Raw genomic sequence first — 239,943 nt, 5'->3', positions numbered from 1 at the left:
ACACAACAAAAGGAAAGAACTCCACACAACTTTTTTTTGAAGCAGTATTCATAGAGTGCGTTGTCCTCAACTGTCTGATGTATCCAACATGAAAGCATGTGCTACAGAAGGTAAATAAATCATGACAAGAATCAGATTTTAATAATAACTAATAATTATCAGGAAGGCAGAGCTTCCCTCCCAGAGTATGTTAACACATACTGCTCCAGACTCCTCTCAAGGTTATAGTATTACTTTGGGTTTACAGCAATAGAGATAAGAAAAAGTTTGCTGTTTCCTCGCTTGATTCCACCAGCCTAATCCCTGCAGGTAGTAAGGAGCATTCCAAGCAGGTAAGTGATTTATTTTCATTTCCCTCTGAGGCCAGTTTGAATTTACAATATTGCACTATTGCACTACTGAATGTGCAAAGTAGTCTTTAAAGGTGAAAAAACCCTAACAAGAACCCCGCTAATTACACAGGACTATTTCCCCAGCATGCTGCAGGAAAAAAGATACATATCTTCCCCAGTCAACTTTTAAATTTCAAATACCCATAACTGCGGATTTATTCTCTTGCACAAAAGGACATATGTGGATAACGAAGAAATAATATAGCCTAGTTCTTCCAAGCACGATGGACCTGTCTGCATTGTCTCCGTTTGACGTATTGCTCTCCAGCAACTGGCTGTGCTTGAGCAAGTGCAACGTAGTAAGAAGCAACAAGGAGGTGAATTTAGGTCTGCTTGTGGCATCGTCATGGACAACACCGGAGCTGGTTCTGCAGTTCTGTATAGTCACGTTTAAAGGGGATGCTAAAGAAGTCAGCCATGCAGATAAGAGCATGCTTGTCAAGAATTTCTTAAAACAGTGGCATAAACCACACCTTGGGCAGTAATTAAATGTAGGACAACAAAGCAGTGGACAACGTACATCTATATAAATACGGTCTTGCTGTCATATTCTGTATAAACTAATCAGTCCTTAGCCACCACAGACTCCTTTGTTCTTCATCCCTTAAACCTGCTTAGTTTACTTGCCAAGAAGTTACTCAGATTTCAGGGGTTACACTTATTTATCTGAACTTTTACATCTAATATTCAATCTTACCTCTACATTTACAAGGGGGAAACTGTTCCAAATCTTCAGGTCAGAGGAAGCTTTGTGGGCAAATCCTATAGCCATCTTTGAAAATGTAGTGTATGCATCTTCTTTTCCACTTGCAAGGAAAAAGGAAGAGTTGTCCAGCCACATTAATTAGTATATGGGACAATGAGATAAAGAGCAACTAAAAAAAGAAAGGTCAGTTTATGCACTGTGCAGCTTTTATGACGCTTATTTCTGTAGTAGTTACGCTTTCTATATAACGATGGCAGTGCCAAAGGACAGCTTACCAGCTACAACTACCCATTTAATGAAACGGTGTCCACATACACAACAGCAGAGGAGCTGATACGTGCTGTACGGCCTGGGAGACATGGTGCTTGCTAAAGGAAAAGTATTAAACACTACAGCTTCAAAACTGTTTTTTATTTGTTTATATTTGTTCAATGTTTTCAGGGGTAACACATGGAGTAAAAATGAAGTGACTGATAACAGATGATTCTGAATTGTTGGTTTTGGTAGCATGAAGTGAAAACGCAAATACATTATTGAATGAGCAGAGCAAACAGAAGGCTTGGTCACTCCCACCCCATCCTGAAATATAAACAGGAACTTTGTTCAGAAAACCGCATTACCTTTATTCATCACAGCTTAGTTATTATCTTAAATATGCAGCACATTTTCAGCATATCTAACTTAGAGCAACTTCTCCCATGAGCCTGAGCGTACATTAAAGGGTGCGAGTAAGAGCGATTATAAAGCACCTACTAGATTGAGGAGATTCTGCTGCACTGTTTTAATTTTCCTTTAAATTAAATTTAAATTATAATTTACACCACTCTGATAACAAAAGGGAAAAAGGGCACTGTAAATGTAGCAGCAGGCATACATATCTTAATTTATTCTTCCCTATTTTTAATTTGTGGCTAAACTTAATAGACTTCTAAGTGCAAGTAGATTAAAGCTCCATCTAGTGCCAGGGTCTTGGAGTTACTGAAAGATTTGCAGTCCAAAAATAGCAAACGTGCTCACAAAACTATCAAGAAGCAGCAAGCCTAGCATCTCAAAGCTGTCACACAGAGCTGATGAACAGTCTGCTGGAATTACTCTTACAGTCTATAAGGGCTTAATTTTAAAGCTGCTGTATCTTGGACAAAACAGAGAACATGGCACTACCCGGGCAGGGCCAAACTGCTTGAAATATGCGCCTGCCCCAGGGAGAGGAGTGCCAGCCCGCGGAGCCACGCGTGTGCCCAGCACCGCTCCTCCGTTTCGCACCCCGGGAGCCGGGGCACAGGCGGGGATGGAGGGAGGGAAGGCGGCACACCCCTCCCAAAAGCCAGCTGCTGGGCGACGGGGCACTCTCAAGAGAAGGGAAAAATGTGTAACTTCTCAAGAAAAGAATGGATTTCAGTCCTGGGCTTCCCCTCTTCTGCCCAGTGCTCTCCAAGGGTCGCGTGGACAGGGCGACAGCACCCAGAGTCCCCCCAGAACCAGACAGCCCTTCCTGCTGCGGGGCCCCCCGCCCTGGTGCTGGCGAGCCGTTCCCAAAGAGCACCCTCCAGGTCACCTCTCCAGGAAGCCAAGCTGGAGGAGAGCTGCCTGGGCTGCCCGTGCACCCCCGAGCCGCTGCCTGCTGCTCCACGAGCCGGGGACCCCACGCCAGGCCCTGTGCCGCACGGGTCCACTCACCCAGAGACAAGACAGGCTGCAGGATGCTTTTAGAACTGAAACTCTGGATTCAAGCACTTGAATTCCATTTTTTGGATCTCTGCCCCGGCTACCTTCTCTTTTCTTTCAGCAGAAAATACTTTATGACACCAGCTGCCATCCTTGAAGCAATGTATAAATAAGATCGCTGTTTTAATTCTGGAAAGGAACTTACTGTAGCTGTATTGAATAGTAGTGGCACTGTGACAAAATAGGTATGCCTGATTAATACTGAAAATACCTGAAGAGTGAATTAAGTTTAAGCATATTGTAAATTACATTTTGAAAACTACTTTGGACATTTATTTATTTTTACACCCTTCAGAAAAACTACCTTACAACTACCTGGAAATCAATCAATCGATATTTTTTTCACACACTTCAGAAGATGTAGGTACACACCAGGCTGCTACTCTGAAAGAAAGACAGAGCAGGCGGAAGGGCTGTCAGGGAGGGGAAGGGGAGAAGGAAGGAAAAGGGAACTGCAGTAGAGAGGGCAGAAGCGCTCGATTGATCTTTGCTAAACTCAGAGTACTATTTTGTGGGCTGTAAGGTGATCATGGTTATACTACAGGTATAACTCCTTTTGTGGGATTTATTTTCCTGTTACGGCATAGTTTCTAAAATAGCAAAGATAGAAACAAAAATATTTAGTTATTTAAATTAAAAACAAACTTTTTTTTTTTTCTCTTATAAAGTTTTTTTTTCCCTGCTTAGCCCTTAACAATCATTTGACAGGGATGATTACCCTCTCACACTACTGAAAAACGGAAGCTACCACCAAAGCCAGTGTAGTTACAATGCCTTAAGCATGGAGAGTGAAGCACAATCTTATTTTTCACCACAAGCTACTCTTAAAAAAAATAACTGTTGGAACGACAGAAAAATATGTAAACAAAGAGAAACAGCTGTGTCCAACAGAAAGGCATTATAAATGGATGAAGTGGCAAAGTGAATAACTCGGCACTGAGAAGTGCCATTTCCCCTGCTGCAGCCGTTACTTGGCCAGTGACCGTCCCCAGGAACGTGCCAACACTAGGTCTGGAGAAACGAGTACACCTTTGCCCAAACGCTGCCTCCAAGCTGTCCCACTGCAGTCCAAGAGTTCAATTTCCTTTCAATCAAAGAGTGTGTATTCCAATTCGCTCAGCTAACCTGCATCTAAAAAGAGGTTATCGACGGCTTTGAATGGCTGATGCCCCTACTCTTTAATGCACGGCTTGACCACCTGCCAGCAGCTTACCTTTATCTTCTTCTAATGACATCCACTAACGATAACACAAGAAAACGGGTTTCTTACACACAACAGTCTACCTGGTGCTAATGTTCCCTTCCTCTGTTTTTCTGCATTTTTTTGCAATGGCAACTGCTAAAACTGCACCTGTTTCTAACTCTGTAACCAAACCCATGCTATATGTCACAATTGCCTTATACACGCTGTTCTAACCTAATAATGATGACAAGGTTTGTATAGCAAAGGACAGTTATTCTGATTGTTCAGCCAAAGCAAGTAGCATGTTAGACCTTTTTTTTTTTTTTTTGTAGTGTATTTTCATTTAAGAAAAGTGGTCTTCATTCTGCATTTTCCATTTGAGTTCCAAAGAAAACTGAAATAGGAGAAATCCTTGCACTCTTCTAGATAAACGTAATACACCCGCGTTATGAAGCACTTAAAAAAAAAAGCACATCATACACCTGGGCTGTGTAATAGATCAGAGTTAGAAAGCACTTTGCCAATTTGGCATTTATCTTCATCCAGAGTACAGATAAGCTGTATTAGATGCATCTTTCCCCTGTACGTGTTCACGTAACCTAAGCACGCACTAGGAAATACGCAGCTGGAAGGACGTACGACCAGAGCGCGGGCGTGAGCGCTCGTGGACACGCTGCCTGCGACCTGACGACATGGCACGAGCTGCACCGCTGGACGAGGACGCCGGGCCGACGGACGGCAGAGCACGGCGGGTCACGCAGCAGATGACCGGATCCTTCTCCCCCACGGTCGCGCCACCGCGAGCCCGCTCCCAGCTGCTGTGAAGACCGGTGAGACGTGCCCAGCGCTCGCCTCGAGCCGGCGCGCGGTCTGAGACGGAGGCCTGCCTCCAGGGCGCCCGCTGCGCGGGCAGCGCCAGCCCAGGGCGGCTGGGCACGAGCGAGCAGCCCTCCGCCGGGCCGGCCGACGACAACACCTCCGCCGGGCCGGCCGACGACACCTCCGCCGCCGCCGGGCCAGCTGACACCTCCGCTGGGCCGGCCGACGACACCTCCCTCCGCCGGGCCGGCCGACGACACCTCCCTCCGCCGGGCCGGCCGACGACACCTCCCTCCGCCGGGCCGGCCGACGACACCTCCCTCCGCCGGGCCGGCCGACGACACCTCCCTCCGCCGGGCCGGCCGACGACACCTCCGCCGGGCCGGCCGACGACACCTCCCTCCGCTGGGCCGGCTGACACCTCCACCGGGCCGGCCGACGACACCTCCCTCCGCCGGGCCGGCCGACGACACCTCCGCCGGGCCGGCCGACGACACCTCCCTCCGCTGGGCCGGCTGACACCTCCACCGGGCCGGCCGACGACACCTCCCTCCGCCGGGCCGGCCGACGACACCTCCCTCCGCCGGGCCGGCTGACACCTCCACCGGGCCGGCCGACGACACCTCCCTCCGCCGGGCCGGCTGACACCTCCGCCGGGCCGGCCGACGACACCTCCCTCCGCCGGGCCGCGGGCCCCTGCGCCGCTCCCTCCCGCGGCGCGCGCAGCACCTTCGCTTTCCGTAGTGAACAGCTCCGCTCCAGACACGGGGCTACTTGCTTCCCTCGGTGAGGAATGGAAAAGGAAGAGGAGACGTGCTAAATGAAACCACGCCAATTTTAAGCTGTTTTCCCCTTCGCTCAATTCTACTTTTCCCTGTTCCTGCCATTTTTAGATTCTCCGTGTTTCCTTTCATCCGCACCATAATGGCTGCTCTGCAGTTCAGCAGTATTAAGACTTTCAGACTGAGTACACCTTTTCTAAGTGTGTAATTCATGTACTTTAAAACTCTTCTTTGATCTTCTTTTGTGATTATGTAGACAAATTTGAGCAGAATGATTTTCATATACGCTTTGTCAAAAATGTGGTATTTATTTGACTAGATGTAATTGAGAGAAAAGCACTATAGCTATGGCAGAAATAATTCTCTGGGTGCTGAAACTAAGTAGTACTTCAACTATCAAAAAAATCACACAAAAATATGCTAAATATTAAATACGTGTATACTGGCTCTTCTTTGGTGAGCTGACAGCAGGCAGGTTGACTGCTACTCATAGCTAGAATCGAGGGCTTCATGGCTGGAGAGAAATTTGGTACCAAATTAAGAAAAAAAGAGTTGCAAAAAAAAAAAAAAAGTTTAGCCCCTTCTGCTTCATTCATAAAATAACATATATTATTTGTAATTTTACAGAGCATTATAAGGTTAGAACTGTATAATTTCCCTGGGAAAAAATATGGCTTTTAACCTTCAGAATGAGTATTAAATGCTTTTTCTGACAGTGAATGTTTTGGGTAGAAACTATATATGACAGATAAATTTATGTATCTGTGATCCAAAAATCCTTTAGACTTTTAACAAATAACAAGCATCAACAGAAAAATTATTTGTTATCAGAAGAGGAAATATCACCCAGATAAAACATATTTACAGATACTGTCACTGAAAGGAAGCTTAATGAAGGAAATGTCGTACCGAACAAAGCTTCAGAGTTCCCTGGATAAACCACGTGGTAGGCTGAATAAGCAGCAGAAAGCGGTGCAAAAACAATCACCTAAAGAAACTGTGAGCTAGAAAAACAAGGAGGCCTGTCAGTTCAGTAACCAGAACATGACCAGGCGCAGGCGGCCGAGAACCGGACCCGGACCACGACACACGGACAGGCTGCCGGGACGGGGCTGCCGGCCGCGCGGCCCGGGTCCCTCTGTCACGCGGCGCACCCGCAACGCAGTATGACGTTAGGAAAAGTTGGGGTTTTTTTTTCTTAGCGTATGATAGCACAGTGCAAAAATGCAGATTGGCTATTAAAAAGGGTAAAATTATATACCAGTCAACCGACAGTGAAAAAAACAAAACAAAACAAAGCAAAACCAACACGAACAGATGAAGCGTGGGAAAAGTTAAATGTTGGGGTTTTTTTCATCTGACATCGTTTCTCAGTGTGGTCAGTGAAGTTTGCGCAGAGATCAGTGTTACAGACTTCATGCAGCAGTAAGACCGTTCACTGCTCTTGTTTAACCGCGCTGCACAAACAGCCATTAAAAATGACTGTGTTGAGAGCTCACGCTTGCTCTGCTCCATCTTCCACCTTTCTGCTTTCTCTCCCTCTAACTCTGTGCTTCTCCAACTCCCTTACTGCATTTCTTAGCCTTAGTTTTCGCTTTTCAGATTAACTTTTATACAACCTTTCACTCACTGAAATAATCAGTTAACAAAGGCATGTAATGAGTCACCACTGAGCTTGGATAAAATAAAACAAATAAAAAGGCCTGGATTGAAGATGGTACCACCTTCTCTCCACTGTGGCAAGCTATCTACGAACTTACTGAATTTCACAGTACCTACCCTTGTTTCATAACTGACAAGTTAACAGAGGGCTACCTACTTGGGTTCCGTTTGCTTTATTTAAAGCAAAACAAAATATTGCAGGATCTAAGTACACTGAGGAGCCTGACTGATAAATCTGAATACACAGAAAGCTGGGTCACATAGGCCTCATTCTGCACATCTCACCAAAGACACCACCATGACCCAGAGACTACCTGTCCAAGTAAGAATATATATATAAGGTACTTGCATTTCGAGGATTAAGATTTATTTTTTTGTTGGCCACTGGCAAGATCAAGAACTTGCCCTAAAAATCCAAAAGCTGAGCAAAGTTCCATGATTTCAGACATCTTTTTTTTAGTGCTTTGGCCAGTCTATAAATCAGATCCACAAAGAACTGCCCTTCCTCAGATTTAAAGCATTCCTGGAAGCCACTTAAATGGAAGCAATCTCATACCCTTATCATCTGACATAGCAATACCCCTAAGCTTGCATCTGACTTTAAAAGTTACATTTTAGGCTTGTTATGTTTGGATTTCATGGTTAAATAACGGATAAGGAAGGGAAATTCTTCTTTACTACTTACCCAGTTAGTCCTTTGACAGACAAAGGTTTTGCTGAGCTATCTATACTGGTGAAACCATACCAGGCAAACCTCCTCTGTGGAGACAAAACTCTCATCTGCACGTGGAGTTAAACCACCTTTACAAATGATTTAAGATACACCACAAAAGCATCCTTTTTTCAGAAGTTTCTGGATGGTTTCAAGTGCTGCTATAGAGGGCTCTGTGTAGCACACCCACAGCTGGGCGGGACCTTTCCCGTGCACAGGTGTGTAGCCCTGCAATGAAACTTTGCATTGGGGTCTTAATCTAACAATTGTTGCATTTTGTATCACTGTATTTTTCAAAGCCAGCTTCAGGTTTTCAGCTTATTAATGTCATTTTTACAATTTATTTCTAGCCATCACTCATCCCAGCCTTTGGTTGGTTCCCCGTTTTCCAGCCAAGCCACTTCAGCAGCTGTGGAAGGGCGCTGCAAAGCCCCTTTTCCCTCCATCGCTCAGAGGCTGCAGGACAGACTGCTCCTTGCCTCTTGGCTTTTAATCAGCAGAAGTGAATCTGCTAACTTGTAACACTTCTAAATCGGTTTTCCCCTCTGCGCTTCCGAAAGCACTTGTGGTCAAGAGAAAGGCTGCCACAGGAAATCCAGTATGGTCTGGAGAGGAAGCCCCCGGAGCAGCACCGCAAACTGCGGTGAGCGGTGGTAAGGCTGGAGGCGGACGAGCATCCAGTGAGCTCTGGCTCCGTAAAGTTTAATTTTCACAAAGAAGTCGAGCTGTGGTCTGCTGACGGTCACATGCCCTTCCTGTCTACATGTAAATGCTGGTTAAAGTTACCTCCGCATGGGCCAGTTTGGTGAAAAACAGGAAGAACCTGGGACATCATAAGAAATCTTACCTTTGGCTGTCCAACCATCTCGAGCACAGCAGCAGCTCTGGTAGTTACAAAGCCTGGCAGAAAACTGCAAGTTATTTTACTAACAAAATATACGCCCTCTCCAAGTTTTTGGCCAATTTAAACTTTTGTTACTAATATAAAAGCAGTCAAGTTTCTCACAAAGCTATAAATAGTACATTCTGGCTAAGCACAGTCAGTACTTTAAAATTATTCCAAATGATTATTTTTCTTAGATGTGATCCAACATAAATTTTAGACAAAGTTCCAAACCAAAGCAAAAAGACTAATAATTGTTACAAGCTGCATAAAAAAAAGAAAACAAAAAACAAACAAACAAAAAAAAAAAAACAAAAAAACAAAACAAAACAACAAAAACCCACAAACTGTGGCTGTAGTGTGCAAATACCTTCCAGAAAGGAGAACTACCGGGCAGAATGTAGAAAGAGACTAAAATACAAGAAACCACTTAGCAACTATTTATCGTACATGCCTAGCTTACATTCAGACAGCACCATTTCATACACCAGTCCAGATACTGATGTTAAAATTGATATATGCAGTGGGTCATTTTAACAACAATATTTTTGTTTATATGTAAATCCTTCATTTAACAAACATCTCAGATTCCAATTAAGACTCGTAACAAAAAATAAAACCAGAACTCCTCTCTCTGACAGTCTTTAGCATACAGAGCACATCCTCATTTTCCTTAAATCAAACAGTCTCAAAGGTGCTGTTGCAGTAGTGTCTACACAAACAGCATTATAATGATTGTATAACAGAGAACACGACTAAATGATGCACCTAATAGTGAAAATAGAATTAAAGGATTATGATTTTTAGAAGCAGCACTGGTAACTGCTGAATCTGCAAATTATACAAGCTACCTGGTAGTTTCATAACATTAAATAACGATAACCCAATTCAGACTTCGCTTTCTAAATATATTACTGGAGTTACTTCACAAATAAGACAACTGAAAGCTGAGCTACCAAGCAGGTGGCAAATCCTCTACTCTTATCCATCCATTTACGTTCAGGAGATCCCAGACTTCGGTGCAGTTATTTCCAATTTAAATCACTAAATGCAGACAACTGTATTCCGTGTATTGCTAACACAATCTCCACAGTAAAACAGCACTCACACTACTGATTATCTGGTTTATGCAGCTATTAAAAAAAAGGTGTTATTCCCCACAAAGCAGTGGTAACATTACCAGACCCACTCTGCAACTCTTTGACATGCAGGTGAAACGTTTGGCTCCTCGAAGAGGCGAAGCACCGAACCCACCGCACACCAAGCAGGCAAGGCTCTGGGAGCCCGTGAGCTGTCACGCAGTGCCTCGCGCAGCGGTTCGGCAGCCGCTGAAGCGGCAGCAGTTCCCCCAGACTCGGCTCCTTGCTGGCAGTGCCGCCGGGTCTCTGCCGCCCGCGAAACGGGACCAGACATCAGGGCGCGAGGGCTCGGAGACACGTGCTTGGTTCTCGAGAAGGGATGGACAAAGGGTGTGGAAGGGCGCGTGGAAGAAGGCGGGATACCTCCAGGCAAGAGGCAGCGTAGCCTTTGGCTAAAGCCCTGGGAACCCACGGGTTCTTGCACGAGACTCCTCCACACTTGTACCAAGCAGGCTGCTGCCCGTGCGAAGCCCACCTCTCGCTAATCAAAGGGTAATGATGCCAGCAAACAGGCGGCTACGAAATTCCCAAGGCCTGCCCCTGGGTTCAGGGTGATGTCTGCCTCTATATTTATTAAACTCACTTATTAAAGCGAAACAATTTGGAAGCCTTAGTGCAGCTCACAAAAACAACAGAAAAATCCAATCCCCGTGTAGACAAAAACCAAACCCATTTTGGTTGAACTCTAAAAATAATGGACCCATCAGCTTCCTGCTTCATTTAAGACGGATGCATTCCATTCTGTGCAAGTAAGGGCGTTAAACTGGGACCTCCTACAGACAAGTATTAAAAAGGAGAAGTGGCCCTCAATGGCACCTTCAGACAGAAGAGAACTTTTTCTCCTTCCCATGGAAGGACTCTGCAGAGGAAAGATAATGAAGACAGTCCAAACTTCACTAAAATTTTAGCTATTTAAGAAGCCAAAAGCAAATTTAAAGCCTATAACTCATTGGTAGATACAATGACAGGAGGATGTTTTTGGTATACATGGATGGCCAGAAAACGATAAAGCAAAGTTCTGATGCTGTCCAAATTCAGAGTGGGAAAGGCACTGTGAAAATAAAATAGAGAAAATACTTATGGAATTAAACTAAAGGACGCAATAAAGGTCTTTTTAAAGTATTAGTAATATAAGCAATCTCTGTAAGTATCTAAACAGCACTCGATTCTGACAACTGAACTAGGTTTTAAAAGGACTAAGAACACCCTCAAGTATACTGTAGGGCTATTCCTTATAAATTCCTGGTGACCACTCTTCCTGGGGGATATAACCTCGGGAAAATACAGGTTCAATTACAGTATACTATGCCTTGGCATATTCAGTTATAAGATCTAACTTCTTGAATTAAAGCTTCAAAGTTAATTACACGGACAGCTATTTAATATCCCACCTATCTCCTTGTCCCAGAGAATCACAACAGACACCAAGTAAGGCAAAACCACCCTGCTCAAAAGAAAGGCGACCACCCCACCCTCAATTTCAGTGTTAAAGAAGAATGAGCCACTGCCCTAGAACACTGCAGGTGAACACTGCTACGACTTGTAGGAGGACAGTCTTCCGATCCTGCCCGGGTCCCAGTATCAATGCAGCAAATGACCTGGACATCTTATGGAGGAACATGGAAGCTAAATCATTTCAACACAAACTTGGTGGAACCTGGAAGAAGACAATCTGAAATTGCCGCTTACCAAACCACGCAGAAATAAAGCCTAACAGATGCTAGTACACGAGAGCAGGGGCTCACCAGTTCAATACAAGACAAGGAATTAGATACAGAAATCCTCTTACTACATTGACGGGACATGGGCTCAGCTCACCAAGGCAGGGAGGGCAGTGGAGGATGGCCGAGTACCAGCAGTGTCACCAGCAGCGCTTTCCCGAAGGATACCCGGAGCTGCCGAGTTACGCAAAAGGAGACATGAAACGTATAGAAATAAACCATAAATGCCACCAGCTGAGCTAACATTGTCTCCCCAAAGCCAGAGCTGGGGGAGCAGAGCCCCTCCGCCGAGGCTTCCTGCCCGCCGCACACCGGCCCAGCGGAGCAGGCCCTCCCGGGCGTTTCCAGGAGGGGGCTCCGCTCTGCTCCAGCAAACCAAAACCATGAGCCGGCCTCGCCAGTCGTGAAAAACACCGGGGGTTTACCCGAGCGGCGGCCACGCTTCCAGAAGGGGAGAAGAGCGCGATTTCTTGGGGCGCGAGAGCAGCAGCTGGCGTCTCCCCAGCCTAGGGACCGACGGTTGGAAGGCGGCACGGCAGCCGGTGGTACTCACCCACCCCCAGCGCCGGGCAGAGCGGGCGGCAGCGCCCGGACCGGCAGCAGCGCCGGGGGCGCCCGGACCGCCCGGCCCCGGCCCCGGGTCCTTCCCCAGGCGGGGCCGGGCCGGCGCGGGGAGCGCTCCGCTCCGCTCCGCTCCCCGCCGGGCCGGGCCGGGCCGGGCCCCGCCGCGCCCGCCCGTCGAGGGCAGGGCGGGACCGGGAGCGGCCCCCGCCGCCTCCGGCTCCCCGCTCCGCCGCCCGGCGGAAGGCGCCGCGGCCCCGCCGTTCCCCCCCCCCCCCGGCCGCGGGGAGCCGGGCGGCGCGGGGGGCGGCGCCGGGCCGCGCCCCTCCTCCCCTCCGCCCCTCGGCGCCGGCAGCGCGGAGGGCTGGGCTGGGCCGCGCCGCTCGCTGCAGCGCTCGGCTCCGCGCCGCCGTCGAGGAGGGAGAGGAGAGAGCAGAGAGGGACGGGACCGCCTCGCCCAGCCCCGCCGCCCGCCGCCCGGCCCGCGCCTCGCCGCCCGCCCCGCTCACCCCCACCGCCGCCCGCGCGAAGATGGCCGGCTGGCAGAGCTACGTGGACAACCTGATGTGCGATGGCTGCTGCCAGGAGGCCGCCATTGTGGGCTACTGCGACGCCAAGTACGTCTGGGCAGCCACGGCCGGCGGCATCTTCCAGAGCATCACGGTGAGGGCGGCGGCGGGGCGGGAAGGGTGAGCCCGCCCGGCCCTGCGGGAGCGCGGCGGGGCGAGGCGGCGGCGCCCGGGGGCACCTTGCGGGGCGGCGGGGGGGGGGGTGGGGGTGGGGGGGGCGGGTTGGGGGGGGTCGGGGCGCGCACACAGACACACGCAGCGGCCGCGCCGCCTTTTTGTCTGCGGCGGGAGCGCGGGGCGGGGGGGCCCGTCCCGGCGGGGGCGGCGGCGGCCCGATGCGGCGGGGGCCGCGGCAGCCGGCGGGAGAGGCCGCGCGGGGCGTGCGCGGCGGGGCTTGCGTAGGGCCGCCCGCGCCCGGGCCCGGCGCTGCGGCGAGGCTTTACGTGCGCGGCGTAGGAGGCGTTCGTGAATGCCCACCTCGCCGCTGGCTCCATGTTTTTCACCGCCAAGATGGCGCACTGCCATTGATTCCTCCCCCCCCCCTCCCCCGCCCTGCCCCTGCCCGTCCCTCGCCCCCGCCGCCCCCGGGGCCGCTCCCGCCGCTCCCGGACCCGCTCCCGCCGCCCGACCCGGCGCGGCGCTGCGGGGCCCGCGCCGCCGTTACATAAGGGCCGCGCCGTGTGGGGCGGGCAGCGTGCTGCGGCGCGGCCTGTGCCGGCCGCCCCGCCCCGCCCCGGTGGCGGCGGGGCCCGGCGGGGCCGGGGCAGCGCGGGGCCGGGGCGGCGGCGGCGCAGTGCAGGGCCGTGATTGGGGCGGCCGGGCCCGCCGTGACGCTGCACTTTGAGGCAGCCGGGCCCGCGCACACCACACACACCACACCCCCCCCCGCACCGGGCCCGGCGCTCCCCCGCGGGTGGGGACGGACGGACGGACGGACGGCGGCGCGGCCGCTCCCCGCCCCTCCCGCAGGCCCCGGGGCCGCCGCGGCGGGAGCGCGGAGCTGCGGAGCGCGGCCTGGCCTGCGGGAGCGGTCCCGGGGCCTGCGGGGGCTCCGCGGGATCGGCCGGCGCGGGCGCGGCCGCCGTCCCGGTGCCGCAGAGCCGCGTCTCGCCCGGGCTCCGCGGGCCTCGGTCGGCCAGCGCCTCCCGGGCCGAGCACCGGCGGCCCGGCCGTGCCGCAGGCCCCGGCTGCCCCGCGGCAGCGGTGCCGCCGCTCCCAGCTGCAATAAACCGGCGCGATGCAAACGGTGACTAACAAAGCCCGGCGTTCCGGAGCACTTCCCGGTGGGAGCAGGGCGGCGGGGGGGGGCGGAAATTTCCTGTCTCATCCTCTCAACACGAGACAGGCCTCGTTTCTAAGTAGAAATTAAACAATAAAATACTGTTGTGCTAACTCTGGACTTTTTTCTTTGACAGCCAGTAGAAATAGATATGATTGTAGGAAAAGACCGAGAGGGTTTCTTCACCAATGGTCTGACCCTTGGTGCAAAGAAGTGCTCTGTGATCAGAGATAGCCTGTATGTTGATGGTGACTGCACAATGGACATCAGGACAAAGAGTCAAGGTGGTGAGCCAACGTACAATGTTGCTGTAGGCAGAGCTGGCCGAGGTAAGTGTGATTTTCTTCACTTTTCAAGTCACTTGAGTTACGAGTGTGACCCTAAGCACAGGCTCCAGCTATTCAGAAAACGAGACTGCTGTATTTAATGGCGAATTCCAGGAAGTGACGCAGGGGGGGCGGATGGCAGTGGTCTGGCTGACTGACGAGATTTCTGCCTAGGAATCGCTCATGTCCCTCGTCCCACCTGCCATCGCAGCTGGGCGCTAGGCTTTGAAATGGTCAAACAGATCCCCGAGGAGCAGCAAAGGGCAGACTGTGGCTTGAAGTAAGCTTACCAAGTGTGCAGTAACTCGGTACCTAAAGCTTACAGTATGGATCTGTTAATGACTGGTAGTGAAACTAGCTTTTTCACTGTAAACTTGTCGACGAAAAGTTTATTCTGCCAAGATGTGAATTCCTTGTATGAGCTACTCCTGCTTGTCTTTTAACAAGTTCTACACTAACTCTTCTTGCACTTCCTATTGAGCTCTCTGAAGTCTCTTCAGGCAAAAAAAGCCAGTCTGATTTGGTATCGCTGAGAAACTTGCTTTATGCTAGTACAGCTACTCCTTGTGCTCCTCACTTAACTTCGAGTAAAACACGTTACAGGGAAGGCACTGGGTTTGGATATAGAAAACGTGCCTCAAAATACTGGCTACGAGTAGCATGCGTCGTGCTCAAAATACCTGGCCTAGCGTATTTTGGCTGGCTGTGGAACAAACTGGGGAGCAGCGGACCTTTGCTTAGAAGCACAAAACCAAAACTAGAGCAAAATCTGTCTGTAGGCTAAAGCTGGGTGGCAATGATACAGGAAGAGCGTTTGCAGCACTGAAGTGAAACAAGCAGGAGTTCTGACTTGGCTGCAGATTGTGAAATGCCAGCGAGAACTGTCTGTCTTGAGCTTTTTGCGAGCAAATTGCTATGGAGATGTACAATCACCTGTAGGTAGGCTGACTGCAGTATTTCCAATTACAGTATCCCTAGCTTGGGAAACAATTGCTGTGCTGGCGGAAGCAAAGCACGGCGCTCATTGTGTCCGTGTTCCTGCGGGTGACATCTGCTGGCAGCTCGCGAGTGGTGCTCGCTGCTCCAGCAGCCTTGGGGTGTTCTTGTCGGGGAGACAGCTGGGACGCTTCACCAAAACTGGGGGAGGAGAGAGAGGGTCAGCATTCAAATCTTCCCTGCGTTCTGTCTTCTGCAAAAAGCATGTTTCATAGTTGTATTGTTGCATGAAAAGTCTTGGCCCAAGTCTGACCCTGTGGAGTTTTTTTGCTGGTATCAAAGCAGTTACTCTGGTTCTTCTACCAGTAGTGCCCACTACAGATAAGAACGTAAGAATATTCCCTCTTCTGTTCTTCAGAGTCACAGTTCTTCTACACATATGCCACTACTTTTGTCCCTGACAACACTTTTTTTTTTTTTTTCTCCCCTTGTTTTTTTAAGATGCAGCCAGGGTTTCCTTGCTGGGTGATGACGGATGGTGCTGATGGTGGAGAGGCACTGTGATGCTTTTTTGAGATAGTTGGTGGCATTTTTCTTAGCAGTGAACTCTCATGACTTAGGGTTATGTAATAGCCCTGAGGATAACTCATGCCTTCTCCCAGCCCCGTCTACGTCTGTATTTTTGACAAAACTCCTGTTAAACTAGCTTAATACCCAAATACTAAATCTTGAATTTGAGTGTGTTTATTGCACTGCCTAGAACTTGCATTATTTCCTTGTCTAACACACTCTTTTTAAAACTTTTTTCTTTTCTCTTTCAGTCTTGGTCTTTGTAATGGGCAAAGAAGGGGTCCATGGAGGCGGATTGAATAAGAAGGCATACTCAATGGCAAAATACTTGAGAGACTCTGGGTTCTAGTTGCTAGGCAGACTGTTAAGTATTAGGGGAAGATTGCTATTAAACTTTCCTGGCGGTGAGCTTTATACCTTACATTCTGGAAACTTTATTAGCAATGCAGGGTGATGGGGTATGAACCTGTGTCTCCTTTGTATCCCTTTGTTGGTGGGGAAAGGTGGGGTTTTTTTGTTTGTTTTTTTTTTTTTTTTTTTTTTCTTTAATTCTGTTCATTTCTGTTTTGTTTCCTTGTGTACTCCAGCATTGGTTATAGTCATGGGAAAGGAAGGTGTCCATGGAGGGACACTCAACAAGAAAGCATATGAACTGGCTTTATACCTGAGGAGGTCTGACGTCTAAGCAGCCTCTCCCCATCCACCTAGCAACTGTCTTCACCACCACCCAATTGTGTTCAGTGCTACCAGACTGTAGATGGTAGTTTTGTGTTTTTTATTTACCCATTTCCTAATGTCATAATTCCAGTTACCCTTTGTTCATTTATATGTTAACCACTGTATGTAACCAAGTCCCGTATCTGGCACCATTACTGCACCACAGAGATGATATGCATGATACCTTGAAAAACTCTTGGGAGGGGAATATGCCAAGTGTAGGCTTTGCTTTGTCTTAGCAATTAGTGTGATATTGACAACTAAAATAACTTAAATACTAAACAAGGTGCCGATTATACAATCTAATTTGATCAATGCTTCTTCAGCACTTCGAGCGATTACACAGCTCACTAGTCTTCCTTTCATAGAGCATGGTTGGGAGGAAAAAAGTGCATGCATATCTTTAATTCTGTCTCTCTATTTTTTTCTTTTTTTTTTTTAAACCCACATTTGTTTGCTTACACCCATTTTTATAGTGCCTGGTTTGTTTAACCAATTTGCCACTCAGAAGCTATTAATGTTACATTAGTTTTGTCGTTGCACTTCACTGTAGGCTTGCTGCTTTTATTTTTTCTTCATGACGTCTGAAGCTTGTACTGCTTAACAAGTGCAATCACAAAACTATGAAAGGGTACAGATGCACTTCCTCCCATGACCTTAAATCCACAATCCTGAATGAATCCCCAGAGACATTCCATCATTGCAATAGCTCAGGCACTTTTTTTTTTTTTTTTTTTTTTTTTTTTTGCCAGCTCCTGTTCTGTAGTTGAATTGTAAAAGGCTGCCATTATGGACATTGGATATCCCAACATAACCATCTGGAGTGTGTCTGGTTTCAGTTTTTCATAGGACCAATTTTAATTTGCAGCTTGGGGGTCGTGGGTTTGGTGGTTGTTTTTTGGTTGGGTTGTTTGTTTTTTTTTGTTCATTTATGGTTTTTAATATGAAACTGCAATGTCATTGTGGAAAACTGCCACCTTCAGCTATACTGGGAGCTCTGACTGACTCCAGTCTTTCTGCCAGATCACTTACTGGTAAAGAGTTCCACTGCTCTGAAGCCACTGTTTGGATGAAGGTTGGTAGTTTGAAAGCTAAACTGTCAAAATTATGCCATTTCAAATTTAAAATCTTCATTTGGCCTATCACACCCTTGCTGCAGAAATTATGGAGTGAACTGCCTTGTGCACTAGTCATCTGAAATGTCTGTAACCAAACTCTCAGTTCAGGCACGGTACTAACTTGTATGTCCATTTAAAGAGAACTGCAGAACTCTGTATACAAAAGAATAAATGGGAGATGGTATTGGTTGGAATAACTGACTTGGCTGTCTTGTGATGAATTTTTTAATATGTATTCTGTGCCATACTATTGTTAAAAAAAAAAAAAAATGAACTGTTGCTATTGTGAGATGGATTTTAACTGACTACAAGGGTTTCTTTCGAATGGCACTACTTTAGGGACATTCTAGTATTTGCTTCTATTGTTGGGCCTTGTGGATAATGTACAGATTTAAACAAATTCTTGTTGCTGATTTGTCCATTTCTTTCCCTGCACTTTGTTACATCTGGGATACAGTCTAACTCATCTGATTTAATATGCATTTCAAAAAATGCCATAACTATTAAAAACACCTTGTTTACAGACAGATGAAATAAATTTATTCCAACCAAACACAATCAGACTGCTGGCAATTTTTTCCCCCCACCACAGGAATCCTCTGAGGCCTTTCACTGCATGGCTGACTATCCTCATACGTGATGTAAGTAGTAGAGTTGTATGTAGGTTTTGTAAAACAGCAGTAGTGTGACGGTACAACTAGTCCAAGGCCAAGTGGTCTTTGGTGTAGCTCTTACTAACTTAGGAGAAGACTACTTGTAGCTTAACTCCCCCTTTATCCAACTCCATGGCACGTGGGGGGGTGGTCCCTGTCCTGTGAATGCCTCATATGTGATCCCTGAAACAGAAGCTGGAGGAGATGTTTGCCCTGGGGTCTGTTCTGGCCTGGCCAGGCTGAGAAGGAGCTCCCCTCAGGGAGGGAAGGGAAAGGTTTAAGGTAATTCTGCTACCCGAGTACTGTGGAACAGGGCCCTGGGAACAAAAGAGCTCTGCTGAGGTGTGACAGGCAACAGGGGGAGCTTGGCAGCGTGGAGGAGGAGAAAAGCCCAAGCCTGAGATGGTTAATCTTTATCTAAGGCCAGGCTTTTCCCATCCTGACAGGGCCAGCTGGGTGCTGCTTGGGCACTACCATTAAAATGCCTTGGTTCTCCCCCTCTTCCCTTACATCTTCGCCTTCATCGCGCCTGCTCCTTTGCTTGTCACTAGGTCCTGGGCTGACTCAAACCTTTGTATACAAAGCACTTATCTTCTCTGACAAGTATACTTGAGTTGCTCAGTGTCTGAACTGCAGTTTCCAGCTCTTTCTGCCAAAGTCAGGACAGCCTAGACCAAGCCCACAGCACTAAGCAAGTTGACATTGAGTAGTAACTAGCACAGAGGATGCAAACCTCTCACTTCCCCCATAAAATTGCTAGTGTGTGAATCCGTTTTGCTCTGTATCTAGACTTCGTCTAAACCCAATTTAAAATTTCATTCTGACTGCAGGACTTTTTTTTTCCTGGTTAGGGTGTGTGTGCATCCATTGCCACAGCTTTTCCGCAAAAGGCCATGACTGGAATTCACTGTAATGGCATCTCAGAGGCAGGAATAGCCATTAGCAGTGCACGCCAAGTACTTTTTATCCCATTCCTTATTTATTTTAACATTGTTCCTTTCTGATCAGTTCCCTTCTCCCGAGCAGGTTTCTGCATGGTGCCCATATACTTTTTCTTGGCAAAAATGAGGTGTTGCTCAAACTACTTTTTCAAATGCATTTTTTGAATTTCCACAGCAGAATGGTGTCTGTGCACCTCGTTTGCTAGGTTCTACCTAAAATACCTTTCTTGAATAACCTGGACTCCCAACAAATTTTACATTTAACTCCCACTTCCAGATTAAGACAATTTAAATACAAAGGGTTATTTTCCTATGCTAAACGTGTGACCTAGGTCACGTAATTTGCATTAGTATTTTTTCCTTTGCAAAGAGTCATTAGAAGAGAAACAGTGAAACACCCGCTCCCAGCCGTTACAAAGTTCCAGGTGAGCATCGGCTTCACCTGCTGGGTTGGACCCCAGCAGTTCCGTGCGCACCCCCACACCGCGCACACCCCCTCCCAGCACCGTGCGGGGCCCCGGCCCCGGCCCCCGCCCCGCCGCCCCTCCATCCCGCGGCCGCGGCCCCGGCCCCCGCCCCTCCCTCCCGCAGCCCCGCGGCCGCTCCCCCGGCCCCCGCCCCGGCCCCCGCCCCTCCCTCCCGCAGCACCGGCCCCGGCCCCGGCCCCGCCGCCGCCCCTCCATCCCGCGGCGCCGCTCCCCCGGCCCCGGCCCCGGCCCCTCCCTCCCGCGGCTCCCCCGGCCCCGGCGCTCCCCCGGCCCGGCCCCCGCCCCTCCATCCCGCTCCCCCGGCCGCTGCCCCCGGCCCGGCCCCGGCCCCTCCATCCCGCTCCCCCGGCCGCTGCCCCCGCCCCGGCCCCGGCCCCCCCATCCCGCAGCCCCGCGGCTCCCCCGGCCCGGCCCCGGCCCCGGCCCCTCCCTCCCGCGGCGCCGCTCCCCGGCCCGGCCCCGGCCCCGGCCCCTCCATCCCGCTCCCCCGGCCGCTGCCCCCGGCCCGGCCCCGGCCCCCCCATCCCGCAGCCCCGCGGCTCCCCCGCCCCGGCCCCGGCCCCTCCATCCCGCTCCCCCGGCCGCTGCCCCGGCCCCGGCCCCGGCCCCCCCATCCCGCAGCCCCGCGGCTCCCCCGGCCCGGCCCCGGCCCCGGCCCCTCCCTCCCGCGGCGCCGCTCCCCGGCCCGGCCCCGGCCCCTCCATCCCGCTCCCCCGGCCGCTGCCCCGGCCCCGGCCCCCCCCATCCCGCAGCCCCGCGGCTCCCCCGGCCCGGTTTACCAAGCCACACCCCTGCGCACAATTTGCCACTCGGAATTTAGCAGGAGGATTCCTGCGTGGTGGCAGGGAAGATGCCCGAGCCGTAGTCTCATGGCTTTTGTGTTCGTGGTTGGTTCCTTTTTTTACCCCCTTGCTTGTCCATGAAAAACACCACATTTTTTAGAAACCTCGCTTGGGTACAGCCGTCTTTCAGTACCTGCTGGCTCTTCAACCTCCCGCAGAGCGCTCAAACTCAGCCACTGTAGTTCAGTGCCTGTCGTTTTATAAAAAAGCTCTCCGAGGGCTCCTGGCAGTTCCCAACCACACGGAAGCTAAGCACCTGCCCCACCCCACCCATTTCTTTTTAATTTTGTAGCAGTTGCTCTCCTTCAAGGCTTGAGTGAAAGAAAAGAGCTCACCTTAGAACAGAACTTACATTAGTGCTTTAAAAATCAGATGAGGAGAAAGGAGTAGGAAAGGTGCAAACTAAGGGCAATACCGAGAAGAGGCAGAGTTGCTTCAAAGGGTGAGTTTTTCAAGGGTAGTTCTCAACTTGTTCAGTCTCTCTTCAAACTCAGGAACAAAATTCACAATTGACTGAATCGCTTCACTTCCTGAGGGTTTACTTCTGTCCCCAGTTACTTTTGCCTCTCAGATAGCATGGCACGCGCTGAAAGACGATGCGGGCTATTTATCTGATGAATATAGGGGCTTTACAAGTTTTTAATGCTGACTTCCAGGCCATTCTAATCAGTACCTCACTTTCTCTGAAATACATTTATGAAGTTAGTTGTCAGTGTGCTTATTTTCTGCACCATAATAATTCACAGATGGATTTTAATTATACTAGCCATTATTACTTGGCCTTTCAGAGGGTCTTACTTTTATAATGAACATGTTATTTAGAGTTCTGTTAGAATTCAGCAGAAAGATCTAAGTACTCTGAACTGCTGACAGCATTGCATTTTTAGACATTACCCAATTTCTAATACTCATTATATTAATTTGCATGTAGGTATCCATTATTACTGTTTGCTCAAACACTGGTCCTGGAACTCTCACAACATTGTGCATGGTCAAGGGGGGCAGTGAGGAGAGCTGTTTTCCTATTTAAATCTCCTCCACTCCGTGATTACTGACCTGACCATGAAAAACACTTGTCAGACCCGTCGCTTCCAGTTGCTACTTACAGGATTCTTCCCACCCCCCAACAAGTGAAAGCTTGCCCTTCCCCTTGGAGGGCAAGTTTCAGTTCCTGTCCTCTTTTGGCTCCTTTTCCCAGTAGTTTGTTCTCATTATGCAAGGAAAGGTTTGGTGCAAGCTTGTTTTGTGAGGAGCTGTTTATACTGGTCATACAAATAATATTTTGTGGTAACCGCCAATGATACCTATGCTGTTTTATGCAGAGCAATTATATGCCTCAGAGGTCCCATGAAATACTTTTAACTTCAGACAATAGTTACAACTACTTACTAGAAGAAATTTTTTTCAACTAGGCAATCAAATATGAACCTTTAAAGCACCAACATCCTATTGGCAAAGACAGCTCGATTGAAGCCAGATCAACGGACTTTGCATCAGCCAAAGAGCGTGGGAGTCACCTCTTCGTGGTGAATGGCGAGGAAACGGTGCTACTTCATGTGGATAATGTAGTAGGTCATAGCCCTAAGAAAAACCCATATTTATCTCTTCCTGTGGGTATGGACAGGCTACACCTTTTGAGACACAAGATTTATCTAGCAAGTTTTAACAAAATACGCAAATTCTACTTGGAAATGCTAAGAGATACTTAACCTTCCAAAGTACTTTTAATAAACTGCTATTCCTTCTTTAATGTTCATTTTCATTCTTGCTGGCAATGGCAACTGACAGGTCAACTGTATCTGGCACAAGGGAGGTATGGCAGGGGAAGGATCACTACAATGTTTACTACCAAGGGCTGCTGAAGTAAAATTTATATTAATACCGTCAGGAAATTTAGAAAATGAAACAGTTTTTAAAAAATGTACAGTATATTTGGGATGGAAACACAATATCCTTTGCTGCATGTATTTTCTCTGTATAGCATGAAGAGTAACAGGTGAGAAACTGATAAAGAGAGTATAATTTTACTTTTTGTCATTGCAGCAAATACTACAACCAGAGTTACACATAGCATGTATTATAAAGTTTACTTCAGTTCATGGCTCTGCATCTCTTTAGGTTTTGGGGTGCCTGAAACACAGCTATGAATAAACACATGCACTCGTAACGTGAGCAGCAGGAACCTACTTTAAGAAACATCTGTCAGCTTAAGTTTTCAGAAATCAGTTTTCTCATTTGGACTTAACTAGGCATATGCAAGCTGAAGTGGAATTTTACATGGTGAAAATACAATAATACGTTGTCCTTAGCCCCATGGGTTGCTGGTGGCAGTGGTTTAAAGATGAATCATTCTTTCACTATTATCTTTTTGCCATGTCTCATTCTGCAAAACAAACTTTCTGTGCTCTGAGCCCGTCCCAGAGAATTGATTTCCAAGGAGGGTGTAGCTGCACCGTGCATTAGGTCAGAAATAACAAATGGAAGGACCTCACCTGTAATCGCCTCGGTCCAGGATTTGGTGTTCCCTGACTTCCAGGACACAGGCGCACAGACAGCAGCTTGAAAGGTGTTGGCGGGTGGGCAGGACATACTAACAGCACTCTGGTCTTCCTTCCCCCTCTCCCCACAAATTACATGTACAGACCCAGACCGATTCAAACTTCTCAAACTAAAAGCGAACAAAAATTAAGGATTTCAATGTGACTTAGTCCTCCTGCTTATAGCACCAATCAGTACAGCACTTGGTACCGTGATACACAGCACAATGCAGGTTATTTTTTACTAAGGGATCTTAAGAGTTGCATGTTCTGGATCTCTAAAAATACTTCAACCTTAGTAATAAACATAGAAGACTACACAATGAATGCAAGTAATGCAAAAGTTCAGTAAATTCCTTTTGATACTTAAAGTGGAAAACATGTTTATTAACATTCTTTCAAGCTTTCCTTATTCAAGGCCATATAAAAAAAATCTCTGCATTTTGATTATACGTATGTTTTTACTTTCTACATAGTTACAGAGGTATTATATAGCATTTACTTTTTTCATGATGCACTGGTAAGTACTGAGTTCTGTTAAACAGTTATAAGCACTTGTTTTCAAATCAGGTATTTGAAAAGAACAATTTTTTTATATACATAGTTTAGCAGACTAATGCAGCATAAAATGCTCTTTAGTAAGAGGTATATGAGTTGAGGATCAATAGAATACTTACCTAAAATTATTTTTCAATGTGGAACAAAACCTCTGTTTTGGTCACCTCTCCACCCCCCAACTCCCACATCATCACTGGAAACCAGACTGCATTGTATTAGCAAGTAGGGATGATTAATATGCTTATGGTGGATCTTACCTTGTGAATTGCTCAAAACTAAACATATTTTCTAAGTTTCCTTATCCTACGGATCGCTCAATGGAACTGCTTAAACTCAGCTACTGTGACAATCTTCAAGGGATTATTTGGAATCACTGCTTTGAGATAAAAGGTGGAATTTCTTCTGCTTTGTTTTGATATACCAGCATATAGAATATTGATCTGCTCTACATTTTTCTTTCAGTAGTGGTGACAGTTTTTAGGAAAACTCTATACAAACATGCAAATACATTTTTTGTTGGGCTTAAGGGGTAACACATACCATACATGTAATAAATATTGCTATCAGTATGACCCAGTTGTAGCTACAAAATGGAAAAAAATTATTCCAGATAAATCCCATTTCAACAAGATACATTTAGAGTCTGTGTGATATTTCTATTGATATAAACTATTAACATTATTCATTAACATTGTGAAGTCCAGTTAAACTGTTCATTTTGAGAAGACAGAATGTGTGACTGAACACCTGAATCAAAAATAAATCTACCTGTAATGATTTAACCATAGTACTACTACATGAATTGCTGCTCCTACTGAAGAAATCAAATGGATTACAGATTAAAATATATTCCCTATGTAAAGGTTTGTAAAGTATAGCCTTAAGAACTCTTTTGTTCATACACTATTCATCATTAGTAGTCTCAAACAGTATTTGCCACTCTGTACTCCCTTTCATCACTGGGCTGCAGTTGAACCACTACACTTTCTTCGTTTACTCCATTCTCTGCATCACTGCTATCAATATTGTCATTGTCATCTTCCTCATATTCTGAGGACTCGGTCATGTTCTGCTGGGAGTGAGATTCTGACAAAGCCCCAAATGACTGAGTACTAGCTGAGGCCAATGGTCTAAGCAAAGGAGTATTTTCAGATACTTCATTCTCTTCTTGACTACTGTCTGTTTCAGAGTCAGAGTCCCCCTGAGAAGGGACCACTTTCTGCTTACATACAGGACATGTTTTTTTTGTTTTTGTCAGCCACGGGTCCACACACTTGCAGTGATACGCTGTTAGAAAACAAAATATAAATACATCATTATCTAAGTGAAAAGGACAACAAAGCCTGCTAAATTGTATTCATGTTTAGTAACACAGGAGAATTTTAGAATTTAACCCATCAGAGAATTCTAGCCACAAGCTTTTTGGCATGTAGACTGTCTACCCTTATATACAACACAGCCAATAGATTAGAATCTCTGCCATATGGATATGTGCAATAAATACCCAATCCCTCTACTGAATGAATCGGAACGCAGTCCTGCAATGGGCCATGTTTGACAAAAACTTTAAAAGGTTCTTGAAGGAATTATACCTGCTTTGCAGCAGACATGCCCACCATCATTATAATGCCTCTAACAACCTCATAATGCCTCTAACCTCCACCAAAATGTATCGAAGCACCTTGTTACTAAATAAAATTACTGCATAATTTTATGGATTTTAAATTAGGTCTACAGTTGACACTGCAACTATACCGGCCTTGTTTAAAATAAAGAAGAGTGAAGTGTCTTTCTTATGGTATTAAAAACTTAGCTCTGCTTGTTAGCATACACTTCTATCTGGCAGCGTTAAGTATATACAAGGGCAAACCTGTTGTGTTTAGTGCTTGTTCAAGCACGTTAGTAGCGTGTTCTCCACAAGAACTTGCAGTGGTGTTCTGATTTTTTTGTTTGTGGGTTTGGTTTTTATTTGTCAGCAATCTTTAATATTGGTAATCAGGTTTATTTAACTTTGCAGTCCCTAGCTGGCACAGACACTATCGATCTGTTCTTTCTCTTCTGAGAACTTTGTTGGTCAGCCTGTGCTGAAATTTTTTATTTTTGACTGAGCATCTACAAAGCTCAGTCTGTCATCTGTTGTGTCCAGTGTGGATGTAAGGCTGCAGCCTCTTAAAATCAATTCGTGATGTGGTATTTGCTGTTGCAGTCCTGGTCAGAGCAGGAATTTAATGAGAAAAAGCTAGGTAAAGCTGCATCCAGCCAAAATGGCTGTAATATATGGACTAGGAGGTAGAAAGAGGGCTTCAAGCTAGGAAGAAGGAATCCTATCTTTCTTGATAGATTTTTACACAGCTTTTATCAAAAAAAAAAAATTTTTAAATTTAGAGATGCTCTTGGGCCCAGGCCCAAGAAATCCAGATTTCTAGATATGTGCTCTTAAAATGCTGCCTGTACTTGCATGAAGTTAAAAGCAGTCCTGTCTTGTGGATAGATATGTATGAGACTAGCGGATACACCTTTTGCAGTGGGCTGTATTTGAGAAGGACTGTTCAGACATGGCACAACTTGTCACAGTAAGAACGTTCTAGTTCACAGTAAGAACATTCTACTAATTAACACTAACTTCTGCACTGGCAACACTGACTTCCAAGTGCAATCAAGGCAGTGGTCTATGTGGCTTCAGGCTACAGGACAGACTACATCCCTTCATCCATATCTGTCTGTCACTAATAGCTGAATTACATATTATGGTTTAATTCTCTCCAAGAAAGTGAAAGCCTTTTTTTTTTTTTTAATCTACATCTGGAATGTGTTTCCGTATTAAATACAGACATTTAGGGGACCGCATCAAGCCCGGATTTTCTTTCATGTGTACATCCAAAGAAAAATGCCAAGTGGGAATGCTAGCCTTTTTTGCCTTTAAAAAGATAAAAAGTCTGCTCTTTTCCCGATTAGCATGTATGCTCCTGCATATTAGCAAAAATAAATTTTACAAATCAATCAATAAACATATTCACTGTGGGTTTCAGACACTGTGTTTTAGAGAGCTGTTTTAATACAAATACCAAACCTAAAATACAGCTGCTTACCATGAGAACATGGAAGAATTCTGAGCTTGTCTCCATCCTCATATTCATCCAGACAGATGGCACATACATCATATTCATCTCCTACAGCATGTAATTGAGAATCAGTTTAACTTTGAAAGGTCTATTGCAAATTTTTTAAACACATGCATATAGGTTCTCTTGGTTAGTTTCACAGCTGAAGAAACTATTACTCTTCCCTGTCTGTGCAAGGGGCAGATTCTTTGAAGAGATATAGTTGACTGCTGTATCTCTCTCCTTATTAGGACTATAGCTCATTCACTTTCCTTTCAGGTTAATAAAAATGTTTTAAACTTTGTGAAGTGCTGTCTCTGTAATATTCCATCATTCCTATTAAAAGATAAAAAGATTTAAAATACAGGATTCACTTTACAGGTATTAATAAGTTATTGAGAAAACTTGGGCAGAAAAATAACAAAGACAACTGGGTAAAAAAGCATAATAATCATCAAGAATGATAGTCTAGTCACAGACGAAAGTTGACGTTATTTTGTAATTCAAACCTCACAAGATACACGTTACTGACGGCACTGACATTATGTACACATTGTGAGACATTGTGTGACCAAGATATAAACACTTAGAAGTCAATTTATCCCTGTTTCATCAAGGGCTTCACAACATGGTCCTTCCATCAATCCAGATGATTCTTTCCGATTTCCTGGAAGATGCTGGCCCTCTAAACTCTGCAGTTACACCAGCAGCTTATGTCCTTGATGTGGTTTAAACCTGGTGGGCAGCTTGGACCCACCCAGCTGCTCACGCACTCCCCCGCCAAGGGATGGGGGAGAGAATTGGAAGGGTAAAAGTGTGAAAGCTTTTACAGTTTTCACTGTAAAGTTCAACAGGTAAAGACAGTTCAACAGGTAAGCCAAAGGCCACACATGCAAGCAAAGCAAGACCAGGAATTTGTTCACGGCTTCCCACCGCAGGTGGGTTCAGCCGTCCCCAGGACCAGGGGGCTGCACACACAGCAGTGGCTTGGGAAGACAAACACCCTAATTCTGAACAAACCCCCTTCCTTCTTGCCCCCAGCTTCTACTGCTGGGCATGACATGGTGTGGGACATCCCTGGGGTCAGTTGTGGTCAGCTGTGCCCCCTCCCCGCTCCTTGTGCGCTCCCGGCCCCCGCGCTGGCAGGGCAGGCTGAGGAGCAGAACCACCCCTGGTGCTGTGCAACACTGCTCAGCAATAACCAACACAGTCCTGTGTGATCAACAGTTTCAGCACAAATCCAAGACACAGCCCCATACAGGCTACTGTGAAGAAAATTAACTGTATCCCAGCCCAACCCAGTACAGATGAAGCTACTGCAAACAAAGTTGTAAAATACCACAGTTTTCACTGTCAACTTTCTCCTCCTAACCTGTGTGTCCTTAAATATTTATATTCAACATTTAGACAGACTTGTCCTGTCACTGAACAGCACTGGAAAGAGCCTGGTTCCATTTTTTGCACCCTTCTTTCAGGTATTTATATACAATGGAGAGATCCCCCTGAGCCTGCTCTTCCCTAGGCTCAACAGTCCCAGCTCTCTCAGCCTTTCCTCACAGGAGAGATGCTTCAGTCCACTAATCATCTTTGTGGCCTCTTACTGGACTCTCTCCAGTAGCCCCGAGTCTCTCCTATACTGGGAAGCCCAGAACTAGACACAGTATTCCAGATGTGGCCTTACCAGTGCTGACCTTATTCTATCTTTGTTTCCTTAGCTTCAGAAGCTTGAAGTGCAACAGCCTTCAGCTTTACCAACATCTGGTACAAATGCTGGAGCTACAAAATTTCAGGAAAATCAGCAGAACTTATTCCACAAACATGTACATTCACAATGTTTGTGCATGTGTGTTTCTCAAGATAGCTGAAGACACTTGCTCTTTAGCCTAAATCTTCAAAAGTGGCACGATGTTCTGAATAACAACATTTCTTGCAGATCTCAGTTTCATACATGTATAATGCTTTCCACTGCTATATAGCCGGTATTTTTGTTGGCAAAGGGGTGGAGAAACTGGTGAAGAGAACAGCCTAGAGATGTTGGCAAAAGATGAAACAGTAGAAAGCAGATCAAAGCAGTGAGAGAACAAATACAAATCCACTGTATGTTTCTTAAATTTAAACCACCTCCCTCAACATATATGGATTCAAAGACACCTCTCTCTCCAGGAAAGGACAGAAAGTCTTGAACCTTTTGGTCCCTTCCTTGTCCCTCCGAAACTAGGCTTCTCTTTTGTGAAGTGTATACAAGCTCAACAGAAGGGAAGGAGAGTGCCCTTTCCAGAGTGGCCCATAACATAAATTAAGGCACTTAATGAATGTTAAGCTAGGTAAATAAAGAGAAAATAGGATCAAATATAGCATGGTCATAATAAAAGTAGACAATGCCTCTGCAAACTTATTTCTAGAAATAAGAAATATGGCACATCTTATCCATGTGGACTTTGATATAATCAGTAAAGTTCTGTGTGTGAAATGATAGCTCCTAGTCAGTAAGATGAGTGAGGATTAATAGAGGGAGCTGTATAAATGGAAGTTGCTATTGGTGGTGTTGGAAGAAGTTCATTAGATTGGAAGAAACTTATCAGGATTGTCTTTTTACAAAAGTTCTTTGTAGCAGTATTGATACAAAACCAAGGAGCATATCTATTATACATATACACAAGACATGATCAAGTAGGCATCATCAAGAGGGTAACTAGGATAGCACAGAAAAAAATCTGTAAATCTGGAATAATGGTACATGAATGAAACTCAGTACTGTAACATGCAAGTGCATCCATTTAGGGATTATGTCCTTGGGAATTTTTAGCTGAGATTTGATCAGTTTTAAACAATTAAGAAGAAACAGAGTATACTGCTGGATCACTACAGCGTTCCTAATGTGATACAACTGGGAAAAAGAAAAATGAAACAGTAGGAAGCATTAAAAGTAATCTTTCCAGAAGTGGTAAGTACCATTCAGGAGTCTGTAACATTGCCACCCATATCTTCAAACTATTAATTCAAACATAAACAAAGAAGGAATATTATGATCACATAACAGAGAAACCATCATGCAAGAAAAAAGATTAAAATTACCAGGCTATTTTTTTTATACCAATCTGAAGGCTGAAAGGGTAATTCAGCTTTCTCTATATACAACACAGAGGAGCAATACCATGGGCAGAGAAGAGATTGAAGCTTGGGGGTGGGGGGAGGAGCTATCATCTAACCAGGAATCATTAGGTTGGAAGCAAAAAAAAAAACTTGACCATCGGAGCAGTGTTATTCTGAACTAGACCTTCAGGGCCATCAGAAAGTAATCACCTCCTCCTTCTCCCAAACCTAGATTTAGGTGAAGTCTTTAGATATGGGACATGGGAAGCTCCTAAGAAAACTGCATCTGGATCCCCCAAAATCCTGTGTAAGACTGCCACCTATTAGGCTCTATTATTAAAGGTGAATAGTTCAAAGAACATATTTTAAAATAAAGACATAGCTATGCTTAATTTTGTAAGGAGCCATATTTCATTATATGTCTTGTGAATACTTGCCTGACCAAGCCCTGACAGGGACCTAAGCACTGAAAGGGTTCCTGTCACTGTTTGGATTCCTTGCTTTGACATGAGCTTGAAGTTGAGTATCTACTCAGCTCTGTCAAGGCTGGAAAAGTTGTGGCAATGGGCAAAGAGCCACTGTATCTGCAAAAGTTGGTGAACTCTTCTTTCACACACCTCTTTCAACTTAAAAGGCACCTAATGCTGCTCCTCACTACTTCCAGATGGAACTTCTCCTGCTGTGCCATTAGCATTTTATTTAGGCAACTGAACTTTACTGTCTTAACACTGTCCAGTACTTCACTGTCTATTCACAAGCATCTGCTAGCAAGGGCTGCACACTCTCCTAACCATGAAGCATTCTTTAGACGAACAACCTACAGCGTACCAGAAAAAAAATCAGCCTGGCCCAGGCTGCCTCTCCCACTATGAAGTCCTCCCTGTCATATGGCTAGAAGCACATGCCAGACGACTAAACTGCAAGCTTTCCTATCACTTGACTAACACATGTTTGGTTGAGGGACTGGAGAGTTACAGGGTCAAATGAAGCAATGCGTATGTGTACAACACACTATCACAAGGGCAGTCATCTGCTCAACATGTGGTGGTAGGGTGCCTGCATTCTGGTTATACACTTTGTGATAAGGAGAGGCACCAAAGATGGTGCCTCAGGAAAAAAAGATTATATGTCCCACCTCACCCAAAGGATGGGCATCCCTGCAATATCCTGGGGGGTGGCCTCAAAGAACTATGTCACACTCCCCGCACATTTTGGCTAAGTATTTGTAATAACAGTCCTAGCCCACCAAGTCTGCCTGTTCCCAGCCTGTACCATCTTCACAGATGCTTAACTTCACAGTGCTCAACACTTTACATTTTCACCATCTTCAGGGCTAGCTAAGATCCTGGGTTTTACCATACAGCAGAGGAGCTAGGGAAGTAAGCAGATGTAGAATCCATCAGAAAGAGTACATGCAGAGAAGGTTCACTCTCTCATATATTAAAATACATATGGGAAAGGCATACAGCAAGGCCAAGACCCCTGTAAGAGAAATGAGGCCCCTGTGATGATGTAACCTCAAGGTAAAAGAAAGAAGGGTTGAGATGGCATATCTTGTTCCCATCTCCTTCCAACATCTTCCAGTTCCTTCCAAATTCCACCTAACCTGAGCCCCAACCACCCTTCAAGTGTTACCTCGTCAGTCATCCTCACAACTCCATTCTCCACTCCTTTTGTCCACAGTGTCAACGTAATCCTCTCCCAGTAAACTTCTATCAAGTCTTTTCTGGACTGTACTGCAATAGAACTTCATTGCTGCACATCACTTTGAGGTTTGACATAGGAGATGTCAGATTTAAGAGCACAAGACTGACATGTGCTAGGGCTAGCCACAAGAATGATCTCCTACATACTCAATTCACCTTTCAACATACACATACCACACACAGTAATCTATGACCCAACACTGTTCAGCATAAATTTAGATTTCTTTTTTCATAGCAATTACTGTATTGCTTCCTAAAGCACTGTCCAGATTACATACACGAGATCTAAGTCTCAACTAGTGACAAAATCAGAGGTACAGTTCACACTCCAAGCTTGTTCAAAAGAGTTGATATAATACACAAGTTGTCAAAGTGATGTTCTGGGGAAAAGGTATAAATAATGGGGCAGATTTCAATAATGTATTGATACAGCAGGCCCACAGTTGGGTCATGATCTTACCCCACATTATCAAGCAGCTTGCAAATTAAGGAAACAGGCAGATTTTGCATTACTCAGAAGAGACATCCTTTCAGTACAAAAGCTCTAACAGTAGCAGAGCTTTCCCCTTACTGTAATGAAACTACGTGGCAGGAGAGAATTTCTGGAAACTGAGCTCAAAATTTGTTTTGATACCATGCTGCTAAACCCAATGCTTTTCTACAGATGGCAAAATTAGCTACATTGGGTATTTAGAGTCAGTTTTCAAAGAAAAACTCAGCATGGCTGTTGTGTATCTGTTTAGTACAAACAAGGAGACTAAGAACACGACAGTAGGGAAGTGAAGAGCTGTGCACCAGCAATGAAGAAGCTGAGCCTCCCAAGGACACCACAGAAAGCTAACAGAAATAACACCAGTGACTCAGTGAGGTAAAGGCACTAAAGATGCATCATTGTAATCAGCCCAAATTAAGTATTACACGAAACTCATTTTTCAGGGAAAGAGAATCAGCAAAATGAAGTTGTTCGGTGACAGAAAAGAGGCAAATAGGTACTATTTTTCTGTTTATGTGTTCAGAATAAGATCATTAATAAGCACAAAGGTTATAAATTCAAGACAAAGTTCTAAAAAGCAACTTGACCAGGATTTTTTGTTAACTGTGTAATGGTATACTTTGAGAAAAATAAACTTTCTTTATAGATGTTAAAAAAAAATCTTAAGCATATTTAATTCCAAAATGCAAAAAACTGTCAAATAAATGCAGTGTAACAGCTTTTCCCATTTAGTCTGTAAACAATCTTTAACTAGCATGATTAGTCTTGATCATGTTTAAAACCTTTCTCATGAAAAAATCATAAAACCCAAACTGCATAATTACAATAGTAGCCTAGTAGTGTTCATATAGAAATAACTGTAGCTTCAGTTTTTAAACAAAGACCTGGCTTCTATTCCACATTATCAGAATAGAAGGCAAGTACTCCTCTGCCTTGATTCAGAATTTTTGCAAGCCTTCTTTTTCAGATGTTAACAAAAGCGAGCTAAGAACTGAGCCAGCTCATTAACGATAGGGCTGTTTGTTTAATTTATCTGAATTTGTGTTTAGATGCAGTATTAGCAGGTGCCTTTTGCATCATTCCAATGTCGAAATACCATTGACTATGATATAAAAGCATCAAAATCATACAGGATTGATTTTTGTAGTTCAGATAATTATTTTACTATAGAATCTCATATTGTTGTGCAAACAATACTCTGAAGTATATAGCAACTAGTATTCTGTAGACTTAATTTTCAGTATAAAGCATGTTCATGGAAATAGTTCTATTCTGGGCTTTTCTAAAGGTGCTGTCATTTTTTTAAAAATACATACAACACCTGGTGTTGTTTATCTAGAATCTCTCTTCTGCAGGGTAGAAAATATGGAATAGGATCTTACGCAGGATCATGACTGTCATGTGTTGCTGTTCTGCTACGATTTTTTTTTTTTTTTTAAAAGGGCTTCAATATTTCAAAAGTACTACACGAATTGAAAATTGGCATCTATGAGATGAAAATAGAAGGAACAGAGTATGTGCAGGGTTATCCATTGTCATAGTAGGTATATATTTGGAAAGTGGTATGGGAAACCTACTTGTATACAATTATTTTCTTGCCTCATTCATAAGGCTTGTTCTTGTATTCCCTGTGCAACCTAAACTCCCCAAATAAGCAAAGGAATACAAAATAAGCCCTCTCATTTTACCAAAATATTGGTTACACCTGATTCCTCATATTTTATGACGGCCATAAGAGAATTTTTACTGAATCTATCTTTTGTCTGTGCTTAACACTTCCGCTTTAAAATAAAAACACAGAACAAAACCTTCTAACCTTTCTCCCTTTCAAAGGTATAAAGCCAACAAAATATTTTAAAGTACTCAATTATATAGCAGATACGAAACCAAGGCACATAATATCCTTAGAAGGTGAGTTCTTCACATTATTAAAAGGATTTCTCTATTTGTGGGTGTAAGATAGATGCTAAAAACTATTCACACCTATGTAATAATTCACTGATCTCTAATGCAATAAGGTCTTATGTTACCTGCTACCCGACTTCTGCATTATTACAGATCACAATAAATAAACCAGCCAGCCAGAAGTATGGGTACAAAGACACAGCAAATTGTTTAAATTACAGGTTTTCTAAAGCTAGTGGTTTGACAGGGAAAAGAGAAGGGAGGTATCTTGGTTCAGGCTGGAATAAAGTTAATGTTTCTTTTTGGTAGGTAGAATAGTGCTGTGTTTTGGATTCAGAATGGGGTTTGGCATGAGAAGCATGTTGATAGCACACTGAGATTTCAAGGACTCTCCAACTCCCTGTATCCTGCCTGTGCGCAGGTGCACAAGAAGCGGGGAAGGAGCATGGCTACAGCACTGGACCCAAATTGGCCGATGAAATATTCCCTATCATGTAACATCACGCTCACCATATAGAAGAGGGGTGGTCAGGAAGGGGCTCTCTCTTGCTTCCAGGATTGTGACTGCGGGGTCTTGGTATTTCAGGATCACTAGCCAGGAACGGGCTGGGTGTCAGTCGGCGGGTGGTGAGTAACTGCATTGTGCATGGCCCCTTTATACTTTCTATCACTGTCACCGTTTTATTTTATTACCCTTATCAGGCTGTTTCTATCTCAGCCTGTGAGTCTCCCTTTGCCACTCCAATTCCCATCCTCATTCCCAAGGCAGTGAGGGGAGGCGAGCGGCTGCGTGGTGTTTGGCTGCTGACCGGCCTCAAACCACAACAGGAAGCAAGACTGCAGAGGTAAGTGAAGAAGCACATCTGCAACGTGCTTCACTATCGGCAAAGGTAAATTACAGAGATTAGTACATACACATGAATTACACTGCTTTCATTACAAACTTTTTTTAAACCAGAAGGACAATAAAAAAAGATTAATGCAAAAAAAAAATAATCATAGTATTGATAGAGCATTGCAACATTAAGTATTCTGCAAGAACACTGCAAAGTAATGAATATTCTCAATCCTACTTTACAGGGATGAAAAAGAAAGCAGACAGATTATAATTATTTTTCTTGGCATGCAGTAAATCAGAGTAAAAGTTCAGGATCTCTCAGTTCATAGGTCTATTCCCCAAATAACAGAAATCCATGATTAAAACCAAATTCTCATCTGTTTGCCAAAAGATAAGATTCCAAGGGCTTCTGTGGTAGCACAGAAAGCCTGTGAAATGTGATTCATGTTATTTTTGTTAATATATATTACTCAAAATAAAGGCAAAACTGATGACTGCCACTGGAAAATAACACTGCTGCAATTTGTCATTTCAGAAAATAAGTACAGTGGACATGAGAATCACGGACAGTTTTCCTGATAGTTACGACACAACAGGAGAAGATAAAGGGAAAGCAGGAAAAGTCAGAGAGAGTAAACGGAGTCCATCACTGCCAGACTTACATTAGAAGAAAATTCGTACTTCAGTGATGTAACAGTGAAATATTTGAGCTATAGCTGAAGTTTAAAAAAAAAAATATTACTTCCTCTATTGCTATGACATTCCTACTTTTTGTTGTTTCTATTAGACATACCACGTTTATGAATTGTTTATAATCAGCATATTATCATGTTCAAACACAGAAATTAATGTTAGCCATCAACTCAGTACTATCAAGGGCATCATCTCTCAAGAAAAAAAAAATCTCAAATAATACAGCTGTCTTTTTCCCCACTACTCACTCAACATGTATTAGAAAGTCCTCAAAAATGATTGCACACTGTTCTTGAGTAGAGTTATCTCACTAAGGCATCCCCTGGCAAATGAACACCACCACATTCAGAAAAAAAAATGATGCAGTGGTAAAGCATCACATCCATTTCTAGACCAGGTAAATACATACAAAGTTTTCTCAATAAGGTTGATACTAAAGTTCCCAAACATGGAGGCCACAGATCTATCCAACATCATATTGTCTACCTGCAGCAAAGATATTTCTCTGACTCTTCTCGAGGCCATGTATCTTGGCCTGTCTTACCCAACTTCACCACCCCATCTTTCATTGCACAGTAATTTGCAACGAGCCCTCAGCCCGACTGCTGCACCTGCACCCACTGGATCCATCAATTGCAGTCCATCTGCTACCTTTCTCCAACAGGTTATCACACAGACTAAATAAAACTATTACCCAGATTCCCCTTTGTGACTTGACGAAGGGAGGCAAGGCCATGCAGCAGGCAGGACCAGAAACACAAGCCCTCCTCAGTGCTGAGACCTGCATGATCGCTCAGAGTCCTGGAGCCTCCCAGACTCATCGCCAACCCAGTTTCACCTCCATGACTACATGCCCCACAAAGAACACAAGATTTCATTTTCAAAAGGGACCCTTTGCAGACATCATTTTCTGAAATACCCATTAATGTATTTTAAAAGCTAGCTCAGAACCACCAAAAAGCAGGGAAAAAAGTATGGAAACTGTTGCAAAATAAAGTATCGTGCTTCAGTAAACTGTATATGAAAAGTCTTTAGTAAGCAAAGTTGTCCAAAGTAATAAAAAAATAAAGTAATTTTCTGAAACACAGAATTACCCATCCACATATATGTGTACCTGTGAACCATGAAAGATGCAAAAACAAAACTGTCAAGACTTTGGTAGACCTTATGACTTGTTTTCTCTATTAGACCATAACAGTACTGTGCAGTCGAGCAGATGGGTCAGTAACGAAAAGTAATTACATCAGTTATAATTCCATTTGCAAGGGGGGAAAAAAAAAAAAAAAATCAATTTAGGAATACATAGTAAACTGCAGAACTGAACTTACTCTGAAGCAGATTTTTAAGAGGCATTGAGATACATCTATTTCCCACTATTTCTCAATCCTAAATATCAACTGGCATATAAATATATGTACACAAAAATTCAATACACATGATACTTTATATTAGGTATTTGTTTAAAATGACACATACTTTTACAGCTTATTATTTATCACATACATTGGGGCTTTCTTCCATGCATACATAAAGCATTTCAAAGCTGTCTAAAGTTACACTCTTTTGTATTTCAGCACCTAACCAAACAGCTTAATTTTTAGAGGTCTTGTGGATGTAGCAACTCCCCAGTTCTGCATTCTTTATCAGGTATCAAACCATTCATTTAGGATCCTAACTTTCAAGCCTCAATGAAGAAAAAAATTACTTCATTCATTTTTATTAATAATATGCCTACACATCTCTTTCTTTCACAGTATTCTATCTTCACTAAATTTACGATGTTTCTTTCTACAGGAGTGAGGAGTTACACTGTAGTATCATTGCAGTTAACATCTGAAAATCTTTTCAGTCTTTGCCTAGATCCCATTTTAGTATAAAGTTAATAAATATTTATTTACATAGCATAAAGGTTATTTCTGAAAATAAATTTTACAGTAAGTACCAATTCACAAAATTTCAAACCTATATTTTTTTCTAAGATATCATTCTTCAGAATATTCATATTTGCTAATGATCAAATTACAGGAACATTAAATGGATTTATGTTTTTTTGCTGTGTTCGCTTCTGTCAAAAATATCATACAAAAGATATCAACTCCCACTGACTTTTGTATGACCAAAATGTAATCTATTTTGTAAGGAATCACAACACAACTGCCCCAGAACTCTTTCAGTGTAGAAAACAGACTTTGATACCGTGTATGTTGCATTCTGTGGAATTATTCAAAGGGAAGACTTGTTGATTACAACTTTGAAAAGATAGTAGCCACATCTTTTATTACTGTGTTCTTTACTCATTACAGAAATGCTAAGTTCCTGATCTAAAGCTTACTGAAATTAGTAAAAAAATCCCATGTGTTACAGTGGCTCTTGACTCAAATCCTATTTACAGATGATGCATGTATTTTCTGTGTTAACAATTTTTTATGTATGTTAGAGTGCTATCACCCCTACAGAACAACCACCTTCATTGCATCATCACTTGACTATCAACCTATTAAATTCTAGAAATCCACTAAAGCCAGCTTTCCCTTAAAAAGCCTTTTACAGTACAGCAAAACCATTTATTAGGCAGTGATTCATGATACAAAAAGCAGTGCACGAAAGAAGAACCAGTGTCTATGAAATGTCAGTCAAGTACTGAAGTGAAGGCACCAATCTCTTTTAATACGAACAGATTTTTAAGAATACACTCAAGACAACAGAAAATCCAGCATTCCTAAAACCAGGATTATAGTTCACGTGAATTACTTTCACCTATCCTTCCAAAGCAAAAGGTAAGACTGTTTGGATATATCATCAAGAAGACTGAAGTGAATGGGTTTCGTGATGTCTTGAGAAATCCTGTATTTCATAAAAAAGCATGAAGCAATATATTTTTATTGTAATTGCCGAAGGTAACATACTGCAACTACCAGGTCAAATTTTGTCCTTTTAGTAGAAGTATTTCAAGCAAGTAATGCAAGGCATTAATTTCATACCAGTAGAACCAAAGCAATCATTCACTTAAAGAAACTGAAATCCTAGTTGAAAAAATGAGGCTTTTTGTTCTGTTTTTCATAAGCCACTGAATTCAGAATACCTGAATATTTACAGCCAGGTTTACTCTACAAAGACTGATTTCCAAACAATTCAGATTGTGTAAGATTCATCAAAAGCAAAGAGGAAGAAGAATGAGGAAAACAGCAGTATTTTTATACACTGGCTAGTTAGTAATGTAATTGAGATAATTCTAACAGATGCACGCAATTAACTGAAAAAAAGACATTAACTGTCTTTTTTGAAGCAACTTTTTCTTGAGAAGTACTTTAAAGAGAAAAACATAATTTACTTTGTATTTTTATTCTAATTATAGATTTCATAGGAATCAATAAGAGGAAACAAAATTAATATTAGCTTTATTGGTTTAAGGCAATTTTTTAGAGTTAATTTTAAATTTATAGCAACAGCTTATTATAGTAAGGTTCAGTCAACCCTGCAGAGGTAAACACTTTTTTTTTCCCCCCCTCTTATGAGGCTGACTAACATTGCACAAATACTGTATCTGCTTAAACTGAACATCTGCTTTGCACAAAGTGAGAGTAATGTCATTAATAATGCAGGTTGGCTTTATGAAGGGCAAAGAACAGTAAGTGGTTCTATCCTTGAATCCAAGCCTATCTCCTAACATGGTCTTTGTGCCTCAGCAATTACAATCTCTACTGACACATTATGTAAACAGTATTTCAATTAAGTACTTTTCCCGCCTTTTCTTCTCATACCTTGCAATAGCTTGTAAGACTGAACATCAGATGGCAAATGGTAACACATTTAAGAAACAAAACATAGAAGAAAAGTAGCAGATTTTTTTTCTAATTGAGGAGTAGACTACAACAGAGAAGGACTTCAGGTAGCTTTTCTATTTCACTGAATAAAGTAACTTACTACAACTCTATTTCTCATCATTAGATCTTGCATAAATTTAATCACTACAAAGAATCACAACAGCAAGTATTTTGGCATTACATTTGAATCGCTTTTGCCCTCACAGAAGTATTGTGATTGAAAAGGACCATTCTTCTGAAAAAGCAGATAAATTATACCCACAAGATAGTTTTGTTTTTAGTCTCCACAATGCTGGGCAATTTGTGTGCCACTAATATTTATCAGTTTCCAGACAAATAGTCACAGAACCATAGAACAGTTTGGGTGGGAAGGGACCTCAAAGGCCCCCCAGTTCCCACCCCCCTGCCCCGGGCAGGGCCCCCTTCCCCCAGCCCAGGGTGCTCCCAGCCCCGTCCAACCTGGCCTTGAACCCTTCCAGGGAGGGGGCAGCCACAGCTGCTCTGGGCACCCTGGGCCAGAGCCTCACCCCCCGCACAGGGAACAATTTCTGCCTTATATATAACCTAAACCTATTCTCTTTCAGCTTAAAACCGCCACCCCTCGTCCTATCCCACCCCCTGACCCAGAGTCCCCCCCCCCTCTCCTGCCCCCCCTTTAAGCCCTGGGAGGCCGCTCGAAGGTCCCCCCGGAGCCTTCTCTTCTCCAGGCTGAACCCCCCCAACTCTCTCAGCCCGGCCCCCCAGGGGAGCTGCTCCAGCCCCCCCAGCATCTCCGTGGCCTTCTCTGGCCCCGCTCGAGCAGCTCCGGGTCCTTCCTATACTGAGGACTCCAGAGCTGGATATAGTACTCCAGGGGCAAGTTCCAAATAATGGAAACAATGCATCACAGTGACTGACTGCTGTGGTTACTGTTAATGAGAGCACAACAAGGAAGTGTTGTGGAATTTCTGTATCGATTTTGTGGTATATTAAGCAACATTTTAATTCTCAGCCACAGTCTGCTATGGTGTCTGCTTTGCTTCCATTAAAGAAATGTTAGAACTCCTATCTCAGTGAGAACGGGGACAGGTCAAACTTTTTGTAAGCTCTCACTCCCAACTCTACTATTTCTTTCAAGTATATTCAAAATTGTCTCTAAAACTACAAAATCCCTCAATTTAGAGGCTTTTTGGGTGTTAAAAACAATAGGGTCTAATTAGTTAGACAAAGAATGATCCACTTGCCTTTCTTAAATTTATGTACAGGAAGTTTCTTAAGCTGATCCTTCCTAAGCCGATTCCTTCTTGCTCTGTGTCTGTCTTGCACAAATTTTGTGATCTGGAAACAGACATAAATAAGACAACATGAACAGGAAGTTAAAACAATAAAAATTTTGATTTGTGAGTTTTTGCAGTAAGTTAGTCAAAAGGGAACCCTTGCTCAAATCTGAATTACCTCTTCCCTTGCCTAGACTCAAGGATGAAGTCAAACAAGCTTAAAGGATGTTCTCAATGACCATGGCACTTGAAACTGAAAATACAAAAGCTTTTTTTGGAAAGGAAAAAGAAAAAAAAAATATGTCTATACTATATAAAATAATGGCCACTGTGGCAATCTTCTATCGAGGTCCGTGTACAGTGGGATAGCACGTTTCAGAGCAAAACACAATTCATTAAGTTTGACTGGTTTTGCTTACAGTTCTAGGTTACTACAGATCTTTTAGAGGATTATTCTCTTCATCAGAACTGTTTTCAGTTTCTAGATATAGTCTGAGGAGCAAAGGGGTTACTTCAAGCTGTAGTTACTTGCTGCCATCAACTATACTAAAGATTCTGTTTCCATTTTTTTAATATAGTCTCTAAAGCTATTTCTATTTGGTTTCTAATTATAGCATCTGTGATATGACATTCTCTCAAGTATGTTGCGAAACAAACAAAAAAGTGGCCTTAACTAAATATACACACTAACAAGTCTTTTGAAATTTGCAGAAGTGCTCTACACCTACCTACATTGTAGATATGGTAAACACTGAAAAAGTATTAATATTATAAACATTATTAATATCTCTCACTTTAGGAGTCTACATTGTAGATATAGTAAACACTGAGAAAGTATTAATATTATAAACATTATTAATATCTCTCACTTTAGGAGTCTACATTGTAGATATAGTAAACACTGAGAAAGTATTAATATTATAAACATTATTAATATCTCTCACTTTAGGAGTCCCTGAAAAGCATTGATATACTTCACAACAGATTTTTTTTTTAAAAAGTATGAATGTATCTATTTTATGGACAAATATTATTGGGACCATTTGAAACCGTAATTTGTTTTGGCAAAATAACATTTATCCTTCTGCATCACATCTGGCTTCACTTTTTAAGCATATTTGGATCTAAACTGTTCATTCAGACTCTCTTTATCCCAGTTAAACAATGAGCTGTATGCATAAACTGCAGTTTTTCTGCTGTAATTCAGATATGTAGTAACAGAGCCTCACATTAATTTCTTAATTAAAAGCAAGATTTCTTGAAAGAAGCTGGGCCAAAACCACAAATGAGTGAAGACTAAATCCAACCTGGAACCTCCCTGGCATCAAGTTCACCACACCAATTAATTGTCCAATGCTCTAACCTATCAATATCTCTTTGTTAAGGCCTCTCTACAGTCAAGGTATTTAATGTCTCCTAGTTTAGTAGCAGCGGCAAACTTAGTGTGCACTCAACTTGTGTCCAGGCCACTGATAGAAACATTAAGAACAACTGGCTTTGAATTTGACTGGGATGTTACCCTATTTACTACAGCTCTTTGTCCTAATCTTTCAGCCAATTGTTCACCCATCATATTGTGTACATGTCTAGCTTTATGGTAGATGTTTTGTTTAGAAGAATACTGTAAAAGACAGCATCAAAAGCTTTGCTAAAAACAGAAAACCCAACAACAACCAAAAAACCCAAACCAAACAAACCAAAACCCCACACTTCCACTACCTTCCCTTCATCCATTAGGTGCTAATTTTGTTGTAAAAGTATATTAAGTTAGTAAGGACTGACTTTACCTTCATGAACCCATGTTAGCTTTGACTGATGACATCTTTCAATAACTTCCAGAATAATTTTCTCCATAATTTTACCAGGCAGTGAAATTATAGGCCTGTCAGTCTCATTATCAGGGTCTTACTTTTTCATCTTCTTGAAAACAGGGCAAATAACATTTGCTAGATTCAAGTCAACTGGGACCTCTCCAAATTATCAAGACTGTTGACAAATAACAGAGGTCTCACAATAGTATCAGCCAGCTCCTTCAGTACCCTGGGATGAACCCCATGGGGCCCCACAGACTTGTGCGCATTTAGCTGCAGCAGCAAATCCCATACAAGTTCAAAGTCAACTGGGAGCTTATCAGTCCCTGAGTTGTGGGCCTCCAGTCCAGGGCTCTGGGGGTTCCAGGGCCAAAACCATACAACATCCACTTTATTAGCTTTTCCTCTAAACCTTATCTAGAGGCTCTCAGCCATTACATCCCCAGTCCAACCCTTTACACACAGCACTACCTCTCTGCCTCGCCTGTCCTGCCCATGTCTCCCAAAGAGCCTTTAACTCTCCATCACAGCACTCCAATTATAGGACTCTTCCCACCAAGTCTCACTTATGCCAATGATGTAGCTCCGTGAGTGAGCCAAAGCTTCTAGTTCCTCTTGTTTATTCCTCATACTGTGTGCATTAGTGTACATGCAGTTCAGATGTGCCACTGTGTACTCAACAATCATGGAGCAGAGGGAAAGCCCTCTCCAGCATACCGTCCCTCCAACACTGTTGTGCCACCCCACACCTTATGACTAGTGAGTCGGATTTTATCCTGTTGCTCCTTCAGACCTGCACTACACTCTTGAAAACACTCAAATACCGATCCCTCTTCCTTCCCCCTCCCCCCCCCCCCATTTAACATAAGTTCTGTAGATGGATTTTGTCATTTCTATCATATAACCTGTTTTCAAAATCCTCCAAATATCTGTCCCAAATACATAGGATAGGTAACCCTGACTTGCAAGCATACAATATAATTTTCTCCTGGTTCTTGTCTGGTTTTCCTCTATAACAAGATTCCAAGACGTGAATAGAACCATTCATTTTAGCACTTGACTACCTATTGACACTAACAGAAGAGAAATACAGGTGTCTCAAAGCCTTTACTTTAGGTGGGACATATTTGGAAAAATACATTCTTAGTCATAGTTTACAGACATGCCCTTTTTTACATTTCCTCACAGTGCATAAGCAAGGAAACTGGAAACAAGTTTAAATGCCTGAAATTTTCTTCAGCAAATGTTTATTTCCCCTTCTCATAGCTAATCCTACCTAGCATCTGTTTATTCCTTTTGGATTGTACAGATGGTTTTTGCCAGTATATTTTAGTTGAAATCCAGAACTCTCAAATTCACACATTAAGTAAGAAATTGTTTTAATTCAGAGTATCAGCATGCTGACATAAAAAGATCCAGATCTTAAAAGGCAAATTTTAAAGAATCATTATCTATGAAAGATGGCATATTTAGATTGGATATAGTGAAGAAAGTTTTTATGATATGTGTGGTGAGACCCTGGTACAGGTTGCCCAGAGCAGCTGTGGCTTCCCCCTCCCTGGAAGGGTTCAAGGCCAGGCTGGACGGGGCTTTGAGCAACCTTGGATAGTGGAAGGTGTTCCTGCTGTTGTCAGGGGGCACGAGGGGTGGAAAAGATTATTTTTAAAAGGTCCCTTCTGACCCAAACCATTCTGTAATTCTATGGCTTCTGATAAAAGAACTCACACCCTAAAGATAAACACTTTACAGATTTGTTTAGCTCACTACTATAACACTTGTAATGCCACTTCTGATACAGAAAACAGCTGTTTTCATAGCGAGGGAAACAGCTGCAATTCTAAGGAGAGGTGGTCTTTCAGCGGGATTAGCCTTGTGTTTGTCCCATAAGTCTAGTTCCTTGCTAAAGCGATTAGTGTAAATTAGTCTGTAATTTAGTTCATTTCTTGACCTGAAGATGACAGCATTGAAGTCCATAATGAATTTTAGCAACTAACTTATCATCATCTAAAAACAAATGCAGCTAAAGTGGTGAAAAACCATTCCAAACCATTCCAAAAAGTGTAATGCTAAGTATTCTGAAATAATATATAGCTATGCTATTTTACCTTTTATAGGAGACACATGGACAGCTGAGAACCTCTATAGGTAATGTATATGCTGTAAAATATATGCTATATGCTGTAACAAGGTTCTGAGGATGCTGACCGATTACTATACCTGCAGTAAAAAACAGTGAGACCTGCACTATAGAACAGTGGGACTAACATTTATTAATCAGTACAAGGTTAGTAAGGTGGGACATACTCTCAGTGTACAAGAGCACAAGGACAGGTCATTCGTTATGGGGTGAAAAATAAAGTGTTTGTGCAGTGGAAGGGTAGCAGTGAGGACAATTCTCTGTGAGCAGTTACATGCCAAGTAGAACATCCTCAGGGCTCCTGGTACCCCTTTACCAAAATTCTGCACCTGTTTATTGTACTGAGAAAATAAAGGATTACAGGTAAGCATGGTACAGGTATGTACAGTAAAAAAGCTTTCAATGTTCCTTTACTGTATCGCTTCATTTAACTTCAGTAAGCAACAGTTCTATGTTTGAAAGAAAAAGTGTTATTAAAAGAAGGAACTTACCATAAATATGACGATGAGAATAAGACAGATCCCTACTATTATTAGGAAAGGGATTAAGTAATACTCCAAAGGAAGGCTGAACTCTGGGATTAACACAACATGGCCACTGTGAGAAGAAAAAAAGAGAACACTTTCTAAATAGGTTAGAATTTGATGAACAATGAATTAAAGAATAAATACAATAAATAAAATAAAAAAGGTTATCACTAGACACACTAAAAGTAATAGCTACCCATGCACAAGAACATAGAAAATTCAGCTGATATCCACATAATGTAAAGCCAAGTAAACAAAAGGGTAAAATAAACCCTCATATCTGCTTTGATAGCAGAATAAGAAAAATATAACATGCCTATCAAAAGATACTGTGATGATATTATTTACTAAAGCATTTTGGGTTATACATGAAGTTTAGTTTCAAATCGTGAAGCATGGTAAAGTGCACCCTTTGTCCTCTGGAGAGTCAATAAATCTTACTAGACAATCTGATACAGATGCTGGCAACGGGATATCTGAATACTAGTATTTATTGATATTTAAGGAAGTAAAATCCCATTATAACTCTCTTGGCACAAGCAGTCAGAAACACCTGAGAAAGTACACCGTATACAGGTATTAGCAGTTCTACAACTACAACTCATGTGGAGCCACACTTGTACTTATCAAGTAGTTTTGTCAGCAAGGTGTCTACTTAAGAATGACACAATCTAGTTCTGACTAAGTTAGTGAAAGGACAGAGACACCTGCAGAAACAGGATTAGACTAACAGTAGGAAACACCTCCTTTTTCATCCTATTCAAGGCATATATTTTAACCATCTTGTTCTTGCAATGTTTTTCTTTTTTAAAGTTTTATAAACTTAAAAGCAGAACAGAAGTAGTGCAATCCTAACCACGCATCCCATCAGAATCACCTCAAATGCACCCTGCAGATTCACCCAGCATAGGAAGTTCTCTGACTTGTTCTAGAACTATTAAATAAATGAGGAATTTTTTTTTATTTATTTTTTTTTTAAAGACCAACATCTGATTTCTATGGGAACTGACATGCTGTAAAAAGAACATACCTTCAGATCTGAAATACGCATACTCTCACAAACGATTCTGTGATTCCTAGATCATTAGCTAAACTCATATGTTTGATGCTACATGAAAATGAAAGGAGTAACACTGGATAAATATATGGTAACCCTCTTGCAGGAAAGCAATTTTAAAAATGCTTTCTGCCCATTGCTCTCAGGCACAAGGTTTCATCTGGAACGCCTATAGCCTCTGTCATCACAACATTCTACTTTCAATCCATAAATATTAAAAAGAGGCAATGACCTAATGCAAGCAATAACACAGCTGCACGTAACTCACCCCTTTTCATAAGTAAATTCTTCTTTAAGAGAATTAGCTGACGTCTCACCAATAAAGACAGAAGGAATGTCAATCTTCTTTAAAACCTCAACTGTATAAAAAAAGCAGGAAAATAAAACTATTATTATGCAGACACCCTATGGGGACTCTTAAGACATAAGACTTGAACATTATGAGACTATCAGAATGTGAAAACATTGTAACATGATGACATATAGACTGATGCACATGCATGCTACATCTTTATGTCATACAGTAAGTGGTATTATTTTTCTTATCTATCTAGGAACTTTACTACCGGTATAGAAATCTAAATTCTGCATGGAATATTTAAAAGCAACATATACCCAAAATATTTTGACAAAAAAAAGATGTGTGATCAGTAACATCATGCTTACTCAGAAACTTAAAGTCACACAGGTCCATTGATTTGCAGAATTTCTGGCAACTTACATGATTTTGTGATCTGGTATTGTAAATTTTAATTAATTTTTCTTCCTTTCTTTTCACCCTAAACATAAATGAACACGCTAGAAACAGCTGTGGCTAGAAAAGGTCAAAAAGAAGAAAATGAACAAATTCTAGATCTGTAGATGTCAGTGTCAAGAAACTTGATGGAGATGTCTCCCCTTCTCTGCTTACTAGTAAAGGCAGTAACAAGCTCAAAAGATGCAGCACAAATGAAAAATTGAAAGATGAAGCCCACATTCTAGAAAACCTTCTTCTCAGTTTCACTTTATATTGATTTGCATCTCTGACTTATACTTCACATTTAAGGGTCAAAGTATCTTGAGTTTAGTCACTATCAAAGCATTCAAGTTCACCAAGGCAAAAGCATACGTGGCAATGTCACCTCAAACTAACCAAGTCTGCATTTGTTCTGAACTTGTTCTACATTTTGATTTCTTTGTGAAACCTGAAATAAGATTCTCGCAGGTTGGGAATTCATTAAAACCACTTTCACATAGCTTTCTGGGCTACTCAGCTGCCATTTAGTTTGCTGAAAGTTCATTTCCTAGTTTACTCAATAGTATTTCCACTTGGAAAGACTTTTTTGTTCCCATTTAGGATTTTTTCCCATACTGAGCAAGCTCAAAAACTGGACAAAATGAATGCCACAAAGAAAATCATAACAGCATTATAGACAAAGAACACATACCACAAAACAAAACCAACATTTTGACTAGGTTACAAGAGGTTCTGAACATATTCACTCCATGAAAGGTTAAAATCAGAACAGCTAGCATCAGAATCAATCAGAAAATGGCGCACTGGTCTCTAAACAATCTTTTTCCTACTGAAAAACTGGAAATATGTGCATGTAATATGTATTCATATGAAATCAGAATCCATTTTTTGAAAGGAACAGAACAATATGCATAGCAGTGCAACAAAATGGAACCACTAACAAATACTAAAAAGTCATATGTTTAAGTTTTATTTCCTTTCAAAAGAGTAGTTTTTTACTTGTATTTCCACTTAATTAACGACACAGCTATTTTCGACAGTCAGATAAATCTCTCATATATTTAGTCATTTAACCCATAACAGTTGAACTAAAATTTAATGGAAAAACAGAAGAAACACTCAGAGAATGTACACACTTAATGCCACAAATAATACACAAGTATACATATATGTTCTTATATGAACATTTCATTTTAAAATGTTAAAAGCAGGAGGATTTCTAGTTGGGTTGGGTTTTTTTCTGGAGTTTTTTGTGGTGGTAAAGGTTTTGTTGTTTTGTTTTTTGGGGGTTTGGTTTGATTTTTCAGAGTTCATCAGAATACTTGATACTGTTTTTAATACTGTACACTCTAGTGGGTGAAATGATTTTCAAACAGGAGAGAAGAAGTGATACCTGTACTTACTGTCGTTGGATCCCATGCTTATGAGGTCATCGGAATCAACATTGTGAACTATAGCTGCCTTGTATCCAGCTCTCTGTGCATTTAAAACCTGTAAGCCATACAAAGAAATTATTAGAAAGACTGTTGCTTCAAAATACATCTGTCCTCTCTAGGACAAGGTACACTTTCAGGAAGTTATAGATGGGTCCAGAGGAGGCCACGAAGATGCTGGGGGGGCTGGAGCAGCTCCCCTGGGAGGCCGGGCTGAGAGAGTTGGGGGGTTCAGCCTGGAGAAGAGAAGGCTCCGGGGGGCCCTTCGAGCGGCCTCCCAGGGCTTAAAGGGGGGGCAGGAGAGGGGGGGAGGGACTCTGGGTCAGGGGGTGGGGGTAGGACAAGGGGTGATGGTTTTAAACTGACAGAGGGGAGATTTAGGTGAGATGTAAGGCAGAAATTGTTCCCTGTGCGGGGGGGGGGGGGGGGGCGCTGGCCCAGGGTGCCCAGAGCAGCTGTGGCTGCCCCCTCCCTGGAAGGGTTCAAGGCCAGGTTGGACGGGGCTGGGAGCACCCTGGGCTGGGGGAAGGGGGCCCTGCCCGGGGCCGGGGGGGGCACTGGGGGGGCTTTGAGGTCTGTTCTGACCCAAACCAGTCTGTGATTCTATGATCATTTGTACTTATAAAACAAGTGCCAGCTTTCAAAAGAAAAATCATATAATTGTTCTTACAGTCATGTAAAAAAATAATTCCAGAAAAATCATTTAATATTGTCTGCAGACAGAGAGTTTTTGCCTATATTAAAAACAGGATTAAAAATTTTCTACTGGTAGATAAAAATAATATTTAATTGTAATTGAAAATAAAGGTACTAACTTTGGTAAACTAGAAATTACCACTTGATAGCTTATGAAGTCACACGAGCAGTATCTTTTCTGTGCCTTTAGAGATGTGGAAATAGCTTTTGATAGTTGGGCTGTCAGGTAAGATTTCTCATGGAAAAGTACAAAATTATAAATATGGGTACAAAACTATAAATATATTGTGTACCAGTTATGCTTCTCATATATACTAGCTTTTTTGTCAATACAAGGAGACCCTAAGGTTCACGTAAGTGGCATTTGCTGCAGTGACTATTACTAATGGAAACATAACTAAATTACAACTATTCATCTCAGATACTGCTTCTAATGCATCCACAACAGTATAAAAACTCATCACAAGATGCAAAAAGCACTAGAGAACCTTGAGTAACATTTGGGTTTCATCCTGTATTCAACTCCTGTTCAAAACTATGTAATAAGCTTGGCTATAGCTGGACAGACTTGTTCTGAATTGAGCTAGTATTATGTCTGCCTAGATGCATGTATTTAAGGAGACTGCAATGCAAATACATGCTTATGTAACAGGCAACCATCAAACCATTAAGTACTACTGAACAAAAGATCACAGCTTTAAATACCTCTGAAACTGGAAAACAGTTGCAGCACTCTGATATTATGGCATCACAACCGCTTTATTAATCAGTCAAATATCAACTACAGCACCACCCGTATAAACAGACATACCTACAAACAAATCTTATGGAACCCTGTCCTACACTAATTCACCGAGAGATCACAACCATCTCTCTTTTTCAGCAGACTACTATCACCAGATCAGAAAAACACAGGGGAAAATTCTTGTGCTCCTTTTCAAGACCTCTACCCTCAAAGTTAAGAGAGGAGAAAAGATACATGTATATATACATACACACACTCCCAATTTGTCTTCTCAAAAGACAAACAATAATGAAGAGAAGAATTCAAAAGTTCACTGAGTGATCTGAGCTTTAAAAGCTCCCTGGTTAACAGGTAATCAGTGACAGTTTCTATGTAGCATTAATTTTTGTGTTTATTTCTTTAACATCACATCCTGAATAGGTGTTTATTAACTGTCCATTATACACTGAAATATGTCCTTCAGGACAGGTAGCAAGTACTTTATATTACTTAAGGAAAAGTTTTAGTTCCCTACACACTTTTGCCACTTACTTGTAATACAGGCCATTTGTTTAATTATTGGATTGTAAAATGATGGTGTTTGAGTAAAACCACACATGAATATGCCTACAAGACATTCAGTTGGCACAGGGTTACTCAAGTAAAGAGTGACATGAACACAATCACAGCCAGGCACCTTCTGCACAAGCTACCATGAACAGCACAGGCTTAATGACACCATCTAGCTGCCAACAGCAGTAACAATTAGCCTGTTCAATTCTGTTGTGAGGTTGCAACTTCAGCCTCCCTACCCAGGGCCCCAAAGACAAAAACATTGATTGCACACCAAAACTGAAGCATTAACCCATTTTTAAGATACACCTAAGCAGGACAGTACAGCTTCAGGAAATTATTTCTTATTACATATAACTTTCCACTATATCCATATTCCTAATACTGATATTCCAAACAGCAGAACAGTATTATTGGAAAAATGTAGACACCTAGAGAAATCCCAATACTAAAAAAACATGATTGTGAGTGTGGCCAGTATTATATGTTACAGCAAATATCCATAGCTCATACATAAAATGATCTTTTGTTTAATGTATTTGCTGGATTTTGTGCCTAAAGAGACATTTTTAATATAGCAAGGTATCATTTATTTAAAGTACATATAATCCCAGACCACTCTAATAGTTTTTCCATTTGTAGCACAACTTTACATGATGCTTATTTTGACAAACAAACCTTTTATGTAGGCAGAAAATATGTGATGCATGCTACATGATGTCGACAATGTATTTCAAAGTCACTGATGACCAGACCATAAATGCAGGCTTGAGAAAGATGTTTTGTAATTATGCAGGAGTTGAAAGCACAGCACCACCCTCTCTTGACAAGTCTCTTTCCACACTGGTCACCAACACAAACAGCAGTAAAAATCAGTTATGACAAGTGAGAAGACACATTCCAAAAAGCTCTGAATTGCTTCCACTTGCTTTCAGCCTTTACCCTCCTCCTACTGTGACATAAGTTTTCCTGTAAGAAATCACTAGATGCTAAGAGAGAGATGGAAGGGAAGAAGAGACTGTTTCTGGCCTAGTAAAGATTCATATACAATAAAGTCAAGAAACAGCTATGCACCTGTATTTGTAGTTTTCTGTGTAAAACAGAAGGACAGATGAGACTTTCAAATAAACTCGTTTTTGTTAAAATCTACATATCAGCTATTTGACTGACAAGATGCAATCTAATTCACATCTCAGTGCAGGTGCCACTTCCTGACAGAAACTTCAGGGCAAAACGCTGTAGTATCTATGAAATTATATAACACAATATTGCAATATTATTAGCAACATAATATAAAAGTGAATTCATGAGCCAGTGAGTACATATAAGCCCATGCTCGCCTTGGAACTCCTGATCCACTTTCTACTTTGCTCTTCATCTAATACAGAAACATGTGGGAATCCACTTTTCCATGGATGTTACATGAAATATAAAATCATCAAAAAATGCTTACATACAGAGCTAGTGTGACTTAAACCTTAACTGACCATGGAAATCTCTCGATGGCAGTGTACAAATCTTTCATTTTCTGCAAGGAACACTCATTGACCATGTGTGACAAATCAAGATGTATAAAATTAAGATACAAGAGCTCACATTTACAAAGTTGATAGCTTTGTAGAAAAGCAATTCCACACACTTACCCCCTGACTGACTCTTGCCCTTAGCTAAGCAGCTTTCCAAAGATTCTCAGAATCCTGTGACCAGCAACAGAGATGATTTTTCTGGTTTACCACCAGAGTAAAAGCTGAAGACTCAGTCATAAAGCTGACTTCAACAAAACAAATTATTTTCAGCAAACAAGCATTTGCTGTACTCCTGATTAAAAACGTATTGACTAGAAAAATTCTGACCTGTTCTTTAACAGTGTCTTCAGCAGTAATACCATCCCATCAGTTGAGGGGCAATTAGATAGGTAAAGAGGACATGAAAAAGACAAGTAGTCATTCACCCTTCCTTTTCAAATTAAGCCATATACACACACAGTAACAGGATTCACAGTACAAAATACGTAACATTCCTGAGTTTGATGTGAAGATGGGTAACAGGAACAGTGAGGCTGCCTCTACCGCTGGAATCTACAGCCTGAGTAGAATTTATGTATTTAACCACAGCACCATATAAGTGAATACACCATATAGCAAATATGGTTGGATTTCCTGTTAGATCATAGAAGTCAACAACAAATTGAAGAGCCCTGTTTTCTTTAACACATCCTTTGCTGCCCCACATATGAGGGTCATTTTCAAGAAAACCACATGTTCTCACCAAAGAAATAATTCTGATTTTGTGTATTTAAAGTAACACAGAGAATACTCCACTTCAGTTGCTGGTCAAAATTTTTAAAATAGAAATATTTCATAGTATAACATCTAGCTGTTGTACCCATTTAAAATCATTCCTATTCTACCACCTATGCCTGTTTCTACCCAGCAGTGCACTGTCTCCTCTCCCCATCAATGAACGGTGACACTACCATTGTTCACGGGGTCTCAGTGTGAGCCACAAGATGATCCAGCTATTAAAAACAAAAACAAATCAGGAAAGTGGCTTGCAGATTTTGGGTGCTTTTATGTTATCTCCATTCCCTAATCTCCCCTGTGACCCCTGGCAGCAGAGTCTAATTGGCAAGAAAAGCTGATATTGCTACTGAATGCTTTGTATTATAAAACTGCGGCATCCGTCATCCTTATTTGCCATGTAAGCTGACTCACAAAAGGATAACATTAACCTAAATCATATTACAATATTGTTTTATCTGATTGTAGACAATAAAATTCTCCCTTCCCTTCATATCAGTATCTATCCTGCTCTTCGCAACAGATACTTTTCTGAAGCACCACTACAGTCTTTAAGGGGGAAAAAAAAAAAGAATTTAAAAAAAAAAATCTTACCTTGATATCAAAGTTGCACTCAAGCCTTCGAATTAACACAATAAAAGCACTGGACGAGTTGTCTTTCAGTGGAGGTGGGGCTATAGGCTCACATGCATTCTCTGGTTTTGAGTTTATTAGGAATCCCTAGAAAACAGGAACAGAAACAGGACCCTCATTTCTCTTTGTCTTAACAAAAGGGCTGGCAGACAACTATAAGGAAAGAAAACTACATTTTCTTACAACAGCTAATCACATTCTTATTACCAACTCATTCCTGTATTATAGCAAGATTTCTGCTACATCCCCAACTACTTATTTTGAATAATCAGAATCTTTATGTCTGTAAAGAATTAAAAAGAAAATAGTTTTTTCCAATTACATCATCTGAAGTTCATAACTCAGATTCTGCAGTATAATTCAGCATAAAGAAGACTGCATATAATACATTATTACTGTAGAACTATTACCCTAAAACATGGAGATTATCAAGAAACTGAAGCATAGTAGCCTAAGAAGAACTAACACAAACCTAGTACTTGGCAATTAAATGGGGAAACTGAAGAAAGGCATGTGAAATCAGCACTGAACTAGCATACAAAATAGCTAGTTTACTATGGTAAGCAAAAACCAAAGATCATCAAGTCTGATACAGTTGAAAGATTGCAGAAGTACACAATTCTGGCAGTATCAATCTTAAATCAATCTCTGGATTGTTTTCAGGTGACCAAGTTAGTACTCCACCACCACTGAAAATGTCTGAAGTAGAAACTCTCCTATCCTCATGCTTTAACATATGCTGAAAAGTTCTACAGCTTCTCAGAGGAAACATGCTCACCTGAATACTGAATGCACTGACACAAGTCCCTCTCCACTATATTGTAACTTGAGGGCTGACTACTCCCTTGAACTTCCTCCCCGCTACTGTAAATGCTCTGTAAACACTGCTGATAGGTAAATTCGCAAGACAAATGCCAAAAGAGTATCACGCATACTGCACAATACTATCTGTTCTAGCTCTAACAAGAATAGACCTTCCATTTTGCCTTTACTAGAAGATGCTTGCTTCCCTGGGCAAACCTCTACATCACCTGAAAAGAAGCTTCCTTATTAATCAGATTAATATCATTTAGTTAACTAATAGTTAGAGTGATATTAGATTCCCCTCTGTCAGTCTCTTCACAACAGATTTTGCTTACCAAGATACAGAAAAATCCAGACTGTACACCTAGAGGAGGTTTTGTCTACCGTTCACTTGAAATACACCTATTCAGAAAAATTACTTTCTTCTTGAGGCTTTTGTGCAATAAGGTCACAGCGCAATGGAGGCTTTTGGACGTTAATGGAATGGAGTATCATTTGACATAAGATTATTCCTATAAGAGTCACAGTTGTTTAAATCAGTTTTAAAGCTAGAGCAAATTATCATACAGATAAAGAGCAGTGAATTGCCAGAAAATAAGAATATAAGTAACTTGCTTCATGATCAAATAAAGATCATGAGAAGCTGCACTGTTGTGGGCTCAATAAATTATTGCTACAGTTCTAGATATATCCTCAAGAGCTTTAAACTCTCAGTTTTCACTGACAAATTTAGATATATAGAGAGATGTTATCAACTGTGTAGAAATAATAATAATTATTATATATAATAATTATTATATAGAAATGCATATCTAAACTGTCAGTTTAAATATATAAAATATGTGTTTATATTAGAGTTTATATATATAAATTGTCAATTTAAATGTACTTAATGTATAATCTTACATTTCATGAACAATATATATTTATGGATAAAGTTTAAGCTACAAGAGAGATAAGCAATTTTGTTTTGAGGAATATCTTCTTGTAGTGGTAATATCCCTTTTGGCATAGAAGCTGCACCAGCAATCTGTTCTTTGCCAAGTTTGTGGTGACAGGCACGTTACACTCTATAACAATTAAAAGCAATATCCACTGAAAAATCTACACCAATTTGCTGACAGCCAAATTTAGGTCCCTAAGGTTCCCTTGATTTATACAGCAGATGCTACTTACATAGTTTCACACAAAGCACTTACTCTTTTTTAACTAGAGTGGTATGTCTGGAACCAACTGCATTCTGCAGAGAAGTTTTACACAAATCACACATCACCATGTTACAGTTCAAGAAACACATACATTGAAACCAAAGGCTAAGTATGACTAGACTGGATTTTTCTTAATGCTACCATATGTTCTTAAATACCTTTAATTGAGGAACAGTTCTTCTAAGGACACAATCACAAATGACTGGCTGCTTTATGACCAGAGCACACAAGCCAAAAAAAAAAAGCGAAGCACCTACATTTATGCTTTGGCACCAGTTATAGAATCTGACAGATTGTGTTTTACAAGTTGCATATTAATAAATCTTAATCATAAGCATTAAAAAAGTATACCATTTTCATCCTATTTCAACTAATATCACAGCATTTTTAAAAAAATAAAATCTTAATGCAAACAAAGTTTCAGTATTTTGGTCAGGACTAAAACGCATTATTTTTACACTGGTGACAATATCCACCTTCATTAAGACACAGAGCTGTCTAACAGTTAAAAAGGTTAGAATCAAAGCTCCTTATATCTATTTTTGATTAGTTAAAATGGCTCACTACTTGGGCAAATCACTTAATTACCCTCTGTTTCTCAGTATAGTCAGTAAACAACTACACAGCTCCAACACCACTTTCTCCCTGTGATAAAACCCACTGGGCATGAAAATGAAGTCTTCTTGAGGTTCCATTTGCAGAGGAATTCTTAGAGTTACATGAATTCCTACAGCAATTTATTCCCCTTTGGGATTAAAAGGACACCATGTAATCACACAGTGATCCAACCTCGTACCTTTTCAGCAATTTCATTTTTTGCATAGGTTTTACTCAGAAGCATTGCAACATGAGCCATGCTGCAGAAACAAATTGTGGGGCCATAGAGGCTAAAGAAAGAATTACCATCAACGCAGTGCTCTGCCCTCATGTACTATTCACAGTCTCCACAGGTGTGTAAATGACAGCAATTCCCCTTCACCAGAACTGGGAAGGTGGTCAGGTTAAATATGTTTCCAGCTTAGAATTCTTATACAAAATAAAAACATAAACATTTCGGTCAAATACTTACTCATACACTTTTCAAAGTGACAGCCAGACAAGCAAGTTACTGCCACAAGATTGACTCCATGTAGCCACTTCCACAATAAAAAAATAAAAAAGGTAATGAAACCTGACCTTCACACAAGTAGTAAACTCTCTGGATGGCTAAACTAATTGCCTTTCTTGTAGATGAGCATTTCAAGTACAGGAGAGGAACAGAAAATATAATTTATCTGAAATAAACAAACTTTCTGACACTGACTGCAAGAATGCGATCCTAGAGAAAGTACGTACTTCATGTCACTGCACAGGCATTTTAGGTAAGGCAAAGAGAAAAATGTAGCATGCCCGCTGTTCCTGAATTCGACAGCACACCAGCATCTGACAACAAACATCAGCTACATAATCTCAGCAACAAACTTACCTCAGAGGATGTGAAGACTATAACTGAACTGGATATGCATCTAGCTTTTAAATACTTTTCCAAGCAGCAGGACTATGACACAAGTTTACAGCTTTTTTTAAAATTTATTTTCTACATCCTCCATCTTATTTTACGCAGATAAAAGCAAGTTTGTCTTTACTCCAGTTACTGACTACTGCCACCAGAATGTATGGACAGCCACTACCTTAGCAGAAGTCAGAAAAAGTAGAACACTTCTGTGGGCAAATTATCACCAATTTTGGAGAAAACAATGCTCTACCAAACTTACTTTCTTAGAACCTCCTCATGCAGCTATTTTAAATATATTTATTAAAAATGTTCAGAAATTCTCTTTTACATACAAAAAATGTCAGATTACCAAAATTCTCTTAGGAGAAGAATCTCCTCTTCACAGGCAACAGTTCACATCACTTTGCACATTTGTTTTGCTTAAGCAGTAGATGAATCAGTTTTGTATTTTTTCCTCAGTGCTATACTCATTTAACTTTCATCTTTTTTAGCTTACAGAAGAAGTGTTCAGCAGATACAACACTCTATATATCTATTCAGGTTATATATATAATTTTTTTTTTTACCTTCAAGCCTTCTGCTGGAAGTCTGTAGCCAAATCTAGCAGGTAGATCATCAAAGGTCTGGGTTCCATTTTCAAGGTTATACTAAGAGAAATAAATTTTAAAGAAAATTCAGGTTTGCAACAAGAGAGAAATAGCTAACAAGAGTAAAGAGAAAAGTAACACTGCACTTTTTTTTTAGATTAAAATATTTATCAGACATAGGACCTCTTGTGACCACATCAACAAAATCACAAAATTGCTCTACTCCAGTATGCTGTCTTCTTCCATCCTCACTATTCACTCATCTATCTTCTTCAGAATGTCCTTCCTGAGCTTGTGCTACATTTTCCTTGAATCACTTAGCAAGCCCCAACTTAAGCTAGGGGTCAGACAGAAACCTATTTATTTTTATCCCTTTTTTAAAAAATAAACAATCATGCTTCGTATACACATAACTATACAGACAATCATTCATTTCAGCCTGCAACTACATGAGAACGCAAAAGCGTAAAAACACACCTAAATCAGTATGGAAAAGAAGAATTCTTCTCATTGGTGAACCCAAAACTTCAGCTGGAATTTTGTTCCCCAACCAGGCAATCGCTAAACCATTAAATCTCTCAAGATTGTAAACTATCTGTATGCCTTCAATTCCACGTGACACAGTGTGCAAATATTCCCTTTTCTTCTGTGTATCTTAGGCATTCCACTGGCTCCTTTTTACAGCAAAGTTTTAAGAAGTGTCTAGTTCCTCTCTTAATGGCCTACTTCAAATATATGCTCAGAATAGATCCGTAATTTCAAATATCCAAGAATAAAAGACACTTCATTTTTAGATGTAATTATTTTAGAATACTGCACACAGAAGCTTAAATAGAAGAAATTAAACTAAACCTCCAAAATGCCCCTTTTTTTAAAAAAAAGTGTGTGTGTGTGTTTGTTTTTTTCAAGCTTTTCTAAGGGAGGAAGTAGCAAGAATGAAAAATAGATTTTTTATGAAAAGAGGAAGCACAGGCTTGGTGAGAGAAGGGAAGAAGGAAAATTTGGTTTACAGTAGAAAGCCAGTTTAAAATTTCACAATAGAATGGTGATGTCAGTTCCATAATAAAGCAATTTTCTATCTCCATTGTTTCTTAAAATTTTTATCTACAAAAGTAATAGAATAGTAACAATCTGAAGATCTGAGTAATGTAATTAAGTATTCATCAACTGCACATTACCACAAACTTTTAAGTATTTTTAACATTTAGCTTCAAGCATTTGTGGTACACACCCCAAAAAATACTATTCTTAACAATAGCAGAGATTGACAGCTATTAACAAAAAATATGTATCTAGGTGTAATTTATATAAAAAACTTTACTGACAAGGCCTCCAGCACACACCTAAATTATACTACCCATGGAAAATTATTTTACTTCATTTATATACACTTACCCTACAAAATGGCATCCCTGACCAAAAGTTAAATTGATGTCTAAACCAAATAATCATGGAATTCTTTTAATAGGGTTATAATATGCTATAGGATACCTGGCCAGATTGGAACTTTTTAAATGACTAAAGGAATTAAGTGCTTTCACTCTCATGGTATCTGAGCAAACATCATCTGTAAGTTCATTCAAAAACATGCTTTTTAAATTTTTTTTTAATTGAACTAAACTGTTAAGGCAATTCCATTCCAATAAACCTTATATAATATTTATTGTACTGATTCATTACTAGAATAGTTTAAAATGAAGATTCAATTTTATAGGGATTTCATCTATGTAGAAAAATATACTTACTGCTAAAATATCTGCCTCCACAGGTAAGAGATTCAGGAAAGCAAATAACTGAACAGTCAAAATAGTGTATATCTGAGTGGCAGACAACATCAGCATTCCTATTGACAACAGCATATTTTATTTAATACCTGCAACAAAAAACAAACAAACAAAAAAAAACAAAGTCAAGGCATATGGCACATATTTTCCTCTGTCATTTTACTGGGCTTTATTGGTCAGTTAAAACTTTTCTTCTAAGAAGTATGCAAAATGTCATTATTTTTGAGAAACGAGTAATCTTTATATGATTATTTTAGAGACAGAAGTCCCTTTTGCTAAGAGCATGTAACCTCCATGAGAATGTAAGCATAAAACAAAAATTGCAATAGCACTTCAAAAAGCTTTAGATATCACATAGCAATGCAAGCAGTACATAGGAATGAACATACACATGATATTAATCACCCTTAGACATTCTTAATTTTAATCTTCCCTGCTTCTAGCATAAATCCAAATCCGCAAAATTCCTCACATACCTGGAATAATACTACTAAAAGCATTTATTCTAAACATTCACTTGCAAAACTAGTGTGATACCAACAGGTCACAAATACAAACTAGTTCCATCAACTTCAGTGAAAGTCACAAATGCTCAAACGCATCTCATGGTCTGGACAGCAGATTTAGTCTCCTGTAAAGTGTGTGCATTTCTGACACCTTTAAGAAAATAACACAAGTACTCTGTAAAGTACGCTTGTATGCATTTCACAAGTTCATGACGTTAAAAGGAAGCTAATTCTGCTTTGTTATTAAATTTTCATCAAAAAATATCAAAATTTTTCAGCTGCAAAAAGCAACAGCTTGTGTCTGGAAATAGAGGGGCATGCTTTCTAACAGAATTTGTTTTTTAAAACTGCTGATTTATCATTAATCAAAGCAGAAAAAAAAAGTGAGAAGGATTAAGAGGAAGCAAAACAAACATTTTTATACATTTCCTTTGCCACACAAAGAGATTTTACTTAAAATGTATAAAAACTCCACAAATTAAGGGCCTGAATGCCCTCCTTGTATGAGCAATGATACCTGCACCCTTATGAAGTAATTGAGAATATCATGTTACCTTCAAATAAACCCCAACAAATCAAAAAACACCCCCAAAACACCAAAACAAAAACCAAATAAACAAAAAAACCCCAAAACAAAACAAATATTTTCATTAACAGAATTTTGAACTCACTCTCAAATGTAACACATGCATTCACTGCAATGGGACAGATTTCATTCTGTAATCTCTCATACCAAAAACTGGCCAATTTTACAGTCACACATACCTTGAAACCACAAAATTTGTCCCATCAAATACAACACATGTTAAGTATACTTAAATTTTGAACATTTCAATTATTTTCAAAGACAGAAGATAACATTTGAGACAATAATTCACAGTACTGCTCAGTTTAGAAACTCAGTATTCTTTGAAATGGGTTACAGATTATTTTCCACTTGTCTCTTCCAAATAATTACTTTTCCGGCACCAAGGAGAGTCCCAATCTAGACAACAAACATGATTCAGGTTGAAATGTCATTTCCATGACCGATAAAGGCTCTTCCTTAGGACCACAGAATTTATTGAATGCCTGTGAAAGACCAACTTCTTTCACACTTATTATAGGGCCCTCAAATTTATGCTCGCACAATCCACAAATATACGAACAACATGATGCAGATCTGCAACATTTGTGAAACAGTATGTTTAATATAGTAAGAAATGGTGTCTCTGTAAAGCTTTAGTATATAATACTCAATACCATGTGCCCATGGGCATTTAATCCAACACAGGTCTTTTGGCTTTTAATACAACAAGAGACAATTACATAATGCACTCCTATGAAGGTAAAAATTCTATTAGCTAAATTGCAAAATCAAGCACCCTGAATCTTAAGTTGGGCAAGGGAGAGGAAGAGCTTTCAGCCTTCCACGTAACTGACTTATGTCTTTCAGTGCATGACACTCACATACTGAACGAAGCGAGGTTCTGTACAAGAAAAACAGGAGAATATGATTTGTTAAACTATACGGCCATTTCTACACAAAAGGGTAAATGGATAAACTGAAGTTGCACAAGTAGCCATAAAAGTAGCATTTCCTCATTTCTGAGTCCTTGAATTTCCGCATGAATGGTACCTTTTAATACTTCCCCTCCTAGAAGTTTCCTACTGTTTTTAAAGGGGTTTAAATTCCTGTATATATACTTCCCACAGCTTGCAGTAATGTGGGAGTTTCAGATTTAGCCTTAATTTGTGCTGTTGAGAAATGCAATCTGAACTGGAAGAATAGTTAGCTGACAAAGGGATAAAGACTTCCAGGGAGGAAAGACGTGGAGCTGGGTAAGAATCTTGGCCAGGTACCCATCTATGTTCTCCCCCGTCCCTCATGAACCACATTTAGAAGCTTCCATCCTTTATAATGTTCCCAAAACGCAGGACAGATTACTGCCATGCCTCTCTCCTGCCCCCCACCCTCCCTCTAATAAAAATTAAACCGCTATGTTTTCTCTGCCTCTTTACTGACTTTACCCTTTTATTTTCTTTTCCCCAGACATCATATTCTATCAACTTTATTTTATTAAAACAGAACTCAACATCAACGTACAATTTCACTAAAGTGCTAGCATAGCATGTTCTACATCAATACTCTGTATGAATCACAAAAATACACTTAAACTATACGAGCATATTATAAGCCTTTATAAGCATACTGACGTTGGAGATGTTTTCTAAATTTGCATTTTAACAATGTAATAACCTAGGTCATTTAATAGCAGCACTTCCATCTATAGAACTTGAGAGACAACAACTACAGTTCATTTCTGTGTGCCACCCTCTTACCGTCTGACTATACCACCCAAGTTCGATGGGACAGCTACAACCACACAATCTTAGAGGGTAAAAGCTCAGGGCAATTCTGCATTATGATCCACTTTGACAACACTTTATCTGCTGGACATTGTCTTAAAGAATGAGAGACCACTCCTTCACAGAGATTATTCTAAACAAAACTACTGAGTGAGGTAATACATTTCACTGCTTTAACAGATACCTTTTTTCTTTGAAGAGGACCATCTTCACAACAGAAACTCTTTTGAGCAAGGTACAGTAATGGAGAATTACCCTAACTCAGGCCCCCACAACAGCCTCTTACCAAGCTGGGATACAGTAAGAGATGAGTGTACAGCCTGATCATTAATTCCCAGAAAATCTCTGGCACCAGGAATAGTCCCATGAGAGCAGTGGTAGTCACTGTTAGTGAGAAGCAGCCAGGATGAACCTCCCCCTGAGCTCTTGTTTCTAAACGCCTTTTACTGCAAAAACAACGTAATGCCCAAGATCAGGACCTCGTTCTCCACTGACAAATTATATCTGACAATTTCTTTTTGTACTGTTGCTACAGTTATGATCCAGTCTTAAAACAGGCAATGATTAGCTGTCTACAGAGGAACTTGAGATTTCTCTCAGGCTTAGCTATAACATAATTATGTGCAGTCAATTTCTTCAGAACACTGAAACACAAAATACATTATTCTCCTTATAAAAACTCACACCTAAATGTGATGAAGCCAAAAAAAACAACATTCAAAATTCCAACATATTCAACAAAAAGCATGGAGTCCAGTGCACCTCCCACTTCAGCATACAAACCAAGCAACAATCAAGTACTACATTCGGCATGAAATCTAAACACTTTCCTTGCTGAATTTAAAAGAATTGTTTGGTCCACATATGGACAACAAAGTCTCTCTAATGATTCTTGTACTCTCACAGTAAGAAATTACTTGAAACTACATAAAATTAAAATAGTGGTAACACAAAACAACAGCAGAATACACTGGATGGAATATTGCTATAGTAGTTAAAAGAATTCAAGGACAAGTTTAAGAAGTAGATGGTACATGCTTATTGATATTGGTATCAGAACATCTGGACCTCCTCTACCTTCTTTTATTGGAAGAATTAAAAGTACTTAATTAAACTCAATTAGGTCATCCAAATTGTTTGGATGATTGTTGAAAACCTCCAAATTGAGGCTTATTTAAATGGTTCCATGTGGATTTGTTTTCACTTGACTGTAGATATTTAATTCCAAAAATTGTAACTTCGTTGACTTAATCAAGAAATCACAGCCAAGACTACAACATTCTCTTTCAGAATCAAGAAACACCTAAGAATTCCTGTCCTATCCTTTGTGGGATTTTTTTAAGCAGAAAGCATTTTCCCATGATGTGAAGTCCTCAACATTAATTAAAGCTAATACTAGGGAGTTAGATTTGATTTATACTGACACTAACATGAAGATAGTTAAAATTCACTACTGCTAATGGGAGGAAACAGCTGATATTGTCAAAACCCCCTTTCATGTTTCTGACTGACTTGGCCATTCAGACATATGATGCTTTGTGAAACTTTCAACTGGTTAGCGGAAGAGAAGTTACAGTCACAGGAACCTGTAAAGAATTATGAAATACATTAATTTTTATTTCTAAATTAAGATTTACCAGTTTCTCTCATGAGCCTGCCATAACAAAGAGGATGTTGGTGAAAGAGGAAGGATGAAAAACAAGTGTTTAAATACAATTATTTTTACTATGACAGAAGCAACAACACATTTCAAGCTATCACAGTATTTTAACCAATACAGTAAATACAGCACATATCTTACAACACAGAGAAAGCATTAGCATAGTATTGCGCAAGGTTAGAAAATACCAGGACTGAAGTTGTCCTTGCAAACAACATGCATGCACAGGGCAGTCTTCTCTGTCAGACAGTTACATACACACAGATTCTTCTGGGCCAAAGAACTACTGCTTCAAATGTAAGCAAGAAAGCCTTACAATTCCTGAAATTCCATGGCTCATTTGTAGACCACACTCTTAATTGAATGAGGCAGTTTATAGTACACAAATATACGTGTATGTAATTAAAGACTACTGTAAACCACACAAAAGAAGTTAAACTTGACTCTGCATTACTCTTCAGCACTTTACACCTGATTTTCCAGTGTCTACAGACAAAGTTCTCCTTAAGTAACTTTGGGCATTTCAAGAGTAGTTTGTTTTTTACTTCACACTCTGCATCCTAGAACTCACAAAACTAAGACTGAGGAGCTACATCCCTCTGTCACAGGACTGAGCAAAACCACCAGGTCATAGCTGAGGAGGGGAAAATGTGGGGTGTGCTTTATCACAGCATGCCTATGAGCCACAAGACAACCCTGAAGTAAATGCACTGACTTGGAATATAATCAGACAAGGTATTGCTCATGAAGATAAGGCAGCAGTAGTATTGTTGTATGTACAATAGAAAATACACTCTTGCTTACACTTTGAAAGGAAGAGGAGAGTAAAATGTCCCTTCTCACTTGAAGATAAGGACAGCTAACTAAGCTCAACACAAGAACTGGCAATACATGATAGATACATCTAGCTGCAGTACTGGACGCTAACAACGCCTTGCCTACCTCTTAATACATTAACAGTATTGTTTGTATTAAAATAAGGGGTTATGAAACACAGTGTTTTTAACACCAATACACTGACTCCCAGACCAGAATAGGCAAGCTGAGTGGGAACTATTCTTCTGGATACAGTCCCTGCATCTTGTAAAAAAGTTTCACACTTGCCAACATGAACAAGACTTGGGAGCACATATAAGACAGATGTCATGAAGAAATTTCATGGCTTGAGACACAGATAAGAATATTTAGGGCTTCTGGCAACTATCCACAAACCAAGATCCACAAAGTACATATAAATATCAAGTTTTCATAAGTTTATATCTCAATCAACTCAGAACATATTTCACAGCAGAATACAACACAAAGCAATTCCTTGTCCACACGGTCATGCTCATGCTTCAACTCTCTCAAGAAAACAGCTCTTTCCCCTCCCATTAGGGAAAAAACCTCCCACATCTGTATTAAACAAACGTAACTTCTATTTTAGTGTCCAACAGGATTACAATGTTTAATAGCAATCACAAAAATCATATGAACATACAGAAACTTTGTCCTGCCAAACTCAGCGAAAACATTCCAAATATTTCATTAGATTGAGCTACACCTGCCAAAATTGCACAAGCAGAGAATGAACGAAAGTTACACATATAACATTAACAATTTTCATACCTATCGCCAAAAGCCCCAGTGCCTTTAGCTTTTTGCATTTTGATGTCATCATATCGTTACTGACCCGAATTTCTATCTAATATCCGTCCACGTAACCGAAACGTATGCACACAAAGAAAGTTCAGTGTTCAGATCGAACAAGATGCAGGAACTATTCCTCTCAACTTGTTTTCATCTTTTTACTAGCAATTTGGTTGTCAGCCAGCCAGACTCCATCCTACTCGTTATCTTGCAAGTATAACCAGTATCTCAGTGCACAGACAGCCTCAAAGGAACCACAGGAGAGGCAGAGCTGTGAAATGCCAGAGCAAGGGTTCAGCTTTCACCAGTCTAGAAGCGATGCTCGGGGAGCGCTTTACGGTCCCTCCCTCCCTACCAGGAGGATCTCCGCGCAGACGACCTGCGGGAGAAGCGCCGGGGCCAACGGCCGGTGGCATCCCGGCGCATCCCGGCCGAAGCTCGCCTGAGCCGCACGGACGGGCGGCCCCGCCTGGCCACTCGCAGGGTGGAGGCAAATAAGCGCTGCGCAACGGAGCGGCAGGCCCCGCAAGTCCCAAACCGCCGCGAAGCCAGCGAGCCCGGCGGCAGGAAAGAGGCCTGAGGAGACCCGGCGACCGCATCCCCCGCCCCGGCGGGCCTCACCTGCGGGCCCGGCACAGGGCCCGGCGCGGGGAGCCGAAGGCCGCGCCTAGGCCGCCTCCATGGCGCCCTCCGTCCCCTCAGCAGCCACAGCGGAAGTCCCGCCCCGCCGCCGCGCAGTAAGAGGCGTCGGCCCGGGGCAAGCTATTGCTCCCCCAGGCTGCCACTCAGCCGTCGGGGCGTGACGCGGGGCGGGCTTAGCGGGCGAGTGGCGGCGTGGAGCCCCGCCCCGGGGTGGGGCGCGGCCGCCTCCGGCTCCGGCGAAGCGGGCGGCGGGGCGCAGCCGCAAAGGTAGGCGGAGGAGCAGGTCACGGCGATGAGCGGAGGCGAGTCCTGTCGCGCCCGCCCCGCCGTTACCTCAGCGCGGAGCCCGCCCGCCTCTGGGAGGGCGCGGGGCGCGGCCTTGGCGGGCGGCGGGGGCCGGTGCCCAGCGCCCCTCAGAAGCCGAGCGGGCTTCGCAACAGACACCGATTTGTAGCCGTGCGTGGGAGACGGGGGGGGTTTCCCACTCCGCTAGGTTTAGCCCAACTCTGTGTTTAAAAAATTATCAAAACCAACCGGAGAATCGCACTTGAGAAATGTAAGCTAAGAGCAAAAATTAAAGAGGATTTGGGGGGGGGGGGGGGAAGGAAGGTATCGAGGTGGGTGTTGGTCTCTACCCCGATAACAAGTGATAGGACAAGAGGAAACGGCCTCAAGTTGTGCCAGGGGACATTTAGATTGGATATTAGGAAAAATTTCACCAAAAGCATTGTCAAGGACTGTCTGTAGAATGCATAGGTCAGATATGTAGAAGGACTTGGCAAACAAAATTGAATTAGTTGATGAGGAACTTTGCTGCTTTGGGTGTGAATATCTGCTGGAAGGTCATGCTTGAAATTGAAAAAGTAGAAAAATCTGCAACCCTAACATAGTACCAAAAGTTGCTTTACTTTGTGAGGATGGCTAAGAAATTACATTCCCTTCATGCTGATACACAATTGTTACCTATACTTTATGATTTTAAGAAGTAATGTGAAACTACCCTCTAAAATCTCCAGAGAACAAGAGCTGAAGTATTGCATTTAATATCTCAGTCTCTGACATTTGTGCTTGTAATATTGGACTTGCTCCTGGAAAACACTGGAACTGAGTAAGGATAAGGTTAGGAATGAATCTGTAATATATTTTCATATATTTTCTTAGTAGAAGGTCTTGAGATCTTTTGACCAGCATTAACCAGAGTACTTAACAAGATGGGTGAATGTTTAAAACAGGGTAGTGTGGAGGCGGAATGGAAATAATGGACAAACTTAACCAAGACTAGATTATTTTGAGTTGGTAGCCTCTCATGGTGTTAAGACTACTGTCCTGGAGAGTAATAAGCCCCACTGCGCTGGCCTTGCAGGAACTTGTACTATATCTATTTCCCAGCCATGAAATTGCAAAAATTTCTTATAGATCTAAGTGTGGTAATTTATAAGTTGAAAATATAGTGGAGCATACCTGTTGTCAGGCATAACATTTTACCTAGATGTGTGAGATAGAAAGAGTCCTTGACTGCCTGTCTTGCGGAAAGGCACAGCGTTACCTGAGGAAAAGACAGTACTTCTATCTGGAAATCAAACATAGTATTTTTCCACTCACATTTTCCAAACACTGTTCTGTTCTAAAATACTATTCTGCTCTTCAAAAGTTGACCAGCCCACCTGTTTAACAAAATGAACTATCTCCTAAAAGAGAAAAAAAGGTTTAAGAGAAGCTATGCACAAGTTTAGTAATTTAGAACCTTGGGTTTGGGGAGGGATGTTTATCTAACACGGTAGAAACACACGTTTTTAAAGAGTCATTTCAGGCTCGTGGGAACAGCGGTGTCCCTGGGTGACTTCAGCGCCCCAGCGCCGTTGTGTCCCGCCCCCCGGACACACCACCATCACCCGCCCTTTCCACTGGGCCGCGCCCCGCCGTCGGGCCGGGGTTAACGTGGGCCGCACCCGCAAAAAAGGCTCCGGATTGCGCGTGTAAGGGAGGAGAACAGCACCGCGAGCGAGCGAGGGGCACGCACGGCGACATCCACCAGGTACTATCAGCGCACGCGGCTCAGGGGGGGCCCGCGCGCCGCCCCCCCCGCGCGCCGGCTCCCGGCGGGCGGGCCGGGGAGCGGGCCCGGCGGCGGCTCCTCCCTCTTCCGCCGCGGCGCGTCGCGGCTGTGGGCGTGGCCAGCGCTGAGGCGGGCGCGGCGGCCATGCTGCTGGTGCTGTCGGAGGAGCAGAAGGCGCACCTGGGCTCGCTGCCGCGGGCGGGCGCCGCAGGTTCGGCGGGGGCGCGGGGTCGGGGCCGGGGCCGGGGCCGTGCGGGGCCTGCAGCGGCGTCGCCTCTTTCTCTCGTTGCAGCCGTCGGCGAGCTGGGGCGTCTGGCGGTGGAGCTGCTGCGGCGGGGCGCGGCGCCGCGGGCCTGCGAGGCGGCCGCCAGTAAGGAGCGGGGAGCGGGGAGCGCGGAGCGGGGAGCGCGGAGCGGGGAGCGCGGAGCGGGGAGCGGGCGGGGCGGGGGTCCCGGGCCGCGCGCTCCTGTGCCCGCAGCTCCGCGGTTCGGTCCCCGAGCGCGCTCCCGTGGGCGCGCGGGCCCCCTCTCCTGCCGCAGGACGTGGGGCTGGGATTTTCTCGGGTTTTTCGCTTAGTCTGCATCGGGGGGGAGGATCCTGACTTGCTCTTCGATCCTCGTACGGTATTATTTGGAAGGAGCGAAACGCTCTACTTTTTTTTTTTTTTTTTTTTTTTTTTTTCCTTCTTTTCGATGCGTATTTTGCAAATTCGCTTTCGGTAAATTTGCCGTTTTCTGTACTGTTGCTGTGGCAGCTTAATAGGGAAGTAAAAGATACTTTGTGCTTCCTTTAAAGGAAAGCTTAACATTGCTGTTGATGACATTCAGCATGGGGTAGAAGGACTAACATACCTTCTTACTGAAAGCTCCAAGCTTATGGTAAGGAAACCTTTGTGTAATGAATTCAGCGATGTGCTCAAGAGATGTCTTCTAGACACTTACAGCGCTGAAAATACTGATAAATGGGGAAAACCTAGTTCAAAACTCTGACGACGTGTATTCTTTTAATTAAAAAAATAAAAGGTGTCTCGTATGCTCTTCCTGAAACACTGCAGCAGCATGGGTAACTGGAACTTGGGTTCACTGAAGCTAAAATTTGACAACGTTTTAATACATGTATACTTTAATATATTTATATTTTAATATGTGTAGCAAGACCATGCAGTAATTTAGTCTGTATGGAGAAGCATGCTTTAGGATTAAGCTCCATCCAAATAACAAAAGTTGAGTGAACATTTTGTTGTTGTTCAGCTACTGTACAGGTTGTTTTCTTTACTAACCCCCTGTTCAGTATTACTTAGGTTTGAGAGCTTTTTCAGCTCCTGACATCAGAACTTTGGGTGAGTGTAAGCAGATGTTAAAAGAATTAACAGTTGGATAATTACTGTTTCCATTGGAAAGACTTTTTACTATTGATGTAGAATATTTGAACAATGGAGACATGGAGAAGGGATACAGAGACAAATAATTCCAAACTAAACTCGAGCAGGCATTGTTCTGAAGAGCAGGTGGGCAAGGGATTGAAATACTGCAGAATATTCCCTGGAAGTAAGGTGGCTTTACTGGCAGATAAATTATAGTATATTATGGCAGAATAGAGTTAATCACAAAATGTGTTTCTGGAGTGAATGCATTGTAAAGGTATGATGTTTACTGTTGAATAAATAACTGCTTCCACAACGATGAACCAAGCTTCTCCAGCACAAAGGTGGGAATTGGCTTCTTGGGGCAATGCTGAGTTCCTGTAACACGAGCCTTAAGGTTGTACCTGGTGATGGCTCACGTGTGTAGACATTCAGGTCACTTCAGAGTATAATTTGAGTATCAATGTTATGTTAGCGCCCTGTTGATAAATTGATGGTCAAAAGAAGTGCTTCCTCATGACATAGCTCAGATGCTTTTTTGTGTTGTGTTTTGCTCTCTGATATGAAGGCACTTAAAACCTGGAAGATTTGTTCTGTCCTAGCCGTAGAATTGTCCTCACACATTCCTTCAGGAAAGTAACTGCACCATACCATACGTAATGTTTACTTACAGTTTTATTTGTTTCTCAACAAATACTATTACACAGTTCCATATTAAGTCCTGAATTGTTATTTCTAGATTTCTGAGATAGACTTCCAAGATTCTATTCATGTTCTGGGGTTCTCAGATGAATTGAACAAACTATTGCTCCAGCTGTACCTTGAGAATAGGAAAGAGATCAGAAGCATTCTTAGTGAGCTGGCCCCAAAGCTTCCCAGCTATCACAGTCTTGAATGGAGACTGGATGTGCAGGTAACTTCTATTATGTTTTCGGTATTCTGTATTTTACTTTGCACTTTTTAACATTGTCATGGTTTAAACCCAGCTGGCAGCCAAAAACTATGCAGCCGCTCACTCAGCGTCCCCTTGCCCTAGGGATAGGGGAGAGAATTGGAGGGGTAAAGGTAAGGAGATTCATAGGTTGAGGTAAAAACAATAATTGAAATAAAATAAAATAATAGAAAATACAAACAACGCACAGTGTGATTGCTCACCACCTGACAGCCAAAGCTGGCCCATTCCCAGAGAAGAGAAAATCCTGGAGAGAATGAGCTTCCCAGCCTGCTCTTGTCTATGTACTGAGCACAATCTTATGTGATAGGGAATATTTCAGTGGCCAGTTTGGGGCCGGTGCTCTGGCCGTGCTCCCCCCCAGCTTCATGTGCACCTGCGCAGGGGCAGGACATGGGCAGGTGGAGAGTCCTGGATTTCTCAGCAACAACTGAAAACATCAGTGTGTTATCAGCATTCTTCTCATACCAAATTCCATACTGAATCTAAACCACAGCACTATTCTAGCTGCAAAGAAAAAAAAAATAGCTCTACCCCAGCCAAAGCCAGGACAAACATAATTAACAAATATTTGTCTTGGCTTGGGCTGAAATAGAGTTAATACTCCTTTTCAGGGACTAGATGAGTGCTGTGTTTTGGATTTAGCTTTGGGTTTGGTATGGGAAGAATGCTGACAGCACACTGATGTTTCCAGCTGCTACCAAGACTTCAAGGACTCTCCGGCTCCCCATGTCCTGCCCGTGCGCCAAGGCACAGGGAGGGAGCACGGCCACAGCACCTGACCCGAACTGGCCAGGGAAATATTCCACATCGTGGCACGTCATGCTCACTGTATAGAGGAGGGGGGTGGGGAAGGGGCTCTCGCTTCGGGGATTGCGACTGTGGGATCTCGGTATCTCAGGGTCGCTGGCCGGGAACGGGCTGGGGATTGGTCAGCGGGTGGGGAGCAATTACGCTGCACATTGCCTGGTTATATATTTCTTTTTGTTTTCCCCTATCATCGTTATTGTTTTCGTTTTATTGCCATTATTAAACTGTTCCTATCTCAGCCTGCGAGTCTCCCTTCCCCCCTCTAATCCCCTCCCCCATCCCCAGGTGGGGAGGGGGAAGGGAGGGTGCCCACCTGCGGTGGTTGGGTGCCGACCAGGCCCAAACCACGACAATACTAAACAATGAATTCATGCTATTTCAAACTACTTGAGGCAGCAGTTTTTTGTGTATTTAAAACTGACATAATTTTGTTATTGCACCAAAGATACCTAGTTGAGATGAACAGGATATATGATGATGCAAAATATTTCTTGCTTTATGAAAATCGAATTCATCACTCCCATTGGTGTTTTCAAAATGTTAGCATATACCAAATATATTTAGTCTTAATTATCACCTAATTTTCAGAAACTATATGGAAGCATTGATTAAAGTGGATTCATATTGCCTAACGATAAAACTAAATAATAGGTTGTATGTATCTTTAATGTGGATAAAGAGGATTTTTAAACAGTTCTCCAAGCAGGTCCTGCAAACCTGTTTTGAATTGTAAATATGAAAGTTAATAACCATCTTTTGTTTGTTTGTTTCCTTATTCCCATTTTACCTAAACTCCCTCATGCAGCTTGCAAGCAGAAGCTTGAGACAACAGATTAAGCCTGCCGTGACTATAAAGCTACATCTTAATCAGAATGAGGATCAGACTGCCCAAGTGTTGCAAACTGACCCTTCTACCCTCCTCCACCTAATTCAGCAACTGGAACAAGCGCTGGGGGAAATGAAAACGAACCATTGCAGGAGAATAGTGCGCAACATGAAATAGGATTGACTTGTGGCTGTTGTCTTTCTAAGCAGTTTGTGAAACAACTAGAAACAATGTTCACAAATACATTTTGAGGAAAAATAAACATCTGGATCAGATGAAATGCTTTCCTGTGCCAGGATCTTGAGCCAGTAATTATAGGCTGGGTGACCTCTGGTGCTAACTTTACGCACCTGCCTGGTAAGAGACCGGTAATTGGTTTTGCTTTACTTGCAAATGTAGGAATTCAGCATGCTCTGCTGAGAATTTCTTTAGCTTTGAATTAGTATAGTTCTACTTGAAGAGCCTTCCTACATTATGTAGAGCAGTCAGTGTTATATGAAGCTACACATTTATTTTTACATGTATCGAGTAGTTTTTTTCCTTGTTTTTGCTTCTGTTTTGAAATTTAGAAAAGCCCAACAACCTATACTGGTAGAAATTATACTTTACAGGAATGTTTCTTCCATCTAGACTCATGTGTGTATGAGTACGTGTGGGACTGGTGCCCTCTTCCACTAGAGGATTCAAACAACTCGGAGTCTGGGTGTTACAGTGCTTTTCTACCATTTTCTAGAATGCAAGTATAATAAAGCTAACGTTCCATTTTAACAAGGCTAGCTATAACCCCTGCGAGGCAGTGTCACTCCTGCAGGGAGCAGTTACCAGAAAAAGCCCAGTGGCCTAAGTGTAAGTTAGCATACTGGTTATACGTGAAGGAGGTCTGAAAAGTGGCAGAAGTAAAGCCATGGGCTTGGGGGCCCACTGAGAGCAACGTTAACTTCTGCTGAATCTTGACTTCATGTTGTGATGCAACAACTTTTGTTTCTCTATTTGGATAGTGTGCTCCTAAAGGAAAGACTAGCGAAGTGGTGCAACATAAATGATGCCTTTCCATTTTTAAGAAATATGTCTAAGAAGTTTATGTCAAAAGTCACACTTCAGTTGTATTCCAATGCAATATTTTGTAGCTTTTGTGACTAAGGTTAAATAGTTTCACTAATTAATGTTTTACTGTCACTAGTGAGGGTGCATCATAAAGCCCTTAAAGTATATTGGAGAGGAGGAACAGGTGAGAGAGAACCTTAACTCACAGATACTGTCAATAACCGTATATTTACTGTCTTTAATAGCAGCACCATAAATTTCTGTATTAATTGGGTTCCTACATTCACAAATGCTTTATTATTGTTTTGAATTTTTGTACCTTTGTGAGGTACTATTTCAAATAAAACATGCATGGCAGAAGTGCTTTAATCAAATACTACCACTTAATGTCAGTTTTCTAGCATATGGAGTTGCTTATACTTTCAATTGCTTTATATAGTGTGTTGGTGGTGTAAACGAACTTAATTTCCCGGCCCGTATATGAATCAGAAAGGTGTTTCATTTACCATCCATATGTGGGGACTTTTTTCATAGAATCATAGAGTTTTCTTCATGTATAATAATTAAATGGTAATTAAATGTGATCAGATGTTACTACTTGGGATTTCTGATTAGTATTTTTTAATGTACTTGGGCTGTGTTTTCAGGTGAAATACAAGAACAGCCTGGATGTAGGCCAGCGTGTTCTCTGTATTCCATCTCTCACTATAGTCTGGAACTCAGGGCAGCAAAATAGAAACTTTCTGTGTTTCATCTTACTACAGCACTATGAATCTGAATATATTTACCTTGCTGTCTCTTAAATTAAAAAAAAAAAAAAAAAGAAAAAAATCTAGCTGCTGTTGAGCTAGTTAGCATTATGGTAAATGCTGGCGATTTACATGTGTGTCATGTTCTAAAGTGTGTGCTTAGAAGAGAAGAGGAGGGTTTCCCTTGGTGATCATGAGTGAAATGGACACTTCAGAGTTTGTGACTACAGAATGTCCTTAGAAAGCCTGCGTATTTCCTTTTTTGGATGCTTGTTACAACAGTGTACAAGATAAAACTGTGACGCTGAATGGTCTTGTTTCCTCTAACAAAAAGTGACCTGAATTGAGGATGGTCAAGGTTGAAATTTCAAAGCTGGCTGAAATTTAGAGAAACTCAAACTCTGGCAGCGATCGGTGAACTTTTCACTTCAAGAAGAAAAGTAAGGAGAAAGATCCTTTACACGAAGCATGTCACTTTTGAACTGTACCTTTCAGTTCGTTCTGGGGAGAAGTACTGAGCCTGGAAAAGCAGCTGGGGATTTTACCTTAATTATTAGAAAGGTAGATTTGCCTTTATGTGAGGTTGGGAAGGGTCTTTCTGTGGCTCTGCAAACCCCCCTCGCCCTGTGTTCATAGCACATGCAGCAGCTACCAAGGGCTTCGCAGCTGCAGTGACAGGAGGACTGATGTGCAGACAGAGCAGAATTAGATCTAAAACACGAGGATTAGTGCGAATGCACAGCAAATTACATGTACTGGTGTCGAGGGAATACCTCTGAGTCACCAGGGCTGGAATTACGGGACTTGTGTACCTGCTGTTTTGTAGGGCAGTTGAAGCTGGAGAGTGAAAAAGCATCTACTTCAGTAACCCATAGGTAGTGGTAAAATAAGAATTCACTCTTGGATCTGGATTCTTCTGGTTTAATGTAAACGCTCAGCAAAATTCAAGGTGACATAAATCTGTATTTAATATAACTTGTTTCCTCTCATGAATTTGCTATTGCTTTATAGAAACCCTTGAACAAGACGGGGAGAGTACAAAGCTTTATTCACAAGCTATTAAAAAAGCCCCCCCATAACGTCGCTACTTTTAAACCATTTTATTTTGAATAGACTTTAAATTTGCTCTGGTAACTAGCCACTAAAAGCAAAGTTACATTTGAGGCCATTTCTCTACTATTTTTTTGCAAGTCTGGAAGAACTGATTGTTGATTTTCTAACAGAAAAAAAGTGACTTTCAACTTACCTCTTAAAAAGTTAAGTAACTTTGGGAAAAAAGTGACTAATCAAATTCGATTTGTAGGCAGTGCAGCATTTTAATCTTTAAGCAATTTGCAAACATCAGTTAAGTTCTGAATAATCTGTGAGGAAGCTCAGTGTGTTACTATTTCATCTTTAGAAATCTGTTATGGAACATAATCTGTTACCCTCAGTGTAGAACTTCTGCATGTTTTGTTTTACTGAAAATTTCATTTTGTTCTGCAGAACTGCCTCTCCTGTGTATCTCAAGTAACTTTTGGTTTTATGAAGCAACTTTTGAATGGCTTCCTGGCACGTTTTTGATAGACCACCATATTCAGGCGAACTTCATACCAGTGCAGAGTTCAAGTGCATAGAGCAACTAAAAGTCTAACTAGTTTAATCATAAATTAAATTATTTTCCTAAAAGCGGAGTTAGGATCAGCCCTTAGCTACTTGTATCCCAATTTATTTTTTCCTGGTCCAAACAGCAGAGGGCAGAAAGTTTGGTATTTACAAAGGAGTTTCACTATACAATCATTTTCAGTGTTTGTCTTTTGATAAGAATTCTTCATTGTCTCCAGACCTAGCTTGGAATGTATTTCACTTTATATTTTTCAAATTTGGGATCAATTTTAAACTGGAAACAAGCTTCCAGTTCTCAACCACTATAAAATACTGTTTCTTGATTCTGCTAATGAAATTGATAAGCCACTTAGCAAAGAACATAATATAACCCAGTTCTTAAAACTCGCGATGACATGTTTGATGTTGTAAAATGTTTATATTTTTTCAAGCATTGAGCAAACTCAAGAAGCAGCACTTTTCTTCCTCTTTTTTTAATGTTTGAGTGACCTCTGTACGATCACTGTCCATTTTGTAAAATCTATTGTTTCTGATCAAAGTTTTAATCAATTCCCCATCTCTGAAGCGTATTTAGACTGTCCTACAGGCTCTGTTTTCTTGCACTTTTGCTGTGTCCCTGCCATGCTTTCTTGCAAGTTTTTAAAGTACTCGGCTAAATACTTTTTTACCTTTTACCTGGCTAATTAATTAGATGTTCCTTGAATCATACGGGGAAAACCGTTTTAATTTAAACAACTATGGAGTTAGTGGTTTTGTTTATATCTATTTAAATTAACTGAACTTTGGATTAGGCTTACAGTTCTCATTTAACAGAAAACCTACTGAGCTAAGATTTTGTCTTAACATTTTATTTTGAATATAACATTAAATGTATGAGACCGGTTTTGAATTTAGTGCTGTTTATGAAATGTGTCCATGTATAGATTCTGAGGTATGAATGGTGATTTTGTTTCAGTTCCAGTTTTTGTAAGAATGCCTGTTTCCTATGCTGTGACTTTGTAATAATAACAATAGCTAGTGTGTAGGGAAGGAAGTCCAAGATTAGGATTACCCTGGCACAACTCCATCAGTAAAGCTCTGTTGTTTCTTTCTTATCTAAATAAAGGGAAGGAAGTCTCCCGTCACTCTGTGCTTAGCTTTGTGGTCAGGGTCAGGTATATTACAGCACAATCTTTCTAAATACTCTTGCTGATTTTATTTTCAAGATAAGTGTAAGCTGTGGCAGTTTGATTACTGCAGTTATATCTTGAAATCTGAAATTTTACTCACCCATAAGATTATTTGTAACGTTTATTTCATTTAGGGTTCTGGGTTTTGGTTTATTTGAAGTGTGCCAGGTTTTAAACGTAGTTCTACCAAAGATGCAGTAGTGAGCAGACCGCTTTTAGATGCATAAAAGTACAGTTTTTACTGTGACTGTGTAATAGAATTTTAGAATACTTTTTATGAATTACCATGATCATCAGCTTTATGACTTGCTTATTCTAGATTCTTTATGACAACTTAGTCTAAATACGTAAGGACAGGCAATCCTTCAGTCCATCTATCAGTGAACTTTGTAAGAGGAACACCATTCAAAATAGTTGCATCCTGATTATCACAAAATGTAGATAATATTCAGGCTAAGATACAAGCCATAGCGACCAAATACGGTGCAAAACACATTTAAATAATTTTTCTTCCCATCACTGAATATGTAAGAACCTTCTACTGATCTTATTTCCCTATCTATTGCTCTGTGAAAGTGTTGGGGTTTTTTGGCCAAAGGAAAACTTATGTAAATAGATTAAAACTGAATATTGCTTTATGGAATCTATTTGCTCCATATGGTGCTTGGGTCTGCGTGAACATCCGAAGTAGTATTTCTAGTGCTCCTAACGGATACTTAAAATATCAGAACTGCGGAAGTCAGGAAGCTTCTGTACCAGGCCTTTCAAGCATTCCACGTTCATAGATCTGCCGTAAGATAACAGGAAAAATTCTGTCCTGTTACTTAGGGCTTCTGTTGAGGACAAACCTAAGGGCCGATTTCAAAGAAATCCCTCGGGACTTGCACTATTACCGAGACAAAACCTGCTGCAAACATTTTTGCTCTGAATTTCAGGACTTGGTTAATAATTTAAAATCACCGCTGTTTATGCCTTTCTACATCCAAATGCATCCTGTGCTGCCTGGATCGAGGAATTCACAGGTTGCGCAGCACTTCCCGGTTCTTGCCGGGACCGCGGTTTTGGGCTTTGCTGAGAGGCGGTTACGGCTCCGCGGCGGGGGCGTGAGCGCGGGGCACCCGCCTCGGCCGGGCCGGGCCCTGCAGGTTCCCTCCTGCCAGCTGAGCCCGGGCAGCAGCACCCACCTGGGCGGCCCTAAGCACATCTGACCCAAGGGGGTGCTTGGGGAACCTCGCGCTGGAGCCCCCGCACAGCTAGCCGGGGAGCTTCCCAGAAGCTCTGTTACATCAAAAAGGTAAGACTGCATCATTGGTCTCGACTTTGTAACTGGAGGTTGTGGCACTTTCTAAAAAAGAGTTTCTTCAGTGATCTTGGCTTCTTCGTGCGACCTGAATATTGAAGGAATTTCCTCCTAACCCTGGCTAATTTAGGGATGTGTTTTAAAACACCTCAAAGAACTCTAGTATACAGTAGATGCAATTAAGAATTAACAAGAAAACAAGATACATGCCTTTTATAAATCAGTCAACAAATATCCTGAAAAGGATGCATCAATTTTGAGTACTTCTATGTGGGTTGTTTTTACCATACAAAGTTTTCTTTTTCATCCTTTTTAAGTTCTGTAATCGTACCTTTTAATACCTTGCTGCACCAGGTCCAGTACTTCAGATTTTCCTCCTGAAAATCTTAAAACCAAAACAAGAAGGAAAGCAATGCTATGTCTTCTACTCTTCCCAGGTATCAAGAATAGAAAATATGGTTTTTTTTTCTGAGACAACTTTGCTTCACGGTGTCTCAGCTAATGGATGGAGATGTTTGCCTGTTTCTGTCCACATAAAGAATAAAGGCTCTCCTTGGTCTGCATACGGGCACCCACTGTCTGGCTTTTCCCTGTGCAGCTAAACAAAAAGGGACATGGAAGAGAAGTATTTCTTTTTACTTCACTGTTTTTGCTGTCACCTATCAGCTCAATGGCAGGACCACATCTTAAATTATTGTTTTTAGACAACAATTTGCCTCTCATCTCTGCTCGTTCTCCCACAAAAGTTAAAAGTCAGTATCAAGGATGACTTTCCAGGCAAAAAGAAAACACATGATGAAAACAGACTGCTGATCGTGAATGTTCCTTCTACTCACTAACGGAAATGGTGGATCCTGCAATTCAAAAATACACAGAACAAGTCATGTAGGCCTTCTGCAGAGAAGGGAAAAGGTGAAATACACAGCACTGAGCAACAAGTACAACCAACATGTTCCAGATGTGTTAAGAAATATATGACTGCCCTTTATATATATATATACATACATACACACACACCCTTACAGGTGACAACTGGTATGTTTTACGCTAACAGCAGCAGCAGGATGTTGGTAATTAGGCTCTGTTTCAAATTGCCCTGCTGAGCTTGAGCAAATCATACGCCCTCAGTGTTGGACACCAAAAATTCAAACTGGGAGACTCTCCCAAAATATCAAATCTGATTGTAATTAAACTGTTAGCTTTGTTTCCTGGCAAAGTCTACATCAGAAAACACTCTCCATGTACATGCAGTTTTTATTAACAAAAAAACAAACGTGTGATCTTACTGTATCTTTCTGCAAGTTAAATCAGTTATGCTAGAAAAAGCAGTTTTCATGCTGCTAAGATTCTCAGCACTGTTCTATGCCACCCTACTGCTGAAGTTTGAAGAGCTGTTCCAGAGTATTTTTTCCTCTGTAGCTACTCCTGTGTATTTCAGGCTTGTTAGGTGGGTAATTATTCTGGTATTATCAGCAACATTTCTGCGGGCAGCCAGCCTGACATAACTATTCCAGAACAACTCTTGCCAATAAGATCATACTGTATTAAGCAATTTATTTTTTTCTTTTGCAATTCTGGACTTTTATTCTGAAGCACGAGAGCAGATCAGCTCCCAGTTCGTTTTACATTACTATTTTAGGACTTACTTATCCCACGGAATTTGGCCAAAAATCATCTTCCAGACCTGCCTCAAGTAACTGAAAGTCTTAAAGACTAGCTGATTTTCTGTCCTTTAAATATTACCACCATTTCCACAAATATTATTTCCTAATTAATTTATATGCAAAGTCAGCTAATTAGGAAACCTCATTTTCATCAGCAGTTTAAGCTGCCTGAGACAAACTGATGACAGCATGCCTATGTCTGTTGTTCCACTGTCTCCTTGGGAGGGGCATGCTAACCTCAGTAAGGGAGTCAAAACAAGCAGCTGTAACTGGTGACTTCCGACATGGCTTCAGCTGTTTGCAAACATGACACTACAGCTTTTGCCCTACCACCGTTGCAAACTGTGTCAGTGTAATCTGACTATGTACTGGTGTGGGTGAGCAGCACTGGCATGTCCCATTCCACTGGTTTTGCTCTAAGGGGAATAACCTCTGAGACACAAACACTCGTGCAATTTTTTGGTTAGCGCAGCTGTTTCTGAAATGAATGTCTGAGCAGTCACCTACTATAGACATTCACATAGCTTTCTTGCCAGTAAAATTACATCAACTTATAAAACAACATGGACTAAGCGGACAGAAGTTCTTTTTGTTTTTTTCTTTGCTAGCAGACTGCATCCACATTAGAGGTTTTGCTGGCTTGGAGATGTTGGCCAGGGAAGTATGCTGACATAGCTGTTTTGGTGAAACTGTAATATACACCAGGTCTTTGTATTAAATAAACCACATCACAGTTGGCTACATAGGATATTCTTTGCATGCATTCTGAAGTGCCAACCAAAGTCTAAAAGCTGTTAGCCACCTGAGCAACAAATAGCTGTGAAATGCACACAGATAAACCCCAGAATTTTAAGCATTGACCCCTTTGTTAAAAAACACAATACATTTAGTGAAGGATACCTCTCCAGAAGAAGTCTCTTGAAAATCAGATTAATACAGTACTATTATCAAGAGCATAATATCACAAAAGTCTATCAAACAATGCCCAGTTGCCACAAATGCAAACAAAAAATAATTTGCATGATAAACTATATGTTTTTTGAAGTGTAAATGTGTCTGTATGATGCACGTGTATACCTCTGCATAGTGAAACTTAATGTAACATGTTTACTGTTCCGTTGTGGTTTTTGTTCTCCTTTATTTATTTTGGAGGAATAGAAGCTTTCTTTTTATATATGGCTCTTCTTCGCTGAAGTATATGAAAGCAACTAGAGGTAGCTAATGACTGCTTAAAGTCTCCTCGCATAGCGCGTACCCAAGCAGAAGGCAGGAACTGTGCACGCTCTTCCTGGTCTGCACGTGCAATTGTTACTCAGTTAACCAGAAAGCATGACATTTTTCCAGGAAATCCTGGATGTTTTATTTTATAATAGACATATCACATGCATCTTCACCTATGTAGGCTTTCTCAGAAAAATTCTGATGTATGTAGGGTTTTGATACAAATCAGTGATGGATCTAGATTAAAAATTAAAATGCGGTTTTGTTTATTTAAACCATTAGATGCTCATTATCTAAGGGAACATTTGAAAGTGTACTTATTTCTTCTGATCTGTTTGCTTGGCTTTCCACTGAGGTATATATTGAATTTTTTGCTAGAAAATGTACGACAAATAAGGTATACTGAAAGCACTGTACTTTTATAAATCCTTCAGTTGAACAACAACAGTTTGTGCTATTCAAAAACATTTGAAGAGCACACAAAAATGAGATAAAATAACATTATTGTCTTCTTTTTTATAATCCACAATCTTGTAATTAGAAGAAAGAAGATAAAGAGGCTTTCTATGTCACATCTGTAGTTTGGTTCCTTTATCACTTAATCCAATCCCACTGTGATGGAAGTGTCATTGTCTTCCATAGACTTGAACATACTGCATAATTTTCTATAAAACGTGGCAGTCATATCCTATTTTTGTGTCCAAAGAAGGAAGTTACTATTTTCTAAACAAAGAATAATAGCAACAATACTATGAGAATTTATTCTTACAATCACTTTCAGACTAGGGGAAAAAGATGCTTTAGCCTCTACCAGGTGGTACAATAGCAGCTAATTACATTATTCAGTAAAAAGTGCAGCTGAAATACTATCATCTTGCTGCAGAACACAGTTCCAGCTGTAGTAAATATTGCTTAAGTTTAGAACAGATGTGCATATATTTACTCATGAGATGGCATACTGTCTTATGGAAGTGGTCTAATTAATGCAGATGAGATGTCACCATGAATGAGATTACAAAAGATTACCTTGAATAGGCATGTCGTCTGGAAAGGAATGTAATAGGCAAATGGGTGTGTCTTTACTCCAGGATACAGAGGCCTGGAGGAAGCAAAAAAGCCCTTGTAAAAGCTGTACGAAAAATCAGTCATGTTCAGATCATTATCTGTACAGTAACCACGTGCACGCACACACACACACAGTCATCTAATAGCCGAAGGTTTTAAACAAGGAAATTGCAGAAAAATAAAAGAATATAGGCAGTATCTGCATAACCCTGGAGCAGGTGCTGTAATTAGCACAGCTGTCTGAGCTAGTAAAAATGCTAGCAGGTGACCCACTGAGGAAGCAGTAGAAGAATGGTACAAAAGATAGCATGGAAAATTCTTAGGGAAGGGAAGCATAAACTAGTCTCAGGAGTACTGGGTTTCCTGACCAGAAATACAGCAGATGTGGCAAAAAAAAAAAAAAAAAAAAAAATTCAAACCGAGGAGGAGATCTGCCTAGCCAATGGAAACATGAACAGGAAGCGTAAGGAAAAATAAATCACAGGGAATACTTGTTGAATCAAGGAAATCAGGAAATGCACAAGCAAGATCTGTTCCATAGAGCTATCTGATCCTACTCCAGAGTTCGTGTACAGGCTTAAACTACAAATCTCAGAGTCTGCATTACCCATATTAAATGTAGCACTGATCAAGGGACAAAGGTTGTTCAAGAGTCAGGTCCAAGTTCTAAGCTGGAGAAGCCAAATGAAGTTCAGAATAGTTCATGCTTCAAGAAATAGGTAAGAAAAAAGTAAGTTCAGAAAAAAAAAATTACTTACCTAAGACTTTTCTAAAGTAGATTCTGATTACTGAGGAGGATGTATTCTTACCAATCAGCATAGCCTGGAGTCTGTCCAAAATGCAGAAATGACAAAATGCATTACTAAAATAAAGTTGTGTGTTTGTATAGACAATGTGTCATATCTATATGCATGTAGTTATAAAAACACTATGTGCTTCCTACTGTAAAAACCAACATTGAAGTCGGAAAGTGAACAATATTACTCTTCATAGATGCACCTACTGAATTTAAGCAAGTTCTGGTCACATCACCATTCAAAAGTTGGTCCAAGTGCACCAAAAAATAGGATACAAGATTAAAAAATATGGTAGGTATTATATTTATTTTATAGAAGGCCTCAGGAAAGCATTTTGATGTCAGCTCGGGATTCTAGTACATGCTAAATGGAGGACAAGTGACCAAACAGGCGGTCAGGCTAGATCCACAGAGTATCACAGCTTTATTTGAAATACCAGCCACGGATAGCGAGTTGGAAAGACTTACGATCCAATTCTGCACCGAATTTGCACCTGTCAGCGAAGGGCTAAGCCTTACCTAAACTACAACAAAGCAGTTGTACTCCACGACGAAGGCTTCCCCCTTTTTCCCCATCGCCACAGCACTGCTCAATTACACCGTGAAGCTTGTACGTGAACTAATTTAACCATCATCTTCCACAAACTAGTACTACCCGTGAACTCCCCGAATAATGGTTTTAAAGCAAAGCTAATTAGTTTGACAGAAATTCAGATGGATCAGGAGACAAAACGCTCCTCGAACACCAAAGCCACACTTGCAGCTGCGTTGCGTGACAGGAAGGTGCCGCCGCTCCGGGCCCCGGGGCGATGGCCGGGCCGGGCCACCGCCACCCCCGGGCCGGGCCGGGCCACCGCCACCCCCGGGCCGGGCCAGGCCGGGCCGGGCCAGCGCTCCCGCCACCCCCGGGCCGGGCCGGGCCGGGCCGCCTGGGGCCCCCGCGCCGCGCAGGGTCCGGGCCGGCGGCGATCGGGTCGGCGGCTGCCGCGCTCGCCCTGGCCGCCGTGGCGCCGCCTCCGCCAACTCTGTGCGGGACGGGGCGAGCGGGGGCCCGAGCGGGAGGGAGGGAGGGAGGGAGGCTCCGAGCGCCCAAAGTTTCCGCGCCAGTTGCATAACTGCGGGCGGGCCGGGGCGGGGCGGGGGCCGGGCCGGGCCGGGAGGGCGGGCGGGCGGGCGGCGGGGGCCGGCGCTGCCCTGGTCCCGCCGCTGCCCGGCGTGGCCCGGGGGGAGGGCTGGCCCGCCCGCCCCTCGCGACACCGGCGCTGCTGTCGGTCGGCGGCGCAGAGGCAGCCCCCGCGCCGCCCGGCGCGGAGCCCCGCAGAGCCGCCCGCCCGGCCCCGGAGGGCACGTCCTCGGCGGCGGCCTTGCGGCGCGGCCCGCCCCGGCCACCGCCTGCTCCCGCCGTCGGGGCGGGGGGGGACGGGACACCATGAACCCCGCTCCCGCGGCCCCGCCACCGGGGCAGCAGGTGATCCACGTCACGCAGGACCTGGACACGGAGCTGGAGGCGCTTTTCAACGCGGTGATGAACCCCAAGCCCAGCTCCTGGCGGAAGAAGATCCTGCCCGAGTCCTTCTTCAAGGAGCCCGACTCGGGCTCGCACTCGCGGCAGTCGAGCACGGACTCGGGCGGCCCGCCGCCGCGGCCCGCCGCCGCGCAGCATGTCCGCTCCCACTCCTCGCCCGCCTCGCTCGTGGGCTCGGCCGCCGCGCCGCAGCACGCGCACCTCCGCCAGCGCTCCTACGACGTGACGGACGAGCTGCCGCTGCCGCCCGGCTGGGAGATGGCGCTCACGCACACGGGACAGCGCTACTTCCTCAAGTGAGTGGGGCGGGAGCTGCCGCCGGCCCGGGGCGCCCGCGGAGCCCGGGGCCCGGTCCGCGCCGGGGGGGAGGGCTGCCGGACGAGTTTCACGTCGCCCAGCCGAGCCGGGGGGGGGGGGGATCGTCGTGAGGCGAGGGCGGCGGCGGGGGGGGGACGACGGCGACTCCCGCGGGAGGAGGGAGCGAGGGGCGGCCGGGTTGGGGCCCCCCGGGGCTTGTGGAGGGGCCGCGCCGTGAGGCGGCGGGCACCGAGACTTCCCCGCTCTGGGGCGGGCGCGAGGAAACCCCTTCTCGCCTCCCCGGCGGGAAGAGGAGGGCGGGCGCGGTGCGCGGCCGCTGAGCCCTGCCTGCCAGCTGCCGGTCCCGTCTTGCTTTCCTGCTTGGCCACACGCTCAGAACCTAATTTTTTTTTTTTTAAAAAAGTTCAATAGCAGCTGTTCCGGGGAGCTTTCCAGAACGTGGGAACAGGGCACTTGTGTGTCTGTGACCTCTTGGAGGTGAAATAGTCTGTGGATGGGGGAACTGCCTAACCCGGGCTCCCAGGTCTCCAGTCCAGGCTTTAACTGCGAAACGTCTTCGTTTCATGGGTGGCTTTTCACAAACGGAATGCACTGCTGCAGTACAAGTGGCATGTATTATATTTATAGCATCCATATCTTGAGGGACACAGGAGGAGGCATCCTTATTTTAGTGACAGATTTTGAGAAGTGTGGTAACGTAGCTGCCTATCCCTTCTGGCCAGTAACTCTGGTCAGAGTGTTTTATTTATGACACTTGGAATTTGAGTCAAATCAGTTTAATAGGCCTGAAAGTAGGTAATAATTGTAATATGTGTTAAGGCCTATGAAGTGACAAAATGTTTACTAATGAAATAAAACATTTACTGATGAAGCATCTACCTAAGGATATCGAGGGAGTTATGGGACCAGGGCTGCAGGAGATTATTTACTCATTTACTCCAGCCTTCTGGGTCGTCAGAGTAGTGTCTGGAGTTCATACTCCACTGTGTGTGTGTATGTATTCAGCCATAATAAGTGGCATATAGACAGTGCGTGATGGGACTCGGGGGAAAGCTGGAGAATGTTGACTGTTTAGAATAACTACTAAATGTGTAATTTATGTTATTCTGTAATAATTTCTTTGCCTTGTGGCTTGGGGAATCTCCAAAGGTTTACTTGAGCCCAGTCTATCAGTTACTCTGCACAGTTTAAATTTTTGCCTCTTGTCATACTCTGAGTTCCTAGAAAAGCATGGAAGTACATTTTGTCTCTTTCTGTCATTCTATATGTTACTATAATGTTTATAATACTGGGTGGACATGTACCAGGGTCCAAACTGGGAGGGGTTTATTGATCTAGCTTATCACCTGAATGAGAACATCTTGCTCAGCACTTCGCATGTATTTTTCTCAATAGAACAGGACACAGAGGCAGCTGACTGATAGGAGCACTGTAACAGATCATTCATAAATAAGTATTTATATAAATTCTTGCTAGGGCTTGGCTAGGAAGTGTTTTCAGATACCTCTGGCTAAAAATTACATAACAATTTTTGTCTTCTGCTTGGTTTTTGACTAATATCAATATGAGCTCATACGATTTCACCTTCCTGTCACACATTTTTGACATGGAGACAGAGTTTTCCAAGCGGATGGATTCTTGTTGCTTAGGCCAAAAATGCAAATCCCTTATTAAAAAAACAAGCAAACAAACACAAACCAAAACAAGTCGGTAAAACCCCAAAGTGTCTTTTTTTTTTTTTTTTGGTCAAAATCCTGTAACGGTGTTACTCTGATTAACAGCATCCTTTTTTATGTAAAATAAAATTTCCATAATTTATTACTTAGGTTAGTCTTTGTTTTGTTTCCCCAGTTTTATTTATCTAAGAGAACTTTTCTCATTCGTATAAAAACTAATTGAAGTAATGTATTTACAATGTATTTCTTTATACCTCAATGCTTTTTGGAGTTGTACTTAGCTTTAAAATAATCAGATATTAATGATAACGTTTTGCAAAGGGTATGATGTTTTTCAGGTGAAAATATAATTTTCTGCAGAAATTTAAGATTGTTTATGGAAAGCGGCATTAAAAACTCTGTGGAATAATATGTAGGGTTCAATTAGATGATGTGCTTGAAAATCCTACTTGGTCAAACCAGGCATACAAGGTTACATTTTCCTATATTCAAGGTCCGTCTGTCAAAAAAAAAAAAAAAATCACCATTTCTTTCCAGTTTAATGATGAAGATTCGTTTATAGTCAGTAGCAAAAGAAAATTGAGAAGGAAATTAAGAGCAAATAGCCAAATTAGGTCCTGTTAGAAGTTTCAAATGCAATTTGTTGTATTTAAACACCTTTTCAAGAATTATTAAACTGAACTAGTGATGGGACTTTCAGTGAACAGTGAGCTAACCTTGTTGACTGGGAACCAGCTATAACTTGAAGCAATCACACTCCTGCATGTCAGTTCCTGCAGAAATTTTCTGGCTGTGACTGGAAGAAACATAAGTAGCCTGGGGACCACTCCACCCTGTAATTAAATACCAAACCACAGAAGTGGGGGATGGAAAGCAGACTAATCAACACACACTTACAGCACTGTTATCTAAAGCATTTTTCTGTGTGTGCATGTGTGGAAAAAAATTTAAGTGTGATTTATTTCTGATAAAAAGGATTTCTGGAAAGACAGGCAAACTGCCTTGTGTAGCTCTTATGTTGATAAGTGGGAATATCAGTTGCATATCGATCCACATGCTGAGCTGTGTACACATATTCTGTAAAAAGAATTTTTCAAGTATTACTTTCCACCAATTTGTTTTTAAGTGGTACAGCCTCATATTTCAAATGAAGACTAAGGTTTTAATGTTTTCTCAGTGTGTGTACAGTGCTTCTTGGTTAGACTCTGATTTCATTCCAGAAGATAAACAAAACATAAAGAATATGGCATTTGCACTGAACAGATTTGTTAAACTGTTTCTGCGGTTGCCTTTATCACAGGTGTTTTTTTTTGTTTTTTTTTTTTTTTTTTTGGGGGGGGGGGTTGTTATGGGTTTTGTTTTTTTTTTTTTTTTTTTTTTTTTAATGATACAGTGAACATTTGACATACCAGGACAAAAATTACAAAACAAGTAATATTAAGACAGTTGAAGTGCTCAAATGATTTCCAAATATAGCCTTTCCCTGAAGACCATTTGTATTAATTCCGTAGAACATTGTATTATTTTATATTGATGTTGTGCTTGGTGCTGTACAGTATTCATAATAGAGGTATTTTTCTGCCTCAGGAATGCAGTTACACAACTAGAAATGGGGGAGGAGATGGACAATGCATGACAGTGTATGTGTTAAGTTCTGATAAAAATGTGGAAAACACACCTTTGTATGACACTTTTGCAGTATTGTTTCACAGTTACGACCGCAATTACTCATGGACATGATGCATGCCGTACAACCTGGGGCTTTCATCGATGTAGCTTTCTTTGGTCCTTGTAGAAAAATGGTGCAAAGCAAGCACCCATGCATCCTCACTGGTTTTGGTGCCGTGCGTTAGAAAGAGACATAAAGCATATGGCTTTTGGAGCATTTAATCCACATACTAAGGTATTTGTTTTGTTCCCACCTCCAGTGGTTATTCGTGTGGGACTGAGTGCCTGAACTCCTCCCCTTGCCAGTGTCCCTTTATTAAAAGTAAGTTATAATGTGCAAAATGGTGTCGAGATGTATTACTACTACCGATTTTTATGTGGAATGAACGTATGTGTTTACTATTTTAAAGAGTTCCTGGCAGACAAGAAACCTGTGACACAATACCGAAGTTTAATAGATGGAAATTCAGCTATGGCTCAGCTTTGTGAATCATTTTAGAGATGCTTAGGAAGTTCTGAGGTTGGAATATACACATCAAAACTAACTTTGCCAGCTGTGATTGACAGCGTTAGAGGTCTATCTGACTGCTCCTTTGACTGGAGTCTGTAGTTCAAATGCTGTTTTAATTACAATGCTATAAATTCAGAGAACTTTCTTAACTGTTGTGCAAATGAGAATTGGCTTTTACCTTCCTGGGATCAACATGATGTATGGAGTAATTCCAGAGTCTTGATTCTGAGATTGGGCCAGGTCTCATTTTGGCAAAGCTTCAGTGATTGGGCTTTGTCTAAGGGACTGCTAATGTAATAAAATAGGAGAGAGGATCAGCACGTGAACTTTTCAGACATATGCAGTTAGGTCATTTAATTCCTACAAATGAAAATATGAAATACAAAAGTAGGAAAAACAATTTTAGGATTAGAATAAATTGTTACATTCTCATAATTTTATGATCTCTGGTACTATGTGCAAGCAAGAAAAACAATGGAATTTCAAAGTTGTCTCTCAAAACAGAGTTATTTTAGTTTGCTAGTTAGTTTAGTGGGAATATTAGGCCTTGATAGAATTTTTCCCCAACTGGGGACAGAATAAGAATTTCAGAAATTGATCTTATACATTGTTCAGGGATAACTTTTATTTCAGTACAAAATTTTGCCTACATTTTTGGTGAAGGAGAGTTACGTAGATAAATTTGAATATGCTCTCAAAATTAGGTGTGTAAATTTTAAAGTACGGTAAAAACAATACAGTCAGTAATCACAAGAGTGTTTAAGTTTTACTAAAGGACTATTGATATTTAAACTTATTATTGGGACATAATAATAAAAACTATAGACATTAGTCCATATTCTTACTGTTACAGACTTCATAGGCTTCATTAGAATTGCATGCCTGTGACTCCAGTCAGAACTTGCATTTCAGTCATCACAGCTTTAAAAGTTTCTTAAGTTAATACTTAAGTACAAAATGCAACTGTATTTCAGATACATCTGTATGAGCTTAATTTAACTACTGTACTTGACAAATATATTAAATAATAAACACTATATCAAACTGTAACAGTAATCATTTCATGATAATCCACATACAAAGTTGTTTTTTTTTAATATTCCATGAAGGAAATGCTGTTTCCTGCTAGTTTTTAGGTACCTTTTTGGTTTATAATAATGTTTTCTTATCAATATGTTTCACTAAATAATGAGTAAGTTCTCATGATTGTATTAAGATTGGTATAAACATGTAATTTGATAAGAGTGTTCAGACAGAGAAAACAATGACGTTCACGTGATCACTTGAAAACCTACAGTGATTTTTTTGTTCTTGAAGACGTTTGTTAATTTTATATTTTAGATGGCTCTTTCACAAGTGCATTTAAACAATATATATACAACTGCCTAAGAAAAGTCTGTATGATTAGCTCAGATCAGCCATGATCATGATTAAATCAGCCACAGCTTCTCTGGGCAACCTGCTCCAGTGTTTTAAAACTTAATGGTTTTGAAGTGAATGGTGAAACAGCAGGTGGCCTAGTAGTTTATGGGAAAGGCTTTGTAATTTAATACACAGATTTTTAAAAATCAGAATGTCAGAAATACTTTTCACGGACCACATTGTGGTTCATGGGTTTGGATTAACACACTTTTTTTAGAGGTAACTGCATTTGTTGCCAAAGGCACATGAATGTGTCAAGCATGCAGATTTAGTTACAACAACAAAGGCCATATAGCAGAAGTCCAGTGATATGTGAAAAACTATTTCTAGGGTCTTTGGATGGTCCCATTCAGAGCTGAGTCACATCTTACTGACTGATAGGTATCTGTTGTAGATCTTCACCGGAGAGAGCTGGTGAAAAGAGCAGAACGTGGTGTTTGGAGTTACTGTATTGCAGACCGACTCTACAGATCTGCTGCAGCCAGAGCGATGGATCATGTTTATTGACACTGGTGGTTTAACATGGGCTATTTAACAAAGTCTGGGTTGAGTACTAACAGTAAGATCTGTCAGGATTAAGCTTCCAATCTACAGTGAAGTGAAAAAAAAAATTATTCATATGTTTATTTAACTTTGTGGAAATTAAAGTTTTTCTTCCCATTGACAAATATAAATATTTGGAATAGATTACTTTAAAATCAGACTGATTCACTGGAGGGAATTTTGACCTGGATAGACAAATAACTTTTGATATAAATTTATAAAGCATAGCGAGAAAGAAAAATTAAGCTAATTTCTATGTTGATGTTGGGGTCCTTCTTAAAAAAACACCAAGGATCTGTGAGCTTTTTTTCCTCTGAATTTGGTAGTAGGAATGGCTATAGTGTTTCCGATGAAAGCTAATAATGGTTAATTTTCTGGTCCAAGATGATGTCTTTTCGTGATCAATAGGCTGTTCTCTCAGTATCTAAAATCATGTCACCTGTGGTGCTTAATAAAATTTGGTGGTTAATATGGTGCTTATTGTGGTGCTTAATAAAACCTGAGGATGAAAGCAGTTCTGGAATAAAATTGCTTCAAGAACACGTTCGATTTACAGGGTGTGATCCAATTCACTCCTTTATTGGGTTTTCTGAGTTAGGATATAAGCTTCATTTTTTACTTACCTGTAAAGTGTCAGTGAAGAAAGCTTTAAGCAAGACTATGCTGACTCTACAAGCGTTACCAAGAAGGGTTTCCTTTGAGGAGATAATTGAGAAACTTACAGTAAAGGGCTGTCTAGACAGAAAAGTGGCACTAAATTTAGGTGTGTGCACTTCTGAATGATTTAAGGATATCGGTAACAAGCCTTACACACAGTTGTGTTGATGTAAAATTGAATATATTGGACTGATGCACACTTTTAAGCTGATAATAATGTGCATGCAGAGAATTGTATTGGTTTGATGAAACTTGTCTTAAATTAATCCTTTAGTCTTAGTGTTAAACCCAAATTTCAGAGGAGTATTTGTGTATTAATGGATGACAACTGTCATGCATCCATCTCATGGTATGAGCTGAAAATGCAATTGCTTTATGCAGTAATTATTAGAAAATAATATAAGTTGACGTATTTTTAGAAAGATGTGTATAGAATAGATACAGGTATTAAGAATGCTACCATGAAAATGTTTTTCTGGAACCATCTGAAATGGAATTGGCTTTACTAATGGTTTGGATTGCTCAAAGAAAGAAAAATAAGCAGTAGGTTTGTTTTTATAGTTTTTGTGAGCTGCTATAGTCAACATCTAAAAGATGGTCTGCCTGACCATCTTTACTCCATAATTTGTAAATAGATGACAGTTTGCAGAGTCATCTGCTCCTTAAGTTGATGAATGTGTCCAACTTTGAATAGGTTTGGCAATGTAGAATCTGTAAAATGTGTCCTTTCCAGGTTTTTATTGTTCGCTGCCTCAGATCGTGTTGTAAGAGTCAATGGTTAGGCTTGGACTTGTTTCCTGTTTGGATGCTTTGGGTGAAGTTGGAAACTGGTTTTACCCATAATTCTGTCTCTTTGATTAAGGAGGTTTTTAGGGGCCAAGTGCTTCTTTGTAAGAGCATATTTTTAGTGCTCTGGGGCCTGGCGTGACTAGCAGATACAAATTGTATGGAAGCAGTTAAATCCAAAGGAAATGTCATGTGGGCTGAATTTCAACATACAGACTTGAGGCATTTCCCCCCTTCATTTTAGAGAGAGAGAGAGAGAGAGAGAGAGATGCGTGTGATGTTGGGTGGAGATGGGTGTTTTGTTTTGTTTTTTAAGGTTTGGGGATTTTCCTACATTGATTAGCTCAAAGTCCAGATCTAGTGTGAACGCTAATGCCTGTGACTGTTGTACAAACTCTTCAAGAATGTAAAACTTGGGAACATTGCACTGTACCGCAGTATTCCCTACCTATGGCTATTTTGGAGGCAGATGTGACTGAAGCTACAGTGAAGAGACAGATACAGGCTTGCCTGGAGAACTGAATATATTGTGTTAAAGCTGAAATAGTTGTTTAGAGTGTCTCCACAAATTACTACAGTATAAGGGGAGGTGTGAAGGAGGAGTTAATTGTCTTGCATTTCCTAATGGCTGATAGCGTACACATAAGCATTTACAGCATAAGCACAGCGATAGTAGAGCTGTAAATCCAGACACAGCTTTTTCTGCATTAACTTGTTTGTCTGCCCATATCCTATGCAGTATCAGCTGGTCCCTCACTATTTTCTCGGTCAGAATGCTCCTGTTTGTTCATTGGGTATTGATTTGTTCCTAATCCTTTTTAGGTTCAATATTCTGACAGTCATTCAGGTTTGTGAATAAGAGGACACTTCTGTGGTACACTTGGGTTTTTCCCTGTGCCACAAGTAATCCTTTTTTCTACCTGTGATTAATTTTCCCAGTCTATCTACTGTTGGTGTTTTTATTAAATGTTCTACGTTCCTATTTTTCAATGATTGATTGGTGAGCTATGGTGTGAGCATCACAAAATGAAGTGACGGTTTTCTGTCAAGAAATTCTTAAAGGTTGTATTAAAGCGTATTGTGTTTCCAAAATCAAAAATTGTTTTTGAACTGTGAGATTCTTAAAGGCCACTAGCCTTTGTGTGGTGGTGTTTTTTTTTTTTTTTTTTAAAGAAGTTCTCAGAACATCTTGATTTATGTGTTTTGTTAGGCTTCACCTTCACTGTGAAGCCCCTAAATACAGCAGCATCAGAGAAGGAAGTATGAGTCATTGGGAAGCTGACCTAAGTTGAAGGAAACAGCAGTGTGGTTCCTGTTGTGCTGCAGAGTGTGACTCTTAGGAAATCACGTAATCTCTCTGTGCCTTCATTTTTGGTATGTAAAACTAGAAGAATATGTTTTCCCACTTTCTAGTGGCTCATGTGAAATAGCATGTTAAAGATCGAGGTGCTAGCACAAACCTCAGAATTATATGTAGTGATATTGATAATACAGGGCATATGCATTAAGAGCTGATCAGCTTCTGGTTTTATCCATGATAAATTCCTGTGTATTGAAGCAGATGGTGTACAGGAATAAACACTGAATTTTTGCTCAGTGGAAGTTGTTTCTTACCGTGTAAGCTTACACCCTTGTGCAGGGTTACCATTCTAAGCAGATGCGAAATTTGTGTTTCCATAGGGTGGCTCTGACTTTAACCACCAGGATATTGTAGTGCAGTCTCTGGTGATTCTTGACCATTCTACCAGCAGCAGGAGTTCAAAATCCCTGGAGAGGACTGCAAATTGCTTTTTAATATCTTTCTCCTGTGGCTCTTGTTTACAGAAACTAACTAGTTTGTACAAATTCCAGCAACACCCCAAACATGTTTGGAGGTGGAACAGAATTTTTCACAGGATCAGGCTTCACAGGTGTAGGAGGAAGGCAACTTGCCCAATGGGAGTTTGTTAGGTTTACAGACCATATTTTCAAAGGTCTCTTTCCCTGATAAATCCTTCGGAGTATGTGGGTTTGGAGTTTTGTTTTTTAAAGAGGAATAAAGAAAAAGAACAAATCCAAACTGTTTTGTGTCGTTCGTTTGCCTAAGCAGCCTTTTGTACACGTTTAGGTGGAAATGTGAATGTTGTTTTCAGAATTTCCTCAAAATACGGTATTTTCAAAAGCTTCGGGAATTAAAATAATTACCACTTGAGAAAGGTTTTGGATTGCCTGCTTAGTTGGACAGTTTGGACAAAAGTAACTTTTCTAATCTTAACATCCATTCTGTATGATTTCTGTTAAGAGTCACGTTGTGTGGATACACTTCTCTGCAGCCCCTTGCTGGTGCCTTTATTCACCTAGGTTAGCTATCTGGGAACGCAAACAAAGCAGGCTTTGCATCAGTAAATGAGTACAGCCTGCACTGTGTGGTCATTGCTGTACAGCTTCGTGGGGAATGCAGTAAAAGGTCAACATTTTTGAGCTTACAAGAGCAGAATTTAGTGTGGGAGTTCTTCACAAAAGTTTTTTTTTATTTCACATTTGGTTTTGACACTACATTTTCCTAGTCATGTTTATCATTTTACTCATTCTACTTTACTTATTTAAACAGAAATGTGTTTTTGCCTTGAGAGGTTAGGGAGAAATATTTTCTTGCAAATGTATATGGCCTTAATTGCATAGACGCATGTCAAAAATGAGGATTTGATGTGATGTGAAGTTAATGTGAAAATTGTGGACCAGATTTTAATGTTGAATAAATGTGTGTGTGTGTATGCAATCTACAGCTCCTCTAACTGACATGGCAGCCTTCTTAGCAAGAGTGGTTTAGTGATACCAGTGATCCTTACCATCCTTTCATACTGCAGAGTATACACCTAGTATAATTTTTTGACAGCAGCTCTTGGAGAGACACTTTGGACTGCGGCGTAAGCATTCAGGGACCTGTCTCTCTCTCTCGGGTCCCGCAATGACAGAGGCCTGGTGGATCAGGCAGCCCGACTGCCCGCAGCTGGTCTGCGGGGGTCCCAGGATGACAGAGTGCATCGCTGTGCAGGCGCTTGAGCTGCTGGTGACAGTGGGGCATGTGTCAGGACTCTTCTGGTATGCTTCCGTTCACGCCTGGAGAGTAAGAGTCAGTGACAATATGTCTTTCAATGGAAAGAATTCCATCTCTTGTCTTCCCAAAGAGAAAAAAGAGTCCCCAGTCTTTCAAATTTAAAATTGATGGGTTTGTTTTTCTCTTGCATCCTTACTCAAGAAGGACCATACGACCCTTACTTAGAACCGAGCAGGTCCTGAGTAAGCATGGAGAACCCTAGTGACTCAGTTGTGGGATTTTGTTCTTGGAGTTCCCTTCTGCACTCTTAACACAACAATTTGCCTCTGAGTCGGTAGCCACTGACTGTGATTGCGTTTTGGTCCAAGTAGAGAGAAGATGACATGAAAGTCAGGAATGCCCCTAGAGAATTTGTATTCCCTATGCCAGCCTGTTGGTTCCCTAACAAAAGGCTGACATGCTCTCGTACGGGAGATGCCACCCACAGTGCACTTTATGCATTTCTTTATCACTGGCTTGCAGGAAATTTGTTTTGTAGTCTGTGACGTCTTCGGTCTGTGTAAATGGTTTATCAGTTGTAGAGATCGTGTGAAAATTTTTCTCCATTAGCTACAGAGGATTAATTAGAGTTTTCTTATCCTTCTTTAATAGACCAAATATTGTTTCAAGTTTTTATTTAAATTTCCTATTATCTGATATTGCCAATATTCCTCATTTATCCAAACAAGGCTCCCAAAATCACTAGATGTTTTTCAAAGTTCAGATTGTTGATAATGATCTGAGAGGTAGGCAACTGTTTGTTTTAAATGCTTAACACTTACCAAGATGAGGCAAAAGTTTACTTTTCAAGGTTTTCCCTTTGGAATTTCTATTTTTAGTACCGAAAGTAATGATTATTTTTTTCTGTAAACAGCTGAAGTAAGGGGATCTGTGTACTGGTGTGTTCAGTATCTGTCCCAGCGTGGAGACCTCTTAGCTAGGACCTTCACCAGATGTGCTTGGCTTTTGATGTTAATTAAAATAACCCTGTTGACATGATGAATAAGCTGATTTTGTTCACTGATGACTCCATTTTTCTCACCCAGCCACAACATATTGTTTGATAACTCCCTTTCAACAGTGATTAGAATATATGGGGTTTTTTCCCCCAAATTCTATCTTGTTATGAGAAATAATTCTGTTCTGCATGCTGTAATAGTTCTTGCCTCAAAATTTGATTTTTATGGGGATTCTTATTCCTTGGGTTTCCAGTGGATTTTTTTTCAGAGAGTGAACAGAGAAACACAAGTATATACAAACTCAACAAGTATTCAAATAATAAATGTATAGTTTCTTCTTTGGAATATCTCTCTTTGTGAGAATAGCATTCTTATTTTAGCATATGCAAAGTACTTAGTATGATGGAACTGTTATAATTAATGTAGTTCTTTCAGGCTACTGAAAAGGGGCTTCAAAAAAATGCTTGGTCATTTTCCTAAATTTAGTAAATAAGTAAACAGCATGTTAAGACTTAACACCATTGGAAAACATGCTCTGATTGATTCTGCCTGTTTTTGCTTTAAACGGAATTAATTATTTTGAACTTCTTATGAATGTAAGATCATAAAGAAAGAATAAAATCAGAAGGAAAAGGTGCTAAAACATGTGTAGAAGTTTTACTTCTCAGATTCCAGAGCAAATACCAGTCTAATGCTGATGGAGGTAGTGTATGGAGTGCGGACCCCTGCCAGCAACAATCTTGAAATAGTAGTACAGGAAAGTAAAGGGGTGTATAGCTGACCATGTGACACGTTGGAAGTGCACCTTCAGGTTATGGGGCCGATCATCATGCTGGTTTTGGGTGAAGAAAACTTTAAAATTCTCAAAGTATAAGCTGCTGTATTACTTTAAGGAAAGCTAATAGCAAGCAGAATGCTTCAATAGCTAGTTAGTCTGAATAACTGGAATTGCTGGCCCCAAGATTAATCACCCACATTGTGACCATGTACGTGTCTTTACCATTCAAATTTTCTAAGTGTAAATTTACTGAACTGAAGGACTTTTTAACTGAGATTTCTCTGACTGGAAAGACAACTGCTTTTGAAGCAGAAATAATGAAAATTAAAAGGCAAATAAATATTCCAGTTTTAAATTTAACACAGTATCATCAGCAATTATGACATACAGTTGTATGTTTTCCTGTTTTTTTTTTTTTTTTTGTTTTGTTTTTTGTTTTGTTGTTTTTTGTTTTGTTTGTTTTTTTTTTTTTTTGTTTTTTTGTTTTTGTTTTTGTTTTTTTTTTTATTTGGGAGAGGAGCATCCCCCAGGCACTGAAGGCAGTGCTAGGACAAGAAGAGATTTAAAGCTGAGTTTACTCTAATGAGATGGAAAGTATCATTCAACTTCAAGTGAGTAGTTGGGGCCTTTACAACCTTCCCCCCTCCCCCCTGAAAAAAAACCAAGCAAACAAACAAAGTTTAGATCAAAAGTTTGCAAAAATGTCGAGAGTTAAGGTTTTTCATGTAAGCAAATTACAGGAGAGTTTTGTCAGCCTTGTTTGTTTGTAGAATACTAAAAAATCCCTTGTGTTCTTGAGAATAGGAAATATGAGTCAATGACACTTAAACAGTTTCACAAAAAATTTTTTGCCATAGGACTACTTAATGTACATTTTAGTTTACAGGGACTATTTTGTAGAAGCACAGGATGTAGTAGGAATCTAGTCTACTCCCCTTCTATTAGAGGCAATTCCTTCATATAATCCACTCCACATTTCTTAAAAGCTTCTTGAGTTTTTTGACCCTGCTCTTCCTGATAACACAGTTGCAGAAACTTCTCTAATAGGCAGAAATCTTGTTTTAATATCCTGCCTTTTTACAGTGTGTAATGAGTGTCATTATGGATGTAATGAGAATATTACAGTAGGAATATAAATTCGTAGGCTTCTGTATCTGTTTGTCTGCTGTAATTCAGTGTACAGTAACTTCACAAATAACTTTGCAATTCTTGTCTGTAAATTGTAAAGAAGAGAATAGTTCTTGGCATTAACCATGCCAATACTCACCCAAATCTGTGGCAAAACATTATTTTGAGCAGTCATATGCAGTGACTGAATGATTCACTTTATTATGTTTCTTTTCTTTCCATGGTAGACTTGCTCTGAGGACAGAGGGATGATCTGACTTTGATTCCTTAAATTCTCTTTATTTATATCAACAGCTAATTCTACCATCTCTTCCAAATTATTTGACAGAAACAGACTTGCCGTGATGTTCCCTTGCCAAACATTTGGATGACATTTTATGTTGCTCTGGCAGGTCACAGTTTTGTGTTGCATCATGGAAATGTGTGAACAGTCTATGACACCAGAAGTAGTTTCAGGTGCTTTACATTGCAGAAAGCAACTCTTGCATGATCTGGGGTTGTGCTAGATGAAAGGAGTAATGCTATTCATGTCTGATGGTCTTTTTAAAAAACACGTTAGATGTATGAGACCCACTAGATTATCATGTGGAGACTGGTGTTGATTTTCTTGTCAAATAATTTCTAAAACTTAAACATTGTAATTGATTCCAGTATTGGGTGCAGTATATTTATAGTCAAATACTTCTCAAAACATCCATTAAATTTTGAGGTTTTGACATGCTGTTTTTTTAGCAATTGTCACAGTCCTTTCTTGTAACGGAGACTAGTACATTAAAAGGTGAAAGAGAGGCATAAATTTGCATGTAAACCAAATAGGAATGCAATTAAGACACAGGAGCACTGTCAGTTTCCATTTTGTGCTACTTTTCCTGTAGACATAGACATATGTTTGCATTTATTTGAGTAGTTTTGGGGTACTGTCTGGTTTGCTTTACTAAGAGCATGCCTTTTGCTGAGGATGTTGTCTCATGAACATTTCCTTTTCTGTCAGGATGGCCTCTACTAGAACAATATTTTCAGGAGTCTTTTTTTATCTTGGAGAAACAAATGTCTGATTCATTTTTCTAGAAAAAACAGGAAGCTGTAAAGAAGACAGACTGGAAAAGAAATGCATTCTATTACTGAGTTTAATTTATAACGGTATAAAGTGAACTGGAAGTAACTCAGATACTGAGAGCATATTAGTTTTACTGTTTTCCTCATATTATCAGGACCTCATGTGAAGAACAATTTAAGATGAGCTTGTTAAAAAACAAAACCAAAAAAAACACCTACACATATGAAAACCTCAAACTAAAGCAACTACAGCACAGCAGCATGTGTTTTGAAAACATACAGTCTGTGCACCTTTGTGAGCTATATTATCTGTCACAGTGTTCAGTACTGCTGCTGCACTATGGCTGGTAGATATTCTGATTAACTAAGTGCTTTTCAAAACAAGAGAAAACACCAAATGGGGAAAATTGAGTTGAAAGTTCTTTCTGGCCTATATGAGTTGGAGGCTTTTTTGAAATGGAATTACATGATTAATGGATAAAATGTTCCAGTGAATTTTAGTAGACTGAGAAAACCCTGCATGTTAATAATCATGTTGGTAAGAATGGCTCTTTTTGCTATAGAAATAATTAATCCTAAAGGCAAATTCATCTCGGATTTGCATACAGATTTGTTATCCTGGTCTTCCTGTGTCCTGGAAATCCTCACAGACATTCTGCACCTTTAAAAAGCAAAATGACTGCATACTGAAAGGAAAGTGGAGTATTAAAAATCACATACCATAGTAACCACTGGAGTGGGATGATGGTTCTGAGCATATTCAGTCCCAATCAGTAACTAAGTGACTAGTACTAGTCTTGTACTGACCTTGCTGTGTATAACCTGGTTCTCCACTCTGGTACCGTTGTTACTGGGTTTTTTTCCTGAGGGCAGTAGTCTTTACTGTTGCAGTGTATGTTGGTGAAAGATTATTCCCTTAGCACAAGCATTGTTAAAATTTAAAGATTAGGCCTTCATGTTTTAATACCCATGACAGTGGAAGGAAGCTTAGAAATCTGACAGGAATGCATCCTAAGGAAAAGAAAAGTCAAGTTAAAAAACTACCGTTATTCTCATGCTTTTGGCCTCCGACAGTTAGGAGATGAACTCCTTAAAGTCTGTAATGTAATAGCTGGATTGAAAATACGTGAAGTTCAGTTTTTGCTTCCACAGATAAATAAAATGCTCTTTGGAAAGATTATCTTGACTGTATTTAAAGAGTGCTTGCAAATTGCAGAAGCATCGCAAAATTAATCTGACCCTGTATAGCTGAAGTCTCTGCCTTTGAGGTAATGCCGGGAGAAACTGTACATTTATATTCAAATGAATAGCAGTGCCACTTGGTTCACAGACTTAGCAGATTCATTGCGCAGAATAATTCAAATATATTTGATAGTTTGTAACTGCCAACAACCTGCTTGACTGGTACCAGCTCAAATTTCCTCGGCATTTTGATCCCAAGCTCCAAAATTGCTTTTAGGCTTTTGATTGCAGAACACAAATTTTCTCATAATAAATAAATTTGGTTATTTTGAAGTGCTATTTTTTTCTTGATGACAGTACTAGTAGTAGCAGGGAATTAAAAAAAAAAAAATCTTAACAAAAATTCCTCTTGGGGCCATATGCAAAGAGCATATCACTGCAAAGTTTTCACTTGATACAGACATGTCATTTGTCCTGACTTTGTGGCGCATGTCACTGTTGCAGCTTGCCATTTCAGATACTGGCAGAAGGGAAATATTTTCTAGTTGGTCAGTGTCCAGCCTTTTTGCAAAAAAACCCAAAAGTTGTAAAGACTGCTTTGGGTATTTTACCATAAGGTCTTTGAGACAAAGCTATGCCAGTCTTTAAAATTGTAATTTATACATGAAATTTTACATAAACCACAGAGTTGTTTTTTTATTTTTTAAGTTATCTACTGAGAGATTGCAGTTTACAAATGTCTCATTCCTTTGAGTCACTTGAATGAGTATTCCTTTAATAGTGTAATTTCAGATGGGATATGCAAGAGTCTTGACCTTCCAGATTAGCTCTGCTAGACCTAAATAAATCCTGCAAACTCTTCCCTTATACTGAATTCTCAATTTTAAAAAAAAATTTGTTTTCTTTCAACTTAAAATCCTGGTAAGATCACCCCAGCGTAAAGCATTTACATACAGGTTTTTCAGAATAAAGATAAAAAGCTTACCAATTTGGTTTAATTCTAAGACAATTTGGATTTTACAGGGCAAAGTTTTGCCTTCATGAATATTAAGGAAGAAATACACCATGCAAAACGTATGTAGGCTTGTTAAACTGTATGGTAAGTTGCTTTGAAAGGATGATCATACCGTGAGCTTTATTCCAAAAGAGAGCTTTAATGAAAAAAAGTGCTTCTGTGTTTTAATGCAGCCTGCATGCACAAAGTAGGCAATAGAAGTACCATTTTTCACTCTTTGATAGTTTTATCTTTAATTCAGGTGTTTGGAATTGGAAAAAAAAAAAGTTGCAATGAAGATTAATAACAGACATTTTAAATAAGCATCGAAGTTGTTGAGAAGACTGTCTTAATACGTTTTGTAATGGATTATTAGTCCAATGGGAAAGAATTTCTAATATATTTTACCATATTGGTTTCCAGTGGTTGAAACAGGACTGAGAGCTAGCTGATCAGCATTCCATTCCAGGCCATCACTGCATGATAATTGAATCATTTGGTCTCTATTTCCATACTTTTTTTTGTTCTTTGTAAACCAGGAAATTTTAATGTTAACTGAAATCTGGAGCTGGTTGAATGTGGCTGAGTCCCAGAGGTATTTAATTGGAAAGTGCTAGGTAAGTGGAATATTATTTATCATTATAACAGACTCGCAGGATCTTTATCAAGCTATCACTGAAATTGATGGATATGATCCATTATTTTTACTTTGTAATTTTGAGAGTCATCTTTAATAGATCCATTTCTTTGTATCACGTGTCATCTTGGTGAGATCAAAAGACTAGCTTTTTTTGTTGACATGACATTTGTAATTGGTGTAATGACTAGACTATGTTTTAGTCCTTAATCTGTTAGCATTATTAAGATAATTCTACTTACACTTAATGCTTATCTGCTTAAAATAATCTAAGGCAAAATGATGATCACTTTAAACATGAGGCATACATACTTGGTTTTCAGTTCACAGAGCTTTTCTGTATGAGATCAAACCTCAGATATGGGGGCTAATTATGCTGTAAAAGGGACTACAAATTTAAATCCAGTGTTGATATGTGACATACCTTCTGACATCATATGCAAGTGGAGTCCAGGTTCTTTTTGCTGTTGAATATCAGTACTGTTACTAAAAATCTTCAGAATATTTTTCTCGAGGTTAGTAAAAAATGGAACTGCTGAGCTACAAATAATTTCTTTTTCTGTGTCAGTGAGAAAGATTTGTCCACGAGGAATATTTTAGTTTAAATGCCTTAAATGGCAACAATTGAAAGAAGAACCCTTTTGAAGACTTGTACCCACTTTAAACAATTACTGGTTGTGACCTGAACTGTTTACTTACAGGGTGTTTGAATAGTTACAAATTTCTAGCTAACACTTGTAGGAGGGCTGATTCTCAGGCCTTACTAAATGTGTGTCTGTTGAAATACAATGTGGCATTTTGTAATCTTGCAGTGTTAGAGGCTGTGCTAGTGATGTAAATGAATACAAATGTATTTAAAGGCTTTTCTTGATGGGGGAGAATATGAGATTGCCTCATTTTAAACACTTATTATGTTTTTACAGAACCTTATATGTATCTTTACTAGAAAATTCTGAAGAGTTCATTACATTTGCAACCTGGAAGATTTTTGTTTGATTGCTGATGAATGCGGTATTTAATTGTTAAACTTTTTGTTTACCTTGTTGATCTTATTGTTAGCAGTCACATTACTGTTAACTGGTAGCTTTTCTTTAGGGAAACAACTGTTACTGAAGATTTAGGAAGTCTCTCTTTTATTAAAAGTTGATGGATAACAGCCATTCTTTTAAAATTATATAATTCAGCAGTGCAATGTCAGTGTTCCTTTAGCTATTGAGAATTGTAGTGCATCTAGGAGCTGCAGCTCCAAGTGCCCTACTACTGGAGAGAAGGTACAAGCGTTATTTATCCAGAAGAAGAGAGAACCATCTTGGATATGCTCTACTTCATCCTGCTGTTGATGAACACTTCTTACTTGCCCCGAAGTCACCAGATGTTTTATCATTCACTTCAGTAGAAGTAAGGCAGAGGAGTTCAGTAGAATTGCTATGTCTAGATTATATCTTTAATAAAAGTACTAAACATTTGTTTAGTGGGTTAATAAGAGTTGGAGGTTTTGGCTCTCAGTGAGCAAAATATTGACTGAAATCAGTTGGAGTGTTGGATTAAAGTCCACAATATTTGGCACCTGAGAGAAAACAGCTGATCCTTATCTGGAGGGATTTTTGCTTTGTAGAAAGATGAAAGAGAAGTATAAGTATTCATCAGAAATTGCTCATTTAGCTTTTTACAGACAGACAGAAGTAAGCCAGTGCTACATAGTATAGAGGATAATGAATTGATTTCCATAACTGCTGCAGAATACTCTCCAGCTCTTGCTGTGGGGAAGTTTTTTGTTGCAAGAATTTGGCCCACCTCCTCCCCTCTTCCCCTCATTCCTTTCTGCTGATGCCAGGTGGCACTGTAGAAGTGGGTTTACTTCTGACAGATTGAACAGATATGTTAGTATGTATGACAGAGTCTTGGTTTTAGAAACATCACAGTTGCCAAAAAGAAAGGAACCTCTGTTGTACAAGATAGAGAGAATATCATGTGTTATGACAACTATGTCCTTCAGGAACATCTGTGGAAATTACTTGTTTTGGGAATAACCACCATTATTTCTCTGACCACAGAGTTGTAACTGCATGGTTGGACTGAAATTCAAAGTATATTTCTTTCTGCCAAAGACTCCATTCTCTTGCTGGGGTTTTGTAGTTGAATGCTTCTTCCAGAAATTAGTCATTGAAGCTGATACACCTCAGCAAGGCATATGGAAGTTCCCGTCCTCTTAGGCAGTGCTTTATGCTCTCTGGATTTAGCAAGCTGCCTGCCTGTTGTGAAACACAGCAGTAAATGAGTTTTGCAGTCCTGGCCATGCAGGATTCATTGAAGTTTAATTTTCCTTGCTGCAAGGTGTAGCCAATAACTTTTACTGATCTTCAGCAGATTACACTGTGAAGATGCTTGCTGGCCTTTTAAGCCTTTTTTACAAACTGGATGGCTAGCAACTCACTTCTTCAGAAACAGAAGCCAGACACGCATTCTACATGAAAAAAAGATCAGGAGGACTTGAAAGTTGTGAATAGCTTGCAAGCAATTTAGTGCCTGAACAATTAGGACTTCTCAACACATCTTTTTTCCCCCCTTCTTGGTCATTCATGTTTATAGTAGCCAGGACCATTAACCTATTTTTTTCTATGAAACTTCTTGCTGCTTTATTAGGTCTAGTTTTTATTTCTCTGCACAACCTTTATTTTGACAGCTAAAGCTGTCTTTAGTTATGCTCTCGCATACTATTTCCCTGGCTTCCTGACTCATTCACTATACAGGATGAAAAGTTCACCGTTAATAAACGTTTAGATGCTTTACTTCATCTCTTCACATGTTTTCATACATTACCTACTGCACACTACTGAACTTGTTCTGCAGACAGAAATACTGTCTTCTCACTGGAGTTTCTTTGGTGAGCTGTGCTTGTCCTGTGGATAACCTTGTAAACTTTCCTGGTCTGTTCAGTCCTTTTCCTAGTTAAAAGAGGTTGCCTGTGAAACAGTAACCAGATCTGTAGTTTTCCCCCAGCTTGAAGGTTCCAAACATGTGTCTAGTAAAATAAAAAAGAAATTAATAATGGCTGTCTGATTTGTGGGCACAGTCAGGTTACTTAAAAATTCCTAATTTAAGATATTTAGTTGTGGGTGACAAAACTGTCTTCTAAATGACTGGCACAAAACAGTGTTTTATTTTTCAGCTGAGTCTTTCAAGGCAAGCTCTGTAACTGAGTGACCTGCAGAATATTTATTAAGTCTAGGGGTTCCCAGCAGAAGCTGTTACATGTAATGTCCATTTCACATTGAACATGAAGAAAAATCTGATTAGGTTTTTTTCTCCATATGTTCAGCTTGGTAGAAAAACATGCATTTGGCTGTTTTTAAAGATGATGTCTGTAAGAAATGACTTGGAGTATAATAATTGTGGGGTTTCGTCTGTTTGTGTCTATTATGTCTTTGTACTTAAATTTTAAAAAAGACAGATTTCCTTTCAAATAGACTGATCAGAATATTACTACAGTGTCAGAATTGACATCAGTTTCTTATGTTCAGCTAAGTCTTATTTGAAATTCTGGCTTCATTTTTAAATTCTCAAATTTCGTACAGAAAGCAACAATTCAGAACTGTCACCCTTCCTCAGCTGAGCCTAACTGTCAGCTACCAGACATTGTTTCTTTATTTTGGAAAGGTTTTGTTTGGGCAAAGACTTGGTCTTTTAACCAGATCCTGCTTTTCATCTGTTTTTTGTGGCAAACAGTCACATTTCCCAACCATTTGCAAACAGTGACTGTCTGGCAGGATTTCCTGGATACGCAGTCGGTTGAGATTGTAAAAGGCCAATTTTCTAAACTCTAGCGATTAGTATGGTTGTTTGTACTGCCTTTTCTTCCATGGGAACTAATGAGTTCATCATATGGAAGGTAGAAATAGAGTCTGAGAAAAATTGATCTGCTAGCTAATCACCTCTACCATGAATCATAAAGAAAAAAAAAAAAAATCTAAATAGGACACCTCCTGACCTTTTTGTACTAAAACTTTCTGAAGAGCTGGAACCGGTATTTTGGGAGTTAACATTTTGTAAGAAACTCCTGAAAAAGGTATTTATAACCTGATCCCCTTTTTGTCCAGTAAAGTGAGGTACTGAGGACCTTGCAGCACATAACCCATGAGTTAAAGCTGTGTGAGCAGAAGGCAATGGATAACCAGTGCTGACTGTGAAAAGAACCATTTCTTTATTAAACTTTTTTTTTTTATATTTTAAGCTGACCTTCAAAACTAAAAGCAAGGGGATAATAAAAACATATAAACCCACAGACACTACGAGAAAGTCAACCCAAGTTTAATTTGTTTCATGAGAGTCAGTTCACTGGAAGAAGTGGTAGGATTTTTCTCATGTGCATATGCCATATAGGAAATTGAACCCTCTGAAATTTTCCTATGTTCTGAGGGACCCCCCTAAATGGGTAATATGGGATAGTAGAGAAGATGTTGATGAGACAGGTGTTTGTCATTATTTTCATAGAGCCCATCAGATGTTTCTTCAGGTCCTGAAAGTGAAGGTGTGTTTTGAGTATCAGAAGTCCAAATGCATTATTTCTTAATCTTACAGGGAAGAGGAAAGAGCTGTGCTCCATTTTCCTTAGCATACATCAGTTGATTTTGGTTGACTGTTTTCCTTCTCCTCGCCTTATGAGGACTTACAAAAAGGGCAACGTTCTATTCTACCTTCTGTCTGTTAAAAATTGTTCATGCTGAATTATCTTTTGTCCTCACTGTATTCTCAATAGTGATAAAAAGGGTCCAAACAGAGGATGTAAGATGAAGTACTGATCCATTCAAGTTCATGGGCATCTCAGTTTAAATGAAGCAGATTTTCTCCCATTGACGTTTCCTCTGTAAAATAATTTCAAAGGCATCCTGTTATCCTCTTTCTCTGCCCATATTGTCTAGAGTCTTAACTTCTTACCACTGTATGCATGAGATCTAAAAGTTTGGGGTTTGTAGGCTTAGGGGGCAAGCTGGTTAGCTGGTTGTTTTTTAAATATGTGTGGATCCTCCACCTCTCTGGCTATGATTGTCCACAAGAATGTAATCTGTGTGTAATTACCACTGACTAGCAGGGTAGTTGGCACAGACACTGGTGCAGGAAGGCAGGGTTCTCAAACCTGGTGAAAATGCTTGGGCACTGCAACTCTTTCAAGTAACCATATGTCCACATCCTTATATACATATTACACATTATGAAGGAGGTATAGAAGTGTTTGTTTAACTTCAGACAGTTTTGGAAAGAATGCTGCTTATTCTATAGCATGGAACACTGAAAGGAAAGCAGGGACCGAAAAATAAAGTTTGGTGGCTAGGTAAGCAGCATGAAGCACAGATTCTTTCTTATCTCTGAGCATTTCCATAGTCCTTATACAAGCATCACTCACAGTGAAATCGATAGAAGATTTGCTTCCACAAGGAGCAGGCAATCTTGTAATGCAACTGTGAGCTCCCCTTTTTTCAGTGTCTGCTTCTTTCATTAAATAAATCTGCAAAATGAAAATGTGATATGTTGCATCACCGGCAAGTTGATAAAACTTAAGCACTTACAGTTAACAGTCACAAAGTTGTTCCTGACAATTTTTCAATAACAAAAAAATTATTTCCTAAAATACTGATAGATTTGAGCAGCTTGCAATTTGAAATAATTTTAGCTACCTCATAGCCACTCTTGTGGTAGATAAATATACATCCAAAATAATTTTGTAAACCTGAATAGTTATATCTGTCATGTAAACTTGTTGCCTAAACATTATTTTTAATTACTTATGTTTTAACTAAATCGTAGGAGAAAATGCTTTTGCCAAATCAATTTTGGCAAAATAGTTAAAGTCTTATTGACAAGATGTAGATCTTGGACTGAAGAATTAGGGATTTGGGGCTTTGAGGAAAACCAAAAAAATGTATTTTAGGATCTAGTTTGGTTCTGCATGTCTGTTGTGCTGTAGCCATTGGCATTCATATTAAAATATAAAGATTGCTGCCTGTGAATTTCATAGCGCAGAAGCTATTTTGACTTTTTTTGGAGCTTAATAAATACTGTCCTGAAAGCTGAGGTTGTGAAAATGATCTCTGAATGAGAGTTGCAGTACCAGGAACTGCTTTGCACAAATGTGTGTATTTTGAGCCAGAGTGCTCAGTTTCCAGTGAGGGAGAATCGTCTGTTTGGGGAAAGACATTTCTCAAGCCAACACATGTTATCATTTGGGAACTCTGAACAAGCAGAATTGGAAGAAGAAAGTTTATAATCTGAAAAAGTTTAGAACGACTGCTGTGCATTTGTGGAAAGAAATTCTAGAGACTGTGGTAACATTATTTGGTTGTCTTTTTAAGAAATGTTGGTCCCTGTATGATATCAAAACCATCAGGTAGACAGAATTGCAGATGTGCCTACTTTTGGAGTAGAAAATAATTCATTTCTGCAACAAAAACCTTTTACAAAAGTGTGCTTCAATATATTGCAATGATATGAAGCTCTTGACAGTTGTTCTTCAAATTACGAAGAGAGAACAGTACATGATGATCAGGTAAGTAGCACAAAGAGCAGAGTTATTTTGGTATTACAATATAATGAGTTCAACCCTATTCATTCACTGATCAAAAGGGCGCCCGGACTTGGAAAAAAAGATCCCATTTTTGTATGCAAAATGTACAATGCTCTGGAAACATTAATAGTGATTTTCTGATAGACTCAGAAAGCAAAACATGAAATAAAAATCTAGACTGCAGAAGAGAATTCTGGGACCAAATTCTGCAGTGTCATACATTTCTCTGCCTCTGGCCAATGCAGCGGGGTACAACTTTAAAAGAGAATTTTTCTATAACTTCATAGGGATTGTATGTGCTGTTTTGTTCTGGGTTGTTTGTCTGTCCTACTATCTGTTCTTGCCCAGGGAAGATTTTGATTATTTCCATATAAGGGGGTTCTGTGTAGTTGAAGGGGGGATTATTTTTTGTTTGTTTATTTATGTTTACTGGAATCCAGAATATGTTAAAATAATAACAGCTTGTCTGGAAATGCCAGCTTGGTAGTAAAAGAATATTTATTAGATTGGGCTGCTTCTCCCTTTCTTGTTGCAAGACCGCACCATTTTATATTTCATATATGTAAATCCTGATTGTTCATAAATGTGGTCACTTTTGACATGGCTTTTGTATTGGTGAATAGAGACATTCACAACAAAACCTGATCGTAGCACTCTAGCTCAAGTGGAGGAAAGTTAATTATTTTTTATTCTGTAACCTATTTAACAATTTCTCTAACTTCATTAATCTGAAATTCTGTAACTTCGTTAATCTGTCATGTATTGCTCACCAAAGAGTATTTTGTCTTCAGATTATTACAATTTTCCCCAAAATATAATAAACATGGTTTTAATAGAACCATTAATGTATCTTTAAATATGAGTGTTACAGACACTCATCAAGTAAACAAATACATTAATGCCATTATATATTGTATACATTAAAGAATCCCATAAGAATGTTCTGTAGAATAGTTTCATTCAGTACCTTTTTTTCTTTCTCTCAAGAATTGGGATTCCATCCAAATTTTAAAGGTTGAGTTTAAAACAACTCAAAGATTGTTTTATTTCCATTTGTATAACTAGTTTAATGTTTTGTAAGTCCTCAGTGTGTACCAACAATGGAATCAGTCAGCTACAGGGAAGCTCAGCAGGACATTCTTAAAGTTCCCTTCACAGTAGCAAATAATGCTGAAACTATTTAATGAAAAGAGCAACTCTTTTCACTGAAAAAGTTATTTTAATTAGTACTTAACATAGGATAATAAATATTCAAATTTTTATGTCATGTTCCAGCTTCAAGATTAGAAATTACGATGAACGTGCAGTAGGAGAACAAAGTCCATGGTTCAGTCAGTTTAATAATTACATTGTGTCTCCTTGTTAAAGCTTCATGAAATTTTCATGAAACATTATCAGTGCCTGGAAGGGCAAGTGCCATGAATTTTATTAGCTAAACCTGCAGGTTGAAATACTGTAGACCATCACTTGAACCTACTACAGTAATGAATAGCTGAACAGTTGAATGTTAGTTATTAATTTCTGTACTTTCAGAGGAGAAGTGATTGAGAGATAACGGTTTTATGTGTTTGTGTGCTTTTAGTGATGTAATGAATGATTAAATCTTATTCTTTCCAACTGTTGAACAGTATAAATGAAATCAGTAGCATGCAGTTTTAAGCTCTTCTGCCTGGTAGATATTTTCTCTTCATATGTCTATACTGCGCCTGTGATCTTTCGCAAATATTACTAGCATTTTGACTTTGAATAAGGCAAACTTTTTTTGCTTTCCAGATTAACAGTGAACAGTGTCAGCAGATAATTAAAATTCTGAAGCTAGAAAATAATACTTAACAGCTGTTCTGGCTGCCTACCACCAGTTGTTTCAAGGATATCAATAGGGGCCACCCGGAGTGCTTTGTGGCAGCTGTAAACGTGGAGTAGCTACAGTAGCTTACTCTCAAGTGCCAGTGAGTGCTTTGAGAGTGAGAATAGGCAAATGTCTTCCATTTGAGAGGGAAGTTGTAAAAGTTCTTCATACGAAAAATCTCCTAAAGCATGTGTTTGCTGATGTCTGATTTTGGTATAAAATGAAAATATCTCTGTAGATATTTCCATTGATATTTCCATTCAATTTCCATTGATTTCTCCCATATTTCCCTCCTCTGTCAGAAATCACTAGACCACAAGGGAATATGAAGTAGATGGAGACTAACGCAGCCATCTCACGATGTAAGCTGTTCTGGCTGCAGGGCGCTGCTGAAAGGAGTGGCCTGGCCCTGCCCTCATCTTTCCAAACCTGCTTCTCCATTTTGTTTTGACTAGCAGTTCTGGGGCTGCAGGGTCAGTCAAATCAATCTGTCAGTCTGGCTGAAATAATCACCAAGGTTTGTTTCCGTAGGTTCAACGAGTTGACCAAGGTGTTCGTTCATTCATTTCACCTTGCCTCCGCATGGCTGTTGGGACTGACACAAAGGGGATGGTGACAGCGTGCCGTGCCCGGCAGGCTACCCCTTTCAGCAGTGCTGTGGCCATGAAACCACAGAGAGACTCTGCTAGCCAGGGGTAGGCTACCTGCTTGTGGTTTTTTAATGCAATCTACCGGGATTGAATTGTGACCATAAACTGCCTCATGCGTTGTTTGTGATTTAGAACCACAGAAAAATAGAACAGACTTTAAATCTGTTTTTTGTTTTACTTGCGACAGCCCAAGTGTCCCATGGTCTGTCCCAGAGACTTAGAAACATCAAGAAGCATCAATATGTTAGTCAGATCACCTGTACTAAATAGCAGGAAACACACTACAGCTGTCTGATTTTTCTACTTCAAATTATTGTCCCATAAAAGGAGAATCTTACCCAGTTGTCAAGTTTAGCAGCACTCTGTACCATATGCCTGCAACATGGCCCTGGGCATAGGCCGGCACCAGAAAAATATGCTATGTCTATACTTAGCCAACCATACATACACCAGTAGTCTAACTCATCTTGTCCAGGTTCTTGTGTAGTACCACCACTGTGGTTTTTTTAGAACAACTCATTATTTCTCACATACCTTCTCAGAGGAGATGGGACCTATCTAAAAATAAATGTATATTCCACTTACCAGTATGAGAAAGAAGGTAATAGCATTCTTCTTTGGGTACCTGGAAGAGAACCAGACCTATCAACTTTTCTTTATATGATATTAGAAAATGTCAGGCTAATGGAGAAATACTTGTTCAGCAGATAATATTAATTTTTAACGTGGTTATCACAGGTAAGCTACAAGAGAAGGGTGTGATAAATGTTTTCTGTGGGGAGTGCCATTTTTACCCGTTATTTGCTAAGGATATTTTTATGAATTACTGTGTCTTCACAAGATAGCCTAAAGAAAGGCTCTACTCCTTCATCATCTGTTCTCGTGCTCACCGTATGAAAATGGATTTTTATCTCCGTTTAACTGCATGAAAGGGTGTATATGTTTGAGAGAAAGAAACCCATGACCTACACTAATCCCCCCCATCTCCCCACCCCGTGATTTCTAAATATGCCAGGCTCTCACAGCGATAGCTGAAGTCACTGGGTGCTGTGTTTTGAACACAAAAGGGATACCTGTTCTGTAAGGTCAGGGCCTAGACATTTCAAAGTGCTTCCTGAAATTACTGGGTACTTCTAAGCACATTGTACTCCTGATCCGTAAAATTGTGACAGCCTTGCAAAACTCAGTGGAAATCTCTGAAGTTGCACTGTGACGATTTACTCATTATCTTTTAAAGACAGTTGATTACATCTCTCACTAGAACAGAGTTTGAGAATTTTGCCGTAAATATGGGATGAAGCTGCATGCTAGGTAAAGAAAATACTGAATAGCATGTCAGTAACTGAGCCTTTTGAATAGTCAAATGTACTTAGTAAGTAAAGCGGACGCTCTCTGGAAAAATAGTGTGTGATTATGTAATTAACAATGGTATCACAATGCACAACCATGAGAGGACCAAAATAAGCTAACACTGAGTGTGTTATTTTGGTTCATTGTATTAAACTTTTCACATTCCTTTTTTTGTGTGTGTAATGTAAACATAAGCTAAAAGAAAAGACTAAGACAACTGCAAACCTAATGAAATTGATGCTTTGTCTGCACAGCCTGGCACGTAAACTGTCTATGCCAATAAAGATTTTTCTCCAAACATGTTCTGTGTGGGCTCATGCCAGAGTGACACTGATTGTTTTTAACAAGATGTGATTCAGATCATAATTTAACTTGGTCCCATTTCCACTTGAAGTTTGCGTTTAACAGAGCTGTAAACAAGTGACAGGCCTTAAAAAATGGGCTGTCCTACTGAAATCATTACATAATCTTCAAGGTTTGTGTTTTTTAAGAGAAGTGACTGTCTCTTACATGTTTGGAAGGTAGTTCTCACATTGTGGGGACTGTTGCAATCTACTTAATGAGTTATAGTTATCAAATGAACACGTGGGTGCGTGATGTTGGGACATGGTGCTGTAGTTTCTGTAAAGCCTTTTTGTGTTGTGATGAGAGGCAAAACTTGGTTCTTGAAATTTTCCAGTCTGTGATGAGGGAATGGGAGAAGTGTGGCAAAGGAAGAGGAATCCAACTGCACGCTACAAGCAAAATGGTGTATTCTTATACAGTTACTGAACCACGTCCTGTCCTTTTTGTTGTGCATATAATGGACATGGAAAAACCAGAATATCTGCAAAGGAATAAAATATTTATACATATATATTACAATAGATCTAGCACTGAAAGTTCATCTTTTGAAACTAAAGCTTCTTGAAGTTCAGAATTACTTAACCTATTAGTGTTTTGTTAATAATTAAGAGTGCTTAACGGAGAATTCTTACAAGGAAGCATTCACAGATTCTCGTTTAATATCGAAGAGATCACATAGCATATGTACAGTTTTCTTACTAGAGACAATCTAAAATGTTTCTCTCTTACTTTTTTTTAATGAACAACAAATTCCTCCCCCTCTCAGGATTAGAAAGATGGCAGCAGTATCTGAAGTGCATCCGGAAGTCTGCAGAACCAGCAGGTGCTGGTATAAAGTGACCTTGGTAAGCTGTGGGGCAGGGACAGTGCTGAGGGTAATACGCTGCATGTGGTCTGGTGAGGAAGAATTCTGCTAGTTCTTGTGGCAACCCCCAGCCAGTCCTCCCACCAGTTCCAACAGCTGCCATAAGCTGCTGTAAAATATCGCTTAATTCTAGAACTGCCTTGATCTTCTTCATCCCCCTTCAGAGATTCCTGGCTCCACCCTTGATCAAACTAACCACCTTAAGGCAATACCACCTTATGGTGGTATTACAGTGGCACCGCTGCTGCTGTGATCCTTAGGGAGCTGTTGGTGTTCCCCTAGTGAACAGTGAGTTTGGAGGTTTCTAAACATGCTGGTAAATGTAACTGCTGTTGGTAAGCATTTAAAAATACTCATTTGTGAGTTAATTTTTTACCCAAATCAGTGTTCTTATTTCTCTGTACTCAGTGGGCCTCTCTCCTGGGTTGAGTGAGTGCTGGAGTTTTTTGGTGGCAGGGGAGGGGGCTATCGGGGCGGCCCCCTGTGAGAAGCTTCTCGAAGCTCCCCCAGCTCCACGTCAGCTCCACTTCTGTTTGGGAAATTGAGCCAATCGGCTGCGCCTCTGCGATAACGTATTTAAGAAGGGACGTGGTGACGGGCAGGGGGACTGGTGAGGAGGAGTTGCTGCAGCTGCGTGAACACCAAGGTCAGTGGAGGAACGGAGGAAGAACGGAGGGGGGAGGTGTGCCGGAGCAGAGACCCCCCTGTATCCTGTGGGGAGACGGCAGGGCGGCCCCCCCCGCTGCCCATGGAGATCTACGGTGGAGCAGACATTGATTTATGGCCTGTGGCTCCTGCTCAGATGATCAAGGTTCTGTGCCCAAAGAAGGTCGGGGTCTCATGGGAAAAGGCAGCCCTGCTGCTGTAATTCAGTGCTGGGAGGATTGCAGCATGTGGGGGTGTCCCACGCCGGAGCAGCTCGGGAAGGGCTGCAGCCGTGGGAGGGAATCCAGTCGGAGGAAGTTGTTGACCCATGATGGAGCAGTGTGGGGAACGCTGCGGCCCGTGGGAGGAACTCATGTCGGAGAAAGTTTGTGGAGGACTGTCTCCTGTGAGAGGGGGACCACGATGGAGCAGGGGGGAACAAGTTCCAGACACTCCCCTCGCCGAAGATGAAGGAATTGGCAGCGCTGACTGCACCCCCCATTCCCTGCCCCTGCGCCCCTGGGGGAGGAGGTAGAGATATCGGGAGCAGAGCTGAGCCCGGGAAGAAGGGAGGGGTGGGGGGAAGGTGTTCTCAAGATGTGGCAATGCTTCTCACTGTCCTACTCTGTTATGTGTTGTTAGTGTCTGTAATAAATGTCTGTTCTTTTTTTCTTCCCCTAACGAGTCTGCCTTTCACTCGTGACCATAAAGGGTGATTTTCCCCCATCCCAGTCCTATCTCGAACCCCAAGCCTGGCTCTCTGTCCCTTCTCATTGCCGGAGGGGAAGGGAGAGAGAGGTGCTGCATTGTGGTTGGCTGCCAACCAGGCCCAAACCACGACAGTCTCACACTTCTACTGAAGTTTCCTGGGAACAGACACTGGGCCTGGGAATCATTTTGAAGTGTGTGAGGAAAATGAGATCAAAGGTTTTTGTAAGAGAAAAAGGATATTTTTATACACATCGTATTTTTTTTGATCCTAGTTGTTACACAGGACAAAGTACTTGTGCATATTTTTTTCCATTTACCTTAGAGGAGGAAAGTCATACTTCTGAAAGTCACTTCATGTGATTTTTTGGGGGTGAATAGGAATCTTGTGACTCAGTATTTTTTAAATAAATTAAGACTGTACTAAGTAGATTTCAGTTTGGATTCTAGTGATGGTATTGGAATTCTCTGTTTAATGCCAAAGAATACTGGCTCTGTGGTTTTTCCCTTTGTGCTTATTCACTTGCAGGGTGTCAGAGATCCAGTGTAGTGAAGGACTTTCATGGCCCTTATCCTGGTTTGGGTTGTTTTTTTTTTTTTTTTAGCACGATATGATAGTATGGTCTGTATATACACACAAATTCCATTAATTTCTGTGGGAACTGGACACATGCATGTAGGGTAATTGTTTCTAAATCTAAAAATCATTTGCATTCAATTTATCTCTTAAGTTTTGCTCACCTGTAACTGCAAGACATAAAGGTCACTTAAAAAAGAATAACAGAGCTAAGATTTTTAAGAAGTTGATGATACTAGACTTCTACATGTGAAGAAGATTCTGCGAGGCTAGCGAAGCAGTTCTCAGAAAGAATGTTTTTAAAAAAACATGACTTCACACTCCAGTTGAGTTCATTTAGCATTTGGAAATCTCAAAGTACTATGTAGTTTAACTGGTAGAATAGTAGATTGGCTTTTCAAAATGTTGTTTCCATCTACATTACTGTGAAAAATCAGTTAATTTCAGTATCTTTACACTTTCTTTTTAAATGCTATATAACTTCACCCGTCAAGGAATAACTGACATGAAAAAATGGCAAGGCTTAAAATAAATTTCACCTCAAGTGAACTGCAGGTGGAAAAAGAGATTTTACAATATCTTTAACAATGCCATATTTAAAAAAAAGGCTAGAAAATTTATACTGCATGAAGCCTGGAAGAAGCATTTTTTTTGAAATATTTAACATTTACTAAAACACAGGGAGTAGAAAGAAAAATTCTTGTAAATAGCTTTTATGTCAAAACTGGTTTGGAGTTAGAAACAAATGTATCTGATGTCACTAGCAGTAAGTGAAAACCAAACCAGTCTTCCAAACTCATTATCTGTGAACAACCTGAATCACTGTTCTCCACTTTGCTCAAGTATAACAGATTGTGAAAAGAGTAGGCAGAGTTTTTAGCCCAAGAAAAATGATCTTCATTCTCACTACTAAGAATACAAGATGTACACTGATTTTTATTTTTTTTTTTAACCTTTCTGAAGTAACTTAGCAAGAAGCTGACATTTTTATTTATTTCTGCTTCTTAGTATGGGTATTTCCTTTCTCCAATCCACAGCACAGCTCACCACACTCCCATGTCTGTTTGGCCGTTTCCCTTTTAGTAAATAGGATCTGTAAAACAATCTGCACTAAATACCATCTAATGCTGATTTTGTGCAGTTATGAAGTCAAACCCCAGTGAAAGGGACTAGAGTGTGATATACGTTTAAAAGTAGAGCAAAGGAGAAAATATTAAGAATTTTGAGGGAGCTCATGAGGCAAAGCCATAGAGGATGTTTCTTTCAATGGAAGAAGTTGTAGAAAAACCCGAAAAACCTAATGCTTTGTCTGCTTGAGACCAATTGTTGGAAGAGAGAGAGATCAAGCCAAAGCTAAAGAAGCAAAGGACACGGGGAGGGGAATTAAATGATAAAGTACTGTGAAATTGGCTGGATCAGTGCATTGACAGTTCTAAAATGAGAAGTCATTTTGAAGTGAACCTGTTAAGACAGAAAACCAGTGAACTGTTTGCAGGTGGGACTGATGTTTTAAAAGACACTAGTATAAAAGGTACTGGGAAAGATGAAAGAAAGCTACTCTATTTGAATATTATTCTGCAGGAGAGGAAATGAGGGACTGTTTCAGTGGTGGTTTACTGTTTGCCCTCAGGAAGTTGACAGGTTTTTTTGAGATGCATGAATGTACCAGGGTTGATATGTACAGTAAACAATTGGCATCTATTATTTGGTGCAAACAAACATACAGCTAGTAGGTACCACCATAATTAATGATTATGCTAACACATTATTTTTCAGTTGCTGTATGCAAGATGAAGTCTTGATTTGGTCTTGGTACTCTTCGGTTTTTTTAATGTAAATGTACTGTATGAATCTTTTTTTCCAGACCAATAGTTGTTAAATATTTGAATTAGACTGAAGTTTTAAAATAAATTTAGTATAGAAAATAATTGGAAAGGGTTCACTCTCGATTCTTTTTTTGAAAAAACTGGGTTGTTGTGCATTCAGGAGCACATACAAACGTACTTCCATTTAGCAACTGCCCATTGTGTTGTGAGGTTAGTTCTCTAAGCTCCTTCCGTGCAGGGAGTGAGTGCCTAAAGATCTGAGGGGCACGGTATTCTGAACGGGGTCCGGCTTGTCTTGTGAAGAAAATTATAATAATAATAATAGTAATAGTGCAGGTTCCTTTCATCTCTTCTCTGTTAGCTTATTAGATTATAAAAGACAGTTGCTGAAAAATAGGTGAGAGGACTTCACATGTTTAAAGGTAAGCAAATGCAACTGCTTGAGCCTTGAGTTACCTCCTTATGCAGGGTTCTCTTTAACCCACTTAATTTCATGAATCTATATTATAGTGCAGCCCACAAAACTGTAGCGTTACTGAAGGAGGGAGGCAGCAAACCGCATTGGGAGTGCAGGGATGAATGTCCAGGGGCAGTGGGCTCTTGTGTCAGGATAGCTGCTGGGGGAGAAGTTGCATGCAGGTCTCTGCTGGCCTTAGTTCTGGAAAGCCAACATTTTATTTAGTCCCACATGACAGTCTTTGAGAAAATGTGTGAAGAGTTCTTGCTCTAACAAATCGCTCCAACTTTTGTACCAACCTTTAAGTTGTGCTAAACTGATCCAATATATTAATAATTATTTTGATTAGGTCTGGTTTTATTATGGATCCCTTTGCTGATTTGAGTTGCTGTCCATAGCCTAAACCAGTTGTATCAACTGAACTGACGAGGTAGCAGAAGTTGGGAATGAACAAGGTGCAGAACTGACTGTGACACCGTGTTTGGCCTCATGAAGTGTACTGCAGAACAGGTGATAGCTTCAAACTCTGCTGAACCTTTTATGTTTTGAAGGGCTGAATGCTTAGCACCCTTTTGGGTTAGGCCCCTACACAGATGAAGGCATTAGCAAAAATGAACATCAACTTTTCTTTGTTATTAACGCTAGTTGTCTGCAGTCTGTGCTGGGACCATGCTGAACTGTCGTGGTGAAGGCAAGCTGCTTGTGTGGGTCATGGTCTCTCAAGAATCCTGGGCCAGCTGACTTGTGATACTAACAGTTGCTTTCATCAGGATCAGAGGGCCAAAATTACTAGCTCCTAGTCAGGGGTCAAAACCCAACTTGCCTTGGGAGAAGGAGCCCTTCTTGAGAGCGTGGCTGAGGCCCCTGGCAGGGCAGGAGGGGGACACAGTTCATGTAGTTACTGGAAGCATTTCTGATTTGTGTCAATAGATTACTTTTTTTTTTCTTTTTTGATACCAGCATGTTTTAAAGTAAGTTTCTAAGGCACTAAAAGCTTATACACCATTTTTCTTTTGCTGCTAGATCCTGTGTGATAATGGTTACTGAAATACTGTGTGGCTTGGCTCTAGCTGTAGTTTTACCAGAAATTGCACTGCAGTACTGTGAGCAAGCTCACAAAATAGACTGGGATGTTGTGGCCTCAAGATAGTTTTCTTAAATGTAAAAATCTTTCCATCTGTATAAGAATATATCTGCCACATCATGCAGTGTCAAAGCATCGTGAGTGGACTCGAGACAAGCTTCCTTTTTGTCCCTTTTTTGTTTACAAGGAACAGAGGGACAGAGAGAAAAAGTTGGGCAATGATTTGGCTCTGCTTGCAGGGATGTAAACAGATTTCCCAATGTTTAGCAATGGTGGTGTAGCTGGAAGCGGATGACTGGACGTGCTCCAGCGCAGTGTGAGCTGTGGCCCTTGCGGAGCAGTTACTGAGTCAGAACACGAGGGCTGTTCATGCTGATGAGTCATCAGCTTCCCACTTGCCCTGAACCAGCTTTACTTTGATGTGTCTGAGTTGAAAAATCCACTCTCCTGGTCCCTATGACAAAGCCCTGATAAAGGAGCACATACAAGTACTACAGTGTTAGCCAAACTCTTAACTTTGTGTTATGTTAGGTGACAGCACGCTTACAGAATAATGTATTTCAAATCAATTATTTCTCCTCAATTCCTCTTCAGCTTTTTTAGATGAGTAGATCTGAATTTCCTAATACCAGAAAAAAAATATTGTCTGAAAATAGAATCCACTGAGATACATTTGTTGTTGGGAGTTAGTACAAACACAAAGAGAATTTGTATAATTCATGCTGCTGCTTGCTAATTTAAACTAACTGAACTGTCTTGGCAAGGCTGCAGTGGAAGTCAGGGATTAGAGCCTAGCAGTTAAAAAATGCAGTACGCAGCAGTAGCACAGATTCTGAAGAACATTGACATTTCAAAGTGGGAAGCAGACACTCAAGCAGAAAGCATTTAACAGAAGCCTAAGGTACAACTGGTGGAACAGAATCAAAAATCCTAGTAAAATAGTGAGTTGTTTAGATTCAAGCTTGCTTTCATTTTTATCTGACGAGGGGCCACCATTAGGATATGATTTACCACTTACTGAGCTTGTGCATCAATAGGACTTTATGAGTGTGAATGCTGTGATTTGGACAACTTGGAGGTGGCATTTGTAATAGCGTGTTCTGTGTCATATTTGAGAGATATTTGATGTATCACACTGAGTTGTAAATATTTAACTTTCCCTGATTTCATTGGGAAGACTGAAACTTCTTGTTTGCCTATGAAGATCCCACTATCAGTCTCATCTGTAATGCTGAAATAAAAGTTAAAATTCATGTCTCTTCTTTCCTACCCTGTTTACTTACAAATGAAGACCTTGCTGAGAAATGGCTTGCTCTGATACTAGGTTGTATAATAAGAAGAAATACAAAGACTGCTTCTGAAAAATTTGAAAGTGAGAATTTGAATATGTATTTTGGGGCTACTTTGTCATATATATGAATATTCTCAAATAAGAATCTCATAAAAACAGTCTTAAAACTTCATTATGTTTCTACATAGCAGTTCTCTCTACTTCATAGTGAAGCTTCATTATTATTAAGCTTCAATATTATTAAGCTAATATTAGGCAAGATATCTTTAACATTTGGGGCTCCTTCATTTTGGATTCATACACCTGTAATGGAGACACCTATCTTTAAAATTTATAGCAGAGAACTGTTTCACTACTTCTCTCCCAAACTCTTAGGCTGTCTCTTTGGATAACGTGTGAAGATGGTGAACAGAAAATGGCATGCAATAGAAGAGGTAATAATAGATATATAATAATAGTATAATATAATAATAATAAAAGAACAAATAATTAGAGATTTAGAGCACTCAGAAAAGTAGTATTTTCAGAATTGTTCTGACATTGAGTTTCAGCTTCGTCTTTGAGCAATCAGTATAGTAATACTTGTTACAGAAAGTGTATTTAAATATGATCAGCACTTTTTATTCATATACATTTTTAAACAAAAATCATGTTACTGTTCCATCTCCTGTTTTCCTCTCCCCCTCCCTTTTAGGGGGAAAAAAAAAAGTGAAAATTACAAGGGAAATTGAAAAATATTACTTACATAACTTTGGAGATATTTTATGAAAAACTTTTGAAAAGGAAAATGTTATCATTTGCAGAAAATTATGCAAAAATTAAAAGCATAAACTAGCAATTACAGAGAAATATTTCTTTCTTAAGGGAAATGGAATCTTCTTACAATTTACAGAAACAGAATATAGCTCTTAGGACTGAATGAAACAAACATGTTTCTGTGGTATTTATTAAGTATTTATTTAGACAGATCTTTCTCTATAGATGCTGCTACACCAGAGTTAAGTGTGTAAAGTGATTTATAACAATATAATTCCATTGACAAAGCGGGTAAAACTAGCATACAAATTAGTGCCTACCTAATTGTCTTGGTAATACTGAAAGTTAAATGCTTAATCTTTGTCCAGTACTAGTGTAAAGCTCAGATGTTGGGGGAAGTAAAAACTTTACTGTCTTCCAGGCAGGTCACCCATGTACTACAGTTTAGCAATGAAGGCAGAATTTCCAGCCTGTGTTCCTTGTCTTTGTCTGAAGCTTTGTTTTCTGTCTCATTGTTGTAGGCTATGTATATGCCAAGAAAAAAAATCCTCCCGGGATTAGTACTTCTGGAAACAATAAAACAAGGAACAGATGGATTGATACACTCCCAGATAAGGATATTTAGGGGTTCTCTCCTCAGTGTTTTTTTCTTGCATACAGATACACATTTCAGAGCTGAATAAATCGTCTTCATTACAGTGAAATGTCACAGGTGTGAGTGACATTTTTTTCCAAGGTTGAAATAAACAGTGGTAAAAGGGTGTGGTTTCACGGTTAAAAATGCTTCTGCCACTGAAGCTCTGAATTGCCTCTCCCTTCCTCATGCAACCATACAGCTGGTTGGGTGAGAGTCCATCAAAAACAGAATCGGCAAAACAGAAATGAATAAGAAATTGATATTAGCCATAAGGGTTTGCTTAGCCTGATCTGGCACCCTGCATGACTTGCGGGATCAATATTGTCAGCCCAAGAAAAGGGATCAGAACACATGGCTGGGGATGTGGGACTTCCCTTCTCAGCAGCAGCATGGACTTGGGTTCTTCTCAGCCAGTCATGACATCGCAGCTTCAGTCTGACTTACTCTAACATTGAACTGTGTCATCCTTTAAAAAAACCAAAGCAGTCCTATGGACAGTCCAGAGCTAAATGCTGCTCTTACACTGGCTCGTTGTGCCTGAATCTGATCTGGCTGCTCAGCACAGTGTGCATTACTGAATGTTTGTAACAGGGTTATGCATGGGAGCCACTGTCATTTGGCGATGTAGACTAGTAACTGCCTTTGAATTTATTTTAATGATGAAAGTCCTGAATTTCAGGACAGTATTCTGCATTTTAGTGATCAAAATCCACCTGTAACGATTAATGTTTTGCCCATTGGCCTTTAAGAAAAAGGCTGTTCTGAATTGAATTTTGTCAGCTCTGATAACCAGGAGGCTGTGAGAATCTAAAAAAGGCTAATTTCTGTCACTGCTACATTTTCTTTTATTCTCCTATATAAATAAAACGATATTGGGTCAAAATCTGCTATTCCAGTATAAATCCAAAACATTTCAAGTGGAATGAACTGGTGCCTGTTTCTGCAAAAGTTTAACATAACATTTCCAATACCTATGTAGAAATAAAGGGGAGGAATTTACATAAACAACGTAAATCAGGATGGGGGGGCAGCTTCTCTGACCTGAAACTAAGCCCTTCATTTTAGAATCTTAGTCTGATTTTAGAGAATTACTGAGTTTTCAAGTCTTCTATCTTAAGTTGTTAAATAAGCATTGTCTAATGCTTAAAAGCCTTTCTTTAATAACTGGATAAAGCCAAATCAGTTTAGTGGTCATAGTAATAAATTCTAGTAACAACCAGCCATTACTTGGTCTTGAATCATAATATCAATGCCATATTTGAGGGTTCTGTTTCGGACACTCTTGTCTGAATGTTTTTTCATGAAGAAGATATGTTTGTATGCTGCCAGGATGGCACCGAGGAGGATAAGCAAGGCCACTGGTGGATCCTGGCTGTGGCTGCTGAGAAATTACAATGTTTAGACAGAAAATTCCTGTGTTTTGTTTTGTTTTAAATGCAGTTGGATTCCTTAAGATCTATGATCCTGAGGTTTTTTAACCAATTTTTCAGTTCTGTAAATTTAGGAACATTACTAAATGGTTGTCATTGCCCTGCTTCTCACATGTGTAATTAAAGTACAGATTGTTTTCTATAAAAAGGATAAAAGAGATTTTGAACAAAAGAAGTATTAGTTTTCAGATACAGTTTTATGACTGGTTCCTTTGCATAGCTATTTGCAGAATATTTTTATCCCTTTTTTATGAGGACTTTTATGTAAGAAGAGGCTTTATGAATTTATTAAAACTTGATTGAATATTTTAAATTTGCAACTCTTATTTCAAATGAAAAAGGAGAAAATCTGCAAGGCAATATAGATACATCCTAAAAAGATACTAACTTTGAAACTAGTTCCTTGTTTATTGATTCTAGTTTACGTGTTCATGTTTTGTGCTGGTTTCATGCTGGCTGCCTTTGATTAATGCTGACTGCCTCACTATGTCGATAACTAAAAAAAGACACATAATTCAGTGAAAGCAAATGGCAGAGCTCTTCTTCATCCTTCGTAGCAGGACATTTCAAGTGGGCATATTTTAAAACAAAAAGGAAGGGATGGAGAATTGTTTCATGGTACAATGTGGAAAAAAGCTCCTTTACAGGACTACAGCTCATTTCATCCTAATTTGATGATCAGAAACCAGATATTTCAACAGGAAGTGTTATGCCAAATGTGTTTCTAAAAGAGTAACAATTGCTTGACTCTCTTGCTTTTAAAGTATATTGAGGATAATATTAACATAGTACTGTTTTTAATAGGTTTTTTTCAAAGTCATTTGGATGTGATTTTGATGAGCTGATGACAATGTTTACTGTCAGCACTATATAAACTGTATTGCTGAAGAATATTTTTAATGACTTCTGCTACCTAAACCCGATATGATTTCAAATTTTTTACAGTTTCAATAAAGTAAGCCCAATAACCCTGTATTAAAGGTGTAAGACAAAAAACAATATAGCTATTGTAATAGTCTGCCAGCTGCAACCAAGCATTTCTGCTACCATGTTCTTTCCTAAATATCTGCAAGGCTGTGAATCTGTGCAAAATTAAAAGAGTATGACCCACTTTCCATTAGCATCTGTAGCAAAGCTTCTGGTGAATTCAGTGTTTCAGGATCAAGGCCTAAATGATAAATTCCATATTTTGATCAATGTCTACTTTTACTACTTGCTGACCTATCTTGCAAAGAAGAACAGATTATTTTTACTTTTCTCTACACAGCATTTTGCATGAAGTAATAACAGGATCAAGATATTTAGGTATTAAATATTTTGAGTTAAAAACCAGTATCTTTCAATGTTTACGTGTAACTAAATGTCAAATGCAAAATAAATGCGCCACTGGGGGAGGTATTTAAGAAGGGCACCCCCACCCCTCCCTTCTTCCCGGGCTCAGTTCTGCTCCTGATATCTCTACCTCCTCCCCCAGGGGCGCAGGGGCAGGGAATGGGGGGTGCAGTCAGTGCTGCCAATTCCTTCATCTTCGGCGAGGGGAGTGTCTGGAACTTGTTCCTCCTGCTCCATCGTGGTCCCCCTCTCACAGGAGACAGTCCTCCACAAACTTTCTCTGACATGAGTTCCTCCCATGGGCCGCAGCATTCCCCACACTGCTCCATCATGGGTCACCAACTTCCTCCGACTGGATTCCCTCCCACGGCTGCAGCCCTTCCCGAGCTGCTCCGGCGTGGGACACCCCCGCATGCTGCAATCCTCCCAGCGCTGAATTACAGCAGCGGGGCTGCCTTTTCCCATGAGACCCCGGCCTTCTTCGGGCACAGAACCTTGATCAGCTGAGCAGAAGACACAGGCCATAAATCAATGTCTGCTCCACCGTAGATCTTCATGGGTGGCGGTGGGGGGGCTGCCCTGCCGTCTCCCCACAGGATACAGGGGGGTCTCTGCTCCGGCACACCTCCCCCCTCCTTTCTTCCTCCGTTCCTCCACTGACCTTGGTGTTCATGCAGCTGCAGCAACTCCTCCTCACCAGTCCCACTGCCCGTCACCACGTCCCTTCTTAAATACATTATCGCAGAGGCGCAGCTGATGGGCTCAATTTCCCACACAGAAGTGGAGCTGACGTGGAGCTGGGGGAGCTTCGAGAAGCTTCTCACAGGGGGCCGCCCCGATAGCCCCCTCCCCTGCCACCAAAAAACCCCACCACTCACTCAACCCAGGACAGAAGGTAAAAAGGAAGAAACACTGTGACAATCAGTGTGTGCTCCAGTGGTTTGCAAACTTCAGTTTTGAGTTTCCTAGTCATCTGAGTTTCTTAGGCAGGTTTCTTAATTTCATTATTCCTCGGAGGTAAAGGCCCTGTCTCTTGAATACATCCCTGAACATGGTATTTCAGAACCTCTTGAAGATGCCTCTTCAAGAATAGAGAAGCAGAGCTCTTTGCTGAGCATGCGACGATCCATTTATTCAGCGGGAGGTAGTATGGGAACAAAATACGAATGTTTTGAAGACAGCAGTGCCTATATTTGGGCTACTGAATAGAATAGAATAGTTCAGTTGGAGGGGATCTACAACAATCCTCTGGTCCAACTGCCTGACCATTTCAGGGCTGACCCAATGTTAAAGCATATTATTAAGGGCATTGTCCAAATGCCTGTTAAACACTGACAGGCGTGGGGCAGCGACCACCTCTCTAGGAAACCTGTCCCAGTGTTTGACCACTCTCTTGGTAAAGAAATGCTTCCTAATAATATCCAGTCTAACCCTCCCCTGGTTTAGCTCTGAACCATTCCCACACGTCCTGTCCCTGGCTCCCAGGGAGAATTGATCAGCACCTCCCTCTCCACGTCCCCTCCTCAGCGAGCTGTGGAGAGCAATGAGGTCGCCCCTCGGCCTCCTTGTCTCCAAGCTAGACAAACTCCCTGACGGACAGGAGACACATGTCCTGGCCCAACCATGTCGCCAACCCACTGCAACATGGGCCGCCACCAGTGTTTTCTGTGCTGTGGCCTGGATGCTTGGGCTGATGCCAGGAGCTCCTGCGTGGCCCACCCCTTGGCTACCTGAGGAAAAGGGGCACATGGCTTTGCCATGGCTGTGGGGAGCTCCCAGCTCCCTGTGAGACTGTAACAGGGTGTGGCTTGGGGCTGTCTTGCATGTCCTGCAGTGTGCTGGTAGCTATCTGGCTAACCGTTGGAGGGGCGAGCGGACAGCAGCGTGCCGTGGCCTGGTCACATCCCCACCCAGCTGTTCTACAAGTGGCCGCAAAGGAGGCAGCCACCCTCTGCTGCCCTGGGCAGCCCCTGCCCGTCCCTCCTCCGCCCTCTCCTCTCAGCCCTTGTTCACCTGGCTACCTGTCTGGTGCGGCCCTTTTCACCCGTGTCCGGGGCCACCGATGTCACCAACAACTCCGCAGTGACATGGCCAGCACCAGTGCTGCCTGCTGTCACACAGCTGTGATGCCAGTGGGGCTAGTTCTAGGAGCTGGTAGCTGCCTGTTGTAACATGGCCATGACATCAGCAGGGCTGGTGCCCGGAGGTGGCACGGTATCACCATGACATGGTTATTATCTTCCACTGTTCAGGCAGGAAGAGACAATTAAATAATAAAAATAAATATATATATATATATATATATATATAAATAAATAAATAACAGCTGGCAATACTGGGGTGGGAAATTAGATAGCCGTAGCAACTGTTTAAAGAACAGGACCTCATTAAAGGTTAGAAAATAACTAAAACCAGCAATTCAGTGGTTTTAACCACTTCCCAATTTTAAAGATTTGTGTGGTATTTACTGCTGAGATTTGTGGGTCTGAAGGCAATTCTGTAAGAAAAATGCTTGTCCTGTTGACTGAAGGTAATATTTCACACCTTTGGAATTAAAGCCATGTCTGGTGCCAAACCCTGCACCCGTGAGTGGCTGACAGTGCTGAGCATGGGTCAGCAGGAACTGCAAGATTTGTGTCTGTCCTTCCCTGAAACAAGCTAAAGATTTTGCCAGGGACTGTCTCGTCCTACACACTTCAGTTAGTGGAGTGAAATGCATGAATTAGCTTCCATCTGCTTGGTTCACTGCGGGCTATTACATACAAACTCTTCAACTGACAGGACCAGAGGCAGTGGGTGCAAACGGAAACACCGGAGGTTCCCTCTCAGCATCAGAAAACACTATTTTACTGTGAGGGTGACCAAGTGATGTAGTGGGTAGACTTGTTCTTTTTTCCCAAATACTTAAAATGAAAGGATCCTCAAAATCTTAAGTACAAACTCATATACATTATTCTGCATGTGTTCATAGCTCTCACGTGAATCAAAAAATGAAGATATTTTGTTGTCTTTTAATGCCTGTGAAGTGTGAGAATGTTACTGCTGAAAAGAACTCTGATAAAGCAGCATTTTGAAGTTGACCATTTTCGTATTCTACTGTGTCTTTTTGTTAAGAGCACTTCCTGGTTTTGCTCACTGTACGTAATTGATAGTCCTAGTTGAAGGTTTCAGATTTGTAGTCCAGGTGGGGAGTATGTTCAAACAAGTTACAGATTGCTTAATACAACTGACTTCATAAATACTTTTAACTTGTGCTTCAAGTTTTTCTAACAGGAATTTGTGCTTTCAGTTTTTAGAGATTAGCATTACAGGAAAAAAAGTCCGATTTAATTTTAACCTTTTTGCTTCTATTTCACAGTGTTTATATTGAAAAAAAGTTTTAAAGTGAGAAAGGTGTTTTGAAATAAGCTTCATTATTTAATCACTAAAGGTCATACTTAAAAACATGTTTCTCACTGTTTGGGGAAAAATATTTTCTATTATATGTTGGTATTCCAAAACTCATAGCTTTGATTAAGTGTAGCTTCTTTATTTAATTATGATGCCAGAGAAACAAAAGAATGGAACTTTAAATAAAAATACTTTTAATCTCATTTAGGCACAATTAAGACTTAACAGAAAACATTGCTCAATTTACTGCTATAGCAGCATCTTTCATTCAGAGTGCCATTTCTTAATTTTGGACAAACATCATTAACTGAACTGGATGCAAGAGTTTTTATACTTGAAAAGTAAGAGTATAAAGAGAAGCTAAAATATAATAAAAGTTTACAGTACATGGAGAATAAAGTATTGTAATGCTAGGGAAAAGCAATGGTGGGTGGTTTCATTGTGAATGATAACAAATATTCAAGAAGCTATGAAGAAAGGAAGTGACTCAACAGCTTAGAGGCTGAATTTTAGGCAAGCATCAGAGTGAAAGTGTGATCTTCAGTTACAGTTTTGGAACTATACATTAAATGTAAAATACCAGGAAAATAAAATGGCTATGGACTAAATAAAGACAGTGTCACTTTTTTCTGTTCTTTAAAAAATGTATCAGGTTGGTTTTGTTTGGTGGGGTTTTTTGTTGTTGTTGGGTTTTTGTTTTGTTTTATTTGGTTTGGGTTTTTGTTTGTTTTTTTGTTTGTTTGTTTTGTTTTGTTTTTTTTTTAATGCTGCTTGTAATTCACATTATTTTTGGTAATATCAGAGACTTACTGTAAAGAGTTTGGATGTGGTAACATCACAGTAGCCAGAAACTTGCCTGTGAAGTAGAACTGGTGATCAGCTGAGTCTGAAGGTGTGGAGTGGTCACAGTAGTAACGGCAATGATAATAATGAATAATAATGTAGGTGAAAACAGCAATGATGAGTTTGAGCCTGAGTTTGGTAAAGATGATGTTAGACTGTGCTTTTATGAAAGGTGTATTGGAATGGTTTTCCAGACACCGAATATTTACATTTTTATCCTTCTTTATGTGTTCTTCTTAAAGACTTTACCGCTTTTAAAGTTGTCTAACAGAATACTAGTAGAGGAAAACCCATCTGATTCCAGCCAGTAATCAGTAACCTCCTTAGTCAGTTGGGTGAAAGCTGGATGTGGAACCAGGCAATCTCTAGATAGATACCAGATTATTGATTGCTTTAAGATAGTTCTTTTATTATTTTCTTGTTTCAAGTAAAATTACATACTGATCCTTAAGATCCTTGTCCTGGTAAGTTTCTTTCAAAAGATGCATTTCAGTGAAAACCTTCTGTTGCAACAAAACCACGGTTCCTTCACCACTGTATTCTGTGGCAAAAAATATTTTACAGAGATCCTACTTTATGGTTACCTCACTGTAAAATCTCATGCAGTTTTATGCAGTACTCCTTTGTTTTCAGGGTAATACAGGTACATGAGGGTTTACATACTAGAGTGGTAGATACATTGTTGACCTACATCAACTACATTGCAGTAAAAACTTTTGGTGCCTTTACAGAGAAATTGGTGATTACACATGAGTCACGAGGACATAACCTGCCCCTTTTGGTGATGAGAATATAGTCTGATATTCTTGGAGGTGTACAGACAAACTAGTTTTCGTGGTGTGGTAAGGAGCAAAGCAGTTGGATTTGGCAAGACAAACACTTGTCTTTTCAAAACTCAGCAAAATCACCATATATTGCTGAATGAAGAATGGCCATAGATTTGAGTATATAGAAAAGGACTGGTAGGACAAGAGTAAACAACTTCTGGACAATTAAATAATCTGGAAGATGAGCATGTATTACAGATTTTCAGTATCATAACAGAACTCACCAATCAAGTTCAGGTAAAAGCAGTTATTCAACAGTAGTGCATAAAAAGTTAGAGTGGGAGGAGCAGCAGATCAGAAGAAAAACAAATGACGAGATGATAATTTCAAGTGGGTTAGGGTGAGATGTGAAGGGCAGAAAAATGTGGGATAAGAAAAGGAACTAGGACCTCCATGATATTATGCCTAACCATATATATAATATACTTGGGTATTTTGTGTTAAGCTTATGTTTTGTCTTTTCTTTCTCAGTCACATAGAAAAAATTACAACATGGCAAGATCCTCGAAAAGCTATGAATCAACAGCTGAATCACATGAGCCACCATCCTGCAGCTACTTCCACACCAATACCCCAGAGGTCTATGGCAATGTCTCAGCCAAATCTCGGTAAGTACTGGATGTCATCTCTGTGGTCGAAATACAAAAGAGAGAGGAGTGCCACCTTTCACTAACTGGTTTGCCAAAGTAATTTTTGCTTCAAGAAGGGTAGTTCTGATCCTGCTATCAGGCCTAACAGTATGTTCTCCACTTCCTTTTCTTATTTTTCCCTCTGTAGTGTTGGCAGCAAGTGAATTCATACTGTTTTAGATAAGGTTCTAACATCTCATTAATTTTATTTTACAAACTCTGTGACAAATTTTTGATGTAGTATTGAACATAGAAAAATAAGCTCTTCTGGTGATTTTTCATTCAGAGGTGGTACAAAGCTTCTACAAGCCCAACATATAATTTTCAGAGCTTACTGTGCAAAGTGCTGTTAGGTGATCTGTCTGCAGTCCTTCTTGTGTTTCTTCAGGTTACAGGTTGTAGCTGGTTTGCATGTTTGTTTATGGTGGTAGGGGTTTTTTGCATAATTAGGTTCTGTACTGGAAACTACTTGCAAAATACTAAAAAGGATATTTTGCAGTTTGAACTACCTAAGGACTTTCTGTAAATGGTGTGGTTTCATTGCTGTTCCTGTTTAGCACTTCAAGCTTAAACTTAAGCATCAGTTGATGTTCCTCGTATTTTGCCAGATATGAGCCTTAGTGAAAACAAAGCCATGAAAACTCTGAAAATTTTAAAGAAAATATGTAAATGGAAGAAAACATTTTCAGGTATAATTGAGAATTACAAATAATCCCTCATACTTCACTTCTACAGCTTTAACTTTTCTACCACTCAGGAAAGTGAGGAACAGGTAGGTCAACTTACAGGCTCAAGATCACAAAACTATGTCAAATAGGTAGTCTTGAAAACACAGACCAGATTCCTGTTCAGGTTGATTTTTGGTAGGTTGGTCTCATGATTCCATGACTATTCATTTGCAGTGTGGTTCATCAGAAATGTCTCTTCGCATACTAAGAAAATGGTAAATAACTGGCTGCCAACAGTCACCAATAGCAGTAATGCAATATACATACTTACTTTTCTCTTAAATTTGTAATAAACACCTAGGCTGTCCCCTGAGGTCACTAACTTCAGCTCTTTCTTATACCTTTCTCTCAGTAACTGTCCTGCTTTAATACATTCAGTAAAAGGTGTTGGTTATGATATGTGATTTAGTGGACAGTAGGAAGTTGTATCATGAGAGTGGATATCTGAAGAAGAAACTTGAGTAAAACCCAGGAGGCTAGGGTGTACTACAGTGTGTCATACTACGTGGTAAAACTAATAATTGCTCTGTGTGTATTACTTCAAACTACAGCTGTGTTTAGGTCAGTCTGTTTGTAGCAATTCTTAAATGGCCAAGAGGTAAGAATGGGACAGCAGGGTTTTTTGTTCATACCAACTCCTTAACTTATGTTGACATCTAATTGAAAAACAGAGGAGGTACCATAAATCAGGACAGTGTACAGCAAGCTTTTTCCCCCCAGTTTGTCAGTGGAAGTGAATCAAAGCCAAGTCCTGTACTGAAATACTTACATGCTGAATTTTAGAAGAGGGTCTTTCTCAGGATACAAAGATTTATAATTAAAAGCGTACACCTAATTAAGAGTCTGTTCTTGATGGGACTTCAGGTGCCCAACAGGGGTACTTTCACAGACTTCAAAACCTGTCACATCAAATACAGACTGTATTTCATTCAGTACCCTTGACATTTATAGATGAGGTTCCACTTTTTGCTAGGTATTTATACAATGCTTGACATACTGGTTCAGATCTGTGACTGAATTTCCTAAACATTAGCCTGCTAGAAATAATATGTAAAAATTTCCACAGTGTCCATATTTATTTAAACGAAAAAATATTTTGTCAGTGTGTTTTGGTGAACAGCTTTTCTTTCTGGTATATATACATATATATACACACAGAAATTACAAGATTGCAGTAATCTGAACAGAATACAGTAGCCTCTGAATACTTCACGTGACAGTTTAAAATACACGTGATTGCAGTTTCCAGTACTAAAGTAGAATGTCTCTATTTTGAAATGATCTTGGACAAAAGGAAGGGTCTTTCTGCTCTTCTGTGATGCTGAGTGTTACTGCTAAACCTGCTTTCTTGGGTCTGCGCAGACATTGAAGTGAGCAATTTGTTGGTCCGGCAGTCAGATCTCTAAGCCAGAAGTGATTGTGCCAACATCGTACAGACATCAGAGGAAAAATGGAAACTGGATACCAAGTTAAGCCACTCTTCTGGCCATAATTCTGTAACTTCTTAGCAAATGAAGTCTATGCATCTGTCTTTTGCCTTAGCGTTTTTTAGTACTGTAGGAATTAAAAGAAGTTTTTCTTTTGAAGATGTGCCACTTAAAAGGATTTAAATATTCCAGGTCTGCATACTGGTCTGCACTTCCAATTACTAACACATGTGTTTTCCTTGCTATGCTTCTTATGAAGAGATGGAAAATATGGTCTGTTCTGTACAGCTTGTTGCTTTCGTTTATAAACTCCTTTCAGCAATATTTGCTGTGAAGTATACAAAGGCACTTATAAACATTCTATCAAAAGCACAGATTGTGACTAAGTGATACCAAATCATAGTATGCCTACACTTGAGACACAGAAAAACATACAGTGAAAGCTGATTGAAATTAGTAGACATACCTTAAAAAATCTGCTGTATTTTTCTACCTTTTTTCTTACTATTGTCTGTTTATGAGCTACTCGTACTGTTTGCTTATATCTTCAGCAGTGTTAGTTTTTTCACCAACTTTTAAAGCACTGCTTTTTAAATGTTACATAACAAAGGCATCTAAAGGTATTTCTTCCTTCAATGCATCTTGTTAAATTTACAGAAGACTAATACATTCTAGGCAGGTTTCTATGCTCATTTACATGCCACCACTAAATTCAATGAAGTTTCATGAATGAGAAGGGAAATTTGACTCAGGGATTGAAAGCATATTGTTGCAGGTTAGCGTATATTCAGACTTGTTCAGTCTGCTTTTTCTAAATATTTTACCTTTGTTGTTCTTTTAAGACAGTTTGTAGATGGATAGACTAAGGAATCACTAACAGGAATCTTTTAACTGTATATTTTGCTGTTGGAATGCAACAAGGAAAATGATCAGCCTCTGACTGAAGACAACCAGAAACACTAGATTTCTTGCATCTTCATAAATCCCATTTACTTGGGTGCTGAATCTGCACATGTATTAGTTTTCTGCCCATTCTGAAACATAGCCTTTTCCAGCCGATTGATAAAGCATTAACTATTTATTGCCAGTCAACTCTATTATTGTGGTAGAATCAAAGACCATATGTGGAAGGAGGGCTATTTGTACACCCTTACTTTAGGCATCTAACCTAGGTCCCTTAATTGAGAGACCAAGCCCCATTGACTTCCTGTGAATGAAAGGAAGGAGAGAGCAGTTTCATTGCACCTGAGGTAACAGTTAACCTACTGCCTGACTTAAATGTCTAAATTGTTCTGTGGAAGCACCTAAGCCCAAGCTAGGGAAGCTGTTCTGCCTTAATGACAGGCCCTGGTCTACGAAGATTGTGGAGGAGGGGTTTTGGCTATGTATAGCAAAATTTAGGGGAAAAAATTAGATCCTTATAGAAGTTTATTTTGCAACAATTTTTAATCAAATGCTGCTTGTTTTGTAGTCTTTCTCTGTTCTACATTATGCAACACTCAAAACCATTGCTATTTTCATCCTGCTTCCTTCGAACTGTTTTAAAGAGATTTCTTTTGTGATTGTATTCTTCATCCAGTTGGTGAGCACAATCTGGCCATCATTTGAACGTTTTTCGAGTTTAACAGTTTGCAACTTAGTTTGACATAAAATAATAAATACTATCAGAAGGTTTTGTGTTTCCTATATGAATTAGCTTGAACTTACATGCACGAGTTCCTTAAGAACCTTGCACAAAAAGACCAGACTATCTGCAGAAACACTCAGAAGACCTTCTGGGCAAAGTGGCATACATCATGTTACAGGGGTTGTAGGATTTAGGCCTTAGAACAAATACCAGTTGCAGACAAGAAGGCACAGTTGTTCTAGGTCCTGTGTGAGTGACTAAGCTGCATGTTAAGTAGTGCCCAGAGTCTGGTGGTTTGAGAGTTTCGGGCGCTCTGCCACTTTGTAAAATGCCTTTGAGTTTATTTGGGTGTGATTAGAGGCTTTCAGTTTATCTAACTAGAAACTGTGGTTAAAATGTGTGTTTGGTCTAACTAAACTCACCAAAGCCCCGCCAAGCTGGATGTCCCTGATGCTCCCTAGTGTCTGGCTATCACTGTCATCTTCGCCTCTCTTCACAGTTGACAGTACAGCATCAGCAATGACAGAAACACATACCTGGTTTTACCACTTTGCATTTTCCACTTCTGGCACACAAGAGAACTTATCAGACTTTGCATAGCGATGGGATTGGTGGGTGGAAAGGCTTGTAAAAACTGAAATCATGTATGAGCTGGCTGTCAGGGAAGAAGTAACAAAGAGTGAAGAAAAGAGATGAGCAAAGCTATGTTTGTTTAGATCCCCTATGCATTAGAGCTGAGCCATCTTCTTTTACCCTGATCTGATTTTTTCCCTCATAGTCTATTATTTTCCATGTAAGTTTGGACAAGATGATCTTTCGAGGTCCCTTCCAACCTGGGCTGTTCTATGATGATGGTTGATAACTTGGTAATTTCATAACTTGTAAATTTCTATCTTAGTTCATAGCGTCTCTTGGCCCAGTTAATCCTGCCTTCAGAAAATGCACCGGGATCACTCTTAATTCTGAATACTGACATACGACCTCATAACTATATGTTTTCTCAGAATCTGTCAAGATTAACTCATTAAAATGTATATTTGCAGGGAAAAAAAAATCATAAAGGTGCTTAATGTTATAATTCCTGAGGTTTCCAGTGTTCCCATACTCGATCTGTATCCGGGGCAGATGGTTTTAATTTATCTCTGTGCTGCTGTTTTTTTATCACTTACCTGTTAGTGGCATCCTCAAAGGGGTATTGTAAGAAACTGAACTCATTCAGATGTACTGAATTGAGAGACAGCTGTTAGAAGATAAATAATATTATGAGCTTGCAAAAATGCCTATTCTGAGGTAAGGAAATAAGCTGGATAAGTTTCCACACATGGATGAGGGTTGGGGCCTTGCAAAATTTAAGGTTATAGCCATCACAGAATAATTCAGGTCAGACGGGGCCTTGGGATATCTCTAACCCAACCTCCTGCTCAAAGCAGAGTTGGCTATGCAATCAGACCAGGTGCTCAGGGCTTTCTGCAATCAGGTCTTGAAAACCTTTGTGACAGACTAGAGGGTCCTGGTGCAGTTCTCACACTTTCATCAGATAGGAGACTGTCACGATAAGGAAAATGGGTGTTGTGCTGTCAGCACTAGGTAGAGTTTCAGACACACTTAAGAGGAGAGAACAGTTTCTGACAGAGGGAGAAGGGTGCTACATATACTTTTGTTTGCACTTGACACCTGCACTTTCACCTAATCAGATCATGTGTAAATATAGAGTATAAGAAAAATAAACATGGCACATCTGCAGTAGAAGCTGGTAATATTTATCTCCATCTTACAGATCAAGCCGTTCAGGCATAAAACAGTGGAAAACCCAATGTTAATTTGTTTAGGGTCAGTGTATGCATTGATCCTGAGAGTTCAGCCATATTAATTTATTGTGTCAGACTTCAGAAGAGGAACTATTTGATTTTTATTTTTTTTCCCCTGCTGAAGAGAAAGCTCCTTAACTTAGAAGCTTACTCTATCACGATGTCGTGGTTTGAGCTCAGAGGACAACTGACCACCATGCAGCCACTCACTCTACCCATCCTCCCAGTGCCAAAAAGGAGAAAATAAGCCAAGGCTTGAGATTCGAAATAAGGACAGGGAAGGATAAATAACCCATTGCGGTCACGGGCAAAAGACAGACTCATTAGGGGAATTAAAAATGAACATAAATTTAATACTGACACTAACAACACTTAACAGACAGAGTAGGATAGTGAGAAGCATTACCACATCTTGAAAACACCTCCCCCCACCCCTCCCTTCTTCCCAGGCACAGATCTGCTCCCGATATCTCTGCCTCTTCCTTCCAGTGGCACAGGGGGCAGGGAATGAGGGGTGTAGTCAGTGCTGCTGCTTCTTCTGTCTCGGAGGGGGCAGGCAGAACTTCTGGAACTTCTTCTCCCTGCTCCAGCATGGTCCCCCTCTCACAGGAGACAGTCCTCCACAACTTTTCTCCAACTTGAGTTCCTCCCAAGGGAGACCCTTCCTGAGCTGCTCTGATGTGGGACACCCTCACATGTTGTTTCACTCCCAGAGCCGAACTACAACAGCGAGGGCTGCTTAGTCCCACAGGCTCCCAACCTCCTTCAGGTGGAGTTGCCTGAGATGGCATGTAGCCCCCCAAAGACTGCGTGTTGGCATCTGCTCCACCAGAGACCCCCATGGGCGGCAGGGGGGGCCGCCCTGCCATCTCACCACAGGATACAGGGGGGTCTCTGCTCCGGCACACCTCCTCCCACTTTTCCTCCTCCGTTCCGCCACTGACCTTGGTGTTCAGGCAGCTGCAGCAACTCCTCCTCACAAGTCCAGCTCCTCCTCCCAGGTCCCTCCTTAAATACTTTCTCGCAGAGGCGCAGCTGATTGGCTCAGTTTTGGTGCAGAGGTGGAGCTGATGTGGAGCTGGGGGAGCTTAGAGAAGCTTCTCACAGGGGGCCACAGCTGTAGCCCCCTTCCCTGCCACCAAAAACCCCACCACTCAAACCCAGGACACAAGATCCGCATGCTATCATGACCCAAGTGATACAAACAGGATAGTTTTATCTATTAAATATACTGGTTCTCTAAGGTGAAAGACATTATGTATTACACAGTAGAATTTAATGTGAAGACCCTCTTACAGTGACAACTGTTTGCGGTATAGAAATTAATCCGCGAATCTAAAAAATTTAGCTTTCAGCTGTATTGCTATGGGTAATTTAATTGGGTCTGAATACAACTGGGAGTTGTGGCACTTTGCCTCTGCTTTCAATTTTTTTAATCAGCCAGGAAACCAACCAATAAAACAATGTAATTATCCTGTCTAAGAGCAATAAACACATGAACCAAAGTTTCCATATCCTGCCATGATAAAAGAGGTGTAGCTACTATTGTTTGAGAGTGATAAAATGCAGTTTGGGTTACCATGTCAGAGTGAGTCTCTGGAGATAAGAATGCAGAACCTCCCAAAGTGTTTAAAAACAGGTGGTATATATTTTAGTGATAACTAACATACATAAAATGGTCTAGATTTTGCAAGGCTTGGTTTGCATTGGCTGGAAATTTGGCTACAAGTGCATAACGTTGAGAGGACATGTGTTTCCCTCAGTGTAGCCCATACCCTCGCACCACCTGCACAGTGGAAAGGCTTCCTGTTCCAGGTCATATTTAATTATTGGATATCCTGAAAGAAGAGGACACAATTCAGTTGTGGTCAACGTGACTAATTTTGGCACCTGCTTCTGGTTAATGAAATAATACTTATAGAAGAGTTGAAAGCTTTGTAGAGGACTTGCACATTCTGTGAGAGTTTTATGACACAGCTCTGGAAAAAAACGAGGTTTTCTTTTTGTCATTTGCAAATAAAACCTCTAAGAAGTAATTTATCAGGCAGGTTTCAGATGGAGTAACTTATTTATTTTTTAAGGACAGTGGCTAATAGTTCCAGAGACTAATAGGAATTAACTTAAGTATCAGGTAAATCAGATAGGACACACACCTTTAAACCATCAACTGATTACCTAGTAAATCCGACATGTTAAAGGTTGATGTGTTCAAAAGAGATGTTGGTATTGTTTCAAATCTAGTAATTTCTAATTTTAATGCAAAGAAGTTCCTGTTGGTATGAGATTTCCCTTCAAGGTTAGTAATCCAAACATATGCCAGTGCAAGAGTGGACTGTCATTTTCAGAGTTTCAAACTGAATGAAAAGTAAAAGCTGAAGATCACATGAAACAAAAGTAAAAATAATTTAATAAATAATTTAAATAATAATGGTCATCAGTAATTTCTCATTAGCATTAAAGCTGCCTCTCCAGTCGAGCAGCTCCCAGTGTTATTTGTTGTTACTGATTTATTGTTAAAAGTGTTTACATAGTAAATCTAATATTTTAACTTCCTGCTAAATCATAGCTTTGATGCTGCACCTGCAGGTTGTTCGTTTGGGCTTTTTTAAGCTTGAATCATTGAAGACAGGAAAGATTAGTTAAATGTGAATATCACAGATCTAGGCATAACAGTTGAAACTGTTGAGAAATTTCTGTATCGCTATTTTCAGCCCAGAAATCTGAATAAAGGAGTCTCTGTGCACTGGGATAGTACAACTTTTTGGTTTAATACTTTACAGATTTTTGGAACAAAATGCACCAGAACTGAAAAGCAGCATTTTTTGCTGACCTTGTTGGAAGGCTAATGCTATTTCTGGGAAATAAGTGAAACAAGCAGTTCTTTGTTGGCAGAAGCAGAGAGAGAAAAGGAGTGGAGCCTAGTCTTTTTTTTTTTATTCAAAATGTCGTGACTAAGTCAAAACTGTAATACGGCTGGGTTTGTTCTTTTTTTTTTTTTTTAACTTCTATAGACATTTGTTTTTCATCAGTCTGCATTGTGTGACACCTGACGCTGGCCAGTTCATATGAATTAGGCTCTGGATGCCTATAAACAGTGTAGAGAAAAAGATCCAGACGCTTATTACACTAAAATAATAAAAGTTCATACAGTCAGTTCAACACATACATCAGAAACAATTTACACTTGCATGTTTTGGCTTCTGCAACTTGCAGAGTCTCTTGCCCGCAAAACAATCCTTGTATATTATATATCTATAAAAGTCATCAACAGAAAGGTATCCTACAATTATCAGAAAATCTAATTCAGTAGTATACCATTATTAAGTTAAAACCAAAAGCAATAAAAGATTTTTTTCATTTTTCATCTAACTGGAAAAAGAAAATTACATAGGTCTAACTTGAGATGTGAACTAAATAGTTGTAATTCCATGGACTGCAATGAAACTGTGGCCACATAGTCCAGGTTTGGAACTTAGCTCCACATTTTTTCTCACTTTCATTTGAGCTGGAAAATTGTGTAATGGCTGTTTATTGAAGAGACTTACTCATTTTGCAAAACATTTTTTTTTTATCCCAAGAGGACTGAATGCAAGACCACCCTGAGTCCGTCTGCTGAAATGGTGACTACTTTTCACCTGCTATGTTATATCCAATCTTCTTTACTGCAGAGTGGTAGATTTGAGCTGTTTATATTTTTCCTGTTTACAGAACCTTAGAAATGTTACACTGGAAGTGCCAAACCCTGCTGAGTGAATTTAAGCTTACTGAAGACCAGTTGATTTTCCTTAGTTACCCTCTGACCTCTCAAAAACAGTCCAGAGGTCCTAAGACTCCCCAAAGGACAGACTGAAAAGAGTTGTTAAAGTGCCACTGATTTATTAGATGAATGTCATTGTACTGAAATCAGTATTTGTATTGGGTAATCTAGTTGGAGCATGAGCGGCAGGTTTTTCTTTTTCAACCCAGACTCCATTATGTTCCTCATATCATTCAAATACAAATTCAGAATTAAATTATAAATAATAGCAGGTATTAATAAAATTGCATAAATAGCACAACAAATGTGCCATATGATTATATCATAAGGAACAGAGATTTGTAAAATGTCATTGTACTGTTAAGTTGCTCACTGAAGTTGACAGGACTTTCCTTTGACTTTACTGGGCCCATTCAGACCTTCAGTGACAAAGAGTTAGTGGCTATATTCAAAACCAGAATTACCGAACTGTTCAGTACAGAAGTTCAGCTGGCTGGTTCCAGGAAAAGCAGTTAGGTAGAAGACTTCTCAAACTAACCTTATGTATATACCACAGGGGTAATTTTTCCATTGTTGGGATTCTTTTCATCCCAACTAATCTATTTAAAGATTCACTATTAATTGAAATCTAGACCATATCAGACATATTAAATATGCTTAAAGTTATTCCAGGTACTATTATTTTTCTCTTGTCCCCCTGCATAACGCTGTAACTCTACCCTTAAGAAAAGCAACTTACTGTTTTTTGGTTTTTGTTTTTTTTTTTTTTTCTTATTTGAAGAACTCACACAGTGGAAAATGCAAAAGCAGTGAGAAGTTTTGGTCCTGTAATAACTATATCATCATACTTCTCCACACTTCTTTTGAGGAGACTGGAATTCTGCCTGGATGCTGTTTTTTGCCCAAGGAGATCACGTGGCAGGATAAAACTGACCTGATGTTACATGTAGTGTTGTGCATAGAAGGTATGGAGGGAGAGGGGAATAGAGAAAAAAGAGGGAAATCGTTTTAAGTGCTCATAAGTCTTGGCGCAATTATATGAGAGACAAATGTGACCACGGATTTAAATGGCGTTGATTCTGTAAAGAAAATGTCTAGGAAGGCGCAGGTAATTACTGGTAAAAGCACACTTCATTATCAATTGATGTATAAACTAGAGGTTGATAATAGCAAAAATCGGATACTCTATTAATAGAGACTTTTTGGAATTGTCCTGTATAGGATGGTGTTTTAATTTGTCAGATGTATAAACTTCAGTATAATTTTTGCAAGCATAGATTAGGTAAAAGCACATCATGATTTTCAACAAAAAACAGGTCACAGAGAAAGTTTCCAGCAAAACTGAACCTTGGTTTTAATTTATTTTGTGGAAGGCCCAGTCATATTAATTGTATCATTGCAGGACTACATACATTGGAAACTTCAATTTTTTTGCCACAGTGAAAGGAAACAGTCATGTTTTCTGTTATGAAATGTGGAGAAGCATACACAGGGCCAATATGAGCAGAACCTTTGACTTCACAGTGTATAAAGACATTTTCTGTAATAAGATTACTATGGGATGAAGTTTTTTTTCATATATAGCAAACTAGAAATCACTAGCTAGTGTGTTTTAGTTTATTCAAAGATGTACCTTTACATAGTCTCCCTTTGCAGTCAGAAAGTTTGAGACATTAGAAAACGTGTAATCTCCTCTCCAGCAGAGAAGCCAGCTCAGTGGAGCTACAAGATGTCCAGTTGCCTCCAGATGTGGTTTCCTTTTTTTACCCAGACTTGAATTCAGGTGGAGCTTAAGGTTTTTTTTAATATTCATTTTGAATTGCTAGTTTCTTACGTTCTGACTGAAAGGTACTGAAGAGTACCTCAGATCAGTTGCATCTGTACAGAATGAAATTTACAGAAGCATTTAGTTTACTATACAAGTGCTATGCACTCACCCTGCCCTTCTACTGGGATTGGCTGGGATGGAGTTAATTTCATAGCAGCCTCTGTTGTGCTGGTTTGGATTTGTGACTAGAAGAGTGTTGATAATACACTGGTGTTTTGGCTGTGCCTGAGCAGAGCTTGCAGATTGTTGAGGCTTTCCTTTCCCACCTTTTCCTTCGCAAGAAATTGCGAGGTGACACTGCCGAGACAGCTACTCTGAACTACAGAAGGGGATATTCCATACTGCCATGCTCAGGAATAAAAGGTCAATGAAAGGAGGAGGAAGGGGACATGGTTGCAGCATTTGTCTTCCCAAGTAACCCTTACACATGCTGAGTAACCTGCTTTCCAGGAAGTGGCTAAACATCTGCCTGCTGATGGGAAGTGGTGAATAAAGTCTTTATTTTGCTTTGCTTGTGTGCACAGCTTTGCCTCACTTACTAAACTGTCTTTATATCACCCCACAAGTTTTTCTCCCTTTTGTTCTTCCAACTCCCTTCCCCATCCTGCTGGCTGGTGAGGAATTGAGTGAATGCCTGTGTGGGGGCTTAGTTGCTGGCTGGTGGGGGGGCCCGATATGCCACAGCAGGACAACTGAATTTACTGCACATTTGCACTATATTGAACCACCTATGCCCAGTAATCCCCAAATTGTTGGATTTGCTTTGTCTACTTGTACACACTGTGCAGCACATGCAGATTTCTGCCAAACATCTCAAAGCCTTGCAGCCAGCTGTCTTCCTAGCGGAATTGTTCAGTTCACCAAGAATTCCCTTTCCTCCATCTGTCAGAACTCCAATGGCAAATTCTTTTGATTGCAGCTTGTGCAGTACTACTGCATTAGGTTTTCTGAAGCATCATTCAGTAGCTTTAACTTCTCTTCCAAACTGCAGGATTTCTGGGCCGATAGTTTGTTTAGGAGGATTATGAGTGCTGCAGGTTTCTCATTAATACTGCCAGTGCCTATCTCTGTGCCTCTGACTTTGTGTCTAACATCACCACAACTCCTTTCTGTGCATCATCTCAAGTATTTCAGCTGCCACTAGGTGTAGGTAACATGGAAAGATTATTTATCGTTGGTAGACTTCATGTTCTCTGACCTGGACATTTCTTTGTGTCTTCTGATTTTCTCGGATCAGAGTATCTTAAAGTTAATAGCTGTTGATGTAGGAAGCTGCAGTTTTCAGTATAAGCCTGTCTGCATTCCAATAGTATAGTCATAAAGGTATCTTGAGAGCATTGTGCAGAGAATCCCAAATCTGAAATTACATGAAGATCTAGCCCAGGTCTGATGATGATCCTCTCAAGGCTGGTGCTAATACACTTGCACAAAATGAAGTGGGTGCCTCTGCACTGCAGTCTGTGGGTTCCAGGAGACATAACTTGGGGATAAAGTTGATGTGGAAAGAACAACGTTGAGAGTTACAAAGACTCCAAACTGAGCAATTATGTCGGCATGTGTAACTGATGGAGGACTACAGGAACTTGGTCACATCAAAACCTTGGAGCATACCTAATCTGTAACAAAGACAGCACAGAAACTGGCCGGAGAAGAAAGCGATAAATTTCTGCTGTACAGTTTTATGTGCACGATTTTGGAAATAAAGTCAAGATGAGAGTGTATCCTATAATAAGCTTAGGTAATTGCAATATTGAAGTACACACCCACTTGTGAATAATGACCATATCAATTAGGCAATCTCCCCAAATATTTTATACATGAGATAAACTGTATGTGTATGATGAGGGTGAGAGGTGTATAAGGAAGTTTGAGAATACCAATCAGCTGCATTTTGTTACTATAAAAAAGGAATGCTTGATGTGTTTTGGGTGCCGGCTGGTGTTAGATGCCCAGCACCTCCTCTGCAGACTAGAAATAAAGACAAGTATCTCAGCTCAGTGTGTTGATTGGTTCTTTGCACACTGGGTGAAGAACCCAGATTTGAGACAACAAAATTACATGTGTTCCTCTGGAGAAGTCATGTTGGATGACATACTGGCATCACTGTGCTATACTCCAGAACACCTGATTCTGGAAGCATGTTGCAAAGGTGGTTGGGAAGTGCCTGCATGCTTTCCACAAGGTCCAGAAGGATTTATTTAGTGTGGGCTTTGCACCACCTACAGGTAGCGAAGCTGCCTGTAGACCCAGACTGGCCCTGCATATAGCACAGGACTAACCCATGCCTGTTTGATGCAGCTACTACTGATCTGTATAAGTAATAAAACTAACCCGCACTCTGAACCAACCATATTAGTTAATACTTTGAAAATCCACTGTATTTCAGTCCTAGCTTATCTGGAGGATATCAATGTTGGATGCTATTCTTAGCACCATAAACAGAAAGAACTTCTGTCTTGGGTGAATGAGGAGCCCATACAGTGTCTTTGGATTGCTTAATATCAGAAATACTGGACTTGCCTGTGAAATTGCAGACAACTCTGCTGAAAATGACAGATACTGACAGTCACTAACTTTACACAACACTGTGAGATACCCAAAGGTCTCTCTAGCACCAAAAACTGTAAAGTGGTTCTGTTCCTCACAGTTGTCCATTGCGTACAATCAGGGAGTTCTCCCCATTATATTCCTGTGCTTACCAAACTATGTTCTCAGTCAGCCTGTCTTTCTGAATTTGCAGATCCTTTAACTGGAGCTCATATACTTGTTCAGCACTACTGGCTATTGCTGTTTTCTTCATTTTCCTGGATATTTCAGTTAGAATTTTCCTGGTACCTGAAGACATTTTGCTATCAGTTATATGATTTTCATGACAGCCATAGTCATAATTTCTATAAACGTTTTCTGTCTTGAATCGGAGACTCTTCATGCACGTAATATTACCCATAAATTACTGTCTCTGTAGTGTATATACTACATCTGTATTATTTTCAGGGATTATTCCTGGTAATACTGTCCCATTCATTTTTGTATACTTTGCCCAGTGAGATAGTATGATCTTTCCACCATTTTCTCATGTTTATCTTTTGTGGTCAGTTCTGTATACTGAGTGAGGTATTTATATTGCTGATTCTGTGTTTGCAGTGTATTGTGTAGCACAGCTGCAGTAGCGGTGCTCTTTTGCAGGCAATAGCTCTTTTAACTTTTTTCTTGTACTCTGCCTCCTCAGGAGTACATTCTGTACCCCTGTATTGTCCTGGAAAATGTGCTGCTTTGTGTGACGCCCCCATTGCAGGCAAGCAAGCAAGCATGTGTGCATGTTCACACAAAACCTCAAGCATTTCTATCAGTGTGAGGCCAGTGGGTCAGCTGGTTTCCTACACAATAAGGAGGATGACAAGGAACCGAGCAAGCAGGGAAACATGACACGTATGAAGGATTTATCTGCTCCCTGTGGGTATTTGCTAGCACACAAACTGTATGGATTTTTTCAGTGCCCAAATCACCTAACATGGGCCAAGAACTGTGCTGAGGTAAGTGGCAGTGGCTGCAGGGTGGCTGTTGACTGAGGGGGAAAGGAGCAAGCACTTCTTCTGTGTGCAGCATGTCTTTGGCCTCGTCATTTATCCTGTGCAAGGGTTTCAAACTGGAGATGATATGCTGCATTTCATGTGGCTCAGGCTTCAGTAACCCCCTGAAGGTGGCAGGCAGCACTTCTCAAAAGTCTGGAGGATCACCTGGATAGGCTGTTCTGCAGAAGACACGTTCCACATGCCATGACATGTGAACTGCTGGTATAGAAAAGCCCTAAACCTTAACACGTTCACTGAAGGCTTGCTCATAATAATTTCAGTGCCTTTCAGTGGAACCAATGCAAAAGAGTACTTGCAAATCTGCCATGTTTGAATAACTCTTTAGCTAGTTCTCAGTCAGCTCTTTTATTACATTACATGAAACATTTTGACCCTTAGGAGATATTTTTAGAGGAGCTGAATGCAGAAGTTGTTGTGGGAAGCGCTGCAGAATGCCCTAGGTTTTGGTTTCATTTTGTTTTCTATAATAGATATAAAAAAAAAATCATCAGTCTCGTGTTTTGTACTGGTTTTATTTCCAGTTACTATTTATTTTGAGCTACATTAGATTAACTTCATGTGCATTATATGTGTGCATGCACACACCCAAAAACTAGATCTGACTTCACAAAAGTAGACCATGTATATCCTAAATTTGCCTATGGGACATTATTGTGATTGCACTCAAGAATAATTCAAGTGGAATGATGTTACTATGCAGTTGCTAGGATCAAACCCTGGGCCTTAGAATCTGTGTATTTATAAACTGGTTTTGATTTATATTAAAAAAAAGAAAATTTATTTTATCACCATATCAATTTAATGCTCCATTTTAAGACATTATCATAACCATACTCTATCCAGATACATTGACAAAATTATCTGTACTTGTTTAAAAGCACAGATACATGACTCCTCTATACTTAATGTTTCTGAATCTATTTAGTTTGGGCTGCTATGAAAGTAGGTGTCTGGTATTCAAACTGAATAGAGAGTTTCATGAATCCCTTTTTTTCTTGAAGCAGTGAATGCTGGAGAAAAATATGGTGTCATTGGGTTCAGATGACCTTCAGTAAGTTTGTCACTGCAACCCAAATCAGTGGTTCTTTGAAAGCCATCCTAACTTGGAGGTAGTTTTGAACAGATCTGTTTTTTTGCAGACCTGTGTCCAGAGATTTAGACCTACAAACTTCTGAGGAGAAAGGCACTGACTGAAACAGGAGCAAAGCCAAGTAATGCAGGTGGTGGAGTTGGCTGAGGATGGCTCCTGCCTACTACTTTGACTTCTGTGCATCTCCTTTACCACAGCTATGGCTTTATCAAACCCAGATGATGTAAACAACTTTTTTTTTTTTTTTGGAAGTAGAATAGATTTTTGTTTTGTCTTAGAAATATGATCACATCCTTACAGCATACTTGATTTGTAGGAGATTCAGTGTGATATAATTTCTGTACTAATGTCAAGGTGTGGGAATGCTTACTTTACTCATTCTACTGAGCTTACTGTAGTTCCTTGGTGGTATGTAGCAATGGTCAGTATTTCTTGAAAGAAAAGTACTTTATTCAAAGATACGTAGTTCACTGGACTGAAGTATTCTGTCTGTCCCCATGAGAAGAAATGACTTGGAGTGTTATTGGGGACCACAGCTCAGGGAGAAATATTCTTCAGCATTTTCATATTGTCTTGTTCTTTGCCTTCTTGCATGTATAATTTAATCTGTGATACAACATGGGTACAGATCAGCTGATGAAGAAGAATGAAGTATTTTATATAGGAAAGGCAACAAAAAGCCATGACGAATAGTACTACAACTCATGCCCTAGCCCAGAGTATATCCCAGACACACCATACATGCTATTAATCTTTACTTAACTTTGCCTGGTTCTATCATTTGCATGTGCTTAGATGAAAGCAATTTTCTTATGGAGAATTTAGTATATTGTGATAATCCTTCAGCCAGCCTGGATTCTTACCATGGTTGTTCTATTCACTCAACCACTAACATGCCAAAAATTTGAGCACGTGCTCATGCATATGAGAAAAGTTAGATTCCTGCCTAAACACTTATGGTCCTGGCAACTTAACAACAGATTTACAGTGATATAATTTATATATGTGTACTTATAATATTTCTTCCTTATTTTAATGTGAGTAAGACTAGATTCACTGCATCTTAAAATGTGGTTCCATACATTGTTTTCCCATCATGAAAGTGGTTTGATTTCTGCACCCAACTCTCATTCCTACCTTTCCTCTTTCAGCACTGCAGCTTGCTAACCTCTCTGGATTTTTACCACCTAAAAGTTTCTGATCAGTGCAGGCTTTGGACTGTCTTTCCTGCAATCAGCTTATTTCTCCCACCTGGACTCCTATGTTGATTGCACATAGCACTTTCATGGCTACCCAGTTGCTTTTGCTGGGAACTGATCTAGCCAGAAAATATATTCTTTTTATCCTCAGGCAATTTTTAGTTTGCTGTGTGGCCACAAAAATGCTTTTGCCAGTTCAGTAAAGAGGTAGCATGTGGGCAGGAACAAGCAGCTGGGTGTGGAAGAGATGATAAACAGCAACACTCTGGTTTCATGTGGAAGCATGATGTCATTTGTGTGGATACAGCTGTTTGTGGACCACACATAAACTGAATCCGTGAAAAGGTCATATTACTGCAGGGCTGCTTTTAACTTGGATTATTTCTTGAGCTGGATTTGCCACTGAAACTAAAATATCATGCAGCTGCACTCTCAAATGCTTCCATAGTCTTTGCATGCTGGACCTGTGTGATACTGGATCACCCAGAAGGAAGAATTTGATTAAGATCTTACGTAAGCGCATGTAAATACTTCTGTCAGATGAAGCAAGGCAAAGTTTATGCTGGCCTAATGCCTGTATACCTTCATTACTTCAGTTTCAGAAAGACAAGACAGTACCCGATTTGGTAGAAAGCTGGCTAGCATAAATCTTTCAAAAAAATTTTAAATTTGAACTGGCAGAGTGAGTGAAGTTCAGCATTTTGCATTGTATGGGTATCACACATTTGATCCATACCGTAAAAACATCAACCCATTTCTTTCAATGCACACTTCTAACACTGCTTGCTGTGTTGTATCCTTCAAGGTGAGACGTGTACACAGCATAAATACGTTCAGGTCTGAGAAGCACAGAACTGAGTTGAGATTTTGGTTCTCATATGAGAAGAACAATGAATGAAAGATAAAAAAGAAGATACAAATCTTAGCCCTTTGGACAAAAATATTGTATCTCTTCTAGAGAGTATTTTAGTATCTGGGGTGTTCTTGTTAAAAGGTAAGAGCTTCATTAATTATGCTATTGCCCCATTAGTGAAAGAATCCTTGCAAAAACGTCAGTTAATTTTTAAAACAGTACATGGCTACCCCTTGTAGTCCAGACTGTCTTTAGATACTGTATGTGTTTTTTACTGTAAATGTGAAGGTGGGGAAATAAAAGAAGGAACTGTTCACTCCATGGTTCACAAAAGGTATTAGGTTTCATTGCTTTGAACTGATATATTTTACTCAAAAATAAAAAGGAGGTACAAGCAGAGGCTATGCAGTTTCCCCTATGTGTCTCATATTCCTCCTGTTTTTTTCCAAGCCTGTTACTAAGAGGGAAGCATTTCTTGAGAGAAGGGGTGTTTCTGTTTCCATGGCCAAGTGACACCCGCTGTCGAAGATGCCGAATGGTTATTTTAGTTTTGTGGCATGACTACCAGTGACAGTGGAGCTACAAAGACTTGCAATTTCCTTCGTCACAGTTCTCTGAATGAAAATGCCCATCCAACAGAGAATTCTGCTCTGATTTATAGTTGCTGAATTTGACCAGAAAATACTATGTTGCTTTAAGTAACATTAACAGTCTAAACAGTATTAACTGCCTGAACCAGCAGCCTTCTGTTTGCAAGTGAAAGGGTTCAGATGGTTTACATGGGTATAAATCAAGTTTGTTTACAAATAGTCCTGTTTCTCACTTGCTATCTATGGATTTACTCCCAGGAGGAACCTTTTGAATATCCCACCAAAGGTGGGGAATTAATGGGTCGTTTCCACATCTGAATACTCTAACAGATAAGGTTTCAGTTGTTAATCAAATGTGCAAAAGACTATAGCTGTTTTCTTTGTAAGACATTAACTATACAATATGATGCTTGCATATCCAGAATTCAACAAGAGTTACAAATCCCTCTGGTTTGTTAAATCAGTTCTAAAGTCAGACACCTTAATGTGTAGTTTACTAGACCTTTTTCATTTGCAAATGAAACCATGCATTGTAAATTCAGCCATAGCTGATTTATGTAACTCCTGTGAGGAGTTATGCCACGCCTGAACGTGGTGTCTTTTTTTGGATTAATTTTATACAGACTTCTTAAAAACTCATTAAACTCGATTCTTGCCTGATATAACTGTTAAAGCAGCAGTAAATTTGAGCAGTTCTTTCAGTACGATTGATAAAGATTTTTGCTGAGTTTGATAATGAAACTGGTATAATGTTTTAGTAACTTATAATCACACTATTTTGCTGTTGATAGTAATTCTCATACTGTGAGCTCACTCAACCCAGGACAGATAGCTAACTTTACACTGCTTGCATCCTGAAACACTGAATGGCTGAGGCCATTTGGAAAGGGCAGTGTTTGTTCAAAGGGGACAGACATCTATCAAGAAAAGTTAGCAGTGATTCTCACTACTTTCCTTTTTTATTTATGAATGTGGTACAGATTCAATTTAATTATCTTTTCCTTGCATTTCACCTGCTTTGAAAAAGTAAGTGAAAAAACATCAAGGATGCTATGGAAATACATAGCTTCTGATAGTTTCTGTTGTCTTTTTATTGCACTGCTTTTGTCACTTCTGACAATCCAGCTTGTTGCTGGATCTCAGTAGATGCACTTTTTTTCTTCAGTTACAGTTCTCAAGCTGCTTTTCATTACTGTAATGTGTGAGTGCCTGTGAGGTAAGGAGTGCTTAAAACACTTCTACAAGATATAAGAATATTATTAAACCTCACTTATAGATGAGTACACAGAGATTACAGCCTGCTAGGAAACAGGACCTACTACAAGGTTTGCTTCTTAACTGGAACTGGAACTGGAACATCGCTCATCGGAGTGTCATTGGAAAAAGTGTATATCTCCTTCATAGTGCTGGAAAACACACACAGTGCTCATTAGTTATGCTGGTAATTATTCTGACAATAACTAACTTAGCTCTGTAAATAAAGAAAATATTAAAATTTAAAACATTTTTACTAGCTTACTGCATATTATAGGCACAGATTTGTAGAGGAATTTTCAATTAAAAAAACTTGCATGTCATTTACTACATATCATTAGGTAAATATCTGAACATACCAGGATAAATATAAATGCTTGCAGTATTATAAGTGTTCATGTTTTATACACATATGAAATACTAAAAATAATTTATTAAGCAGTTACTAGTACCAGATCTTGCCAGATGGAGTCGTTATCTCAGTCATTTGAAATACAGTAGTTCTAAGAATTCTACACAGTAAATGAGCAACATGTGTCCTAAGCCCTCTGTTATCTTAAAGTATAATCCTACTTAACCAGCCATGATTTACTTTCTTTCCCACAGTCATGAATCACCAGCACCAAATAACACCCAGCACAGCCATGTCGCAGCAGAGTCGTCCTCCCCAGACGCCACAGCCAGGGCTGTTGAACCTGCCCACTGCACTGACCACACAGCAACAGCAGCAGCAGAAGTTGAGGCTCCAGAGAATCCAGATGGAGAGGGAGCGAATTAGGATGCGTCAGGAGGAGTTACTGAGACAGGTAATGCCAAGGATACTCTTAGTTTGTTCAAGAGCCTTTAGTTCAACGCATCCACATTTTTACCAGGTACAATTAGTAACTTTGTTACTTTATGTCAAGATTAACCATTGTTTTAGGTAAGGGTAGCCAAAAAGCTAATATAAATAGAACATTTCATTTTCTTCTCTAAACTACCATTGAACAGAACACAAAATGGCCTTCTGTCAGGAGTTACAGACCTGATGTCTTTCTTACCAGCTATAACAGTGTTGTAAGGACCAATTCCTGTTCTGCATCTGTTTATAGATCCAGAACAACTATCACTGATTAATTCTCAGTTTAACTTGGTTTGCATACTAGACCATGTTCATGCTGCACTGAAGATGAAGGCAGAACATACAGAGTTATTCTTGACTCTGATCCCAACTCTATAACTTGCACCCTTTGACTTTGAATTATAATAAAATCACATTCAGATCTTACATTAATACCTCTGAATTGAAGACCTTCCAGAGATGGTTCTTTGTGGATGTTTTGTTTATTATTCTATTTCTTAATTTCAGCTCTATATAAAGACTCGCATTGTACAAAATAGATATGTAACTTCCTTTGCACTGACTTAAGGAAATAAAAAATTTTAACAACTGTGTTTCTTCTGTTACGGGCAACTTCACTGGTGATGATGTGTTTTGCATGGCATATTAATCAGCTATCTTAGAGAAAATAACGTATTTCTCTCAGGAACAGCATGAATGAAGTACATTTTATCGAGAATAACACCATTGTTGGTGGCTTTGTTATGTGCTGCAGTTACAGTTCTCAGTACCTTTAAAAACAGTAGCTTTCACAAAAGCACAGAATCGCAGAGTGGTTGAGGTTGGAAGGGACCTGTGAAGGTCATCTGGTCCCTCCCCCTCTTTCAAGCAGGGCCACCCAGAGCTGGCTGCCCAGCACCATGTCCAGATAGCTTCTGAATACCTCCAAGGTTGGAGACTCCAGCACCTCCCTGGGCAACCCCTGCTGGTGCTCAGTCGCTCTCCCAGTGACAGAGTGTTTCCTGGTGTTCAGAGGGACCCTCCTGTGTGTCCGTTTGTGCCCATGGCCTCTGGTCCTGTCCCTGGGCACCACCGGAAAGAGCCTGGACCCGTCCCTGCGGGTGTTCATGTACATTGGTGAGATCCCCCCGAGCCTTCTCACCTGCAGCCTGAACAGTCCCAGCTCTCTCAGCCTTTCCTCGTAGGAAAAGCAGCAGGCCCACGTTCTCCCTAGCCTTCCTGTTGTCACCTAGGTACTTACAGAAGCCCTTCTTCTTGTCGTAGACTCCCCTGGCCAGATTCAATTCCAGCTGAGTTTCAGCCTTCCTAAGCTCATCCCTGTGTGCTCGGACGATGTATCTGTATTCCTCCCAGGTTACACATCCTTACTTCCATCCTCTGTGGAAATAATAATTTTGTGGAATTATTACTTCATGTCTTCAGTCCTTCTGCCTTTGGGATTGTACCATAATTCGTGGTTATTTTAGGGTAACATCTGTTTATACTGTATTTAGAAATACAGTATGACATTTCTTTGTACCAGGTAGAAGCATGTTTGTTACTGGGTTAATGATGCCAATTGGCTGAACTTTTCTGATGGTTTATTAGCGAACCATAAGTTGCTGTAATGTTTTGAAACATTAGTGACTTCTGTAAAATGCAAAAAGAAGCCTAAGAAAAATTCTCGCACTTAGATGCCCTCTGAGGAGGAGTAGCAGAGTATATGTGATAGGTTGACTAGCTGCAAGTAAGTGAGGAGTGATGCCCTTTTTCTTCTAAGTCTGGAGGAGAATGACTGGGAGAAAACACATCAGTGGTGAAAACAGACCAGAGAATCTCAGTGACCTCTGGAAGACTTTGTGGGTAGCAAAGAAAGGGACACATACATCTTTAAATCCTTTAGGTGTGAAATAGAGGTCTGGATGATTAGAGCAGATTTACCAGAAGGGAGAAGTGCTCACAAAGGATTGGTCATCTTTTAGAGGCAGCAGTCATGAAAACCTCAAATTAATTACAAGCTTTTTGGTTTTCTGTCTGCATCTTTGAATGCTGGTTTTGCTAAATATGTTGGGTTCTGAGTTTTCTTAAACATGCTATCTCAGTAAAATTAATGGAAGAAAAGGTCTTTAATGTTTGTTATAATTAGGAATTTGAGGTACTCTTTTTCCATTATTTTATTTCAGAACACATAATTTTTCATTGCATTCTACCAAAACGGCACTTTTCAAAAAGTAATAATTGACATTATTACAATCACTCACCAAATTAAAGGTTATTAGAATTGTACTGAAAATGCCTTTTTTCTTCATATGCAGAAAATTAAGTTTGATGTGGGTCTTTATACTACACAGGCTTCTAACAACAAGACTATGATGGTACTTTTCTTCCCACGTACAAACTATATGTAAATCAAATTTCTCTCCAGTTACACCATGGAACCTTAGTAACTTCATCTTGTACAGGCAGAAAGACCAAATGTAGGGTGAATGTACATACTATCATATCATAGGCTCTTGTAAAAGAGAGGCTGAGAACAAAATGAAAATGGATGTCTCACAAGTAGAATCATAAAAACATTATTGAGAATATTTGTAAAAACACTTTACAACAATGTATTTGCTTCATTTCTGTTTTTTACTCTTTTACCTCCTTTCTCTATATATAAGAACTTAAAAAAAAATGCTTAACAAAAAAAGTAATTAACAAAAATTCATTAATACATTTTGAATTTGTACAGCACCATCTGGCTGCATTTGGGAAAAAAAAAAAGCATTAAAATTACATGCTTTTATAGTTCCTGCAGCAACACTTGGTTGTCTGCATGCAGTTATTCCCATCGTCTTTGGTGAATACATGCACATGCTCAAAGTTAAGCAAATGCTCAGTGCTCTTGCTGAACAGGGGTGCAAGGCAGATATGATTCCAGTAAAGTTCCTGAATTTTTTTACCTGCTCATGTCAGGGCTGAATTTGACTTTCATGGTTCAGACCTGAGTCTGAAAACTGTACAGACACCAACATCTTGTGCCCATGTTCAATTTACTTAATTTTTTGGGAGTTCCATTATGATACATTACCTGTGTGTGGAACTGTGTTCAAGGTGGTGGTCTCTGACCTGAGCAGCGATCTCAAGCCTCTTGCATACCTTGTCCTTTTCTACCAAGAGCTCAGAACATAATGGAGATGGGTGTGGGAAGAGAGTGGACCGGGATATGTGGTATGAGCTTCGTCGTAATTGTCATCATCCTAATAACGTGTTTAGCTATTTTTATTCTCTTTGGCTCTGTTCTTGCTTCAGGACAAGAGCAAATTAAGCTTCAAAACAGTTGTGCCATTAACACAAGGACTAGTTTTCCTGCTCTGCTGACTGTGTTTTACTTTGAAATTAATAGATGCACAACACTGCAGCTGTGCTGTACTTAAGCCTCCAACTTACTGTGCCCAGTACCACCCTGCACCTATGATGTTTGTCGGAGCTCCACATTAAATAAAGCAGGACAGTGTCACTTTGCATTACTAAAGTTTTCAAAACTGGTGTAGCTCTTGGGGAACAACATATTTCCCACCCAAGGAAAGCAAGATGAAAAATCCATCCTTCCTAAGAGAACTCTGTGAACTTCCTGCCAGAAACCTGAGCGCTCCTGAACCCTGGCAGCTCAGAAGAATGCGACAAATCCCTTCGGAGTCAGTGCTCAAGTATACTTACTCCTGTCCTGACCTGTCACTGCTGCTTTTGCTTTTCTAGTGTAACCTATCTAAGGGAAAAATGCTGAGTAAGTGTGCATACTGCTGCTAGCAACCGCGAGGAGGTGTAGAGAGTTGGAGTGAGAGAGAAGGAATTCTGGTGGGTCACAAACCTCCTTTCAGCCTGGCAGCAGCTGCTGGCTCCCCGCAGCCATTCCTGGCTGCAGCTGCCAGGGTGGAGCAGCACACCCAGCTGGGAGGAATATGCAGTTCTGGAAGCTCTCTGCTTAGCCAGTTTCGTTCCTTCTTTGTCCTCCTTTTCATTTAGCTGGTAAAAAGCCCCTAGAACTGCATACTGAGTACATGCAAGAAGGGCAGCATTTCAGAAAACCAACATGATGGCTTCTATTTAAATGTTTCCTTACTCAGTTTTGTCATTCTGGAAAGAGTTAGTTTTCTTATTTACTCATTTGTTTCTGTCAGCTTTCCAAAGGAAAGGGGAGAATCTGCTTGCTTCCTAGAGCTTATTGGAAATGGAAGCAGAGGTGATGTCAGTAAGAAATCTATGAAAGGGTCCTAGAGGCAAGATGTCCCAGCACTTCTCTGTGTGCACAAGTGCCATCTTGCACTTTGTTTGGAAGGGTGCAAACAGTCAGGAAAAGGCAACGCTCCTCAGAGGTTCCTTTCTGATATCCCAATCCTACTCCATAAATTTGTGTGCAGAAAAGTACAGGGGCTCAAAAGAGGCTGTAGAAGGAGAGGTGTATGGGGATGGCAGAGGAAGATTTATCACTGGTTTGTCCTCACATAGAGCCTTACTGGCCTGCTACAGCCTGAACAGAAAAATGCCCTGCTGTGCTCCTTCAGCTGCACAGACTGGCCCACATTCTCATGTATTGATGGCACAGGCAATATCTAGCTGTCTCACTTTCCACCGTAAGTATGAGGAAGAAAAGCAATTGAAGTGATTAACAATGTAAACTCACTATAAAAATGCCCTCACTGGTCTCCCCCAGCTGGAGATGACTGTTTGGCAACTAAGCATGGAGCTCAGTTTAGTTCTGCCAAGGAGGGTTCCGGGAAATGTGACAATATCTAGATTTGTCTGGCATACAGTTTAAAGGGGGTTTACATCAGAATTGTGTTCAGAGTCAGTGAATAATTCAACTCGCTGCAATGTTTTGAAGCTTTTAAAGATTTTTGCAAATAACCACTAATGAAGCTTTTTGATATGTCTTTGTGATGTCAGACTACTGTGGGGTTTTTCCTAATTTATTTCAGTTTGTTACTTAGTTTTAAAATCCCCTCTGGGTTTTTAAAATAGCATATGCTCTAGTGCCAAGCAGATCATTATGGGCATTTTGTCCTTTCCAAACTAAATGCTAAGGATTGTCTGCTGTCCAACAGGAGGCACTCCTGCATTTGAGAGCTAAGAGCTAATTAGAATAGTTAAGTCTATTGTAGCTTGCAACTGTAATATTGCCATTCACAGAGCTGCAAGATGTCTCTGGTATTTTTTGCCAGACTTTTTAACCTAGGATAGGTGATTCCTGAATATTCTTCTTAAGAACCTTGTAGTCATGCTTAGAATAGAGAACAGGACATAACAGGCTGTTGCACAGCTTTTGTGATTGTGTAATTGATCCATTACTATTGACTATTGCTATAATAATAGCAAAGTGAAGAAGTCCAATGTCTGTAGCAGTACTAAAATTGTAATGTAACTTCAGAACAAATCACCTGCATCAGGCAGCAGCAGAGAAGCATACTTTAATGTATGGTAGAGCCAGTACTCTGCTTCCCCAGCCTACCTGACTGCGCTATGCATGAGCCTGTTCCATGTGGTAAAGTACACATTGAGTTAATATTCCAAGCAACATGCAATATGTTGAAAAAAAGATATGGGAGGGGCCATGCCATTCCCCAGGTGAGAGTAGTCCAATTAACTTCATAATAACTGTAGTGTTTCTTGCAAAAAAAAATAGACAGGAACTTAGATTTTGTAAATACCAATGTGAGACTTTCTTTAGTGTGCTCGGAGGCTTTTCAGCTCACAAATTGTCTTACTTTGTAAATCCTGTCTAAATCATGTAGTAGATTAAACATTCCTGGAATCGGTTGTTCCCTGCTGCAGTTAGTGGTTAGGAGGGCCAATTACTATATCTACGGACATGATTAGTAAACCTGGGCATTACTCTTTCCTTGTTGGACCAAGCAGTAGTTGGTACCACGTTTTCCAGAGAGATCACTATCTGAATTCCCTGATTGCATAGGTCAGCTGCAGGACAGAAAACATTAAGGTCTGCAATTACATGCGAAATTCACAGTACTTTGTGCAGGAGCAGTAAGTCTAGTGCCCTGGAAAGAATGAACATTTTGCAGTGCTTTTCTATTTCGTGGAAGGCAGTTCAGTGAAAAACCTTCAAGTTTAACAAAAATCCTTCTCAAATGGCTGACAGTTCATCTTACTGACCGTAGGATAAACAGCCTGATGCACAGCAGTAATGTAGTCTTTGAGCCCTTAATTTGTTAATAGTCTATTCAGAGCTAGTTTTGGAAATTAAATTACTGTGGAATTGGGGAGTAAGATACAGAAGTTACTGATGGTTTATGTTTTTCCCTCTTACAATATGATACGGAAAAATCTTTGTGTCTTTCTGGAGAAAGGCAGTGCCTGTGTCTGTTCTGTAAAAAGAAGGTATGGTTGCAGCAAGTACAGGCTAACCTGAGGTTAGAGGGCCAGTGACAGTGACATTGAAGTAGCACAGGTTTCAGCTTGTCCTGTACAAGCTTGCCCATGGCATCTAGCCCACAATAAAAGCTGTTCTGTTGTCACTTTGCTCCTGTTAGCTACAGTTATTTGTCCCAAGTATAGTCGTGGACATTTATTGAAGTGGCACAGACATTGCACTATCAGAAAGTTCTTCTAGTGTAACAGGAAACAACTAGCAGTTAGAACTGAACTTGCTAAGCCTGTCAGAGCAGTTATACTGTATATGCAATAAAGAGTTTGCACATTGTGCCCAGGGCTTTCAGCACTCAGAAACACGTACTGACCTTGGTAAATTGAGTGGCTTACTCTGTGTTAGATAAAACTTATTTTGGAACTTAAGCTGTTCTGGGAGGAGTGTCCTTAAAACACAGCCTGTGTATCTGTATTAACAAATTTAGGTAATACAGGTGCAGTTTTGGTTGATTGTTTTTACCAGATGGAACAAGCCAGCAGCAGTAGATGTAATAAATTACCTGCTCCTTTCAGTATTGTTTATTTGATTGGGCATTTTTTGAGTAGGTCTGTAAGAGAAATAGAAAGCTGTAAGGAAATTCTTGCCTATTTCTGGGCAGTTCAGTGTGAGAGGAAGAATATTTATTTAATGAAGGTTTAAAGATAATGAAACTCCCTTTGTCAACAACACTATATTTTTTGCAAGGTACTTTGACTTTATGTACAACTGCATTTTTTAACTAGTTGGAGGTTCAGAAATCTCTGCTAGTGCTTTGCATTTTGCTGTTTTGGAAAGCTACCAGAGGAATCATAGACTTAAGGGAGGAGAGTTGTTTTTGTGCTTCTGTAATGAGCTCAAAGGAAGAAGGCATGACATGAAGAATGAGAAGAGCCTCATGTTTCCTGTGATCTTTTAATTAAATGTGTTCCATAAAGAAAAGATTTATCTCTACGTTTAAAAGCAATTCCATTTAAAAGCAATTCAACCATAGATTTTCCAGTGTTGTTTGGAAACCGTTTCTCACTTTCTTCATACGAATCTTATGTCTAAAATACAGTACTTCTACAATGGCTTTGGAAAGCAGTGAAGTGAATACAAATAAGCTGTCTTTGGCAGTATAGTGAGAGCAATTACGTAAAATTAATTACGTGGATAGAACCAAAAGAGAAGAGCCAAATCTTGTGCAGAAAGATGTATGTATGCACATGGTCGTGCTTTGATTCACAGAGTCACAGGATAGTCGGGGTTGGAAGAGACCTGTAGTCCAGCTCCCTTGATCACAGCAAGGTCAGATGCAGCAGGTTGCTCAGGGCTGCATCCAGTCAGGCTTTGAATATCTCCAAGGATGGAGGCTCTACAGCCTCTCTGGGAAACCTGTTCCAGTGTTTGGTCACCCTGACAGCAAAAAAGGGTGGTATTGGGGCAGTGTTTTCAGTACACTAACACATGTGCAAAGTAGCAAAGAGAAATCATTTCCATCAAATTAGGACTTTGTCGCAGCATTCTGAAAGAGGCAAATACTTGGATCTTGAACAGGATGTTCTCAGTTATTTTTAGTAATAGCATTTGATTTTTAGAAATGTCAGCAATGAGAATGATAACCAACATGTATTTTACATGTTGGCAAACTAAAGGAAAGGATTATGGTGTTTGCGCCCTTATTAGTGTGGAACAATGTCCAGTGAGATTGGAAAATGTACTGTCCCGGTATCAAAAACATGAACTTCATTGCTGGATTGAACTTAAACAAAAAGAAATCCTAGCTAAGTATATCCTGCTTCATCTTATCTGTCTTCCTTTTATCCTCTCTTCCTTTCTCTTTCTGTATTTCTTTTTTCTGGCTCTCCTTTTTTCTTTCTTGCTCTTTTTGTACTATTAGCCTTGCTTGTCTTGCTGCAGTTGCTGTTCTTTCATTTTAAAAAATACATTCAGTATCTTCATGTAGACAGCTAAAAAAGCTGGTCTGCCCATTTTCTGAGGTTTGTATATTTTCACAGACTCCAGCTGATTTAATTCTAACTAGAAACATCACCATTAGAATTGTCACTTGACAAATGTAATGACATACATGAGCTATCATACATAAGCTATTCAGAATCTTCAAACTATTTATTGCTTAACACTTAATAAATAATGATACCATCTAATGTAAATTACTATTTATCAGTGAATATATTGATAATTGGTTTATAAAGGAAACATTGCATTAATGGGCACCAATATATGTTAATTCCCAATGAATAATTGTTACATTATTGATGAAGAGACTGGACCAGTCCTCCTCAATGAAGAAATCAATTGAAAACATAGTAAAACATCATATTCTAGCCTCAAAAGTGTGTTAGAATTTTCTGTACTTGGAAGAATGAATAACGGATTTACTGGTGAAAAGTTTTCTACTAGGATTTAAATGAAATATTTCCTTTGCTTATTTAATTTAAAAAAAAAAAAAAAAAAAAAAAAAGAGAAAACTAGGTAACAAACAGGTACAGCTTTATTATTTTAAGGTCTAAGGATATTTGTGTGGAACATCCCTGTGGAGCCAGACAACCTTTGCATAGATCTCTGTACCACTAGATGTCATGGCTGTTTCACAGAGATAATGCTAGAAGAATTCATCTTTCAGGAAGAGTTCTAAAACAAGTTTCCTTTGGCTCTGATTGCTCATTTGTCATCCTAAAGACAGTGTACATGAGAGAGGTCATCAGGCAGATGCTTATTATCAGGCAGAGGGTTCATTCTAAAGGTTATTGGGTCAAAGTCTTGGTTCCAGTGTTTTTCTTCTAACATGTTGAGTACTTTATGTTTGCAAGTGATATTCTTCTGCTTTGGTATATAGCAAATTACGTAATCTAGTAGCAACTCCCATACTTTCAGTACCTCATTTTGCTTCCTTTTCCACTAGTTTGAACTGAGAGCAATTTCCCTTAAGCTGTTAGACAAATACATGAGAGAGTCAGTTTGAGTCTGAAGGTTTTAAACTGCTTTACTATTGCTACTCCAGCTCTCAGAGAAGTTGGCCTCACTGAACAGTAAACTGAAACTGTAATTTGAGTGTTACACATCTCTATTAGGCATGTGAAAACCCTCAAATGGAGTTAACTGGCCCATGAAGTGTGGACAGGCTGTCAATAGTCAGTTGTAATGTGCAGGCCTGTTGGTGTTTTATGATGAGGTGACACACAAGGTGTCTGAAGTTATAACATAGGTAATTTGATTTTGTAGGGATTATTTCCGTGGCCAGGAGGGCTATACAGGTACAGTCATTCTGCAGGTAGTTGTGCTTGCTCAAGGTTTGACTTTCCCCTAAGCTGTCTGCCTCTGCTCCTCACTAGAAATTGCCAATGTGACGGCTCTCCCCGTAAAACCATTTATATGAGCATTTCATGATCTGTATCACACGAAAAGAGGGATGCTCGTTTAAACAGGCACATGGAATCTCTGGCTTAGTGCGAAGCTGATTAGAAAATACTCAAACACATCCACCTGCAGGCTGAACTATGGGTCTGGCTTCCAGCTGTGGTAGTAAGTGAAAGATAGATTCTGCAGTGCTTTAAGGCAGCACTGCGCAGACGGGTGTGGAAGACGCTGTCAATCTACATTGTGGTTTTCTTCACACCAGTGTAAATAGTCATCAGTTACATTATTTAGAATTATTTTCCTAAATAAGAAGAGGTGTGTATATTACATGTTCACTTGTTATAAGACTGCAGGTACTTCTGAGCTATTAGAATAACCTTTCCCTTATATTTACTTGCCTTTTCAGGAAGCTGCTCTATGCAGACAACTTCCCATGGACTCAGAAAACATGGTCCCCGTTCAGACAGCTGTGAATTCACCTGCCATGACACAAGACATGAGGCCTATTACAAATAATGGATCTGATCCTTTCTTGAACAGGCAAGTTCATGTCCTCTTCATGAGTCGATTGGTTCTGTTGCCTTCTCTACACTTTTTTAAAGCTGTCTCTCTGAAGTAGTTTCCTGTATCATCTTCTTTTGTACCTCCTGTGAACAGGGGGTATGGCTGAGGGCTGAGTGGCTGACCTGAAATCTTTCAGTTTATACTTCAAGAAAGAATATTGGAAAAATCAAATAAATGGTAACGGGTGGTTTTAATTGTACTGTAGGTGTTTGTAGAAGACTCTAGATAGAATAGATACATTACTTAAGCATAAGTAAATTCAATTTTTTTAGGGTCTCAGAACTGCTTTTGTCTATAAAGTTATATATACATGTGTGTATTTCAAAATTTAAGAGTGGGCTCACTTCAGCTTTTTTCTATTTGGCTAATGTAACATGACCACATTAGTGGCCAAAAGTTGACAATGAGGCTTAATGACTCGGTACTCAACTTCAATATCTAACCTACTGTGCAGTCTTTCAAACACCATGATCAGAGACTGTGTCTACCAGAACATCTTTACTGAGGCTTCTTCATGTTTCAATTTATAGTGGACCATACCATTCCAGGGAGCAGAGTACAGACAGTGGCTTGGGATTAGGATGCTACAGTATACCAACAACACCTGAAGATTTCCTCAGCAACGTAGACGAGATGGATACAGGTAGAATACTCTGGTTTAGCTCAAAATATAATGATATTAATAACTTTGTGTTATAAGCGGTAACATTTTGTAACTGCATAACTGAACAATAATCTCTTGCTTTCCTATGCAAGAGAACAGACTGAGACTAGGGGGGAAAATGCCTAAAAGGTACTTAGTGCCTAGAAAGTTCTAAACTTTAATTCAGGTCCAGATTCTGCCTTTTACCTTAGACTGATATTAAACAAAATAAGTAAAAGCTGGAAAATGTGAGCCTTAATTTGTGTTTTCATGCCATAGTCCAAGGTAAGAGGAGTAAAAATCTAGTTTTAAGCTACATTCTTGGTACAAATCACTGCATTTTCTAACTCTGGAAAGTCAGTCTCATTAATAAGTCTTTTACAATGCCAAAGTTGGATTTGCTTTCAAACAGAATGTATTTAGCTAGTTTAGGTTTTAGCATGTATTTATTTTTGTATCAGCATCCTAATGGTGTTTAAAATACTGAAATACATTATTACTAGGAAATCAACAAGTTTTTTTCCAGACAGTGAAATTTTCAGCACTTCCTCATCTTAACTTCCTTCTGAAGTCATCAGTAGTTGTAGATTATGCAAAGAGTGAAAGTTTTTCATGCTTGTTATTACTCATTTATGAAAAAAATAATATAATATTGCAGAGCTGAATGGCTGTAAAACACTTTATTCAATTATGGCCCCCGGACAGTATTCACCCTTGTGCAGAGAGCAAGTGAGAGGGTTTACATAAGGTTCAGCGGCTTTGCTCACTCTGCAGACTAGCAACCTCTGAGCTATTGTGCTTCCCCAGCGGAAGGTCAGAGGCTGATTTCTTTGAACACTGCTGGAAGGGGCCTTTTGCGTTTTTGAGAGCAAAGCAAGGATATGAAATTAACTCTTAGAAGAATATACATTCTGCAAGCAAATGCAGTTTTGAGGTAATGTTTGTAGTATCCTTACTTGCTCACAAGTGCTTATGGGAAAGGGGGAGTCTAATTTTTATATAAATTGTGTTGTTTTAAATTACCTACAAGAAGAATTCAGTATTTCAAAAGTTCTTCTTTACCTTTCCTAGGAGAGACTATAGCACAGACGACGATGAACATAAATGCACAACAAACACGTTTCCCCGATTTCCTCGACTGTCTTCCAGGAACAAATGTTGATCTTGGGACTCTAGAGTCAGAAGACTTGATCCCTATTCTCAACGATGTGGAGTCAGTACTCAACAAAAATGAGCCTTTCCTTACCTGGCTGTAGTCATTCAATGCTGATTGGGCCTGCAATGCAATTCAACATTTCTTTTTCCTCTTGAGAGAGGTAGAATATCTGAAAATCCACAAGAGAGACAGCTTACTGTCTTAATGACTTTTGTTACGTTATCTTTATGGTCAGTTTAATCTCTGCCTGGATTTGGTTGACACTAATTTAAATATAAAATACATATACACACACACACACATATATGCATATATATTTCTTCCTCTTAAAAAAAAAAAACCTACACTACTTTACACATCTGTATACTTCTTTACCTTTTCAGACCAGGCAGAAATGTTTCACTTTGGCAGAAAGTGGGTGGTATTTGTGCATGTCCCTGACTGATTTCCTAGGTCTTGATTAACATCACAAACCCTTCATGAATCACAAAAGCTAACTACTAGGTCAGTAGGTTCAAAAAACATGCACAGCATCAGACTATGAGAGCAGTTTTCTTACTATGTTTATGACAATAGTATCAGAGGCTTTTTTTATCAACTTACTTAAGCTTTAAAAGTATTTTTTTCATTCTTAGCAACTAACTGCTGTATGGGATACAGATTAAATCTGATCCATATCAGCCATAATAATTCTCATTATATATTTGTAAAGGCACAAACAGTACTATTGCAGTTTCTTTTTTCAGTATATTACTGTAGAGTTTTTGGAAAATAAATACTTCCAATCTGAAAGTACCAGAATTGTTTAGCAGCATTTTTACAATACAGTATTGTTGCAAAATAAACCAAACTGGTACTGACTGCTGCCTTTTAAAAACAAAGCAATGTATTATAAACAAGCATTTTTTTTAAAGATCTTAGATTTTGATGTTTATTATATTAAGCACTACAATTTTGTAACTTAACACATGAACAAACAATTTTTTATATATATAAAATCTGTGGCAAATAAATGCAAAAACGTGTTTAAAATCAGGTCTGAAAAATGTGGCACAACTTGTTAATGTCTTATGTAGTGGGAAAAAACACTTGTTCATACTGTTTTCAGTAATGTTTTTAACTGACAGTGTCAAAATACATGTAGTTGTATACATGAAAAAAGATGGTAGCTTTATTGGGGCAATACTGAAGCAGTATTGTCACTTGTCTGGTGAAGTTGCTTAGTTCTTCAGTCTTTCACTTAATGTAATCGGTGTATAGGACACAAGGCGTGTTCTGTGTATTTCTACCTATTGTATATCCTACAAACACTTCTTTATCAGAGGTTTGGGACTGAGAAGGCATCAAGGACATTGAGCTTTCAGTTCCCCTGAAATGCAAATGAAGTCCTAAAATTCTTAAATATTTTGAAATTATATTATTTATAATCTATGAATTTAAACTTTTTATATTGAAAAATATGCCTTTTTATGAAAGGCATTAAAACTTTTCTCTAAGCTTAATCTAGGCTATGTAGAGAGAGGAAGAGATGTAGCACTCAGTGTAAATGTGTGTTTGCCAAGTCTAATAACACTTAACAAAATCTTACTGATCCACCAGAATATTGATCACTAAAGACTTTTTTCCATCTGGTTGGGTGAAGGTAGGTGAAAAGGTCAGAGATGAAGTGATGGGAATATGGAGTAGGTTTGGAAGACGAATGATGATGTAACAAATGTAGATCCTTGCCAGGAAGGGTGGCTGCAGATAGGGGTACACATAAAACAAATCACAGAAGAACACAATATAATAAACTACCTTGTCGGTGATGAACTGCTGGGTGTACCTGATATCAGAAGATGGAAAATGAAAAGCACACACACTGAAATTTTGAGAAAAGCAATAGAAGGAGAAGATCTCTAGTTGTGAAGTTTTATTACATAGGGAAAAGTAGCTCTTTTTACGTTGGATCGGGGTTTTTTTATTATTAATAGAAAACGAGATGTGACAGCAGAATTTTGTCTGCACAGAATTTAATTAGTGAATGGGCATTGTGTTTCTTTTTATTTTTTTGGAGGGGTTATTTGTAGGGTTTTTTAATTATTTTTGCTAGTGCTAACTGTTGAGAATAGGAGAAATTTCTTTTCAACAAAGAGGGGACCGGGAAGGGCTGACCAATATTACTGTAATTATGATTATTCTCTCTCTTTTAAGGATTTCTTCAGGCTGTCAGCCTAAATGTAAAACACGGTCCTAAGGCTTTGTTCTTTAGTGACATGACTGACTTTGGTAAAAGAATTGGAGATTTTTTGGCATCTGGTTTCGATGCCAACTTGTAAGGCCAACTCATCAGCACTGCATGATTGGCCTAGCAAACTGAAAGCAATTGGTGCTAGAACAATTTACAATAGCTGCAGATCTGAGCTCAGTTATGATTCAGTTGATATTGCTCATCATTAGATTGTGTGTAGAAAATGCAGTTCATTCATTCGCTAGTAAGTCTGTACTATTGTAAATTTAAGTTTTGTCACAGTCAAAGATAATCCAGGCAGATCAGGTTCTCAGCTGGTGTGAAATAGCCAACCTGTGTTGACTTCTGTTTGGCTACACTGATGTACATCAACTGGAGGCCATACTCTTACAGTGAAGACTGGGGCAGTTTTCTAGTGAAGTCACACAAGATGTTTATCAGAGTTGTAAAACTACAAACTTGATTCCTCTTTCATTGGTGTTTCAGGTGGTTAAGTGTCTTGGTTCAAAGACCTTAAAGAGGTAAAAAAAATCAGAAAACTATGCTTCCATATTACTTCCATAATAAACCAGCAGCAGATTTGGAACAGTACGGTGCTATGTGAAACAATACTTCCAGTGTAAAACAACTGCCAAAATCTTCGGTCAGATCTTTGCTCAGTCATGAACAAAATCATGGTTAAGTTAAAAGTGACTCTTTACACTGTAAGCTTTTCATTTTTCTAATGGAGAGGAATTATCAGATGAAGTGCAGCAACAACAAAATCTCTTTTTTAAAGTTCTCTTTTTTAAAAAGTTTCTGGCTTTAAACAGGCTTATGGGAGAACTTCTAAGTATTCAAAGCATATGTAATTCTTATGACACTAAATTTATTGCTGACAATATTTCACTGTACTATTTCAGGTTTTGAACATTTACTTTACTAAATGTACACTGTCTACGTGTAGTATAAATACAGTAAATGTGCCAGCTGAACAATTTTACTGTTGACCATCACTGAGGGTGGTATACATAAGTCTTGGTGATACACAAATAATGGGTTGTTGTTAATTACGGTTTGTATTCTGGTAATACTGTCAGAGTGTAACTTAGGGAGGGATTAGATTTGACTTTTTGACAACAAATGATGTTTGGGGGAAGGATTTAAATGTCTATTTTAAATACAGAAAAATATGGGTGTTCAAATAGACTTGTTTCCTAATATACTATATCCATGTACATGCTAGTACTTTAACTTTTTTATTTACTTTTTTTCATTTTGTTATATGATACGTGTGAGCATTTGGTTTTGAGTACCTTGCAACGGATTGTATGTATCAAAAGCAATCAGATCAAACTGTTGTATCCAGGGTTTGATTCTGTTTGGGGTTTTTTTTGTTTTGTTTTCTTTTGTTTTTTTTTTATTTTATTTGATCTTGTACATGAAAAACAAATATAAATGAACTTAAAGATTTTGGATGCATATTGGTTTATTAAACTGCTTCTGTTTTTTTTATTTGGAGGATTTTAGTATATGTTTCCCAGAGGACTGTGTAACACTGCGTGGAATAAAGGTACAGACACAGTATTCAGTGCAAAAGGCATAAATTTTTAATTAAATGACTAGCCCTTAGCAAATGAAATGGGTTATTTTACCATTATGTATCAGTTTAGTAGTTGTTATGGCCATTAGTGGTGGTTACAGTTTTACTCATAATGCTTACAGCATGTTCCCCAGTGCCACCATTACTTGTTTCTTTTAGTGGCACCTTGTAATGCATAATTCACAAATGTTTTGTTACAATTTGTTTAATACCATTATCTCTAAGCAGAAGGGTTAGCACCTAATCCATTTGCTGTTAGGTTCTGTTTTAGGAACTTAAATAGTGCATTGTTTTCAGTTTGATCCCTTATTTAATAAGTTTTTTGAATTCTGCATTAAGAAAATACCTGTCATCTTTCCTAGGAACAAGCCATGAAACCTAAACATGGGCTTGTATTTGAATATCTGGTCTTTACTGTCATGGTATATGACATGGGCGATTTAAGATCCAAGCCAACTGTTACTATTAATTAATACTCTTCCTTGAATCATTTCCTTACATAATTTATTCTAACCAATTGTTAGAATGCTTCTCACAATGTCTTGTGTTTACATAAAGCAACTCGAACCTCCACCAAACAGAAATGCAAAGTGTGTTAGCTACTGACCCTGTTTTGAGAAATGGGTTTGTTAATTCATGGTTTATTTACTCAGAAATATTATTCAAGTTTCCTTGGCAGAAACACTGAACGTGTGTTTGTTTATAAAGGTCATTCAGTTTGTTCCTAATAATGCCAACTCATGTCTTGGGAGGCGTCTCCCTTTCCTTACAAACTGCTCAGCAGTGCTCTGTGCAGATTACCGCTCCTGCGTATTGTTACCCAAGAGCTGTAATAAAACCATTCACCAGGGAGGGATTTCCTGAGATTGTACTGAAACCCCCAGTTGTTTCAGAGGAAGCACATCAATACTTTGGCTTTCCCAGAGCACAGTTTGATGTAGCAGTCCCACCATGGGCCTTTGTTCTGGTTTCTTTACACAAGTTCAGAAAGCCAGCGCAGGCCGCACCAGCAGCCGCACACCTGTGAAGGATTCCGATGCCAGTGCTTTCTTCTGGGCGAGTGGCGCGCACAGTGCCCCGGCGGGTCCCACCTCTCACACCAGTTTCCACTGAGTTCTCAGGGGGGCATCCTGACAACGTTATTTTCAGTGTGGAACTTGAGTTAAAGCCTTTCTTTAGTCCTGGTCCTCGAAGCTCACTCTGTGTATCATCAGCAATGCCTGTGTCATCCACCAGGTACCTTTTAGTTCTTCAAAATGCGATGGCTAAAATTACGTGCAATATCTCAGAAAATTTAAGACCTTGCGTTAAGGTGGAGTGGGTGGGGTTTGTTTTGTTTTCTTCTAAAGACAAGCTTTCTTGTCAACTGCGGTTTACAGGATTTCCTTACAAGTTAGGAGAGCGCGGAGGCAGAGGGAGACGCGGGAGGGACGGCCCCGCCCGAGGCCACTTCGCTCTGCCCAGCCGGGTCGCGGCCTGGCGGGTTCCCCCGCCGCCACCTCAGGCGGCCGCTCCCGGGGCAGCCCTCGCCGCAGGCGCCGGCGGGAGCCTGGCCGGGCCGCGGGCCCCCCGCCCGGAGCCACGCAGAGGCCGCAGCTCCCACCCCGGCCCGGCAGCGGCAGCGGCAGGCGCGGGGCCGGGAGGAGGCGGGCGGGGGCGGCGGGGGCGGGAGCGCGGCCGCCCCGGGCGGTGGCCCTGGCCGGCGGGCTGGGGCTCGTAAGAGCTGGGCCGAGCCGGGGGGCCGCGCCGGGCGCTCCCCAGCCCTGGCTTCCGCGGGCGCTCCCCAGCCCTGGCTTCCGCGGGCGCGGCCCCTCCCGCCCGCCGCCGCCCCGGGCGGGCGAGGTGCGGCGGGCGCCGCTCCAGGCCGCTGTCCCGGGGGGGAGCCGGCAAACCTCGCCCCGGCTGCAGAGCCCTGTCGCGGGCGCTGTGTTCTGCACAGATCAGTGTCCAGATAATGCCAGGAATACGATTAATGGGTAGATTAATTGTGTACTTTTCAGTGCCTGCTAATGACTTTTTTTTTTTTCGGTTTCAATTGTTTGGATCCACAGGTGGGAGCGATTGGTATTTCAGCAAAGGGTCCTGCAGCAAATTAGCAGCGACAGGTGGAGGATAATGGTGATGCTTCTCAGGCGAAGCTGTCTATAAGAAAGTCCCATTGTATTGGCAGAGCTTTTGTAATTTCAGTTAAACTGTGTATGCTGTCCTGGTGGAAAAGTAATTTGGTAAGAAAAAACTTCAGAGGTGTTTCATCTCAGTTTTTATTCATGTCCCTCACTGTGATACCAGTGTCTGTGCTCTGGGGTAAAGACTCCATGCATATCTGTGTCAGAGAACAAGTCAGTCCCATCATCCTTGGACAGGGGGCTTGTTCCAGAGTTTGCTGTTGTTTGCCTTCTTGCTGGTTGTACCAGAGTAATAGAGAAGCCATGGCGGGGGACCTAAGGTTGAACTGGGGGCAGGTGATGGACATCTGAGACTAGAATAATGTTAGAAAACATACTTTGCACTTGGCTGAGAAAATGTCTTTTAACTTTGTGGATATTACTTCCTAGTTTTAGAAACGAACCTTTTGCAAAGAGTTGCTAGTTAAATAACGCAGCCTTCCCTGGCAGATGACACTGTACTGTGGTTAATGTATCATCTTGTTGCAGTCCGTTTGTTGGAGACAAGGAATAAAGAGAGCTCCAACTGTGTATTTTAGTCATGCAGGGGCACCAGTTTTATCTGGCTGAAGTTGAAATGCATGGGCTTGAAATCACATGCAGACTCTCCACATATTGTAATCTGAGTTGTTAAATAACCTATGTGGGTTTTTTAATGTAAACTCTCAGCTGAAACAATGCCACGCAATGTCAGAATTGCCATGCTCTCAGCACCCTAGTCAACCAGCCACTGACCAGCCAGTCTTTATGAATAATGAAGCTTCAGATAGCAAGTGCATCTCTGAGATTTTACAAATGATACTAATATTTTTCCTTTAGGCTGGTAGGAACTCCATATCTGTGTAAATGTATATATGTTGACATTTGTACACTCTAAAACTGAGTGTGGTGTTCAAGTCAATCAGGACTGCTGAGCTATGTTTTAACACTTTCAGTTCTCCCTGTTCATGGTTTCTCTCTTGCCATCATCTTTCTGTCCATGTCTAGCATTGTACTTTCTTTACCTATGTCTTCTCTCCCAGGAGTACTACTGGCCCATTATATCCTTCTCTGTTACAACAATCTATGATCAGTCCCTCTTCCTGATTTTACTGGACATTTCACCCAGTAAAAACACAGAGAGCAATCTCCAATTACTGCAGAACTGTTACATGTCATTCTCTTGAAATTAAATGCTAGGGGAGAGCCGCAGATGTTAACCGTAACGGAATAGGTTTAGGAACACTGTTGCTGAGCTGCTGGTTCCAGTTCATTTCCTCTTGTTCCATACACCCCAAGGCCATGGTGCAAATGCAGTCCAGATCACAAGATGAAACGTGTGTACCTTGTCTCAACATCTACTATATATTAGCTCATGGTAGAAAACCACCATGTATTTGGGCATCTTAGAAGTATTGACTCAGGAAGCACCCATTATTTTTGGTTTTAGGTATCATAGCTTCCTGTTTGTTATTTATTATCCCAAGTCTCCCATAAGATTCATGTTTTCTGTTTATTATTATATCAAAATTGTATACTATGCAGCTACCCATTGCTTTGTTGAATGCTGATGAGAAACATTCCACATTCCCAAAGGCTTCATATAAATAAAACAAGACAAATGCAAGATGAGGTGCAGGACAGCTGCTAACCACAGATGAAAGAATAGATGTAAGATGGTTGCATCAGTGGGTGGTGATATAAAGGGTACTCTCAAATTCCCTAGCAATGCAGTAGAACAGGTGGGGGAGACAGCTGTTTCTAAAGAGGTTTTTTAATAATTTCTTCCATCATTTTGCACAATGTGTCACTGAGGCCACTTTACTTTTATTAATGTAACCCTTAGCACCTAAGTCTAGCTATTTAACATTTTTGCATATTGCTCACCAGCTTTTAGTGCTTCTTAATATTTTAAGTTCTTCAGATATCTCTAGTGTAGATACAGAGTGCCTAAAATACATTTTCTGAAACCACAGGCCACAGAACCATTACTTCAGGAGGAAAATTTTAGAGAAGAGATGTGGCAAATATGTTGATGAACTAGAAGTTTTGAGACATACAGTCTGGCAAGCTGGTTTGTGAAAATGTGTTTTAGGAATTTCTTAAGAAGCATATCAGTTAATCCCTCAAACTTCTCCAATCCCTTTTATCTCCTCCATGATTTCTTTGGGAAATAGTTTTTTCTTTTTAAGTTTTAAAAGACTAGTTCTTTCTAAAAAATATTTTTGCCTTTCAACTCTCTTGCCTTTCCCATCTGTTTCATAGCACTGTGCCAAACACAGCTAAGTTGAACTTCTGCAAAAAGATTAATAAATAGCTATTTGCACTCTTGTATAGATTGGAAGCTTTAAGGAGTTACGAGCCACTCGACTGAGTAGAAATTGTAACCTGTGTTGAAGTCACAAGTCCAGTGTTCAGCTTCTGGAAAGTTGTAGGAGAAGCTTTCAAGAGCACAACATAAATACTGAGTTGTAAAAGAAAATCAGTTATGATGAAAGAGAGAAAATTTTTTGTTTTGTCCGAGGTGATGATTGAAACATGATAGGAGTCTCCAAATATGTGAAAGTTTGCTGTGAAGAGGAAGACATCTCCATAAGGTGATTCTCTCCCTCTGCTCCGCTCTGGGGAGACCCCCCTGCAGTGCTGAGGCCAGCTCGGGGGCCCCCAACAGCAGAAGGACACGGAGCTGCTCGAGCGGGGCCAGAGGAGGCCACGAAAATGCTCGGGGGGGCTGGAGCAGCTCCCCTGGGGGGCCGGGCTGAGAGAGTTGGGGGGGGTCAGCCTGGAGAAGAGAAGGCTCCGGGGGGCCCTTCGAGCGGCCTCCCAGGGCTTAAAGGGGGGGCAGGAGAGGTGGGGGGGGACTCTGGGTCAGGGGGTGGGATAGGACGAGGGCTGACAGGTTTAAGCTGACAGAGGGGAAATTTAGGTGAGATGTAAGGCAGAAATTGTTCCCTGTGCGGGGGGTGAGGCGCTGGCCCAGGGTGCCCAGAGCAGCTGTGGGTGCCCCCTCCCTGGAAGGGTTCAAGGCCAGGTTGGATGGGGCTGGGAGCACCCTGGGCCCATGGCAGGGAGGTGGGACTGGATGGTCTCTAAAGTCCCTTCCAACCCAAACCAGTCTGTGATATGATACAATAAGCTCACCGCGAAGAGAACAGTTTTGTATCAAGGGGTTACGTGATTACATATTAAGAAAATGTATCTAACTTTCAGAAAATTTAGAAGTGTTATAAAATGTTGAAGATGTTGGATCTCTGAACTTAGTATTTTTAAGAACAGGTTACGCAGATGTCTGACAGATTATTTAAGTGTTTGCATGGCCTTTGCATACAGAGGTAGGCTCCAGAGGTGCCTCCCAGACCTGTTTATCTGTGACTCTAAGTGACTGCATCACCTTTGTTAGACAGTAGATCACAGCTGGTTAGTTAGTGCTATGAAAAGGGGGTTAAAAGCCCTTTTATTTGACAAGTAGAAACAGATTTAGTTACTGTGAATATTTCTACATCATTAAATTATACAGGCTTACAGGCTACACAGTTTCTGTACAGAGAGATTCAAGAAAAGGATTACAGGTATGGGACATATTTCAGCATGTAGATACATACATTGAAGTTTTGAGTTTTCTCATCATACAACTGGATTTAAATAGGGTATGTCCCTCTCTTTTCCATGGGTACCAATTTCCTAGTGTGTCAAATATGTAGAAATTTATTTGATTTTCTGGAAATGAGGCTTCATTTACCATTTGTTTGGAGCCAGTGTTTGAAGATGATGTTCTGTGTGAGAAATAAGCTTTCTCTCTAACAAGACAAGACCTGTGAGATTCACAGCAGTGACCGATCAGGTTGTGGTCCATCCTTGTCTTTGTAGCTGATGAACTTTACTGCTAGAATAAATGGCTAGGGCAGTGTGCCTGTACCTGGATTACCGCTGCTTTGTCTCTCCCATCTTTGAGTGTTGAAAAAACTTCAAATAAAGGTGAAACAACTTCTGTATGAGGAATGGCTAAATATACCAATGGTCTTCAGGCTAAAAAGGTCAACTGAGAGAAGATATGAGAGAACCTATGAAATTAGGTGTCATGGGGAAGAGGGGATAGTATACTCTTTCTTGCAGGCAAGAACTAGGAGGCATCAAACAAAGGAACAGGTGGCAGGGTCATGAAGTTAGACAATGTGAAGTTAGACTATAGAAGCGATATTGTGATCCAAGAAACAACTGGACAGCTTCCTGGAGAAGGAATCCCTCAGGAAGAGTTGTATGCAGAGATGTAACCTTTGTTTCAGGAATACAAAGAATTGTAGGCGGTGAAAGTCTCTCTACAAGTCTCCCATATTCTTATACTTTCTGTTTTCAGTTTTATCTTCTACAGCCATACTGTGTTGTTATATTCCCTCTGGTGAGAGTGACTGGAGGAAAGTTGATTAAATGGCTGTGAATTGGCCTTTCTCACTGAATTCCTGGTGTGAAGCAGGATATCAGGGAGTCCAGGATGGCTCATACCACCTCAGACTAGGTATCCACAGCACTATTTTTTTGCCTGTTAATTTGACCCTACACTTACCTGCACCACAGTGCTGCTGAATACAGCCATCTGTCAGACACAGTCAAGAAGAGAACTGACCATGGGATTCATGAATCTCTTGTGTAACAGAGATTCTCTTTATAGAGAGCATTTTAGTCATAACAAGTCTGGAAAAGGAAAGTCCTCATTTTTCCATGTAATGTAAATATACTCAAAAAAAATTAGACTTGTGATATTTCCATCTGATAAACTTCAAAAGAGACAAGACACAACTGCATTGCAACTGAGCTTGTACCAGCAACATTTGGTGATCCCCAGTTGGAAAACTGACTCAGGAGAAAAAATATTTTGCCTGAGAATACCTTCTTTTTTAAGTGGAAGCTGTTTTACAAAAGTAAATATGAATATGAGGATTGAATTTCACTTATTTTATTCCATGATGAGGAGTTTCCGGAGGGCTAGAGAGGGAGTCAGGGCTTCATAATGTTAGTGGAGGGAAGTGCCCTTCATTCTCATCTTCTTATCCAGAGATGATGCCTCTGAGGGCTGCTTTTTGGAACAGTTGCAAAAGGCAACCTCCCAAGATAAGGAGCGTTGTCTGCAATATTCATATTCTTTAGACAGTTCCATCTCCCTGGAAGAATAAAAACATGGATGTAATTGACTTTTAAAGGTTGTTATTATTTCCCAGTGGCTATGGGAAGCTGTCAGATAAACACCATAAATACGGACTGAGATCATATTTTCAGCACCTGTCAACACTGTAAGGTTTCAGCTGTACTTTAGAAAACATGATCATGGTGCTGAATGAAGGCTAGGTTAGTTTTTCAGACTGTTGGCTAGTCAGGTGTATGTATAACCATTATAAGTACACAAAACGATGAAAGAAAACCATCAGCTGCTCACCCCACAACATCCGCAACATTTGCAGTCCCCACAGATTGTTCCAAACAGGCCATTGACCACCTGAATGCCACAGAGCACTGCCTGGATCCCACTCATGATGAGCAGCAAGGAGAAGAGGGTCAGGTTCCACGGGATGATGTTTTCAGGTGACTGACACGCGTTCCACAATGTGTGGTTAGCGAGGTAATTCCTGGGAGGGGGAGAACAAAACAGTTATGAAGAAGATGACTTTAGCTCACAGGGAGGGGGTCTGTCACAGCTGACAGGTTGTCACTGTTGTGATATGGCTGGGGTTCTGTTAGCTTCTCCATTAGCACACTGGTGCTGCGTACTTCAAGCATGATTTCGGTTTAGTTTCTGTATCGGTTGAAGCAATTGATTTGAAAAGACAAGGCATCAGAAGGGAGCAGTCAGAGATGAGTATGTGTCCAATACAACGGGGCGGTTTCTGGATTTTGTGAAGAGGAGATCTTAGCCACCACGCATGTGCCAGTGTCCTTTGTCGAAGGCGTCTTTGCTCCTGACGCTGTGGTTCTCTGCCGGGTGTGGCGGTGCTGACATCTGGCGGCACGTCACGCGCCCACAGAGTGTCCCCCCACAGACACAGGGCTCGTGGGGTCCCCTGGGAGACCTCCTCCTTGGCAGAAACGCTGGGCTCTTCCTTGATTACGGTGTTAGGCTTGTGTGCGTGTGCACGCGTGTGTGTGTGTGAAGGGCTGATGCTGGATGGGGGCATTCAGTCCAGTACCTCAAAATACAGTTGGGAACAAGGAGGCAGTGCTGCATTCTACACCTAAGTATTTGTCTTTACTTACTGTATTACATTGTAATAAAAACAAGTGAATTATCAAAACAATATGATAAAAGATGAATAAACTCAGTTTTCCTAGCAAAGCATCAGATGCTACGAGAAGAGTTGCCTCTTGCCCACTGAGCAGAAAAGAACAACCTTTGCTGTTCTAGATGACTCATCTGAAGAACAGCGGTATTAAGTAAAAGTACTTTCCGTAATTTTTACCTTCACATTTTGATTTGTGAACTGCTTAACCACTGACTATATTTCCTCTGCATATTCTTAATGCTGTTTTGTTTCCTGTGTTCTTGTCAAGTGATTCCTTGTCTGCAACCAAAATGATGTTTGAAACAGCGTATTTTTCCAAAGACTCCCAGAATTAGACCAAAGCAGTTGGTCAGCCCTCACTGGCCCATAAACGAATAATGTGTAACATACAACATTATACTTCTTTTTCTTCTTTTTTTCTTTTTTTTTTCTTGTCAACCTGAACTACAGTTTTGTGGTGTATTATGCAAGAAACACTGCTCCATCACTCTTGACTGCAGAAGACTGCATTAAAAATTCTCAGGGCTTTACTGCACCCCTCGTCGATCTGTTCTGATTGCACCTACTCTCCTTGGTAACGCATTGTACCCTGTTTTCAGCTGGACCTTTGCGGACTTCAGCCCCAAGCAGTTGGGTTGCTAAGATTTCACGTTCTTCACGCCACCATGCTGAATGTGATAAGTATACTTGACAGCAAACATATTTGAGTTGCAGAGTGTGAGGAGCAGGCAACTTCCAAATTCCGTAACCAAGATAAAATGACCCGGTAGTTATTTGAATACCATGAAATTTCCATGCAAGATGTCACTGCTGTTTACCTAGGTGTATCCCCGTATACTCCTTATCATCACAAGAATAACCTAGAAGGCTGTGCATTCATGTTTATTGGCTCCTTTGAAACTCAGTAGTTTTGATTGTACTTGCTATTCTTTACATCCATGCTCTTGAACCTTATTTAGTATTGCTGTGCATTGTTGGCTCTTCTAAGAGATTCTGTGTTTTAGATAAACAGTATAATTCCCATTTTATACAACAGATTTGGAAGTTAAATCATATCACAAAATTAAAACACATATAACTGGTTTTTTTCTGATTGTCTTGTCTTACCCATCCTGGAAAGGATAAGTCCATTGTGTTCCAGTGTAACATTTAGGGCCTCTGTTTAGGGCTACTGCTGACAAAACAAAGCAGTATCCAGCTCCCAGAACTCCAACTGCAGCAAATATTACAGAAGAAAACATCTGATGAAGAGAAAAATAATGTTATTTTTGTTCTCATTCAAACAATGAAATGCACCCAATTAATGTGAATGTAGATTCCCTAAATTCAGCTCTTGAAATACTCCTGAACAGCTAAAATATATTAGTTTGCAATTACATAATAAATGTATAACACATACCTGCACTGGTATTTAAAAGCTTTAAAAGAATTAGCACCATTTGGCAGAGGACGAAAGGGGTGGATGCCGGCACAGTAGGTGGCACTCCTTCCCTTTAGACAGTATCGATCCAACAGACTACGTTGTTGTTCAAGGTCCTGTGTTTCACTGAAGGGGATGTCTTTCTCAAGGTATTATAAGCAAGACTGAAGTCTTGAACGACTCAAGGCATCAAAAACACATCTGCAGTACTCTTTGCAAGTTAGCTTTAGTATCTTGGTCATATTTGGACCAAGTAATTATATGTTTCCTCCCTGAGTCTCCCCTTCAGGTTTCATATTAGTATACTTCATCTCCTTGCAGGTACTTGTCATCATTAGCTCTCATAGTGCAATTGGAATGGATTGGAAAGGATGTCTTCAGTTTTCTGGCTTTCCATTACAGCATTTTCATATATATCAATAGGTAAGTAAATCACACAGGAGCTTGAATTCTAGAGCACTTGTAGCCGTAATAGTTTGTAAGTAGAGGTAGTGTCTTTCACTGGATTAAAGTGGAGGGGAAGGTGGAGGAAAAAAAGAAATGTATTTTCAGGTCTGTAAGCTTTTACTCAGACCGCATCACAAGACTCTTGCCTTGAGCAGTGACATGCGTTTTCATGTTGATATATCTGATGGGGCTAACTTAAACATTATATTTGTGCAGTAGACATCATAGTAATCGTGTTTCTGCTGACATACAAGAACAAATTCTCGGTCGTGCTGTGGTGAGGCCACCAGGCCCCTTCTGTACGGTGTACCTGGTGCTTGTGACTGTATTAGTACTCCCAGCCTCCCGGCCGGCCGTGCTCTCCCGTGGGTGGGCAGCGGAGGTGCAGGCTGCTGCGTGGGTGCAGCTCTCAGAGGCCAGCGGGACCAGAGGCGCCCGCGTGGAACCGTGTGGCTCTACAGGGCGGCGAGCGGCAGCCTGGCAGCAGAGCCTGAGCAGCCTGCTACCTGCCGAGTTATACGTGGTCTTCAAGGCTAGGCCAAGCTATGTTCAGCACTCACAGAACGTGGACAATACACTGCGGTGAAGAGAAATGGGTGGCTCTGTTTCCCCCACCTGCTTTGTTGGGGTTGCATGAAGACAGCATCAGGAACAGGGGAGTTAGGGAAGGCTCCTTGTTAAGCTCACAGTCATGTTTCTTTTCCTGTTTTTTCCTTTTTTTTTTTTCAATTGAAAACCCATTCCTTTATAAAAAATTGTAACAGTCTACTTGAGCCAAACAGTTTATTTCAAAGGACAGACTTTCCTAGTAGAAATATATTTATTTTTAATCTAATATCATTTTTAAACTAAAATGCCTGAAATGTTTACTAGTGTCTGACGGTATCCATTTGAAACTTTTCACTTCTAGTGTGAAAGGAAGCTATAAATTCAACGTGGAGCCTGGTCTACTCTGCTTTAAGCAGGAGTTTGGGTTAGGTGACCTCCTGAGGTCTCTTCCAGCCTGGAATTTCCTATGAACCTAATGAGATACTCACAGCCCATTGTGTGGGTCTGCAGTGAGTTTGGAATGTAGCATCCAACTGTCAGAATAATTTTTAAAGCTGCCAACAAAAAATGGCTAAAGGGAGAACTGTTGTGCTTTGCAAAACAAAGCGCAGATATTTCAGACAGAAATTAGTTTTGGTTGTTACTGCAACTATAAGTATCTTGTGATAGCAAAATACAACAAGGCAGTAGAGTTGTGATACCCATGGCACAGCATCGAAGGAATAAACAATTTTTACAGCCTCCGATTTCTACTTTCCAACACTCAGACAAATGGCAGGACTTTCTGTCCTGCACTCTGGACAGCATCTGTCTTCTGGTCTCTCAATGACTGTGAGCAGAAGATACATATATAGTACCAGTAACAACTTAGCTTTTACTTTTTTTGCCATGTTTCCTCTCACTTACCGCAAACCTCTTTCCACAGCTCTCATTACCACAGCATCCACAGCAATCATTATTCTTAAGGCCCAGAAATACCAAGGCAGGAAAGATCATCTACCAATAACAGAGATATAGTTTGAATTAGGATGAATTCAAGTTACATTTGCTTTTAAATATAATAGTTCTGTGTCTTTTTTTTTTTTCCTTATCACTAAATTACTTATTGCAAAACTGTTGGATGACTTGTAGCTTATTTGTTTGTAAAATAAAAATTTGCAGTGATGGCACCTGCATTTGAGGTACTGAGAAAATCCAACAACACAAAGTCATGGGGGGGAGTGGAGGGAGAAAGATGGGAATGTCTGAATTTATGTACTCACCAATACACCAGATCCCAAGATCCCTCCGAAGTACCAAACCTCATCTGTAATGTGTAGATTGTTTTCAACCACTTTTCCTCCAGGGAAAAACAACAAAATATTAGCAAGGGTACATAGCACAGCCAAAGGGATAAGAGTGGTTCCCAGGCACTTCGCACAACCTCCCGTGCACATGCTTTTTTAAGGAAATGGCAAGCGCAATTGAAGGCAGAGATAAAATGGCTCAGGTGTGCTCAGTTTTACATAAAGGAGCTTCCCAGTGTACTTTAGAAAATCCAGTCTCTGCTGTGCCTCTAGAGGTGCTGAGCCTGTAGAATGCTCCCTTCAGAGATGTTGTTGCAGTCGGTCCAAAATGCAATGTGCTGGTTATTTATACATTCTTGCGGCCATGATGTCAATTTTCTGAATGTCCGTAAATGAAATTACATTCAGTGCAGTCTCTGATTTTACTATGACAACCAATAACCTCTGTTAATGTTTTACCAATGTGGATGAGACACTTCATTATCTGGGCTCAGGTCATGGGTAGATATCCTTAGTTCTGGATCGTTTTTACGACACAGAGTCCTTCTTCACAGTACAAAATACTTCTTTGTAAAAACTGACATGAAAGCCCATAAGGAATCAGCTGATGTTAATAACAGCTGGATAAATTCTAGTGAATTCTCTTTTTGTTGGAAAAGTTGAGCTAGTAATTTGTTATTTTGAAGCACTCAGGTAATTAGTAGATTTGCAATAGGTCATTAATTATTATGGAGGCAGTACTTTGTAGCTGGTATCTCTGAATAAAGGCTAATGATCAAAAGAAGTTTCAGGGGACTTGCTCCTTATGTTGTGTCATTTTGTGTTCTCTAAGAATGTGTTCCCTCAAAGCACAGCATTTCATCTGTGCTCTGGCAAAATTTCCACTTAAAATTAATCTGCATGTGTCAGACAGACTCCTGAGCTTAAGCAGAGCCTCACTGGCTTTAGGATGCAACATTTTATTCAAGCAACCACCTATTTTAAAGCAGGCTCTGAAGCTCTTTAGCAGATACTGGATACCTTCTCTTTCACATTTAGACCTGATACATTGTCCTGTAGAACTTGTGTTTAGACGATTTTTGCACCAATCTTCATTCCTAGCTAATAGTGATAGATGCAGTTGCATTGCCATCCCTCCGTGGACATGAGAATTCCATGTATTTTGAGATGGACAACGGTTTTCACTTTGCTCGAAGGGTAAAGCTCAGAAAATTTTCAGGAAAATTTGAAATAAGCCTTCTTTTAAATATGTTTGAGGCTTTGTTTTGATCTATATAGTGGATCTCTGCTGACTCTTCAAAGACAGGCAGCCCAGAAACATCTAAAATTTTACCTTGTACAACCACGAAGTCCTGTGGAGCACATGGTACTGAACTGTCCAGATCTATGGCTTCCAGTTAAGTGGCAATGCTGAATAAGCTGGTTTTCACAGCCACCATCCTTGTAGAAATTACACAGCTGAAAGAAACCCAAGTCACCTTTCATCTAGACTAATTCCCTGGTCTGGTTCATCACAAGCCACACTCACAATTGTGCGGATGCAAGGAAGCCAGGAGATCAGGCACAGGTACATCTTGAGCTGCCACTGATGCTGAAGACATGTATTTGGAACCAGAGCCTGGGCCTGACCACTTTAGGATTCTTTGCAGAAAAGGAAGGGTATAAAGCAGTTTTATCAGACTAGAGGGCCAAACCTAATGTTTTTAGGCAAATATCTTTTTAAGATGACAGTATTAATGTTAGAAATCTTATTTAATTATATATGCAATTGCTGTAGTTGTGAGGTGCAATTGGAAAGGTTGTCATCCTCTTCTGAGAGGGCTCTCAAATGCCTTTTTTCCTGAAGGTGCCAGTAGGATTGAACTCAGACAGGTACTGTCTCTGGCAGATAGTCTGTTTGGGCTTCTGCTGTAAAATATGCATCAAACTTAAAGAAAATTAGTTACTACTAATTTAGGTGTGGCATTGGGTACACTCATTTCAATACCTAAATTCTGTCTAACTTCAGGAAGAAAGGATCGTGGTCTTGGTTTTTTGAATAAAAGGTGAAACTATGAAACCCATTTTCATGTCAGACTTAAGATTAGGTTTTTTAGCTTCATGTTTACTTCAGGGAGCCTCCTCTCAGACTAAGAAAATAACTACAGTATGATTTAATCTTTGCAAGTAAAAAATTAGCTCCCTTATTTACTATACACTCACTTGGCCATGAGTGGAGCAATTTCTACAAAGAAATCTTACTCTTTCCAAAGTGGTGTTCTCTAGATACTAGGAACCAACTGGGCAAATGCTAAAGGCTGTCAGGTGGATTAATTGGTAATCACATCTTTCTCATAGGTCTATTATTGCTTTAGTTAAAATAAGTATTTGCATAGATCAAGGGAAGTAGCAAATATTCACTGAAATTAAGTTTTTATTATTGAGAATTTATGGAACTCCCAATACCAGTCACTAAGACAGCTTTTAATGGCTTGGAGAGTAAAAATGGTGCTTCATTTACAGAAGGACCACTAAGGATAAATAACATTGTGATTCTAATGCCTGTGCAATGTATGCCAGCTTCTCTGTTAAGAGGTCTCTGGAGTATGCATCTCAGAACAAGGCTGTGAGAAAAGATCATGTTGCGAGAAACAAACAAAAAAGTAAATCTGGACTGAGGTCAAATTATGTAAAAGTAAAGGAACTAACTTATTTTTGTGTGATGGTACTGAATTTTTCAAATAAGCCCCATATGCTCATAGAAAAGATAGGGGTTGAAAAGCCAGTGGGGCTGCCAAGCAATGTTGTTGATGTCCCCAAATCATCTCTGGTTGAAGATATTGGGTAGATGAGATTTATTCACTAAAATGGTAAGTAGAGTCAAATAAATAAATCTGTCTCGCCATTTACCTTTATCTAACCTTGTGGGGGTATGAATACTTAAGGAACAGTATTTTGATGTAATTTGTGAATGATTTAAGTTGGATGGAAGTAAGCATGCTTGGTCTGAAGCACCAAGCTATCAAGACTGAGTGAAAATACAGGTAATGGATCTGGTTTATTTGGTTCCTGTTACCAGGAAGCCATGCTATACAACGATATGACAGCTATATTTAGCTTCTCTTCCGTTTTCATACTCCATAGAAGACTCTGCTTCCGTATTCTGGAAAACCAGCTGAAAAGATACAGGTTTGTCAGTAAACACACTGCTGGTCTTCTTTGGCCTCAATATCTAAGAAAATCATAGTTTAATATCATATATACTTAAGCCCATTCAATAAGGGTTGGCAAGAAATTAGTGTCACCACTGCCAAAATAATCATATGCATTCTTTTGTGTATTAAGAAGACCAGAGGACAGTTCTTTTGTGCGGACCACTCCTAAGAACAAACGTGTCTGTAGTGCTGAGTGGATTCATGATTCCTGAGAAAAACACACTAGATTACTTTGTAAAAAAAGTTTTATTCAGGCATTTAGTAAGACCAATTTTGTGTGGCTTCTCAAGTTTGCGTATAATGCAACACGAATTAAGTCCACAGGTTCTTGGTGTGAAGAGCAGATCTAGCAGAACAGCCTGGACAGTGACAGTGGTTGTTCCCAGAGGACTCGGAGATCGCTGTCAAGGGCAGCGCATTCAGTGCTGTTGCACAGGCGATTTTAGGAGGGGCCTATAACTGATGTTTCATTTATCGGTTTCTGGGAGCTATGCTGTATTAGTTTTCCTTGTTGTGTCACTGTGATTCCTCTTTTAGCCATTTTGCTAGTCATAGTGAAGGCTGTGAACAACATGAGCTGTTTGGTATACATTTGGGAAGCGTGGCCCTTTACGTCCTACCCTGCTCAGCCAGAGCAATTGCCTCTGTCAGGCTTTGGGAGCTGCCTGCTGCCATCTGCATGCTGCTTCAGCCTGTGCCATATCTAATCTGGGAGCTGGATGTACCTGTCCTCCTCCTGGAGCAGACACTGTTGGAGATATTACCACTGACGGTTAGCTGGGCCCCTAAAGGAGAGAGGAGCATCTGGTCCCATGTGTGTAAAAGCAAGGTGCGCATGAGCACTGAGGAGAGAATTTTGGAAAGCTCATGCTCATAAATTTAACATTTCATTCCAAGAAGGACAGATATTGCACAACAGAAAAACAGGCAGAGAAACAAGTGAAGAAGTCCTGACTGACAGCACAGTCTACATGCGGCACGCAGTAGGATGTCGGAGTTAGGCCAATGCAAGTAGTTTTCATGGCTTTCTATAGCCTGCTACTGCTTCTGTGGCAAAGATTCAGAACTTGAAAACTCTCCATACTTCACTTGATGTGCTAAATAGGCTTTCATGACATTCCCAATGGGTAGACAGCATCTGCAATTTGGCTCCCAGTTGTAGCATGGTGACTCAGTAACAGGCACAGGGAGAATATTTGCTGTAGCTGGAACATAAATCTTATTTGGTTTTTGTTTTGGTTAGGTTTGGGTTTTTTCCCTTTTCTATCAGACTAGAATGTGGCTTTTCTGCACTTGTGAATCCTGGCTTGCAGTAAGGGGAAAAGGTTTAAATTGTATTGCATCCAGCACCCTGCCATCCTGATTTACTGCAAGTGGCTCACAGGTAGATTCTTCTACCAGGCTTTTTGCCAGGCTTTCAAGCTGAGCTTCACAACAATCCTTCTCTTCTCCCTCTTAATCCGCTCACCAACATTGTCAGTACCACAGAAGGCTAGTCAGACTCCTCTGTTCAACTATATTCTTATTTTTGCATGGTGTTTTTAAACTACTTACAACCTTTATGTGAGGGTTTAAGTTACGCTTGCTTGTCAGCAGGGATGTCTTGAGGGGAAGTGGCATCCAGCCTGAGCTGGAAAACAAAACTCATATTGACTCAAGTCTTTTTCCAGGGAAAAACTGAGTGACTTGCACGCTCAGTTCCTCTCAAAGGGGTTCTTCCCTTCTGTCCTAGCCCACATTTTCTAACACTGGTCATTTAAGTGGGAAGAGGACCAGAGAGCCCATTGTCAAGTGTTAGCCACAACTATTTGTCCTGGAATAAATACTTCCTTGTGGATACTCTGAGGGCTGGTAACTGGGGTGGAGCCAGCCTTTAAATGTTGTATCATCCTGTCCTGTTCAACAGCGTTTTCCTAACAACTGCGGAGCCACGATGGAAGGCACTCCTTTCTGGCATGCTGTGAGAGGGTGTTTCCTCCTCTCCTCACCTCCTAAGTTATACAAAGTCCATGTTGTTCAGAGAAAGGTAAAATGACCTATTTTCGTATGGAAAAATAGTAGGAATGGAAGGCCACTCAGATAGATTTGGAGTTCCAGGAGGAGGTAAACAGTAACGATACCTTATAAATTCTTTGCCTGGTTTCTTAAAACACAGACAGAGAATGATCTGCAAACTACATGGAGACTAAGAAATGACAGGAACAGATATAAAGGATAGATATAAAGGATAAATATAAATACAGCTACATGCCCTGTGGCTATATATAAGCCTGCAGAGTGCATGGTAGCTGGTAGCTGTAAATGAGAAACTTCAATAATCAGAAGCAGTGATCCTGAAACAGAACCGGATGTAGCATAGATGGTAACCTGAAAAGTCAAGTAAATTATCCTGGATGCAGCATACACTAGTTAACCATCTTTTTCTCAGTACCTGGCTAACCCCCTGAGATACCACCAGTACTATTATCACAAGAAGTCCCATTTTTTTGTTGCCATGGATTTCTTGCTAATGTTGGTAATCAGATTTTTATTTTATTCAGATAGATTAATGTGTCTTAACATGATTTTGATGTATCTATTAATTTTTAATTGTAGATAGGTGTGTCTTGATCAGTTCTTGTGTCAATGACTGAACTTATTAGACAGTTATGACCCAAGGTCATGAGTTCTTGCTCTTGTGATTTGTGTAGCTGCTTCCATATTCTAACTGTAGTTTGGATATCTGGAGCTTCATAAGCTTCTGTGAGAAGTACCGATCCTGCCTCCAATTAAGCCAGGAAAGATTTTGCTACAAATTTATGGGTAGGATTTGATTTACAGTAGCATAGCTGAAACCAGGTCTGTTTGAGTCTCTGCTGCTGCAAGTAAATTTGTGTGTATCCGTGTTTATATGTGTCATATATATGTAGTGACACACTGATCTCAAGCAAGAAGTACAGAAGGAACTCCCTGCATAAAACCACTCTGAACACACTTAACACGGTGTTGTATTTCCTTTTGTGTTCTGCTGTTCCACTGAGGACCAGAGAGAGGCTGGTAAACTGTGGACCAAGTTCCTTTTCTTTGAAGAGAGAACAAAGAAGAACGAGCTGAAAAATTTCTTCCTTCATGTTACACCAATCTTCATGGCAGTGAAGGTTCACATTAGTACAAGTTCTCCTTTGGAGAACACAGGAAAGCCCCCCAGCTCTGATACCAGTGTAATGAAGCCAGGTAGACATACAGAGGGAACAGACCATGCTCCTTTTCACTAGTTCTCCTTTTCAGACAAGCCACTCCTCTGTGAAATGCATGGATATGGAATGCGTATTGGTGAGATGCTGAAATAGCAGCGCTGCATAAGTGGGGCTGCGTATGTGCAAAATAAAATCCATCATTACACCCTTATCCACAGCTTTGACACAGGAGAAATTAATTCTTTTTTCTATTCACAGGCTTCTCTGCTGTGTGGTGAGTATGTAAAGCAAAGATGGGAAAAAAGTCAAAGAGAAAACTAGATATCATGGTCTTCCCTGTGACGGTGTTTTCCTATCCCAGCCCCAGCTGCCAGACTCTTACCGGGCTCTGAGGACAGCCTGGTAACATGCACAGTTTCCCTAGTATCTTGTTTAACCTTTGTTCTCTTCCTGACATTTCTGTTCAGATAAGAGCTTGTGACAGATGTAGGATGGCCTAGGTGGTATTTTAACTTGCACATTGGTATCACTGTGAATACAGAAAATCAAAGTATGCTGATGAGCAGTATTTAAGAGAAGTGGGCTGGAAGGCATATCAGAACTAAAACAAGTCTGGATTCATGTCCTATGTGGACAGTTCTGCTATCAATAGTCAGGATTTAGATATGATTTTAGCTTCCAAGAAAGATCAAAACAATTAGGCCCTAGACTGAGTATCTACTATAGGTAAATATTTGCCAGGTTAGAGTGGGAGAGTCCTCTGCCTCGCTTGAGAATGGAAATAGGTCAGATGACAAAGCCTGAATTTTCATGTCCTATTCCAAGTAAAGTTTTTATTCTATGACATCACTCTGATATATGATAGCCTAGTCCATTCTTATTAGAGAAGAATATTTTAAAAGAATTTTTGATTTCCATTGGTGTCAGACATGTTTAAGTTACTGACATTTTCATTGAAAGTAAAGTTACACAGAAGTTTATTTTACTAATTGGATTTTTACAGCTTTACTGTAACTCAACTGTTCTGTAGCCATGTTCTGTTACTTTCCATTTTACCTGCCCCCACTGCCCATTCACTAACTTTCTGACAAATGCCCTTCCCTAACATCTTCTGTTAAGGTTTAAATAATCCCATTCCTTCATTCTCCTCAAGGCATACTCTAACCATGGGGCCAAAAGTAACTGTCAACCAGTAGCAAACAGACATGTGGCCTCTAAGCAATCTCTGATGTTTCTCTGATTTATATTACTTTTAGGTAAGTAAAAATTAAGTAACTGTGTATGTAATGCCTCTTTTTACTACTGTTATATTTGTTGAGTCTTGTGACTCAACAAATTTTTGTTCCTTTGCAGAAAAGGTGTTTTGTTACATATTAATCAAAATTGCTTTTTTTGTAAACCATAATGCCTGTAGCAGAAAACAAAGGAACTCCAATATTGCTGCAGGCCGTCTAAGCACTGGTGAAATACTTCTGATAATTAGTTCTGAGAACTAAAATTCTACCTGAAGTATTTTCCAAAATGGGAGAACAAAGAAACTATATCCCTTAGGGTTACCTGTTAATTATTTCTGTGGGGGGGTGTATGTACTTTATAGGTTTGCTATGACTTTTTTGTCCCACAAATTAAAAAGATCAGAGTTATTTGCAGAGGTTATGCAGAGCTTACAGTTACATATTTTTCTTGTCACCATGAGTGCTGAAGTGCACAGCTATCAGGCACCGTCATTCTCCTGCTGAGTATAATTTAGGTTTTCTTCTTCCCCTTCACCTTACAGAAGTAGTCAAACAGCAAGAGATGCCTGGGGAACCATGCCAGGTTCTTCAAGTTTGAGAAATAGATGAATCTGCCTCTTGTTATTACCAGATGCTTTTGTTCTTCCAGTTGGTGAACTTGTTCTCCTGCCTTACAGGAAAAGCATCATTGGATGCTATTACCACTCTTGGTTTTTTGTAACTTCTTTCTCAGAGTGATCATTTGTCACTTATATGTCTTCAGAGGCTGGTAGTGTTCATCCTGACTCAGTATGTTTCTGAAGAATGCAGCGATATACAGTGAGCCTCCAATGTACTATCCCTGCAAAAAGCAGTGGTTTTCATGATTTGGTCTGCTTCTAATTTCTTTTTCTGGCAGTCAGTGCACCTGATATTTCACACAAACATTTCACTTGTAACATGTATACAGGTTCTACAAAGCTTTGAAAACACAAGAAATTTAAATTACTGTTGCATGAACGAAATCTTGGCTACAACTTGAAGTACATAGTTCCCACCAGGTTCAGCAATGCCAGATTTTAATCCTTGTATTATTGTTTCTGACTGGTTCTATATGTGTGCCTTTAAAAATTATCATACTTCTGTGTCTTCTGCAACAACAAACATCTTTAAGAAGTTTTCACATCTTATGTCTCTGAACCTGGAATTTCCTTCTTTGCATCTGTAAGCACTCAGATCCTTATTATGCAGATGTGTAGCGGCCAGACAATTTTGCTGGATATTTTCCTCTCCCACTCTCTTTTCAGGGGGACTTTCAGACTGCCCAGATTTTGATCGTCCTCTCTGGTACAGGTACCTGAAAGACTGGTAACAATGCTGCTATGGCTGCTGCAGTGCTGCTGTGGCTGTGGCTGCTGCCCTCAGTGTCAGCAAACCTGTCAGTGCTGGCACAGGTGGAGATTGCTTCCGTCTTTACTGGGATACAAACATCAAGTGCATGCATGGTCTTAAAGGAAGATAGGTTCCAGAGATAAAGCCTGGCCATTCTTATATCTTGCTAGATACCAGTGCAATTGAGAGGAAAATCCTCTTGTGAATTCATTAACTCACCTTATCTGGGAACAAACTGTGGCATGACTGGCCCCAAAAGTAAAGCAGGAATAATGCTGCAAATTTATACAGAGTTGTTTTGCTTTTACCCTGTAAGAGAATACATGTCTCTCTTTTTCTCATCTTTCTTTCTACACTTGGAGGAGATGGGAGCAAAGGAGAGCTAGCTCTCAATTTCTGCTGCTTGTTTGTGTTGCTGATGAACAGTGTTCCCCGTATGCTAGCTCTTCAACACCATGTGGGCTTCTGTGGCAGTGAGGTGATGTGAGCTGCACATCAGTTGAAGCGAGTAGGTCTCTCCAGTCGCATCCCTGCTGCTTGGCTTCATATTCTCCATCTGTGTTGTCCAGGTGAATTGTTCACATGCTCCATGGAAATGACACAGTTGTGGCCCAGTGGCTCTTCTGTTTCTCCCACACATCTTTCTGTAAGGGATGTTACTGACTTAAAGACGTCTTTGCCCTAAAATCCCTTATCTGGAAATGGTTCGTGTGTCAGAGAGGAAAGTAATGGACACTGGTTTGCAGGAAATAATTCCTACAGTGTAAAAGATGTTAATCTTATGTTACAATATTGATACTTGGAATATCTGGATGGTATAGGTAGGCTCAGTTATACTTCTGGATCACCTGTCCAAAATGAGGGCACTTCTCATTACGGATCATAAATTGCTGATGGTGTAGGGAGGCAGACTGAAGAAGGACAGGAAGGCTGTCTTTTCTGTGGAAGTGGAGGTGGATAATTCCCATTTCCATTCTGGAGCAAATTTGAAAGACTGTTAGGTTTTGAATTTGGTCAAATTTAAGAATTGCTATGGATCATATCTTCTGAGCTGCATGTCTTGCACACAATTCTATGTAGCTTTTGATTGACAATAAGAATGCTATTACGTACTGCATTCATTTTAATACATTTGGTGTGAGACATGGATACTTTATGCCTCATATTTATCTTACTCATAACTACAAACATGCTTCCAGCTAGCTAGTCCACCTCCCATGTTGATTTCACTGGGGACATTTGTTAAGAATGGGGTCAAGAGTCCATGTTTACACTTCATTTCCTCTTCAGTTGTTTGTTTAACTATCCTCTGTTTGAATTCTGTTCAAAAGAGAGATTTTCATGACTAAATAGTATTTTCTTCCATGCTGATCACCTCTGATAGCAAGAATCAAGAAGTTCTAAAGGAAGCAGCCTGTTGGGTTTTTGAGCTTTGGGATGCCTGGAACTCTCAACTGCAACTTTTCTCTTTTTTTTCCCAGAATAAATAAAACGTTTAATTTTTAGTTACATGTTAAGGATCTAGTTACATATGCTGTATGTATCCATGGTTCCCACTGACTTCTGTGGGATGTCTTGTTGGAGAAGAAATGCAGAGTTGAATTGTCCTACCAAAATCTTTTCTTATTCACAATTAAGACAGTGCATTATTTTGCCCAACATGTCTCACATTGCTGGTGGTTTGATGTTGCAGTCTCTGTACTTCTTGTTGTCAGCATTAGGCTCCATAGACTCTTGGAGTGCTCATCCTTATGGGCAACATGCTGGCTATGTGTTAGTGGCCTTACCTGCAGTGGATTTACTCCCTAGATGTAATGTAATGGAGAGCAGAATCTGAGCAGTTTGTTTTTGCAGTGTTGTAATTGTTCATCGATTTCACAGTTAACAAATAAATTTTAAAATGAGACAGATCATGAGATGGTAAGTCTAATTTCTACCAATTCTGTGAAAGTCTGTATTGCTTTTATGAGCCAGTTGAAAATGTATAAAATCTTTGGTATTTTGTGAATTATATACTGTTTGTTGACAGTCCCATGCTATCCAAAGAAAAGCCTATGGAAGCAAGGACGTGACATGCTATTGCTGTTATCAGGCTATCATTACTTTTTTTTTTAGCTTGGATTTCTTGGCTAGAGTTTTGGAGGGAGGACGGGACACCCCCCACACCTTCTCCCAACCTCATGGTCTCTTCAGTTCTTCCTTTGCTATTGCAGCTTTGAGACACTTACCTTGTTCCTGTTTTCAGAGCATTCACATGAGGTGTGGTGCATTTTTCATATTCCTCTATCACCATCCACCAAATCACCTTGCAATCATGAAATTTGCATTAGGCACAGCAACAAATTGTTTGCTCTGTAAATAGACATCCAGATGGTCTAAGGCATATGAACTGTTCTGTATTACATACTGTTTGTGGCAGGTAATCATTGATTTGTGGTTATCAAACTTGCCAGGATAGGAGTAGAATTGTACTGCTGGTAACAGCATCCACATTAAACTTAAAATCATCCTTGGAAGTGAATATCTTGCCTCTGGGTATGCCCTGTCCCTCCTTATAGCGTAGTTCCTGTCATTGTCACTATGCCGTATGTGTTTAGACAGGGCTCTTTTCCTGAATTGTTACTAAACAAAAGGATATTCTAGGTGTTTCTTCATTTAAGTGCACCTTCCTTTTTTTTTCAGGTAAAGTTTGTCCCAGCTTGAAACTGAATTAGCAGTTACTCCCTCACTGAAATCACATGTGGTTTTCAGGTATAGTATAATACTATCCTGTCAAGAGCAGAGTTGGAATATGTTAACTATTTCACACATTTGTCTTTTATTATACTCCCTACTTTAATTTTTTTTTTTTTATTTCCTGAGATTTGACATGGACTATTTAATTGAAAACATTCATGATACATTTTTTCTGAAAGAATTTGACGGTCTGGATTTCAGAAGTGAAAAAAAAATTTAAACTTATATTCTAAATCAGATCTTTTTGTTTCAAAACAAGCAAAGCAAATCTATTACTTTTTTCAGGAACAAGTTATATTCAGATTTATAGATGGAGCTTCACTTGTGTGCTCAAAGTCAACACAAGGTGTGAATTCCTTTTCACCTCTTAAGTTTAAACTCTATCATGAAGTATAAAAAAATGGTGCAAGACTGTGTGCTGATGCATTTCCCACTAAAACATGGAATATACAAGAAGTGAAGAACACCTGTATTTTTCTTGTGTCGTTGAAATTATACCAACTACATTTAATGAGAGGAGAATCCATAAATAGGTTAATTAATGGAGGTTTTGCAGCAGCCTCTGTTAATTGGTTTTATTTCCATGGCAACTCTTTCTGCTTCCTGGGTAACTTCATTTCAGTAAATGTAAGACCACAGTGAGTGGAAGATAGGCCTTTCTGTGTAGTAATAAGTAGAGCAACTACAATAAATTTCCGTATCATGAACAGATAAATATAGGCACTTAACCTTGTTGTGTAGGGAATGTAATGTTACAGGTTGCTGAGAACCAAATGTCAGCAAAAAATAGATAGGTAATTGAGATTGAGACCCTATTGATAGTGCTAGTTCATCCATGCTAAAAGCACATACAGGATCTCAGCTGTAGGAAACACAATGCATTGCTTTTTTGTTTTCCTTTTTTCTGCTGTGAAATTTTGTTGTGTTTACTAGTGTGACTGGAGCTAAGTAACTGTTAATCTACTCTATAAAAAACCCTCTTGCTCCTGTTTCCTGCTTCAAATTTGAAGTCAGCTACCATGCAATTAGAAGGCCCAGAGAGAAGTTTACCAGGACACCGTCTATTTCAGAGATATATCACGTGCAGGTTTTGGGTTTTGTTACGTTTTTCTGAAGTCATGGATGTAATCCAGCTTGAATGCAAAAGACTGGGTTGTTGCATAAAGCTGTGAGAACTGCAAGCTCAGTGTTGGTTATAAAACTTGTTTGTTTTTTTTTTTTTCCCAAACAGCAAAATAAAATTCTGATCTTTTCACATATGTCTTTCTTTTCAAAACTATAATGTAGCATGTCTTACAATTATTTATGTGCTTAGACTTGATTTGTTAAATTTCTTTTTTTGTAAATGGTTAAAACTGTGGTCAGAGTTGACTCACCTTGAGTAGATTAGTTATCGCTTGTGTTAATATTTAATGGTATGGTACCATGCTGTACCCTGTTACTTTCAGAACACTCCCACATTGTTTTGAGAGATAATGCATCTCCTGCCTTAATACCAGGTATCTGGCATAGCGCATGCTATGTGGCCTTAAAGGCCCGGTGCTTCTGTTGCACTGATCTTTGTGTAAAGGCTGTGGTGGACCCTAACAGTGCAAATGTTAAGATTCTGAGAGCCTAATTCTGGCATTGATTATAGTGATTAGAAGAAAACTAGAAATAAATTAGATCAGAAAAAAAAAATAGAAATAACTTATAAATCATTCTAGTTAGTTATCCATAATTTATTGTGAAAAATATGCTGACCCTTTTGAAGCTAACCTGAAGTCAAGGGACTCTTGCAGCCCTTGAATTTCATATTCCACTTTCTTCATGTCTGTCATTTATGCTGACTTTTTTCTACATCTCCTTCTGTCACCAGTGCTTGAAATCCACTGTGCCTCTGAAATGTGCTGCTTTCTGATGATGATTCCTCACCCCTGGTCACTGCTCTGCATCACCTGCCGATTCTCTGGCCATCACTGATGTCCATGCTTGCACAACACACCATAATCTTTCTGCAAGTGAGAGACATTGGTAAGAGAAATACTTAAGAAGGCACCTCTGTGCTGCAGAGGCAGGAGGCATGGCACTGGCTTGTTGACAGCAGTGCTCAGTCGCTGGTGCAGAGGATCAAGGGACTGGTCAGCCTGAAAACTAGTTGTTCACTGTTTTTTAATTTCCACCACTGAGCTAGTTTTCATCCATGTGAGTTCTCTGATCCAGTCCAAGCAAGGCCACGGGAATGCCAGGACCAATATTAGGGAAGAAGCAGGACTGTATAGCTGCAAGTAAAGAATGGGACTGAATCTCCAGCAACAATTTGCAGTTAGATCAGTTTAAGTCGACTGTTAAATCAGACCTTAAGACTGTGAAGCTAACTGTTGTGGTATTGGGCTTCTCCAAGCAGTAGCATTAGTCAGCAGTCAGTAACATTAAAGTTTTATGAAAGGCTGTTTTCATTAAGATAACTTTTCTCAATCATATTCATGTAGTCTCTGTGAGTTTAAGATAAAACAAGGCAATGCTGACTGTAGCTTGTTCCACACAGGAGGTCTGAATCTGGCCTAATTAACAAGAAATTTTCATCAGGAGAATGTTGCTGACCTTGGTGGAATTCAGCTCCTTTAAAAGGAGTGTTAATGAGGGTCAGGTGTGTGGGGGGAGTTTGCTGCTGGTCCGGGCATTGTTGGGGGCTGCAGTGGTGTGGTGAGGTGCTCCAGCTCTTGCGTATGAGAGAAATCCCTGGACATCTTTCGTGCAAGTTGTTTCTACTGCTATTCTGGAAGGTGGAAGTAAAATTAGGTGTTTGTGCTGGTGGTGGAAATATGTAAGCTGAGGTGTTCTCAAGATCCTCTTTCTATCCCTCTGCTGTTCAGAATGTCCCTATATGTTGTGCAGTATGCCTGGGTAAAAACTCATGAGCCTGCCCTCCCTCCTGCTCAGCTGGTAGGCACTCACAAATAAGGCCAAGTACGGCTTTTTCCTTTGTTCTTGCCAAAAGAATGGCAGTGGGTGTGCAGTGTCGTGGCTGACTACCCTGGAAGTCGGTCTCCCCAAAATGCCGTCTGATGTTCCCTGCCCTGGGAAGGAACAGCCTTAAGCCATAGTTCAGATGGGTCCCACCTGAACTTGCGTTTCATAGTCAGATTTGCTTATGGTTAAAATAGATATTTAACATAGGATTTAAGAAAATCTGTGTGAGATGTAGGTTAGCAGCAGGATACTGCCTCAAAAACTGGCAAAAACTTACTGTGGTGGGGTCTTCTGCCTTGGTTTCCCTAATACAGAGGTGTCTTTTTGGTTTAAATCTTCTTGAGGTATCTGCTTCTGTTTTCCCTTTTGGACTACTAGCAGTCTGGGGTGATTTTAGGAGCCAATAGTGGACTTACATGTGTGGTACTAAGGGTTTCTTTTAACAACTTCAAGTTCAATGTGTGTAAATTGATTTTATTGCTGTATGTTTGTTAACTTGCTGGTAGCTGATCCTTACATCATTTAGAGCAGGTGGCAATAACTGTTTTTAAATTAATCTTACTCTTCTTCATGAGTGGGGGTTAAAATTTTTTTTTAATGGTGAATATATTTCAAAACCTCAGTAAACCTTATAACTTAGTTGTAGCAAAGTAGGTTCTTTTAGATCATCACCAGTATGTGTCATAATACCATGCCAGGTTGTGCTTAATTGACCTGACAGGATTGTCCACATCTCCTCTGACTGTCGTTACTTTGTGACCTCGTGCAAGTGCTTCAAAAGCTGTCACACCCTTGCCTTTTTGAGTAAAAGTATTGTATACTCTCTCGATATAATTATCTATAATAACTCAAAGCTACCTGACCTTTACATGAAGTGTCATTTTAATACAATGAGATGTTTATACCTAGCTTCATTTTTGTATTCTGCTGTTTTTACTGATTTATTAGTCTCTCTTGAGTGTAGTGCTCATCGTGTAAATTTGACAACAGCATTGAAATATGCTAATCCATTTTGTATGTGCATGTACATGGGACAAAACTGCCATTTCCAGAATTCAAGAGCAGGAGGAGCTCCGGTTGCATAGCTGTTTCATCTTTCACTCACATGCTCTGAGCCACACTTAGGCTCACAGGTAGAATGGAGAGTTCCCAGACACAGCATGTCTGCACTTTGACTTTGTCAAAGTCATGGTTTTTAATGGCATGCTCTTCTTAGTTTTTTGTCTGTCTTTAAATGGAAGTCACGGATGTGTGTGACTTTTTCCTTAGTTTTTTTAATGAGCCATTCCACTTCATAGAATGACATTTGTCAAAGCATCACAAACTAGTGTAAACATTAAATTTCCCTACTTTTCTGTGATATAGACTGCATTCTTTCTGTATAACCAGGTACAATTTAAGGTCTATGCTGTCAAACTTAGATTTCTAAAATTAGTTACCTATAATTTCTATTTAGGCAGCAGAGTAAGTGACCTAAATTACAGGGTGCTGAATATCCCAATATGCTAATTGAAATCTCTGGGGTTTGGTATGTGAACTGCAACCAACTTTCAGTATGAACAGCAGTTGGGAGTAGTTAGATGTTTTTCAAGAAACAACTGTAGCCCTCATGCAGAAATCTCTTGTCCCCACTGCCTCTGCGGTTATGTTAGTAACTTCTTGGTACTTTGTCTCAGTGTTCCTTCGCTGTTCCTGTGCTGTCACCATGCTGTTCTGTTCACACGAGATCATTCTGTCCCCTTCTGAAAACGCTGCTGTCTTCACCTGATGGTAAAGAGCTACCTTTCTCAAAGTTAAGGGAGAAGTTACATGCAGCTCATCTGAGGAAGCCTACTGCTCTTCAGGACAAGCTCAGGTGATGACTTTCTGTCTGAAGCTTTAACTTGCCAGTCGACATGGCATAGCTGCTCTGACTTCTGCATTGTGGAGGCCACAGAATTCACTGAGGGATTCCTGTGCTTGCTCAGCCATGTTATGCTGTGAGCAGTCACTAGGATTGTACTGGGGTTTGGTTTATAGATTCAAATCATGAGAAATCTGCTGCCAGTCATGAACGTCTGTACTCGGTGATTATTTTCCCCTTGTTCTACTTGAAAACAATAAATCTTTTTCATACTGCTGGTAGACCGTAGAAACAATAATTCCTTAGTGTGGTACCTTTTGATGATATCTGTAATGATGTGGAGACAGTTGTTTTCAGAACTGTTGTTAGTCTTTAAAAAGTAACAAATATAGAAGACTTAAGACAAAGACTTTCTGAAGTGATCTCTATTTTATTGACCGTCCCAGTCATCCCTGACAACATGCATTTCTGTAACATACAGCAGTTGTTACAATGTAGTAACGATAATGGATAAAAGAAAAAAAAAAAAAGACAATAATATGTTTAGTTCTACATCATGTTCTAGGGCATATGATACAAAGTGTTTGCTCCTAAGTTATTTTTCAGCTGGAGTGCTTCTACTCAAAAGGTATGATCATATGTATAGGTATACCTCCTAAGTATTATGCATATAACAGCAAAGTTGCACTTTTAATTTCTTTCTGATTAGATATTTGAGCTTTGCCCAGTTATACTTCCTAATATTCCTCACACTTCTGAAAACTTGTGCAGTTCTGTTTTATACCAAGGCTATATAATAAAATTATAGTTAGGTTGCAGAATATGTGGAAAAGGGGGAAGGTTTGTATTCCTGCCATAGAGTAAGTTGCTACTTTCATTATCTCGGCAGGTAGGTCAGCAGACTGCACACCTACCTGTTAGATGCAGTATCCTATAATACAGTAGTGCTGCTTACTCCCAAGAACAAATACTCCTTCTAATCCAGGGTTTAAGGGAAAAAGTTGAGTCATTCATTCAATGGCACACCCGTTGCCTATTGAGAAATATTTTTAGAAAGAAGCAGAAGTCCACAGCATGGCTCACAGAGACTGTTTTGAAATACCTGGCTACATGCACACCCATACCTGTAGCCTTTACTCGAGGAAACTTTTTAATTACATCAGTGGGAGTTGTGTCCAAGTTGAGCAACAGAAGACGGACTCTTAGGTCTGTTGGGCTAGTGAATTTCCTATTTTCAAAGCAGGAAGATCCATGTACTGAGTAATACTGAAACCAAAACATCCACATACAGAGAAGCTTCAGAAGCAGGCATAAAACTTTACAAGATTTTTGTAGACTTAGCAAGATAACTTGGGCTAGCTCAGTGTGAAAGGCGTTGTTTGCTTTAGTGCTCAGCAGGTATGTATGTGGCATCGGAAATATTGGATACGCTTGCACATGTGCCCTGTAGAGCCAGAGCGTGGCTTGCCGGGATGATGTGTGCTGGAGGAGCAATGGGAAGTGCCTGGTCTGTCTGGACATGGTCTATGGCTGGACCTGCAGAGGCACCTCAGAGCCGGCAGTGACTTCCAGCGGGAGGTGGGACACGGGCGCTGGAGCCGTGGCTGCCTTGCGGCGGGGGGGGATGGATTTCGCAGTAGTGGGTGGCTGCAAAGCAGGCTGCTGGAACATGCTGGCCAGGAGGAGGAGTGGATCATGCCTTGATCCTGTCAAAAAGGGAAGAGGTAGTTTTGGAGATTGTAGCAAATCAGTGTGCAGAGGCACATTTAAAAGCGGAGCAAACACAGCTGCTTTCGGAGCACACCCATAGAAGAAGCTGGGGTGCCTGGTTTTTAACAGCAGATCGTTAAAATGCCTTCCCAACATGAGGAAAGTCACAGGCCTTCCTCAGCCTGAGAACATTTTAAACCACATCTGTTACTCCATGTGAAACCCCTCATCGGTAGGCTGCTCTTGCTGGGAGTGCTACCTTCTTGTCTTGTGTGCCACCTCGAGGGTTTGAGATGCAAGGCTGCAGCAGAGCATCAGCTAGCCCTGTATCCTGGTGATCAAGATGAGAGATATGGTAACAGTTGTCCAACAAAGCAGAGGTTTAGGTACATGCTTATTCGGCAGGATGTACAGGGCATCTTACTTCTACTGATATCTTCTTACGAGCAAGCAGACTTGTGGTCTAGGCTTTTATTCTTTGGCAGATAGTTTATAGACCCTATACTGAAGGCAAAAGAGGACTTTTCATAATTTTGTGCTTCTCACAAACTTATTGACTGGCACATTCCTGCTGCAAACCAATTCGGAGGTTTTACAGCTCTTGGTAATACTAGGCAAAAACAAAAGGCTACAATCTGACCCTGAATGCACCAAGTGTTAAGTAACCTTCAAGTGCATTATGGAAAATTCTTGTCTCTAATCTGCATTTGAAATCTATTCTGTGTGAAGGCTCACGATTTCCCTCCATGTAGCAATAATGATTTCTTACACTGGATTGCACAGTGGATTGGGTTACTGCTGCAGAACACTGCTAACTTATAATGCTTGTATCTTATTCTAAAAGGTTGAGTTGGAGAAGTGGGGAAGGCCACTACCTTGCTGTTGTGAGTTTGTGTGTTTAGTGTTATGAAGAAACACGTTCACTTTGGCTTTAATATAACCTTCTAATCATGCTCTTTTTGTTGTTGTGTAAAGCAGGAAAAAAAAAAGTTGATTTTTTTTTTTTTTTTTCTCCTTCCTGTACTGTGTAAGTGTTTAGGAAATGCCTCCAAGAGGAGAAGGAATCACAGCTTTGACCCTAAACATTTTTGAGAAATCTAATGTTAAAGGTATGGATTTTATAACTAGTGAGAGATTTGAGAGGCATGTGCTTGTTTTTAAAGTCCGGCCAACTATGAAAGTATGATTCAGACACAGAAGAATGAATCTTTAAAAATTTTCATCCATTTCAGTTCAAAAAAATTCTTCACTGAAGCCCAGTCAGAAGGCACGACTTAAATTCAAGTAAGCTGTACAATGAATAGTTTTCTGCTACTAAATAAAATGTGATTTTATTAAAGAGAGGTTCTTAGTCTGAAACTGTTTTCATTTTTGTGTTTTGTGTCAACTGTGTCATTTTGTGTATTACGTTTTGCAAGCTACAATATAAACTTCAAAGAAAATGTCCAGTATGATTTAACTGATTTTTATAAAAATCTTTATACCATTTCGGAATTCTTCATTGCTAACTCCTGTGGAATGCTGTGAACAATATGATTAAATTAATACCTTAAGTTATGTGAATAATGTCTGGTTACGCAGTGCTCTTTATTATGCTGTAACATTGGACATTTTAAAATATGTGGTAAATCTAATGTAATGGTACTTGTGTTGTTGCTGCTTTCAGACATGGGTCATAATACCGCTGACTGACTGCATGTGCTGACTGAGGCCATGAAACTCAGCTTCACTGATGCATTCTCAATCTGTGCTGACCCTGACAAAGTTCTGGGACCTAGAAAAAAGGCCTGTCCAGATCTGATGCTAAGGCGTGTTCTCAACTAATTAATTTTAAACAGTATTTTCTCTTCCCTTGCATTTATGGATTAGGTATGCAAGTACGCTCTGTAGTTTGAGGAGGAACTCTTGTTACTGGGGATTTTAATCTGCTTCTGTACATATCATGGTCATAAGACTTCCCTCGGAATTATTTAGTTTGAAACATGCCTGTCTGTTAAATAATTTGGCTATTTAAAAAATGGAAGGCAGTAGAAAAAGATAAAATAACAATTGATAAATTGCAGTAAAGACTTATTAGAAACAATTAGTCTTCAGAATTTAAATAAACTAAAAAGTATAGAAAATGGAAGAGGTGCACTGATGTCTCAACTTAATTTTAAACAAAATGCTTCAAAATGTTCAGTTTCAAAAATTACTCCATAGTGACTATATGATATTTTCCTCTTGCCTAAGAATAGCATTAAAATTTTCCTTGGACAGTCAGGGAACAGAAAAAAAAATGAGAAAAATTTGGTTGAAATTTTAAATCTCTGTCAGCACCATCAGAGAACCATACAGATGCTATGGCGCACCCCAGAGTCATTAAGTCTCTGTGTATCTGTAGGAGTCTGCCTCTTGACAACTGGTTTCTTCAGTACTGATTTATATCGCCCAGTGGCAGTAAATGCAGTACCAGGAGCATCCTTCCCTTAGGCAGAAGGGAGAGGAGAGGACCTACCTTCAGTCAAAGATGACTGCAGCCCCTCTAAGAGCTCTGCTGCTTTTTGTGGCAAACGTTCAGTTGGGAGCAGAAATGTGGGGCCAGTGAGTTTAGCATGACAGGAACCATGCTGGCACATGTGGAGCAGAAGGTGGAGGGTGAACACTGCAGTAAAGCTCTCAAACACACTCCACATGGCTCTGCTTCCCTACCAGCCAGCCTTCAGCACTATTCTTCCTATTTAAAGACTTTGTTTCTTTAGTGTGTTTGAAGGACAGAAATTAAATATTGGAGGCTGATGGGGTTTGCAGTCTAGTCAAATTCAGTAAGGTCCGTGCTTAGCAAGATATTGTAGCTAAAAGTCATCTTAGTGTTGCCAACTTTACTGAAGGAAAATTAAGGAAGTCCTATGAGCACAGTAATTACGCATGCACAGGTAGAAATTCCCATGTGTGCATGTACCAGGCTGTGTTAGTCTGGTTTTGTGTACTTTAGATAGGTGTGTTTACTTTAATTTATTGGCAGGATTGTGTTTGAACTTAACCAAATATTAGTTATAAAGTTGAAATACCTTATTGATATAGGCATTACATGGCTATAAGAGGACTTTGGCTCCATCCAGTACTTTGTCTTTCATATAATAACATCTGTCATTTCAGTGTCCATCTGAAACTTGGTGTGTCACATTTGTTTCAGATTATGGTTTATACTACCAATTTGGAGTTATTCTGCTTAAATTTTCTCCAGTTCTATACTAGCATGAGGAGTCTAGCCTAATCCAGCCCTTTGCTTTGACAAAGCAAGTATGGTTTAGAATAGTATTTCTGTCATGTACCTGTATGAATATATCCTTTGATTCCAGCAGGACAGTTTGCAAGACGGGGTGAGTTCTGTTTTTTTAGGTATACAGTGGTTTATTTTTAACTGAGCCAGAATTTTTATGTATGCTAAACTTTATTTTCTGCATTTCAGAGCAGTAAGAAATCTAGTTCTGAAAATGTCTTGCCACTAGAACTGAGACAGTTTACCTCACTGTGGTGGATCCTCAGGGCAATGCCTGCTCTTTCATCAAGTGCAACTGCATGGGCTTTGGCGCAGGACTGGCTCCAGATGGCTGAGGATTTACACTGCAAGTGAGAAAATATTTCCCAATATAACATGTTCTAGTATGTGTGAAGACTCTCTGAGAAGACAATCAGAGTCCAAACTGTACTATTCTTACAGGATAGGATAGTTAATTTTCAGAATTTTTAAATAGGTATTTCCTGTTCTTGTTAAGCTCTGACTAAATGAACTAATTTTTGTTTTACACAAAGCCTTCTTTGTGCAACAGAACAGGGGTGGAGTTCCAGCCTCTTCTGTCTGTGTTCTTGTTCTGCATAGCACATGTGAGATTACAGGAGAGGACTGACTGACGTGTGGTGACCAAGTGCAGGAGGCAAGGCTGTCACACACCTTCACGAGCCTCAGCAGATCTGCCTTGTGTCCATGCAGAACTATACCAATACAGTGTTGGTGAAGCTACATTTGGGGCGCTGTGGCCATATCTGAGCCCTTTTTCTTTAAACCAAAGAAAGATAGAAATGTCTTCCATGGCTTCTAAGATACTTAAAAGTGACTCCTTTAGCAGTGCAAGGTTATATCACCCTAACAGCTGTGTACCTGGTAACCCATAGGTATAGAAGTCTTGTGTGTAACCAGTGGTGATAACACTTTGCTCTTTGTAAACATAATTTACAATGCTAAGGAAGTTCTTTATGTATTCATTAAGATGTGCTTGTAAATTCTAGATCTTTTTATTTTGAGAGAAAATGTGCATGCACCACTTGTCATACTCACTGACGAGATATTTTTCCCATCTATGTGTCTGAGCTCAGGCAGCAGCTGGGAGAAATAAACTCCTGACTACACACTTCAGTAATGCCACAAGTAGCAGGCTTAGAACAGGAGCATGCAGATACATTGATGGATGGCTGGTGTGTTTATGATACTTACTGTTCTGAGCAGAGACAGGCTGGCTGTTCCACTCCCAAATATTTTGCAGTTGTTGAAATGACAATATATAGACTATTATAATACACAGAATCCCTTGGTGGGGCCACCGTTTGATTTTCATTGTTTTCTTCTTTCATCTTCAGTTGAACATGTATGTTGCTGTTTCAAGGGCAAAAGTGACAGCATATGATGTGTAGTTAAGATGTTTTAACATCAGTTACTTTGTTGGCCACATCTATATTTTACACAGGTGTTTGCTCTGCATGTCACTTTGTAGAAAGCATCTAGCTATAAATACTGTGCACCACGTTGAACTCTAAATACATGTGACTGTGACTTCTGGGATTTCTTTTTCCTCCTGATTTTAACAGGGACATGCAGGGGAAAATGGACTCCTTTAGAGACACAGGTGATCACAGTTAGTCATTGGCATGTCTGCCTTGAGAGTTCCTTTTTAACAATTGGTGTGAATGTTTCACAGGCTGCTGCCAATCGTGCCCACTTCTCAGTACAGTCAGGGTCACTATGTACCATCTCAGATGTTACAATCACAGAGTAGCTGATCAGGCCAGTCCTGCTGGCTGTCATGCATGATTACTATAAGTTGGTGGTTCTTTCAACAACAGTATCAAATATAATCTGTTTCATCAGTTTGGTTATATAAGGTATATTATGTTTATGCTTTTCCAGAGTAGAGGAGGTAACCTCTCCCTCTCTAATAGGCACTGAAAATGCCTTGCACTGGGGAAACATCTGTATCACACTATTAATCCCACCCTAGTGAGTGCTGCAGACAGCGAGGAACTTCTGTGCTCCTTCAGAGTGATGGGAGAACTCATGTAAGTACAAGGACTGGTGCAGGTAACACTTGCTTTTTGCCAGTGTACTGACAGATGGAAGGTTTCACTGCTTTTTGCTCTGGAGAGTGTTTTAACTCTCCAGGCAGGATGTAGAAATCTGCAGCTGCACCAAGCTCTCCTACCTTGATCTTTGTGTATTATCACTTAGCTCACTCTTCTGTGTTTGTAGGTGTATTTACTTATCTTCCGGTGTTAAAAAAGAGCCTCTAAATCTCCTAATTGACAAATACTATTAAAAAGTTGCAAAATAATTGTGAAAGCAACTTTCACATCTAGAGCTCTAAGAACTATGCTCTCTCAAAGGGAAATTTGAGGAATAAAGTCCTTTCTAGTGATCTGTGCATGTTTTTGTTCTGTTGGTTACTGCTGTGGAATAGGCTGGTGATAAATAGAAAGTGTGAGAGGGATGACAGGATGATGATCCAGAACCATCTGAAGAACTGTATTCCTTCTTCCACTAGACTTCCAGATGGAGTCCATAACCACTTCTGTCACTGGTTTTGTGCTTTCCTTAGATGTTGCACATATTTTAGTTTAGTGCGCTTATTCATAGTCCCTGTTAATGGAAGATGAGAGATAACAGAGGCTTGCAAACAGTTTAAAAAAAAAAATACATAGCCAAAGCAGATACGGTGAAGAGCTATATCAGTCTCTGTCTGCTTTTTATATACCTGCTTCATTTACTGCAGTAATCTTCTTCCTGTTTCCTTCCCTTTGTGATACTCTGAAGGGCTGCAGGAACACCCTTTTTCTCCTACAGCTCTTGTCATATATGAGCACGTGCCTTGTCTGTAGAGTCTAGATATGTCTTTTCATTAGAACACAGAGGTTCAAGAGTAGGTCAGTATAGGACACGCAAGCAAACTTCTACTTCAGCCTCCATTTCCACTTACTGACAAGCCATTGACTTTTCTAGCATCAAGGTGTTTGCATTAAAATTCTACAAGGAAAAATAATCAAGCCTCTGAAGTTGAATTTAAAATAATTTCCACAAAGGCAGTTTATGTTCAAAACAGCAGTCTTCCTATGAAGTGTCAGAAAATGTTTTGTGAGATTTGTTGCGTTATATACACACTACCTCATTGCAGAATTTTGTTTCATCTTTCTAAAGGTGCTACTAACTAGCTTGGAGTTTGGGATGAATCCTCATCAACCCTCAGCTGCAGCCTGGCTTTGCTTGAACTCTTCTAAGAGAGGTATGATCTTAATTTAATGCTTGAAAAGTAAACAGGCCAGGAGTTTCCAGTTGTAGCACAACTGACTGTGAGGACCATGTAACCAGCAGTTCTCAGCATTGTCTCTATGTAGCAGAGAAGTGTTGGTGCTGTACTGTCATACTTGCCTGCTGTTCTCAGGCCTATTGGTAAAGTATTTTGCTTGCTTAGCGCATAATTTGAAATAAAATAAATTTCTATGAGGTGGTGTGGAAACTCATTTCTGTTGTGATGGTCTTTTTATATTCATTGCACATTAATCACAGGCTGGATTAATCAGCAACCGCCTTACAAATTCTGCATGTGAAGACCTATGTAATGACTTTATAATTGTAATGGTTCCAGAGGACACATTTTAATTTTCCTTTAGCCTTTTCTATGCCCCTGACTAGTGCTCAATTAGCAAGCCCTATGTCTTCAACTTAGGACAGAGTGTAAGTGATCAAACTCTTGGGAGTTGGAGAGTCACACAAAAAATACCCAAGGTGTTCTGCCTGACAGGCAAGTGCTATTGTTGAAATGGCTGCTGTTTCCTCAAAGACAGTCCTGCCTTTTTGGAAGAAAGTGTCACCTGACTCAGCTCAGAAACTAGGAAAGGGCTGTGGGTTTGGGGGGGTTTTTTGTCCTCACCTTTAGAGGAAACTTCCAGTGTTTTTGTTTTGTTTCGTTTGTGCTTGCGAAGAGCAAAGAGCAGGACTGCTTGTCTGCTGTGAAGATCTGTAGAAGACAAGAGTTGGTTTACTTCCTTTTTTAACTTACCATACAGTAGTGCTCTTCCTGGAAGAGTTCTCTTGGAACTAGCACCTGAACCGAATGCAGTCCTGAAGCCATCAGAATTTGATTCAGTGGGTGCAATGCCTTAATTCAGTTCCTATTATTGCAGAGTGCATTGTGCCTGACTCCTGTGCCACCAGTGGCTGCTACTGAGCGCTGTCTCCTTATGCAGAAGGCAGGTGGCGTCTGTCACTTGAAGATGGTATTTCATGAGCTGTTGTAGCAGACTTGAGAGCCAGAGGTCAGTGGTGCCAGTGGCCCCGTGAGTGGACACAACAGAGCCTGTTTGGTCACAGCCTGATCATCACTAGAGGGAGCTGGTGGAAATTTTGGGGCATTCTGTCTTCCAAGCACTTGCAGAAAGTCCTGGGGGCAGGATCTGACCCCCGAGGAGACAGCTGTGCAATGGAATACTATTGTGGAAGAAACATGTGTGTAATTCTGTAGCATTAACTTCCATGCTTAGATGCACTGGTGACATTAATACTTTTCGCTGTAATTATAGTTCAAAGGAATATAAAACTCTTAATTCAGGAATTTAGCCTTTCCCCACCCTCGAAACCAAATTGCAGTTCATTAGGATGGCACCATATATATGAGTTAGAAGGACCTTGTGAAAGGAGCAGCTGCAGTAAGGCACTGTATGTAGTATGGGCACCATATGGCAGACAGGTATTTTGTATGTCTACACAGAATATGGTCTCAGTTGTATTGTTCCAGTATGTTTTCTTAAAAAAAGACTAAGAATTAATTAAAACATAATCAGTGTTAAATGTTATCATCTTCTGCTTTTCTCCATTAAATGTTGCTCAGATTAAAAAGGGTCTTCTGTAGTCTGATTTATCCTTTAACTATAGTTTTTAATTGTGGGGGTTTTTTTATTAGGATTCTGCTATTTAAAATGTGCGCTACATTTGTATACTATTTTTGAGGTCTTGATGTGCCTGGTGGGAGAACCACAACCATGAAATAGTTGGCTACATGACTGACACCTATTTTAAGGACTAGCTGGCAGCAAAAATCCAGTGCACTGAGTGTATACTGTTAAATGAACTTAAGAGTTCCAATTTAAATGATGATAGCAAAGGCTGATGGAAAAGTGGGAGTGTAGTTTAGGAAATCATCTCTCAAGAGTCTTGTGGTCATGTCTGATTTGCTCTTCTGATTATGATGTATTTGATCCAGTTATTACTGATGCTGAAAGATTTGCAAGCAAATACAGAATGCTGCAATATCAGTCATGATAACATGAAAGACACATTAATTTTAAACACTAAATTTCATATTTTACTGCTATAGAATCAATATGTAGGCTGTTCCTAGCCAAGCAGTATTTGCGGGATCATTCAGAAAGAATAATTTTTAAAGTTTTTAATTGGCATGAACTTACTAATGGCAAATTCCAGAGACAAGACTACATGAACATTACATGAAGCATATGCTAATGAAACAAAATGGGCAATTAAATTTGTTGATTTTTTTCTTTTTTTTGAGTCTACAGATCTAAAATATATGGTAATCTTTTTGCTAGATTAGAGGTAAGTAGAAAACTACTCACAGGATCACTATATGAGAAACACAAAGATGCTTAATGACTGACTTTTGCACCACAAGAGCCAAAGACATAATTGTGATATTTTTTGTTCCATGTTCTCTGAAGTGTCAGAATTGGATGTCTTTTACTGAATGTCTAGTTTATGCATATTGCTACAGGGGAGGGGAGTCACAAAAGTGGCACATGTCAAGCCTGAAGATAGTCTGTTCGTCATGCTATGCTATGCAGAGATATGCATGCTAAGATAATCCAAATTTTCTGATTCATACAACCATTATATACACACAGTATAGAAAAGAGTATGCGTTATAGTACAGTGATGGTAATGCTTCATGCTTGTTTAACTTTTGCAAGAATGTCATCGTTTTAGAGATAGATTAGAAATATAGAATGCAGACCTGTCTGTAAATACTACAACCCAAGAGAAACAAACTTATGTTGGGCATTTTGCATGGCCAAGGTTTCACTCACAGGGTCTGGCAGAAATAAAAGAGGAATTTGTGTCTCCTGTCCTACTTTTATCATAATAACATTGTTGCAGGAAGTAATGAATGCAATCATGGTTTTTATATGTCACCAGAAAACAGCTTTTTTGAAGTGGTTTATTTGAGTCTGGAATGATGTTACAGTAGCATTGCAAGTCTAGGGTCAGTAATAGTTGTTCTTAAGTAAGGTTTATGGGCTCTTCTTTAGAGAGGCATTTCTATACACCCATTTAGTGGTAGCTCTGCCCTGATTGTAAGCTTTTGAATCTCCAAGCTGGCTGGTTAAATGTCAAAACTACTTTTGTTGCATCATTGCTGACTCCTCATTAGGTCACCATTATTATTAATAAATTAAATCTTCTCTATATGTGTCTGTGTGTTGTTGCATAGAAGTGTGAGTGCTCTCTTCAAACTGACTTCTGTGGTTCAGATTTTTCTGGTTTGCTTTTTTTTTTTTTTTTTTTACAGTTTTCCGTCTCAAAGTGATGGCAAAGATGGCAAGCAACCATATGCATGTGTGTGTTATAGCATGTAAGGAGTGATTGCTTTATGGTCAGGCATATGTCTTATGGCAAGAGGTGGTTGCTCCACCTCAGAAGTAGCTCATTAATTCATCCAAGGAGCTGTCATGTAATTAATAAAGGTAATCTGGAAACTTTCTTCTGGTTGTGGCCAGGAGACCATAGACACCAAGAACTTGAGGGGAGCAGTTTCCTGGGTAGAGGTTGCTGATTGACATGCACTGGTGAGATGACATGCCTGAGGGCAGTTGTAGCTACAGCATAGTGGTTTTGTGGAGAATGGCTGGAAAACATGAGCAGTGCATCACTTGGACATTGAGAAATGGTTGGTAGCATGGATGGGTGTTTCTCCGTTTGATTGAAGGGGAGTCATAGGTGTTCCTAAGGTCACTGGGAGCTCTGTCTAAACAGCTAGACAAAAGGCTTCCCTTAATTTAGCTGGCGGGTGACTGCATATTCATCATACATTCTCAGCAGTTGCCTGAGCTAGTATTTACCTCTGTGAGCAGTAACCTACTAAACAGTAAGAGAAGAACAAATGAGAATAGCTTATAAGGGAATACAAGTGTGAATTCATAACCTGTGTCGATACACTTGCGTTGTGCTGCCCAGTCTTTCCAAATGCATCTGTGCAGCCCATGCAATTATTTCATAGGCTGTGTCTCATCTACAGGTGTCACGCAGGTACCACACCCTGACAGTGCTTTCACAAGAGGTACTTCCCTCCCATTAACCTTTTGCAATGGGTGGGACCAGAAGTTTTGCAAGAGAAGTTATAATGAGAAACTCTCTGGTAGAAGTTGTAGTGTAGAATGTCCTAATGGCAATGATATTGTTAAAGCCCCCTTGATTCACATCTGACCGGTTTTTTAAATGTAAAAAAAATTAAGTTGCTTCAAGGTTTTTTGATTTTTTTTTTTTCTTTAGATTGTTTTCAAGGGAATTGGAAGACATTGGTCATGTCTCTTTCAGCTGTGTCTCTTGATTACTACTGTGTCTTTTACCAAACCATGTCTAAGGGTGGCTATAGGACAGTATAAAGCAGTAGGACTGACCATTTGGAGCATTAGAAGAAAATATTGGCAAGAACCGCATTATGTTTTTCAGTGGAGGAACATCTTTCAGTCTTTTCTGGCATCTTTAATTTAAATCGGGAGATTGTTTAGATTTGCTTAGAAAACACTGGTAGCAGAAACATTTATTGCAAATGTTTTCTCCTTTGTCTGGTTATAAGAAATGAGAACCTCCTTAGGTGCTAAAATAGCAAAAAAATAAATTAAAAGAAAAAGCAACATTTAGTTTAGGGAGGATTAGCAAAATTAACACTGGAGTCTTAGGATAGCTGAGCTATAAAAATCTCACTTCCATGAAGGGAATAGCAGCCAGACTGCCCTGACCATCTGCCAGAGAGCTAAGGAAAGAGGGCTTTCGGGCACCCTTACAGCACAAGAGCCTTACAGCATACATGTACAACAAATTCAAATATGGTAGCATGCCCAGTGTCCAGTCAGGGGAACGGAGCCTCGTCTGTGTGACCTTGTTCTTGACAGCATGCTTACTCCAATGTGATGGGTCTGGGTCTGTCTGACCACTTCTGTATTTATCTTGCAGATATCCTTACCCCTGGCCCCACATTGATTTCCTCTTCAGTAGACTGATATGGATGTTTCCAGGATTACGGTAGGCATTAAAATATGTTAGTGGCGTTCATAGATCTCCTTTTTTGTATGCCACTTTTCTTTGTTGTTGCAACTCAGTTTCTTCTGTTGATGATGATGAATTACTTTGGGAATCTAGCTTAGGGCGGAGGTGCTAGATGTGGTTGTAGTTGAAGTAATTTGCTTTTGTAGGAGAAATGTGATACTTCATGGGTTTCTTGATAAAATGCTGTGGTCTGGGGGGCTTTGGGTTTGTTGTTGTTTTTTTTTTTTTCCCCACTCTGCAAGTATTTAGTAACTTTGCAAGTTGTGGGAACTTTGACAGTTTTTTGATAAACTGCTCCTCTTTACAATAGGTGAACTTGGGACTTGTCCGAAAGTATATCAAGGGTTTCTAATACATCATTGAGCTGGAAAAAGTGATTCTGCTACTCCTGTCATGCTGGTTGAGGAGCAGGTACAGAATGCTAGTTAATGCTCAGCTTTTCAGAGCTTGAATGTAGAGACCTCTTCTGCTATTTATTAGATATCTCACTTTTTGGCATCAGGAAACACTAGTGTCTTTCTAACATCTTTATTTTGTGAAAGAAGGCGGCTTCTGTTGTCCTGCTGCAATAAAAGAACCAAAGCAACAATGACTATTGAGGTGGTGGGTTTTGTTGTATAGGGAGGCTCCTGGATCTTTGGACCCCATGTAAAATTAGGCTTGGTATTAGATACCTCGGTAATTGGACAAGGCACCTAATTTTAGCCACTTCTCTGGCATGAATGGTCAGTGTCCTGACCCGTGTAGCACTACTGACAAACTTTATCCTGCAGAACTGATGATTTGGGGATACAACCCAGTTGCTGTAATTGTTTATAAACTGTCCCCCTTCTGTCAGGAGAGGATATGGAAGTCTTTCACAGTGGGTCCTACCTGCTGGACTTCAGAGTGTGCTAACAAAATTGCTTCACTGCACCTTTGATTGTCTTGTCCTTCCTGTACCTCACTGCAGTAGGGGCTTCTCAGCCAGAGCTGAGGACTAGACCTACAGTCTAAAGTTATGCTTTAGCCTAGAATTACACTTCTATTGTCTCTAATAACACCGGGTGATTGATTGCCTTTCAATATGAGTCCTTTGTCCAGGACAGGCATCAGAGCTACAGGAATAGACCTGTGAGAGAGAAATAATAGAGTTTCCCGTGGGCCATAGGGAAGCACCTGGGAAAGAGTAAGCAATTATCTTACCTCTTTAAGTGCACACACTGTGGTTCTTGTATAAAAGACTCAAAACCTGATTCTGGTTTTGTTTATACTAGTGTGAACTCTGCCATCTCATGGTGCTGAAGCATGTCACAAGCTGCAGTTTGGGCCTTGATGCTCCTCAGGTTGATGAGAAGCTCATGCTTGGCTACTGCTTACATGTGGGCCAGGTTCATCGCTAAAAACTCTACGTGCCCATGACACGTCCCAAAAATCCACCACTGCTCACTTTGGCAAGCAGTAAAATTAGGATTTATGAAGCAAACAGGCAGGAGAACTATACAATCTCAAGAATTTTGTAACATATTTGATTATATAGGAGAGTGATCTGAACTGCTATTGTATTGGGGGGGCAGGGGGGTAGTCACTGCAGACTGAAATGCCCATGCAATATCCTGCATGCTTGATACGGTACAGAATTGATTTTAAAAATAGGAAGTTCTTGATTATGTGAAATTTTATTTCAGATAAAGTGTTTAGAAAACAATTATGCAGGTTTACAAATAGAACAGATTTTAAATCTACTTCTCAGTGGCCATATGTATGGTGTGGTTGGGGTGGGGGGAGAGGGTGTTGGGTAGTGTTTTTTGTGGGGAGTGGTTTGGATTTTTTTTAGCATAACACAATAAAGGGAGGTTTCAGTTGAGCAGCCATCTCTTTCTGCAGAGGAAACTTGCAGGATGATGTTTATGCTTGATTTAGTCATCAGAGGTGAAGTGCACAATAATGGTAAGCATGTGTTTCTACAATTGGAGGATATTTCTCATAATGAAGGAAGTCTCCAAGGTCAACAGTTACAATACCCGGAGAAGTTATATCACAAAACCACATCTGCACAAGACGGCTCTCTTCCCCCCCCACCTTTTCTTTTTGCATCCGCTCTCTCAGCTTAAGTGCTGCTCACATCACTTGCAAGAATGGATTTGATTTGGACTTTTGTTTACAGTGTTATTTAGCTGTTTAAAACAAAACAAAAACAAACAAACAAAAAAACCCAAACAAAAAACCCCAAACAAAATCCCAGCCCCCACCACCAAAAAAAAACCCTGAATTAGTATTTTTCCCCCTAAATAAATGAAAAAGTCTCACTATAGTCTTCTCACATCCTGTATATTCCCAAACTCAGTTTGTCTAGCTACTGGTTTTGCAATGAGAATTACACTGTATTATGATGATGGCAGCAGCATCACCTCCTGAATCTAGCCTGAGCTTGTGCATTTCTTAGTTATCTTCTATCATGTGATAGCAGTGGCCACGGCAGCTTACACCTCTGTGTTGAGCTGTATGTATGTGAAGAAGAAAGCTTTTGACTATTTTAGCAAAATTTGCATGAGGGAAAAGAGAGAAGGCTAGATCTTAATTTTTCCAGGTCACTTTGTATCTCATTTACTATACTAATTAATGTTACTGGTATATGTAACACAGTTTGGAAACCCCTGATACGATACATTTGTCTTTGTTTGGGGTTTTTCTTTTTTGTGTTTCTAAATTGTTGAAATTTCAGTGCAAATATTGTATTTTATAATCCTCTTTTGAAGCAGTGGGGTTTTTTAGCAGTGTTTGCTCAGTTTAGCTTTAATGAATGCCAGTTAATCTAAAGTCAGCTTGTCTTACAATGGCAAGAGCAAGGACACTCCTTGAAAGCTTACCTGTCCATTTTATTTGTTTTCCAACCTCCTGATGAGGTTTGCTCTTATTCCATCAACAGGATAGCAAAGCAAGAGGTTGCTCTACATACTCCTCATTGCTGTAGACCTTATTTTATTCATACACAAAACTCTGACTCAATACTGTTGAAGTCAGATGAGTCTTTCCCTGGCTTCAGGTTGTTCTGAATCATTCTATAAACCGAAAAGTCAAAGCTGCTTCTAACAAAGAAAACAAAACATTTTTCCTTCAGTTCCTAATAGACCTTGTGTTGTGGTTTAAGCCTGTTGTTCATGTCTAATCATGTTCACTGGTGATCATTCCAAGCACCATACATTAGAGTGAAATTAGCTAGTATTCAGTATTTCCTTGATTGCACTATGTTTGTCCACAATTACTGTATTTAAAAAGGGTGGTGGCGTTCTGCCATCCCTGTTCCCTCATTCTGCAATTGGGAATGGTAGTTATGAAGAGGTGTAAACATCATCCAGGTAACTAGGTAACCCTGGGTATTTAAGGAGGTGAGAATAAAGGCTGATCTTCTTTTAGGTGTGGACAGGTATGAGATAGGTTGGATTGGACTAGTGAAAGGAGGATTTGTAAAGCTGAGGACATGTGTTTTGGAAGGTGTGCTAGATGTATTGGTTATAAATTGCTCATCCTTGCCTTGCTCAGCATTGTGGCCAACATTTTACTTTATTTTCCCAATGGTGAAACAAGATTTGCTTCAGAGCATCATCTCGGCAAATACGTGGAATGCCTTCATGGCATTCTAGGTGGAGGCTTTTTGGTAAGTAATGAGCTAGTCGTTTCTTTCATGTTTATTTTGGAGCTACTTGGTACTACTGTTTTACCAGTTACGTTATTAATCAAATATCTCATCAGCAAGGATCTCTGGACTTATATCAAAAGAAATTAGCTATATTACCCCGTAAGTATTATTAGTTACTATTGGTTATCTTATCTGCAACATTATGTCACGTTAAAGGTGAGAAAAATCATAGGGTCTAGGTTGCAGAATCCAGAGGCACAAATGGAGCCAAACCTCTCAGCAGGTCATGGTTTGCATAAAGGGTTAAATCTTACATTTTTGCTGTATTATTGAACTAGTCTCCTTTTAAATGTCCATAGATAACTAGCATTTAGTTACAATTCCTTGATTTCTATTATCTGAGATGTTGACAGTTACTTCTCTGCCTTAGCTCTTTATTCAGAGGAATTGAGTAGCAGTTACTGAAGCTTTACATTCGAGTAACAGCAAAGGATGAAGAACTGAGTATGTTGATTATAGGGCACTGTTAATCTGAAGCTCTTGTTTTCTACCTTTTCAATTTTGTGGGCCATACTGTAGCATATTTAAGTACTTTGACTCCAAGCTTCCTTTTTCATTTGCCTTTAAAAGTTGTCTTAGAAATAAACTACAGATCTCAAGGTGTCTGCAAATCACAGGTTGAAAATGATTGCATGATAATGTCCCCCATCTTGTGAGAGGTGCTTACAGCTGTGTTACAGCCCCATTGGAGCCTAGACTGGTATTTGCAAGGACTGGGCTTTACACACATAACAATACAAGTGAAGCCAATGGAACTGCTCCTGGAACACACTTGTACAACCTCTTCTGGACCCTGCAGCATTGAGGCTCAGCAATAGGTTTGAGTAAGGACTGACAAGAATATCACTGTTCAACTGGATAGTTAGTGTCTTGTTAAGTAAATCTGCGCAGTTTGCAGTTAACACTTTGCTCTTTATGGTTTTCCAAGGTACTCCTGGGTGTAGAGTCTTTATAAGTGCAAACTATTATTAAGTCCTGTTAGTGCTGGGGGGAGGATAGTCTGTTTAATGAACTCTGTTCCTTCTTGATTTTATGTTAAAAGCTCTGGAGTATGTATGATTTATATTTCTTACTGATAGCTTCTGCTTTGTTACTTTGCATTTCTGTCACTGAAAACTGGTTGTGAATACCTAGAAAAAGTTATGTGTCTGTGATGAGATGTTTGCCTGTATTGGGGAAAATATTCCTAGACTTTCTACTATAGTCAGACTGGTTTGTCACACAGGCAGTGACAACTACTCTTCAGTAAATATATGTTCGTAGTAGTTGGTTTGTTTGTTTTTTTTTTTTTAAAAACAAATAATTACAAGAGACTTATCTTGTAGTCCTCATTTGACAGAAAGTGAATGCTTTTTTTTTTTTTTTTTTGCAAAGCATTTTATTTGTAGGATGCAGCCTTTAATGTGAGCAAAACCTTTTAATGTTGAAGTACTTTAAATTGCAGCAATACCACAGCAGGCTCTTTATTGACAAGCTCTTTATGCACTTAAGAGCTGTGTGCACACGAAATGGAAGTAGAAACACACCTATCCTGGAGATGGTGCTACTGATATCACTAGTGAGATGCCTACTGTGTTAAATAGGAGTAAAACTGAATAATCTATGCAGGCTGCCCCCCAGCCCCCTGCCAAGAAGCAATATAAATTAGTGCAATGTGAGGACTGTGTTTTATCTGCCCTGTCTGTGTAGCAAAATAGAATGGTGTGGTTGGTTTGCTCTCTACCTAGGTACTTATTCCAGCTGCAGTATTCATTGGGCTTCACAATGATGACTGCTGTGGGTGTTATGCACATGAGGACTGTGGTAAAAGCTGTGCGGTAAGTGAGTCTTTATCCTCCAGTCCCAGATAATCCCAAAGACAAGGTGAGGGCCATGCTGAAAGTTTACGTCTATGTTTGTTTGCTCTGCAGTTGCTCTCCTCAGTTCTGGCAGCCTTTATAGGGATCCTTGGTTCTGGATACTGTATAATCATTTCATCACTGGGCTTGTCTCATGGACCGTATTGTTTTACTCGTCTAGGAAGAAACTGGATGTATCCTTTCACTGAATCCTCTGGAGGGTAAGTTGTCTGTTCATGAGGGTGTTGTATCTTTCCCCCATGTACACATGGGCTTTATTCCAGCACCTTCCAGCAATATCCAATAACCATATGCCAAGATCCATTCAAAATTTTATGCTTCTCACTCAGAGAACTAAACAGATGGCATCAGTTACCCACACTGCTTCAGTTTAAAATACCATAAAAAAACCCAACATAAATCCTCTGTCCTACAAGAAGGTGTCTGAACATATATAGAGAGAGGGGTAATAATATCTGTATACCATATACTGTTCATGTCCATGAACATCTCTAAGATAAAGTTTTAGGACTTTGAGGGATTTACAAATTATGTATAGCAGTTATTATGAAATTTGTTTTATTTGTGTAAGAATCTGTCTTGTGAGGCTTGCTTCTGAAGTTGCTTTGCACCAAAGTGGCATAATACTTTCATTAGTGACAATAGTATAGAACTTTTGTAAATTAAAATAGAAAATGTTTATAAGAATCTTTGTATACTGCAGGGTGGGGAGGACCAGAAGGTCTTAATTATCCCTGATTAGGATTCTCCATCAAACCAAGCCTATGTAGCTGAGTTGTATGCTATTCCCCATTAATCCCCACAAATCTTGTAGGCTGGAAGAGGATTTGGTTTGAATCATGACATGCTTTTACAGTGTCTGTATGGTTGGTACCTCAAGGCTGTTTCTAGTAACAAAGGCTGGTGACAGACTAGAGACAGTTTGAGTTACTAAGAAGCCACATAAAGCTCCTTTGCAGCAGAGAGTTTGAATTATACATTTCAGTTGCGTCCCTCTCAAGAGGGGGCATTCCTCCTCCCTGATGCCCTGCAACTACGACTGCCCATAGAACTGAGTTAAGTCCCTGCTGAAGGCTCATCAGTGCTGATGGTCCGAAGATGTAGGTGAGGAGTAACAGCTGGAATACTGCAGTACCCCTCTGAATTTGTTTTGTGTTTGGCTCTGCCAGAGTAGGCATGTGAGGGCTCAGAGACAGCAGCACAAGAGATGAAGTGACCCATATGCTTCAGATCAGTAGTTGCTATCTTTAGAATAAAGGCTCAGTCCTGAAAAGCTCTGCGGTATTGAGAAATAACTTTGCTCTTTCAGCTTTTTTGAGCTTGTGTCTCACTGTAATCAGTAATAGAAGATTCTGCCTTTATAGCTTAGATATTTTTTTAAAGGAAATTTAAGACTTAAAAATGTGTGGATGATGGTTCAATGCATTCTTAAACAGAGTAAACTGCAAGGAATTTTCTATTCCCACTTTGAGTGATTATCCCCAATGCAGTTACAGACTAGATGTAATTTGGTTCTAGTGTGTGGTAAGTATCCCACTCCATCACAATGTTAATATGCTTTTAATTGCTATGTACAGGTACTTGTTTGAGTATAACAAGTGGTCTGAATGTCAAGAACCTCAAAATATCGTGCAGTGGAACGTCACCCTCTTTTCCATCCTCCTTGTTGTGGGAGGAATAGAGTTCATTCTGTGCTTCATACAGATAATCAATGGCATTCTTGGAGGAGTCTGTGGGTTGTGCTGCAGTCACGAGGAGGTAAGCCATTCATAGTTATAACCATGCTTCTCAGATGAATACAAAACACTATTGTTACTGATGTTACTGTGGAGTCTTAGCAGCTATTTTTTAAGATATTCTTTAGTGACAATTCAGTGTATTACTTTTTTTTTATAGCCCTGTTTGTTAAACATTTTCATGTTGCATTTGAACACGTGCTTTCAGCTGATTCCTCAGCTGTTAGTTAGTGAAGTTAGTCTGCATAGGAGCTGGAAGGTTTTTTTTTCCCCTTATGGCACACATGGTCATTAGCATCATATAGGCGATATAACTGAAATACAAATCTCATGATGGTGGTGGTCTTTGCCAATGGCCTAAACCATTGTAGCAAAGTGTGATGCAGTTTTGTGGTAGGCCACTTGTTCTGAATATATTGCTTTCTGCAGCATCCTGGCATTGCTTAGTAAAAGAGGAGGAAATAAACTGCACATAGCTAACAAAACCTACAGACAGATCTGAAGAATTTTTAAATGAGGAAGGGGAATGTCTTCCAAATTTCTTTAGAGTCTTGTTAAACAGTTTGAGCATGTTGTTAAAATCAGTACTGTAGCAGTAGTGTTGGAATTGCAGTGGCTTAAGCTATGAACCAGATATGATTTATATCACACACACATTATGGCTAAGAATGTTTCACATTTTTAATTGACATAGTTGAATCTTGTGGCTCTTTCAAAATGGCTTTAAAGCGTATAGTATGGCTTTAAAAGAGCCATGCTATGGCTGTCCAAATGTGGTCAGGTTAATTTTAGCTCTTATAGTTGGATATGATATTAACATTTTTCCCATTAATATGTGTTTGTTTCTTTTTGTTCCCCCCACAGACATATGTTTGCTAGAAACCTGACAATGCATTGACATCGGTGCATGTGTGTGGTCTGTTTGGGTTTTTTATATTCCATGCATATTAAAATGCACATTGTTTGTTGTCAAACTGTGCTGTTGCCATCAATTTAACTGACTTGGGGCCAGCCTTTGTTGTTGGAGTCGTATGCATGTTTTCCACTAACCAGCCTGTATCTAAAGGCAAAATGCATTCTGAATTTCTTTGGCTCATTTCATCTTAGTATGGGAACTACCTGAACACGTCACTAAAGATGCTTTTTTTTTTTTTTTTTTTTTCTACTGACACAACAATTCTGTACTTCATGCTGCTTTCCCAATAAAGTTGCACTTTCATTCTGATGTTGGAATGAACAGAAACCCAATCTAGTCTGGCTTGGATATAAATGAATACTCAGCTGGAGCAAAAACAAAGGAGCAGTAAAATGCGGATGATCGAGGGCAGATACATGCACTTCACCTTTTCAGGATTTTTCTGAACTTCTCCTGTATTTCACAAATAAAGATTTGTATTAAAAATACCCAGCAGGTGTCAGTGATTCTTTCCCTGCCCATGCTGAAACACTGTTTTCCTGGTCTTAGAGTGGTGGCATGAGAGCAATCAGGTTATAACCTACTTTTCCTCTCTAGCAGGTTCTGTCAGAGTGGGAACTGCTTCACTGTTTGGCTTAGATCATTTAGCTGAGCCAGGCAATTGTGCATCAACAAGAGTATGGTAGTTCAGTGACAGCTCCGTGGCGGATCCAGCTGCATACACAGAGCCTTAGTCCTGGGTCTGGGCTAGCAGTTCAGTGCTGATGGCCATTCCAAGGACTGAAGGGAGGTTGCTGTGCAGTTGAGCGACAGCTCTGTGTCCCTTCTGCTGCCCTCCCAAGAGGGGCTTCTCTCCTGCCTGCTTAGTCAGAGTCTTGAGGCAAAACACAATGTGGGTCTGGGTCCTGTTTTTTACCTCAGCAGACCCCCAGGCATAGCAGTGTTCAGAAAATACAGTGCAAATTCAGGTCAGCAGTGATAGATTAATCTGAAATAATTGACCTCACCAGTAAGCAGCCTGGAGGCAATATTCTAAGATCCTGTGCAAGAACCTCTGAAGTGTATCTTGTAGCATATTGTAGTGCACGTTTTATTACAAGGTAAAGTAAATCTGAATGATATGCTGTCAACAGTATTGCTGGCAAGGTCAGTAGGCTGCTGGCAATGGCATTTTTCAAGTGAAAAACAAAGTGTGATTTATTTCAAAGAAATTAGGCTGATTACCGTTATTGCTTAATTTTGGAATCTAGCAGTTAATGTAATCTTTGAAAACAGGTAAGTTAGGTTCTGTTTATGGGAGAAAAAGAATTTCCCATGGCTGTCAGTGTGTACTTAGTATTATTGTAACTAGGTGGGTGAGCTTTTAAGGGTAGCCAGAAACTTAAGGTCTGTCTCAGGCTGTCCTCACAGCCAAGTCTGTCCAGCACAAATACATATCTGAAAAAAATAAACTGTGAAAACAAAATTACATGTGCACACTAACAGCATCAAAAGAACTCACAGATGGGAAGAGTTTGTGTTTAGAATCTCGGGACAATATCATTTATTAATACATAAATACACAGAAGTAGTTGAGGGCAGTCTTTAATACTGTTTCTGTTTGTTGAGTTTATCCCTGTCTTGCCCTGCTGTGGGAGGAAAGAGAATATGCATGTGCACATGTATATAAACACACAAAATTCCTTGCAGCTGTGCAGTACAGTGTCTCTGTATATGAATCAGCACTGTTCGAAAAAGAATCTTTAAGAGTGGAGTGAGAGGAGAAGGAAAAGAGGGTCTCCATAGAATAGGGTAAAATTCCCACACAACTCTACAGATTTTTGCCTTTGTGCTTGCATAGTTGTTCCTTGTACACACAACTAATTAAAGAACTGAAACTTTTTTTTTAAATTCCAATGGACAGAATGATTAGGCTAGAGTTTAGGATTAAAACTTTAGCTCGGAACCACGTAGCACCTAATACACAGCATTACTCACCATTTATGTTGTAATTTAAAAAAAAAGACAGTTGAATTCCTTTGCCTGATGCATAAGACAGTGTTTTGGGAGTTTTATCGGTTGCATGGTGGGGAAGCAGTTGGTTTGGGTTATATTAATTTCAGTTAGCAGAGGAGTCACTTGTCCAGAGTAAACATGGCTTTTCGGTAACAGGCTCGGCATCAACTCATGAATATTGACAGCAACGGGAAAGCAGTTCTTGCAACACTTGCTAAGATATTTGAGAAACTGTTTGCTGGGTTTGCTTAATACTTAGTATAAAATGGTTGCTTCCTGTTCTAGCAGTGCAGTGTGCCAGCAAAAAACACACCTTGATTGGGTATTTGGAGAGCTCAGTTTAAATACAAAGTCAGTCGTGATGTGGGACACTGTACTGCAGAATGAATGATGTTCCAAGTGTCATTTTTCCAAGTAAGTTTCTTCTAATTGGAACAGATTACTATGGGAAGTAGCAGCAAATTTGATGATAAAATAAACCGCCTTCGCTTTTAGAAAACAGGATTTCAGCCTATGACATGATTTCTGAGTTTTGTAATTAAAAAACAAACAAACAAACAAAATCAGTCCTGGGGATGTGATGTGCCTACTTTTAATTCAGCTGTTTTCTCTGATCTGTAAGGTACAGTATTATTATATGAGTGCTGTCCATGCCTGTAAGCCTGCAAAAGGAGGTTTGCCACTAATTTCGATTAGAGGGAGGCCTGAAAAAAGTGTCCATAGTGATTAGGGAGTAAAACAGGAGCTATGGAAAGATCCTCAGAGTAAAGTCTGAGGACTTCAAAATGAAACCTCCTAGAAAAAGAAGAGAGGGAAATGGGAGAGTCACATAAGAGAACAGGTAGAAAAATGGTGTAGTTGCATGAGTACCACCATGCCCGTTTCCTTGGGTGATCTCATTCAAAACAATAGGAAGGAATTAGTTACAACATGCAACCTAAATGGTTCTTATGACATCATGAGAGAAGCCTCATGTGTACAGAGCCTAAAACCAGCTCATAAGGAAATGGAAAGAAAACATGCCATGACATCATTGCTTCTAAAATCAGCCGCCTTGCTTTTGATAAAGCCCCATTTTTTTTGTTGTTCTGACTACAACTTTCCTATGGAGTAAACCAAAGCTTATTTTTGAGTTCCTTTTCTGATGACTCACAGGGGCATAGAAAGAAGGCTTGGGTTGTGCTGTGAGCATTCAAACAGCTCTGGCTCTGTGTTACTGCGATGAATGTTTGAATGTTTAGTTGCTTAGGGAATGATGACACATGAAAATGAGGAAACCGTCCAGCTTTGGCTTTGCACAGCGCAAAATGGCAGGCATTTCAAAAAACAGCCAGACCTTTTGTTCTGCCCAAGAAGTCACATGTACTTAGGTCAGATCTGTAGCTATGCATACTCAGTTGTAAGCACAGAATAAAACAACTGGAGAAATAGCAGGATTTAATTAATAAAACGGTTGAGCTGCATAATGTTGTGGAAAAGAGTAATTGAAGTGTGACAATAAGTCTGCCTGGCACTTTCTAACCAGTGTTATTTGGGCTTCTGTAGTCCCTGCAAAGTAGCTGAGGCTCAGCATAGTGTTTTTGTGAGGCTGCCCCAAGATAGAAGCAAGTGTTGGTTCACCCTTAGGGCCATATCTGCCAAGCTCTGGTATTAATTCTCTGTAGTGTGAGGCAATGCATGGCCTTTTGTACAGAGACTGGACATGTTTATCATTTGATAGCCCACTTGCCCATGTAAGGTAGAAGTAAAATCTTAGCAGAATATTTGCATCGTAATCTGTGTTCTCAGGAGGAGTGCATTTCTAAGCAGTCGCTAGGAAATGAGATTTTTGAAGTTCCTTCCTGAGTCTGACTTCTAGACATATTTCGTTTGGAAGATCACAAAGGGGGATGTTTTAGAAGGGAAACTGTTACTTAAAGACATACGCTTAGAAAGGACAATGAGTTTAGACAGCAATATTCATCCATTGTTCTGCTAACTGTTAAGCACTTCTCTATCTCTGGAATCATACCCCAGTCACCTGGTTCCTGTGAATATGAAATGACTGCATCAAGCTGAGGAGATCAAAACGCTTCACATGTTTAAAACCTTGTAATCTTTTGTTATTTTAGAAGAGCAAAACTTCTAAAGCTCTTGAGAGATGGCTTTAGAGACATGTGGAAGCTGTCTGAGTTGTCTGCTGATACCTCTTGCACTTTGGAGTATTGTTGTTAACATCCTATTATACTTCCCTAATGGGAAAGCTTCACATGCTGCCAGTTACCAGCTTCCCAACTATGTATGGTATTTTGAAGGCATCTGTTTCTCAGGTGTGATGGTAAGTGTTGTTTCTATGTTTTTTTTTAGTTAATTGCATTCTACTGCAAATAGTTTTGGGTTTCTGTGTAGCAACATAATTGTGCTTTTAAAGAGAATATACATTACTTTGGCAAAAAAACTGCAGGCAGAAAAACTCGATCAAACTGAAAAAAATGTAAATATACTGAATGACATGCTATGTATACTATTTAAATTCAAGTAAGTGATCTTGTTTTTTTCTTTTTTTTCTGCTGGCTTTTTGTTTGTCTGATTTATGCTTGTATTATGGAGGCAGGCACTATGTGGATTTAATCCTCCATGGAGGTTGAATTAGAGCTCTTTCACCAAAACAAAATGAAACAAAAACTAAAAAAGCTTCTCATAACTATTAGATGTTTGTAAGAACTGTATGCAGTCCCATATTTAGAGGACTGGATACAGTTCACAGTGCATCAGGTGCCACTGTTGTTAGGCTAAATACAGAAGATTGTCTCACTGTGATTGGCATAGTAGGTTTTCTCCATTACATTTGTAATATGCTCATCTGCAGTAGTAAGCTAACAGAGAGTTGCCCGCTGCTCATACTGTTTATTATGTTCATAAAGAACTGTAGCCTCAGGGACAGAAAGAAGTTATGTAATCAAAGTGCATGTACATAATCAGTACTTAAAAAGGTCTCACCTACATAAGGAAGGTGTTTTTATGAAGGTGCTGAACTGGGAGAGTTATTAAAACATGAGACATTCTTTTGAAATTGTGTGTTCTTCCTAAAGCAGAAGAAAAACCTTACCTTTTCTATCAGAGTAATAAACTATCAGGTAGAGAATTTGAACAGAAAAGCATAGTTGAAAAGTTGGGGAAGAGTTAACTACACAGTGACATTTGTATTTTGAAGCATTTTTAGCCTTAGAATTATTACTAATTTACTAAAAATGTCTATATTATCCTGTTACAAACAGGGCAGCATCTTGTGAGAGGATAGTGCTATGACTCAGAAACATTCCCTTTTCCTATTTCCCCTTTCAAACCAGTGCTTCTCTAAGTGGCAGTTTGTGGTTCTAGTGTCCAAATCTTACTTACTGAAATGACTCTAGTATCAGGTTTCAATAATCCAATAGTCTGAGAAAAACACTATAGGTACTTGACAGAGAAAGCAGATGAAAGTCCAGGTAAATTTAGCAAAAAACTTGTACTACTGACTTCTAGCATAACTGTGTTGGTAAGGAAGGCGATACCCTGATCCATGTAACTGTAAGCGAGAAGCTGTTGAGCTGATATGGTTGCATCAATAAAATATCCTTCCTTTCATTTGTATTGATTCTTGTGAGCTTGGTTTTATTCTTTCAGCTTCACTGATATAGCTGTGTATATGCTAGTAACACTGCTGTGGTAGGAGATGCTGTACTCTTGTCTTTCAAGTACAAGAAACAAGTACAGTGGCAGCCTAATAAAAACAGTCCAATTCTGTGGTGCACCTTGAGTAATTGTGCTTTCCTACTGAGCAGCTTTACAGTCTCAACAGAGCATAACAAATCTATTCACCTATGGAAGATAGGAACTACGACTTTGGCTTAGTATCTGCAGTCATTTCACTGACCTTGTAACGTCCCCTTACAGATCCTTCTGTTGGCAGTAATTCTAATAACACTGGAGTGTAGCGTGTTCTACCGGTGCTGCCAGAGTGAGAGCTGTAACAAAACGTACAGGGTGAGTCTGTGATTTATTTTTGTGCACGTCTCTAGCATTTGTTCTGAGTGCTTTCCTGCTCCTGTGTTTCCAGCACATCCTTCTGTGCTCTCTGCTGCTCTGTTTCCACTTCCTTTCACAGAAAAGGATTCTAAGTTGGGTTGAGAGGTCACAGAGAGTGTAGCACCTTCCTTCTGATGCATAAGCAGGGTGAAAGAGAATTAAACAACAACAACAACAAATAAGTCCTTGTAAAATAAAATGTAGAAGGCCTGAGAGTTTCAATTAAGTGCCCCAACTAAATAGCTTCATCCCCTTGCTTGTATTATTTGGAAGTTATTTTTTTCAGTAGTAACTCAATATACACTATCTGGGATGCAAACATGTTTAATGCTTGGCTGTGTTCCTCTAGCATTCTGGGAAACAATTTTGCCAAAATGCAATTTGAAAAAAAAAAAAAAAAATTAAATCTCCAAACAATATTTAACTGAGAGTTGTGAAACTGTCCTAAACTCTGGCTTAATCTTTATTTTGGGTGTGTATGTTTACTATTCTTTACCTGGTATTTTTCCTTCTGAATTTTGAAGATTGGGACAATCAAATGTGAAATTCAACCCCAAGGAAGTAGCTAGGCAGGCTGAATGACTGTATTTGCTGTGAACACTGTCCCCACACAGTAATATTTTTCTCTCTTCAGAGTTTTATTTCAATTGTGCTAACCCTGCTTGGAGTTGCTTTCTCTGGATATAGTTGCATCATTTTTACCTTGGGATTGATCCAAGGTCCCTTCTGCAATTCATCACATGGATGGGATTACATCTTCAAAGACACTGCTGGAGGGTAAGAAACATCAGTGTAACTCTTCTGGAAGAAACTGCTCATCAAAACAATAGTCAGACAAATTCTCTCGCAGTTTTACACAAAACAGCATACTCTCTTGAATGCAAGACCTGTATTGGTGAGTGAGGTTTTCCAACTTCTTGAATTAGCACCAGAATCCTCAAAGGCATTTTCCTCCTTGTTAAAGAAAAATCAAATGTAAAAATCTTTGTACTGCTCAGACCTGGAGGTCCATCTAGCTAAGTGTCCTTTATCTGGTGGTAGTCACACTCAAGTAGTAAAGAATGTAAGATTAGAGTGTAGATGGATTCTTTCTCAGAATGATGTCTCAAATTCCTCAAGTTTTTGGTTCAAAGATTATAGATGGCATTTTTGTTTTTAATAACTCAGTAGGTTTCTCTTTAACTCCTAAAGCTCAACGAAGTCTGTGGTTTGATCACATGTAGTTTTTGCATACAGCTGCTTTTGGAAGATTTTATATTCTCCCTTTAAAAGATCTAAGCTTTATAAGACTTGAATATTTCAAGTCATATAATGATAAGATCTTCCAGCTGCATTTCAATGCCCCAAGGATTAAATTTGTCAGAGGATCACAAACAAGTTCTTACAGCATCCAACAGGAGTGGCTCCTAAACTGTGGCCTAAAACACCAAAGTTCATCCTGCAATCTCTGCTACATATCACCAGCATTACCATCCCATTTGTAAATACAAAAATGAAAGTTTGAGTTTAATGTAAGGGGCCAGATGCTGAATAATGTATTCCAGATTTGGCTCAAAGCATTTCCGTTATGAATGTTTAGAAAAAAAGCAACTAACACTGAGCAGTTGAGTTTAACAAAGGTTTTTGCAGTTAACCTCCAGGCTATAGCATGTCTCACAGTTAAAAGGGCACATGTCAGTTGTGCATATTATGATCCTCAAGGATACAAAGCCTGGCTCTGGAGCAACTGGAAACTTCATGTGATGACACCACATCTCTGCCATTTAGGCTGCACGCACTGGTTAGAATGATGGTGTTGGGGTGTTCCAGCTCTCTGCATAGTACTGATATCCGCTAGACTTAACCTAAAGCTGAAATTAAATCAATAAAAGGAGAATTCCTGTTTTAAACTTGGCTTCTGCCATTTGAAAAAATGGCATTGTCTTTCTAACAGCGAAATTAATGAAACAGATGTATTTGAGGAAAATAAGTCTTCTCACCCAAATGAGTTTGCCAAACCTATGCAGGAGTTATGCTAGTATAATGAAAAACTAGAGTCTGGCATGTAAAGCCCGATATGTTTTTTCCTATGTATTAAAGGTAAAACAATGTGTATTTAAATTGAATTGCACCCACCACATTTAATTTGCTTCACATTGCTGTTTCCCAATAGGTACCTCACAGATTACCCTGCTTGGTCTCGGTGTACTGAACCTGCTAATGTAGTGGAGTGGAACATCATTTTACTTTCTGTTCTAATAGCTCTTAGTGGACTGCAGTTGATCATCTGTTTTCTCAAAGTGGCTGCTGAGTTGAAACGGACACTCTGTGGAACTTACTCTGTTTTTGTCCAGGTAACAAAATATCTGAGGTAATTTCTTCAACATCTCCAAGTCAGTTTAACTTCAGCAGTTTCTCTCAGTTGAGGATATAACTTTTTGGTTTAGGTATTCTCTATGCTACTGCATTTTTATTACCAGCGTATATGTACTGATAATAACTTTATTGCATTTGATTTGCTCACTAATTCTTTATGGTGTAGAGGCATTGGTGACTACTTACTCTGACCTTTAAGGCTAGGACTGAGAAGAAAAAAATGTGGGTGGAAATTCAGCACCAATGCTGAGTCTGTTACTACTATGTCAGCAGAGGCTTCGAGCACCTTTCTTCTAGCATTCAATTTAAAATCATTCTTATTAATATATGGGTTTCACAGCAAACAGAAGATGCAAGAGGTAATATGTAGCAGTCATGACCTAGACACCAGCTTTTACTATGTTTTCAGTAGGTGCCCTGGTTTCCACAGGGATAGAGTTAATTTTTCTTCTTAGTAGCTAGAATAGTGCTGTATTTTAGATTCAGTACTGGACTTGGTATGCAAAGAATGTTGATAATACACTGGTGTTCTCAGATGTTGCTGAGAGATCAAGGACTCTGCACCTCCCCATGTCCTGCCCCTGCGCAGGTGCACAAGAAGTGGGGAGGGAGGATGGCCAGAGCATCGGCCCCAAACTGGCCAGTGAAATATTCCATATCATACAGCGTAATGCTCAGTGTATTGAGGAGGGTCATGTTATAAATTGAGACCACAATGGATCATAATCCAATTATAATTTTATTAATTATAGCAAGTAGAATATGAGCAAAGACAGCGCTGGACGGCAGGGGAGTCTGCGCTCCGCCAACTGCCATACTGATCAGTTCAAACAGTTCCTTTTTATACATTTTTACATTCGTGGTTGTCTTTGATCAGTACCCCCTTCTGCTTGCACAAGTATCTGGTTTGTGTAAGCAATTGAGGTCATCTTATCTCACGCAGTCATCTTGTCTCACAGGTTATCTTGTCTCACACAAGCGGTGTCTGGCCGCTATTTGCATAAGCAGTTTTTTGTCTTTTGCCGCCTAACCTTTACATTGAGCTTAACATAAATTTCAATAAACAATACCCTTAGTTCATAGTTTATTACAATCCCCCCTTTTTCTTTTATCCTATTATTGTTTATTAGATGCTACTTTCATTTTCGTCACTGCAAGCAAACCTTTTTCCACAATTCCAACATTTATCATAACACTCTCAAGATAATACCTTACAATTACAATCATAGTTTTCACGTGGCATAACGCATTCACAACAATCTTTTCCACCAGGAAGCTCCTAATAGATCATCCCACCATTCTGAGTCTAACATTGAGGGTGTTTTCAGAGCACCATAGGTAAAACAGCTCTTATTCTATCTGCTATGTGCAGTTGTCGCCTTAATGTTTTTGCCGTGTGTTATTTATTCCTTGCTTTGTTCAGTTAATCCAACAAGTTGTGACCAACATGCAATTTGCTACTACTGTTTCACCTGTTGGTGTTAAGCAAATTCGAGCTGTGTGCCGAACTGCACAGTCAACCGTACTATCAGACACTCTGTAAACAATAATCAACAATTTATTAGCAAACAAGAACCTGAAATAATTAACTGTATAACAATCCAGAAAAGTCCCACGCGACACAATCAGAAAGAGAAAAAGTAAGAACCAAAGATATCAGCACTGTCCTTTGGATGTTGTCCTTCGATGTCTTGTTACCCTTACTCACGGGGCGATAGCGATAGAAAGATAGAAAGAGTCCAAGAACAACAGTCACACGCCGCGCGGTAACTCCTCTGATCAACAACATTTTCTTCTTTGAACTATAAGTCTGTTTCCATCACCTCATCAAGGTTTCGAGGGCGTCTTAGTTGTCTTCGTGATCTTGGAGGATTGGGGGGAGGAGGTGATCTCCGACACCAGCCACGAGACATTCCCTCGCATACCGCGATGGCAACGACAGTCACCACCAATATAATGAAAAATCCCAACAGCAGGGCGGCGCACACAGGATCGTCCCCTACTCCCATCTTCCCAAGATTGCAATCCAGTGGGATCAGTAAGATTAGTGGGATAGTCCAGCCCCAGGCTAGTGGCTTGACCGAGGAAGGTCCAAGTGCGCAATGAGCGGAAGTTTCTCTTCCACCCAGAATGCCTGTGCTGCCTAGATCTGGGCGGGCCTGGCAGTTGTTTTTGCCATCCGGGTATAGCCGAACTTTCGAGACCCTCCAGCAACACATGCGCTTTGGACTGGGGGCGTGGAAATCCATTTTCCTGCTGCGTATGTGGACCCTGACTCCTGATCCCTACAGACCAGGCAGGTTCGCCACTCGCGCTCTCACTCTTGTACCTCCGATACCGCGAAAACAATGGAGCGTGCTTATGCATGGGCAGCAATTTATTGTGCAGCCTTGATGTTGGTAGCCCTCACTTTGTTTGCCTTTTTACTACATATCTTTTGCCCTTGTAAATGTTCCTCTTTCAAGTACGCATGTAGTTGTATCTGCTTATGTAAACCACCATCTCCTTTGGTTAACCATGTTGAAAATTCTGTTATAGGTCTTTTCGGCGGTTTTGGTACTGACTGTTTTACTTCTGTCACATCTTTTACTTGGATTCTCTTCTTCCCACTAAAATATCTCCATCCACCCTTCTGTCTTTGGGAAAGCAAAGCCACTCTGATGTTGGACATAACAGTAAAGCACTTGCTGCACAAATTTGCCACTATTAAAGCAAACCATACCAGGATGATTAGCAGAGGTCCGGTATAACATATACTCCCACCTCTCATGCCTATGGGGTTGCAGCCCACAGCTGAGAAAAAGGTCTTCTTGGTGGCGAGCACAGAGGTTAACCCGGTCTTGCCCTCTACTGTTTAACAAATCCGTGTGTTAAGAGTTAGTCAATTCAAGTGCAGCTCCTTTGTAGCCACTTCCTTTGTTTCTAAGCAAAGCAAAATTTTGGCACTTTCCGATAGTGTCCTCCCATCAACTCTCAGGGACATCACAAATTCTGGGGACTAACCTCTTTTTCCCCGTAAATCAAGGTTACAGTTCATGCCCCTTCCCTATACAGTTATAAGACAATTTTCTCCATCTGCAAGAAATACCACATCCGGTAACACATTTCACATTCACACAAAACCCACGCTTCATGACATCCATGCATACACTCGAGACAAGGTATTACTCAATTAGGTTGATTTTCTAGCAATGCCTAATTGACTCCAAAATGCTCATAATCTCACATGTCTGTCAGTTAATGCTCGGTAAACGCCAGCTTTTCCCTGACAGTTTTTTTTGTTTGGTTTTGTCTGTTTTTTTGTTTTTGTTTCCTTATACAGCAAGTAAGTAAATGAATAAGTAAATTTTCACAGTGTTACCTCTGAACCCAGTCAAAAACCCAGTCAAACCACTGGTTAAGAGTCATTCAATCCCCTCCTGATGAATTTACTTAGTCCTTTGAGGGTGACTTGTAGTTGGTCAGTTGATGGTACCACAGTCCACTCCTGAGGCTTTTCCACCGGTCCTTTTCCTCAGGAGGCAAGAGTCCACCCCTTTTCTTTTGTTCGGATCGCTGTCTCGATGGTCAGCAGCACCTGAAATGGACCTTCCCACTCGGGAGTTAATGATTAATCTTTCCACACTTTTATCAATACCCAATCACCTGGTTTTACATTGTGGATATTAAAAGCCAATGGTGATATTTGAGGCAGAAGTCCTTTCTTTCTCAGTTTCATTAAAGTGTTACCAATGTAAAGTGTTACCAATTCTTATTACATACTTTCTTACATACTGATCTCCTACTTCAGGGATGACAATATCCCTGTCATTACTCATACATAGTAATCCAAACATCATTTCATAGGGAGAAATATACCCAGGTCTGTTCGTGGCTGAGTATTGATCCTTAATAAGGCCAACGGCAGGCATTTAATCCAAGACATCTGAGTCTCAATCATTAACTTAGTCAAGGTTTGTTTTGAAGTTTGATTCATTCTTTCTCCTCTTCCAGAACTCCGAGGATGCCATGGGGTGTGCCATGCCCATTCGATCCCTAAGGCTTCAGATAGCTGTTGTATAATTTTTTTAAAATGAAATATGTTCCTCCGCCCAAGTCTATTCTTTCTATTAATCCATATCTGGGGATAATGTTTTCCAGTAACACCTTGGATACCATGCTTGCCATTGCCCTTGGTGTGGGGGATTGCTTCCACCCAATGATTTAAGTGAGCCACTAATACCAACAAATACTTCCACCTTTGTATTTAAGGTAGCTCTGTTAAGTCTACATGGAGGCTTTGTATGGCTAGCTCCTATTCCCCAGCCACCCTTTTTTTTTTTTTTTATCTCATTACCTTTTTGTTCACTTTTTAACAAATCAAACATCGATCAACTAGTTGTTTAGCCACCATATATATATTCCTATACACCCATATTGTCTAAGGAAATGATCACAAAGTGATTGTGTTCCCCAATGTATTTTCTAATGTATTAATGACAGAATTTCTCATGATCTGAATTTCTCATGATCTTGTTTTGTTTAACATCTGCCTTCCATCTGCTAAAGTCCATTTTCCTTCTGAATCTTTTCCCCCCTTATTTTTAAGTATATCCTTTTCTTGTTCTGTGAAATTTGGGGCTAAATTCTCATAATCCCCTGGTATTATTACCAATAAAACTACCAGTGATGATTCTGTAGCTGCTTCTCTGGCTACTTAATCTGCTAAATTATTCCCCCTTATTTCCATCGATGCTCCCCTCTGATGTCCTTTCACATGCACAATTGCAATTTCTGTGGGGAGCTTCAGGGCTTCTAAAACTTCTCTGATCAGCTGCTCGTGTACTAGCTCCTTCCCTTTTGTATTTATAAGCCCTCTTTCTTCCCATATTTTTCCAAATGTGTGGACCACTCCAAATGCATACTTTGAGTCTGTGTACACTGTCCCTTCCTTATCTCTCAATATACCAATGTCTGTTTTAGGGCATAGAGTTCACAGACTTGTGCTGACCACCCAGCAGGTAATTTCCCCTTTTCAAACACTTCCATCTTCTGCCTCTCGATAATTACATAACCCAATATTTTTCCTTCTAGGCATCGAGAGGACCCATCAATAAATAGTTTTTCTCTATAGGGCAAAGGTTTATTTAACGGATCTTCTCTTATTTTCGTTTGATAATTTATAAAATCCAAACAGTTATGCTCTGGTTCCTAAATATCCTCCCCGATTCTCCTCCCATAATTCTAGTAATTTAACCACTAGTTTTCCTTCACCCAGCACCACACCTATTCCTAATTGCACTTGTAAATCTCTACCTAGCAAATTACATCCTACCCCTGGCATTAACAACAAATCATTAACAGCATATTGATCTTCCCCTTGTATTAACACATTCTTTATAACTGGGACCAAAAACCCCTTCACCTTTAGCCCCTACAGCCCAAGTTGTATCTTTTACATAATCTTCCTCCTGGGGTCTTAATTTCAAATTTATCAAGGGCTCTTCTGTTGGTATATCCCCCAGGAGGTAGAGTCCCTGACACTCCTAGTGATTACCACCCTCATCCTGTTGGGTTACTTCAAACACCAACAGGTCCCGTATTCTCTGGGGGCATTCTTGTTTATAATGCCCCCCCTTCCCACAATGAAAACATTCCCTTGTGATTTCCCTAGCCAGTGGTGCCTCTTGGTTCCGCCTCCCCTTTCATTCCCTTGCCTGTTTCAAATTTGTGATCTCCCGTCTGAGATTCCTTGTGTTTGTTTCTAACAGCTTCTTGTGCAGTTATCATAGTTTTAGCTTTAGTTTTAGCCTCTTCTTCATCCTTCCTAATATCTACTTTCTGTGCTTCTCTCAGGAGTTCCTCCAGACTCTTATTATAATGACCTAGAGTCACTCATATCTCTCCTCCGCTCTTGTTCATTCTGATTCCACTGCAGAGGGGTTACAGGGAGTTTCCTTTCCCCGGGTATCCCCTGCTGATTTTCTCTCTCCCATATCCACATTCCAACCGTTCTGATCATCTGTCTTTCTTCAGGAGAGAAAAAAAAAATTCCCGTAATCGACTGCATCTCCTCCCATGTATATATATACTGGGTCCCAAAAATTGATCAGTCTTCTCTGACAGCCCCACAGGGTCCTCTAATAACCTCCTAAATTCATTCTTATACGCCCTCACTTTTACATTAGTGAGCGGCACATCCACAAATCCCATCCCCCCTTGAATTCCTGCCGCTGGGACTTCCCCGCAAGGGATTAACCCTAGCCGCCCCGTGCTCCCTTAAACGATTTCCCTTAAATCATGTACGAGCCGATATTTCCCATTTGGTTTCTTTACAGGCAGAATGGGGGTGTTAAAGGGTGACATACAAGGCTCTAAGATTCCTTGTGCTAATAATCGATCAATTTCTGGTTTTAATCCTCTCCGTCCGTCTAGGGAAATGGGATATTGCTTTACCCTCACAGGTATGTGGGGTTCAGAAACTTGGATTTTAATCGGTGGGATTTCCAGTCTACTAATTGTGTCCGGAGAGTTCCAGACATCGGGGTTAATTTGTTTTTGCTCATCCACGGTCAAAGGATAAGTAGACACTGTTAGCTCTTGATTTTTCACTTTAATTTCTAATTGTAATTCAACAATTAATCTCGTCCTAGCAGATTAAATTCTGCTTCAGGGACGAGCAAGAGTTCACCCATTCCAAATTTATTTTCAGTTTCGAATACCACATTTTGATTTTGTTTACTTTAAATGGTTCTCCTTTTGCCCCAATTACTTGTACTTTTTTTCGAGGAAATTTTACATCCCTCAGGTATTTGTTTAATAGTCGATTTTTCAGCCCCAGTGTCTACTAAAAAGGTGAACTCTTGTTTATGGGGACCTATTTTTAATTTTATCAAGGGCTCATGATGACTCCGGTCCCCTAAGATATAGAGCCCCTGGCTCTCCTATTCCGTTTTCAATATTTCCTCATCCCTGATCCTTTCTCTGCAATTCTTCTTTATATGTCCCTTCTTTCCACAATAAAAACAACATCTCTGTTCCTTCTTTACTACTACGTTCCCTTGTTTCATTCCAGCAGATCTGTGTTCACCAGTTCATCCTTTACGGTCCTCTCTGACCGCTGCTACCATCATTTTTACTTGTCACTTGCTGCTCTCTTTCTCTCGCCTTACATAGACTTTCTGAGCTTCTCTCAATAATTCATCCAACCCTCTATTCTGCCAGTCTTCTAACTTTTCAATCTTCTTTCTGATATCTTCCCATGATTTTGCCACAAACTGAGTTTTGAGGAGTGCTTGCCCTAAAGGGTCGTCTGGATTTATCCCAGAATACAGCTGAAGGGCTTTCCTCAGTCGTTCCAGCCACTCAGTAGGGCTCTCATCTTTCTTTTGCATTTCATTAAATGCTTTATTAATATTCTGGCCACAGGGTACTGCTTCTCTAATTCCCTGAATTACTATAGTTCTCAGGTCCTGCATATGAGTTCTATGCACCGGATCCTGATTATCTCTATTAGGTCTTTGGAGTGGCCATTTAATATCCGCTTGAGGTCCCTGGGCATGTTGAGCATCCCACAGTCTCATTCCTGCTCGTCTAATCATATCTCTTTCCTCGGTAGTAAATAATTGACCAAGGATAGATTGCATCTCATCCCAAGTATAAAGGTTTGGTCCAAAAAATTGATTTAATCTTTCTGCCACTCCGAGTGGGTCCTCAATTAAGTTTCCCATCTCGGTTCTTTTAAAATCTCATAGGTCAGCCGAGTTTAGGGGTACGGAAATATATCCGATCACGGGTTGAGGTCCCCCCATGGGTATTTCCCTTAGGGGGTACATCTGAGCTGCCCCTTTTTGGCTTCTAGTTACACGTCTAGGAGGAGGGGGAGACTCTTGTTCCGACTCCGGTGGGGGAGTGGGCGCTCTGGGGACCTCTGGAGGGGCTGTGGGAGCAGGAGGGGAAATGTAAGGAGGGGGGGTTAGAAGGGTTTCGTCTAACCCTTCCTTCTTTTTCTTTTGTTTAGTTTTTATTTCATTCAGTGGGTAAAGTCTAGCTCCCGGTCTTTTTAGCCACACTCCCGCATACTGACTTTCTTCCGGGTTAAGGGGTTTTTTATTATTAACCCAGAGATTTAATTGTTGCCTTATCCAATCTTCTTCTGACCCGCAGACTGGCCAAAAGACATTTTTAGAAATCTTCTTCCCTCCCCATATCTTAGTACAATATTCTATCATTTTCTGCTTATCTTTCCCTAGTGTTCCAGGGAAATATCTCCAATTGTCTAAGATATATGCCAGAGGGGTATTCTTAGGTACAGTGGGTACCCTTCCCATGGGAGTCGAAGGCTTGCTGCCCTTCGCCCCCATCTTCTGGATTATCCACAAACACACACTCACTCACTCCCCTTGTTCCTGGCCCAGTCCCTCGCGGGAAATGGGAAACGCAGTACTTAAGGGTCCGCACTCGCTTGGTTCAGTATATCGAACCTCTCATTCGTTATAATCCAGGAAACCCAATCCCGCCCGAACGGTAAACCCGCGAACAAATTCGCAATATACTTACGCATCCTGCGTCTTCGTCCGGACTCCCGTGCACAGAATTTTTATGGGATTTTACCGGTTTCTCCTTTGCTCATTATTCTAGAATTTAGGTTCGTCGGTAAGGATGGGGTGGGCTATCAGTCGCGGGGCCGCGGATTGCCGCGGGGCGCCTCCCCGGAGGACAGAAGCCCACCGTTCCTTATCCGAGTCACGGCACCATGAAATTGTTATAAATTGAGACCACAATGGATCATAATCCAATTATAATTTTATTAATTATAGCAAGTAGAATATGAGCAAAGACAGCGCTGGACGGCAGGGGAGTCTGCGCTCCGCCAACTGCCGTACTGATCAGTTCAAACAGTTCCTTTTTATACATTTTTACATTCGTGGTTGTCTTTGATCAGTACCCCCTTCTGCTTGCACAAGTATCTGGTTTGTGTAAGCAATTGAGGTCATCTTATCTCACGCAGTCATCTTGTCTCACAGGTTATCTTGTCTCACACAAGCGGTGTCTGGCCGCTATTTGCATAAGCAGTTTTTTGTCTTTTGCCGCCTAACCTTTACATTGAGCTTAACATAAATTTCAATAAACAATACCCTTAGTTCATAGTTTATTACAGTCAGACATGAAGGAGGGAGTTCTCTCTCACTTCTGGATTATGATTTTGGGATCTTGGTTTTCTTTGGGATCACTAGCTAGGAACGGGCTGGGTAGCAGTCAGCGGGTGGTGAGCAGTGGCATTGTTCATTACCTGTTTGTACTTTCTGTTATTGTTATTGTTTTATTTCAATTATTAAATTGTTTTTATCTCAACCTATGAGTTTCCCTTTAAGAAGTTTTCCACTTCTCTCCCTCATCTCCTGGGAGGGGGGAGGGTGAGCAAGCAGCTGCATGGTGTTTGACTGCTGGCTGGGTTCAAACCATGACAGTAGGTTATTGAAACAACAACTGAGGGTTCTACTTTGGGCAGAAGAATTAGGTGGAACCCCAGAGCTCAAGTGACTAATGCTGCTAACTTGTACACTGGTGTGAAGTAATGTGGTTTAGTGTTGCACTTGGTTTCCCCAGCTTTGGAGGTAGGGTGAAATTAGATGTGCTTATCCCTCCCTGCCCATCTGCACCGGCATTAAGGAGCCATCAGGGTTTTTATGTATCCAGCAATCTCAGGAATGACAAGATGTTTGAGAGAGATTTCTAATTAGGAAAAACAGCCATCCCCCAAAGCATGCATGCACACCTGTTTGCACACACGCACATGTATATCTATACGTACACTTGCACACACACACACACAGAGTAGAGTTAGTTCTGTCATGTAAGTGGGAAGCGTTGGGAGGGCAGAGCAGGTAGAATGGCAGTGCCTCTGCAGCATGAAGTCTCCTGACCAGTGGTGGTCAGCCAGGGCAGGGGAACTGCAGGTGCCATGGAGGGTCTTGCACAAGCAGGCAAGGAAGTGCTTCCTGTAGGAATTTACTGTAATAGCAACACAGAACAAGGTTAAGGCCTGAGGCACTTTCTCAAAACATTCCACTTGCCAGTGAAAGGGCCTCATCAGCCTGGGACCCAGCCCAGCTTCCAGTGAAGTCAAAAGCAATACTGTCAGCTTGTCCCAGGGTGCAGAGCAGAATCACTTCTGGAGCGCTGAGTGTGTGTTGGGTTTAGATTGGATGTCGATGTTGAACAACTTCCGTATTAACTTGAGTTGAAAATAAGAGGACAACTGCTTCCTTCCTTTTTTATTTGCAGGCTGCGATTCTCTGAAAGTGGCAAGGAAATCTTCACTGCTTCTCCCCCACACCCTAGAGGGAAATGGCTTCTCCAACATTTACAATGGTAGATTTGGGTGCTGCAAAGACAAATTAAACCCTTGTCTCAAATCTTCCTCTCTCAAGCCTCTCTATTTTGGATGAAGTTATTTGAACTGTTTGACATCTACATTTTTCTAGTTGTTTCCTAACCTGTCCTGTTGTCCCTGGCAGTGACTCCTCAGTTTTTTTACCCTCCAACTTGTTCTGACAGTAGCAAGGTTTGAATACCATGAAACTGCTTTTGTATTGCTATCGCCTTCTTTTTGAATAAACTGCTATAAAACTGCTATAGAACTTTTATACTCCTGTCTGTTTAGAACGTAGGAATATTTGTTGTTCCGAAAGGACCTGATTCAAATCCCAGTATCTCAAGAGGGGTTTTTCCCTTGAGAAATAGTGCACTGGATGAAGCTATGATTTATAAATGAATAAATTTTAGTTACAGACAGACCATGATGGCCATGAAAGGCAGCAGCCTATCCTGCTCATTCTATCTTGGAACTTAACTGCACAAAGCAGTTACTGAAAAAAGCCTATCAAGTCTTCCTGCAGGTAATGTTTTTAGAAAGGCATCCAGGCCTGATTGAAAGAGTAGATACACATCTCTGAAGTCAGCTGTGCTGATTAGTACACGTTAATAGCTGCACTGGGTTTCTTTTTATTTTATACTCAGAAGCAGACTTTTTTTTTTTTTTAATCAAGTATTATTTGACTTGAAGGAATATATGGGGGAACCTTGTGAGCACCCAGTGCTAGCTTATTAATACCCTTCCAAATTTCCTGACATTGCTGCAATGGAAGGCTACTGTTCTTGACAATAATAATCAGATAAAAAAGAATAATCTGTTTTAAATAAGCAGCTAAAAATTCTTTTTAATCTCTCAAAGAATTATGATTTAATTCCCAGGGGAAATTCAGGGATTCACAATAAAGTGAACATATGGCTCATTTGCAGCTGCATGGGCAACATTTGGCTGTATTCGGCACTCTGGTTTTCAGAGAATGAACACCCAGAGGAAAGCGAAATATGTACTTCAGACTTGCATTAATATACTTTTCCCTATTACATCAGAACTAGCAGGATTCAGCTGTATCAGCATCTAATATTAAACACTGTTAGAACTGCAAACTATACAGTAAGTGGTAGCAGTGGGTAAGATATTTAGAAAAATAGAGTAATTTAATTCTCTTTCAGGAGAATATTGAAATTTCACTTTGATATTCCTTTACCAGACTGTTTTGAAAAGCTTATTTCTTCCTGTAGGATTTGAAGAATGCATCTAAAGTTTTAATTGCTTAGTTTCTATTAAGTTACAAGAAGTAATAAAGAAATTAATTATATTTAATAATAGGGTTAGTCTTTTGGCAGACAGTTCAAGGTGGCATGGATGTTCAGAGATGCATGATAAAAAGGCACGATTATACAGTGGGGACTATTTCCAACTGCACATTTGTATATGTATATGCATCATATCGTATATCTACTTAAATGATAATCCCTGGTTCTTATGGATTTGTGGGTATCATTTGCGGACAGAAGGAAAAGAAAGAAAACTTAACAGTCAGTCCATACTCCTATCTAAGATCTTGGAGAATCTTGCTGATTTCGTACCTGCAAACCATGGATCTGTTTATTTTGAAAATGTTAGAAATATTATGAAAAGGTTTTGTTTATTTGGATGAAGAATAGTATGTGTGGGGTAGACATTCAAAGCAGAAACCCTGTAGAACTGCTAAATATTCCTAAAGTGAATGGCACTATTTCACTGAGGAAAGCAAACAAACAGGGTATTCTAGTCAGAATCCAGCTCAGCCACAGGAAAAATACAGGTTTATCTTTAGGCAAATAGGGTCTATTGATATGGATTTTGCTATGCTGGCTGAATGAAGCAATGAAGTGCCTTAAAATTACACATGGAAACTCTTAACACTTGATCTTGCTCCTGTATGTGTCCTTTCCACTTTTCAATAACTTCTGTCTCTGATCATGGAAAGCCTTGAGCTTGGTAGGCAGGAGACACAAGAACAGTATCTAGTTATTCCATTGTAGTATTATTAGTGGCTGTACCTAACCACTGGCAAGGCTTGGCTGTCTTTAATTTTTTTTTTTTTTCGCGATTGTGTGTCTTGTGAATTTACATTTCCACTCTACCACAGGCTGATATCTCCTGTTTTAGTGGCTTAAATCAAAGAAAGAGAGGTGTAATTTAGTTCCTGTTGGACATATTGATTCTGCATCCCTCTTCATCTGTCACCCAGATATTGGCATCTACATTGACATAGCCAGACCCAGTTGTGACTTGATGGCGCAGCTTTTAAATGGGCAGTTTATTAATTTGAAATTGGTGATAAGTATACTAAGCACTAACAGTGGGCTGCATTTATAAATTTAACAAATTGTTTCATATGGGGCTTTTGGATGCAAGACAAAGTTAAACTTGATCTAATCAATTTAAGTCCTGATTCAATCCTAAATATGTTGTCTCTAACAAGAGGTGCTATGAACTGGGCCTGGTAGCAAAACCAAGATTCCTGCAAAGAATATTAACTGACTTGGAAAGTAGAAACCAGTGACACTGATGGTGTTTGAGGCAACATGACCATCTGGATCTCCAGCTGTAGAATACAGGCCTTACCCTGGTAACAGCAGAGACAAGTGGGCCACAGAGCCAAGAGAAAGCTCACACCGTTCTGGCATATGAGAAACCCTTTTTTGAAGAAATGTTCCTGAATGTGAAGTGCATGTGCTGAAATCCACACGTGAAATACCTTGGGCACACCTGAAAGAAAACTGCAGATTTGAGTTTATAAACTTCTATAAGGAGTTAATGCTGAAATCTAGAAGTAAGAGTTCCAGCATTATTTGTTCTTCAACGCCAGTGCATTTTTGCCAGAGTATTATGATGCTGTGTCTGGAACAGGAATGTCATTCATTTAAAACACTGCAACTGGAAATAGCTGTAGAGACAGCTGTCAAAACAGAAGAATGGGCAGCACACTATAAACACATAATTCAGATGAGGAAATTATGAAATTGTGGGGTTTCAGTTATACATCACTCGGAGCTTTTGTTGAGACTTTTTCATCAGAATATTCCATTTTTGTATTTTTTTTTTTTCCTTAAGGAAGCTTTTTGAAGTAAAAGATCAGCTTTATATTTTCAACGCAATTTTGAGGACTTTCAGAACAGTCATGGAATTTCAGCATCCTCAGTATGAGAAATGAGGTATTGTGGTTTAAAACAATAAAGGTATATTCATGACACCAATCTGCAGACTCATAATTTAACCACTTAAATCAGGTGCTCAGTCTTTTTAGGCCCTGTCTACCAGAGGAGAAAGGTTCCTGCTCTTCAAACATTCTCTGAAGATAATACAGGCTTGGGAAGCTCAGTCACTTCTGTCAATTTTTTGAGTTTTTAAAGAGAAAGATAATAAGAGTGTGCTCAGGCAGATGAGTATCTTAGTTTGGGTGAGGCACGATTAAAAGAGGTAATGGAAAAATCTTGCCTGTCAGAAGTTTTTGTTTTATCTTTAAAAACAACATCGAGTTCTTTTGCAAATCAAGAAAGATTATTTTAGAGGAGTCAAAGGACTAAGGCAAGAAATGCTCATAGTTTTACCCTCAAATAAATGCAGAAATTTCAAGGATACTGCTTGTGTGGTTTTTTTCTCTCTTCCTCAGTCCAATGGAAATTTAATTTAAAATGAACACCAAATAGTCCACATATACATGAACAACTCTGTTAGCTGAGTATTAAGGAATGACTGAATTTAAGTAGTATAAGAGGAGGTAAACATTTTCTCATTTTTACTTCAGTTAATTTACAGATGGGGGATATGCAACCTGTACAAGCTGATCTTTCCACTGAATCACTGATCTTCATCCATGGCAAAGAAAAAAAAATCCCTACAGAAATAATTTTGAGCATGTGACACCAATCTGGGAAACTCCAGAGTTTCATCATATCAGTCAGATTTCAAAAACTTGTCTTTGGCCACAGCCATTTAGTCAGAAGCAGTATCCTCCATTTAATGCAGATGTCTAGAAGGTTCCAAAAGATAAGATTATGAACTTCAGTATTCTGATAGTGCCTGAAATTTTTTATATAAATAGTAATTAAAATTGGTAATTTATCTGTACACCACAGTCCTAGTAAATAAGGTTTAGATTTGTGTGCCATTAAAGGAAACCTGTCATAATTTAGCTATGTTCAGAATCATAGTCACCGATCCAAAATAATTGTAATTTTTCTGACCATTAAGAAAATAGCTTCAAGGAAGATTATGGTTATTACAGATATTTTTAAATTGCCATTCAATGAAAAATGTCATTTAGAATGAGCGTGACTGCCAGTGCTCACAGTGCAGAAGAGATTTTTTTTTTTTAAAAAGAATCCCCAAGTGACTGAAGATATATATTTTTTTAACAGGAGTCTTCGCAATTTGCAAGTTTACAGGTAGCTTTATATGTTTAAAGCTTCAGACACAACCATGAGGTAACAGATGCATGCTTGAAAAAAAAAAAAAAAACGCAATTACAAACTTTAGTTAAGTGTTTTTTAAACATCCCATGTTTAAGGCCCTATTTTGTTCTTATTTTTCAACGAGACTAACAGATACACAGTGTTTACAGAACTTGAATGAAGCAAAAATATAGCCTTCTGCACTGTATAGTACATTTAGATAATGGTAACAGTTAAGATTATCTGGAGCTTTATACTTCTACTATGCTTTTAATCATTGAAGAATGTGGCTTATCCTGTCTGGTGATAGGCTAGGAGGAAGATAACATAGGGAGTTAATTTTGTGGAATGTCTGAGTCTCATTTCCATTTGGGCAATACTGAAATTGCTTGAAAATGAGATGTGAACATCCCCCACCTCCATCTGTGAACAGCCAGACCTTTTCACCTCTGGCTATGTATGTCACACTTTGTGCTAAAATTACATTTCCAGGGGAACTGTGGTATGTTGCCAGAGTTTAT

The 239,943-nt window shown here is 40.4% G+C and overlaps 7 protein-coding genes, 1 long non-coding RNA gene and 1 pseudogene across 11 annotated transcripts; 6 read left to right on the top strand and 3 right to left on the bottom strand.

The window, feature by feature from the left end:
• Positions 1-12,603: 12,603 nt before the first annotated feature.
• PFN2 (profilin 2) lies at positions 12,604-18,353 on the top strand. 2 transcript variants are annotated; one of them, XM_042801332.1, is made up of 3 exons: positions 12,604-12,948; positions 14,270-14,462; positions 16,553-18,353. In XM_042801332.1, the coding sequence occupies exons 1-3, from the start codon at positions 12,817-12,819 to the stop codon at positions 16,648-16,650; spliced, it is 423 nt and encodes a 140-aa protein (XP_042657266.1). In that variant the 5' UTR covers positions 12,604-12,816; the 3' UTR covers positions 16,651-18,353. The 2 variants fall into 2 exon arrangements, with proteins under 2 accessions (XP_042657266.1, XP_042657260.1); XM_042801326.1 differs by having other exon boundaries at positions 12,605-12,948; positions 16,217-18,353.
• A 5,261-nt stretch (positions 18,354-23,614) lies between these two features.
• On the bottom strand, positions 23,615-66,101 carry RNF13 (ring finger protein 13). Its single transcript, XM_042801320.1, has 10 exons — positions 65,999-66,101; positions 59,195-59,322; positions 57,429-57,509; positions 53,317-53,442; positions 48,400-48,487; positions 46,529-46,619; positions 45,168-45,273; positions 40,696-40,789; positions 26,909-26,989; positions 23,615-25,106 (listed from the first exon to the last, which is right to left on the bottom strand). The coding sequence occupies exons 2-10, from the start codon at positions 59,306-59,308 to the stop codon at positions 24,742-24,744; spliced, it is 1,146 nt and encodes a 381-aa protein (XP_042657254.1). The 5' UTR covers positions 59,309-59,322; positions 65,999-66,101; the 3' UTR covers positions 23,615-24,741.
• A 2,068-nt stretch (positions 66,102-68,169) lies between these two features.
• Positions 68,170-72,306, top strand: COMMD2 (COMM domain containing 2). Of its 2 annotated transcripts, XM_033004637.2 has the most exons (5): positions 68,170-68,286; positions 68,368-68,445; positions 68,871-68,953; positions 70,178-70,351; positions 72,006-72,306. In XM_033004637.2, the coding sequence occupies exons 1-5, from the start codon at positions 68,220-68,222 to the stop codon at positions 72,201-72,203; spliced, it is 600 nt and encodes a 199-aa protein (XP_032860528.2). In that variant the 5' UTR covers positions 68,170-68,219; the 3' UTR covers positions 72,204-72,306. The 2 variants fall into 2 exon arrangements, with proteins under 2 accessions (XP_032860528.2, XP_042654169.1); XM_042798235.1 differs by lacking the exon at positions 68,368-68,445 and having other exon boundaries at positions 68,180-68,286.
• Positions 72,307-74,724: 2,418 nt separating this feature from the next.
• LOC116964604 lies at positions 74,725-83,415 on the bottom strand. Its single transcript, XR_004408841.2, has 4 exons — positions 83,159-83,415; positions 82,602-82,672; positions 81,805-81,877; positions 74,725-78,747 (listed from the first exon to the last, which is right to left on the bottom strand). It is a non-coding gene; the product is annotated as an uncharacterized LOC116964604 (long non-coding RNA).
• Positions 83,416-83,811: 396 nt separating this feature from the next.
• On the top strand, positions 83,812-166,119 carry WWTR1 (WW domain containing transcription regulator 1). Its single transcript, XM_033004641.2, has 6 exons — positions 83,812-84,460; positions 129,448-129,584; positions 149,966-150,165; positions 160,355-160,488; positions 161,043-161,155; positions 162,227-166,119. Exons 1-6 carry the CDS (start codon positions 84,069-84,071, stop codon positions 162,409-162,411), a joined length of 1,161 nt encoding a protein of 386 aa, XP_032860532.2. The 5' UTR covers positions 83,812-84,068; the 3' UTR covers positions 162,412-166,119.
• A 7,286-nt stretch (positions 166,120-173,405) lies between these two features.
• On the bottom strand, positions 173,406-178,388 carry TM4SF4 (transmembrane 4 L six family member 4). The gene is made up of 5 exons (XM_009966337.2): positions 178,215-178,388; positions 177,859-177,948; positions 175,644-175,777; positions 173,696-173,885; positions 173,406-173,423 (listed from the first exon to the last, which is right to left on the bottom strand). Exons 1-5 carry the CDS (start codon positions 178,386-178,388, stop codon positions 173,406-173,408), a joined length of 606 nt encoding a protein of 201 aa, XP_009964639.1.
• Positions 178,389-178,402: 14 nt separating this feature from the next.
• On the top strand, positions 178,403-202,025 carry LOC104360400 (annotated as a pseudogene).
• Positions 202,026-211,346: 9,321 nt separating this feature from the next.
• Positions 211,347-216,720, top strand: TM4SF1 (transmembrane 4 L six family member 1). Of its 2 annotated transcripts, none has more exons than XM_033004578.2 (5): positions 211,347-211,679; positions 213,449-213,538; positions 213,632-213,780; positions 215,158-215,338; positions 216,525-216,720. In XM_033004578.2, exons 1-5 carry the CDS (start codon positions 211,503-211,505, stop codon positions 216,567-216,569), a joined length of 642 nt encoding a protein of 213 aa, XP_032860469.1. In that variant the 5' UTR covers positions 211,347-211,502; the 3' UTR covers positions 216,570-216,720. The 2 variants fall into 2 exon arrangements, with proteins under 2 accessions (XP_032860469.1, XP_032860470.1); XM_033004579.2 differs by having other exon boundaries at positions 211,350-211,679; positions 216,181-216,720.
• Positions 216,721-220,141: 3,421 nt separating this feature from the next.
• TM4SF18 (transmembrane 4 L six family member 18) lies at positions 220,142-238,225 on the top strand. Its single transcript, XM_033004630.2, has 5 exons — positions 220,142-220,544; positions 222,143-222,232; positions 222,909-223,051; positions 224,427-224,607; positions 234,896-238,225. Exons 1-5 carry the CDS (start codon positions 220,368-220,370, stop codon positions 234,908-234,910), a joined length of 606 nt encoding a protein of 201 aa, XP_032860521.1. The 5' UTR covers positions 220,142-220,367; the 3' UTR covers positions 234,911-238,225.
• Positions 238,226-239,943: the final 1,718 nt, after the last annotated feature.

This window comes from Tyto alba, unplaced genomic scaffold, assembly GCF_018691265.1.
Source record: "Tyto alba isolate M040663 unplaced genomic scaffold, T.alba_DEE_v4.0 Super-Scaffold_10, whole genome shotgun sequence".
In the NCBI taxonomy this organism is placed as follows: Eukaryota; Metazoa; Chordata; class Aves; order Strigiformes; family Tytonidae; genus Tyto; species Tyto alba.
The sequence above is the reverse complement of the archived record's forward strand: the minus strand, read 5'-3'. Positions and strand labels throughout refer to the sequence as shown.

Bases quoted from the DNA above. Each gene is read 5' to 3' on its own strand.
- PFN2 (XM_042801332.1), top strand. From the start codon at position 12,817: ATGGCCGGCTGGCAGAGCTACGTGGACAACCTGATGTGCGATGGCTGC. The intron at 12,949-14,269 runs GTGAGGGCGGCG...TTTCTTTGACAG, and splicing joins GCATCTTCCAGAGCATCACG to CCAGTAGAAATAGATATGAT. The intron at 14,463-16,552 runs GTAAGTGTGATT...TGTGTACTCCAG, and splicing joins TGTAGGCAGAGCTGGCCGAG to CATTGGTTATAGTCATGGGA.
- RNF13 (XM_042801320.1), bottom strand. From the start codon at position 59,308: ATGCTGTTGTCAATAGGAATGCTGATGTTGTCTGCCACTCAGATATAC. The intron at 48,488-53,316 runs GTAAGATTTTTT...TATGGCTTACAG, and splicing joins AGTGCAACTTTGATATCAAG to GTTTTAAATGCACAGAGAGC. The intron at 45,274-46,528 runs GTGAGTTACGTG...TTCTTCTCACAG, and splicing joins GAATTTACTTATGAAAAGGG to TGGCCATGTTGTGTTAATCC.
- COMMD2 (XM_033004637.2), top strand. From the start codon at position 68,220: ATGCTGCTGGTGCTGTCGGAGGAGCAGAAGGCGCACCTGGGCTCGCTG. The intron at 68,287-68,367 runs GTTCGGCGGGGG...CTCTCGTTGCAG, and splicing joins GCCGCGGGCGGGCGCCGCAG to CCGTCGGCGAGCTGGGGCGT. The intron at 70,352-72,005 runs GTAACTTCTATT...TCCCTCATGCAG, and splicing joins AATGGAGACTGGATGTGCAG to CTTGCAAGCAGAAGCTTGAG.
- WWTR1 (XM_033004641.2), top strand. From the start codon at position 84,069: ATGAACCCCGCTCCCGCGGCCCCGCCACCGGGGCAGCAGGTGATCCAC. The intron at 160,489-161,042 runs GCAAGTTCATGT...TTCAATTTATAG, and splicing joins TCTGATCCTTTCTTGAACAG to TGGACCATACCATTCCAGGG. The intron at 161,156-162,226 runs GTAGAATACTCT...TACCTTTCCTAG, and splicing joins CGTAGACGAGATGGATACAG to GAGAGACTATAGCACAGACG.
- TM4SF4 (XM_009966337.2), bottom strand. From the start codon at position 178,388: ATGTGCACGGGAGGTTGTGCGAAGTGCCTGGGAACCACTCTTATCCCT. The intron at 175,778-177,858 runs GTAAGTGAGAGG...TCTCTTCATCAG, and splicing joins GCTGTGGAAAGAGGTTTGCG to ATGTTTTCTTCTGTAATATT. The intron at 173,886-175,643 runs GTAAGACAAGAC...TCCCCCTCCCAG, and splicing joins ACTTATCCTTTCCAGGATGG to GAATTACCTCGCTAACCACA.
- TM4SF1 (XM_033004578.2), top strand. From the start codon at position 211,503: ATGTGTTTTGGAAGGTGTGCTAGATGTATTGGTTATAAATTGCTCATC. The intron at 211,680-213,448 runs GTAAGTAATGAG...CTCTCTACCTAG, and splicing joins TTCTAGGTGGAGGCTTTTTG to GTACTTATTCCAGCTGCAGT. The intron at 213,781-215,157 runs GTAAGTTGTCTG...TGCTATGTACAG, and splicing joins TTCACTGAATCCTCTGGAGG to GTACTTGTTTGAGTATAACA.
- TM4SF18 (XM_033004630.2), top strand. From the start codon at position 220,368: ATGGCTTTAGAGACATGTGGAAGCTGTCTGAGTTGTCTGCTGATACCT. The intron at 222,233-222,908 runs GTGAGTCTGTGA...TTCTCTCTTCAG, and splicing joins GCTGTAACAAAACGTACAGG to AGTTTTATTTCAATTGTGCT. The intron at 223,052-224,426 runs GTAAGAAACATC...GTTTCCCAATAG, and splicing joins TTCAAAGACACTGCTGGAGG to GTACCTCACAGATTACCCTG.